Below are 262,561 nucleotides of genomic sequence, written 5' to 3'. Positions count from 1 at the left end.
GCAAAATGGGTCGGGGTTTAAATGGAATAAGGGAGATGTCTTCACCACACCGCTTTGCTGTGGGAATTACAATGGTCACCTAAAGATATCACTCACAGCTGTTGGCTTCTCACTAATTGTACAATCTTTCTATGAGTCAATAGCAAGAGTTCACTCCTGATGTTGCGGTCACTGAAATGAATTATTGACATAGAATGTCAGCATTCTGATGTGCTGTTAGTTACCCTCATCTGGGCTAGCAAAAGATGCACGGCCACAAACAGATCCCCTCATTTACTGTTTTTACTACACAATATTCTTGATGAGACTGTCTTCGAGGTGCTCTTCTCTGCATGGAGAGATTGGAGGCCAGTTCTATCCAATATATATCCAACCGATACATTTGTAAGTGATAAGTTACCGGAAAAAGTAGAAAAAGGAACCAACTTTATTTATTTCTGTAGTTGAAATAACTACTTAAGTTAGAAGCCATGTAACCTATAACAGAGTGGGTAAAAAATACATATTCTCCAGCAGTCATACACTACCGGGGCCATTCCTCTTGGCTTAATTGCTTTGTTGTTTTCCCCCATAGCCCAAACCAACAAAAATAGTCCTCAGAGTGAATAGCTTGAACTTGTTATCTAAGAAATTAGCGAACCAAGCAGCGGCCTGCTTTAATTTCCCTTAATCAAAGGGTATTCTGTGATAAATCATCTGGCCGGGCCTCTCTGTGCTCAGCTCTACGCCACCCGCCTGCCGTCTGCATGCAGCAGCCAAGCACCAGCAAGAACTCAGAGAGAGACAAAGGAGAAATCTGCATATGTCTTCTTGATGCTTCAAAGCAAACTTAGACACACACGTGAACACGTATGCATGTGCAAACACACAAGCGTGCCTGTGCACACACACTTGTACGCACACCCTTTCATCCTCTATAGGCCCATACCTACAGCTTGCACAGTAATTCATTTTCAGCATAATAAATGTTGATCCACTGCACCCCAAGAAGAAGCACTTAAGCCAACAAGGCTCTCACTGAGATACAAAGCTCCTCTCCTACCCTCCCATCCTCCCGTCTATAGATGACACAACAGATTTTCTGTTTTCTAGCCTCCTCCATATATCTGCATAGCTCCGCTACAGCACCCCACGATATGGCCAGGGCTATAACTTAGCTTGAGTTAATGCATTGCTTTTCCTATAGATTCCTTCCTATAGGTTTCAGGGTCACACACTCCAACCAACCAACCCCTTCCTTTTCTTTTTGAGATGATAAATATTAGTCATTAATTCAAAGGCAAATTTCTCTCTAAGCCCATGCAATTCATCACTGATACTTTAGTTTTGTGTGTTTCAGTGAGAATCCTTTCCCGTTCACCTTTTAGAAGCTATTCCTTCTGTGTGATAGATTAACTACTTAATAACAGCTTCCAGCTTCTGGTAATTAGATGGAAATGAACCCAGGAGTGAGACCCCTGACTAAAGAGGTGGAAGAATAGAATATGACATAGTCTGTGTCCCAAATGGCACCCTATTCCTTATGTAGTGAGTGCACTACATTTGACCAGGGCCCATAGGGCTCTGGTCAAAAGTAGTACACTATATAGGGAGCAGGGTCCCATTTGGGACACAACCAAAATATGCATTACCTAATAAACCTCTCCTCCCAAACCCATCTATGTCTGTCTGCAGCCACTGTCCTGTAGACTACCTCATTCTGTTCTACTCAGCTGCCTGTAGTTTTATCATTATTGTATGATGGGGAATTCAGAAGATGAACAAATGAGGGAAGGGGACTTCAAGCCTGGGTGCATCATCAAAGTTGCTCAGGTCATTTTTATCATGACCTTGTCTCGTGATGAATAAGTCATTCGTAATGAGAATAAATGCAATTTGTCAAGCCAGAATGCCTACACGTACAGTACCTAGAGAAGAGAGTAGAGTGTTACTTTATTAATCCCAACTTGGGAAGTTGTTTTATCACAGCATGCATCATCAATAACTCACAAGGACAGGACACGTAACGATGACAGACATATAATACAAAAACGACACCTGCACCTTAGTATACACATCACTCTACAGGTCCATACATTGTATGAGACTCCATGACACCTTTATCACTCATCTCTTTTAATTAGGTCGATCATAGTCCTGATATCTGGGATTTTCTCTTTAGTGTGTTATAGATTTTTATGACTGGATATACATTATCCCTTGCTGGCATGGTGTGCTGAATAACCATGGAAAGAATTGAGAGAGAGACAGAAAGAGAGGTGGAGAGACAGAGGAGATACACAGAGAGAGAGAGAGAGAGAGAGAGAGAGAGAGAGAGTTCCAGATGAACAGCTCAGAAGCATGTCATATTGTAGTTGCTCTGGATAAAACCCGTACAGGAACCGTCCAAGGCCTACAGTTGCAAACCAACCAGCTGAGACCTCCTATGTATATCCATTATCTGCCTCTCTTCCGTATAACATTTTCATCATAGGTACACGTCAACTATGACAGACAAATTGAGAAAATAAAATCCAGTAAATCACATTGAAGGATTTTTTATGAATTTATGGTGGAAAATAAGTATTTGGTCACCTACAAACAAGCAAGATTTCTGGCTCTCACAGACCGGTAACTTCTTCTTTAAGAGGCTCCTCTGTCCTCCACTCGTTACCTGTATTAATGGCACCTGTTTGAACTTGTTATCAGTATAAAAGACACCTGTCCACAACATCAAACAGTCACACTCCAAACTCCACTATGGCCAAGACCAAAGAGCTGTCAAAGGACACCAGAAACAAAATTGTAGACCTTCACCAGGCTGGGAAGACTGAATCTGCAATAGGTAAGCAGCTTGGTTTGAAGAAATCAACTGTGGGAGCAATTATTAGGAAATGGAAGACATACAAGACCACTGATAATCTCCCTCGATCTGGGGCTCCACGCAAGATCTCACCCCGTGGGGTCAAAAAGATCACAAGTGAGCGGTGAGCAAAAGTGAGCAAAAATCCCAGAACCACACGGGGGGACCTAGTGAATGACCTGCAGAGAGCTGGGACCAAAGTAACAAAGCCTACCATCAGTAACACACTACGCCGCCAGGGACTCAAATCCTGCAGTGCCAGATGTGTCCCCCTGCTTAAACCAGTACATGTCCAGGCCCGTCTGAAGTTTGCTAGAGTGCATTTGGATGATCCAGAAGAGGATTGGGAGAATGTCATATGGTCAGATGAAACCAAAATAGAACTTTTTGGTAAAAACTCAACTCGGCGTGTTTGGAGGACAAAGAATGCTGAGTTGCAACCAAAGAACGCCATACCTACTGTGAAGCATGGGGGTGGAAACATCATGCTTTGGGGCTGTTTTTCTGCAAAGGGACCAGGACGACTGATCCGTGTAAAGGAAAGAATGAATGGGGCCATGTATCGTGAGATTTTGAGTGAAAACCTCCTTCCATCAGCAAGGGCATTGAAGATTAAACGTGGCTGGGTCTTTCAGCATGACAATGATCCCAAACACACCGCCCGGGCAACGAAGGAGTGGCTTTGTAAGAAGCATTTCAAGGTCCTGGAGTGGCCTAGCCAGTCTCCAGATCTCAACCCCATAGAAAATCTATGGAGGGAGTTGAAAGTCCGTGTTGCCCAGCGACAGCCCCAAAACATCACTGCTCTAGAGGAGATCTGCATGGAGGAATGGGTCAAAATATCAGCAACAGTGTGTGAAAACCTTGTGAAGACTTACAGAAAACGTATGACCTGTGTCATTGCCAACAAAAGGTATATAACAAAGTATTGAGAAACTTTTGTTATTGACCAAATACTTATTTTCCACCATAATTTGCAAATAAATTCATTAAAAATCCTACAATGTGATTTTCTGGATTTTTTCCCCCTCATTTTGTCTGTCATGGTTGACATGTACCTATGATGAAAATTACAGGCCTCTCTCATCTTTTTAAGTGGGAGAACTTGCACAATTGGTGGCTGACTAAATACTTTTTTTCCCCCACTGTATAATGTATAACAATGCATATACAGTATATAGCTCTGGGGATAGGGAAGGGGTCCTCCAGGGATTGTGTGGGTAGCAGTACAGCTGAACCTGCTCTGGATATGTGGTCAATCCCTCCCTCAGGAATCGCTAACTTCCTGCAGTTCTACACATTTTGTCATGGGGCAGAGGAAAATGTGCAGTTAAAGCTAACCTTTTCTACACATTTTGCCATGAGGCTGAGATAAAATGTTGCTGTTTTAAAGCTAATTAAAGCTCAAATATAGGTGTGCTGACTGTGATAAAGGAACTGGATTATGAGCTGTCTTGCTTGTTGAATCAACAAATGAAGTAGGCAGTGGCATGGTGCATATAGCCATAGAAGCACAGTGACATATCCATCAATGCAGTCATATTCGTGGCTTAATTGGGATGTGGCTTTCAGTTAGTTATTTTTGGCCACCCATCCCATGAAAGTGAATGTCATTCCAGTTAATCTGAATGTCATTCCAGTGCACTGCTTGCTATGAATTATATCTGGTTTAGGTAAAAAGACAAAGTCGCGTTTAGAACATGGCAGTAGAGGCATAATCCTGATTTTACTTATGCAGGACAATAAAAGTAAGGCATGTGATATAGCAGAAATTGTGTAATAGAATTATTTTAAACCTAAAATATTGTCATATAATTTTAAACAGGTTTTATACCAATTTTCTGTAAAAAGAAAAAAAAACTCTACAATACAGTGGGGAGAACAAGTATTTGATACACTGCTGATTTTGCAGGTTTTCCTACTTACAAAGCATGTAGAGGTCTGTAATTTTATCATAGGTACACTTCAACTGTGAGAGACGGAATCTAAAACAAAAATCCAGAAAATCACATTGTATGATTTTTAAGTAATTAATTTGCATTTTATTTAATGACATACAGTGGGGAAAAAAAGTATTTAGTCAGCCACCAATTGTGCAAGTTCTCCCACTTAAAAAGATGAGAGAGGCCTGTCATTTTCATCATAGGTACACGTCAACTATGACAGACAAAATGAGGGAAAAAAAAACAGCCACTCCAGGCCCGTCTGAAGTTTGCTAATGACCATCTGGATGATCCAGAGGAGGAATGGAAGAAGGTCATGTGGTCTGATGAGACAAAAATAGAGCTTTTTGGTCTAAACTCCACTCGCCGTGTTTGGAGGAAGAAGAAGGATGAGTACAACCCCAAGAACACCATCCCAACCGTGAAGCATGGAGGTTGAAACATCATTCTTTGGGGATGCTTTTCTGCAAAGGGGACAGGATGACTGCACCGTATTGAGGGGAGGATGGATTGGGCCATGTATCGTGAGATCTTGGCCAACAACCTCCTTCCCTCAGTAAGAGCATTGAAGATGGGTCGTGGCTGGGTCTTCCAGCATGACAACGACCCGAAACACACAGCCAGGGCAACTAAGGAGTGGCTCCGTAAGAAGCATCTCAAGGTCCTGGAGTGGCCTAGCCAGTCTCCAGACCTGAACCCAATAGAAAATCTTTGGAGGGAGCTGAAAGTCGGTATTGCCCAGCAACAGCCCCGAAACCTGAAGGATCTGGAGAAGGTCTGTATGGAGGAGTGGGCCAAAATCCCTGCTGCAGTGTGTGCAAACCTGGTCAAGACCTACAGGAAATGTATGATCTCTGTAATTGCAAACAAAGGTTTCTGTACCAAATATTAAGTTCTGCATTTCTGATGTATCAAATACTTATGTCATGCAGTAAAATGCAAATTAATTACTTAAAAATCATACAATGTGATTTTCTGGATTTCCATCTCTCACAGTTGAAGTGTACCTATGATAAAAATTACAGACCTCTACATGCTTTGTAAGTAGGAAAACCTGCAAAATCGGCAGTGTATCAAATACTTGTTCTCCCCACTGTATATGCACAGACCATAAATGTGAACATTTTTGTTTCTTGGAAAGCTGTGAGTGCTATTATATGAGACAATATCAGTACTTGTTGCGTTTACAACTTGTGTAAGTCCTATCATCAACTGATTTCAGCCAGTGTATGGCTGTGGATTGAGTGCATTGTTTGAATGGAATGTTGGCATATTGGCAAGAGAATTCATTCCTCTAAAACTGGCTGGATAGCTAGCTAACAAACATACAGTGCAGATCAATTCTTCAAATTCATTATTTTACACAATATCTTATCACAGCACTGGCAAACAATGGTTGACCAACTCCCTGACCAAAATGGCTGACCTTTATCCCATAATAAGAAGGTTAATGTCCATTCTAGTATTCTAATTCCTATTTCTATGTAGAGAACATAACAATTTTGCTCAATCTGATTGGGTGTGCCTGGCTCCCCCTGGCTGCCCTCCGGTCTTTGATAATATTGAAATAACCCCTCTCCCATTAGTATTGCTAACCCCTTTCTCTTTATTGACAATCACATTCCCTGTTTGTTTCATGAACAGTTGTACAATGAAAGGACGGAAGGTCTTATTTGAATAATACAGAGGGAAATAATTCAAGGACAAAGGTTAAAAAGGCAGTCATAAATGTTTTCACCACCAGCTACCACCTAGCATCCTGAACATGGGTTACTGCAGGGAGCTTTCAATGTACTCTAAAACTGTTCAGTAAACTTGCAGTAGATTTTGAATCCAACCCGGAGACCCCAGACGCAGTGAAGAATTATTGACTGAGTAATAGAGTTTCAAAATGTATCAAAAGATAGTCTGAGGGAGCAGTCTGAGGGAGCAGTCAATATCCCTGATAATTTTCTGCTCATGAAATAGTCTGGTCTTTTGCGTGTCTGGCCCTGAAATTCTAGCCTACTACTCACAAAGCACTCTCCAACCCATTCAACTTAACACTGCTTTGCCGTCCGTCTCCATGCTGTAAATGTGTACCATTTCTATTTTCACCGACTTACTGTAGCTGGAAGCTATAAAAGATTGTTCTATTGCTTTTTTTAAAAACAAAAACTGCCTGAAAAAACAACAGAGTACTATCTAATATGGAGAGAAAAACATTTATTAAACAATCAAATTGTATTATTATACAGGCACTGGGGGTTACTCCTAAAGATTATATTAATATTAACTCCTACTGTTATCATTTCATGTTATATCGAATTAGAGCCAGAAATGTTTATAATAAAACAAAGAGATGGTTTGGTTGGAAGTACCAAGACACACTAACCTCTAGACCATAGCGTATAAGACATAGTGGGTACATACGTACAGTGGGGGAAAAAAGTATTTAGTCAGCCACCAATTGTGCAAGTTCTCCCACTTAAAAAGATGAGAGAGGCCTGTAATTTTCATCATAGGTACACATCAACTATGACAGACAAAATGAGAATTTTTTTTCTCCAGAAAATCACATTGTAGGATTTGTAATGAATTTATTTGCAAATTATGGTGGAAAATAAGTATTTGATCAATAACAAAAGTTTCTCAATACTTTGTTATATACCCTTTGTTGGCAATGACACAGGTCAAACGTTTTCTGTAAGTCTTCACAAGATTTTCACACACAGTTGCTGGTATTTTGGCCCATTCCTCCATGCAGATCTCCTCTAGAGCAGTGATGTTTTGGGGCTGTCGCTGGGCAACACGGACTTTCAACTCCATCCAAAGATTTTCTATGGGGTTGAGATCTGGAGACTGGCTAGGCCACTCCAGGACCTTGAAATGCTTCTTACGAAGCCACTCCTTCGTTGCCCGGGCGGTGTGTTTGGGATCATTGTCATGCTGAAAGACCCAGCCACGTTTCATCTTCAATGCCCTTGCTGATTGAAGGAGGTTGTCACTCAAAATCTCACGATACATGGCCCCATTCATTCTTTCCTTTACACGGATCAGTCGTCCTGGTCCCTTTGCAGAAAAACAGCCCCAAAGCATGATGTTTCCACCCCCATGCTTCACAGTAGGTATGGTGTTCTTTGGATGCAACTCAGCATTCTTTGTCCTCCAAACACGACGAGTTGAGTTTTTACCAAAAAGTTATATTTTGGTTTCATCGGATCATATGAAATTCTCCCAATCCTCTTCTGGATCATCCAAATGCACTCTAGCAAACTTCAGACGGGCCTGGACATGTACTGGCTTAAGCAGGGGGACACGTCTGGCACTGGCGGCGTAGTTTGTTACTGATGGTAGGCTTTGTTACTTTGGTCCCAGCTCTCTGCAGGTCATTCACTAGGTCCCCCCGTGTGGTTCTGGGATTTTTTGCTCACCGTTCTTGTGATCATTTTGCCCCCACGGGGTGAGATCTTGCGTGGAGCCCCAGATCGAGGGAGATTATCAGTGGTCTTGTATGTCTTCCATGTCCTAATAATTGCTCCCACAGTTGATTTCTTCAAACCAAGCTGCTTACCTATTGCAGATTCAGTCTTCCCAGCCTGGTGCAGGTCTACAATTTTGTTTCTGGTGTCATTTGACAGCTCTTTGGTCTTGGCCATAGTGGAGTTTGGAGTGTGACTGTTTGAGGTTGTGGACAGGTGTCTTTTATACTGATAACAAGTTCAAGCAGGTGCCATTAATACAGGTAACGAGTGGAGGACAGAGGAGCCTCTTAAAGAATAAGTTACAGGTCTGTGAGAGCCAGAAATCTTGCTTGTTTGTAGGTGACCAAATACTTATTTTCCACCATTATTTGCTAATAAATTCATTAAAAATCCTACAATGTGATTTTCTGGATAGTAATTTGTCTGTCATAGTTGACGTGTACCTATGATGAAAATTACAGGCCTCTCTCATCTTTTTAAGTGGGAGAACTTGCACAATTGGTGGCTGACTAAATACTTTTTTCCCCCCACTGTACATCTAACCAAACACTCCAGATTTGTATTCCATTTGAAATATAACAACCTTTGGTGCCAATTATGGTGTATATTAACTTGTAAATACCTTCTAAACATATGTGTATTCTGAAAATCGGAGGTGGAGAAGAAAAAATGTGTATTATTTATGGAGACAAAAACTATTTTGTTAAATAGACTGAAAAATAAGTGTTATTATACAGCAAGGGTGTGTGTGTCAATTTATTTATTTCATTTCCACTTCTATTGTCCAGACAGAAACACAATCCTACACAGGTTTAGGGTGAGAGTGCGCACAGATTGCAGATACTGAATGCGTGCAATTCTACACCACTTTATTGAAGGAAAGGTAACTCATTCACAATATGACCTCTGCATGAAACTTAGGGGCTGTAATTCCCTGTACCACAAATGAGAGAAACATGGTGGTGTGTTAACATTTTACTTCCAATTCTTTGACATCGACAGTATTTCATATTTACATTTACATTTTAGTCATTTAGCAGACACTCTTATCCAGAGCGACTTACAGTTAGTGAATACATCTTTTTTTTATTTTATACTGGCCCCCCGTGGGAATCGAACCCACAACCCTGGTGTTGCAAACGCCATGCTCTATCAACTGAGCTACATCCCTGCCGGCCATTCCCTCCCCTACCCTGGACGACGCTGGGCCAATTGTGCGCCGCCCATGAGTCTCCCGGTCGCGGCCGGCTGCGACAGAGCCTGGATTCGAACCAGGATCTCTAGTGGCACAGTTAGCACTGCGATGCAGTGCCTTAGACCACTGCGCCACTCAGGAGTCGTATGACTTACACCTGAAGCATCATGCTCCTTCCCATCCCAGTGTAGCTGGGAGAGAGAACACCAGTCAAACAAACCATGCAGAGATCAGAAAATAACTCTTTGGGGGGATAGTGCCTGGGTCATAGCCTACCACTATAGAAAACCAGGAAAAGGAGGATATTGGTTTCGGGGTTAGGTCAACTTCAATGATGTACAGATAGAGGATATCATGTCAGAGAAGCGGGAATTCCTGATGAATCAGGAAAAATCACATCCCTGAGGTCTACTACAGGAAGTAACCCAGGGCTTTCCTCTGTCTTTATCACAAATGCCATTTGGGATACACGTTATCTGCTTAAACACATTCCTATTCATTACGAGGCTGAGGTTCTGTCTGTCCGCACCACTAATCCCCCCCCCCCCCCACCCCACCCCACCCACCCCACACACCTCCCGCATGGACAGAAAGGGGCAATTTAATGTGGCACGCTGCAATCAATAGCAATTAGGCCTATCCCTGATTAATACTATTGAGAAGGAGAGGGCCATCCTGGGAGATGGGGAAGAGAGGATGGCTGTGTCCTACTTCAAAGGCCGGCAGATTGCGATATTGAGTCATTTCATCTTACTGTCCAATGGCATTTTATGCAGCCGGCTATACACTTGTATCCCCTGTGGACTGGTTAATACAACAACAACAAAAATCTCCATTCAGGCTGCAAAGGCGTTGATTTCCTCCTTTTAACTCATTTTAATTGCGAGAAGGTGGAAAAAAAGTGTACTTTATTTTTTAAACATAATTTTCCACCACTATGGCTAATGCTACTTTCTGATGTTGCGCACTGCGTTCAGCCAGGGGTAAACAGACTGCTGCAACCTGATTGGCTGAACGCGATACCTAACATCTGGGAATAGCATTCCTAGGTATTAGCCACTATTACCACCTTCTCGCCATAAAATTCATAATATTGAGTTGCACCCCCTTTTGCCATCAGAACAGCCTCAATTCGTCGGGGCATGGACCACAAGGGGTCGAAAGCGTTCCACAGGGATGCTGTCCCATGTTGACTCCAATGCATCCCACACTCGGCTGGATGTCCTTTGGGTGGTGGACCATTCTTGATACACACGGGAAACTGTTGAATGTGAAAAACCCAGCAGCGTTGCAGTTCTTGACGCACTCAAAACGCACCGGTTTGAGTGTGTCAAGAACTGCAACACTACTGGGTTTCACGTTTAACAGTTTCCTGTGTGTATCAAGAAAGGCACCTACTACCATACCCCGTTCAAATATTTTGTCTTGCCCATTCATCCTCAATCGTCTCAAGGCATAAAAATCCTTCTTTAGCCTGTCTCCTCCCCTTCATCTACACTGATTGAAGTGGATTTAACAAGTGACATAAATAAGGGATCATAGCTTTCACCTGGATTCACCTGGTCAGTCTATGTCATGGAAAGAGCAGATGTTCTTAATGTTTTGTCCACTCAGTGTATATAATTAAGATAAATTAGAGTTAGTAATTGTTTTGCTGCAACAATGGTGTTTATTTCATAGAATACCATTCATTCTCAAAAGCCCAAACAGAAAACTGTGTGCAGCAGCGGGAGGAGGTGACGTTAGTATTAATAAAAGGCAGTGTTTCATCATTTTTCTTTTTTTAAGAAAATTGCAGAACAACTCATAGAAAATTGAGAATAGAGGCGGTCACAATTCAGTTTGAAAGACATTCAAAGAAAAGGGTATCCTCAAAAGCACAGACATTATAAAGAGTCTCAGTAGGAGAAAGAAGTTGATTTTCCACTCCTTCATTCAAAACACTGAAAAGTGCTGAAATGTTTATAATCTTCTATCGTCATTGAGCAGGGATAAAAATATCAACATAAAGAAACACTTCATTAGCTTATCTTTGAACTACAGGTACAAAACTTTAAGAACAACAAGTCATGGCTTGTGGTAGGTGGGTATATAAGGCCAAATCCACATAGGCATCAGAGGCTGTACGGCCACAGTCAGTCCCCAATCTCTATTACGTCAAGGTTATAGTTCTACAACCACAGCTGTCTGTGTGTTCTGATTAGACCTTGATATTCAGGTGGGAGACAGACAGTCCAGGGTGCAATGTTACAGAACGTTTAAATAGAAACGTATTGTGTAGAACAGATATGATTGTCTGTCATGTAGAATAGGCAATCATGATTACACTATTTATTACATTTCTATCGGAATTGTTGCGAACGTTTCACCTCACTGAATACACACCAGATGTGTCTATGATTCAAGCTCAGGCACTGGCAGTAGCTGGAAGGCCGATATACAGTTTACAACCCATGTAGATGGAGCTGACCACACCTTTCCTAACCTCACCCTAGGGGGCCTGTAAGAGCCCTGGGGATCATAGATGATGTACTGGGTACACAGGGCCTGGTCTGAGCCCGGAGAGGCGTGGTAGGCTGCAGCAGACAGGGTCTGGGTCACATCACTGTCTGGTTTGGGCTGTCGGGTCAGGACCTGGCCCCCTGCCTCTCTCACCAGCTGGAGGAGCTCGTCCCTGGGGGGCTTCCTGAAGGAGCCCATGAGGTAGAAGAAACAACCGTCCAACAGTGGGGGCAGCTGGGGTAGAGATGAGGAGTATTGTAGAGTAGAGTAAAATAAAGTCAAAGAGTAGAGTTAAATACAGTAGAATAAAATAGGAAGAGAAGGCTTTAAAGTCAAATAAACTTTTCACTGACTTACTGTAGCTGGTTATTAAGACAAAAACACATGTGGACTGCAAGGAAAACTAAACAAAGTATTTGTCGTCCTCTAACAAGGAAAAGTGAGGCCGTTTCATTTGTTTCATGAATTTTGTAAATTATGGTAGACAAGCCCTTACAAATTCATCAAAGCCCTGTGCATCCAGAGGGAGGAGAAAGAGAATGTATCTTCTTCCTTGATCCTAAAAAATGGAAACCATTCTAGTGCCTCGGGATAGAATCAAGTCCCACTAAGAATAGCCTAGTGTCTGAACAAAGTGTCCAGACAACAGAGAGAGAGAGAGAGAGAGAATTTCTCCTTGTTCTGTAATGAGTTGAAATGCAGCTGAATCACTGCTACATCACAGCCACAACCTTTCAGTTCTTCCTCTACTCCACCACTGGGTAATATGGCCTAAAACTCTAATCAATTATTTCAAACTTATGGGCGATTCACGATATACATCTCGATTTATTTTGTTCTCTCTAAATAAGCTTTGTTGTACAATTAAAAGGTAAAATACACTGCATTAAAAAAAAGTCTTGTGAAATTATACCTAGGCTGAATACATGCCTTCCACAACAATAAGACCCACTAATAATTTAAATCAAAATAGTTGTACCTGCTTTTTTTTGCAATAATCACCCGATCTGGATTTCAGGACTGTCTATAAAAATCCCCTTTTAGTTACACATTTAACCAGAACCATGCATAATGCACATTCACTAATAATGTAGCAGGCATTATAGAAAATTAACACTGGTCTCATAAACAATTTCTCAAGCACAAGCCCACGTGCTAGTGAGTAGCCAGCAAATATTTATATTTCAAGTTTAGCCAACTTGGATCTAGATATCATTTCACAAGCTCTGAATTCAGCTAACAAGGCAAAACAGTTGAATCATTATGAACACAACCTTCTGTCCGTCTACAACTGTTTGAACAGCATGTTAGCCTGTCCACTTTGTTCAGATGTTGAAATCAAGTGGCCTACCTTATTTCTCAGAATGAGAACGAGTTGCCAATTCCTTATATACTTGTTTTACGCTTATTTCACATTTATAAATCACAGACTAAACAGCTAGTATAACAATCTTTATTTGACTAAAATGCTGCTAGCGATACGTGGCACCGCAATGCGCGCACAACAAACAGAGCATTCATTTTCCAAAATGAATGTTCATTGGTACATCCATTTTAGTAGTGTCTGCTGTGCTCGAAATTTTTTAACATAAACAGGGTTCGAAAGGTTAACTTCACCTATGTTCCAGTAAAATAATGTCTCCATGTGTTTCGGTGTCCATATGACCAATTCTGTTGGACCAAACCTCAAAATGCAAATAGCCGTTTGTCAGAGAGGATGAAGTGATCTCTCATCTTTGTTGTTGTGAGTGTTAGGGGGAGGGGCTTGGGAGAAAGAGGCAAAGCGAGAGGTTTCACACTTGCCAAAATCTGTCCAAAATAAGCCCAATGTGTTTCTATGCACTTATTTTGAACCTAAGCTTGTCGCCTGCCTTCCCGCCTTTGGGACAAAGACTCACATTGTCAGGGTGGAGACATGAGCATCTCGTCATTATATACAGATTTCTGGTGTAAATGGGAAGGTGCACAGCACAGAAGGAGCGAACGAGACAAGACCAAAAAGACATGAGAACAAGCAGACAAACGAAAAATACAAAAAACCTTCAATCTGTGATACAGGCATTTGGAATATCACTCAAAAACATAAATTCTAATTAATTCGATATATCGTCCAGCCCTACTCCAATCTACTCTATTGCATTCTATTCTATTCCATTCTATTGGGGTTGCATTGTAATGGCATTGCTTTCCAACCCAAGAGCCATACTCCATCATTGTAGCTTTTTTTTCTTCTCCAAAACTCTTATCAGTTTAGTGGCTGTGTAGTCAGGTGCCAGAAGGCCCCTCTACTGAGTGCATCAATGCACTCAATTGTTTCCTGCTGTAAACTGGTACTCTCCAGAGTTTGAGTTTGCCGGTTCATTGCCTCCATTTTGTTTTGTTTTCTATGTGTGTTACCTACCAGGCTGTGTCTGTTAATGCGGCTGCGTTGTGGTCCTTCTCCTGCTTCATGGTCACTCTCGGCAATCCAGCTATCTGCCTGCAGGCACGCCTCTACCCCTGTGTGAGGAAAGAAAGAGGGAGGGAGGGAGATAGAGAAAGAGAGAGAGGGACAGAGACAACAGTAGCTTAGATGAGTGGAGAGAACTTGAAAACCTATTTAATAGCTAGATGAGATCCCTGCGGTCAAATGAACCCATGGCCGTGGCTATGTTAGTACCACACACTAGGTTGTGAATGTTTAAATGTTAAAACAAAATGGGGCTCCTTAAAAGTTAAGAAAAATCCCTTACCGAGAATGTTTTAATCACAGTGCAGTTATTACATTTACATTTTAGTCATTTAGCAGACGCTCTTATCCAGAGCGACTTACAGGAGCAATTAGGGTTAAGTGCCTTGCTCAAGGGCACAGACAGATTTTTCACCTAGTCGGCTCGGGGATTAGAACCAGCGACCTTTCGGTTACTGGCACTACGCTCTTAACCACTAAGCTACCTGCCGCCCAGGTTATCACAAAACATTATTTTCTGTGTTATAGCCTAATTAGACAATAGGCTATAAAGGCTTGGGGAAAGTTGAATGTGTAATTTGAATGTAGACTTGGTGATATGAAGTAGATGAACAAAAAGTAAAACAGCAGTGGGTCAATATACGCAAAAAAACTAAAAGAGCATTGAAGCGTGAGACTCTGGTGCCCTGGCTACCATGCTGTGAACTGCGTGAAGCGAACCTGTGCACGTGCCAATACTGTGTGTGACTTTGAGAGCGAAGTGCTGTATCTCACTCATCTCAATAATCTAGCCTATTCATTGATGATAGCCCCTGCTTTACTGAAGTTTAGACATTGCAAACCAATGATTGCCGACAGATAGGCCTAGTGCACCGTTCTGACTGTCTGCCTGGTGGCCGACCTGCTTATACTGTGCCCCTCCCCTCTCGCTCTGTCCCTTGCTAGCTCGCTATGAAAGATGTGAGTTTGTGTTCTCGGAAATACGGCAACTAATCAGTCTCCTCCGGTCCAAAAACACTGACTCTTAGGAGTCGTTTCCTAGCGGAATCTTGACACTCAGAAATGGGAGTCGACTTGCAAGGAGTCGAGGAATCAATTATTTTGGAGTAGAGACTCTCCACCACTATGTCATCGTCGTTAACAGTTGGAAAAATGGCAGAGAAAGGCAAGCAAAAGCAGCAAAGTCCTGTATGGCAATACTTTGAGAAGGAAATGCAAACTTTGCGAGGTGGAATTGAGGTAAAGTAATGGTGGTACAGGTGCAATGCTGAATCATCTGAAAGGGAAGCACTGTGAGACCCAAACTGTTGCTAGCAGCAGCATTGGGAATTCATATGTGAATTTCTTATCGTTTTAACAAAACTCATTTTTGTTTTTAATGGCTGTTTAAAAAGTTAGGAATTTTTTTTCTCCATTTGTCACATCCCTACCACACACTCTTACAGATCATCGCTACAGTATGTAACCATGGACAAGTCCTACGTATGTGAAGAAACCATTTGAGAAATTAAAGAACAGTGTGATAAAGAGTTGAATGCCCTCAACACACTTGCCCTATAGGACGAATGATGCAACACAGATTGAAATACGGCGCGCTTTGGCGTAGTATCTCCTTCTCGCCACGTGTAAGAAATGAACCGTGTACCAAAGCAGTGAATTTCCCACATAGCGCTTGAAAACAAATTGAGTACCAGGATCTGGTCTAGTAGTAGCGCTTCCAACCACTGACTACATATGGCCCCCAGTAGCAGGAGTTCAATACACACATCCACCTTATTCCACTCTTCACTTCTCTCTAATCTATCGCCCCCTTTCATTTCTTACTATAATGTCACACATGTTTTCCCCCTCCCTGTGGTGCCACAGACAAGAGGAAGGTTTTCTCCAACGGTACCAGACAACAGAACTTGAATAGTACTGTCTGAGACTAGGTAAATGCTCCATTATTACATTATCGATTGTAAAAACAATATTTGGGTTGTTGTGTTGCACAGCACTGAGAGACCTCTTTGTGCCAAGAGAGGTTTGGATGACAGATGCACAGCACAGTCAGGGCTAAAATGTGAGGGTTGCTTTAAACTCTTTCATTGGTTGGGGTAATTTATGGACATTGGCTGCATCCAAAATGGCACTATCCCCTATATAAATGTGCTATATAGGAAATAAAATACAATTTCAGACAACCCTTACTCTAGTAAAATAAGCATTTCAAGGGGAGTGAGGGTTACATTAAACTTTTCCGTTGGTTGGGGTAATTTATGGACATTAGTTACTCCATGCAAATAACATACGCTAAAGCTTAATGACAATCTGCAAGGTAACCAAGTGTTTCCATTTTAATGTCTCATGATGCCATTGTGCCTGGCATGATATGTGCTATCAATACAACAGTGCCATCTTGATCACTGCTTAACTGTAGCGGCTACAATGTCTTTTCTCATGAGGACAGTTCCCATGTGACCACATGCACACTCACACTACACAGTCGCACAACACTGTCTGACACACAGTGTCCATAGCAGTCATCAGGCATAATTACATTTAGTCATCCCCCTTAATTGCTGCTTTCATTTGGAGAGACCCTGCGAGGCCTCGGCAGGGGGAAAGAGATACCGGGGTTAATCCCGGCTCCCACTCCGCTCTGCTCCGGACGATAGGGCCAGCTAGTTAGCCCTGCCGCCACCACCACCGTTAGCAGAGGAGACATTAGGATATCAGCTAATTCGATTCTTGGAGATGTAGGAGGAGAGAAGAAGGAAAGAGGGACAGAGAGGGAGAGGGATGGAGAGTGGGGTGACTGGGGTACATGGAAAGAGGGACAGACAGAGAGGGAAGGAGTGTGGCACACTTGTTGTTGAGGGTAGACAGGCTGTGTCAAGTGTTCATCCTCCATGGAGGAGAGTGAGGTGTTGGGAATAATAAAATGTGCTCAATCCTAAAAAGACACACACACACACAGTACACTAGCACACACACACCAGACACCTTGATGACAGTCAGTCACTTTTTTCCCTTTTGAGGTAGACTGCCTGTGAATATCTAGTGTATTTTACTGTTGCCACTAGGAATAGACTGCAAAAAAAAAAAAAAAAAAAATTCACCTCTGTAGGAATCAAACACAAGAGAAGAGTGTTTCCTTCTTTGATTTCTACCCATTTTGACGTCTAGGTCCGCTGACAATTCACAAACCCCCCAATTTCCTGTATTTGCCTGTATGCCCAACATGTACATTTAATATCTACAATTTCATGTTGCACAAACCCTTCATGCCTCTCAGGACACTGCATAGCATAGAATAAAGAAGATAAAAGACAAAGTACAAAAGCAAACACATTTCTTCCAAAACCAAGGAAACACATGAGAGATAATGCAAGGGAAGATGAATAAAGGTAGGCATATTTCTCCATCTAGATAGTTATGGAGTACGAATCCATACTCCTTTAAAGCAAACTTGAGGGTAGAGTATAACTCTGAATGCCTGATCTCGTCGATCATGTAAAAATGTAAGGGTTTGAAATGATATACTATGCATGCTCAATGTATCCATGTACATTTTGTAACACAGTATATGGACAGTTTTACAGTATAATCATATTTCTCATTAGAATACATTAACCATACATAGACACACATTTGAAAGAAGCAGTGCAGAACCAAGGTCAAAGGCCACAGTTAATGTAAGGGGGAAAAGGGTGCCATTTGGGATGCAGCCTGTATAAGAATAATAAGATACTTAAGATAATTAGACTTAAGTTCATATAGGCCGAAGGTATGGTAAGAGGCAGAGTTGTAGACCAGGCTACTGTAGGCCTAGGAGGTAGAGGTGAAAGTTACTTACAGCTAAAGTTGAGGACCCAGCAGCCGTTCAGGAGACCCAGGAGAGTGGACAGAGTGGCGGGCATCGGCCCGTCTGACACCACCACATGGGTGACTAGAGGAATGGGAGAAGAAGAACTGGATGTCATCCAAAGAGCTACCATTCACAATGTGTATTAGTGCATGGGTAGTGATGGATACAGCACACATCAACTAATGTCTGCCATTGCATGGATTAGGTTAGTACACATCAAGTACATGCCAGTGCATTCAATTGGTTTCGTATCTGTTTATAACAGTTACATTCTGATAATAAAATGTAATATAAATGTTGGCCTACTGAATAGAAATAGACAGTTGAATACAATTTTTCATAGAACAGCCTTCTCCAAAACATTTTAATAAAAAGCTTGGCAATGTCCTTGTTGTGAGTGATTGCAACACAGGCGTGGGTAGAATCAGCCTCATTCACACCAGGCTTAGACAATGAGACATTCTTATAATAAAAAATGCAGTCTCTTCAGTCAACAAGACTCTGTGGCTGACAGTCTGCAAAATGACCTTAATTGTTTCTCGGGGCTAAACTCTGTGATTTACATGCTGTGGAGCTTTGCTCTGCCTTCACTTTAAATAATAGGAGACACTCAGACACTGAAGTCTTTACTACCCAAAGCCCTGAAAACAGAATGAGACAGAGAGAGAGAAACTAAAGTTCATCACAACATAAGTCACAAACAGCTTATGAGAAATTACTTCACTTACTTTACAGGCATTCAGCCCTGTCCTCTGTTCCAACTGCCTTCCCTGTTACTCTGTACCACTAAGACTTGCAAAGCTCCAAAAAGGTAGCTACCTGTATGTAATAAGTGATGTTGCACCCCTTTCATACTACTACAAATGTGAGTCTTCTGTGTCTTAATCAAGACTAGAGTGGTTGGGAGTAACCCAGAAGAAAGTCCAAAAATGTGCCTGGACCCAGATCTTTTTGTGTTGAATTGCCAACTCCTATTTGGTCGTTGACATGCCAAACAAATGTTTGCCATAGGATTTGGCATGACAGAACTAAAATATCTGGGACCAGGCTAGTATCAAATGTGTTGTGGCAGTGGATGGGTAGATAGGTACAGGTATAGTGGAAAGGTAAGTTACCTGAGCAGGAGAAGGCGTCTGCCCTCTTTCCTCCCAGTAGTTGTCCCAGTTTGGCCAGCCGGGTCTGTTGGGACTGGGACAGTTTACTGCCCAGTACAACTACCTGTTCCTCCCGTCTCACACCTTCACTGGCCTGTAACACAACACAGACACACACCATGGGTTTTAAACAACGGATTTTAGATTGTTGCACTCTTGCAACTTATAGTATATAATAAATAGATAAATAAAAAAGGTATAAAATAAAACCACAACTTCCTGCTCTTTCCATAGTTTGGGAAAAGTGCATGCAGTGCTAGAAGGTAATGGTTGATGTAACATTGATTGTGTGTGAGAACAGTGATGGGCTGATGGCCATACCTTATTGAGGCTGGGTGGAAGACTGAGAGGTGAGTTGACTGGGTGGGGTCCTTCAGAGGCCGCCCGAAGGATTGCCTGCATCTCTGGGCTCACGGCGTAGTCCACAGGGCGAAGGCCAAACATATTCCTGTTAGACAGAGATACAGACCGTCTCCGTCACAAACCTGAACCATGTCAACACTGTCTGGGTATCCTGCTACACTTGTCTCTTGTGACAGACTAGTACCATCTAGTAGCTGGAGAGTAATGCATCGTTCTGGGTGCCAAGATTAGGGTTATACCGACATGGATGGTAACAAACTCACTCGGTGACAATATGATACAAGACATTAGTGCATGGATTTACATAGGGCTATGAGGATCCAGTGAACAGCAATGCAGCGCCGAGACACAGACACAGAAGACAAAGTGAAACAGCACTTTCCTGAATGAGGAGGGGAAGAAGGGATGAGAAAAAGGAGGAGAAGAAGAACAGGTTGGTGCATAAAGATTAGGCGTCAGCAAAGATAACACCTGGGGGACAATTAATAGGTCCAATGGTCCATAAAATATTTCAATTGGATTCCTAACCCTCCCCCGCCCACCTACACAGAGATAAACACACAAATGTGCATGCATGCACGCACATGCACAGACACATACTGTAGACGCGCATACGTACACATGCACAAAAACACGCACAGATAGACACACACACATTCCCACTGAAAGGAAGTGCATCGTTTTGGTTTATGGAACAGCACACCAACAGAACAGCTAAATAAAAGTGAAATGCATGGAAAATTGCTTTGGGTAGGTGGTGTAGTGTGTGTATCTAAGGGGTGTGGGTAACCACTGAAACCAAGCCTTTCATACTGATAAGTGAAAATTCATTAAATTTATAAATTCAGATCTGAATGCAGATCACAGTAGTTGCATAGTGTTTTGTCCCCCCCAAAATAAAAAACTGCTCAAATTTCCTCCATCTACATTTGACAAACCTTGCTAGAAATGAATAGGCCAGATGTTTTGTTAGTTATATCTGTAAGTAAATACCCCATTGAGATCATCTTTTATTGATCCTGATACATGTGAGGATCCAAGCCAAGACAACGACAGACAGACGAGGTACCAGAAACCCGATGCATGGCTTTGTGCAGCTCTCAGTGCAGCTGGGGAAGCAAGGCAATCAGCTGTGAATGCCCCCAGAACACCTTGTGTCTGGGAGTGCTGGGAGAGAGGCATGTCATCTGCATTAACAGACAATACGTGCCTCCATCCCTGGCAAACACGCACATTCTTTTGGCATTTATCTTACATTTTTTGAACAAAATATATCCATCTCTCGTGTTCTTTTGTTTAACGTTATACACCTTTTCATATTGAATACTGCCCTGTTGGATAGGGCTTGCAAGTTAAAAGCAGAGTGCAATCAAAAACAAAAAGCATTGTATTTGGGACCAATCATTCACTAAACCCTAAACCTCAACTAAATCTTGTAATGAATAATGCGGAAATTGAGCAAGTTGAGTAAAAATACACCTAATGGAACAGCGGGGACTGTGAAGAGACTTACACAAAGGGTACAGACACACGCATACAAGCGCTAGCACACACACGTACATTGTAATATTGTTGTATGGTGGTGTTATACATTTTGTATTGTAGATATGTAGTGGTGTAATAATGTTATATGATGTACTAGGGTTAGGTTTTGGGGTTAGGGAAAATAGGATTTTGAATGGGACTGAATTGTGTGTCACCACAAGATTAGTTATACAAGACTGTGTGTGCGAGGCAGCGTGTGTTCATCCCTGTGTGTGTTTGTGTGTGGAGACAATTGATAGTATGTGACGGGGAAGGGTTGCATTTTTCTTGTGGCATCATGACAGATTGTCTCTTTTGCCTTGCAGACGACTAGCAGGAAGGCAGGGTAAACCTGCTGTCGCTAACCTCCGTCGCCAAGGACCCGGGGGCCAACCACTACAGCACATCAACATGATGAGAAGTGGGGAAAAGAGGAGGGACGGAGAGAGAAAAAAGATAGAGGGGAAAAAGATAAATGAAAGGATAGCGAGAGAGAAGATAGAGAAAAATAGATAATCGTTCCTTCAGCTCTCCGTTAACGATCGTCCGTCGATCAGCATCAAATAATATGCGAGCGTCCTCACACACACCAGCCCCTTCCCACCCCACTGATGTATTCTGCCCCTACCCGCCCCATGAGGTCACATGACTTGACCATCAAACAACTAATCAGTGTCCGGCTGTCCAACTACACTGCTCAAAAAAATTAATGGAACACTTAAACAACACAATGTAACTCCAAGTCAAACACACTTCTGTGAAATCAAACTGTCCACTTAGGAAGCAACACTGATTGACAATACATTTCACATGCTGTTGTGCAAATGGAATAGACAACAGGTGGAAATTATAGGCAATTAGCAAGACACCCCCAATAAAGAAGTGGTTCTGCAGGTGGTGACCACAGACCACTTCTCAGTTCCTATGCTTCCTGGCTGATGTTTTGGTCACTTTTGAATGCTGGCGGTGCTTTCACTCTAGTGGTAGCATGAGACGGAGTCTACAACCCACACAAGTGGCTCAGGTAGTGCAGCTCATCCAGGATGGCACATCAATGCGAGCTGTGGCAAGAAGGTTTGCTGTGTCTGTCAGCGTAGTGTCCAGAGCATGGAGGCGCTACCAGGAGACAGGCCAGTACATCCGGAGACATGGAGGAGGCCGTAGGAGGGCAACAACCCAGCAGCAGGACTGCTACCTCCACCTTTGTGCAAGGAGGAGCAGGAGGAGCACTGCCAGAGCCCTGCAAAATGACCTCCAGCAGGCCACAAATGTGCATGTGTCTACTCAAACGGTCAGAAACAGACTCCATGAGGGTGGTATGAGGGCCCGACATCCACAGGTGGGGGTTGTGCTTACAGCCCAACACCGTGCAGGACGTTTGGCATTTGCCAGAGAACACCAAGATTGGCAAATTCGCCACTGGCGCCCTGTGGTCCTCACAGATGAAAGCAGGTTCACACTGAGCACATGTGACAGAGTCTGGAGACGCCGTGGAGAACGTTCTGCTGCCTGCAACATCCTCCAGCATGACCGGTTTGGCGGTGGGTCAGTCATGGTGTGGGGTGGCATTTCTTTGGGGGGCCGCACAGCCCTCCATGTGCTCGCCAGAGGTAGCCTGACTGCCATTAGGTACAGAGATGAGATCCTCAGACCCCTTGTGAGACCATATGCTGGTGCGATTGGCCCTGGGTTCCTCCTAATGCAAGACAATGCTAGACCTCATGTGGCTGGAGTGTGTCAGCAGTTCCTGCAAGAGGAAGGCATTGATGCTATGGACTGGCCCGCCCGTTCCCCATCCCCATTGCTTTAGTCCAGGTCTGGGAGGAGATCCCTCAGGAGACCATCCGCCACCTCATCAGGAGCATGCCCAGGCGTTGTAGGGAGGTCATACAGGGACGTGGAGGCCACACACACACTACTGAGCCTCATTTTGACTTGTTTTAAGGACATTACATCAAAGTTGGATCAGCCTGTAGTGTGGTTTTCCACTTTAATTTTGAGGGTGACTCCAAATCCAGACCTCCATGGATTGATAAATTTGATTTCCATTGATAATTTGTGTGTGATTTTGTTGTCAGCACATTCAACTATGTAAAGTTAAAAGTATTTAATAAGATTATTTCATTCATTCAGATCTAGGATGTGTTATTTTAGTGTTCCCTTAATTTTTTTGAGCAGTGTATAATTGTGACTCCGGCTGTCCGCTACTGCACGTCATGCAAAATGAACTCACGGTATTTGTGACTGGTGAGGTAGGCCAACAGTCTGGTGCTGTCACGTTGAATACGTTGATCTTATATCTGTGGTTTCCTACAGAATGGGCCACTTCTACTATACACAGGATTAGGTGTAATTTTTGCCAAGCAGAGTGTGCAGAGTATGGTGAAAAGGTATACTTTTATTTACAAAGCCATTTTGGGTTTACTACCATTTTATTTGGGCATTTTTACTCTTCAGAAATGTGGTGGGTGCTCCCTTCGTTCACAGGACTTTATCCTGCTAACTGTTCCAAATGTCCGAACTGAATTTGGTAAAAGGGCTTTTATGTACTCTGCGCCATCGGCTTGGAACGCCTTTCAAAATAGTTTGAAACTGGAAGAACTTGTCCCGATTGGTGTTTTTAAATAATTGATGAAGGATTGTTGCTGATTCCTTGACGTATCAATGTTTTTAATTTGCTGTTTTATGATTTCGTTATACTCCTGTGATTTCTATTTTTTTACTAGATTACTTGTAGTTTTTCATGTTGTCTGTCTGTAATTGTGTAATGACTTGGTGCTGCCTATCTTGGCCAGGACGCTCTTGAAAAAGAGATTTCAAATCTCAAAATGAGCCCTTCCTGGTTAAATAGAGAAATAAAATAAAAGTAAAGACTCAGTGCTTCAAAATGTTCTCGTACACCGTAGTTGGAGGAAACATGGGAAAGTTATGCTGCTTTAAAAGTTGATTCACTTGTTATCCCACTTAAAAAGACAAGTAGGAGAAAATGCCCTTTGAAAGAGTTATGATAGAGAACTCTTCGTTTACACACCCCACCCACACATGTAAACGCATGTGAGTCAGCATGGAATTGTCCTCCAGAAAGTAGTCTCTCTAATTAAAACCAGCAAAATTCAGGGCAGCAATGTTTTTGAGAGCTGTAGCAACACTTTTGCAGTTGTCCATAGCTATATCATTCCATACATCTGTGGTATCAAAGATGATCTATATACTGACCAGGGAAGAGCCAATTCTGTTATAGACAGAAGTCTGTGACATGCAGACCAATCAGGACTAATCTCTTGGCATGTCCAACCACTCCATTATCTCAACCAATCATGACTAGCGAGGATCCGGTCTTTCTCCCTAGGCTGATTTACGGATCCCATACAAGTTAGTAATTAAGGAACATAAAAGATCCCATGTTCAAGAAGGCATTTCTGCAAAAACGAATCATCATCATCGTTGATTTATTCAGGGAAAAAACCCATTGAGACCAGGGTCTCATTCCCAAGGGTGCTCTGATCTCAGCAATACAACCACCAACAGAATATAAAACAAAACAGCAACCAAAACATCAAATTTAAGAAAAACAGTTACATTCCTTAGCTACTAGGTCCTCAATCAACACCCTAAACTCCCCTAGCAGCACCAGAACATCCAATTGTAATGAGTTCTGCAAATTGTTCCAGCAGTGAGGTGCATTAAAACTAAAAGCGGATTTACCTAATTCGGTGGAGACATGAGGAACATCAAGAGTTAACCCTGTGAAAGGTTTGGTATCTCATGTTTTTATACTTCAACAACGAAGTTCGGTAAGTTGGAAGCTTGTGTAGTAGAGCTTTGTAAACAAAAAGAGAATAGTGAAGTGATCTACGGGACTTTAATGAGGACCAGCCAACCTTTTGATGCAGGATGCAGTGATGAGTATTACAACTGTCACCTGTGATAAAGCGAAGGGCGCTATGGTAGACGGCATCCAAAGGTTTAAGAGTAGTGGCTGCTGCATTCTGGTAAATGGTGTCATCATAGTCAAGAACTAGCAGGAAAGTTGACTGTACAATCTGCTTCCTGCTGTTTAGAGGGAGGCAAGATCTATTTCTAAAAAAGAAGCCCACTTTAAATCTTTGCCGTTTAACTACTGTACTACATACTGTAGCTCACCAGTATGTTTAAAAAAAATATATATCCTTGTCAATCCAAAAGCCCAGATATTTATAGGCGGGAACCTGATCTTTGGGAGAATCAATCAATTAATAAATATGTAGTCCATCTGAATATTTTTTGCAAGAATTAGAGAACGTATATTTAGTCTTGCCGACATTAAGTACAAGTTTGAAACTAACCAGGGATTTTTGTAAGGCAACAATGACAACTTGCAGCTCTAAAAACGCCTGGTCTACAGTTGGGGCAATGGCAAACGCCTCAGATCCTGTAACCGGTCACATATGTGACTAAGGGTTTCACTGTGGATAACTGCGTGCAGTCTGCCATACTCACAATACACTCTACCATATTAATGTGCATAATGCCATGTGGGACGGGCCACAAGAGTCCCGTGACCGGGAGACCCATGGGGCGGCGCACAATTGGCCCAGCGTCGTCCAGGGTAGGGGAGGGAATGGCCGGCAGGGATGTAGCTCAGTTGGTAGAGCATGGCGTTTGCAACGCCAGGGTTGTGGGTTCGATTCCCACGGGGGGCCAGTATGAAAAATAAAAAAAGAATGTATGGACTAACTGTAAGTCGCTCTGGATAAGAGCGTCTGCTAAATGACTAAAATGTAAAAAAAGAATACATAAATTCATTCATACTCACAAGACGCTCTGTGAAGCCCCGTGCTGCAGCAGAAGCATGGCGATGCCAGTATGTCCGTTCCTGACAGCGTCGTGTAGAGGAGAATCGTTCTCATAGCCTGGTGTGTTCAACAGCACCCCTCCCCTCTCCACCAAGACCTCCACTACACCCTGGTGGCCCAGGTTACATGCCTCATGCTGCAACACAGGACCAGCGTTATTACATACATTATACAGTAACTGCAAACTTCCTCTTACATACTGTCTCCTATTACTATGTAATACATATATTACTAGCACTGATGACATTATAAAAAGGTGCATTTCACTTGAATATTTAGCGCAATAAGACAAAGTCTATGGGTAACACTAGTTAGCATTGGCTCATGAAACTACCTCTAACTTCCTTCATACTGGACACAGAAACATAAAAATGGTATCCACAAGTTCATCGGACTCTGGGGAAGTAGAATTTGCCAAAATGCCAAAAGTCATAGATTAGTAATACTGTATGCTTATGTATAACAGCTCTTCTATCCGGCAGGGCAAAGTTAAAGACTGGCATGCTATACCAACATGTAGAACAGGGGTGCCAAAGGGGGTCAGGGGTGCCAAAGGGGGTCCAATCCGGCCATGGGTGGTTTGAGCAATCTTTTTTTACAAAAAATGTTGGGGAGGAACGAACTCAATATACTTTAAATTGACTAAAGCCAAATTGAAACTGTGTCCAGCCCGCTAATAATCACTGAAATGAAAGATAGTCAGGGAGCATCAGAAATTTCAAAAACAAATTTGGACGGCGAGGAAATATAACCAATTTTCAATGAGGCCTTGCGGACCTCGCTAAAGACCGAATGCAGCCCCCAGGGCAAAATGAGTTTGATACCCCTGCCCTGCATTCCTATCTGTCCCCTGATGTAGATGGTTGGTTGTATCTGCTGTCTAGACAGGGAGAGACTGAGGAGACAAGGCTTCACTCACCAGCGGTGTCCATCCAGCATTGTCTTTCAGGTTGGGGTCAGCCCCCTGGTCTAGGAGCTCCTTCACTGTCTTCACATCACCCTGCGAGAGTGAGAGAGACAGGCCACAGGTTTAATGTAAGTTGTTAAAGGTATGAACATGCCATCCAAACACAGTGGCTGATCCAAACTCATCTTAGACCAGCTGCTATTATCAATCAATTACTCTGTGAGGTTGAAAAAAGATGCATCAGACCACATGTCTACGGTCAGGTGTTAGAGATATGTCAACATGCTCTCCAAACACAGCAGCTGATCCTACACAGGCATCATGGGGCCTGCAGCTATCATCAATCAGGTTCACAGGTACAGAGTCAGTTACTAGAGACATGAGAACATGCCATTCACACAACCAGTGTGGGTCCCAAATGGCAACCTAAGCACTATAAAGTGCAGTACTTTTACATAAGTATAGGGTGCCATTTGGGATGCAGACAGTAACACCATCAGAGAGATAGTCCCCAGGTTTTATGTTACTCTTGTATTTTATTGTAGTCCAAGGTTTTCTTCTGGGTGCCTTGTTGTGAATCTACCTTAAATCAGACTTTCTAAATCTACCTGGTTGTGCGGTGTGGTTCTCTAACGCCCCATAGTACTACTCTTTGCTGATCAGACAAGCATTCCATTCCCAGCCCTGAGAGCTTAACATAGGCCCTGTAAACACAGCTGTAATCCCTACCTGGATCCTCCCGAGGTAATCAAAGTCCCAACGCTGTGAATGATTGATAATAGCAGCAGGTCTGGGATCAGCTGCTACATGTTGACATGTCTCTAACAACTGACCCTGAGCCTGTGACCCATGTCATGTTAATCTCACCTTTATTGCTGCCAGGTGTAGGGGTGTCTCTCCCTTGTGGTTTCTCTTCACCACCGCTGGGCTGTTCTGTGACAGTCTGCCTGGGGACCTCTTCCCCAGGGGGGCTGGGGAACATGGGCTGCAGCCCCGCTGCTGCTCTCCTCCTCTGGATCTCCTGGTGCTGGTGGGGGTGCAACCATGTCTGGGGCTGGCAGCAAGGGAGGGCGAGGGAGGGGTATGCAGGGCTGGGAGTGCAACCCTGTCCACTGCCGGGCGTCTATACTGGCCGGGAGATGCCTTGGGTTTCTTTGGGGTACTCTGTGAGACGTTTTTCTCTTCCACACAGGATCTTTTGGGAGTGCGCTTAGGAGGGGAGGGCAGGTCAGGCTTTGTAGTCGTTTCTTCATTTGGTTTGGAGTGCTGCTTGGCAGATAGCTTATCCAGCTGAGAAGGGGTGGTGTGTGGGCTTGGACCGTCCTGGTCCTCAGAGAGTGGGACGTTCTCTCCTGGCTGAACCACCTTCAGGATGCTTCTGCTGGGGCTGAGGATGATGGTGTCCCCCTGATGGAGATCCTCCTTCTGGGGCTCCACAGTGGCAGGCAGGGTGGCTGGGCTTTGGAAGGAAACTCTTTTACTAGACCTGCGCTCTCCTTCCTCTGTAATGACCTGCTCTTCTTCCTCTCTGACATCTCCCCTCTCTCCAGCAAAGCCCCACTGCTGGTTGATCGCCTCCAGCCTCTGTGTCTTGATATTCTGCTTGGTTTCTTTATGCGTGGTTGGTTTCTGCCAACCCCCGGCTGCAGGCTTCCTGACACCACCACCACCACAATTTCTCGTCTTCTTAGTCGCTTTCTTCTTCTTTTCATTGTTAGTCACCCTTTGAGGAGAGGAGGAACCAGAGTCTTGGGAGGAGGAGTTGAAGTTGAAGACAGACAGGTCTTTGCCTTTAGACTCAGGTAGTGTCGCAGGAGGTCTTGGAGCAGCTTTCACAGTCCCACTCCCAACCTCTGGTAGAGGCACTACCGCAGGCTTCTCTACTCGGCAGCGCACCTTACGGCTGCGGGGACTAAACCAGATCTTGAAGTTCTTCTTGTGCTTTAAGACAGATTTATCTGACTGCGCTGGTGGTGAAATGGGAAGGGCATCTGAAATGAGAACAGGAAAGAGAAAAATACTGTTAGGACACACAAACTGAAACCACACATCAAATCGACTCACCAAGGACAAAGACTATAATGGCATATGTGAAAGCAAGCGGTAAGGTAGCACTATAATTTTGTCTTTCCTTGTCACGGCACAATTTGTATTCCACTAGTATCACCTTTGGTTGCGACCTTGCTTGTCACATACCCAGCCTGTTCTGCCTATCAAGCTAGCTAGTATCTAATTTGGTGACCCAGAGGGGCATGTAGCTGCCAGTCAGTGTGTTCCTCTACCACTGCGACAACGTGACCATCACCCCTGTATGTCAGAGCTCAGGTCTACAAGCTAAACACCACCATAGATAATGACATTGCATTATTACTGTCATTAACAGGTAAGCTGATGGGAGGGGGGGGATCACAGAGGGAATACATGGTAATACTGCCATTCGTGCTTAATGCTAAGGGATATAGGCCTACCTATGTAACTATACATCAGGACGCACAAGTCGTTGCAGTTCTGCATCCTGACGTACTATGCTGAATGCTCCCATATGTATTATTTTGTAAATATATTCTGTTAATAGTTCACTAAAGTTTATTGCACCGTACTGGCCGCCTACTCGTCTTCTTTCAATGAATACTTTCATTCATATCCTACAAGTTGTACCTACCTACAGGGGAAACAAAGTGAAAGCATAGTCATAATTATCATGTTGAGTGACACAGTCAGATGTTGCCTGTCCTCAGAGGAATAAACAGTCTAGGTTGTGGAAGAGCTCAGTGCTGTCTGTAAATCCTTTATCTTAAGGCTCGCGCACATCGCACTGAATATGGATCTAGCATTTGTCTGCCAATCGTTCAGCACGCTGTGTTTTATGTCTGACTGCCGACATTTTCACCCGATTCTACATGTAAAAAAACAAACAATCGGTAAGTACTCGGTTCACAAATTACAGCTGGTACTCTGTTCAGAGGTTCTAAGTACTCTCGGCCAGCAAACTCTATTGGTGTGTCTGAGACCTAATGATCATGTTCAGTGAAAGTCACGGTCATTATAATATTATAATCTGGGGGTGTTGTGAAAGGCAGCAGACACATTTCCATTCTAACCAATGGACAATAAAGTATTTATTATATTCTAATAATAACGTACCTGAGTAATCGGAGTCAGTGGGATTGAGCAGTGAGTCTAGGTTGCCAAAGAGTTCTGTGATATTGCTGAGCTGTCTGTTGATCTGGATGTCTTTCACCCAGGCAGGACTGTGACACACCACACACCCCACTCCAGCTTGAGGACCAGCACACGACCTAGTAGTTAGTACAAAGAATCACAAGCCATTGATAACCTCAAGATAGTAAAAGAACAAGCCAAGTAAAGTGCAACGATCTGCTTCTACCAAGTGAGCCACTCCAAAAGGGACTGCATCGGCGCATGCGCGGCTATCCACTCACCCACTTACCTGCAAAGCATATGTTCACAAACTCCGAGGCACACGGGTTCGTTCATCAGTTTTGAACTGTAATGACAGTGTATCAAAGACATGAAAATAATAATGTAAATTAGATCTAACTACTATTATAAATGACATCAACAAGCTAACTAGTTAGCTAACAAGCAGCCGAACATGCTCATAAGTCAAGCTAACTGTAGGGTGTTTACCATTTTGAGCACAGCAGAAGTTTTCGAAAATGCGCGACAGCCTCCTTCGTTTTTGTCCAGCCTTCGTCGGTGCAAATATCAGGATCCATTTCCCACTATTTTCAAGTTAAATTTGTACACGTTTGATATATTTGAATGACGCTACAGCTGAGTTTTGCTGCTGTAGTTTCACTTCCTACTTTTTTGCTTCTCCCGCCAAAGCGTCAGGGACAAGGGCCTGTCCGTGATGTAACTAACTGCGTAACCCCTCCACTCCTCCCTTTTCAGCGCCATCGAAAGCAGCCTCCTTCTTCTTCTTTTTATTTTTCTTCTTCTTCTGTGGATTTATTTGGCGGTTGGCAACGAACTTTAAGGTGCATTACCGCCACCAACTGGACTGGAGAGTGGACCAGAGACGGTGAAGGTCTAAATCCTACCCAATAATCTCGTCTCCCTAAGGAAACGAAATACATAATTAAATACTACATCCCCTGAAGATTTCCCCAGCAGTGCACTTAATCCTGGCTCTTCAACCCCATTACTCCTCAAATCTAATAACAATCGCTCCCTTTCTCTCACATATTTCTGGCACTGAAATAGTACATGTTCCACTGTCTCTATCTCCTCCTGACAATGATCACACCTCCCAGTCGGATGTTTCCCCACCACTTTCAATGTACTATTTAGCCTTGTGTGTCCCAGTCTCAGCCTTGTGACTACACTTTCCTTCCTTCTCTCTCGGCCCGAGGACATTCAACTTCTGATAGCCAGTGGGACAACCACTTTTCTTCCTTTTTTTTTATGGGGGGGTGGGGGAGGTGGGGGGTAGAAGGATTACTTTTATACTATTCCAGGTATTCCTTAAAGTGGTAGGGTTTCAAGTGTCTCCGGAAGGTGGTCAGTGACTCCACTGTCCTGGCGTCGTGAGGGAGCTTGTTCCACCATTGGGATGCCAGAGCAGCAAATAGTTTTGACTGGGCTGAGCGGGAACTGTGCTTCCGTAGCGGTAGGGGGGCTAGCAGGCCAGAGGTGGATGAACATAGTGCCCTCGTTTGGGTGTAGGGTCTGATCAGAGCCTGAAGGTAAGGAGGTGCCGTTCCCCTCACAGCTCCGTAGGCAAGCACCATGGTTTTGTAGCAGATGCAAGCTTCAACTGGAAGCCAGTATAGTGTGAGGAGGAGCGGGGTGACATGAGAGAACTTGGGAAGGTTGAACACCAGACGGGCTGCAGCGTTCTGGATAAGTTGTAGGGGTTTAATGGCACAGGCAGGGAGCCCAGCCAACAACGAGTTACAGTAATCCAGACGGGAGATGACAAGTGCCTGGATTAGGACCTGTGCCGCTTTCTGTGTAAGGTAGGGTCGTACTCTGCGAATGTTGTAGAGCATGAACCTGCAGGATCGGGTCACCACTTTGATGTTAGCGTAGAACGACAGGGTGTTGTCCAGGGTCACGCCAAGGTTCTTTGCACTCTGGGAGGAGTACACAATGGAGTCGTCAACCGTGATGGCGAGATCATGGGGCGAGCAGTCCTTCCCCGGGAGGAAGAGCAGCTCCGTCTTGCCGAGGTTCAGCTTGAGGTGGTGAACCGACATCCACACTGATATGTCTGCCAGACATGCAGAGATGCAATTCGCCACCTGGTTATCAGAAGGGGGAAAGGAGAAAATGAATTGTGTGTCGTCTGCGTAGCAATGATAGGAGAGACCATGTGAGGATATGACCTAGCCAAGTGACTTGGTGTATAGAGAGAATAGGAGATGGCCTAGAACTGAGCCCTGAGGGACACCAGTGGTGAGAGCACGTGGTGTGGAGACAGATTCTTACCACGCCACCTGGTAGGAGCGACCTGTCAGGTAGGACGCAATCCAAGAGTGAGCAGCGCCGGAGATGCCCAACTCGGAGAGGGTGGAGAGGAGGATCTGATGGTTCACAGTATCAAAGGCAGCAGATAGGTCTAGAAGGATAAGAGCAGAGGAGAGAGAGTTAGCTTTAGCAGTGCGGAGAGCCTCCGTGACACAGAGAAGAGCAGTCTCAGTTGAATGACCAGTCTTGAAACCTGACTGGTTTGGATCAAGAAGGTCATTCTGAGAGAGATAGCAGGAGAGTTTGCTAGAGACGGCACGCTCAAGAGTTTTGGAGAGAAAATAAATAAGGGATACTGGTCTGTAGTTGTTGACATCGGAGGGATCGAGTGTAGGTTTTTTGAGGAGGGGTGCAACTCTCGCTCTCTTGAAGATGGAAGGGACATAGCCAGCGGTCAAGGATGAGTTGATGAGCAAGGTGAGGTAAGGGAGAAGGTCTCCGGAAATGGTCTGGAGAAGAGAGGAGGGGATAGGGTCAAGCGGGCAGGTTGTTGGGCGGCCGGCCGTCACAAGTCGCAAGATTTCATCTGGAGAGAGAGGGGAGAAAGAAGTCCTTCTCCTCAAATGAGGAGATAGACAGATGAATCAGGAAGAAAAGAGAGAATGTCCACTTGGGAGAGATGAGGATTCCTGTGCCACCGCCGCGCTGACCAGATGCTCTTGGAGTATGCGAGAACACATGATCAGACGAGGAAAGAGCAGTAGGAGTAGCAGTGTTTTCTGTGGTAATCCATGTTTCCGTCAGCGCCAAGAAGTCGAGGGACTGGAGGGTAGCATAGGCTGCACTGGAGTCAGAGCAGATGACTACCCTGTATGGCCTCACCTCCTCCACCCACTCTGCAGCCAATAGTATGGCCAACAACTCCATTGTGTAAACAGATAAATGATCTGTTGCTCTTTTCTCGAAAGCAGCCATCTTCTTCTTCTTCTTCTTCTTCTTCTTCTTCTTCTTCGGTGGGTTTATCGGTGGTTGGCATCCAACGTTATGGTGCATTACCGCCACCTACTGTACTGAAGTGTGGACCAGAGACAGGGAGAAACTAAATCCTACCTGTCAGCCCCATTGCTCTTAAAAAAGATAACAAAATATTTGAGACTATATCTCATGACTTTCTACTCAATATACTCTTTAAACTAATTTCCTGTACCCCCTTCTCCCTCATACTCTCAGCCTCTGTCTTTCTCTCATACTGCCCACACTGTATCAATACACGCTCCACGGTCTCTGTTTCCTGGCAATAATCACACTTTCCTGTTGGATGCTTTCCTATCACATTTAAAGTCTTATTCAACCGGCTGTGTCCCACCCTTAATCTTGTGAAAATAGCCTCCTCTCTTCTGTCCCTTCATGCCGTCCTCCCATCCCCGACTTTCCTCTGTACTTGAAATAAATGCCTGCCCTTAGTATGTCTATTACACTGCTCCTGCCATCTCTGCACCATCACAGGCTTTTCGCCTCTGCCTTGATCATTGAAACTACAACATCAACATCCCCACTACTAAGTGCTTGTTAAGCCATTACATCAACTGCCTTGTTCCCCTCCACCCCCACATGGGCTGGGACCCAAGTAAATCTTATCTGTATATCTATCTGTCTAATCCTGCCATGGGTTTGTAGTACGTCAAAAAAATAAAGCAGGTCTTGTCTGCTAAAGGACTGCAGACTCATCAACACTGCACATGAAGAAGAGCAAATAACTACTCTGTCTGGCTTGACTTCCTCCACCCATTGCAAGGCCAACAGTATGGCCATCAGCCCTGCTGTATGTACAGCCAGATTATCTGTAATACATTTCCTGACTGCCACCCCACATTCCTGCACTACAAATGCTGACCCAGTACGTCCTGTCCTTGGATCTTTTGAACCATCTTTGTAAATGGCTACAAAATCCTGATACACAATATCCAGACGTCTATTAAACAAATCAGATGGATCAACACCCTTCCTATCTTTCTGTAGTCTCTCCAACACTTCTAGATCAACTACTGGAGGCAGGAGTAGCCATGATGGATTTACAGGAATAGCTACCGTTGGACTAAACTCTCTTCCATACAGTCCCATCTCCTTCGCCTGGGTATTACCCACCCACCCACCCAAAGCTTGTGTTCTGTCCTCGCTCATGTTCCCAGTATGCCTTTAAAATCCCTTTCACAGGATGAGACACCCCATGTCCCTGTAGGTTGACCCAATAATTCATTGCCAGCTGCCGTCTCCTAATCTGCAGTGGTGTATCCCCCATCTCCACCTGTAATGCAGCCACTGGGGAGGTCCGAAATACCCCACTACATATTCTGAGTCCTTGCCCCTGTATGACATCTAGCCTTTCCAATGAGGTTCGGGCTGCATACACTATACTGCCATAGTCTTTTACAGATCGGATCAATGCAACATACATGGTCCTCAATGAGGAACGCCCAGCCCCCCACTCCTTCCCCGTCAGACAGTGCATCACATTTAGCACCTTCTTACACTTTCCCACCACTCTCTCAATGTGTTCTGCCCAGGTCAGTCTATTGTCAAAATATACCATAAGGAACCTGAAGGCCCCCACCCTCTCCAAGTTTCTCCCATATAACCTCAAGCGTACCTCATCTCCCACGTTTCTGGTAAAGAACACTATTTAGCTTTTCTCTACAGAGAACCTGAATCCCCACATTAATGCCCACTGCTCTACCTCATCAATTGCTTCCTGTACCTTCCTGACTATGCATGGCACATTTCTTCCCCTCTTCCATAAACGAAAGCAGCCTTATCATGTAGATACTGTATCTACCATCTCAACGTTATACTCATTCATTATGCATTGAATATGCTTTGAATTGTGAATTGTGATGAAAATGAGGGTAGCTAGCAACAATCTTTAATCATACTGGAATGGAGGAGGGTAATTTGCATGCACATGGTGAAATGCAATAGATAGGCCTAATGGACAAAGTAATGTTTTATGACACATTGTTGTAATAAGCAAGCAACACTTTGCTATCATATAATGAGCACACCCCAAGCAACAAATGCATTGAAAAATAGCTTTATTAAATAAGTTCAGTGCATTCATGTTTATGTGGGGCAATCTACAGTAGCTACATCCATTTTTGAACTTATAAATTAATGATATATACCCATTGATTCTTGAAGAATATAACTTATAAACTCCTTATGAGTTTAGTTCAACTGTCATACCACATCAGAACCCAAAATATAAGCTTGTTTTACTCCAATGTCTGTAAACAAAAAATTTAATCAAACACTGTATATGATTAAAACTATAATTTTGATATCATGGATGGTCAGCCCTTGCACCCATAGCTATGTCTATGAATTTGAGAGTGGTTACATTTCTCCAGCCCCATCTCTCAGCTTTTTAGAGAAACAGTGGCGGAGAGTACACTTTGTGAACTGCTGATTGCCGCTTTAAAGCATTTGGAGGTGCTAATAAAATATTTTGATATGCCCTTAGAGGAAGTGTTAAGGAGAAAATAGGAGATATTGAGAGAATTTATATCTCTGGGTGGCAAAGAAAATGTTTTATTGACTTACATCTATCTCAGAAGCTGTGATGATATTATTGTCACCATAAGTATGACAACCTCTGCACATATACTAAGTAGTACATTTTCAAGTATTTTTTCAAATCTTTTTTTGCTAACCAATGGGCCAAATAAATATATATGAATCAACAAAATATAAGAGTTTCACCAATGGAATGCAGAGAATGGGAAACATGGAGAATGCTCATTTCTCTAAGGTTACAACTGTTGCTGAAGACCAGTGCCTCCACCACAGTACTTAGATTTGGAATGATAACATGACAATACCATTTATTTGCTCTTAGATGATTTCCATAAATATATATATTTTGTTTATGATAAGTACATATGTAATTGCACTTTGGTTAATTGGTTATAGCCTACAGGTGAGGAAGGATGGCCATTACATGTTTAGGACTTCAGCCCATATTAGTAAAGAAACATGATAGAAGCATGTTAACATCTCTATGATTCTCATTACCTGATGAAACATCAATAGACAAACCCTGTTCAATTTAACAGTCCAAGTGGCCACAAAGTGACTTCATAAGTTATCCTTCATAAGCAATAAAAGTGATTTGATAAACTGAGAACAGTACCAAAGCAAAATGATACAATTCAAATAAAGTAAAGTAATTACAGGTTGAATTAATTCAATGTTTACATTATTATTAAAACGTACATGTACATCAGTTTATTCATTTCCAGCCCAGCTTGAATGTTGCTCTTCTTCCTTCAAAGTGGGTGTCTTCAGACAGACAGACATGTAGACAGACAGTGCATTGTGAACAACATAGCCGCCAAAGCGATGTATCTGAAGCCACAATGGATTCGAGGCTTATGCTGTCTTGTTCGGAATCTTCTTCGCTGTGGATTGGGATGTCTCCATGCCAACCTTGCCCATGGCAAAGTTTGTGAAGACCTGGAAGGGAATGAATGATTCAACAGGATCAGTGACTGGGTTTGTTTATCAGACTGCTTTACATTAGGCCTGTGCCCCAAATGGCACCCTATTCTCAAGTGCATTACTTTTGACCATAGGGCTCTGGTCAAAAGTAGGGCACTATGAAGGGAATAGGGTGCCATTTTGGGATGCAGGATAGGTAGTAGGTTCATACCCTCTGTCAGTCACTGAATAAGATTCAAAACATATTTTTGCACCTTAATTCAATGGCGCTGGAGGGGAATGCTGCCGTTTTATGTAATCTTAACCAACCGTGCTATTTTGTGTGTTTTTTTCGCATTGTTTGTAACTTATTTTGTACATAATGTTGCTGCTACCGTCTCTTTTGACCGAAAAGAGCTTCTGGACATCAGAACAGCGATTACTGACCTTGAACTGGACAAATAATTTTTCTTTAATGAGTCGGATGAGAGGGATTTGCTCCAGACACCCGACAAGGCCCTCATCCCAGTCATTCGCAATAGAAAGAAAAGGAGATATTGCGGAAGGAAATCAGTGTGCCTGGTAAGAAGCCGGCCAAGAGTGGCTAATCTGCCTTTGCCATCGATACTATTGGCCAATTTACAATCACTTGATAATAAAGTGGACGAACTACAAGCACGTATATCCTACCAACAGGACATTAAAAACTGTAATATCTTATGTTTCACCGAGTCGTAGCTGAACGAAGACATGAATAACATACAGCTGAAACAGGATACAAGTGGAAAATATCCATAATAATAAGATCCAGTCCATTAAAAAAATTGGCGGCCCCTTACACTTCAGTGTTGTGATGCAAAAATTCTAGCAAAATGTATAGCGCATAGAATTAAAAAGGTATTGTTGGACATTATTCATTCTAATCAGACAGGTTTTTTACATGGGCGATACATTGGAGATAATATAAGGCAAGTACTGGAAACAATAGAACACTATGAAAAATCTGGGAAGCCAGGCCTACTATTCATAGCAGACTTCAAAAAGGCATTTGATAAAGTATGACTGGGGTTTATATATAAATGCCTGGAGCATTTCAATTTTGGACAATCTCTTATAAATTGGGTTAAAATCATGTATAGTAACCCTAGGTGTAAAATAGTTGTCACGCCCTGACTCAGGGGACGTTGATTTGTTGAGTCAGGGTGTGTATATTCCGTGTTATGTTGTGTTTTTCTATGTTTAGTTCTAGATCGTTTAGATCTATGTTGGCCAGGGTGGTTCCTAATCAGAGGCAGCTGTAGCTCGTTGTCTCTGATTGGGGACCATACTTAGGCAGCCTGTTGGCACCAGTTAGTTTGTGGGATCTTGTTCTGTATAGGTTTGTTTGGTGTAACCTTAAGACTTCACGTTTTGTTTGTTTGTTGTTTTGTCGTGTGTTCAGTACTTTAATAAAATGTACGCTTATCACGCTGCGCCTTGGTTCAACCAATCCTTAAACGATCGTGACAATAGTAAATAATGGCTATTTCTCCTAAAGTTTTAAACTGTCAAGAGGAGTGAAACAAGGTTGTCCACTATCGGCATATCTATTTATTATTGCCATCGAGATGTTAGCTATTAAAATCAGATCCAACAACAATATCAAGGGATTAGAAATCCAGGGCTTAAAAACAAAGGTGTCATTGTACGCTGATGATTCATGTTTTCTTTTAAATCCACAACTTGAATCCCTCCACAGCCTCATAGAGGATCTAGATACATGTTCTAACCTCTCTGGATTACAACCAAATTATGATACATGTACTATATTATGTATTGGATCACTAAAAAATAAAAATTGTACATTACCATGTAGATTACCAATAAAATGGTCTGATGGTGATGTGGATATACTCGGAATACATATCCCAAATGAAATAAATGATCTCACTCCAAAACAAATTAATAGAAAGTTAGCAAAAATAGATAAGATCTTGCTACCATGGAAAGGTAAATACCTGTCAATTTGTGGAAAAATCACACTGATTAACTCTTTAGTATTATCCCAGTTTACCTATTTGCTTATGGTCTTGTCTACGCCTAGCAAACAGTTTTTTAAATTATATGAGAAAAAAATATTCCATTTTATTTGGAACGGCAAGCCAGACAAAATAAAACAGGCCTATTTATATAATGTATATGAATTAGGAGGACAGAAATTATTAAATATTAAAGCATTAGACCTATCACTAAAAGCTTCAGTCATACAAACATTATACTTAAATCCGAACTGGTTCTCTAGCAAACTAGAAAGATTGTCTCACCCAATGTTCAAGAAGGGACTTTTTCCCTTTATTCAGATTACAACCCCTCACTTTCAGGTATTTGAAAAGGAAATAATCTCCTAAATATCCCTATTTCTAAAACAAGCCATAGAAAGTTGGTTGCAATTTCAATTTAATCCTCCAGAAATGACAGAACAAATATTGCAAAAAATATTGTGGTTAAACTCAAATATACTAATTGATAAAAAATAACATAATTTTTTGAGAAAATGTTTAAAAAAGGTATAATCTTCGTAAATGATATTATCGGTAGGAATGGTGGAGTTATGTCGCACATGCAGCTAACAAAAACATATGGAAATGTCTGCTCTACCCAAAATTACAAACAAATAATTGCAGCATTACCGCAAAAATGGAAGAGGAAAGTGGAAGGAGGAAAAAGTAAGGAACTTGTCTGTCGGCCTTGCATTAAATAACATAATTGGTTAAAGAAAATTGTGATAAATAAAAAAGTTTACCAGTTTCATTTAAGGACCAAAAGATTGACAGCCGTCCCATATAGATTGCAAAATAGTTGGGAAGAGATCTTTGATGTACCGATTCCATGGCATAGTGTTTATGAACTGATACGCAAAACGACGACGGATTCAAAACTTAGATTTTTCAATTAAAATTATTACATAAAATTCTTGCTACCAAGAGAATGTTATTTGTATGGGGGATACAATCTTCCCAGCTCTGCAGATTTGGCTGTGAAGAGACAGAATCATTAGATCATTTGTTTTGGTACTGTCCATTTGTAGCTTGTTTCTGGACACAGGTCCAGGAATGGCTGAAGGATTGTAATAATTGCATGGAGCTGACCCTGCAGATAGCACTACTGGGTGATCTGAAAAGTCATAGTCAATCGATCAATAATATAACAATACTTTTAGCAAAGATGTTTATTTTCAATTCACAAACTGTAGAAACAATGAGAAGAGAAAGGTTCAGAACTTTTGTAAAACATCACAGTACAGTTGAAAATATTTGGCAAATAGAAATCCAATATGGATGGTGTTAAGAGATAGATGGGAGGTGTTGAATGGAGCTGAAGGATGGGACTAATAACAACAACAAATAACAACAAGATAACTAGTGTAAGACATGCTGTGTCTATAATAAGTATATAGGTTATATATTGTGAGCGTTGGTGAAAGAGCACAGTTAGAAAGATATGGCATATAGAAGCATACCAGAATGACATCATGAAAATGATCGGAGGAAGTTCAGGAGTAAAAACAAACAAAATATAATTAGAGACTGTGTCCATAAAATATATATAGTATGTATAAGCATGAAGTAGAGGCCTAAGCATTGTTGTTCACTAGTTTACTCCAATTAGGGAGGGGATGGTAGGGTTGGAAAGTAATAAAGGGAAATATATACATATTTTTAAAGGATATGTATGTATATATGTATGTGTGTATGTGTATATATATACAGTGGGGAGAACAAGTATTTGATACACTGCCGATTTTGCAGGTTTTCCTACTTACAAAGCATGTAGAGGTCTGTAATTTTTATCATAGGTACACTTCAACTGTGAGAGACGGAATCTAAAACAAAAATCCAGAAAATTACATTGTATGATTTTTAAGTAATTGATTTGCATTTTATTGCATGACATAAGTATTTGATACATCAGAAAAGCAGAGCTTAATATTTGGTACAGAAACCTTTGTTTGCAATTACAGAGATCATACGTCTTGACCAGGTTTGCACACATTGCAGCAGGGATTTTGGCCCACTCCTCCATACAGACCTTCTCCAGATCCTTCAGGTTTTGTGGCTGTCGCTGGGCAATACGGACTTTCAGCTCCCTCCAAAGATTTTCTATTGGGTTCAGGTCTGGAGACTGGCTAGGCCACTCCAGGACCTTGAGATGCTTCTTACGGAGCCACTCCTTAGTTGCCCTGGCTGTTTCGGGTCGTTGTCATGCTGGAAGACCCAGCCACGACCCATCTTCAATGCTCTTTCTGAGGAAAGGAGGTTGTTGGCCAAGATCTCGCGATACATGGCCCCATCCATCCTCCCCTCAATACGGTGCAGTCGTCCTGTCCCCTTTGCAGAAAAGCATCCCCAAAGAATGATGTTTCCACCTCCATGCTTCACGGTTGGGATGGTGTTCTTGGGGTTGTACTCATCATTCTTCTTCCTCCAAACACGGCGAGTGGAGTTTAGACCAAAAAGCTCTATTTTTTGTCTCATCAGACCACATGACCTTCTCCCATTCCTCCTCTGGATCATCCAGATGGTCATTGGCAAACTTCAGATGGGCCTGGACATGCGCTGGCTTGAGCAGGGGGACTTGCGTGCGCTGCAGGATTTTAATCCATGATGGCGTAGTGTGTTGCTAATGGTTTTCTTTGAGACTGTGGTACCAGCTCTCTTCAGGTCATTGACCAGGTAGTTCTGGGCTGATCCCTCACCTTCCTCATGATCATTGATGCCCCACGAAGTGAGATCTTGCATGGAGCCCCAGACCGAGGGTGATTGACCGTCATCTTGAACTTCTTCCATTTTCTAATAATTGCGTCAACAGTTGTTGCCTTCTCACCAAGCTGCTTGCCTATTGTCCTGTAGCCCATCCCAACCTTGGGTAGGTCTACAATTTTATCCCTGATGTCCTTACACAGCTCTCTGGTCTTGGCCATTGTGGAGAGGTTGGAGTCTGTTTGATTGAGTGTGTGGACAGGTGTCTTTTATACAGGTAACGAGTTCAAACAGGTCCAGTTAATACAGATAATGAGTAGAGAACAGGAGGGCTTCTTAAAGAAAAACTAACAGGTCTGTGAGTCCCGGAATTCTTACTGGTTGGTAGGTGATCAAATACTTATGTCATTCAATAAAATTCAAATGTATTACTTAAAAATCATACAATGTGATTTTCTGGATTTTTGTTATAGATTCCGTCTCTCACAGTTGAAGTGTACCTATGATAAAAATGACAGACCTCTACATGCTTTGTAAGTAGGAAAATCTGCAAAATCGGCAGTGTATCAAATACTTGTTCTCCCCAATGTATATATATATATGCAAGAAAAAACATATGGGGGATTAGAAGTGATGCAGACAATTACATTGATGGAAGTTACAATCTATATGCAATATTAAAGCTGATCTACCCCCTAAAAAAATTAATAACAATAAATAAATAAATTAAAATATAAAAAATATAAACATACAGCTGCCGGGTTATACACTGTATCGACAGGATAGAACAGCAGCCTCTGGTAAGACAAGGGGTGGCGGTCTATGTATATTTGTAAACAACAGCTGGTGCACAATATCTAAGGAATATCTAAGGTTTTGCTCGCCTGAGGTAGAGTGTCTCATGATAAGCTGTAGACCACACTAACTACCAAGATCTATATTCTTCGTAGCTGTCTATTTACCACCTCAAACCGATGTTGGCACTAAGACCGTGTGGTGGCCGAACAACGATGCTGATATGCTGTGTTGATAAGAAATCCGCTGACACTGTACTTTGATTATAAAGGTTTATTATATCAAAAGATTTCAGCGTCAATTTACAGACTTTTGCAGAGTCTGGAGAACAACTAACCCAATCTCAAATATTATTATTCTCCCCGTCCTTTGTTGAAAACCTGGTATATATCCTATGTAACATAAGATGGGTGTTTTGAATAGACCAATCCCTGGCTTCCACATATCCAAGTCTCCTCTGTTTCAGTGTGCCCCTATAGTGATGCTTTCCAGATGTTTCAGCAAGGCAGAGTAAAGTTAATCTAACACACCATTTGCAAACGTCAGCCAAAATTATAAACTGTTCAGATATTTCCCCCCTTCGAGACTAATTAAGTATCGAAAACAAAAAGAATAGGATTATGACAAATAACAATTTTTATTACATCAGGCTTCTTGAGTAACTTTAGCAATAAAACAAAATTTATGGAGAATAAACACATTTTTATGTAGACAAATTTTCATGGAGTGTAAACACATTTGTATGGAGTGTGAACACATTTTTATAGATTGTAAACACATTTTTATGGAGTGTGAGAGCGAAAAACCTGTCTGGCAGCTTTCATTCCAAATATCCATCAATCAATCAAGACAGGAATGTTCTCTCACGGCCCCTCTGCCCCAGGCGACCACCTAAGTACTCCAGATCAATTTATAAATCTTTATCAATGCATTTTAAGCTATGATGCAATTGAATACACATGAAAACCTCAGAAAACAAAATACAATCAAAAATGTCCACATTCAGGCTGGTCGTCCCTGCCTAGACCCAATATCCCTAAGCGTCAAAGAAAAACAAAAACATCTGAGGTCCCCACATGTACCCAACAACAAAAAACATAATTCATCAAAAAATGTATACAGAAAGAATATGACACAAATGATGTATTACACATGCAAATATGTATATAAATCATTGCAGACACTGAAATGTAGTCCACTACACTGCATCTCCTCAGCAGTGTCGACTTTCAATGCAACGTTGATGATGGAATCTGAACATTTCCACACCGTCCTTGTTCAACTTCCTCCAGTCCATTCATATTGTCCATGTTTGAGTATTTGAATCCCACTCTACATATTCCCCCATATGCTTCTGGAAGAAAATAAAACACCAACCAGTATATTTTGCAAAGCAACACATGCAAATTAAAACATCAATATCAACAATAATATAAAAATTATATATATAAATGAATCACATTCAATTTCCCCCCTTTGATTCATAAGAAAATACTAAATATCACAACAAAGGAATGTGAAAATTATCACACAATCAGATATTCAAACTTTCCTAGAGTTACTTCAACCCTAGTTTTCGTAACGTTTTGATCTGACTTTCTTCCCAATTTTCGAAAAATCAATTTCACTGATTTATCCGCAAAACTCTTTCCCATTATCTGAGGATATTTCGATCGGGAAGTCCCCACCTGCTTATGACTTCTTTACACAAGAACTTGGCAACCGACTAAGCATCTTTTCGCTTGGTTGGACAGGCCTCCGGCCATCGTGAAAATCTATCCACAACCACCAGCATATATCTTTTCCCTTCAACTAGTTTTATCATATCAACAAAGTCGATAACCAACTCACGCATAGGACCTCTTGGTTTAGGAATGTGACCAGGAAGAACAGTCACACCCCTGCAAACATTATTTTTCAGACAGATTGTGCACCTGCCTATGACATAGTCAACCTGTTCAAGCAAATATGGTGCCCAAAAACCATACTCCTTTGTGATCTTTCTCCTAACCTCCCCCCTTGCAACATGAGCTAACCCATGTGCTTCCTGAATCATCAGGCCTAATAGGTCTAGAGGCGCTACTATCAACCCCTCATGGTTTCTCCAAAGACCAGTAGCATCTTTGACGGCACCTCGGTCTAGCCATAACTGTTTGTCAATCGTAGAAACAGCTTTCTGCATCAAAATCACATCCTTAAGCATAATTTTGTCTTCCAAGTCCACTCCATGAGTGACCAGAAAAACCTTGCCCAATTTGTCCGCTCCTGTGACGGCTTTTGCAGCTTCATCAGCAGCTTTGTTCCCTTGTGTGACTTTTGACACATCTGTTTAATGGGCTGCACACTTAGCTATCGCTATCTCTTTAGGCTTCATCATAGCATGCAACAGTTTCATTATTTGCGCATGATGTTGTATCGGAGAACCATCCGTTTTCTTAAACCCTCGACCTTTCCACACTGCTCCAAACAAATGACATACACTATGTGCATATGCAGAATCAGTATATATTGTCACTCGCTTTCCTTCTGCTAACAAACACGCTTCTGTTAGCCCCACAAGTTCAGCAAGTTGTGCGGACGCAGGCTGTGGTATTACTTCAACCTTTTCAACAACAAATCCAGTTCCTTGGGCTTTAACTACTGCATAGCCAGCACACAATTTATCTCCCACACAATAACAAGACCCATCAGTCCAATACTCCAGGTCTGCCTCACGTAATGGAAAGGCTTGCAAATCTGATCTAAGCCTCGAGTATTTCTCTGCTTCTTGAACACAATCATGTGGCTCACCATCCTCTGAAGTTGGCAAATTCTCGGCTGGATTCACCGTATCACACCTCACTAGGGTGACATCTTCCTGCTCTAAGAGCCTATGATAGTCTCTGAGCCTAGGCATAGTCAATGTATATTTTCTATAGTTCAGAAGATTTCTGAGACTATGATGGGTAAGAATTGTTACTGGGTAACCCATCGTAACAGATGATGCTTTGTCATACATTGAATATACTCCCACCATTGCTCTGTAGCACAGTGGTAGCCCTAGTTCTACTTCTGAATAGGCAGTAGAGTAGTAGGAAATAGGTTTAGGATTCGTCCCTGTACCTGTCGGCTGACAAAGAACTGCACATGCATATTTACCTCCAGTAGAAGTAGACACATATAGCAAGAAATTCTTAGAGTAGTCTGGTAGTGTGAGTGCAGGTGCCTCCTGTAACCTCTGTTTGATCGTTTCAAATGCTACAAAGCCTTCCTGTGTCCAGGAAAGATTGCTATGTAGTTGACCACTCCCAGTATCTTTAACCATAGCTCTCAAAGGTCCCTACTTCATTCACTGCTCTCAAATCATGAACCATACGATAAGTCTCATCGGGTTTCTTCAAAGGCAACAAACGCGTGTTACTCTGAGGATTTTTTATTGTCTTCAAAACACCTGCTTTCGAAAGTCCTTCAATTTGTGGTTCAATCCCTTGGATTGCTTCGTCTTTCAATGGATACTGATTCTTCCAAGGAGGTCTGGCTCCTGGTCGAAGTTCAACTTTCACCGGTTGGGCTGATTTCACAAGTCCAATATCGGTACTGTGTTGAGACCACAAACCTTCTGGAACTTGTTGCAACATCTCCTCTTTCATAGAGTCTGAATCCATCTTCACACTGCAAATAGATTCATGTGTCATCTGTACAGCTTGTGGCTGTCCTTGTCCTTGAGCCGAAATCAGGATTTTGAGAAATCGCTGATCTTCACTCCTCCAAATCGCCAAATTCTCTTTCATCGGTAGGAAAACAGCTTTCTCTGCTTCTGTCATCATTTCTCCTATATGCTTCTGCTCATAGTCTTCAGAAACCAACAAGGTCACATGTGGCACACTCTTCTCAATCTCAAATTCTTTATCCAGATAATCGTCTGTGTTTATCTTCATAGCTGCTCCTTGTGGTCCTAAAATTATGCAACATGAGCTGAGTTGAACTTTCTTTGGTTGATGACTCAACCATTCCTCTGAGTTCGATTGGGCAGCATTCTTGAAATACTTGAGGGTACAATGAAATGGATATTCCAGAAGCCTCGCATCTGGCATGTTTGCCACAATGAATTTCTCCCATATCTTAGCCTGCTTCAAAAAATCTGCACTGAGATTTCCAATCCAAAATACTGAAGAAGAATCCATCTCTGTCGTCATCAGCAATTGGTAAACCTTTTCTTTTGGCACTTCTACCAGACAGCCGTATGGCGTACATTTTATTGTACAATTCAATCTACACAATGCATCTCTTCCCAACAATGCAATAGGTGTATGTTCCTATACCAGTATGGGTATTGTAATTTTCTGATTTTTATAGCAGAGCTCAATTGGTTCCGTAAGAGGAATCAGCTGTTTCACTCCCTCAAATCCAATTGTCCAAATCAGTTGATTGGACATAGTGTGATGTGTAGCATCTTCAAGCCGAACACAGGTAAAAGCAGCTCCGCTATCCGCCATCACTTCAATTGGTCGATTGTTTACTTTCACCTCAATTGTTGGATCTTTTTCCGGTCCTGATGCTACCAGCTGACACCCCCCTTTCGGATCTTCTGGGCACCTCTAGAATCCTTGCTCCGGGCCCCTATAAGGGTTCACCGGTCCTCCAAATGATCTTGACTGGCCCCTGTATCTTCCTCTGAAATTTCCTCAGGTATTTCCTCCTGGCCCATTACACTCCTGGCCCATTACGGGCAAAGTGACCAACCTGTCCACAATTATAACACACTTCTGAAGATTGCTGGAAGTATGGATTAAATCTTCCTCCTCTTCCTCTTCCTAAACCTTCTCGTCCTCTTCCTCTCCAATTCTGTGTCTGTCCGGAAACTGGCTGTGGATATGAAACAACTGGTCCCACTAGTGGTGGCTGGGACAATTGCGGTTGGACCTGGTTCGGTTGAAGCTGTGGCAGTGATTGTTGATTTGATGAACACCGATTCTGCATAACCAAAGCCTGTTTCTTCTCCTTCTTCTTATTCTCCACCAGTTGTATTTGATTGAGTTTTCTGAGAGTTTCTTGGTCCTGTTCTTTCTGGTTGTGTTCCTTTTTCCTGTATAGATCCACTTAATGGGCTATATGAGTTGAGGTGTCATTTAGCAGACGCTCTTATCCAGAGCGACTTACATGAGCAATTAGGGTTAAGTGCCTTGCTTAAGGGCACATCGACAGATTATTCACCTAGTCGGCTCGGGGATTAGAACCAGCGACCTTTCGGTTACTGGCACAACGCTCTTACCCACTAAGCTACCTGCCGCCCCAAGAATATGATCTGTATAGACACCTTTTGTCATGCTTCCAAGTCCAACCACCTCTGCCAGTTTGCTCCTTACTGGTGAGGGCAGCCCCATCTGCAGTTTAGCTCTCAAAATTGACTGCTCTATTTGACTCACATCTGGATCATTTCCGGTAATATTTCTCCACACTTGATGAGCTCTTGACACATAGGCTCTCGGATTTTCTTGTTGTCCTAGTGGGTCAATCAGAATATTGTCAGGATGCACATTTGTTGGAAACGTATCTTTCAGTGCTCTCCACAGCCAATTTCTACTTGCAGCTAACAACTCAGGATCATTCACTGCAGTCCCCATATATCATTAAGTCCAGCTCTCTGAAAAATTTGTTCCATCCCTGGAATCCCAAGGAGATTAGCCAAAAGCATCTTAATGTCTCCTATGGCAGACTGTGTTCCCACCGTAATTTCTTCCAACTTAGAAATCCAAGGATATGCTCCATCTTAAAGAGTAGGCAGCTTCTCAAGTATATCTGACATATCGGTATTCTGCAAAGGCTTATACTCCAGGTTCTGTCCTCGAATTATCACTGGCATCATCTTCTTACTTGTGTTCCCTTTTCTTGTCCGCAATGTCCTCTCCAATTTTTTTAGATTCTTTTTTCAGCAGTTTTTCCTTCTGTATCTTCAACTTCTTGAGTTGTTCTTCCAATTCTCTTGCTTCTTCTAAATTATTCGCCTTATCCAAGCATGATATGCATCGATCCATATCTCTTTCTATTTCTTCTGTGCTAGTCATTGTAGGATAAAATCCTCTTGAACATGAAGCACCTTTAATCTCCAAATTTTCATCGCTGTCTCCATCTTCACTTTCATCAGAGATCGAATCTCTTGTATCCTTCTTCTTCCAACTTCCATCACCCCTTCTTTCCGCTCTGGCCAACCTCCGTCTGATCACAGGGTCATATCCACCCATGATCTCTTCTGAATCACTCTGATCATCATCATCATCTTCCAATTCCATCCTCCTGAACCTCACTCTACCCTTAGTTTTCTTCTTACTTTTGGAGTTTGGATTCATCTTTATGGTCGTTTTTGCTTGTCCTCTCTCTATTATTCGTTCATCTTCATCTCTGATGCAATAATCACCCTCCTGAATGATCACTGGAAGTTGAGGATAGACATCCTTAAACTCTATTTCTTCCTCGTAAGGTGGGGGTCTTTTTGCTGAATCCATATGTGAGAAAGGTGTATTGACTTCTGCCATTAGTTTTTCTGTTATCTTCGCCTCTTTTGCCATTTTCTCTATACCTCTGTTTCTTTTAACTTTTGTATCTTTTATCAGTTTTTGTCAATGTCAGGCCAACATTTATTCCATTTTCCAGATAACCTTGCAATACCATTAACTAATGGATTACTATTTTGTACTACATCAACAGGAGTAATTACTTTCATCGTTTTGATGTCCTTTTTCCCCATTGTAACAACTCTTTTATATTCCTTTATTGTGAATTATTATATTATTATTATTATTATTATTATTATTATTATTTTAAACTAATTAATTTGTAAACCAAAAAATACTTTAAGCTATGTAGCTTATCATTCCCTCCTTTTTTTTTTTCTTCTACCAAATTATTGATTAGTGGCAATCTAACCACATCCGATAAAGAAAAGTAAAGGAAACTAGTCAACTTCAGAGCAATCAAAAAAGAAAGACCTGCAATCCAGCAACACTACAGCACCCACAAACCAATTGCTTAATAAGCACCCAATTACCTTAATTTTACAGAATAATCTCAGTGCTGGATTTCCAACACAACTCTAATCAAAGCAACCCATTCACAAAAAACTTCAATGTGCAATTCTCAATTACATCAATTGATCAGTCTGTTGCCAAGTCCCTGCTAAATGGTCACAACATGAAATATTTTAGGCATACACAAACAGATAAATGCCCTTCATCTATAATATCCTGTAAGGGGAAGTAAGTTTGTAGATAGAACAATACTGGCCTTAATTGGACTGGATCCGGGACAGCCCACGCTGTTGTGTGACGCACTGGTCAGCACCTCCTCTCTCTCTGTCTCCTCCCTCTCATCTCTCACATCACAGGAGAACAAAAGAAACAGACAAGAATTTAGTATTTTATGCACTCACTGGGTTATTTCAACCATACAATACCCTTTTAGACATACCTATGTTCACATTCGCGCTAAATAAGCAAACAGCTTAACTCAGGAATATTATAAATAGTGCAATAATAATAATTATTTTTATTTTATTTTATTTTTTATCCGTCAACATAGCTCTCATTAATAAATGCAATGGATCTCAATCAAATGGTTTCATAGTTAAGCAACAGCCACTTAACAAACAGAATACTTTATTGTGTGTACTCAAAGTCTTCCCCTGTCACGATCGTTTACGGATGAGAAGGACCAAGGCGCAGCGTGATATGTATTCATATTTATTTCCGTACTGAACACACGACAAAACAACAAACGAAACGTGAAGTCCGAGGTAGACAAAATAACATACCTCACACGGAACAAGATCCCACCAATCCTGGATCAAGCAGCGTGATGAGGAGAGAGGATGGACTTGGGAGGAGATGAGCGAGAGTCTGGCAAGAGGGATGGAGGCCATGATCACGGGGGAGAGACAAGCCCAAACATTTTTTAGGGGGGGGCTCACGCCGTGGACGACGAGGCAGCAGGAGGCCACGATAGAGCGGTTCAGCCGTTTAGCAGAGGAGGCCGCCAGATTAAGGGGGTCATTGGTGCAGAGGGAGCAGAAGGAAAGTGTAGAGGCACGGCGAGAGGAGCTGGTTAGGCAGCAGAAGGAGCGGGGGTTAATGAGGGAACCCAGTCCCGCTCCTCGCACTAATCAAGTGGTGCGTGTCGTCAGCCCAGTCCGGCCCATTCCTGCTCCCCGCACCAAGCCAGTGGTGCGTGTCGTCAGCCCAGTCCGTTCCTGCTCCTCGCACCAAGCCAGTGGTGCGCGTCGTCAGCCCAGTCCGGCCCGTTCCTGCTCCCCGCACCAAGCCTGGGGTGCGCGTCGTCAGCCCAGTCCGGCCCGTTCCTGCTCCCCGCACCAGGCCAGTGGTGCGCGTCGTCAGCCCAGTCCGGCCCGTTCCTGCTCCCCGCACCAAGCCAGGGGTGCGCGTCATCAGCCAGGTCCGGTCCGTTCCTGCTCCCCGCACCAAGCCAGTGGTGCGTTTGTCCAGTCCGGCACGGCCCGTGCATGTTCCACTGGTGCCTGGTCCGGCACCAGTCAGCTGCTCCACTCCGGAGCCAGAGCAATCCGCTCCACTGGGGTCCAGTCCAGCCCCGGTCAGCGGCTCCACTCCGGAGACAGAGCAGTCCGCTCCACCGGTGCCTGATCCAGCTCCAGTCAGCGGTTCCAGACCAGACCAGGGGCGCAACGGGGAGGTGGAGAGTAAGTGGTGGTTACACCCGGAGCCGGATCCGCCGGGGGGGGGGGGGGGGGTACTGTCACGCCCTGACTTAGGGGACGGTTATTTGTTGAGTCAGGGTGTGTATATTTCGTGTTGTGTTTCTTTCTATGTTTAGTTTCTAGATCGTTTAGATCTATGTTGGCCAGGGTGGTTCCCAATCAGAGGCAGCTGTAGCTCGTTGTCTTTTGGCACCAGTCTGTGTGGGATCTTGTTCCGTGTGAGGTATGTTATTTTGTCTACCTCGGACTTCACGTTTCGTTTGTTGTTTTGTCATGTGTTCAGTACGGAAATAAATATGAATACATATCACGCTGCGCCTTGGTCCTTCTCGTCCGTAAACGATCGTGACACCCCCTTTCTTGTTCAGCTCTAAGTCTGTGTCTCCCAGCAGCTCAGTGCAGGCAGGGGAGTGGCATATTTGCTCTGTGTAACTCTAAACTCATAAAATCCCACACATGCGCAGCTCATTTACTAGTGCGATTTCAAGGTAAGAGGAGCTCTCCTGCAAGTGACTTTTCTCTAAGTCAGACAGCAGACAGACCAGCTGTCCTTCCGTTCTTTCCAACACAGACAAACAGTAACATTGAACCAAACGCACAAACGAACACAAAACATAGAACACAAATCCTACTTCGAAGTTTTTTAACGTAACTATAGTCTATTTTCTCTCTCCGCTTTCTTCACCCATTCTACTCCAATCCGCAGATTTTATACTCATTTTCGTATCCATTACAAATCCTCTCTAAACAATCATAACGTCCTCCCGGGGGCTCATAGTTTTTTAACACATTTTTGAAAACATTCTCTCAAATGGAGACTCATAAGGTTTTAACCGTAATTAACACACACTCTCTTTCTCTCACACACACATAATCAACAAGAATGCATCCATTCATACCGCATACTTCCGTCGCTCCTATTTCCTTTATAGTCCTTCCTAAATTTGTGCTACCTTGAGTTGCAGATATTCAATGAGAGGCTACTTCGGACATATATCTCGTCAACTATATACCGAGAGGTAACATACAATTGAATGTATATTCTACAATCTCACAGTTCCTTGAACTGACCTGAAAATTAACCTAGTGACTCTCCAGGATTTATGGCCCATCTAATGATCGCCTAATTTGAGGGCTTCCGTAGATCAGCGACGTCCTAACAGTATACTTTTTTCCTTAGTTCCTTGTTCCTTATTTCTTCATTCTATTCCTTTTTCCCTTTAATTCTATTCAAGCCAAATTTCCCTGGGCCCAGTGTTATCAATTCCTATAGACACTTTTATCCTGTATTATATTCTCACTCCCCCCTGTTTGCGTTGTTTTCAACGCAAACAACTTTAGAAATTTAGAACGGATTCTCATCACACAGCAAACAACAGCAAGGCGCACACACAAGTTCATAACGGTGCATCCCCCAACGCACACACAGGCACACGAACTGACCAGCGCCCAAAGTTGTGAGAAAGCTCACCTTATCTGCAGGCCTCTTGAGCGGGAGTCAGTTCGCAGTCCATGATGGAACGTTGAAACAGACACAACACGTCCCAAAATCCTCGTCGCCAATTTTCTGTGGTGGCCGAACAACGATGCTGATATGCTGTGTTGATAAGAAATCCGCTGACACTGTACTTTGATTATAAAGGTTTATTATATCAAAAGATTTCAGCGTCAATTTACAGACTTTTGCAGAGTCTGGAGAACAACTAACCCAATCTCAAATATTATTATTCTCCCCGTCCTTTGTTGAAAACCTGGTATATCTCCTATGTAACATAAGATGGGTGTTTTGAATAGACCAATCCCTGGCTTCCACATATCCAAGTCTCCTCTGTTTCAGGGGGCCCCTATAGTGATGCTTTCCAGATGTTTCAGCAAGGCAGAGTAAAGTTCATCTAACACACCATTTGCAAATGTCAGCCAAAATTATAAACTGTTCAGATACTACAACCGCACTCAAGGAACTGTATACGGCCATAAACAAACAGGAAATCGCACATCCAGAGGCTGCCCTCCTAGTGGCCGGGGACTTTAATGCAGGCAAACTTAAATCCGTTTTACCTCATTTCTACCAGCATGTTAAATGTGCAACCTGAGGAGAAAAAAACTATAGACAACCTTTACTCCACAAACAGAGACGCATACAAAGCTCTCCCTCGCCCTCCATTTGGCAAATCTGACCATAATACTATCCTCCTGATTCCTGCTTACAAGCAAAAACTAAAGCAGGAAGCACCAGTGACTCGGTCAATAAAAAAGTGGTCAGATGAAGCAGATGCTAAGCTACAGGACTGTTTTGCTAGCACAGACTGGAATATGTTCCAGGATTCTTCCGATGGCATTGAGGAGTACACCACATCAGTCACTGGCTTCATTAATAAGTGCATCGATGACGTCGTCCCCAAAGTGACTGTACGTAGATACCCCAACCAGAAGCCATGGATTACAGGCAACATCCGCACTGAGCTAAAGGGTAGAGCTGCCGCTTTCAAGGAGCGGGACTCTAACCCGGAAGCTGATAAGAAATTCCACTATGCCCGCCGACGAACCATCAAACAGGCAAAGCGTCAATACAGGACTAAGATCGAATCGTACTACACCGGCTCCGACGCTCGTCGGATGTGGCAGGGCTTGAAAACTATTTCAGACTACATTTACATTTACATTTACGTCATTTAGCAGACGCTCTTATCCAGAGCGACTTACAAATAGGTGCATTCACCTTATAGCCAGTGGGATAACCACTTTACAATTTTTATTTTATTTATTTTTATTTTCTTTTTTTGGGGGGGGGGGGGGGGGGAAGCACAGCCGCGAGCTGCCCAGTGACACTAGCCTACCAGATGAGCTAAATTACTTCTATGCTCGCTTCGAGGCAAGTAACACTGAAACATGCATGAGAGCATCAGCTGTTTCGGACGACTGTGTGATCACGCTCTCCATAGCCGATGTGACTAAGACCTTTAAACAGGTCAACATTCACAAGGCCACAGGGCCAGACGGATTACCAGGATGTGCAATCAAATCAAATCAAATTGTGTTTGCCACATGTGCCGAATACAACAGGTGAAATGCTTCCTTACAGTGAAATGCTTACTTACAAGCCCTTAACCAACAATGCAGTTTTTAAGAAAATAAAAAAAGTGTTAAGTAAAAAACAGATAAGCAAAAAATTAAAATAGCAAATAATTAAAGAGCAGCAGTAAAATAAAATAACAGTAGGGAGGCTGTTACAGGAGGGGGTTGCAGTTCCAGAACAACCCACTAGGTGTCATCCTCTGACAACCTCAGGCACCTCCTCACTCACAGTCGGGACTAATCATGATCCTATTGCTGTCACCTGTTCTACCTGTTCACCTATGCCCTCACTTCCCTGTGTTCCCTTGCTCAGTTTTCTCTGCTAGTTTTTCTATGCTCAATCAATTCTATGTTTAAATCAATTAAAATTGTTAAAAATGGTTCGTAACTAATATAGAGAAGAGTCGGAGCAGTGGTGCGGGCGCTATTGTCCTCGCGGAGATGGCAAAACATTTGAATTTTAGGGCGATTCCCAGGATTGGGATCACGAACGCAGTTAGGTTTGCGTGGAAGGAGAAGGACATGGAGCCTTTTGGAAGGGAAACCTTTGGGAGGACTTTGTTGATGGGAGTGTTAAAGCTGGCGGTAAAGGACGTGATGTGCCTCCAGGCGAACCCCTTGGAAGGGGCTTATGATGTGGTTTTTCACACGGAGGGGAAGCATGACGAGGTCATGAAAAAGGCGAGGGAGGTGGAGAAGGACAGGCCGATGTGCCACTACGATGTGACAAAGTTGGCCAAGAACAACTTCAGGGTAATAACAGTAAACATGTATAACCCGCATGTTAAGGATGAGGAGGTGAGGGCTTTTATGGGGAGGTATATGGACAATGTCTCCTCGGCAAGGCTCCTCAAAGACTCGCTAGGGTTCTGGAACAGGAGGAGAAGCTTCCAGGCTCTGTTGAGGGAAGACCCAAAGGGCCTGGGAGGTTACCTTCATCCTCCAGCTCTGTTCTCCCTGGGGGCTGACAGGGGTCATTGTTTTATGCCCGTCAGCCCCCTTTCTTAAGACGATGCATGGCCTATGGCCATAATTTTGCCTCATGTGGGGCGAAGAAACGCAGGGTGTGTGGGTCTGAGGCACACGAGGCGAGGGACTGTGACGAGTCAAAGAAGTGCCACCAGTGTGGATCGTCTGCAGCTGGTGGGGGAGCAGGGGCAGGAGCGGGGGATGGAGGAGGCGGCGTCTCCAAAGAACAGAGGGAAGAGGAGGGGGAGATCCTTGGACAGGAAGAGGGAAATGGGTGGTGGGGGAGAGGGGGGGGGGGCAAGCGTGTCATGGGGGAGAAGGGCGCTGTGGGGGAAGAATCTCCTGTGTCCTTGCTGGCCCCCCTGACGCACGGGGGCGGGGGGAGGGCTCAGAATCCACTGCACTGTTCCCAACCTGTTTTGAGATTTGGGTTTTGGAGGTGGATGGTGGTGAGCCCAGGTTGCAGGGAACCCAGGAGCCAAACACCATTCCTGCATCTTGGGTTGGAGAGATGGAGGGGAGTGGGGGGGCATCTGGGGTGGAGTCGGAGTCCCTACAGGAGGAGATGGAGCAGGGGAGCATCAGGTGAGCCTCCTGTTTTGTTTTGTTTTGTTTTTTGGGGTTTAGTAGGTTGTAATTTGTGAAATGTATTATGGCAGGGATTATTTGTGTTACTTTAAATGTGAGGGGAATAAGGGAGGATGTTAAAAGAAGGGTGGTTTTGGGGTATTTAGAGGGGGTGGGTTTTGATGTTTGTTTTATACAGGAGGTTCACCTAAGGGATAGTGGGGATGTAATAAGGTTTAAGAGGGAGTTGGACAAGGGAGAGTTGGTTTGGGGTATAGGGGGGGTGCACTCATCGGGGGTAAGGATTTTGTTTGGGAATAGGGAGGTGAAGGTGGAGGGCACTTTGGTAGGTATGCAGGGGAGGGTTTTGGGGGGTGGATGTCACAGTAAGGGATGATAGATATAGGGTAATTGGGGTGTATGGGCCACAGTTGGCGGCAGGCAGGAGGGAGATGGTGGACTGCCTGGCGCCGCTGTGTGCCACGAATAGACACTTGGTGATAGGGGGGATTTTAATATAGATATAGGGAGGGGGAGGGACAGTAGTGCAGGTGCCATCGCCGGGCTAATGGCGTGCCATGGTCTGGTAGATGGGGGCCTGCACACTGCTCCGACAATGGCAGGTCCAACATGGCGCAACTCCAGAGGGGTCGAGCGGAGGCTCGACTATATTTTTCCATCCAGGTCACTGGGTCAGTTGTCTGGGCGTTTGTTGCCTGGGTTTTTTTTGTATCACGACGGGGTGCTGCTGCAGGTGGGGGCACCAGTCTGCCTCTTTGGTAGGGGGTACTGTAAGTTAGAACGGGAGGTACTGGATGAGCAGGCTTTCATTAACGGTTTTGTTGATTTCTTTAGGGGGCTTGAGGGCCTCCGGTCCATGTGTGAGGGGGTGTTAGATTGGTGGGAAATAGCAAAGGTGAGGATTAGGGTTTTTATAATAGGATATTGTAAGAGGAAAAAGAGGGAGGAAAGGAGGGAGGTGAATCATATCCAAAGGCTGCTCGAACTCGAGGCAGGCAACCTCGGCGGGTCGGTAGACTGGGAGAGATCCTCTGCCCTAAAGGCGCAACTTAGGGAGGTGCATGAGCGGAAGGCTCGCGCTTTCCTGGAGCGTGCGCATAGTGGGTTTTTATAACACGACGAGACTTGTTCCGCCATGTTCTTTAAATCAGTTAGGGGAAGACAGAGTAGGAAGGTAATGTACGGGGTTAGGGAAGAAAACGGTAGAGTAGTGAGAGAAACTGAGGAAATAGTCAAGGTGACCACGGAACATTTCCAAGGTTTTTTTCAAGAAAGGGCAGTAGATGTAGAGCAGGGAAACGTGTTTTTAGAACACCTGTCCCGGCGAGTGCCAGAGGACATTAGACAAGCGATGGAGGCTCAGATCTCCCTCGAAGAGGTTGAGAGCGCCCTCAGGAGGATGGGAAAAGGGAAGGTGCCCGGGATGGATGGGCTGCCGGCAGAGTTTTACCTGAAGTATTGGGGGAAACTTGGTCCGGTAGTCCTTGAAGTCTTGAAGGCCATCCTCGAGACGGTGGTCCCGGGGGGATCAATGGCCGTAGGTGTGCTGTCACTTCTTTACAAGAAGAGGGACGCAACAGACCTTGGCAACTGGTGGCCGTTGACCATGCTGTGTGTAGATTATAAACTGCTTGCGAAGGTTCTAGCGGACCGGTTGCGCACAGCCCTTCCCTACGTCGTCCATGAGGTTCAGACGTGTGGGATAGAGGGCCGCTCTATTAGGTGGAACCTGAGTTTGATTAGGGACTCCATCGCTTGGGTAGAGGATAGAGGGCTGCCATTAATGGTAGCAGCACTTGATCAGGCTAAAGCCTTTGATCGAGTTAATAGATATTTTCTTTTCAGGGTGTTAGGTAGGTTAGGTTTTGGGAAGAAGTATATAGGGTGGATCCGTGCTTTATATGTCAGAGCAGAGTGCCGGGTTAATGTAAACGGTCACATGGGTGACGTTTTTGACCTCGCGTCGGGGGTCAGGCACGGGTGCCCGCTCTCAGCATTCCTCTTCGTTCTGTACATGGAGCCTCTGGGGGCTGCCATTAGGGCAGACACAGGGGTGGAGGGCTTGCTTATCCCTGGGAGCGGTGGGCTGCACGTTAAGATGACGCAGTACGCCGACGACACACTTCCTTGTTACTATGCAAGGACTCGTGCCTGACTAGGTCCCTTGCCATCATTGGGAAATTCACCCGCACGTCGGGAGCGGTTCTCAATCACGCTAAGTCTTCCGTTAAGTTTTTCGGAAGATGGCGTGGGAGGACGGATTGAGCCTCCATAAGGGCTTGCCCGTACCTTCCATCTTGTACGGGCATGGCATGACCACCTGCCCAAGGCCAACTTGTGGCGGGGAGGAGACATTGCGCCATGTTTTTTGGGGCTGTGCTTTCGCCGGGGTGGTATGGGCTAGGGCACAGGTGTTGATAGGCAGGGTGAGGGGGGATTTTGTTGTGACTTGGGCTAGGGTAGAGAGAGGTGTAGGGAAAGCAAGGGGGATGGTTAGGGACAGGTTTATGCTCTGGCTTCTCATAACCCTCTTTAAATGGGGGTTGTGGGAAGCTAGGCAGAAAATGGAAAGGACAGGGAGAGAAGGGGGTGTGGAGGGGATAGTGAGGAGAGGGTGGAGCAGAATTTGAGGGGGAGAATGAAGAGAGAGGAGAGGAAGTGGGGGCAGCATGCTGCTCGGGAGAGGTGGAAGGGGGGTTTAGGGTTAGGGTTAGTGTAGAGGGGTAGGGATTTAGGATTTGTGTGTGTTTTTTAGCTGTGTATAAATGGGGAGGGAAGGTGCTCCCCTGGGGTGTAATTTCTGTTATTGTTCGGTTTTGTGGGTGTTTGATATATATTGTGGTGGGTAGTTTTTTATTGTTATTTTTAGTGATGTTGGGGTTGGGAATTAATGGTGTGTGTAATGTGTACGATTATGTATGGTGTGGATTTTTGAATAAAAACTTTTAATCACTAATCAGTGTCTGATCAGTGTCTGATCACAGGTACATGAGAAGTGTTCTCCCTGTTTAGTTATTATTTCAGTCACAGTTATTATTTCGTATTTTGGCTGGCAGCCTGCTTTTTGGAGTCTTATTTACTCTGCCTTTCTTTTTTGTGTAAAGTCCGTTATTTTGTATCCTGGCTTCGGGATCATCAGTAAAGATCAGTAAAGATCCTTGTTTCGCCATCTCTACCTACTGCCTACTGTCTATCCTGCACCGCACCTGGGTCACACCTCACACCAACCCTTACAGAAAACTGAGCCAATATGGACCCAGCGGAGGCAGCACAGTATCAACACAGGGAGCCGTGCTGATCCAGCATGACCAGTGCCTGAAGCAGATCACAGAGAATCTCCGCCAGCTGACAATCGGCGTGCAGAGCCGGGTGGACACCCGACCAGCCCCAGCAGCCGGCGGAGCGGAAGCTGCGGCAGCTGCGTTTCCTGTCTCGCCTGCGACATCGCGGGAACCCCGCCTACCACCTCCGGAGAGGTACGACGGACGTCCAGAGGGCTACAGGGAATTTCACACTCAGTGTTCCCTGATATTCAGCCTACAACCCTCCTCCTTCCCGATGGAGCAGGGCCGGGTGGCCTACATTATCACTCTGTTGATGGGTCGGGCTCTTTCCTGGGCTACCGCGAGGGCCAAACTCCGGCGTGCTCCGATTCCTACCTATTCAACCAGGAGCTACGCAAGGTGTTTGACACCTCTCGGGTGGTGTCGGGGCACGAGGCCGGGAGGCGGCTCACGGCCTGACGGCAGGGTGACCGTTCGGTGGCGGAATACCCCATGGAGTTCCGGACCCAGGCTCGAGAGGAAGGATGGGAGGAGGCCACACTGGTCGTCCTTTATGCTCAGGGGCTATCGGAGGGGATGAAGGACAAACTCTCCTTCAGGGAGCAGCCTGAGCGACTGGACGGCCTCGTCGACCTCTCGGTGTGGGTAGACAAACGGCGTTGTGAGAGGGCGCACGAGAGAGGCATGACGCAAGGCGTGCATCCGCGTCCCCCTATCGGCCTGGAGAAGCCGGGTAAACGGGAGGGCTCGCTAGTATCGGGAGGGGTGCTAGCGAGCCGGAACCGAAACCCCAACTCCAGAGACTCCCGGACTTTTCTCCCCGTCAGGGTTCAGTGGGCCCGCGCTGCGCGTTGGGCGCATGCATTGGTGGAATCTGGGGCCGCGGGAAACCGGATGGACGCGGCGCTGGCCCAAGGGTGGAGCGTTCCGTTACTCTCTCTCTCCGAGCCGGTTCCGGTCATGGGCCTGGACGGTCGGCTGTTTGGGTCGGGCTTCATCACCCGACGCCAGGTCCCCGTGTGTGTCCGGGTGGCGGGGGGGCACTGGGAGGGTATCCAGTTTTTCATTGTGGACTCTCCGGAGTGTCCCGTCATCCTCGGGCACCCCTGGCTGGTCGCCCACAAACCCCGGATAGACTGGTCCACAGGGCGGCTCATCCTGGAGGGAGGCTCCGCTCCCGTTCCGGTCTCCACCAACCACTCACCAGCCCAGACCACCTACCAGTCCTCACCTCTTCCCAAGGTCCCGCACTCCGAACCACCTACCGCCCTAGCAGCGGTTGCCACCCGGAGGACTGCGGCTACAGACTCCGTCACCGGCCCATACCTTGCAGGTGTTCCCCGGGAGTATTGGGATCTGGGGGAGGTGTTTAGTAAGAGGCGTGCCAAGGGCCTTCCTCCTCACAGGCCATATGACTGCGCGATCGATCTCCTGCCGGGCGCCATGTCCACATTAGGGCTATTGTTTTCCTTGTCCCAGCCGGAGACGCTGGCCATGAGGGAGTATATCGACGAGGCACTCATTGAGGGTCACATCCATCCCTCTACCTCACCTGCGGGAGCAGGCTTCTTCTTCGTGGGGAAAAAGGACGGTGGGCAGTGGCCGTGCATTGATAACCGGGCGCTCAATGACATCACGGTTAAGAACCAGCATTCGAGTCATTGCAGGGAGCCCAGGTCTTTAGCAAGCTGGACTTACATAATGAGTACAACCTGGTGAGGATTCGTGAGGGGGACAAGTGGAAGACTGCGTTTAACACATTACGAGTACCAAGTCATGCCGTTTGGTCTAGCCAACACGCCTGCGGTGTTCCAGGCATTGGTCAATGACGTGATCCGTGTCCTCCTCGACTACAGCGTCTTCATGTATTTGGATGACATCCTCATATTTTTGAAGGACATGAGTGAACACCAGCAGCAGTAGGTCAGCGCGGTACTGGATTGGCCCCAGCCCTCATCCCTCAAGCAACTACAACATTTTTAGGGTTTGCAAATTTTTATAGCCGATTTATTCGCAATTTTTGCTCCCTAGCAGCTCCCCTGACAGCCCTCACCCAGACGAGCATATGCTCCTTCGCCTGGACCCCGGAAGCGGGGAACGCATTTGATGCGCTGAAGCGGCGCTTTACATTGCCCCGGTCCTCGGGCATCCTGATCCGTCCTTGCCGTTCATTGTGGAGGTGGATGCTTCAGACGTTGCAGTGGGAGCAATCCTGTCCCAGCGGTTCCTCACGGATGGTAAGACTCACCCCTGCGTGTTTTTCTCCCGTCGGCTGTCCCCGGCGGAGCGGAATTACGACGTGGGGAACCGTGAGCTGCTAGCAATCAATCTCGCCCTGGGGGAGTGGAGACATTGGCTAGAGGGGGCTGCCCATCCATTCATCGTATGGACTGACCACAAGAACAGCCTACATTCAGGGGGCCAAGAGGCTCAACTCGCGCCAGGCCAGGTGGGAGTTGTTCTTTACCAGGTTCCGGTTCACCATCTCATACTGTCCGGGATCAAAGAACACCAAGCCTGACGCGCTCTCCCGGCAGTTCGACCCTGTGGACCTGGTGGGTAGGGACGACCCCATTGTCCCCAATGCCCTTATTACTGCCCCAGTTTCGTGGGGAATTGATAGGCTTGGTCAGAGCAGCGCTACGGCGGGAGCCCGATCCAGGCGGAGGTCCATCGGGGAGGATGTACGTACCCAAGGCGGCGCACTTGCGACTGCTTTAGTGGGCTCACGCGTCCTCACCAGCCATCCGGGGGTCGCCAGGACGTTGGAGTTCCAGCATAGGAGGTTCTGGTGGCCGTCTGCTGATGTGGATACATGCGCCTTCGTGGCTGCTTGCCTGGTGTGCGCGCGCATGAAGAGCTCCCGTCAGCCCGCAGCAGGGCTTCTCCGACCCCTGCCTATCTCCAAGGCTGCCCACTTCATTCCCCTTCCCAAACTCCCGTCGAGCCCGGGAGACGGCTAAGTTGGTGGTGACTAGGTGAAAAATCTGTCGATGTGCCCTTGAGCAAGGCACTTAACCCTAATTGCTCCTGTAAGTCGCTCTGGATAAGAGCGTCTGCTAAATGACTAAAATGTAAATGTAAAAATGTGGTGCAGCACGTTTTCTGGGTCCATGTCCTTCCCCAAGATGTGGTGTCTGATTGGGGCCCTCAGTTCTCCTCCAGATTCTGGGATGCGTTCGCCACCTGCCTCGGCGCCTCCGTCAGCTTGTCTTCCGGTTCCATGCTTTCATTTTTGCTTATAATCAGGAATCAGGATGATTGAGTTATGGTCAGATTTGCCAAATGGAGGGCGAGGGAGAGCTTTGTACACGTCTCTGTGTGTGGAGTAAAGGTGGTCTAGAGTTGTTTTCCTTCTGGTTGCACATTTAACATGCTGGTAGAAGTTAGGTAGAACAGATTTAAGTTTGCCTGCATTAAAGTCCCCGGCCACTAGGAGCGCTGCCTCTGGATGAGCGTTTTCCTGTTTACTTATGGCCTTATACAGCTCATTGAGTGCAATCTTAGTGCCAGCATCGGTTTGTGGTGGTAAATAGACAGCTACTAAAAATATAGATGAAAACTCTCTTGGTAAATAGTGTGGTCTACAGCTTATCATGAGATACTCTACCTCAGGCGAGCAAAACCTCGAGACTTCCTTAGTTTTAGATTTTATGCACCAGCTGTTGTTTACAAATACACAGACCGCCACCCCTTGTCTTAGCGGAGTCAGCCGTTATATCCTGCCGATGTAGCGTATATCCCACCAGCTGTATGTTTTCCATGTCGTCGTTCAGCCACGACTCGGTGAAACATAAGATATTACCGTTTTTAATGTCCCGTTGGTAGGATAACCTTGATCTTAGGTCATCCAATTTATTTTTAAATGATTGAACATTGGCTAATAGGATTGATGGAAGAGGCAGTTTACTCGCTCGCCGTCGGATCCTTACAAGGCACCCCGACCTACGTCCACGATATCTCTGTCTCTTTCTCATGCGAATGACAGGGATTTGGGCCTTGTCGGGTGTCTGTAGAATATCCTTCGCGTCCGACTCGTTGAAGAAAAGATCTTTGTCCAATACGAGGTGAGTAATCGCTGTCCTGATATCCAGAAGCTCTTATTGGCCATAAGAGACGGTGGCAAAAACATTATGTACAGAATAAATTACAAATAACACGAAAAAATACACATAATAGTACAATTGGTTAGAGGGCTGTAAAACGGCAGCCATCTTCTCCGGAGCAATACTTAAAACTCAGAGCATGCGCTGACCAACTGGCAAGTGTCTTCACTGACATTTTCAACCTCTCCCTGTCGGAGTCTGTAATACCAACATGTTTCCAGCAGACCACCATAGTCCCTGTGCCCAAGAACACAAAGGTAACCTGCCTAAATGACTACCGACCCGTAGCACTCACGTCTGTAGCCATGAAGTGCTTTGAAAGGCTGGTCATGGCTCACATCAACACCATTATCCCAGAAACCCTAGACCCACTCCAATTTGCATACCACCCCAACAGATCCACAGATGATGCAATCTCTATTGCGCTCCACACTACCCTTTCACACCTGGACAAAAGGAACACCTATGTGAGAATGCTATTCATTGACTACAGCTCAGCGTTCAACACCATAGTGCCCTCAAAGCTCATCACTAAGCTAAGGACCCTGGGACTAAACACCTCCCTCTGCAACTGGATCCTGGACTTCCTGACAGGCCACCCCCAGGTGGTAAGGGTAGGTAACAACACATCCGCCACGCTGATCCTCAACATGGGGGCCCCTCAGGGGTGCGTGCTCTGTCCCCTCCTGTACTCCCTGTTCACTCATGACTGCATAGCCAGGCATGACTCCAACACCATCATTAAGTTTGCAGATGCCACAACAGTTGTCGGCCTGATCACCGACAACGACGAGACAGCCTATAGGGAGGAGGTCAGAGACCTGGCCATGTGGTGCCAGGACAACAACCTCTCCCTCAACGTGATCAAGACAAAGGACATGATTGTGGACTACAGGAAAAAGAAGAGGACCGAGCACGCTCCCATTCTCATCGACGGGGCTGTCGTGGAGCAGGTTGAGAGCTTCAAGTTCCTTGGTGTCCACATCACCAACAAACGAACATGGTCCAAGCACACCAAGACAGTCGTGAAGAGGGCACGACAAAACCTATTCCCCCTAAGGAGACTGAAAAGATTTTGCATGGGTCCTCAGATCCTCAAAAGTTTCTACAGCTGCACCATCGAGAGCATCCTGACTGGTTACATCACTGCCTGGTATGGCAACTGCTCGGCCATCCAGGACCTTTATACCAGGCGGTGTCAGAGGAAGGCCCTAAAAATTGTCAAAGACTCCAGCCACCCTAGTCATAGACTGTTCTCTCTGCTACCGCACGGCAAGCGGTACCGGAGCGCCAAGTATAGGTCCAAGAGGCTTCTAAACAGCTTCTACCCCCAAGCCATAAGACTCCTGAACATCTAATCATATGGCGACCCAGACAATTACCATTGCCCCCCCCCCCCCCCCCCCCCTTTCACGCTGCTGCTACTCTCTGTTTATTATCTATGCATAGTCACTTTATTAACTCTACCTACATGTACATATTACCTCAATTACCTCAACTAACTGGTGCCCCCGCACATTGACTCAGTACCGGTACCCCCTGTATATATTCTCCGCTATTGTTATTTTTACTGCTGCTCTTTAATTATTTGTTACTTTTATTTCCTATTATATTGTATTGTATTTTTTTGTGTGATTTTTTTTGGTATTCTTTCTTAAAACTGCATTGTTCGTTAAGGGCTTGTAAGTAAGCATTTCACTGTATGGTCTACACTTGTTGTATTCGGCGCATGTCACAAATACAATTTGATTTGATTTCTGAAGTATGAAAACATAATGGCCTTTTAAGTCTCCGCCAGACTCCCCCCACCCTCTCTGTCTCACTTTTCTGACACCCCATATCTCACTTTCTCCCTGTCTCTCTCTTTCCCTCCACCTCGCTCCTTCCCATCCTCCCTCGCTCTCTCTCTCTCTCGCTATCTCTCCTCGTCTAGGGTAGTCTGTCTGACAGAGAAGTGCTTGATCTGCAAAGTGTCCTTGTTGGACTCCAGCTGGTCAAAGATGTCTGCCACAGGCACATTACTTTCCACCATGGAAGAGTTCTGGTCCTGGGAGGAGACAGGAGGGCACATGTCAATCAATCAATCATCAATCAGGTGCCATACGTAAAAAGCTGTGTGATTGTGCTTTTGGAACGTGCTGGGGGAAGTGGTGGTGAAGTGGTGCTGCATGAAGTTGGTAATAACTTCCACCTTACAGGAAGACACTGCCAGGTACATCTTCAGTGTGAAGCCGCTGCCAAACCTGAGAGACACATCAGCACAAAGGAATGTATATATTTTATCACCAATCAGAGTCAATGTTATTATCTGTCGGAAGGGGGAATATTAGGTTACAGCCATAACATACAGTTAGCCTGATACCATATCTGTTTGTGTTGGTGTAGTAGTTGGCTATACAACACAAATAGATCTGGGAATAAGCTAGCCTAGGTTACAGGAAACAAACACCAGATCAGTCAGAGAACAATAGGAATAGCCTGGTCCTATATCGGTTTGTGCGTTCTTGCCAACTCCTATGGCCGTTGTCATGCCAAACAATGACCATATGAGTTGGCAAGGCAGCACATACAGATCTGGGACAATGCTACACAAATTCTCCAGTGTAAAAAAACCCACATTAAATTAACACTGAGAGTGTTAATTCTACACGTAAAGTGTTGAGTCTGTGGACCCATATAGACACTGGAATAGTGTTAAACTAACACACTGCTTGGTGTAAAGCCTTATTATTCAAGTGCCTTGCCTTTCTAGTAAATTGAAGTTACCATCCATGACTGTATTTGTTAGTGAAAGAGACATGGTTGTTGCATTCATCCATTTTCGGTCCAATGAATATATTTTATTATTAAAAATATAAATTCTTTAACACAATACCATATGTATTTCACAAAGCCTTATTTTGAGGGCCTAGTTTTACCCTAATACAATGGCCAGAAACGCATACATCACTTTGAACCAAAACCATGCCCATCATTATCATATTTCCCAGCATGCTGTATTGCAGGTTGTTTCAATATCTATTTTTGTGCATGTACATTGATTGACTGATTAATCTTATGCTACTAAAATATAAATTACAAAGAAAATTGAAACTAATCCATTATGTTACTTCGACTTATTGCAGCCATTAATGAAATGGTTGTTCCGATTTAGATTTTTTAGGTAGTCTCATAGCTTAGTCTTCCAAACCCTGGCAGTCATTCTGAATACAGGTTGTGAGTGACAAGAAAAATTCCTGAAGTTGGCTATCCCCACACTGGCTGGATTCCAATAGGAATTACACATCACCTTGCAAGCCAGCATACTGTGACTTGCAGGCCTGATGTTGCCTGTAAATCCCACGGGTGGTATAAAAAATTATGTATGCACTAACTGTAAGTCGCTCTGGATAAGAGCGTCTGCTAAATGACTAAAATGTAAATGTAAAGTAAATTGTGATTTTCAGGCCATTGTATTATGCTTTCTGAAAAAAAGGTTTAGATTTGTTCCTAAAGTGGTACAAACTCTTGACACTGTAGTGGTACCTAGTGATGTTACGTTTGATACCGGAGCTCCGAGGCATGCGTCGAAATCACTAAGCAGTTTATTTCTAAGCAGTGTGCCGATGCTTGTATCAATTTCCTGCTTCTGTTTCCAGGAAACTTCCAACCAGGCTTTCTGCAAACAAGCATCAGTAATTTTACAACTCTACCTGCAAGTCACATTAAGCTAGCTTCCAAAGTGATGTTAATTCCTTTTGGAATCCAGCCAGAGTTAGGATACCCAACAGTTAGAATTTTTTATCATCTGCAACCTGCATTCAGAATATAATATCACGTTACCATTAGTGTAATAAAATGAGCATTAAGGTGATATCACCTTGAGGCCTTAATAATGAATCAAAGTGTTTGAAGAAGCAACAGTCATTTGTCATACTTTCGTCATTGTACCTTGATCTGGTTTCCTTCAGATATCATCCAGTTTCATGAAAAACATGATTTTGACTGTTCATGACCTTTAAATATATACACTTTTTTTTACAATGACATATTCGCTTAGGATCTCACTTACTGAAATGTATATGACTGAAAATGGATGAACGCAAAAAGCATGTCTCTTTCACTAACAAATTCAGTCATGGGTGGTAACTCTACAATTTACTCGAAAGGCAAGGCACTCTGGGAAATTGACCAAAGTAGATATTTTCAAATACATGCAACTTAACAGTTTTATACCACGGAATTCCGTTTTGAAATCTTTTGGACATCAGAGCAACCTTGAGGGAATCCTATTTTAGTCAGAAAATGATATTTACAGTGGGGGAAAAAAGTATTTAGTCAGCCACCAATTGTGCAAGTTCTCCCACTTAAAAAGATGAGAGAGGCCTGTAATTTTCATCATAGGTACATGTCAACTATGACAGACAAAATGAGATTTTTTTTCTCCAGAAAATCACATTGTAGGATTTTTAATGAATTTATTTGCAAATTATGGTGGAAAATAAGTATTTGGTCAATAACAAAAGTTTCTCAATACTTTGTTATATACCCTTTGTTGGCAATGACACAGGTCAAACATTTTCTGTAACTCTTCATAAGGTTTTCACACACTGTTGCTGGTATTTTGGCCCATTCCTCCATGCAGATCTCCTCTAGAGCAGTGATGTTTTGGGGCTGTCGCTGTGCAACACCGACTTTCAACTCCCTCCAAAGATTTTCTATGGGGTTGAGATCTGGAGACTGGCTAGGCCACTCCAGGACCTTGAAATGCTTCTTACGAAGCCACTCCTTCGTTGCCCGGGCGGTGTGTTTGGTATCATTGTCATGCTGAAAGACCCAGCCACGTTTCATCTTCAATGCCCTTGCTGATGGAAGGAGGTTTTCACTCAAAATCTCACGATACATGGCCCCATTCATTCTTTCCTTTACACGGATCAGTCGTCCTGGTCCCTTTGCAGAAAAACAGCCCCAAAGCATGATGTTTCCACCCCAATGCTTCACAGTAGGTATGGTGTTCTTTGGATGCAACTCAGCATTCTTTGTCCTCCAAACACGACGAGTTGAGTTTTTACCAAAAAGTTATATTTTGGTTTCATCTGACCATATGACATTCTCCCAATCCTCTTCTGGATCATCCAAATGCACTATAGCAAACTTCAGACGGGCCTGGACATGTACTGGCTTAAGCAGGGGGATACGTCTGGCACTGCAGGATTTGAGTCCCTGGCGGCGTAGTGTGTTACTGATGGTAGGCTTTGGTACTTTGGTCCCAGCTCTCTGCAGGTCATTCACTAGATCCCCCCGTGTGGTTCTGGGATTTTTGCTCACCGTTCTTGTGATCATTTTGACCCCACGGGGTGAGATCTTGCGTGGAGCCCCAGATCAAGGGAGATTATCAGTGGTCTTGTATGTCTTCCATTTCCTAATAATTGCTCCCACAGTTGATTTCTTCAAACCAAGCTACTTACCTATTGCAGATTCAGTCTTCCCAGCCTGGTGCAGGTCTACAATTTTGTTTCTGGTGTCCTTTGACAGCTCTTTGGTCTTGGCCATAGTGGAGTTTGGAGTGTGACTGTTTGAGGTTGTGGACAGGTGTCTTTTATACTGATAAGAAGTTCAAAAAGGTGCCATTAATACAGGTAACGAGTGGAGGACAGAGGAACCTCTTAAAGAAGAAGTTACCGGTCTGTGAGAGCCAGAAATCATGCTTGTTTGTAGGTGACCAAATACTTATTTTCCACCATAATTTGCAAATAAATTCATTAAAAATCCTACAATGTGATTTTCTGGGAAAAAAAATCTCAATTTGTCTGTCATAGTTGACGTGTCCCTATGATGAAAATTACAGGCCTCTCTCATCTTTTTAAGTGGGAGAACTTGCACAATTGGTGGCTGACTAAATACTTTTTTTCCCCCACTGTATATGATAGGTAAGCTATACAAAACCTTGCAGAGAGCCTATCCAACTGACAATCTCTTAGAAAGAAAATAAAAAATATTAGAACCAGACCTAAAAATAACTGATATTGGCACAAGATGGAGGGAATGTTGGAACAAAAGCAACGAAATTACAGTTAACGAAAATGTACACTTAATCCAGTATAAACTAAGGTATAAAATATATTATACAAGAGACAAAATTCACAAATTCTACAGCACAACGGCAGAGTCATGTCTTAAGTGTAAAACTAACAATGACTCAATAATGCATGCCTTCTGAGAATGTTGTGAAATCCGAAAGTTATGGGCGGAGTTAGAAAGTTACAAGTCAGAAGTATTACAATGTACATTTATTTTTCACCCGTCTGTCTGCATATTTCAAGACATGGCAAATGAGGGTACAGTGAGATACCCAATGGGTTGGACGATACTTTTCTCGTCAGGTAAAATGTAAAATGCTTTATTATCTAAATGTTCAAAGTGCATGGGCGACAGAGAGAAACAAAATGGTCCAGTTTGAGGCCATGTGGTGGAGCGTGATGCGGGCGCTGGAGATGAGGGTGTAAGCACGTGGGTCTGGGCAGTGATGTACTTGATGTTTGTGTGATGTGGTCGTTTGTATGTGTATGTTTTGTATTGCAAAAAAATACATAAATGGATGAACGCAACAACCATGTCTCTATCACTAACAAATTCAGTCATGGGTGGTAACTCTTCAATTTGCACTGAACAAAAATATAAACGCAACATTGAAAGTGTTGGTCCCATGTTTCATGAGCTGAAATAAAAGATCCCAGAAATGTTCCATACGCACAAAAAGCTTATTTCTCTTACATTGTGGCCACAAATTTGTTTACATCCCTGTTAGTGAGCATTTCTCCTTTGCCAAGATAATCCATCCACCTGACAGGTGTGGCATATCAAGAAGCTGATTAAACAGCATGATCATTACACAGGTGCACCTTGTGCTGGGGACAATAAAAGGCCACTCTAAAATGTGCAGTTTTGTCACACAACACAATGCCACAGATGTCTCAAGCTTTGAGGGAGCGTGCAATTGGCATGCTGACTGCAGGAATGTCCACCAGAGCTGTTGCCAGAGAATTGAATGTTAATTTCTCTACCATAAACTGCCTCCAACGTCGTTTTAGAGAATTTGGCAGTACGTCCAACCAACCTTTTGAATGCACAGAGATACTGAGATGAGATGCTGAGGCCCATTGTCGTGCCATTCATCCGCCGCAATCACCTCATGTTTTAGCATGATAATGCACGGCCCCATGTCACAAGGGTCTGTACACAATTCCTGGAAGCTGAAAATGTCACAGTTCTTCGATTGCCTGCATACTCACCAGACGTCACCCAATGAGCATGTTTGGAATGCTCTGGATCGACGTGTACGACAGCGTGTTACAGTTCCCGCCAATATCCAGCAACTTTGCACAGCCATTGAAGAGGAGTGGGACAACATTCCACAGGCCACAATCAACAGCCTGATCAACTCTATGCGAAGGAAATGTGTTGCGCTGCATGAGGCAAATGGTGGTCACACCAGATACTGACTGGTTTTCTGATCCAAGCCCCTACCTTTTTTAAAGGTATCTGTGACCAACAGATGCATATCTGTATTCTCAGTCATGTGAAATCCATAGATTAAGGCCCTAATGAATTTATTTCAATTGACTGATTTCCTTATATGAACTGTAACTCATTAAAATCTTTTAAATTGCTGCATGTTGCATTTATATTTGTGTTCAGTATACTTGAAAGGCAAGGCACTCTGAGAAATATGTGAAAAAACGCTTTACACTAAGCAGTGTGTTAATTTAACACTGTTCCGGTGTCTATATGTCTATACGATTTAACACTGTCAGTGTTATTTGAAAAAAAAAATACCACTGGAGAATTTGCTGTGTAGGCATAGGGTACATGGAACAAAAGGTGAGTCCGAGAACAATAGGAATAGTCTGGTTCCAGATCTCCTTTGACCGTTGTCATGCCAAACAATGACCATCATAGGAGTTGGCAAGGCAGCACAAACAAATCTGCAACCAGCCCAGCATTGGTTCTGATATAGGGAACAACAGATCAGTGAGAGGACAATAGGAGGAGAGCAGCAGAGGACCAGAGGTGACTAATGACTAGCTGAAAGAGGATGAGAGTGGAAGGAGAAGGAGATGGAGAGGGGGATGAGAGAGAGAGGGGGAGGGGGGAGAAGCCACTGACCGGTTCTTGATGTGCTGCAGGGAGCCCAGACACCTGAACTGACCCTTCACCGTGATGGTCAGACAGATACACAGAGCCTCACACTCCTCCATACTGCAACACACACAGTACAGGTTATAGAGGGAAAATAGATCATTATCTATCATAATATACAGCATATACCGCAGCACACACACACACTATATACAAAGGTATGTGGACACCCCTTCAAATTAGTTGATTCGGCTATTTCAAACACACACATTGCTGACAGGTGTATAAAATCAAGCACACAGCCATGCAATCGCCATAGACAAACATTGCTGTATATTATGATAGATAATGATGAATTTGTTTTTTTGTCTTTTATTCATATATATTTCTCTCTCACTTTCCATCCTCTAACTAAATATACTTTCCTGCAACCCGCCTCACCCAATGTGGAACGGATTCTATTATTTCTTTATTTTTATCAAGAACCTACGGCTGAAACTAGCCAGATAGTCAGCTAACTAGCTACTTGCTATTAGCCACCGTTAGTGGTCTTCACTACTGTCCGTGGCCTGCACTACCTACCAGCCAGCTCTAGCCTGGACAATTATCGGCCAGTCTGCACAGCGTGCTATCGACCCAGAGCATATCGGATTTTCTGCCGGAATCACTGGACCTTAACACCGGACCATCGCAACTAGCTAGCTGCAACCGAATGGCTGTTGTTGGCTAAAATCCACTTCCCGACGTACCGGTTAGCCTTGAGCTAGCCTCGAGCCAGGCCCATCTCCCGGCTATCTACCTCTCTGTCAACCGGACTGGATCTCCTGGTGTCGACACGGCGCCCCGCCGATCCATCACGTCTGGTCTGCCGACGTAATCGTCTGATGTGGTTTCAACAGGCTTCCCGTTGCGACGACCACGAAGATCCATCTGCTAGCCCCGGCCCGCTAGCACGCGCAATCAACAGCCGTGCCTCCTGCTCGCCTGTGCTTTAGCAGCCTACGACTGTTCCTTTACACGGTACCCCATCCTGTTAATCTGTTTAGCCTCAGCCCAAACTTTCGTCGCCATTAACAGTTTTGTCTTAGCCCTCTCGAATTACACCTGTGATTGCGTTATGCCTCTCTCCCATGTCAATATGCCTAGCCTATTGCTGTTTGGGTTAGTTCTTATTATATAATTTCACTGTAGAGCCCCAAGTTCAGCTCAACCAGCCTCAGAGAGCTCCTTTGTCCCACCCCCCATACATGCGGAGACCGGCTCAATCGGTACCAGTGATGCTCTCTCTTTCATAGTTACCCAATGCTTAGGTGTACCTCCACTGTACTCATATCCTTATCTGTACATAATGCCCTGAATCTATTCTACAATGCCCGGAAATCTGCCCCCTTTCTCTGTACCCAACGCACTAGAAGACCAGTTCTTAAAGCCTTTAGCCATATCCTTATTCTATTCCTCCTCTGTTCCTCTGGTGATGTAGAGGTTAACCGAGGCCCTGTAGCCCCCAGTATCACTCATTTGTTGACTTCTGTAACTGTAAAAGCCTTGGTTTCTTGCATATTAACATCAGAAGTCTCCTCCCCAAGTTTGAGTTATTCACTGCGTTAGCACACTCTGCCAACCCTGATGTTCTAGCAGTGTCTGCATTTTGGCTTAGGAAGGCCACCAAAAATTCAGAAATGTCCATTCCGAACAACAACATTTTCCGTCTAGATAGAACTGCCAAAGGGGGCGGAGTTGCAATCTACTGTAGAGATAGCATGCAGAGCTCTATCATACTATCCAGGAGCTTCTACTTCTAAAAATCCACCTTTCCAGAAATAAGTCTCTCATTGTTGCAGCTTGCTACAGACCCCCCTCAGCCCCCAGTTGTGCCCTGGACACCATATGTGAATTGCTTGCCCCCCCCCCCCCATCTATCCTCAGAGTTCGTACTGCTTGGTGACCTAAACTGGGATATGCTTAACACCCCGGCCGTCCTACAATCTAAACTAGATGCCCTCAATCTCACACAAATTATCAAGGAACCTATCAGGTACAACCCTAAATACGTAAACATGGGCACCCTCATAGATATCATCCTGACTAATTTACCCTCTAAATACACCTCCGCTTTCTTCAACCAGGATCTTAGCGATCACTGCCTCATTGCCTGCGTCCGTAATGGGTCCACGGTCAAACGTCCACCCCTCATCACTGTCAAACGCTCCCTAAAACACTTCAGCGAGCAGGCCTTTCGAATTGACCTGGCCGGGTATCCTGGATGGATATTGACCTCATTCCGTCAGTAGAGGATGCCTGGATGTTCTTCAAAAGTGCTTTCCTCTCCATCTTAAATAAGCATGCCCCATTCAAAAAATGCAGAACTAAGAACAGATAGAGCCCCTGGTTCACCCCAGACTTGACTGCCCTTGACCAGCACAAAAACATCCTGTGGCATACTGCATTAGCATCGAACAGCCCCCGCAATAAGCAACTTTTCAGGGAAGTCAGGAACCAATATACACAATCAGTTAGGAAAGCAAAGGCTAGCTTTTTCAAACAGAAATTTGCATCCTGTAGCACTAACTCCAAAAGGTTTTGGGACACTGTAAAGTCCATGGAGAATAAGAGCACCTCCTCCCAGCTACCTACTGCACTGAGGCTAGGAAACACTGTCACCACCGATAAATCTACGATAATCGAGAATTTCAATAAGCATTTTGCTATGGCTGGCTATGCTTTCCACCTGGCTACCCCTACCCCGGCCACCAGCTCTGCACCCTCCGCTCCAACCTGCCCATGCCCCCCCCCCCCGCTTCTCCTTCACCCAGATTCAGATAGCAGATGCCCTTAAAGAGCTGCTGAATCTGGACCCCTACAAATCAGCTGGGCTAGACAATCTGGACCCTTTCTTTCTAAAATTAGCCGCCGAAATTGTCACAACCCCTAATACTAGCCTGTTCAACCTCTCTTTTGTATCATCTGAGATCCCCAGAGATTAGAAAGCTGCCACGGTCATCCCCCTCTTCAAAGACATCAAGGCAAAGGGTGGCTATTTGAAGAATCTCAAATATATTCTGATCTGTTTAACACTTTTTTGGTTACTACATGATTCTATATGTGTTGTTTCATAGTTTTGATGTCTTTACTATTATTCTACAATGTAAAACAATAGTAGAAATAAAGAAATATCATTGAAAATCCTTGAATGAGTAGGTGTGTCTAAACTTTTGAATGGTAGTGTATATTTTTTGAGAGAGCGAGAGAGATGTTAGCTCTTCATTCAGGACCTTACATATCTACAGTCGTGGTCAAAAGTTTTGAGAATGACACAAATACTAATTTTCACAAAGTCTGCTGCCTCAGATTTGATGATGGCAATTTGCATATACTCCAGAATGTCATGAAGAGTGATCAGATGAATTGCAAGTAATTGCAAAGTCCCTCTTTGCCATGAAAGTGAACTTAATCCCACTGCATTTCAGCCCTGCCACAAAAGGACCAGCTGCCATCATGTCAGTGATTCTCTCTTTAACACAGGTGAGAGTGTTGACGAGGACAAGGCTGGAGATCACTCTGTCATGCTGATTGAGTTAGAATAACAGACTGGAAGCTTTAAAAGGAGGGTAGTGCTTGAAATCATTGTTCTTCCTCTGTTAACCATGGTTACCTGCAACACGTGCCGTCATCATTGCTTTCCACAAAAAGGGCTTCACAGGCAAGGATATTGCTGCTAGTAAGATTGCACCTAAATCAACCATTTATCGGATCATCAAGAACTTCAAGGAGAGAGGTTCAATTGTTGTGAAGGCGTCAGGGCGCCCAGAAAGTCCAGCAAGCGCCAGGACTTCTCCTAAAGTTGATTCAGCTGCGGGATCGGGGCACCACCAGTGCAGAGCTTGCTCAGGAATGGCAGCAGGCAGGTGTGAGTGCATCTGCACACACAGTGAGGCGAAGACTTTTGGAGGATGGCCTGGTGTCAAGAAGGGCAGCAAAGAAGCCACTTCTCTCCGGAAAAACATCAGGGACAGACTGATATTCTGCAAAAGGTACAGGGATTGGACTGCTGAGGACTGGGGTAAAGTCATTTTCTCTGATGAACCCCCTTTCCGATTGTTTGGGGCATCCGGAAAACACCTTGTCCAGAGAAGACAAGGTGAGCGCTACCTTCAGTCCTGTGTCATGCCAAAAGTAAAGCATCCTGAGACCATTCAGGTGTGGGGTTGTTTCTCAGCCAGGGGAGTGGGCTCACTCACAATTTTGCCTAAGAACACAGCCATGAATAAAGAATGGTACCAACACATCCTCTGAGAGCAACTTCTCCCAACCATCCAAGAACAGTTTGGTGACGACCAATGCCTTTTCCAGCATGATGAAGCACCTTGCCATAAGGCAAAAGTGTTAACTAAGTGGCTTGGGGAACAAAACATCGACATTTTGGGTCCATGGCCAGGAAACTCCCCAGACCTTAATCCCATTGAGAACTTGTGGTCGATCCTCAAGAGGCGGGTGGACAAACAAAACCCCACAAATTCTGACAAACTCCAAGCATTGATTATGCAAGAATGGGCTGCCATCCGTCAGGATGTGGCCCAGAAGTTAATTGACAGCATGCCAGGGTGGATTGCAGAGGTCTTGAGAAAGAAGGCTCAACACTGCAAATACTGACTCTTTGCATAATGTAATGTAATTGTCAATAAAAGTCATTGACACTTATGGAATGCTTGTAATTATACTTCAGTATACCATAGTAACATCTGACAGAAATATCTCATAACACTGAAGCAGCGAACTTTGTGAAGACCAATACTTGTGTCATTGTCAAAACTTTTGACCACAACTGTATGTCTCAATCCATGGAATGTCAACTAGGTAAACAAAGAAAGAGTTTAATTATTGAGCAGAATTGAAAGGAAGTTGCCATTCAAAACCCTTCTTTGTTTACCTAAGAAGTACACTGATTTATCAAGCCTAAAGAGTAATGGAATCAGAAACCTCTTTAATATAAAAAGGCAATCAGAACAACAGTCTGAACTACATATCTTTCAGGGGAAAGATCTTTTGAACATAGCTTCAGTCAACATTTACATTTTAGTGATTTAACAGACACTCTTACGCAGAGCGACTTACAGGAGCCATTAGGGTTACGTGCCTTGCTCAAGGGCACATCGACATATTTTTCACCTAGTCGGCTCAGGGATTCAAACCAGCTACCTTTTGGTTACTGGGCCAATGCTCTTATTAACTGCTAGGCTACCTGCTGCCCTAGAGAGAACATGGCTCCTTCAGCCATCTCTACATTGTGCTGCTCACCTCATCGTTCTCATTGAGTTGTCCCAGGAAGTCGACGATGACAATGGAGATGATGGTGTTGGTGCTGACGAAGAGGTTAATGCACACGTAGTTGTTGAAGGCCATTTTGGCATCCTTAAAAACCCCTGACAGCAGGTACATCCACGAGAACATGGAGAACCTGAAAACCAGATGACAACATGACACTTGTCAGTCTTAACATTGTAACAGTTGTTCAATGTTTATTACATAGGACGATTAGTCTCTTTAATGACAAACTGTTAACATAGCTAACTAGTGCTCATGATATTTGGTTCTGGGTTCTGATACTATGAGACCAGTACTCATCACACCCTTCAGCCTTTAACTTGCAACTAATCTCTTGTGACAGACTTCGTGGAGGTGGTGCTTGATGTGCAGTCGATTAATTTTACCAGAACATGTGGGTGGTTCTGTAGTGGGGAGCAGCTGAATCTGATGTTTCCACTAGTTCAGATTTAGACACTTTCATAATATTACATTTTCTTTGTTCCAAGATTAAAATTTTTTGAATGCATGAGATGTTTAATCTCTTTATAATTGACTTGGTGGAATGACTCGAGAGACCAAGCTAGAGAACTTTGAAAAAGAATAATACTTTCACTCCATTTTAAAGGAGGGCAAACACTCAAACCTTAAAAGCTAAAACAGAAGAAAATAAATTACTTATTCTATTCCCCCATGGTGAGGCCCCTTTCCTCTCTCCTCTTACTCAAAATGATCTGCCCTTTTCTTTTGATTGGGGTGCCTGGGTCAAGGGAGAGGTTGTGCTGAAAGAAGAGAGGGGGAGAGTGGAGAGAGGGAGAGAGGGGAGAGAAGAGTGAGAGAGAGAGGAGGGAGGGGGAAGAGAGCGAGAGGAGAGGGGGAGAGTGGAGAGAGGGAGAGAAGAGAGAGGGGGGGAAGAGAGAGGGGGGGAGAGAGAGAGGGGGGGAGAGAGAGAAGGGAGAGAAGCAAGTGAGAGAGGGGGAGAGAGGAGAGGGTGGTGGGGCTGTCAGACTGTCTATATAGGAGAGAGAGACTATCTGCTCCAAGCCATGATGCCATACAGAAGCATAGAAACCAGTCCATCATATGTACAGACAGGCAGGCAGGCTGACAGACAGGCAGGCAGGCAGGCAGGCAGGCTGACTGACAGACAGACATACAAGCCGCTGTGAAAGGGGAATCCCACTGAAGTAGGCTCTGCCTTAATGGGGAACTCTGCTTCACATCCTGCCTTGCGGAAAATAGACTGGGGTCTTAAGAAAACATGTAGCAAGCAGCCACCCATCACTTAGTGACAAGAATGAGTGCTGAAGCGCGAAGTGCGTAAAAATCGTCTGTCCTCGGTTGCAACACTCAATACCAAGTTCCAAACTGCCTCTGGAAGCAACGTCAGCACAAGAACTGTTCGTCGGGAGCTTCATGAAATGGGTTTCCATGGCCGAGCAGCCGCACACAAGCCTAAAATCACCATGCGCAATGCCAAGCGTTGGCTAGAGTGGTGTAAAGCTCGCTGCCATTGGACTCTGGAGCAGTGAAAACGCGTTCTCTGGAGTGATGAATCACGCTTCACCATCTGGCAGTCTGACGGACTAACCTGGGTTTGGTGTATACCAGGAGAACGCTACTTGCCCCAATGCATAGTACCAACTGTAAAGTTTGGTGGAGAAGGAATAATTGTCTGGGGTTGTTTTTCATGGTTCGGGCTAGGCCCCTTAGTTCCAGTGAAGGGAAATCTTAACGCTACACCATACAATGACATTCTAGACGATTCTGTGCTTCCAAATTTGTGGCAACCGTTTGGGGAAAGCCCTTTCCTATTTCAGCATGACAATGCCCCCATGCACAAAGTGAGGTCCATACAGAAATGGTTTGTCGAGATCGGTGTGGAAAAAATTGACTGGCCTGCACAGAGCCCTGACCTCAACCCCATCGAACACCTTTGGGATGAATTGGAAAGACGACTGCGAGCCAGGCCTAATCGCCCAACATCAGTGCCCGACCTCACTAATGCTCATGGCTGAACGGAAGCAAGTCCCTGTAGCAATGCTCCAACATCTAGTGGAAAGCCTTCCCAGAAGAGTGGAGGCTGTTATAGCAGCGAAGGGGGGACCAACTCCATATTAATGCCCATGATTTTGGAATGAGATGTTCGATAACCAGGTGTCCATATACTTTTGGTTTTGTAGTGTACATTACATATGTCAAACTGTAGAATCACTGCAACTGCCCTTTTCAATGGTGGAAATCAATCAAATGCATACCAGTCCTATTCATTTAACAGCTAAACATCATATTATTGTCTCCACAATCCCAAAGCAAACATGGAAAAGGTGTGGGCCATAGTACTGTCATTGACTGTATGAAGGAAGTGCAGGATGAGCAACGTTAAAAACCTCCTGTCTAGCATTTTTTGGGACAATGTAGCAATGCTAGTGGAAATGTATTGTATCAGTTAGCTGTGCATGATGTGTTGGTGTAGTCCTACCATGTCGTAGAGGAAGTTGATAGCCCAGTAGAAGGGTTCTCCTATTCCAGAGATGTGCTGTAGTCTCTTGAAGCCGCTGTGGTGCTCCTGGATCTTGTAGATCACGAAGCTAGCCGTCATAATTGAGTGGCTACTCAGGACACACAGAGCCACCAGGATATGGACCATACCTCGCACCCTGGAGAGTATTTTAATATTAAGTATTTATTAGGATCCCCAATTAGCTGCTGCCGAAGCAGTGGCTACTCTTTCTGGGGTCCAAACAGTAAACAACAAAACAAATAAAATATATAATATACATACATAGCATTACATTTACATTACAATTTAGCCATTCAACAGATGCTCCCATCCAGAGCGACCCACAGCTAGTGCATTCATCTTAAGATAGTCAGGCGAGACAACCACATAGCACAGTCATATCCCCACCATGTATCACACACAAAGTACAATACATAATACAATACAAAATGCGGAAAAATGTCTGTGTCTCTTCACAGTCCCCGTCGTGCAGTAAAGTATTATTTTATATTTTTCTTTATGGTTTTATTGCTAGCTTGAGTTACCTGGGGTGGCAGAGAGTTCCATTTAGTCATGGATCTATGAAATACTCCTTACAATTTATGAATTGGGAAGGAGGGAGGGAGGGAGGAAGGTGACTTAGCTGGGGGAATCACACAGCTAAGTGTCCTGTTACAGACAGAAGTGGATGGACCTCCCCCTGTTCTGCTTGCTCGTTGGGGTCTAGACCTGGTTACTATAAAGTACTTTGTGACAACTGGTGGTGTAAAAAGGGCTTAATAAATACATTTGATTGATTAATCGATCACAAAGGCAAATGTCCCATGTTTATTAATCCTGCTACAAACTGTCCTGATTTGACAGGCCTGGAGACATTGTTAGTAGTTTTCCATGCCAGCGGAGCCAGTAATTTATCTGAATGGTTCAGTGGAGAAACCCACAACAAACAGCATTTAATTCATAATAAATGATCTCTCGCTAACAGAGATGTTCCAACTCCAGATGTTCCAACTTCCAGCGCCACGAAGAAGGAATTACTGTTTTGCCAACACCACCTGCCAGAGCTCTCCTTATAATTTATGAATCCAACCAGCTGCTTCCTGAAATTGAAATGTCTCAGTGAAAAATATCATACGAGGGATTGTTGAGAAACAGTGGCCTGCTCCCTCAGAACAAAATAACAGGCTTTGGTCCAAAACTAGACCAGTGTGTGTGTGTGTGTGTGCGTGCGGTCGGTGGGACTGCCACACTGCATAGCTTACTCAATTAAGGCAAATCAACTAGTGATTCAGATTTCTCATCTGAAGGAAGAGCAAGTTAAGAGTTCATAAAAACTCAAGAGATCTTTCAAAATGATGATGAAAGAACTGGGGAACATCTTACTCAAAGCAGGGTTCTCCTCTCTGCTCTGTCAGTCCCTCTCAGTTCAAAATAACCAAAGCTAGCTCAGGTTGTGGGAATACTGCTATACTTCATATGCAGCAAATTAGAGATCCCCAACAGTGATTCTATTTCCAATGTAAAATAGCCTTTTGTGTGACTAAAATATCACCATCATATTTTGGGGGGATAGAAATGCTTTTTGTTGTTTAAAAAGTACCTTTTCTCTCATGGCTAATTACCAGAAAGTTTGAAAAGACAGGCTAAGTGGGCGGGGAGCTTAGATTCATGAACTTGCCTTGACTGAGAGCTCTTTGAAACGCCTATGTCAAGAAATGTGGATGCAGTGAGCAGTGTTGCCGTAAAATAATCTCAAGCAAATGTGGTGACACACAAAGCAACTCAAACATTGAAATTGCATCACTAGCTAGGTTTCTATCCAATTGGCGACAGATTTTGTGAATATTCTAAAATCCGTATTTTCTCACCAGAGATTGACTTGTTGCCGATAAAAGCTGTGTGTGATAACATAGTGCACATACAATTATATTTTGCGGTTAAATTCCCATGTACCGGAAAAAAATAAGTTAAATGGGTTTCCATCGCATTTTCAACTATACTGATTATTTTCTCACAAAAATGTTTGCATTATATAGCGAGTGTGCCCACTCTGGTATTGGCACGTGTGCTCCAGCCAACGGCACACAGGGTTGAGCGCACTTACAGCCTACATGATGAGATTTTATGGACAAAATAATTAATTATTTTTATATGTCAAACGGCAGCCGAGCATCAATGATCATGTCACCAGAATAAGATGCTCGATATTTATAGGAAAGGAGCATCAAGCTCATCACCTTGCACTTTCACCATACTGTGTAGTTCATCATTATTTATTTCATCTGTAGCCTAATAAACTGCATGGTTTCCTGAGTCGTAGTGGGAGGACCATACAAGATGTCATCGTGTGACTCCAAGTTTACTTCGATATGATGGTTATTATGTCAATATTTGCGCATAAAAGAGTTTCCACTGACATTTCTCACATAATTAATTTTACCAACACAAAAAGATCCCACCATGTCAAAAAAACAAATGGTCTGTCGCCATTTATACAATTTTACTACAACTTCCTGTTTCCATCACAGCTTTCGTGATTTTTTTATTTTTATACAGTATGACTTCACACATTGAAACTGTGGATGAAAATGTGGTTACAGCTCCAGTTTGGCACGTCTCTTGCGATGCAATTCGCAGCAGCACTGATGGATGTGTTGACATGACAACTGCGTCAGAGTTTTGAACAACCCTTCACCCACTTTTTCCCATACTGGCTGAAGACCTAGCTAGCCAGTAACTAGCTAACACCAGACACATATGAAAGTGGAGACATGCAGTGCATTCGGAAAGTATTCAGACCACTTGACTTTTTCCAAATGTTGTTACGTTACAGCCTTATTCTAAAGTGGATAAAATCGTTTTTCCCCTCAATCTACCCACAATACCCCATAATGACAAAGCAAAAACAGGTTTTTAGAATTTTTGGCAAAATTAAAATGGGTAAAAATTGATTCTTGGGATGTAACCCAAAACAAAGAGCGAGGTGTAACCTCTACACAATACACGGGACGAGACCCGTAAACAACAAGCGCACTATACAAGGTACTCACGAGACCAACAGACATGGGACAATAATTGACAAGACAATGGGGAACAGAGGGCACATATATACATACTAATCAGGGGGAATGGGAACCAGGTGTGCGTAATGAGACAAGACAGTACAGGGTTGGTGGTAATGATCCATGTCAGTGACGCCTAGAAAGCCGGTGACGTAGACCTCCGGAACTGGTGAACGGAATGATCAGCAGTACCAGGGGGATCCGTGACAATTATGGGGTATTTTGTGTAGACTAATGAGGAAAATGTTTGTAACGTAACAAAATGGGGAAAAAGTAAACGGCTCTGAATTTTTTCCGAATGCACTATATGCACAACAGCTAGCAATATCTATACCACCATGCAGTTGTGAGCATACTAGGCATTCTATATTATAGTACAACATCAGTCTAACTGAATATGGATGTTGTGTTGGTTGAACGTTCCAGGCAGGTTCCAGAATGTTCTTCAGCTGGTGAACCTCTTCTTGTGTTGGCAATGGCAGCTGGTTTAGCAGGCTTTGGCGCTGTGGCGATGTTCTTCACCACCCACTGCTTCGACCTCTTGCAGAAGATTTGTATGTACTGCAAGTCTCCTGGAAAGACATGAACACTGATCATGAGGATGTGTAACCATACAATAAACCATGTTAATCTGTAAACGAAAAAGGATAAAGTAGACTGGTATGTGTTTTGTTACACTCAGAGTCAATAATGGGGCATTGAGATGGGCTGTTAGCAAAGATGTGAAAAGTTTGAGGGGGGTTTAACTTGTAGACAGTCTAGTCGTGTATTGTTGTGCATGAGCACCTACAGCCCTCTAACCAATTGTACTAATATGTGTGTTTTATCGCGTTATTTGTAATTTATTCTGTACATAATGTTTCTGCCATCGTCTCTTATAACCAAAAAGAGCTTCTGGATATCAGGACAGCGATTACTCACCTCGTATTGGACAAATATTTTTTCTTCAACGAGTCGGACGCGAAGGATATCCTACAGACACCCGACAAGGCCCAAATCCCCGTCATTCGCATGAGAAAGAGACGGAGATATCGTGGGCGCCTTGTAAGGATCTGACGGCGAGCGAGTAAACTGCCTCTACCATCAATCCTATTAGCCAATGTTCAATCATTTGAAAATAAATTCAATTACCTAAGATTACGGTTATCCTACCAACGGGACATAAAAAACTGTAATATCTTATGTTTCACCGAGTCGTGGCTGAACGACGACATGGACAACATACAGCTGACGGGATATACCCTACCTCGGCAGGATAGAACGGCTGACTCCGGTAAGACAAGGGGTGGCGGTCTGTGTATATTTGTAAACAACAGCTGCTGCACAAAATGAAATACAAAGGAAGTCTCTAGGTTTTGCTCGCCTGAGGTAGAGTATCTTATGATAAGCTGTAGAACCACACTATTTACCAAGAGAGTTTTCATCTATATTTTTCATAGCTGTCTATTTACCACCACAAACCGATGCTGGCATTAAGATTGCACTCAATGAGCTGTATAAGGCCATAAGTAAACAGGAAAACGCTCATCCAGAGGCAGCGCTCCTAGTGGCCAGGGACTTTAATGCAGGGAAACTTAAATCCGTTCTACCTAATTTCTACCAGCATTTCTACCTAATTTCTACCAGCATGTGAAATGTGCATCCAGATGAGAAGAAAACTCTAGACCACCTTTACTCCACACACAGAGACGCATACAAAGCTCTCCCTCGCCCTCCATTTGGCAAATCTTACCATAACTCTATCCTCCTGATTCCTGCTTATAAGCAAAAACTAAAGCAGGAAGCACCACTGACTCGGTTCATAAAAAAGTGGTCAGATGACGCAGATGCTAAGCTACAGGACTGTTTTGCTAGCACAGACTGGAACATGTTCCGGGATTCTTCAGATAGCATTGAGGAGTACACCACATCAGTCACTGGCTTCATCAATAAGTGCATCGATGATGTCGTCCACACAGTGACTGTACGTACCCCAACCAGAAGCCATGGATTACAGGCAACATCCGCACTGAGCTAAAGGGTAGAGCTGCCACTTTCAAGGAGCGGGACTCTAACCCGCACACTTATAAGAAATCTCGCTATGCCCTCCGACGAACCATCAAACAGGCAAAGAGTCAATACAGGACTAAGATTGAATCGTACTACACCGGCTCTGACGCTCGTCGGATGTTGCAGGGCTTGAAAACTATTACAGACTACAAAGGGAAGCACAGCCGCGAGCTGCCCAGTGACACAAGCCTACCAGATGAGCTAAACCACTTCTATGCTTGCTTCGAGGCAAGCAACACTGAAGCATGCATGAGAGCACCAGCTGTTCCGGATAACTATGTGATCACGCTCTCCGTAGCCTAGTGAGCAAGACTTTTAAGCAGGTCAACATTCACAAGGCCGCAGGGCCAGACGGATTACCAGGACGTGTACTCCGAGCATGTGCTGACCAACTGGCAAGTGTCTTCACTGACATTTTCAACATATCCCTGACTGAGTCTGTAATACCAACATGTTTCAAGCATAGTCCCTGTGCCCAAGGACACTAAGATAACCTGCCTAAATGACTACCGACCCGTAGCACTGGCGTCTGTAGCCATGAAGTGCTTTGAAAGGCTGGTCATGGCTCACATCAACACCATTATCCCAGAAACCCTAGACCCATTCAAATTTGCATACCGCCCCAACAGATCCACAGATGATGCAATCTCTATTGCACTCCACACTGCCCTTTCCCACCTGGACAAGAGGAACACCTACGTGAGAATGCTATTCATTGACTACAGCTGAGCATTCAACACCATAGTGCCCTCAAAGCTCATCACTAAGCTAAGGATCCTGGGACTATATACCTCCCTTTGCGTCCTGGACTTCCTGACGGGCCGCCCCCAGGTGGTAAGGGTAGGTAACAACACATCTGCCACGCTGATCCTCAACACGGGGGCCCCTCAGGGGTGTGTGCTCAGTCCCCTCCTGTACTCCCTGTTCACCCATGACTGCATGGCCAGGCACGACTCCAACACCATCATTAAGTTTTCCGACGACACAACAGTCGTAGGCCAGATCACAGACAATGATGAGACAGCCTATAGGGAGGAGGTCAGAGACCTGGCCGTGTGGTGCCAGGATAACAACCTCTCCCTCAACGTGACCAAGACAAAGGAGATGAATGTGGACTACAGGAAAAAAAATAGAGGACTGAGCACGCCCCCATTCTCATCGATAGGGCTGTAGTGGAACAGGTTGAGAGCTTCAAGTTCCTTGGTGTCCACATCAAAATTGTCAAAGACTCCAGCCACCCTAGTCATAGACTGTTCTCTCTGCTACCACACGGCAAGCAGTACCAGAGCGCCAAGTCTAGGTCCAAAAGGCTTCTCAACAGCTTCTACCCCCAAGCCATAAGACTCCTGAACAGCAAATCATGGCTACCCGGACTATTTGCACTGCCCCCCCACCCCATCTTTTTACGCTGCTGCTACTCTGTTTATTATTTATGCATAGTCACTTCAACTCTACCCACATCTACATATTACCTCAACCAGCCGGTGCCCCCGCACATTGACTCTGCACCAGTACCCCTGTGTATATAGCCTCCCTACTGTTATTTTATTTTACTTCTGCTCTTTTTTTCTCAACACTTTTTTGTTGTTGTTTTATTTTACTTTTTATTAAAAATAAATGCATTGTCGGTTAAGGGCTTTAAGTAAGCATTTCACGGTAATGTCTATACCTGTTGTATTCGGCGCATGTAACAAATAAAATTTGATTTTGATTTGATTTGTGCTGTTCAGTAGACAAGCACTGCCAACAATAGAGAGAATAGGCTAGAAGAGTATACTAACAGCCCCTCTCCCGCATGCCAAAGAACTGACTGCAAGGATGTGAAAAGTTTGAGGAGCACTTGTTTTGTAGACAGTTTAGTGTATTGGTGATTTTGTTTTCTCAAGAGGGTATTGTGCTTTTATAAATACCTTTGGCTGTCCTGGATTGTTTCAAAGTCAGTGATTAGCCAACATTGTACTACTTTGTCCCCATCAATACACACTCAAACAAGGTGCTATATCTACCCAACCCCATCATGTCAATAGATCATGCATACTAACCTTAACACACACAATACCTACCCCCAACAGACACCAGTCAGTCACCCACACTATCCCCTCCTTACTAATAATTATTTTTCTCAAATTTAGACTTCAAGCCTTGTATGAACAATCAACTAAGCCTCCATAATAAGGAGAAAACTACAGTAGAAGTTGTAGCCTACTTGTAAACACACCAACTATGATAACAAGACAAGGACCATGTTTATGCCTAGCTCCAGTATATTTATTTGCTCATCATGGAGTCATGGAAATATCGCTATGAATTCTGGATATTGTTGTTTGCTTACAACCAGGAAATGTAGCTGGCCCGTTTCTACCGGTTAGATGCAGAAACGCTCCTATTTGCATGTAGTGAGGAAATTCAATTTTTTTATGACACACATGATATGTTAATAACATATTAATGGACATATATAGTGAAATAGAGCAGCAATGAAATATCCCTTTAACGAAATTAACTCAACACAGTCTATTAACAACAACACCCCCTGGTGAACGCTTATAATTTATTCACAGCAGGTGGCATCAATTTCAATCCCACTGATTTTAACCCCACTAGAATCAACACTCAGATATAATACTCACAACACTTTTTACTAGGGATGTGCATCTTTCCCTTTCAAGATGATTCGATACATATCTAGATACATGGGCTCCGATACGATACAGGAACGATATGTTTTAGTTTGAAATGATTCATTGCGATTCGGTTTGATTAGAGGAGCGAACCGATGCAATTTGGTTTGATGCGATACGATACAATTTGCTACACTAACATTTGTTGCATAAACACATAAATGTTCCATTCTAAATAAAAATCTGCTGCTTTGGAGATCATGAGCTGGGCCTCTCTGAGCAGGATTTGTCTGAGCTGACTGTGTGTATGTACAGTCGTGGTCAAAAGTTTTGAGAATGACACAAGTATTGGTGTTCACAAAGTTCGCTGCTTCAGTGTTATGAGATATTTTTGTCAGATGTTACTATGGTATACTGAAGGATAATTACAAGCATTCCATAAGTGTCAAAGGCTTGTATTGACAATTACATTAAGTTTATGCAAAGAGTCAATATTTGCAGTGTTGACCCTTATTTTTCAAGACCTCTGCAATCCGCACTGGCATGCTGTCAATTAACTTCTGGGCCACATCCTGACTGATGGCAGCCCATTCTTGCATAATCAATGCTTGGAGTTTGTCAGAATTTGTGGGTTTTGTTTGTCCACCCGCCTCTTGAGGATCGACCACAAGTTCTCAATGGGATTAAGGTCTGGGGAGTTTTCTGGCCATGGACACAAAATGTCAATGTTTTGTTCCCCGAGCCACTTAGTTATCACTTTTGCCTAATGTCAAGGTGCTCCATCATGCTGGAAAAGGCATTGGTCGTCACCAAACTGTTCTTGGATGGTTGGGAGAAGTTGCTGTCAGAGGATGTGTTGGTACCATTCTTTATTCATGGCTGTGTTCTTAGGCAAAAATGTGAGTGAGCCCACTCCCTTGGCTGAGAAGCAACCGCACACATGAATGGTCTCAGGATGCTTTACTGTTGGCATGACACAGGACTGATGGTAGCGCTCACCTTGTCTTCTCTGGACAATGTGTTTTCCGGATGCCCCAAACAATCGAAAATGACTTTACCCCAGTCCTCAGCAGTCCAATCCCTGTGCCTTTTGCATAATATCAGTCTGTCCCTGATGTTTTTTCCTGGAGAGAAGTGGCTTCTTTGCTGCCCTTCTTGACACCAGGCCATCCTCCAAAAGTCTTCGCCTCACTGTGCGTGCAGCTGCACTCACACCTGCCTGCTGCCATTCCTGAGCAAGCTCTGCACTGGTGGTGCCCCAATCCCGCAGCTGAATCAACTTTAGGAGACGGTCCTGGCGCTTGCTGTACTTTCTTGGGCGCCCTGACGCCTTCTTCACTACAATTGAACCTCTCTCCTTGAAGTTCTTGATGATCCGCTAAATGGTTGATTTAGGTGCAATCTTACTAGCAGCAATATCCTTGCCTGTGAAGCCCTTTTTGTGCAAAGCAATGATGACGGCACATGTTTCCTTGCAGGTAACCATGGTTAACAGAGGAAGAACAGTGATTTCAAGCACCACCCTCCATTTAAAGCTTCCAGTCTGTTATTTTAACTCAGTCAGCATGACATAGTGATCTCCAGCCTTGTCCTCATCAACACTCTCACCTGTGTTAACGAGAGAATCACTGACATGATGGCAGCTGGTCCTTTTGTGGCAGGGCTGAAATGTAGTGGAAATGTTTTTTAGGGATGAAGTTCATTTTCATGGCAAAGAGGGACTTTGCAATTAATTGCAATTCAGCTGATCACTCTTTATGACATTCTGGAGTATATGCAAATTGCCATCATCAAAACTGAGGCAGCAGACTTTGTGAAAATTAGTGTTTGTGTCATTCTCAAAACTTTTGACCACGACTGTATGTGTGTGTGTGTAAATTATGTATATGGTGTATGTAGGCACCTGAGCTGAGCCATAAGGGAAACTGGGCATTTACTACCCCACTATCAGTTAGGGGGGGGGGGGGCAATGTTTGCTTTTTGTCCCATACCCCACTTTTGACCTGAAATCACCATCACGCACTAATTAATTTGTAATTTTTGCAGATTACAAGTGTTAGAGCTAGTAATGTATCAATATTTATCTTGAAAAATGTGCTATGACATAGCCAATGAATATATAGCACAACTTTGGATTTCACTCCCCTCTCATAATCGAATGGTTTAGACCTTTTGGAAGTGAGTGAGCTTCTCTTCTTCTCCCGCTTTGACCATGCAGTGAGGGCAGGTTGAGGTTTATTATCATGAGTCTTGTCCTTGTCCTAGCAAAAGTGATTCCTGTCCTCGTTATGAAATTATCAACTTTACCATGTATATCTAAAAATGACCATTTGTATACTTGATTGTTTCTAGCAAAACTAGCAAAACTATTGCTGATTGTGAACCTGAACAATCAAACTAAAATCTAATGTATGCCCCAATCAGCATGTATAGACCGATTTACCTCAATACTGAGATTTTAACACCCGAGATTTTAACACATAGTATGGAATAGCATGCCATTTGAGACACATCCACATTATATTGGGCCTGCTGTCTGTCCCTGCTCAATAATGCCAGCTTAGGAAAATCCATTTATCAAATTAAAAATGGGTAAATACAGAAAGTCAGTCTCCACATAATCCTTGTTATCTCAGGCTAGAGCTAGACCGGTTTCCTTTTGGAGATATCAACTCAGGTTAATGAAAGTAATAAACATTGAGATATCTTTAAGTATGCCAGGCAGACACAGGAACATCAGGCATTGGCTTTGACGCCCAACCAAGATAGAAGCAATCTTACGAATACCAATGAAAGTTAGAATTCTCTCCTTTTTTAAATAATAATATGCCATTTAGCAGACGCTTTTATCCAAAGCGACTTACAGTCATGCGTGCATACATTTTTGTGTATGGGTGGTCCCGGGGATCGAACCCACTACCTTGGCGTTACAAGCGCCGTGGTCTACCAGTTGAGCTACAGAGGACCACAAGGCATGGTAACTCCTTTTAGCAACAAGATATATGATTTTTAGAGTGAACCAAGAGAGAGAGAAACTATATTTCATCTCCAATGTTTATTGAAAATATAAATACATTTGCACAATGAGCACTTGTTGTCGCTCAAATACATTGTTACAATTGTTGGTTAGTTAGCTAGCACATCAGTCAAAACACCTCAAAACAAGAAATAGTATCAAGAACAACATAAAACTAGCTCCGTAAAACATAAAATGAGCCACCTACGATTCCCCACATGGCAGGTTCTTGTCATTGTGGCTAGCTATCTGGCCATCCAGAATCACAACAACACACGGACTTCTGACCCATTGAAGCTTGGACATCTATTTCGTGAGGTTGTCAGCTAACTCATCTACAGAGACAAAAACAGACAGAATCACTTTAGCCACATTCAAAAGATGAAACCATGACACTGCACAGACTGAGCCAACGATAAAACAACAGTCAGCCAGGGTAGCAGGGTAGCATCAGGTCAAGTGCTAAAAACAATCCCCTAGCTTTCTCATCCCCCTTCTCTCTCTCCCCTCCCTCCCTCTCCTTCCTCCCCCTCAACCTGTGTCTACAGGTTACATTTGAATGATTGCATTCCTTCCTTCCCTCCCCTCAGTCTCCTTATTGACTGGGCTGGGGGTTTTGTATTAATGTTGCCCAGAGGCAGACGGTGAATCTCACATTGTGTCTCAAATGGCACCCTATTCCCTGTATCAGGGTTTCCCTAACTCGGTTCTGAGGCCCCCCCTGGGTGCACGTTTTAGTTTTTGCCCTAGTACTACACAGGTAATTCAAATAACCAACTCATCATCAAGCTATGATGATTTGAATCAGCTGTGTAGTGCTAGGGCAAAAACCAACACGTGCACCAAGGGGGGGCCCCAGGACCGAGTTTGGGAAACCCTGCCCTATATAGTGCACTACTTTTGACCAGAGCCCTATAAAAGTAGTGTACTATAAAGGGAATAGGGTGCCATTTGGGTCACATCCACAGGCTGCACTGTGGTGGTGCTGAAATAGGGATGAAACATCAGTCTGCCTGCCCCAATCCCTGAGTACACCTCTCAACACTCCCTGATTGGTATTCAGCCTGCATAGTGATAGGAGACTGAGGAGTCGTCACTACTGCCCCCTGGCTTTAAACAATAGAACTGACCTAACCATGACCTAACCCTGCACACTTTCCAGCATGGATTTAACAATGGTGGAAACTCCATCCAACCCGATGCTTGCTTACACCATTCCAATGCCTGGGAGTGTGGAAGTGCACACTTCTGGAAAAGGGTGGCGAATCGGGATGCGGCCCATACCTTTCTGACTATAGGATCCAAATGGGTGCCCCGCGAGAACCTACACAAAAAAATGCTGGGTTAAAAACAACCCAGTGCTGGTAGGTGGTGGGCCGAAGCCGAAAAACGTGAAGTTGATCGATCCCCATCGAGGGAGGAGCTGCTTTTTTGTATATGACAGTAAAACATTCTTATGATGAATATAACATTTGTTGGCATCTTCAATTCTTGCACATTTTCTCATAAAAAGTATATTTCAACACAGGCAGGCAGACAGACATGCAAGGATTCACGCACGCACACACACACACACACACACACACACACACACACACACACACACACACACACACACACACACACACACACACACAGAACATCTGCTAATTTGCAACTGTTATGTCCTTTAATTAACTCTAACCTACCTGTTCATGTTGGGCGCATTTGCAAGACTCAAACGGTACTGAACTGTCTCCTTTGGTTTCCCAGCTGTCAGACTTGTGAAACAAAAAGACATGCACAAGGTAAACCACAGGCTTGTTCATATAAACATAGTAACAAGTAATTGCCCAAAGGAGATTTTGGGTCAGTTTCCCTGACCCAGATTAAGTATTGGACTAAAAAGTAGTGTTTCTTGTGAAGACCCTTCAAAAAACAAAAGACATTCACAAGGTGAACCACGGGCCCATTTAAAATGGTAAGATGACTGCATTGTGCATACGTGTACTGATTTGCAACGAAACTAGCCAAACCACTCCAATAACACTTGTACATACACTCACACAAACACATAACTCGGGGCGGCAGGTAGCTTAGTGGTTAAGAGCGTTGTGCCAGTAACCGAAAGGTCACTGGTTCTAATCCAGGCACTTAACCCTAATTGCTCCTGTAAGTCGCTCTAGATAAGAGCGTCTGCTAAATGACCGGAAAAAAAAAACTTTTGCGGGCACATCGTACAGGCAAATCTTAACAGACGATTCTCTCCATCAGGAAATAAATACAAATGTAAATCCACACAGCAAATTTAAGATCAGAATTTTATCACCCACAGTGTTAAATTTAACACATTCTTAGATATTATGTGACGCACCGAAATAGTGCTAAACACTGTGAGAAATACCCACCCATGACTGTGTTTGTTAGTCACAGAGACATGGCTGTTGCATTCAATACCTTCTAGTCTTGAGACCGTCACCAAGTGACACTGCCTAAGTGAATGTGTTTGAAATAATATATATATAATATATGATGAATTGTAACACTGTAGTGGCTAATATAGCCAAGTCTTGGGTATGATTATAGCCTACTGTTGTGGCTATAGTAGTCAACTTTCATATTGTACTTATAAACTCAACTGTTTTGATCAACTGATAAGATACATTCTGAGGTTTTGCCTCTTCAAATGAACCAATACATGTCCTGATCCACCTCGTCATTGAACATATTTGCTTTGTGACAAGTCACAATTATGCCACAGTTATTCAACGTTGATTGTTTTGTTAGGTTTTAAATGCTATGCAATGTTTCCATTAACCTATTCTTGATATATATATATATATACACTACCAGTCAAAAGTTTGGACACACCTACTCATTGAAAGGTTTTTCTTTATTTTGAAAAAAAAGTTTACATTGTAGAATAATAGTGAAGACGTCAAAACTATTAAATAACACATATGGAATCATGTAGTAACCAAAACAGTGTTAAACAAATCAAAATATATTTTATATTTGAGATTCTTCAAATATCCACCTTTTGCCTTGATGACAGCTTTGCACACTCTTGGCATTCTCTCAACCAGCTTCATGAGGTAGTCACCTGAAATGCATTTCAATTAACAGGTGTGCCTTGTTAAAAGTTCATTTGTGGAATCTCTTTCCTTCTTAATGCATTTGAGCCAATCATTTGTGTTGTGACAAGGTAGGGGGGTATACAGAAGATAGCCCTATTTGGTAAAAGACCAAGTCCATATTATGGCAAGAACAGCTCAAATAAGCAAAGAGAAACGACTGTCCATCATTACTTTAAGACATGAAGGTCAGTCAACACGGAAAATTTCAATAACTTTGAAAGTTTCTTCAAGTGCAGTCGCAAAAACCATCAAGCTCTATGATGAAACTGGCTCTCATGAGGACCGCCACAGGAATGGAAGACCCAGAGTTACCTCTGCTGCAGAGGATAAGTTCATTTGAGTTACCAGCCTCAGAAATTGCAGCCCAAATAAATGCTTCACAGAGTTGAAGTAACAGACACATCTCAACATCAACTGTTCAGAGGGGACTGTGTGAATGAGGCCTTCATGGTCGAATTGTTGCAAAGAAACAACTACTAAAGGACACCAATAAGAAGAAGAGACTTGCTTGGGCCAAGAAACATGAGCAATGGACATTAGACCGGTGGAAATTTGTCCTTTGATCTGGAGTCCAAATTTGAGATATTTGGTTCAAACCGCTTAGCCTTAGTGAGACGCAGTGTGGGTGAAAGGATGATCTCCGCATGTGTAGTTCTCACCATAAAGCATGGAGGAGGAGGTGTTATGGTGTGGGGGTTGCTGGTGACACTGTCTGTGATTTATTTAGATTTCAAGACACACTTAACCCGCATGGCTACCACAGCATTCTGCAGCGATATGCCATCCCATCTGGTTTGGTCTTAGTGGGACTATCATTTGTTTTTCAACAGGACAATAACCCAACACACCTCTAGGCTGTGTAAGGACTATTTTACCAAGAAGGAGAGTGATGGAGTGCTGCATCAGATGACCTGGCCTCCACAATCCCCCGACCTCAACCCAATTGAGATGGCTTGGGATGAGTCGGACGGCAGAGTGAAGGAAAAGCAGCCAACAAGTTCTCAGCATATGTGGGAACTCCTTCAAGATTGTTGGAAAAGCATTCCAGGTGAAGCTGGTTGAGAGAATGCCAAGAGTGTGCAGAGCTGTCATCAAGGCAAAGGGTGGCTATTTTAATATAAAATATACACTGCTCAAAAAAATAAAGGGAACACTTAAACAACACATCCTAGATCTGAATGAATGAAATAATCTTATTAAATACTTTTTTCTTTACATAGTTGAATGTGCTGACAACAAAATCACACAAAAATGATCAATGGAAATCAAATTTATCAACCCATGGAGGTCTGGATTTGGAGTCACCCTCGAAATTAAAGTGGAAAACCACACTACAGGCTGATCCAACTTTGATGTGATGTCCTTAAAACAAGTCAAAATGAGGCTCAGTAGTGTGTGTGGCCTCCACGTGCCTGTATGACCTCCCTACAACGCCTGGGCATGCTCCTGATGAGGTGGCGGATGGTCTCCTGAGGGATCTCCACCCAGACCTGTACTAAAGCATCCGCCAACTCCTGGACAGTCTGTGGTGCAACGTGGCGTTGGTGGATGGAGCGAGACATGATGTCCCAGATGTGCTCAATTGGATTCAGGTCTGGGGAACGGGCGGGCCAGTCCATAGCATCAATGCCTTCCTCTTGCAGGAACTGCTGACACACTCCAGCCACATGAGGTCTAGCATTGTCTTGCATTAGGAGGAACCCAGGGCCAACCGCACCAGCATATGGTCTCACAAGGGGTCTGAGGATCTCATCTCGGTACCTAATGGCAGTCAGGCTACCTCTGGCGAGCACATGGAGGGCTGTGCGGCCCCCCAAAGAAATGCCACCCCACACCATGACTGACCCACCGCCAAACCGGTCATGCTGGAGGATGTTGCAGGCAGCAGAACGTTCTCCACGGCGTCTCCAGACTCTGTCACGTCTGTCACATGTGCTCAGTGTGAACCTGCTTTCATCTGTGAAGAGCACAGGGCGCCAGTGGCGAATTTGCCAATCTTGGTGTTCTCTGGCAAATGCCAAACGTCCTGCACGGTGTTGGGCTGTAAGCACAACCCCCACCTGTGGACGTCGGGCCCTCATACCACCCTCATGGAGTCTGTTTCTGACCGTTTGAGCAGATACATGCACATTTGTGGCCTGCTGGAGGTCATTTTGCAGGGCTCTGGCAGTGCTCCTCCTGCTCCTCCTTGCACAAAGGCGGAGGTAGCGGTCCTGCTGCTGGGTTGTTGCCCTCCTACGGCCTCCTCCACGTCGGCATGTATCCTGATAGCGCCTCCATGCTCTGGACACTACGCTGACAGACACAGCAAACCTTCTTGCCACAGCTCGCATTGATGTGCCATCCTGGATGAGCTGCACTACCTGAGCCACTTGTGTGGGTTGTAGACTCCGTCTCATGCTACCACTAGAGTGAAAGCACCGCCAGCATTCAAAAGTGACCAAAACATCAGCCAGGAAGCATAGGAACTGAGAAGTAGTCTGTGGTCACCACCTGCAGAACCACTTCTTTATTGGGGGTGTCTTGCTAATTGCCTATAATTTCCACCTGTTGTCTAAACCATTTGCACAACAGCATGTGACATTTATTGTCAATCAGTGTTGCTTCCTAAGTGGACAGTTTGATTTCACAGAAGTGTGATTGACTTGGAGTTACATTGAGTTGTTTAAGTGTTCCCTTTATTTTTTTGAGCAGTGTATTTTGATTTGTTTAACACTTTGCTATCATGCACATGAAAGGACATACATCATGACAGTCAACTTGACGTGGTTGACCTGAGATAAATGAATGTACTGTGTAAGTGAAGCATTGCCAGTACTTCTCTAGGCAGAGTTGCAAATAAAAAGCCATATCTCAGACTGCCCATCTTAACCTTTGATTTTTATTGGCCAGTCTGAGATATGGCTTTTTCTTTGCAACTTTGCCTAGAAGGTCAGCATCCCGGAGTCGCCTCTTCACTGTTGACGTTGAGACTGGTGTTTTGCGGGTACTTTTTAATGAAGCTGCCAGTTGAGGACCTGTGATGCGTCTGTTTCTCAAACTAGACACTCTAATGTATTTGTCCTCTTGCTCAGTTGTCCACCAGGGCCTCCCATTCCTCTTTCTATTCTGGTTAGAGCCAGTTTGCGCTGTTCTGTGAAGGGAGTAGTACACAGCGTTGTACGAGATCTTCAGTTTCTTGGCAATTTCTCGCATGGAATAGCCTTCATTTCTCAGAATAAGAATAGACTGACGAGTTTCAGAAGAAATTTATTTGTTTCTGGCCATTTTGAGCCTGTAATCGAACCCACAATTGCTGATGCTCCAGATACTCAACTAGTCTCAAGAAGGACAGTTTTATTGCTTCTTTAATCAGCACAACAGTTTTCAGCTGCGCTAACATAATTACAAAGGGTTTTCTAATGATCAATTAGCCTTTTAAAATGATAAACTTGGATTAACAAACACAACGTGCCATTGGAACACAGGACTGATGGTTGCTGATAATGGGTCTCTGTACACCTATGTAGATATTCCATAAAAAATCTGCCGTTTCCAGCTACAATAGCCATTTACAACATTAACAATGTCTACACTGTATTTCTGGTCAATTTGATGTTATTTTAATGGACAAAAAAATTGCTTTTCTTTCAAAAACAAGGACATTTCTAAGTGACCCTAAGTGACAATTATTAGGCAAGTCTGTATTTTGACCATATCATCATTATTATGCATATTTTCCAACTCCAAGCTGTATAAACTGGAATGCTTATTGGATTTAAGCATATCAGGTGATGAGTATTTGTGTAATAAGGGAGGGTGTGGCCTAAGGAGATCAACACCCTATATCAAGGTGTGTATAATTATTAGGCAGCTTCTTTTCCTCAGGCAAAATGGGCCAAAAAAGAGATTTAACTGACTCTGAAAAGTCATAAATTATAAAAAGTATTTCAGAGGGATGCAGCACTCTTGAAATTGCTAAGATATTGGGGCATGATCACAGAACCATCAAACGTTTTGTTGCAAATAATCAACAGGGTCGCAAGAACCATGTTGAGAAAAAAAGACGCAAATTAACTGCCAAAGATTTGAGAAGAATCCAACGTGAAGCTACCAGGAACCCATTACCCCCAGTGCTGTCATATTCCAGAACTTCAACCTACCTGGAGTGCCCAGAAGTACAAGGTGTTCAGTGCTCAGAGACATGGCCAAGGTAAGGAAGGCTGAAACCCGACCACCACTGAACAAGACACATACAGTGGGGAGAACAAGTATTTGATACACTGCAGATTTTGCAGGTTTTCCTACTTACAAAGCATGTAGAGGTCTGTAATTTTTATCATAGGTACACTTCAACTGTGAGAGACGGAATCTAAAACAAAAATCCAGAAAATCACATTGAATGATTTTAAAGTAATTAATTTGCATTTTATTGCATGACATAAGTATTTGATCACCTACCAACCAGTAAGAATTCCGGCTCTCACAGACCTGTTAGTTTTTCTTTAAGAAGTCCTCCTGTTCTCCACTCATTACCTGTATTAACTGCACCTGTTTGAACTCGTTACCTGTATAAAAGACACCTGTCCACACACTCAATCAAACAGACTCCAACCTCTCCACATTGGCCAAGACCAGAGAGCTGTGTAAGAACATCAGGGATAAAATTGTAGACCTGCACAATGCTGAGATGGGCTACAGGACAATAGGCAAGCAGCTTGGTGAGAAGGCAACATGCAAGATCTCACCTCGTGGGGCATCAATGATCACAAGGAAGGTGAGGGATCAGCCCAGAACTACACGGCAGGACCTGGTCAATGACCTGAAGAGAGCTGGGACCACAGTCTCAAAGAAAACCATTAGTAACACACTACGCCGTCATGGATTAAAATCCTGCAGTGCACGCAAGGTCCCCCTGCTCAAGCCAGCGCATGTCCAGGCCTGTTTGAAGTTTGCCAATGACCATCTGGATGATCCAGAGGAGGAATGGGAGAAGGTCATGTGGTCTGATGAGACAAAAATAGAGCTGTTTGGTCTAAACTCCACTCGGCGTGTTTGGAGGAAGAAGAAGGATGAGTACAACCCCAAGAACACCATCCCAACCGTGAAGCATGGAGGTGGAAACATAATTCTTTGGGGAAGCTTTTCTGCAAAGGGGACAGGACGACTGCACCGTATTGAGGGGAGGATGGATGGGGCCATGTATCGCGAGATCTTGGCCAACAACCTCCTTCCCTCAGTAAGAGCATTGAAGATGGGTCGTGGCCGGGTCTTCCAGCATGACAACGACCCTAAACACACAGCCAGGGCAACTAAGGAGTGGCTCCGTAAGAAGCATCTCAAGGTCCTGGAGTGGCCTAGCCAGTCTCCATACCTGAACCCAATAGAAAATCTTTGGAGGGAGCTGAAAGTCCGTATTGCCCAGCGACAGCCCCGAAACCTGAAGGATCTGGAGAAGGTCTGTATGGAGGAGTGGGCCAAAATCCCTGCTGCAGCGTGTGCAAACCTGGTCAAGACCTACAGGAAACGTATGATCTCTGTAATTGCAAACAAAGGTTTCTGTACCAAATATTAAGTTCTGCTTTTCTGATGTATCAAATACTTATGTCATGCAATAAAATGCAAATTAATTACTTTAAAATCATACAATGTGATTTTCTGGATTTTTGTTTTAGATTCCGTCTCTCACAGTTGAAGTGTACCTATGATAAAAATGACAGACCTCTACATGCTTTATAAGTAGGAAAACCTGCAAAATCGGCAGTGTATCAAATACTTGTTCTCCCCACTGTAAGTTGAAACGTCAAGACTGGGACAATAAATATCTGAAGAAAGATTTTTCAAAGGTTTTATGGACTGATGAGATGAGAGTGACTCTTGACGGACCAGAGGGATGGGCCCGTGGCTGGATCAATAACGGGCACGGAGCTCCTCTTCGACTCAGACGCCAGCAAGGTGGAGGTGGGGTACTGGTATGGGCTGGTATTATTAAAGATGAGCTAGTTGGACCTTTTCAGGTTGAAGATGGACTCAAACTCAACTCCCAAACCTACTGCCAGTTTTTAGAAGACACTTTCTTCAAGTAGTGGTACAGGAAAAAGTCTGCATCTTTCAAGAATACCATGATTTTTATGCAGGACAATGCTCCATCGCATGCATCGAAGTACTCCACTGCGTGGCTAGCCAGTAAAGGCCTTAAAGATGAAAGAATAATGACATGGCCCCCTTCACCTGACCTAAACCCTATTGCGAACTTGTGGTCCCTTATTAAACGGTCGATTTACGGTGAAGGAAAACAGTACACCTCTCTGACCAGTGTCTGGGAGACTGTGGTTGCTGCTGCACAAAAAGTTGATTGTCAACAGATCAAGAAACTGACAGACTCCATGGATGGAAGGCTTATGACTGTTATTGAAAAGAAGGGTGGCTATATTGGTCACTGATTCTTTTTTTTCTTTTTTTTGTCAGAAATGTTTATTTGTGAATTTTGAGTGGTTTGTTTATTATTCTCACTTTAACAGATGAAAATAAACAAGTGAGATGGGGAACTTTTCGTTTTTCATTTAGTTGCATAATAATTCTACACACTAATAGCTGCCCAATAATTGTGCACACATAGATTTTCTCCAAAGAAAGCCAAAACCTCACATTTACTTTCTTAAATATTCAGGTTTGAGGTTTATTAACATTTTGGATTGACCGAGAGCACTGTAGTTGTTAAATAATAAAATGAATCCTCAAACATACAACTTGCCTAATAATTGTGCACACAGTATATATATAAATATACAGTGGGGAAAAAAAGTATTTAGTTAGCCACCAATTGTGCAAGTTCTCCCACTTAAAAAGATGAGAGAGGCCTGTAATTTTCATCATAGGTACACGTCAACTATGACAGACAAAATGAGAAAAAAAAAAATCCAGAAAATCACATTGTAGGATTTTTAAGGAATTTATTTGCAAATTATGGTGGAAAATAAGTATTTGGTCAATAACAAAAGTTTCTCAATACTTTGTTATATACCCTTTGTTGGCAATGACACAGGTCAAACGTTTTCTGTAAGTCTTCACAAGGTTTTCACACACTGTTGCTGGTATTTTGGCCCATTCCTCCATGCAGATCTCCTCTAGAGCAGTGATGTTTTGGGGCTGTCGCTGTGCAACACGGACTTTCAACTCCCTACAAAGATTTTCTATGGGGTTGAGATCTGGAGACTGGCTAGGCCACTCCAGGACCTTGAAATGCTTCTTACGAAACCACTCCTTCGTTGCCCGGGCGGTGTGTTGAGTTTTTACCAAAAAGTTATATTTTGGTTTCATCTGACCATATGACATTCTCCCAATCCTCTTCTGGATCATCCAAATGCACTCTAGCAAAGTTCAGACGGGCCTGGACATGTACTGGCTTAAGCAGGGGGACACGTCTGGCACTGCAGGATTTGAGTCCCTGGCGGCGTAGTGTGTTACTGATGGTAGGCTTTGTTACTTAGGTCCCAGCTCTCTGCAGGTCATTCACTAGGTCCCCCCGTGTGGTTCTGGGATTTTTGCTCACCGTTCTTGTGATCATTTTGACCCCACGGGGTGAGATCTTGCGTGGAGCCCCAGATCGAGGGAGATTATCAGTGGTCTTGTATGTCTTCCATTTCCTAATAATTGCTCCCACAGTTGATTTCTTCAAACCAAGCTGCTTACCTATTGCAGATTCAGTCTTCCCAGCCTGGTGCAGGTCTACAATTTTGTTTCTGGTGTCCTTTGACAGCTCTTTGGTCTTGGCCATAGTGGAGTTTGGAGTGTGACTGTTTGAGGTTGTGGACAGGTGTCTTTTATACTGATAACAAGTTCAATCAGGTGTCATTAATACAGGTAACGAGTGGAGGACAGAGGAGCCTCTTAAAGAAGAAGTTACAGGTCTGTGAGAGCCAGAAATCTTGCTTGTTTGTAGGTGACCAAATACTTATTTTCCACCATAATTGGCAAATAAATTCAAAAAAATCCTACAATGTGATTTTCTGGATTTTCTTTTCTCAATTTGTCTGTCATAGTTGACGTGTATCTATGATGATAATTACAGGCCTCTCTCATCTTTATAAGTGGGAGAACTTGCACAATTGGTGGCTGACTAAATAATCCCCCCCCCCCCACTGTATATACATACACAGTACCAGTCAAAAGTTTGGACACCTACTCATTCAAGGGTTTTTCTTTATTTTTACTATTTTCTACATTGTAGAATAATAGTGAAGATATAAAAACTATGAAATAACACATATGGAATCATGTAGAAAACAAAAAAGTGTTAAACAAATCATAATATATTTTATATTTGAGTTTCTTCAAAGTAGCTACCTTTGCCTTGATGACAGCTTTGCACACGCTCGGCATTCTCTCAACCAGCTTCATGAGGTAGTCACCTGGAATGCATTTCAATTAACAGGTGTGCCTTCTTAAAAGTTAATTTGTGGAATTTATTTCCTTCTCAATGCATTTGAGCCAATCAGTTGTGTTGTGACAAGGTGGGGGGGGGGGGGGGGGGGTATTCACAAGATAGCCCTATTTGGTAAAAGACCAAGTCCATATTATGGCAAGAACAGCTCATTACTTGAAGACATGAAGGTCAGTCAATACAGAAAATGTCAAGAACTTTGAAAGTTTCTTCAAGTGCAGTTGCAAAAACCATCAAGCGCTATGATGAAACTGGCACTCATGAGGACCGCCACAGGAAAGGAAGACCCAGAGTTACCTCTGCTGCAGAGGATAAGTTCAATAGAGTTACCAGCCTCAGAAATTGCAGCCCTATTAAATGCTTCACAGAGTTGAAGTAACAGACACATCTCAACATCAACTGTTCAGAGGAGACTGTGTGAATCAGGCCTTCATGGTCGAATTGCTGCAAAGAAACAACTACTAAAGGACACCAATAATAAGAAGAGACTTGCTTGGGTCAAGAAACACGAACTATGGACATTAGACCGGTGGAAATATGTCCTTTGGTCTGGAGTCCAAATTGGAGATATTTGGTACCAGCCGCCGTGTCTTTGTGAGACGCGGTGTGGGTGAACGGATGATCTCTGCATGTGTAGTTCCCACCGTGAAGCATGGAGGAGGAGGTGTTATGGTGTGGGGGTGCTTTGCTGGTGACACTGTCTGTGATTTATTTAGAATTCAAGGCACACTTAACCAGCATGGCTACCACAGCATTCTGCAGCGATACGCCATCCCATCTGGTTTGGGCTTAGTGGGACTATAATTTGTTTTTCAACAGGACAATGACCCAACACACCTCCAAGCTGTGTAAAGGCTATTTGACCAAGATGGAGAGTGATGGAGTGCTGCATCAGATGACCTGGCCTCCACAATCACCCGACCTCAACCCAATTGAGATGGTTTGGGATGAGTTGGACCTTAGAGTGAAGCAAAAGCAGCCAACAAGTGCTCAGCATATGTGGGAACTCCTTCAAGACTGTTGGAAAAGCATTCCAGGTGAAGCTGGTTGAGAGAATGACAAGTGTGCAAAGCTGTCATCAGGGCAAAGGGTGGCTATTTTGAAGAATCTCAAATATAAAATATATTTTTGGTTACTACATGATTCCATATGTGTTATTTCATAGTTTTGATGTCTTTACTATTATTCTACAATGTAGAAAATAGTATAAATAAAGAAAAACCTTTGAATGAGTAGGTGTGTCCAAACTTTTGACTGGTACTGTATATAGAAAAAAGATCCACTTTAACACTGCTTTTGACATGTTTTTAGAGAGGTGTTGAATCGTTGAGTCAGTAGACTATTTTCCAGTGTGTGGGCTGTTCACACACGTTCTCACTGTCCCCACAGAAGCGGTTGTAGGTGGTTTTCGGGTCGAATCCCAATATCTCTCTTTCCTCGTGGATACGGAAGGAAAAGGTTGACACGGAGGTTCCGATAAAATACCTGGGAAATGGAAGGGAGATAGAGGGAATTCAATTTAGTACAACTTTATTCATCCCTCCAAGGGCAACTAAGAAAGAAAGACAAGTCACTTTTACAAGTATCAAACCAACATGAAATACAGTATAACAACAGACTTCACCTTCCCAAATACAATACATCGTTCATTTACATTTTAGTCATTTAGCAGATGCTCTTATCCAGAGCGACTTACAGTTAGTGAGTGCATAAATTTTTTTTCATACTGGCCCCCCGTGGGAAACGAACCCACAACCCTGCCGTTGCAAGCGCCATGCTCTACCAACTGAGCTACAGGGGACTTTCCATACAATACTTGTTAAAAGGCCAGCTCTTATTTAGTGTTTACTTTTCCCCTATTCTAGTATTTGTTTTATTTGCCCAACACCCCTTATTTTCTCATTAGTGGTACCTACAAGTCACCCCACTTCTATCAGCCAATCACAGTCCACCATTCCCAGTGCACCTCAACTGATTGCCGTTACATGCACACAATTATTGTGGATAGTGAGATTAATATAATAGTTTGATTAAACCGTTTACATGCTTTGCAAGAAGAACGATTTCCCTAATTATCCTGTTTACATGGACACATCTGAAATCAGACTACCTGATGGCACTCTGATAACTGCAGAAAATCGCCAATCAAAATAAACGTTCTACCACAACGAACATGTTATTTTTGGGAAGCATATTTTATTCTGAGTTCCGACATATAAAGTTTGTATGTGAAAACTATTTCTAAGACGCATACATTCAGGTGTTCTGAACACACTTCACCCGCGCTAAAGAGGGAGGCTCGCTCGGCTGGTGTAAGCACATGCACAGATCAAATGCATCGCTGGAACGCTGATTAAGGTGTTTACATGTCCTAATAATCCTAAAGATTTCTCAGAAAACCAGGTGTTTTTATCGGCGTATGCCTACTTCGATTTTGACCTTCCGCCGATTAAGATAAGAAGAGTAACGTGTTTACATGACTATTGACATAATCAGTTTAATATCAAATTATTAGTGTGCATGTGTTACAGGGTCTGGTTTTTCCATTTATGTTTTGAGGTTGGACTTTAGCACGTATAGCACGTTAGCATATAGGGCGCACCGATTGGTGTCACCTTGTTAGTCAGTATGTGTTAAACCTGTGCTGGTTGCCATCTCATTAGTGGGAAGGTGTGTCACCTGTGCTGGTCCAGTTGCTATTTAAGAGTGGCTGGTCCAGTGCTCCAGCTGTCTTGAGAGACAGAGGATTAACACTTTTAGTTGGCACTCCCTATTCGTTTCTAGACAAACAAGCCTTTATTTGATCTTCCCTGTTTTCAATTTGTTCCACTTTTTGGTTTGCTTCCTGTCTTTAAGTTTGGTGTGGGTTTTTCTTTTGTTTGCCTCTTCTTGGGCAAATTTAGTGGGCACTCATGGTGGGTGTCTTTTAGGTTCCAGTTTTTGTTGCTAGTCAACTTTCAGTGGACACCCCCAAGAGTATCTTTCAGAACCCCTCCTAAAACTCCACCTGTTTTGGTTGTTGTTCAGCGACTTTGTTAAATCCTGCTTCTGTTTGAGCGACATATTTGGGTTTTCTAGCTGGGGAACGTAACAACATGTAAACGTACTCACTGAACCCCGCTCCTGTCTTCAGCGTGAGATCGTGGTCAGAACAGACTGGACTAGTTGGACTGGTCCTCACCAATCTGTATTTGACCTGTGTTTTAGTGCGTGCATCTAATTGTAAGTACTGTCTGACATGTCATTACTTTAGTTGAGTGTTGCTAAGGCGATCAAGTTCATATTTGAGGTATTTTTCTTTCATGTGTCATGCTACTGCTAGCCAGCTAAGCCAAGATGTTAGCTAGTAATGGTAGCACGTTAGGCCTGGTGTAGCTCACGTATCATTTCAGGGGTAATATTTTCAAGTTCATATTGACTGTTTATGCATAGCCTTGTTTATGGACATTTAGAACCTTTATGTAGCCTCATGCTACTGTGCACTGTTTTTAGCCTTATGTATGCATGTAGCCTAATTTAGCCTGTGCCTTCCTTGTGGCACAGTTACTATTCCACAGTGGTCTTGTGCACAGACCCTAGTTTCATTATGGTCACGTTTCTGTTGGGTTTACCAGTAATTGGGCCTTTGTCCTGTAAGTGTATTTCTCTATTATAGCCTCTGTATTTGGTTTAGCCCCTTATGTTATATCATGCTGTAGCAGTATACTCTTATGGACTAACTTCAGTATTTACATGTGCACATCAACAAAAGAAAAACACAAGAATGTCTGCATCATGTGTACTCATCACAGCTCCCTACCTACAGTCTGCACACGTTGTGTAACACTTTCATCTGAATGGTGGAATATATTCTAAGCACAGTGTGAGCTGTACCTGGCATGTGCGCAGATCCATTGGTCAATGATAGCCACGCCCCCGTCTTTGAGTAGTTCCAGGTCCTCCCAGGTGGGCTCGAAGCGTGTCATCTCTGGTAACATCCTCTTCAGCTCCGCCAGCTCTGCACAGGACAGACATATGCCTCATTAGGAACACACCGGTCATATTGTCTAGGACAGACTCTGTGGAGTAGGGTACGGACAGAATAAACCTGCCAAGCCTTGATGTAGTTATTCTCTCTACTGGGTAATCGGGTTGGGGTCAATTTCATTTAACCCTTAAGAGACTAAGCCGGGGGAGGGGGGGTACTACTAAGCTATATGGAATTGTTTGAAGGTCATACCAAGGATCATTTTGCCAGTTGATTTTGAATATTAAGAACCTTTTGAAGTATAAAAAAATCTAACAATTATGATACAATTATTTTTGGCCTTACTGCTATTAGCCCATACAAACGCATTGAATAACAGATTCACTACATGGAGCAACAGTCCCAAAAAAAGTTTGTTCTGAAGTGTCTGTCCTATATCTGAGAAAAATCAGGAAACATTTGTTATGCATTCAACCCCTTATTGTATTTAACCCCTTATTTTTAGCACTAAACAGTCTCCATATATACTTCCATTAATTTTTTCAACTGGTACCGGGGGACCTTCAGACGAGTCTTGTGAGGCCTGTGGGCATCCTAGAGCAAAACATGTTCACGAGAGTCTCATCATTCTATAGAGGGGTCATAATAGTTTGAAGGCTAAACTGTTCGGACGCTACAGACGATTTTGTGAGAAGACAGATTTTCGGGCATGTCTTATGGTCTGACAAACACCGCTCTAGCCCTTTCACTGCAGATGCGGAAGTGCGACATAGGCAGATTTCTATGGGGATTTATTTATTATGCTAATTAGATTTCCGCAGGGGCGCGGACATCGACCGTGGACATTCCAATTCTTAACAAAATTATTGTTATGTTCTTAAGGCTGCAAATATGAATCGCTTTATTGTCAACAACTTCTTTCATCTAAATTCAACATCAATCTATCTCAATGGCACCAAAGTACAACAGTACCTTCATCATCTGCATCTGTGGCCACAAAGACTCTGTCTAGGTTGTTTTTCTTCATGAGGCTCCTGATCTTCTTGACAGCTCCTTTGAGGCTGGGCACATCCTCTCTGTGACCCCAGATAAAGTCCTTCCTTCTCAGGTGGACACCCAGGTATGGCCCCCCTCTCGCAGAACTCAGCTTATTCTAAGTTTACACACAGAAATGAATAACACATCAAACCACTGATGCCCAATCCAAATCAACCACCAACAGCAAACCATAACTATCCATACCTTAACATGTCCCCCCATTAATTGTATAGGTTAAGTAGATACAGTAGACCTACATGTTGCTAGTGCAGGAAGTAATGTAATGTGGATAAATAAATATAATCTAAATGTGCAAGAAATGTATGTGAAGAAGTCTAAAAACCTTAATGAGAGTCCAGTCCTCATTGTATACGGTCTGGTCCTGCTCGTCTGTGGAGTTCAGGTACATTGCTCGGAACTCGTCCCCTAGGAGACGCAGGTGTTTGGCGAAGACCATGCTGCGGCGAGTCTAGAGAGAAGGCACAAAAATACTTAATGGGCAAAATTGGGAGTGTTAAACCAAACAGGTAAGGACTATCCATTAAATTAGTGGTAATAAGGTACAATTGTCATGACTGAACAATTCATTAGCAAAAGGTTGAGGCATTAAAATGCACAATTTAGTTAATCATCTTGTTACTACAGTGAACAAAAATATAAACGCAACATGTAAAGTGTTGGTCCCACGTTTGAGCTGAAATAAAAGATCCCAGAAATGTTCCATATGCACAAAAAGCTTACTTCCCTCAAATGTTGTGCACAAATTTGTTTACATCCCTGTTAGTGAGCGTTTCTCCTTTGCCAAAATAATCCATCCACCTGACAGGTGTGGCATATCAAGAAGTTGATTAAACATCATGATCATTACACAGGTGCAAGTTCTGCAGCATGATAATGCACAGCCCCATGTCGCAAGGATCTGTACACAATTCCTGGAAGCTGAAAATGTTCCAGTTCTTCCATGGCCTGCATACTCACCAGACATGTCACCCATTGAGCATGTTTGGTTTGCTCTGGATCGACGTATACGACAGCGTGTTGCAGTTCCCGCTAATATCCAGCAACTTCGCACAGCCATTGAAGAGGAGTGGGACAACATTCCACAGGCCACAATCAACAGCCTGATCAACTCTATGTGAAGGAGATGTGTCGCACTGCATGAGGCAAATGGTGGTCACACCAGATACTGACTGGTTTTATGATCCACGCCCTACCTTTTTTTAAAAAGGTATCTGTGACCAACAGATGCATATCTGTATTCCCAGTCATGTGAAATCCATAGATTAGGGCCTAATGAATTTATTTCAATTGACTGATTTCCTTATGAACTGTAACTCATTAAAATCATTGAAATTGTTGCATGTTGCATTTATATTTTTGTTCAGTGTATGATTGTAGGGTATCAAACATTACCAAACTTAGCTACATTCTTTACAACTTATCAGACTAACATTCCAGTAGTCCTTTCCAGCGTAGAGATCATGGAGGACAGTCTCTGCTCTATCCAACATCACTGACCTGCAGGGATATGAAAGGAAAGAGCTCCATCAGTGGACACAGGTGCACATCTCATACAGTACATTCAGCAAATCCAATAAAGACTATACATCTAAAATTGGAATTCCATGGCACATGTCAGTGTTATGTCATTAGTATTTGATTTGCCTAAGACAAGAATATTTGGCCTAAATCAAGCATTCATTAGGGCTGGTTCCATATGAAATTATTTTTCTACCATGGCCAAACACAGACTTCTATTGACTCACGTTGATGTGATGTTGTTCTGCAGGAGTGGTGCCAGGATGGAGGCGTGGCCCTGAGCTGACAGACAGGTGACGTTCACACACCTGGTTTCCTCATAGCCCCAGAACCAACCTCTATAGAGAGGGAGAGCGAAAGAGAGAGGAAATGTGCTTCTACATCTGCATTGCTTGCTGTTTGGGGTTTTAGGCTGGGTTTCTTTATAGCACTTTGTGACATCTGCGGATGTAAAAAGGGCTTTATAAATACATTTGATTGATTGATTAAACACAGGGATATTTCTATGACTGCAACTACCCAATACTCACTACCCCACTATACTACTATTACTACTACTAACACATTTGCTTCCACTCCCATAACAAAACCTTCAGTAGCTGAAGCAAGTATTTACCTTTTCTAGTTCAACTTTGCGAGACATAGAGATAGGTAAGCACAGATGACAGACTGTTAGTTTCCTCATGCCGTAGTCCTTAGTGTCTTTGGAATGCATTGTGTTGAATATATTGTGTTGCTATCCATCTCTGAACCTGGTCACTGTACCTGTAATAACCCTGTTTGTCTTTGGAGTACATTAACCGCTCAACGCAGGGTCTCTCATCCACTTTCTCCTCCCATTTTCCGTCCGTCCACCCTTCAGCGTAGTTCTGTAGCACCAGGACCTGCTCAATAAACGGACCTCCAGACTCTAGAGGCAAAAATATGGGAATATAAAATGTTACTTTAAGCCTGCAGGTACAATGTTATGTTTGTATGAGCCTTTATGACCAGGCATCATAATGCATTATTATACCCATGGAACAATCATTAACAGAGGAAAATGGAAAGGAGCCAGGAGCCAGGAGTCAGGGGAAGTTAACCAACCACAGCAACATGTAAATGTACTCAAATGTCTGAGGGGTGGTTCACACTATAGTGTTGACCAGAATCTTACTGTGCTGGCTCTGATATTTTCCTTCCACAATATCCTTTCCAGCATGATCCCAGTAACTATGGTGGATACATAACCAGGCCAGCACAGTACAGATCACTTCAGCTCAGCTGCACTCACCGGCTATAAACTCCTCGTATTCTATGACTGGCACGTTGCCCTGGAGACTGGTGAGGCTGAAGAACTCTCCCCAGGGGATCCTTGTCTGGTGGATGTCTGGGCTCTGCCAGTGGTAGAGACGCCCCCAAGGGGGCAGCACCAGCACCCAGTCACCGTGTCTCCTCAGGGTCTTCACCAGGGACGCCATGCGGATGTACACGTCCCGACGCAGGTTGAAGCCCTCTGGTGGGTTGACGTCGTAGAGAAGATATCTGGCAGCATAAAGTTATAGAGATACAATATAATAGTATAATACTGTTGTTCTATTGATGTGCCCGGCAGCCTGATAAACATGAGTTCTGTCAGACCGAGAGCTATAGCTCCCAGGTACCCAGGGAGGCGGTTCACTCAGAGGCAGACAACTGTAGCCTGCTTTTTGTGCGTTTTAATTAAATGTTTTCTGGTTACAGAATATAGAAAGTCTTGGGCGATTTTTTTTTTTTTTTTACTGCACCACTGTAGAAAACTAAACGAAACTAGTCAAATGTTACCTAATTGAATAGATTGAAGCTAAACGCCTCCCTAATGCAATAGGCTCTATGCACGCATCAGTTCCGCATTGGCGTAAGGATGCTTGGGCATTTCCGGTTACCGGAAAAAAACATTAAGACAGTGACAGTAGACTCTGTGAGAGCCCACTGCTACCGCTCAATGAAGAAACTAAAGACACCACACCAGCTGAGAGTAAGACTAGATTAAGTGACACGTTCAAAGTTCTGTTGAACTTGTTCAAGGTTCCGTTCAACACATTTTACTCGTTTAATGTTACCACAGCTTTGATTGCCATTGCTAAGAGAACACTTTAGAACTTTAGTGGTTTTCACGATAGCTGAACAGTGGTAGCCTAATACAAACCAGGGTAGCTGAGTGGGAATTGCCATGCTTTGTTGTTGGGTCTGTTGTAAACAAATTGGAGTTTGGTTTGAAATGTAAACAATAATGAGATTACTACTTTTTCCTGACTTGATGACTGCAATGACAGTAACATATTCCACTCAGCTATTCTTCAAACTGCTGATGTTCTACTCAAAACTGTACGGTCATCTTTACTTCTTTCTTTATAAACATATGGCCCAACTTCCTTGCTTTTGTACTTGATGTTTCTACTTTTCAAGAGGAATTAGGAGCAAAACCTTCACTCTACTGTTGTTATTGGTACTAGGCTACAATGTTGCGCCACTCACCTACTGCTCTGCCAATACTGTTTGAAGGTAGGTAAATGGCACAAGACAATAGGTAAGTGGTGGGAGACAGTATAGCCAAGTGGTGCAAGACAGTAGGAAAGTGATGCAGAAAGCACAAAAGTGACACTAGACCGTAGATAAGTTGCTTACACCAGTAAAAAGTAGAAAGAACAAGTTTTGCTCTTACTCCTGCTGCTGTAGACCCTCGTCTTTCAAAACCCATTTAAATTATGCTTCTGTGTATTTCAGATGACATTGCATGATTCACAGCCAGTTGTGCTTTTTAAAAGCTACGGTTCCTGTGTGGCTGGGTGTGGGATATGCAATCATTTGGTTGTATTACTATTACTCTGAATGTGGCATGTCTGTCGTCCCTCCTGTACTTTCGTGCACTGAAACAGAGCAGAAGTGGCGAACAATACCAGACAGTTGTGTCACATGCATACTAGCATCTCTCCTAATAACATCTCATAAATAAATAGGGAGTGAAGCCAGGACCTGTGGATGCCATGGTCTCCTAATAACATCTCATAAATAAATAGGGAGTGAAGCCAGGACCTGTGGATGCCATGGTTGTAGTGAAGCCCAAACCAGATGCTACTCCGGCAAGCGGAATTAGGTATGCAGAATCCAATTAAATAGGCAGACTACAATGTGTTGCGAAATAAATGTTATTAATCTCTGTTAGATTCTGGTGTATTTCCTAGTGAACCCTTTACTTTTCCTGATATTGTTATTCCAGATCTACACTTTACAAGGGCTACAGCGGTGAGCTACCAGACCCATCAACCCTCAACCCACTACCATCCCGTTTTTTAAAGGACACTTTCGTACGTTTACACGTCATCGTGTTATAAGTCAAGACGAAGTATTACAAGTAAAAACATTAACATAAACATTAAGATAAACAACAACAACGACGAAAATTAACCGTTTCGGATGTTTTTGACGACAAGCATTCAACGCTAGCATACGGTAGCACAGCATTCTACGATAACCGGAAGTTTCCATCCATCTTGAGATTTAACCGGAAATACGTCATGCTCGCCTGTGCATATCGCCTATACAGGCTACAGAACAGAGCAGCCGAAATCGGTGTTTACTATTGCTAATGAGTACGCTGTCGACGCTCCCTACCGTAGGTCCCGTGCTGCTGCAGCGGTCGGTGAAAATACTTTATTTCCTGCACGGAATGCATCTTCAATTTGAACCTCAGCGTCTACAGGTCTCAACGCGAGAACCAACAAACACATTTTGATTAGAGATTTCGCAGAAAAAATCCACAACACTGGCGAATTAAATCCACCACAGCTGTGGTCCGCCATTTTTTATTTAAGTCACGCACTTCCGGGAGGGTGAAGCGTCTGTAGTTGCACAGCAACTGCATTGATTTTTGTAACAATTTGATACAGTATCATTATAGTTTCACCTGCTGGAGGAGCGGCATGTGTCAAGGGGGTAGATTTTTAGCAACGCCTTTACAGTTTATTGTTTTTAGGCTGCTCAGTTATTCTTCCTCGTTCTCTTTCAGTAAGTTTACATTAGTGCACATACAGTCCGATTGGAATACAATTTAGTTAGAACGGCCCATTCCAGAACACAGACTAATCCATATCACTATATTGACATTTTGGTAGAATATGGCATATATCGAATATAATAGGATAGAAAATAATAGAATAGAAAATATCCTATACATTTAACTTTTAGCTAGAGTAGCCTATTTCCTGTGTCACATATTTTGAAGCATATAAAATAATAGAATAGAAGAGGTGTGTCATACCATCGTTTGAGTTTGCTTATTGCAATTCCACCACCTGACACTAGAGGACTCAATACCAATAATGTGCATCTGCAGGCCGCAATTCGGGGTGTTCCTGCAGGTATGAAGAAAAAAAAAATGTATGCCCTCACTAACTGTAAGTCGCTCTGGATAAGAGCGTCTGCTAAATGACTAAAATGTAAATGTAAAATGTAATGTACATTCATTCCTGCGTCCTCAAACAATAATGGACCAATATAAGTATAAAGAGGGGTTCCTGCAGATGCAGGAATGCCCACATGCAGGAACACCCTGAATTGCGGACTGCAGTTGCACCCTTCTCAAATATATTGGTAGGCTAACTACAGGTAACTACCAAAATAAAGGTAACACCAAAATAAAGTTCTTAACAGGTCGTTGGGTTCAGCTTCAATGCACCTTGGCATAGATTCTACAAGTTTCTGAAACGCTATTGGAGGGATGTGACACAATTATTCCACAATCAATTCCATCATTTGGTGTTGTGTTGATGGAAAACACTGTCCCAGGCGCCGCTCCAGAATTTCCCATAAGTGTTCAATTGGATTGAGATCTGGTCACACACCTGTACAGTAGGTGGCGGAATGCACATTTGATTGTTGCGAATGACGTTATACCAAAGAAAGATCTGGGGACGGATGGACGGACGGACAGACAGACGCACGCACACACACTCCTTTGAGACCCCTCTTTCAAAGTCACAAATACAGTATCTTCTACCCATGGTAGCCAAAATAATGGGCAACTGGCCATTTCTATGCATGACCCTAAGCATGATGGGATGTTAATTGCTTAATTAACCAAGGAACCACACCTGTGTGGAAGCACCTGCTTTCAATATACTTTGTTGTTTATCCCTCATTTACTCAAGTGTTTCCTTTATTTAGGCAATTAGCCTCCCTGTAGCTCCTCTCTATGGCAATGATGTACATGATGATTTGAAATTGTCACAAGATGGCGGTATTGCACTGATAGATGTGTTTACTGGCAATGAGTTATGATGATAAGCTAAAACTGCTGCGCATCTGAGAACTTTGGACGTTTTCCCTCTCACTGATGGTGATTAACGAAGGACGCCTAGCAGCACTTTGTGCAGCCAGCCACTCCCTATGCCCGTGGACCAGTAGTCCCTATCCACCTCAGTGCTCCAGTAGAAGTCCTCCGAGCCGGATGAGAGACGCGTCCAGGCACATTCACAACTCCGATAACTAAAAAAGACAACGGGGATAGCTTTTCAACTGAAGGGATATCCCCGGGATTCTTCACTGTCCTCCAGAGTGGATTAAGGGGACAACATTTCCAATTCAGAGGCAAGTAGAATATTCTCATTTCACATGTGCCACACTGTGTAGGCTAACACATTAAGTGCTAGCCTTAAGCCTATTGTTTGCAATACCGTTGCAACTTTTTGTATCACTTGAATGTTACTTTGTAGCCTAATTGACAATTCAGCGTTGGTTGTAAAATCATAGAGAATCGGACTAAACCCAAATAATATTACGTGTCTATGCAGTAGCCTATTGCCCATTCTTTACACTGCAGTCACTAGTCCCTCGGCGTTTATGTTAAAAATCTTAAAATAGTATATTCTGTTTTTCCTTAGTTGATTTGTCCTACTTGTGCAACTAATGCCACGTAACATTTTTCGTTAGTCTACCCCCTAAATGTTTGACGCATCCTTACTTTTTTTTTTGTCTTTGAATACATGTAGTTTGTTTGGTTGGCGTAATGGTTTTGCACAACTTTTTCACTGATAATCGTTTCTGACCATTCATTCCCTGAGCCCTTGTTAAATTTCGAGTGGGGGGGCGGGGTGTTATATTTTTTTCTTTGCGGAGAGAGAGATTGGTAGACTACAATCGGGAGGGGTGGGTTTACTTTTGTTACTAGTTTCCCCTCGTCCAAATCTAGGGCGATGTTGTATTGTTAATCAAGAATGCGAACATCTGCGGTCATTGCGCTCGAGCAGAACACAACGCTGAGATAACGGTGCTTTTATTGAGGGTTGTAGGACAAGGGTGAAAAAAGCAGTGCAACTTTTCTAAGACAAAGTAGATGACTTCTCGCAGATTTCATGCACTCACGTGGCTGTTAGTGTCCTTACTGTGGTCCACACTTCACTCCACTAGCCTACAAGAATGTGATTTCACACAAATAATTTACTTATATTGCAGACACTTTGAAATAGCCTACCCTTCCAAAGAATTAGACACATAGTCATTGCGTTACTTTTTGAATGTCTTACTAGCCTACCACACCATCTACGTTTTAAAGCATAAAAAGCCATTGTTGTTCTCTGAGAAACATCCCAGAGGTTCTCCTGTCAAGGTTTTCTACTTTTCCTCCTCCTGTGATTCCCATCTTACAGTGCATTCAGAAAGTATTCAGACACCTTGACTCAACATTTTGGTATGTTAGCCTTTTTCTAAAATTGATTAAATTAATGTTTTTCCTCATCAATCTACACACAACACCCCATAATGACAAAGAAAGAACAGGTTTTTATAAGTTTTTGCTTTGTCATTATGGGGTATTGAGTGTAGATTGAGGGGGGGAACAATTTAATCAATTTTAGAATAAGGCTGTAACCTAACAAAATGTGGAAAAGGTCAAGGGGTCTGAATACTTAACGAAAGCACTGTAGCTGTGGCCCAAAAACATAAACCAAAATTGGGTTAGGTCTGCATTTTCTAATGAAGCTTGGTAGTTAAGATGCAACCAGGGTCTGGGTCTCATATGATTAAATTTTTTTAAATACTGGAACCTCACAGTGATTCGAACCCAACATCTCTTGTCACTGCTTCATACAAAGGAGAATTGCCTCCTGTTTTGTTTTCTGGACTCAACTTTGTCTGTTTATGGCATAGGTTCTTCTGTCACAGCATGCCTAACGGTAAGGGAAAGCCTACAACATGTTTTACTTTCTACTACCCTTGAAGATCAGTAGCTATGTTTGAAATGCCACTACAGAGTGCCACTATCAAAAACACTGGTTCAGATAAACTAGTTGATTCCAGGCTGACTGCTCATAAAGGTCCTGTATAGGCTATTATAGATAGGATAACGGATCTTTGCTATGGACCCCTCAGCTGTTCCCTGCCAAAATACCAAATGTATTGGTCAAAAAAATACAAAATGGACACTGTCATAACTACAATGTGTGCTCTTACTACAGCACATTACTGTTAGATTTATGAACCTCTCCAATTTGATCATATTACCCTGGACGCCATTACAGTAAGTTAGTCCACATTTTTTTGTGTGTGGCAAAGAGGTGAATGGCCCACTCAGCTCATGGGCCCCATAAGTCCATCCATCCAGAGAACAGTTCTCCTTTTCTCTATTACTGTGGCTTCTGTGATTTCATCAGATATGACACTGCCTTCATGAGCCAAGTCCCCTTTTATTAGTAGGACTGATCAAACAAATAAACAGACATATGCTGATAGTAGATGGTGCGGCGCTGCCTCGAACTTTGGGCAGTTTGTCTAAATGGCTGTTTATTGACCCATCTGGGGACAAAGAATTGAATCGGAAGCACAGCTAGGTGAAATGCTTCTGAGAAGGAAGTGAGTTGTCTCAAGTGTATCCTGCTATTTGTCTAGTATTTGCATAGTTTATGCCGTTGTTTTCAGCCCTTATGTGTGTTCGGAACCATGTGTTTGCCCTCTAGGCTGGCCTAGTTTCCAGGGGCAAAGTCCCTCAGCCATGGTGATGAATGATGTTTGCTCGGATCTGCCTGTGGTGATCTGCTGTTGTGAGTACTGAGGTGCGTGTCCTGTGTGTTATGCTGCGTTCACGTGCTAGTCGGAACTACGAAACTCTGAACATTTCTGACTTGCTAACTGGTTGAACACGGCATGTGTGTAACTACAACCAGTTAGCAAGTCGGAAATGTCCTAGTTCCGACTAGCACGTGAACGCAGCATTAGCTCTGCCTCGAGGTGGTTGTGAGGGTGATTTTAGAGGCTCAGCTCTACTGGCTGAATAGACGAATGCAGTGCTTGCCATTTGAGTTGTAGCTCTGACAGCAGCCAGGCAATCACTGACAGTTACTTATTTTTTACATACACCTTCAAATGACAACATCACCTAAACTACATCACACCTGCCCAGACCCACATGCTCACATCTCCAGCGCCCGCATCACTCTCCGCCATATGGCCTCAAACAGCACAATTTTGTTTCTCTGTCGCATTTTCAACATTTGGATAATAAAGCTTTTGACCTTTCCATTGTGTTAACGATGGAAGATTGGTTGATTTCCAAATTTAAGTATACGTTTTTTTCAAGATTGTTGAGGAAAAGTATCGTCCAACCTATCGGGAATCTCACTGCACCCTCCTATCACTGAAAGTTGCATTAAGTTTTGTATGATTGTCCACTTCAACTGTGATATATTAAAGCCCATTTCCTGTTCCTTGAGCATTCCCTGTTTCATCATAGAATGCTCATGTTCATGTTGGAATTCTATCTGGGAATGCTCATATTCCATTTCCCTTGGTGCCAGCTGTTCCTGGTTGGCATCTCCAGTGTGTGGAATGTGGGGTAGGCTGTTGGTAAATATGCTTTTGAAGGATGGGACCATCACAGGAGGAGGCTATAGATGTGGGGATATCCTCTCTACTGCTAGAAGTGGTATAGGCTGACAGACTAGTGTGTTTCCTATGTTTATCTGACTCAAACAATTCATTTAAAAATACTTACTTTCTCAGGTAATGATACACAACAAGGGAACAGCAAGATGATTTGTTGAAGGGACTGTCAGTCACCAGATTTTGATTGCACAAATTGAAACCCTTGAACCCTACAGGACATATTACTGTTCAACTTGATTCAATGCTACTAAAATCCAGGGCAGCTGCTTTTCCCATTCAGTCACTGAAACTAAGCCACAGCAGAGCTACATACTGTACTCTAGCCCACAGACAAGACTTCACTGCACAAAACCTGGAAATGTAAGGTACATTCATTCATTGAGGTAGTGGAATATTTGAGTGTGCTATCTCTGCTTGTGTGTGGCTGGCTTACCTAGAACATGTTGCCTCACAGAAGTATTTTCTATCCATTGAATCAAGGAATGGGGGGCACTACGGAGTTGATGGCAATAGCCTGGCCTCCCACAGGGCAGCATATGATGTTGTGGCTGGTTGTGTTTACCCTATTATGGCAATACTTTTGAGAGGGAGGGGCACATATGCAGGGGGTGCGAGAGCACAGGGGGAGATGTGGAGGGAGGCAGGGACCAGGGGTATTAACCCAGTGGGGTGGTTAGTTGGTAGTTAAAAACCATCAGGTCTGGTGCAGCACATGGATTGAACAGGACAGCCACCATATAAACATGGGAAGGCAGGGCCACAGCATAAGGGGGTGGAGGAAGGGGTGGGGTAGATTAAATTAGAGAGGAACCCTTCCTTCCACTCTAGCACAGGGTTTCCCAAACTCGGTCCTGCCCCCCTGGGTGCACGTTTTTTTTTTTTTCCCAAGCACTACACAGCTGATTTTCAAATAACCAACTCCTCAAGCTTTGATTATTTTAATCTGCTAGGGCAACAACCAAAACGTGCACCCAAGCGGGGCCCCAGGAACAAGTGTGGGAAACCCTGCTCTAGCAGACCAGCAGCACACCCGGAAATGATTTGCAGCGGTAGTGATTATCACTGGAGGCTAACAGGGCTGATTGGATGGACTGGTGGTAGTTGTGAGGAGGGTGGTAGGGACCACTACCCAGCTGTCTCGCACTGTCAACAAGGCAAAGAAATTTGCTGTGTGGTGTTGGTGCTCTCTTTAGTTGGGACACTTTTGTTTGTTGGGGACAGGCATGGTTGGTTGCTTTGCTGAAGGAAAACAACCTACCCTCTCTAAAACACCTCCAGGAAAAATGACAACCATTTATTTAATTAATATTAACTTTCAAACTAATGTCAAGTCCTCATAAAGTCCCTGTTGCCCCAGGCAGGACTTTGGCTCTGACAGGGAATGTTAAAGCTGTTGCTTATAAGTTGTTGGTCATGAAGATGTGTTGCTGTGCCAAGTCAATGACCCTTTTGAGCACTTTACACTCACTTTCAACTCATTATTATTTATGAGTTGTGTCTTTTGACCAGACTTGTTGCTTAACCTTTGAGTTTCTAAGGAGGATCTATGTTCTTTCTATAAATGTTATTTATAAGTATCTCTGTCAGCTCTAGGCAATTCCACTGTAACAGAATGATGCTGAAACTCAGATGTTTCACTTTAAAATGTATGTCACACAAAAACCAATGACTACGAAGTTAAACCATGCAACTCTATGCACAAGGACGACTTTTAACAATTTCCACTGACAATTTTAAACGCATTTACTTGAACAGTGCAGATGTAACTTTGGTAACAGAATGACGGCACAAACGGCACGAGTTGTCATTCTGTTACCAAACTTTGCATCTGCACTGTTCTTCAAGGAAATGTGTTTTTGTAAACTTTTCAGTGGAAATTGTTTAAAGTAGTCCTTATGCATGAAGTTGTAGGGTTTGTTTAACTTTGCAGTTATCAATTTTGGAAAAATCTGAGTCTGCAGCATTCTGTTACGTGGACTATTAAATAAAATAAAGAATTCCAGTTCTAATAGGCTAGTTGTAATTGAACTAGACATTACAGTTATGATTATTCTCTTATTTTCTGAATGAGGATATTGTATTCATTTGCATGACTCACCAGGGTGAGTTTACCACACAAAGTAAGGTCATTTAGGAGAAAGATGGGCCTGTATTGTGTTCTCTCTCGCTCTCTGATAGACCGGTTACTGGTGTCAACCGCACTAATGTTGTGCAAACACAAGTATGATGCACGGATCTGGAATCATGGCCAAATGCCACTATTCCCTATATAGTGCACTACTTTTGACCAGAGCCCTATGGGTTGTGTACTACAGTATGCAAGGAATAGGGTGCCATTTGGGATGCAGCCGTGACCAAGTGCCAAGATGCTTCATCATTCCTTCCTGATAACGATCACAACATGCATCATTTCAAGTCAAATGGCCAGCTGAGCACACTAAGTATTCCCAGGATGAATCCAGATCCATTCCTAGAGAAATCCTCTCACCATCACTAAGTTGGTTGTCAGTTAATTCAGTGGTGTTAAGCAGTTTATAAATGCAGGGAAGGACTAGGACGAATTATATATACACACACACGAAAATCCACACTCTAGTATTGCAGGTCACTGTCCCAGCCTTCCATTGCTCTTGTCCTCATCCACCAACCCCCCATGATGCATCTCTCGCTCTGCTTTACTAAAGCTCCTCAGCCTGTCTGATCGACTGCGTCGTCTCTGTTTTTAATCGCTGTGATTGCCAACAAGCTGTGATGTTCTCACAACCCACACAACCTCTCTGTCCCTACCACAGGGGATTTACAGTCAATTAAATGCCATAATGGACTTTAATATAATTTGTTTGCTCAAGCTGCACCATCATGTGTCATGCAAGGTAGACTGGCGCTTAGGTTTGCATGTCTGGCTCATAGTGGATCATACTACTATTTACCAACGTTTTTGACTTTTTTAATTAGTTTTTAATTTAGATTAAATTTCTCATGGTGAAATTGCAGTATGGTTGAAAATGTACATCGGGCATCCTTTCAATTCAATTCAAGTCAGTATCCAGCAGCTAGACATGTTTTATTTGGCATGCTCTGCATATCTTTTAAATGTAGCCTAGTCAATGAGGCCTGTGTGTGTGTCGACGTGTTTAAATATACTTGTGGGGACCAGAAGTCCCCACAAGAATAATAAACCAAGAAAAATTGGACCAACTGGGGACATTTTGTTGGTCCCCACAAGGTAAAATGCTATTTCTAAGGGGTTTAGGGTTAACGTTAGAATTAGGTTAAGGTTTTTGGGTTAAGGTGAGGGTTAGGTTAGGGGTAATATAATTTAGAATGGGACTGAATTGTATGTCGCCACAAGGTTAGCTGCGTAAGACTGTGTGTGCGTGCTCTGCCCGATGGTGAGATGGACAGAATTTTTTTCACACTTCTCACCACGGTATGTGAGTGGAAAATCACTCATGGCCCCAGTCCAGGAACCTTCAATTATACATTATTTTCGTTGCTCTCATCTGGAAATATGGGGCAATGTCAAACGCTGGAGGTGAGCCAGCACCAATATTATGTAGGTGACTTGCTTTGTAATCCCAGGACCAAAACCTCCATGTAACAGTCATTGAAGTAGACTTTTCATGTGGCAAAAGTTTTTTTAGGCCATGTAATCGAGTTTCTCTTTAATATTACGGATTATGAATGAGTAAATGGCTTAATATTTTGTCATACTATGAAATCTATTTGTTGTGGGAACGGGACTGATTTGCTAATGCACTGTAAACTCATCCAATTATGTATATACCCAAATCCTAAGTACATTTGACCTACAGTGTATGACAACACAGCATTGTTTTACTGATTCTCTTGATCTGGCAACAATGCCCCCCCCCCCCCCTCAATAGGATTTGATATGGCAGGGAGGGAGGCTGCTCAGTGCTCAGGCACTCTCTTTAATGTGTATCCCAGGAAGAATAGCTGCTGCCTCTGCAAAAACAACCAATAAATCAATAAAATAGGGTAGTGTTGTGTCACTGGCTGCTGATGGTGCTGCCTTGTAGTGCTGTTTGAATCTGGGGTACCAGGCTACTAGGCAGGCAGCAGCTCATCCAGATTTTTGTCCCTCTCCTGATCCTTGTTGAAATCATGAAAAATATTAGCGGAGCAATCGACTCTCAGCTGAAGCTAAAGCCGACGCTGACATCATGCTTTGTATTATTCACAGTGCTCATTCAGAGATCTTTTTTTTTTTTTTACATATTTCCTGTGACGTTGAAATGTTTGACATTTGAATGCAAGTGGTGGGTGATGACCGTCTGCTATTCTAATTAGTGCCAAAGGTATGGCCCATAAATGAGCAGCAGTATAGTATACACCAGATGAGGCTGGTGGGAGGAGCTATAGGAGGACAGGCTCATTGTAATGGTTAGAATGGAATAAATGAAACTGAGTCAAACATATGGTTTGAAATGGTTCCATTTATACTATTCCAGACATTACAATGAGCCCATCGTCCTATAGCTCCTCCCACCAGCCTCCAATGGTATACGCCTAGACTAGGCAGTCCCATCCACAGCAGCTGTGGGCTGTTATACGCTACAGCAAGCCAGGGTCTTATTCATTAGGACACGCAGTAGCAAAATGTGTTTGCATGAAAAATGAATGTTTGTTATTGGACTAGTCCAGGAAGTCCTTTCTCGTTTCAGTCTGTGTTGCCTAATGAACACGGCCCAGAGCAGCTGTGGCCTGTTTCTCAGCTACAACCAGAGACTGGTGTTCTCTGGCTACAGCCAGCTACTGCCAGGTGCAGTGGGGTTCTTCCTGTTGTTATTGTATATTATCTTCCTGCTCTAAATGTATTTGTTGATTGTTATTATTTCCTCAATTAGTCTGAGAGGGTCCACATGGTTTAAACTGAGGCACACCACTCTGCTGTTGTCCCGTATCTTCCCACCCAACCCACTGTGAACAGGTAGGCTAATGATGACTGACAGAAGACTGCCACAAGGCTTACATTTTCAATATTACAGTTATGCAAACTGGGTCAATAGAATGGGTTTAGCAGTTAAACTTGTTTATCACTAAACAGTCTAATATTTGCAAAGATTAATATGGAGCCAACATGTATAAGATGAATAAATGAAGTTCTAAGAGATTTTCTCAGCAAAAATGGGACAGAATGTTACCAGTTTTACCTGTGAATCCTTGATCTTTTTCACATGATTATTTTGTTTTCTTGAATTTCCTGATGTATAAGCAATTCAGCTTTTAGCTGCCATCTATACTGGAATAAAGACATGTATTATTATTTTCCGTACCCTGTGTGGGTTTGGATCGTGGAAGCTTGTGTCCTACTAAGAACAGTTTTATAGCCTCATACGTGTGCCCTCTAGCAGAACAGAAGCCAGAGAAACTCTGAGAGGGGGTACACAGTCAGTGAGTCCAGTTTTCAACGGAACTCTCCACGTTGCTATGCAATAAAGAAAATAAACCTTGGAATTGTATTTCCCAACAGAGCAGTTAGATATTGGAGTGAATTGGGTTTTCCCCCAGATATTGGAATATGTAGTTTTTGCAGAAATCTTAGCAGGGTACTATAACAATGAATTAAGCCTCATTTATTTGCATTACAAGCACCTGGAGAAGGCGACCATACAGACGCTGCTCACTTAGTTCTGGGCCTGTATTCTTAATAGCATCTCAACGTCAGCGTGCTGATCTAGGATCAGTTTTGCCTTCAAAGTCCTAATGAATGAATTAGAGGGGGAACCTGAATCTAGATCGGCACTCCTACTCTGAGATGGTTTATGATACAGGCCCTGGACAGGAAAGGCAGCCAAAACTAAAACTGCTGTCTCTGTGGGACCTGAAGTCCATTAATCCTGAAGGCCTGAGGTCTCCAGAGGACCACTTCATCAGCCAGTAACAAGGTCGGCGGACTCGGCACAGTGGACTTGAGAGATTCCTCTGTGAATTATGTAAGGGAAGAACGGCCCTCTCACTTGACCTGTGGGTGAGCCATGGACGTCTGCTTGGCTTGAGAGAGGCAGGGTTGGGTTTAATCCTCAAACTGATGTGCGTTCCAAATGGCACCCTATCCTCTACAGTGGGGAAAAAAAGTATTTAGTCAGCCACCAATTGTGCAAGTTCTCCCACTTAAAAAGATGAGAGGCCTGTAATTTTCATCATAGGTACACGTCAACTATGACAGACAAATTGAGGAAAAAAAATCCAGAAAATCACATTGTAGGATTTTTAATGAATTTATTTGCAAATTATGGTGGAAAATAAGTATTTGGTCACCTACAAACAAGCAAGATTTCTGGCTCTCACAGACCTGTAACTTCTTCTTTAAGAGGCTCCTCTGTCCTCCACTCGTTACCTGTATTAATGGCACCTGTTTGAACTTGTTATCAGTATAAAAGACACCTGTCCACAACCTCAAACAGTCACACTCCAAACTCCACTATGGCCAAGACCAAAGAGCTGTCAAAGGACACCAGAAATAAAATTGTAGACCTGCACCAGGCTGGGAAGACTGAATCTGCAATAGGTAAGCAGCTTGGTTTGAAGAAATCAACTGTGGGAGCAATTATTAGGAAATGGAAGACATACAAGACCACTGATAATCTCCCTCGATCTGGGGCTCCACGCAAGATCTCACCCCGTAGGGTCAAAATGATCACAAGAACGGTGAGCAAAAATCCCAGAACCACACGGGGGGACCTAGTGAATGACCTGCAGAGAGCTGGGACCAAAGTAACAAAGCCTACCATCAGTAACACACTACGCCGCCAGGGACTCAAATCCTGCAGTGCCAGACGTGTCCCCCTGCTTAAGCCAGTACATGTCCAGGCCCGTCTGAAGATTGCTAGAGTGCATTTGGATGATCCAGAAGAGGATTGGGAGAATGTCATATGGTCAGATGAAACCAAAATATAACTTTTTGGTAAAAACTCAACTCGTTGTGTTTGGAGGACAAAGAATGCTGAGTTGCATCCAAAGAACACCATACCTACTGTGAAGCATGGGGGTGGAAACATCATGCTTTGGGGCTGTTTTTCTGCAAAGGGACCAGGACGACTGATCCGTGTAAAGGAAAGAATGAATGGGGCCATGTATCGTGAGATTTTGAGTGAAAACCTCCTTCCATCAGCAAGGGCATTGAAGATGAAACGTGGCTGATCTGCATGGAGGAATGGGCCAAAATACCAGCAACAGTGTGTGAACCTTGTGAAGACTTACAGAAAACGTTTGACCTGTGTCATTGCCAACAAAGGGTATATAACAAAGTATTGAGAAACTTTTGTTATTGACCAAGTACTTATTTTCCACCATAATTTGCAAATAAATTCATTAAAAATCCTACAATGTGATTTTCTGGAAAAAAAAATCTCATTTTGTTTGTCATAGTTGACGTGTACCTATGATGAAAATTACAGGCCTCTCTCATCTTTTTAAGTGGGAGAACTTGCACAATTGGTGGCTGACTAAATACTTTTTTTCCCCACTATATAGCGCACTACTTTTGACCGGAGGGCCCTGGTCAAAAGTAGTGCACTATAGGGAATAGGGTGCCTTTTGGGGACACACAGACAAAATCTGAACGTAAAGACCTGACTCAGATTAAAACAGTTGAACTGACCTCCGCGCCGTGAAGCCTGGGGAGCACTGGGCAACTACCTTTCTTTTACACACACAAAAGTATGTGGACACCCCTTCAAATTAGTGGATTCGGCTATTTCAGCAACATGTTGCTGACAGGTGTATAAAATCGAGCACACAGCCATGCAATCTCCATAGACAAACAGTGGCAGTAGAATGACCCATACTGAAGAGCTCAGTTACTTTCAACGTGGCACCTTTCCAAGAGTGGCACAGTGGTCTAAGGCACTGCATTGCAGTGCTAGCTGTGCCACTAGAGATCCTGGTTCGAATCCAGGCTCTGTCGTAGCCGGCCGTGACCGGGAGACCCATGGGGTGACGCACAATTGGCCCAGCGTCGTCCAGGGTATGGGGAGGGAATGGCCGGCAGGGATGTAGCTCAGTTGGTAGAGCATGGCGTTTGCAACGCCAGGGTTGTGGGTTCGTTTTCCACGGGGGGGTATGAAAAAAATAAATAATGTATGCACTCACTAACTGTAAGTCGCTCTGTTTGTCAAATTTATGCCCTGCTAGAGCTGCCCCGGTCAACTGTAAGTGCTGTTATTGTGAAGTGAAAACGTCTAGGAGCAACAATGGCTCAGCCGCGATGGGGTAGCTCACAACAGGACCGCCGAGTGCTGTAGCGCGTAAAAAAATTCTGTCCTACAACACTCACTCCCGAGATCCAAACTGCCTCTGGCAGCAACGTCGGCACAATAACTATTAGTTGGGAGCTTCTTGAAATGGGTTTCCATGGCCGAGCAGCCGCACACAAGCCTAAGATCACCATGCGCAATGCCAAGCGTCGGCTGGAGTGGTGTATAGCTCGCCACCATTGGACTCTGGAGCAGTGGCAACACGTTCTTTTGGAGTGATGAATCACGCTTCCCCATCTGGCAGTTCGACCGACGAATCTGGGCTTGGAAGATGCCAGGAGAACGCTACCTAAACCAATGCATAGTGTCAACTGTAAAGTTTGGTGGAGGAGGAATAATGGTGTGGGACAGTTTTTTCATGGTTCGGGCTAGGCCCCTTAGTTCCAGTGAAGGAAAATGTTAACGCTACCGCATACAATGACATTCTAGATCAATCTGTGCTGGCAACAGTTTGGGGAAGAACCTTTCCTGTTTCAGCATAACAATGCCCCCGTGCACAAAGTGAAGTCCATACAGAAATTGTTCGTTGAGATCAGTGTGGAAGAACTTGACTGGCCTGCACAGAGCCCTGACCTCAACCCCATCGAACACCTTTGGGATTAATTGGAACTCAGACTTTTAGCCAGGCCTAATCGCCCAACATCAGTTGCCGACATTACTAATGCTTGTGGCTGAAATGGAAGCAAGTCCCGGCAGCAATGTTCCAACATTTAGTGGAAAGCCTTCCCAGAAGAGTGGAGGTTGTTATTTTATTTTTATTTTTTTCACCTTTTATTTAACCAGGTAAGTCAGTTGAGAACAAGTTCTCATTTACAACTGCGACCTGGCCAAGATAAAGCAAAGCAGTGCGATTTAAAAACAACACAGTTACATATGGGGTAAAACAAAGTCAAAAATACCACAGAAAATATATATACAGTGTGTGCAAATGTAGCAAATTATGGAGTTAAGGCAATAAATAGGCCATAGTGCAAAATAGTTACAATTTCGTATATTAACACTGGAATGATAGATGTGCAAAAGATGATGTGTAATAGAGATACTGGGGTGCAAATTAGCAAAATAAATAACAATATGGGGATGAGGTAGTTGGATGGCTAATTACAGATGGGCTGTGTACAGGTGCAGTGATCGGTAAGCTGCTCTGACAACTGACGCCTAAAGTTAGTGAGGGAGATAAGAGTCTCCAGCTTCAGAGATTTTTGCAGTTCGTTCCAGTCATTGGCAGCAGAGAACTGGAAGGAATGGCGGCCAAAGGAGGTGTTGGCTTTGGGGATGACCAGTGAGATATACCTGCTGGAGTGCATACTACGGGTGGGTGTTGCAATGGTGACCAATGAGCTAAGATAAGGCGGAGATTTGCCTAGCAGTGATTTATAGATGACCTGGAGCCAATGGGTTTGGCGACGAATATGTAGTGAGGACCAGCTAACAAGCGCGTACAGGTCAGTGGTGGGTAGTATATGGGGCTTTGGTGACAAAACGGATGGCACTGTGATAGACTACATCCAATTTGCTGAGTAGAGTTATAGCAGCAAAGGGGGGACCAACTCCATATTAATGCCCATGATTTTGGATTGAGATGTTTGAGAAGCAGGTGTCCACATACTTTTGTGTGTATGTGTTTTGTTATGTTTGGTTAGTTTTTCCATCTCCCCCCGCCCCCCAAACACAAAGTGTAAACTTAAACGACTAAAACCAGATATAGAGTATGTAGAAAACAACATAATGGACCTAATATATGTATTCATAATATAATCTTTGAGAACTATCACCAAAAGAAATGCTAGACAGTCGGGTAGAATTTAATTAAAAAAAACAAGGAATTTAAGTTTTCTGTTATTATGGACAGCATTATCCATGGGGAAATGCATAGAATTGCCGGAAACTAGCTTTAAAACTGCAACATTCTCTCGATTGCATGGTAAAATGTGTATAATCTCATCTCCATGGAGAAATTTGTAGAATTTCAGGAAATTGGCTTAAAAATAATACAATTTCTCTACAGGGCCAAGATGGGGGGGTCTCAAATTCTCTAAAATGTAGCCGTGCCGACGGCCAACCTCGCGCATTGCCATGCCACGCCCACCACCTAAGCCCCTTTTTGATCCAGAAAAACCCCTGGGTAATATTTAGAAAGCAGGGGAAAGATCCGAACCAGAGAGCAGGACACAAAGACATTGCTGGGGGTGGCAGTTTTTCACCCACTTTCCCTGTCCCCTGTGGACACTAATCCTAGCGCTATAGTGCCGAGGATAAAGAGGCCTAGGGCCACATTCAAGGCCTTGATACCGGGGCTTTGCTGTACCCCAAACTCTGTGCGCTGTTGTAACAGAGGGTCTGGGGTGAAGCGACATGCTCATCGTCCTTTAGATCAGTAGTAACAACCTACCACCATGCACTAACATGGGCTTCTAGGTTGGTTGGGGTTGTGTTTTTCAAAGGTGACACTTGTAATATTGGCTTAGTGTGATTAATAACTAACTGTAAACCAGCTGTGACTGTCAATTTTTTTTAACATGCATCATTCTGGGAAAACCAGCACTGTGGTCAGTAGGCATGCATTTTACACTGTAGCGCAGTCTAAGACGGCCATTTGTAGAAGTCAAATACTATGATGGTCCTGGATGAGGCAAGTTAATGTGAGGGGATTGCAGCAATTGGATCAGCAGGTAGCATGCTATCTGTTCTGGTGAGGGGTTTGGACCTGGCTAGGGTCGGAAAAGGGGCACTGACTGACTGTCCTTGACACTATTGCTCCAGACAGACCACAGCTGGACTACTAGAAGTGGACTATGGACATGGGAGGCTATAGACTTCTATAAGGTGGTGGACTGCCAATCAAGCCCTCCTGTATATCACTATTCCACGTTAGATTGTCACTGCACGAGGATGAGTGCCTAATCTTAATCTGTCTAAAGAGGAATAGGAGTTCACCTAAACCATAATGACTGAAGTTCTAGAGTTGATGCATTGACTGACAGCTGATAATGTCATTTGTAGCAACTACATACTTTTGCTACCAATATAGTAGCCACATCCATGTGCACACATTTTTATCTTGTTTCAAATCACACTGTCTGTGTCTAATGTATTCAATTTGTTACTTTTCTCTACAGGGGGGATTGCTGATTCCAAAATGGAGGTGAAGACATCACTTCTAGACAACATGATAGGGGTGGGGGACATGGTCCTGCTAGAACCCCTCAACGAAGACTCCTTCATCGAGAACCTGAGGAAACGCTTCGACCACAATGAGATCTACGTAAGTTCTCCCTCATCAAGTTAGAACCATGTTATAACATAAAATTGATTGTTGTTCAACTTGTTTTAGTTATAATTTGGTTACATGCATACATACAGTACCAGCCAAAAGTTTGGACAGACCTACTCATTGAAGGGTTTTTCTTTATTTTTACTATTTTCTACATTGTAGAATAATAGTGAAGACATCAAAACTATTAAATAACACATATGGAATCATGTAGTAACCAAAAAAGTGTTAAACAAATCAAAATATATTTGAGATTCTTCAAATAGCCACCCTTTGCCTTGATGAAAGCTTTGCACACTCTTGGTATTCTCTCAACCAGCTTCACCTGGAATGCTTTTCCAACAGTCTTGAAGTTCCCACATATGCTTAGCGCTTGTTGGCTGCTTTTCCTTCACTCTGCCGTCCGACTCATCCCAAACCAGCTCAATTGGGTTGAGGTCGGGGGATTGTGGAGGCCAGGTCATCTGATGCAGCACTCCATCACTCTCCTTCTTGGTAAAATAGCCCTTACACAGCTTGGAGGTGTGTTGGGTCATTGTCCTGTTGAAAAACAAATTATAGTCCCACTAAGCCCAAACCAGATGGGATGGCGTATTGCTGCAGAATGCTGTGGTAGTCATGCTGGTTAAGTGTGCCTTGAATTCTAAATAAATCAGACAGTGTCACCAGCAAAGCACCCCCACATCATAACACCACCTCCGCCATGCTTTACGGTGGGAACTACACATGTGGAGATAATCCGTTCACCCATACCGCGTCTCAAAGACACGGTGGTTGGAACCAAAAATCTCCAATTTGGACTCCAAACCAAAGGACACATTTTCACCGGTCTAATGTCCATTGCTCGTGTTTCTTGGCCCAAGCAGGTCTCTTCTTATTGGTATCCTTTAGTAGTGGTTTCTTTGCAGCAATTCGACCATGAAGGCCTGATTCACACAGTCCCCTCTGAACAGTTGATGTTGAGATGTGAATGTTAATTGAACTCTGTGAAGCATTTATTTGGGCTGCAATTTCTGAGGCTGGTAACTACATTATTCTTTTTTTATTTTCATACTGGCCCCCCGTGGGAATCGAACCCACTACCCTGGCGTTGCAAACTCCATGCTCTACCAACTGAGCTACCTCCCTGCCGGCCATTCCCTCCCCTACCCTGGACAACGCTGGGCCAATTGTGCGCCGCCCCATTGGTCTCCCGGTTGCGGCCAGCTTCGAACCAGGATCTCTAGTGGCACAGCTAGCACTGCGATGCAGTGCCTTAGACCACTGTGCCACTTGGGAGACACTTATTCTACAATGTAGAAAATATTTAAAATAAAGAAAAACCCTGGAATGAGTAGGTGTGTCCAAACTTTTGACTTGTAGTGTGTTTATGTATTTCAGAATACAACAGGTGCAGACATTACAGTGAAATGCTTACTTACAACCCTTAACCAACAGTGCATTTAAAAAAAAAAAAAAAAAGTAAAAATAAAACAACAACAAAAAAAGTGTTGAGAAAAAAAGAGCAGAAGTAAAATAAAATAACAGTAGGGAGGCTATATATACAGGGGGGTACCGGTGCAAAGTCAATGTGCGGGGGCACCGGCTAGTTGAGGTAGTTGAAGTAATATGTACATGTGGGCAGAGTTAAAGTGACTATGCATAAATAATTAACAGAGTAGCAGCAGTGTAAAAGGATGGGGTGGGGGGGCAGTGCAAATAGTCCGGGTAGCCATGATTAGCTGTTCAGGAGTCTTATGGCTTGGGGGTAGAAGCTGTTGAGAAGTCTTTTGGACCTAGACTTGGCACTCCGGTACCGCTTGCCGTGCGGTAGCAGAGAGAACAGTCTATGACTAGGGTGGCTGGAGTCTTTGACAATTTTGAGGGCTTTCCTCTGACACCGCCTGGTATAGAGGTCCTGGATGGCAGGAAGCTTGGCCCCAGTGATGTACTGGGCCGTACGCACTACCCTCTGTAGTGCCTTGCGGTCGGAGGCCAAGCAGTTGCCATACCAGGCGGCGATGCAACCAGTCAGGATGCTCTCGATGGTGCAGCTGTAGAATTTTTTGAGGATCTGAGGACCCATGCCAAATCTTTTCAGTCTCCTGAGGGGGAATAGGCTTTGTCGTGCCCTCTTCACGACTGTCTTGGTGTGTTTTAGACCATGATAGTTCGTTGGTGATGTGGACACCAAGGAACTTGAAGCTCTCAACCTGTTCCACTACAGCCCCGTCGATGAGAATGGGGACGTGCTCAGTCCTCTTTTTTTTTTTTCCTGTAGTCCACAATCATCTCCTTTGTCTTGGTCACGTTGAGGGAGAGGTAGTTGTCCTGGCACCACACGGCCAGGTCTCTGACCTCCTCCCTATAGGCTGTCTCATCGTTGTCGGTGATCAGGCCTACCACTGTTGTGTCGTCAGCAAACTTAATGATGGTGTTGGAGTCGTGCCTGGCCATGCAGTCATGGGTGAACAGGGAGTACAGGAGGGGACTGAGCACGCACCCCTGAGGGGCCCCCGTGTTGAGGATCAGTGTGGCAGATGTGTTGTTACCTACCCTTACCACTTGGGGGCGGCCCGTCAGGAAGTCCAGGATCCAGTTGCAGAGGGAGGTGTTTAGTCCCAGGATCCTTAGCTTAGTGATGAGCTTTGAGGGCACTATGGTGTTGAATGCTGAGCTGTAGTCAATGAATAGCATTCTCACGTAGGTGTTCCTCTTGTCCAGGTGGGAAAGGGCAGTGTGGAGTGCAATAGAGATTGCATCATCTGTTGGGGCGGTATGCAAATTGGAGTGGGTCTAGGGTTTCTGGGATAATGCTGTTGATGTGATTCATGACCAGCCTTTCAAAGCACTTCATGGCTACAGACGTCAGTGCTACGGGTCGGTAGTCATTTAGGCAGGTTATCTTAGAGTCCTTGGGCACGGGGACTATGGTGGTCTGCTTGAAACATGTTGGTATTATAGACTCAGTCAGGGACATGTTGAAAATGTCAGTGAAGACACTTGCCAGTTGGTCAGCACATGCTCGGAGTACACGTCCTGGTAATCCGTCTGGCCCTGCGGCCTTGTGAATGTTGACCTGCTTAAAAGTCTTACTCACATCGGCTACGGAGAGCGTGATCACATAGTCATCCGGAACAGCTGGTGCTCTCATGCATGCTTCAGTGTTGCTTGCCTCGAAGCGAGCATAGAAGTGGTTTAGCTCGTCTGGTAGGCTTGTGTCACTGGGCAGCTCGCGGCTGTGCTTCCCTTTGTAGTCTGTAATAGTTTTCAAGCCCTGCCACATCCGAAGAGCGTCAGAGCCAGTGTAGTACGATTCAATCTTAGTCCTGTATTGACTCTTTGCCTGTTTGATGGTTCGTCGGAGGGCATAGCGGGATTTCTTATAAGCATCCGGGTTAGAGTCCCGCTCCTTGAAAGCGGCAGCTCTACCCTTTAGCTCAGTGCGGATGTTTCCTGTAATCCATGGCTTCTGGTTGGGGTATGTACGTACAGTCACTGTGGGGACGACATCATCGATGCACTTATTGATGAAGCCAGTGACTGATGTGGTGTACTCCTCAATGCTATCTGAAGAATCCCGGAACATGTTCCAGTCTGTGCTAGCAGACTGGCGGCAGGTAGCTTAGTGGGTAAGAGCGTTGTGCCAGTAACCGAAAGGTCGCTGGTTCTAATCCCCGAGCCGACTAGGTGAAAAATCTGTCGATGTGCCCTTAAGCAAGGCACTTAACCCTAATTGCTCCTGTAAGTCGCTCTGGATAAGAGCGTCTGCTAAATGACTAAAAATGTAAAAAAATGTAAAAATGTAGCAAAACAGTCCTGTAGCTTAGCATCTGTGTCATCTGACCACTTTTTTATTAACCGAGTCACTGGTGCTTCCTGCTTTAGTTTTTGCTTATAAGCAGGAATCAGGAGGATAGAGTTGTGGTCAGATTTGCCAAATGGAGGGCGAGGGAGAGCTTTGTATGCGTCTCTGTGACTGTAACTGGGTTTTGTCCCAGCTGCTTTAGTCTCAATGCTGTGGTTCAGCTTTATCTTTGTTCCTTCAGCTTCCTTCAGCATGTTTACATTTAGCTTAGACAAAAACAAACTGTGCACTTAAGAAATCTGCAGATACATCATTAATTGTTTCTAAACTCACTGCTAGCCATGTGCTTAAACCTATTAATCTTAGTCCTGGCCTCAAACAGTGGCACAGATACAGCAACCTCACCACAGAGCCCTGAGTCGAGCAATCAATAAATCACATCACTGAAGAATGTAGATGTCTCAAATGAGGCAGAACATCCAGAGCTCCAGGGATGAGGAGACTCTGGAGAACTGGCTCTGCGGCTGCTTCACTGGAGGGGGAGTGAATGAATGGAGCAGACCTGGGTTCAAATACTATTTGAAATGTTTAAAATACTTTCAGCTTTTGCTCAGCCTGCCTGGAGTGCCAGATGGTCAGGGTTTGCAATTTTGAGACTATTCTATTGGTCCAGTAAGCTCAATCAAGCATAGACATGATGATGATTTCAAATAGTATATTTGAAACCGTGTCTGGAATAGAGGCTGGATGAGGGCTCTGGCTCAGAGCTCTGCTCCCTGGCTGCTGCCAGGAAACACTGCCCCTCTGTGGGTCATCATCTCCAGATGTCAGCCTCTATGATTATTGCTCTGGTTCTCTCTTCATTATTGACTAGGACAGAGCCAAGCCAGAGCCCAGAGAATGATGTCACCATACTGAGCTGTGATTGGCTGGCTCCCTCGGCTTCATGATATTCTAGTTGAGTTCATACAGCTTCCTGTGGGGATATGAGAGTTGTTTGTGACATCTTAGCTGGACTCAAATTTCTCTGTCACAAACTGTAAACTCAGAACTTACTGTGCTCAGTGTGGTGACCATTGTAGAAAGTAGGTCCAAGATATAGGCTTACTACTAAAGGATGCATTTTAACAAATAGTTTCATGGAAAATGTATTGTAGCTACTCATTTGGATTAGTGTGACGAGATGCAGACTAGTTCTGCCACAATTTGATATATTGACTCTCAACAAATGAGATGTCAAACTACGCTGAACAAAAATCTAAACGCAACATGGAAAGATTTGACTGAGTTACAGTTCATACACTGAACAAAAATATAAACGCAACATGCAAGACGGAGCTGCTCTTCCTCCCGGGGAAGGACTGCCTGTTCCATGATCTCGCCATCACGGTTGACAACTCCGCTGTGTCCTCCTCCCAGAGTGCGAAGAGCCTTGGCGTGACCCTGGACAACACCCTGTCGTTCTCCGCTAACATCAAGGCGGTGACCCGATCCTGTAGGTTCATGCTCTACAACATTCGGAGAGTACGACCCTGCCTTACACAGGAAGCGGCACAGGTCCTAATCCAGGCACTTGTCATCTCCCGGCTGGATTACTGCAACTCGCTGTTGGCTGGGCTCCCTGCCTGTGCCATTAAACCCCTACAACTCATCCAGAATGCCGCAGCCCGTCTGGTGTTCAACCTTCCCAAGTTCTCTCACGTCACCCCGCTCCTCCGCACACTCCACTGGCTTCCAGTTGAAGCTCGCATCTGCTACAAGACCATGGTGCTTGCCTACGGAGCTGTGAGGGGAACGGCACCTCCGTACCTTCAGGCTCTGATCAGTCCCTACACCCAAACGAGGGCATTGCGTTCATCCACCTCTGGCCTGCTGGCTCCCCTACCTCTGCGGAAGCATAGTTCCCGCTCAGCCCAGTCAAAACTGTTCGCTGCTCTGGCACCCCAATGGTGGAACATGCTCCCTCACGACGCCAGGACAGCGGAGTCACTCACCACCTTCCGGAGACATTTGAAACCCCATCTCTTTAAGGAATACCTGTGATAGGATAAAGTAATCCTTCTACCCCCCCCTTACCCCAACCCCCCCCCCCCAAAAAAAAGAAAAGAAAAGAAAAAAAAAAAACATTAAAGTGGTTATCCCACTGGCTATAAGGTGAATGCACCAATTTGTAAGTCGCTAAATGACGTAAATGTAATGTAAAGTGTTGGTCCCATGTTTCATGAGCTGAAATAAAAGATCCCAGAAATGTTCCATATGCACAAAAAGCTTAATTCTCTTAAGTTATTTTCAGCAATGCAACAGCTGAGTACGGAGTGGAAACCTACAGAGTGGTTAGTCAGTAACATAGAGGTGGGCCTAAAGCATATGGTTGGTCTTAGTCTATAATAATAACATTTTGGTGGGGCCTTTCACCTCCACTGGTGGCCTGGCCAGGAGTGGTTTAACCTGCCTGACTGGCTGGCCGGCTGCAGCCTACACTTAGCTTCTAATCCCTAGCAGGCCCGTCAGGTCAGTGTCCCTACTTGTTATTATGCTGTCAATTTTCGTTCTTGCTTGGTCTTTTCATCCCTTACCAGTTGTCATGCCAACCCCAAGTGTCACATGACACCCTGCCCACAACAACCCCTCCATGGTTTTGTGTTCCTGGGATTTAGAAGGAAGTATCCCATTACTGCAGGAAATATCAAATTTCTAAGAATTCCAACCCTTTTTCTGCCCCTGACCCCTCCCAAGCCAAACAGACACATTTAAATGTACATTTAGGCATGACATTTTCTCTGTGTTGGCTATACACATCCCCTTGAAAAGGTCTTGCCATTTTAGCTTAGATCTAATGGGACTGTTAGACTGTGATGTCTGGATTATGATGCTTAGCTTGGAACAAGGAAGTATTTTCTTGTAATTACCAAGTTCTGCAAGGATTTTTTTAATTAATTCATCACTGCCTAACTTTCATCCTCAACTTTAAAGAGCTAGCTTTGAAATTGCCCTTTTTATATATATATATATATATATATATATATATATACACACACACACACACACACACACACACACACACACACACACACACAGTGGGGAGAACAAGTATTTGATACACTGCCGATTTTGCAGGTTTTCCTACTTACAAAGCATGTAGAGGTCTGTAATTTTTATCATAGCTACACTTCAACTGTGAGAGACGGAATCCAAAAATTCAGAAAATCACATTGTATGATTTTTAAGTAATTAATTTGCATTTTATTGCATGACATAAGTATTTGATACATCAGAAAAGCAGAACTTAATATTTGGTACAGAAACCTTTGTTTGCAATTACAGAGATCATACGTTTCCTGTAGGTCTTGATTAGGTTTGCAGCAGGGATTTTGGCCCACTCCTCCATACAAACCTTCTCCAGATCCTTCAGGTTTCGGGGCTGTCGCTGGGCAATACGGACTTTCAGCTCCCTCCAAAGATGTTCTATTGGGTTCAGGTCTGGAGACTGGCTAGGCCACTCCAGGACCTTGAGATGCCTCTTACGGAGCCACTCCTTAGTTTCCCTGGCTGTGTGTTTCGGGTCGTTGTCATGCTGGAAGACCCAGCCACGACCCATCTTCAATGCTCTTACTGAGGGAAAGAGGTTGTTGGCCAAGATCTTGCGATACATGGCCCCATCCATCCTCCCCTCAATACGGTGCAGTCGTCCTGTCCCCTTTGCAGAAAAGCATCCCCAAAGAATGATGTTTCCACATCCATGCTTCACGGTTGGGATGGTGTTCTTGGGGTTGTACTCATCCTTCTTCCTCCAAACAAGGCGAGTGGAGTTTAAACCAAAAAGCTATATTTTTGTCTCATCAGACCACATGACCTTCTCCCATTCCTCCTCTGGTTCATCCAGATGGTCATTGGCAAACTTCAGACGGGCCTGGACATGCGCTGGCTTGAGCAGGGGGACCTTGCGTGCGCTGCAGGATTTTAATCCATGACGGCGTAGTGTGTTACTAATGGTTTTCTTTGAGACTGTGGTCCCAGCTCTCTTCAGGTCATTGACCAGGTCCTCCTGTGTAGTTCTGGGCTGATCCCTCACCTTCCTCATGATCATTGATGCCCCACAAGGTGAGATTTTGCATGGAGACGCAGACCGAGGGTGATTGACCGTCATCTTGAACTTCTTCCATTTTCTAATAATTGTGCCAACAGTTGTTGCCTTCTCACCAAGCTGCTTGCCTATTGTCCTGTAGCCCATCCCAGCCTTGTGCAGGTCTACAATTTTATCCCTGATGTCCTTACACAGCTCTCTGGTGTTGGCCATTGTGGAGAGGTTGGAGTCTGTTTGTGGACAGGTGTCTTTTATACAGGTAACGAGTGGAGAACAGGAGGGCTTCTTCAAGAAAAACTAACAGGTCTGTGAGAGCCGGAATTCTTACTGGTTGGTAGGTGATCAAATACTTATGTCATGCAATAAAATACAAATTAATTACTTAAAAATCATACTATGTGTTTTTCTGGATTTTTGTTTTAGATTCCGTCTCTCACAGTTGAAGTCTACCTATGATAAAAATTACAGACCTCTACATGCTTTAAGTAGGAAAACCTGCAAAATCGGCAGTGTATCAAATACTTGTTCTCCCCACTGTATGTATGTGTATGTATGTGTGTATATTATATATATATATAGCTCAAAAAAATAAAGGGAACACTTAAACAACACATCCTAGATCTGAATGAATGAAATAATCTTATTAAATACATTTTTCTTTACACAGTTGAATGTGCTGACAACAAAATCACACAATTATCAATGGAAATCAAATTTATCAACCCATGGAGGTCTGGATTTGGAGTCACCCTCAAAATTACAGTGGAAAACCACACTACAGGCTGATCCAACTTTGATGTAATGTCCTTAAAACAAGTCAAAATGAGGCTCAGTAGTGTGTGTGGCCTCCACGTGCCTGTATGACCTCCCTACAACGCCTGGGCATGCTCCTGATGAGGTGGCAGATGGTCTCCTGAGGGATCTCCTCCCAGACCTGGACTAAAGCATCCGCCAACTCCTGGACAGTCTGTGGTGCAACCTGGCGTTGGTGGATGGAGCGAGACATGATGTCCCAGATGTGCTCAATTGGATTCGGGTCTGGGGAATGGGCAGGCCAGTCCATAGCATCAATGCCTTCCTCTTGCAGGAACTGCTGACACACTCCAGCCACATGAGGTCTTGCATTAGGAGGAACCCAGGGCCAACCGCACCAGCATATGGTCTCACAAGGGGTCTGAGGATCTCATCTCGGTACCTAATGGCAGTCAGGCTACCTCTGGCGAGCACATGGAGGGCTGTGCGGCCCCCCAAAGAAATGCCACCCCACACTATGACTGACCCACCGCCAAACCGGTCATGCTGGAGGATGTTGCAGGCAGCAGAACGTTCTCCACGGCGTCTCCAGACTCTGTCACGTCTGTCACATGTGCTCAGTGTGAACCTGCTTTCATCTGTGAAGAGCACAGGGCGCCAGTGGCGAATTTGCCAATCTTGGTGTTCTCTGGCAAATGCCAAACGTCCTGCACGGTGTTGGGCTGTAAGCACAACCTCCACCTGTGTACGTCGGGCCCTCATACCACCCTCATGGAGTCTGTTTCTGACCGTTTGAGCAGACACATGCACATTTGTGGCCTGCTGGAGGTCATTTTGCAGGGCTCTGGCAGTGCTCCTCTTGCTCCTCCTTGCACAAAGGCGGAGGTAGTGGTCCTGCTGCTGGGTTGTTGCCCTCCTACGGCCTCCTCCACGTCTCCTGATGTACTGGCCTGTCTCCTGGTAGCGCCTCCATGCTCTGGACACTACGCTGACAGACACAGCAAACCTTCTTGCCACAGCTCGCATTGACGTGCCATCCTGGATGAGCTGCACTACCTGAGCCACTTGTGTGGGTTGTAGACTCCGTCTCATGCTACCACTAGAGTGAAGGCACCGCCAGCATTCAAAAGTGACCAAAACATCAGCCAGGAAGCATAGGAACTGAGAAGTGGTCTGTGGTCACCACCTGCAGAACCACTTCTTTATTGGGGGTGTCTTGCTAATTGCCTATAATTTCCACCTGTTGTCTATTCCATTTGCACAACAACATGTGAAATTTATTGTCAATCAGTGTTGCTTCCTAAGTGGACAGTTTGATTTCACAGAAGTGTGATTGACTTGGAGTTACATTGTGTTGTTTAAGTGTTCCCTTTTATTTTTTTGAGCAGTGTGTGTGTGTGTGTGTGTGTGTGTGTGTGTGTATATATATATATATATATATATATATATATATATATATATATATGAGTCAGGAGATCACCACTACACACTCTTGTATGGGACTAACAGTCATATTCATTATCATCTGATTACTAGTATTGTTGGTCATACTTTGACTCTGGCTTTCAGTTCAAATCAATGGCCAGAGATCTAACTGTTGAGACAACAAATGCCTTCGACAGCCTCCTTAACATTGCCTTAATTGCTCTGTACACATATCTGATGACCATCTAGCAGCGACCCTACAGTTTTTATTCTGCACACTCCATTTGTCTTTGTCCATCCTCGGCTCTGCTTCTCCAGAGTTGATTATGCCTCCCATGTACTTTTTGACAATAGGCAGTGGGATGTGGTCTTGCCATGGAAAAGGTCTGGCTCTCCTGTGCTGAGTGGGTTATGTAACTTCCATTATAACAGAGAGGAGAAAGTGAAGAGGATCAGGAGTTGTTTAGAGCCGACTGAAATTGCAGTGGGGTCAATGTAATGTTTTCAGTTTTACTGATTTTTACGTGGTGCTCTTTCAGAAAGTACTAGCTGTCGTTACCCACACACTGCAGTAAGAAACGGAGCTCGGGAAAGCTGTCAAATGTGAAGTAGTTATGCATCATTTTCTTAACATTCTCTGAGCAATAATTGCAAAGTGCACAAATTCATGTTTTTCAGATTTTTTTTAATTTTTTTTATTTTTTTTTACTGTACATAGAGAATGCAATAATGCTGCATTTAGACAAGGGAAGCAAAAACGGTCATACCAGTCGACATAGAGGGACAACAAAACAAACTAACGACAAAGGCAAACCAGCACGACGGCATGTGTTGCTATGGTGATTTCACTAAACAAACTGTGAAAATCAACATCCCGTAGAAAACGACTAAGGCAAAAGTTGAAATATTTTTACTCTGGCGGCAAGTCCCGTCTACCGTGGCGACTGACCGCATTCACCGCCAGCCTCGATGGCATTTACCGTCGTACTCTTATTGAAAACGTTGACATCCGGTTTGTCATTTGCCGTCTACATCGTACCATGTAAACTCAGCATAAGAGATTGCACCGGCTGTGCTAATGTTGCCAAGCTAACCCATTTTCCCTCGGACTAAATCACAGTTCTCAGCCATCACTATTGGTGAAGAAGTCTCAGAACGACTGCCCCCTCTCCTTGAAGCCACGGAAGTTCAAGGCCGACGCGGTACTGCAGGCCAATTGCCAAGCTCAATTGGTAGAGCATGGCACTTGTAACGCAAGGGTAGTGGGTTCGATCCCCGGGACCACCCATACATAAGAATGTATGCACACATGACTAAGTCGCTTTGGATAAAAGCGTCTGCTAAATGGCATATTATATTATTGTTTGCAGAAAACAGGATCCCCATTTTATAGTGAATGGAAAAATTGCTGTCTTAGATTGTTATTTTCACAAAGATAATCACGGTACCAATAATTGCTTCCCTCTAGCCTCGTTATTGTTACTTTTTTCCCCTCACTGTAAATAAATATTTGATCCCCTGCTGATTTTGTACGTTTGCTCACTGACAAAGACACATGATCAGTCTATAATTTCAATGGTAGGTTTATTTGAACAGTGAGACAGAATAACAACAAAAAACGCATGTCAAAAACGTTATAAATTGATTTGCATTTTAATGAGCGAAATAAGTATTTGACCCCTCTGCAAAACATGACTTAGTACTTGGTGGCAAAACCCTTGTTGGCAATCACAGAGGTCAGACGTTTCTTGTAGTTGGCTACCAGGTTTGCACACATCTCAGGAGGGATTTTGTTCCACTCTTCTTTGCAGATCTTCTCCAAGTCATTAAGGTTTCGAGCCTGACGTTTGGCAACTCAAACCTTCAGCTCCCTCCACATATTTTCTATGGGATAAAGGTCTGGAGACTGGCTAGGCCACTCCAGGACCTTAATGTCCTTCTTCTTGAGCCACTCCTTTGTTGCCTTGGCCATGTGTTTTGGGTCATTGTCATGCTGGAATACCCATCCACGACCCATTTTCAATGCCCTGGCTGAGGGAAGGAGGTTCTCACCCAAGATTTGACGGTACATGGCCCCGTCCATCTTCCCTTTGATGCGGTGAAGTTGTGCTGTCCCCTTAGCAGAAAAACACCCCCAAAGCATAATGTTTCCACCTCCATGTTTGACGGTGGGGATGGTGTTCTTGGTCATAGGCAGCATTCCTCCTCCTCCAAACACAGCGAGTTGAGTTGATGCCAAAGAGCTCGATTTTGGTCTCATCTGACCACCACTTTCACCCAGTTCTCCTCTGAATCATTCAGATGTTCATTGGCAAACTTCAGACGGGCCTGTATATGTGCTTTCTTGAGCAGGGGGACCTTGCGGGCGCTGCAGGATTTCAGTCCTTCACAGCATAGTGTGTTACCAATTATTTTCTTGGTGATTATGGTCCCAGCTGCCTTGAGATCATTGACAAGATCCTCCCGTGTAGTTCTGGGCTGATTCCTCACCATTCTCATGTTCATTGCAACTCCACGAGGTGAGATCTTGCATGGAGCCCCAGGCCGAGGGAGATTGACAGTTCTTTCGTGTTTCTTCCATTTGCGAATAATCGCACCAACTGTTGTCACCTTCTCACCAAGCTGCTTGGCGATGGTCTTGTAGCCCATTCCAGCCTTGTGTAGGTCTACAATCTTGTCCCTGACATCCTTGGAGAGCTCTCTGGTCTTGGCCATGGTGGAGAGATTGGAATCTGATTGATTGATTGCTTCTGTGGACAGGTGTCTTTTTATACAGGTAACAAACTGAGATTAGGAGCACTCCCTTTAAGAGTGTGCTCCTAATCTCAGCTCGTTACCTGTATAAAAGACACCTGGGAGCCAGAAATCTTTCTGATTGAGAGGGGTTCAAATACTTATTTCCCTCATTTAAAATGCAAATCAATTTATAACATTTTTGACATGCGTTTTTCTGGATTTTTTTGTTGTTATTCTGTCTCTCACTGTTCAAATAATCCTACCATTAAAATTATAGACTGATCATGTCTTTGTCAGTGGGCAAACGTACAAAATCAGCAGGGGATCAAATACTTTTTTCCCTCACTGTATATATATTTTTCCTAAATTAAAAAATATCTTCCTTTTAACTCAGCATTGTTGAGAATGGGCTCGTAAGTAAGCATTTCCCGGTAAAGTCTACACCTGTTGTATTCTGCACATGTGACCAAGAAAATGTGATTTGATGTATGTTATTGAAGCTATTTTATTTCTTATTATTTATATATAAATTTTAAAATCACAAAGTTATTAAGTTGCTTATGGCAGCCTGCAGTACCCCGGTCGGCCTTCAACTTGAGTTACTCAATGAGAGGGGGCAGCACTGACCTAGCCTGCAACGTCACTTCCTGGAGTAGCTCAAACTGCACATGTTATGTCTCCATGAGATGCCATCTTAACAGACGCTAACAATGCGCTGTTGAGTCTTCACATAGGAATGAATAGTGTCATGTGAGCGATTGCTTTGTCCATTCATATATATATATACAGTAATTGCCCCTACATTCCTCTATCTACCAGACACCCCTGTGGCAACTTGACCTCCGTTGCCCATCCACTGTTCAAAGCGTTGTTCTCCTACCACCACGTCCCGGCATTCCACACATTTATCCTTAGCTTTTACCTCTCCTGTCTCTGTGCGTTCTCTACTCCGGTTTCAGCATGCCTAATTAAATGCAGCAGGATGGAATTCCCAGCTGGGAAGAGCTGAGGGAGGCAGAAATTAAACTCCTCTCACCTCAGTGCTGCCCTGAGAGCAGATCTGAGCATGTTCTCACTTTCAGACACCACAGCAGTTTGCCTACCTGAGATTCAAACTCTCTGAACATTACTCAATCTCCTACACCACTTGAAGCATCTAGCTAAACACCCTGATGGCAATCAACTCTTATTCTTTCTCTTACATTGGTAGTGTGGTGATCTCTATGGTCACTACTGCTTCCAATGTCCCTCTCGTCTTTCCCTCTCTCTCTCTACAGACATAAATCGGCAGTGTGGTGATCTCTGTCACTAATGTCTTATAGCACTACTACTTACTGCATATCATACCCTGATTTCTTGTCTCTCTCTGCAGACATACATCGGCAGTGTGGTGATCTCCATGAACCCCTACAGGTCTCTGCCGATCTTCACACCAGAGAAGGTGGAGGAGTATCGCAACAGGAACTTCTACGAGCTCAGCCCACACATGTGAGTCCCTGGCCTAGGTCCTTCCTCCACCCGGTCTTTGTTAAGAGCAGTCTACCTCCACCCCACTGCTGGCATGTTGTTGTGTAGGTTGTATCTTTTTGTCAAAGTTGGCCACAAGCAACAAAGGCCCCCTGTTTTATGAAGACTTGATGTTTCAGGCAAAATGTCAAACGCACAAGTGAACAGCATTGTTTGGCGCACACCATCAGAAATATTTGAGAGCCCAACAGAAACAATCCACAGTAGGTTGGTGGAGAGGTTTTGGTTTTGCCTCTTGAGTTCAGTTTACTGTTCCCTTTGATTTCCAAGGACCAGTATGGTTGAACAACTACAGTTCAACCAAATGAACCAGTAATGAGATGGAGGACGTGCTGTGCTGCTGACCCACACACTAGACCTTGTTTTGGCATACAGACGGTTGGGTAGTGGGGGGCCTCTCCTCTCAGACCCCGTGTTGTGCCACACTCCAGCGGGTGGCCATCTGTCTGTTTCTCCACAGCGGTGCCAGAGCCAGCCCAGAGGCCCTGCTGCTCAGCTCTGCCACAGTAAAACAAAGCAGTGGCCCTGCTGCTCTGACACAGCAAAACAAAGGACAGCATTCGTCAATTGGCTTGCCTGCCTGCCGTCTCCCTGGGCTGCAGCAGACACTTTACGGCTCTCTAAGGGAGAGGGGGGAGGTGTGTGTGGGGGGGAGAGAAAGAGGCCCCTTAACTGTCCCAGCATTGACGGGCTCCTCACAGACAGACAAAATAAAGGGTATTTTATTTACACTAGAACTTACACTCCAAAGGGTCTGCTCCTCTTCCAGAACCCCCTCTTTCTCTTCTTTCTCTCCACAAGCGGTGACTCAGCAGACAGCAGGACTGTCACAGGGCAGATGTGTCCAGCTGTTTGCTTTTGGCAAGCTCCTTCCTTTAAAGGATGTTTTCCACTCTTTCTCCAGACCCTACAGCTGCTCTGTTCAGTCTTTCTCTCGCCTGCAGTTTCTCTTGCACCAGCGTCATCAGTCTTGTTTAAAATAAGTGCTCCAGTGAACAAATACTGTGCATTCTGTAATTATTCAGACCCCTTGACTTTTTCCACATTTTGTTACGTTAGTCTTATTCTAAAATTGATTAAATCAATCTACACACAATACCCGATAATGACAAAGCAAAAACTGGTTTTTAGAAATTTGTGCAAATGTATTAATAATAAAAAACTGAAATTACATTTACTTAAGTATTCAGACCCTTTACTCAGTACTTTGTTGAAGCACCTTTGGCAGCGATTACAGCCTTGAGTCTTCTTGGGTATGATGCTACAAACTTGGCACACCTGTATTTGGGGAGTTTCTCCCATTCTTCTCTGCAGATCCTCTCAAGCTCTGTCAGGTTGGATGGGGAGCATCGCTGCACAGCTATTTTCAGGTCTCTCCAGAGATGTTTGATCTGGTTCAAGTCTGGGCTCTGGCTTGGCCACGCAAGGACATTCAGAGACTTGTCCCGAAGCCACTCCTGCGTTGTTTTGGCTGTGTGCTAGGGTCGTTGTTCTGTTGGAAGGTGAACCTTTGCCCCAGTCTGAGGTCCTGAGTGCTCTAGAGCAGGTTTTCATCAAGGATCTCTCTGTACTTTGCTCCGTTCAGCTTTCCCTCGATCCTGACTAGTCTCCCTGCCACTGAAAAACATCCCCACAGCATGCTGCCACCACGCTTCACCGTAGGGATGCTGCCAGGTTTCCTCCACATGTGACGCTTAGCATTCAGGCCAAAGACTTCAATCTTGGTTTCAACAGACCAGAGAATCTTGTTTCTCGTGGTCTGAGAGTCCTTTAGGTGCCTTTTGGCAAACTCCAAGCGGGCTGTCATGTACCTTTTTTACTGCTTCCGTCAGGCCACTCTACCATAAAGGCCTGATTGGTTGAGTGCTGCAGAGATGGTTGTCCTTCTGGAAGGTTCTCCGATCTCTACAGTGGAACTATCGAGCTCTGTCAGAGTGACCGTCAGGTTTTTGGTCACCTCCCTGACCAAGGCCCTTCTCCCCCGATTGCTCATTTTGGCCGGGCGGCCAGCTCTAGGAAGAGTCTTGGTGGTTCCAAACTTCTTCCATTTAAGAATGGAGGCCACTGTTCTTGGACCTTCAATGCTACAAAACATTTTTGGTACCCTTCCCCAGATCTGTGCCTCGACACGATCCTGTCTGAGCTCTACTGACAATTCCTTCGACCGCATGGCTTGGTTTTTGCTCTGACATGCACTGTCAACTATGGGACCTTATACAGACAGGTGTGTGCCTTCCCAAATCATGTCCAATCAATTGAATTCACCACAGATGTACTCCAATCAAGTTATAGAAACATCTCAAGCTCAATTTCAAGTCTCATAGCAAAGGGTCTGAATACTTATGTAAATAAGGTATTTTTAAAATGTGTAATACATTTGCAAACATTTCTAAACCTGTTTTCGCTTTCTCATTATGGGGTATTGTGTGTAAAATGATGAGGACTTTTATTTTATCACATTTTAGAATAAGGCTGTAACGTAACAAAATGTGGAAAATCTTTGGGTCTAAATACTTTCCGAATGCACTGTATATCCATCTCCTCTTGAATGCTGATATCAGCCTTCAGAGCCTATACCAGGGCCCTTATTTCTCTTGGATCTGGAGCCATGCAGTGGCTTGGGCCTGGGCATCTGTTTTGCCCATCATGGCGCAGAAACCAAGCTTTCAGATGGGGAGAGTGATAAGTCTCAATTTAAGAGCCCCATGGTGGGAGAGATACATTCCAGCAGGTTGAGACAATGCACGATTACATGCCATTTCAGGGCTCATTGAACAGTGAAGAGGAGTTGGACAGTCAACACTTCATTCCTCTCAGTAAACACTACAGCTTAAGTAGCAGTTGCCAGATGAGGCGCACACACACACTAGAGCTGGGACGATAAACCAAAAATGACCGACATTGCCTTCCTCTTACTGAAGCATTTTGCTTACGTCTGTGATTTTGCTATCCAATGTTCCTGGCTGTAGATTGTTCTAAAACCATTATTTGGTCAAAAGTAATATCCTATGCATTATGTTGATTCCTGCTATGAAAGTATCTGCCTGTCCCTGTTTGGCTGTAAGCTTCTCACTCCCCTCCCTCTCCCCACTGTGCACACATAGTCACAGCTTTCTGTAAGTATATCATGTATTTCTGACCTCTTAATATTGAGTTCATGGCACCACTTTACAACCAGAGTAGGCTGTAGTGTATTATAGTTTTTGATTTGCCGAGCGGAGAGCGCCATTTAGAGTAAATGCGTCTACATCAAGCAGCCTAGACCTAGCACTGGAAAGGTATTTTTTAAATTAATTTTTTTGTAGGACATTAGCCTACAGTTACTGATAGCCATGTAGGCTAATTGTTTAATCAATCTAACAACAATATCATATTTAGAGTTAGCCTTCTAGCTAAGTGTTTTGAGTTCCTACTTCCTCAGGTGGTGAATAATATAGCCAGCCAATATGCACAAAGATGTCTGCAAAATTCTCTAAAGATCCAAAAGAAAATCTGATCATTCTGGATCCTATTTTGACAGGTTGCACATCAAAATATCAATCGAGTATTTTCTGGATATGTTAGATTAAATGTATTTCTTTTTGATTGGCTACCATATCAGCTGTTTTACTTGGTACTGAAGGGGGAAAAAAATTATAGCGCCCTGCTGCTAATGTAAAGTAGCTGTCCATTTAACAACCATAAACGGCAGCATATTTTCATAAGCAAAATAGTTACATTTATTGCGATAACCTTTTGTCCATATTGCCCAACTGTAACACACACAACCTGTTGCAGCATACATTGATCTTCAGATTAAATGTTTTTCTGCCATTATACTGTACGTACACGATGTCCCCCTTACTCAATATCTGCCAATGCCATGTCTGATCATTTCCTACAGTACATTGCAGTCTGCATTCAAGGTTGTAGTACTCAGCATGTTTTCAGCTCTCTTCAATCTTCTCAGGAAAAGTCAGTGGATGTAGACACATCTAACCTGATGCAAAACGATTTAGATAAGAGGAATAGATGGGGTACAGCTGAACAGAGAAACAGACCACTGTTCTCCTAGTATGTGTCCCAAATGGCACCCTATTCCCTACATATAGTGCACTACTTTTGACCAGAGGCTCTGATCAAAAGTAGTGCACTATGTAGGGAATAGGGTGTCATTTAGGCTGAAACCGAACTAGCGGTTGTGTCCTAATGGATTAGTCCCTCTATTTGGGGGGCTTCTCTGAATGGTCCAGAAGTGGCTGTCTGTCATAGGCCAAACCAAACGCATCATACATTAATCTTAATCCTCCTGTCCCTGTCAGACCATCTGTACCGGTCATTCCGTCTTTGTTTTGTTGACTAACCACCTGCTCTGTGTAACATGAGACCACCGAGTCCAGACCACTGCTACACGTCAAACCTGTCTGTCACTCCGTTTCACCACGGCTGAAAACTGAGGAAATGTCAGTCACTACTACAGCTCAGTGTTTGAGATTCTGTATGACACTTGACACCCACCCTGAATGTTTTTTTTAAGATATTGATAATACACAAGTTGGCTTCACCATTTATTATCAATGACTTACAGTATGAACAGCTGTAACAACAAATTGTCCAGTGTAGGAAATCCTCACTGGTAACCTAGTTCATAGAAAGACCCTAATGCAGTCAAAGAAAGATGTAAATGATCAACAGGCTTGTATTTATGAAGTGAACATCAATTCCCTTCCCCTAAGGTAGATGTTAATGTTTCGTGGGGAAACACATTTTGAATAGAACATTAACATTAGCCTTATCCTAGCTGGTATTTGAAACAGAGCATACATATGTATCACTGCAGGCCATGAACTTTCATGGAGTGTGCAGGCAAGGAGGTTTGAGCTTGAGGTAATTATCTTTAACTTTGAGCTACAGTGGCTTAAACGTATTCATACCCCTTGAATTATTTCACATTGTTACAGCATGAATTCTATTTTTTATCTCACCCATATACACAATACCCCATAATGACAAAGTGAAAACATGTTTTTAAAGAAATGTTTGCAAATGTATTAAGTGAAATACACATCATTTACATAAGTATTCACACCCCTGAATCAATACTTTGTAGAAGCACCTTTTGCGGCAATTACAGCTTTGAGTCATCTTGGGTATGTCAGTATTAGTTTTGCACATCTGGATTTGGGAATATTCCCAAGCTCTTAAGTTAGATGGGGAGTGGTGGTGAACAGCAATCTTCAAGTCTTTCCACAGATGTTCAATGTGATTCAAATCTGGGCTTTGGCTGTGGCACTCAAGGACTTTCACATTCTTGTTCTGAAGCTATTCTAGCACTGCTTTTGCTGTATGCTTGGGTCATTGTCCAGTCTAAGGTCGTTTGCACTCTGAAGCAGGTTCTTATCAAGGATTTGCCTGTATTTTTGCTCAGGAGTGGCGTCTGTCTGGCCACTGTCCGATAATGGTGAAGTGCTGTAGAGACTGTTGTCCTTCTGGCAGGTTCTCCCATCTCTGCCAAGGAACTCTATAGTTCTGTCAGATTGGTCATTGGGTTCTTGGTCACCTCCTTGAACAAGGTCCTTCTTGCCTGGTTGCTCAGTTTGGTCGGACGGCCAGCTCTAGAACACTCTAGAAATTGTTTTATACCCTTCCCCAGATATATGCCTCATCACAATTCTATCTCGGAGATCTACGGACAATTCCTTGGACTTCATGGTATAGTTTCTGCTCTGACATGCACTGTCAACTGTGGGGACTTATGTAGACAAGTGTTTCTTTCTAAATCATGTCCAAACAATTTAATTGGCCAAAGGTGGACTCAATCAAGTTGTAGGGACGTCTCAAGGATGATCAAAGGAAATTGGATGCACCTGCGCTCAATTTGTGGTGTCATAGCAAAGGGGTGTGACTACTTATGTAAATTAGATTTCTTTATTTCATTTTCAATACATTTGCAAAAATATCTAAACATGTTTACAGTTTGTCATTATGGGGTATTGCGTGTAGATGGGTGAGGGGGGAAAAAATCTCATTTTGAATTCAGACTATCACAGGGTTTCCCAAACTCGGCCCTCGACCCCAAGGGGGTGCGTGTTTTGGATTTTGCCCTAGCATTACACAGCGGATTCAAATTATCAACTAATCATCATGCATTGATCATTTGAATCAGCTGTGTAGTGTTGGGGCCAAAATCTAAACGTGCGTCCCGAGGACAGAATTTGGGCAACGCTGCTGTAACACAACAAAATGTGGACCAAGTCAAGGGGTATGAATACTTTCTGAAGGCACTGTATGTAATAGAAACGTACTCTAGACCAGGGGTATTCAACTCTACCCTACGAGGTCTGGAGCCTGCTGGTTTTCTGTTCTGCCTGATCATTAATTGCACCCACCTGGTGTCCCAGGTCTAAATCAGTCCCTGATTTTAAAGGGGAACAGTGAAATGCAGTGGCGCTGGCTTCGAGGTCCAGAGTTGAGTTTGAGGGCTCTAAATGGACTATTGCTGTTGATACTGTATGAAGAATGGCACATAATATTTAATGCTGGACTGGGCCTGTATTTAGTAGGAATGCTGATCTAGGATCAGTGTTGCCTTTGGATCACAATTAATAAGATTATATGAACAGGGGGAACCTGATCCTAGATCAGCACTCCTACTCTGAGATGCCTTTATGAATACGGGCTCAGGAGTACCTAGGTCAGGATTTGGGATGGTGTTGATTTTTATTCTTCAGCCATTTCCCTCGATTGTCATTATCAGATCTACAAGTCACAAAAGACAACAGTGTGCTATGACTAAATGGGGAGTTGGATCAGCTCAACAGGACAGGAAAGGCAGTATGTTTTTTTTAATACAGTTTGTGGACAACGTGGTAGAGTTATTGGCTGGTTAGATTCAAGGGGAATTAGCCGCTCCTCCAGAAAATACTTTATTTTACCACACCAACCTGTTCTTTCAAAGGTTGACCGTGCAGTAAAACAACAAGATTAAATTAAAGATTAAACATTTATTTGGCTTAGCAAGATCTCCACACATGCAGCTCTGCTCAGCCAAGTGGTCCTTTTACGCCCATGACCCAAAAGGCCAAGGGTATTTACATTGAAATAAAATAACACATGCACACACACACAATGATTTCATGCAAATCTGAAAGGATCAAGAGTGAAACAAAAAAGAGTATCTGTCTAACAGTGTTCTAATGGTGTTCACTAGGCACATAATCCTGATGTAGGCCTATAGTTGTGATTTATATGAATCATAAGAAGCTGTTAGTTAATTAATCCATGCATGGTTTGATCCTACTGTCTAAATGATTACAATGACTCTGATTTAGGTCTGGGTGACATGGCCATAATATCATATCAAGGTATTTTTCTAATCTATGACGGTATTTGAAAGTATTTTAAGTTCTAAATTTGCTTTGAGTAGGTCGTGACCCTAGGGTGGCACCACATACATTTGAAGTGATTTCAATGAGTCTCTCTCCATTCTGATTGTTTTATACTGTTCAATTAAACTTCAACCCAAAATAATTTTGCACTCATTTGAGAACTTCCACGCTGCCACATGGGCTGCACGATGTGGGCAAAAATATCTAGGCTTTATTTTTAACCAAATGTTGCGATTTGACTTGCGAAACACCTGGGGGAATGGTTAGAATCATGGAAAAATAATGATATTCTGATTCTATAGTAGTGGTTAATAGTGGGCACTTTGAATACAGTGTTTGACATGACAATGAATGAAAATACCAGGGAGGATGTATTGTGACAGGGTAGGAACCAAAGTGTTGTTCAGTGTTTCCTCGCCTCCTTACCCCAGCTGCTCCTCGCCTCCTTACCCCAGCCGCTCCTCGCCTCCTTACCCCAGCCGCTCCTCGCCTCCTTACCCCAGCCGCTCCTCGCCTCCTTACCCCAGCCGCTCCTCGCCTCCTTACCCCAGCCGCTCCTCGCCTCCTTACCCCAGCCGCTCCTCGCCTCCTTACCCCAGCCGCTCCTCGCCTCCTTACCCCAGCCGCTCCTCGCCTCCTTGAGTCCATCTGCTGCTCCCATCCTCCTAACCCCTCTCCCTCATTTCCTCTAGTTGATCCTCATTAGACTTAAACACCCTAAAACCATCAGCAGGAACTAGACCACAGCTTAGACATGCAGGGTCTAGTGTCCTGCTCATTAGGGCACAGGGAAACGAAAACAAGGGTGGCCTTAATATTACACAAACTTAGGCAAGAAGGCTTGACTGTTTAACTTCATGGCGTTCCATAATGACTGATATACTGAGGCTTCTGTCGATTATTAAAGCCTGGCTCGCTGCATGTTTGCTGCTGTGGTTTATAGAGAAGAACCAAGCCCATCAGTGTCATTTTATTATGGCCGGGCTAGCTATCTGCTCTGCTTTGAGGAAAAACTCTGTATGCATATCAGTCAGAAGTTGGTTGGAAGAATTTAGCACTGCTTCACGTATTAAATTAGATACAGAATGCTAAGCATTGTCATGTGGTGTAACAGTCCCTATGAGGGAGTGTACTCTCTCCAGATTTTCTGTTCATTGGAAACTACCTGGATCCAGAGGAGTTTCAATCAAAGCATGATTATCAAACTCATTTCATGTAGTGTTTTATGAATAGGCCTACTAACATAACTAGCATCAGATTGACAAATGTACAAAACTATGAATTCAAACACTATTCTACTTGTGAGTTTGTGCGATGAAAGATAGATATCCAGTGTGTTCTCAGAGGAATGCGTTAGGCTGGGCCCAGAGTATGGATATACAGTGTATTCGGGAAGTATTCAGACCTTGGCTTTTTCCACATATTGTTACGTTACAGCCTTATTCTAAAATTGATTAAACACAATACCCCATAATGACAAAGCAAAAGATTATTTTTTTTTTTTTTTTTTTTTTTTTTTTTAAATACATTTGCAAAATATCACATTTACTTAAGTATTCAGACCCTTTACTCAGTATTTTGTTGAAGGACCTTTTGCAGTGATTACAGCCTCAAGTCTTCTTGGGTATGAGGCTACCAGCTTGGCACACCTGTATTTGGGGAGTTTCTCCCATTCTTCTCTGCAGATCCTCAAGCTCTGTCAGGTTGAATGGGGAGCGTCGCTGCACAGCTATTTTCAGGTCTCTCCAGAGATGTTCGAACGTGTTCAAGTCCAGGCTCTGGCTGGGCCACTCAAGGATATTCAGAGACTTGTCCCGAAGCCACTCCTGCGTTGTTTTGGCTGTGTGCTTAGGGTCGTTGTCCTGTTGGAAGGTAAACCTTTGCCCCTGTCTGAGGTCCTGAGTGCTCTGGAGCCGGTTTTCATCAAAGATCTCTCTGTACTTTGCGCCGTTCATCTGTCCCTCAATCCTGACTAGTCTCCCAGTCCCTGCCGCTGAAAAACATCCCCACTGCATGATGCTGCCACCATTATGCTTCACTGTAGGGATGGTACCAGGTTTCCTCCAGACGTGACGCTTGGCATTCCGGCCAGAGCGTTCAATCTTGGTTTCATCAAACCAGAGAATCTTGTTTCTCATGGTCAGAGTCCTTTAGGTGCCTTTTGGCAAACTCCATGCGGGCTGTCGTGGAGGAGTGGCTTGCGTCTGGCCACTCTACCATAAAGGCCTGATTGGTGGAGTACTGCAGAGATGGTTATCCTTCTGGAAGGTTCTCCCATCTCCACAGAGGAACTCTGGAGCTCTGTCAGTGTGAACATTGGGTTCTTGGTCACCTCCCAGACCAAGGCCCTTCTCCCCCGTATGCTCAGTTTGGCCAGGAGGCCAGCTCTAGAAAGAGTCTTGGAGGTTCCAAACTTCTTCCATTTTAAGAATGATGGATGCCACTGTGTTCTTGGAAACCTTCAATGCTGCAGAATCTCGTAGAAAATGGTCTGAATACTTATGTAAAATGAATGTGTGTATATATAGGTGTGTGTGTGTGTGCATGCATGCATGCATGCATGCATGCATGCATACAGTGGGGAGAACAAGTATTTGATACACTGCCGATTTTGCAGGTTTTCCTACTTACAAAGCATGTAGAGGTCTGTAATTTTTATCATAGGTACACTTCAACTGTGAGAGACGGAATCTAAAACAAAAATCCAGAAAATCACATTGTATGATTTTAAGTAATTAATTTGCATTTTATTGCATGACAAGTATTTGATCACCTACCAACCAGTAAGAATTCCGGCTCTCACGGACCAGTTAGTTTTTCCTTAAGAAGCCCTCCTGTTCTCCACTCATTACCTGTATTAACTGCACCTGTTTGAACTCGTTACCTGTATAAAAGACACCTGTCCACACACTCAATCAAACAGACTCCAACCTCTCCACAATGGCCAAGACCAGAGAGCTGTGTAAGGACATGAGGGATAAAATTGTAGACCTGCACAAGGCTGGGATGGGCTATAGGCAAGCAGCTTGGTGAGAAGGCAACAACTGTTGGCGCAATTATTAGAAAATGGAAGAAGTTCAAGATGACGGTCAATCACCCTCGGTCCTGGGCTCCATGCAAGATCTCACCTCGTGGGGCATCAATGATCATGAGGAAGGTGAGGGATCAGCCCAGAACTACATGGCAGGACCTGGTCAATGACCTGAAGAGAGCTGGGACCACAGTCTCAAAGAAAACCATTAGTAACACACTACGCCGTCATGGATTAAAATCCTGCAGCGCACGCAAGGTTCCCCTGCTCAAGCCAGCGCATGTCCAGGCCCGTCTGAAATTTGCCAATGACCATCTGGATGATCCAGAGGAGGAATGGGAGAAGGTCATGTGGTCTGATGAGACAAAAATAGAGCTTGTTGGTCTAAACTCCACTCACCGTGTTTGGAGGAAGAAGGATGAGTACAACCCCAAGAACACCATCCCAACCGTGAAGCATGGAGGTGGAAACATCATTCTTTGGGGATGCTTTTCTGCAAAGGGGACAGGATGACTGCACCGTATTGAGGGGAGGATGGATGGGGCCATGTATCGCGAGATCTTCGCCAACAACCTCCTTCCCTTAGTAAGAGCATTGAAGATGGGTCGTGGCTGGGTCTTCCAGCATGACAACGACCCGAAACACACAGCCAGGGCAACTAAGGAGTGGCTCCGTAAGAAGCATCTCAAGGTGCTTGAGTGGCCTAGCCAGTCTCCAGACCTGAACCCAATAGAAAATCTTTGGAGGGAGCTGAAAGTCCGTATTGCCCAGCGACAGCCCCGAAACCTGAAGGATCTGGAGAAGGTCTGTATTTTAATTATTAATAATATTAAATTAATTTTTTTTTATGAATATGCCATTTAGCAGACGCTTTTATCCAAAGCGACTTAGTCATGCGTGCATACATTTTTTTTTTTGTGTATGGGTGGTCCCGGGGATCGAACCCACTACCTTAGCGTTACAAGCGCCGTGCTCTACCAGCTGAGCTACAGAGGACCACATGGAGGAGTATGGAGGAGTGGGCCAAAATCCCTGCTGCAGTGTGTGCAAACCTGGTCAAGACCCACAGGAAACGTATGATCTCTGTAATTGCAAACAAAGGTTTCTGTACCAAATATTAAGTTCTGCTTTTCTGATGTATCAAATACTTATGTCATGCAATAAAATGCAAATTAATTACTTAAATCATACAATGTGATTTTCTGGATTTTTGTTTTAGATTCCGTCTCTCACAGTTGAAGTGTACCTATGATAAAAATTACAGACCTCTACATGCTTTGTAAGCAGGAAAACCTGCAAAATCGGCAGTGTATCAAATACTTGTTCCCCCACTGTGTGTGTATGTATATATATATATATATTATTTTTTGCTAAAATGTCAACCTGTTCGCTTTGTCATTATTGGTATTGTGTGTCGATTGATGGGAGAAAATTGATTTAATCAATTTTAGAATAAGGCTGTAACGGAACAATGTATAAAAATGTCAAGGGGTCTGAATACTATCCGACTGCATTATGTATGCTACAACGGTCTATTGCATATTCCATATTAAATCCCATTGGATTGAGTAATCGAGGCGTAGATGTATGTCACAATGGAGCACAAACTCACAATTCAGTGGCTATGATCTCTGCAGCAGGCTTTAGGCTGTGCCCAGTGTGACCAGGGAGGTGCTACAGTATGCTGATATCTGCAGGCCTTGGCCCCAGACCCAGAACTGCAGACAGGCGTGATCCGGTGAGCTCTCGCTCGCGCAGTCGGTGTGAATGAGTTGGCTCACTTTATTGTCATTGCTGAGCTGCTCCAGAGGAACAATAGCAGCCCACTGATGTGGTTCTCACCCCCACCACCTAAGTAAATCGCGTAAAAGAATTGCCAAAATACAATCTGGAAAACTATTTTAAATGCTATATTGATTATAAATGTAGCAATTATATGACAAGGGAACAAAATTCCCACCTCTTTCATTGTCAATAATTACATTTTGCCCACAAAATCAACCAAAATATTGCTGCTAATAGCTCCTATATTAGAAATACTGTGATTTGAAGAAACATTTATCAGAGATTAAATTATTTAAAGTAAGTTCATGATCATTTCTACACACTTTCTACCTAGTTTAAGTTCAGATTGGAGTATTTCTTTCATGGAATAAAAACATTTTGTTCCTCCGACACCCACAACTCACTCAACCTTCCGGGTAGCGACCCACCAGTTTGGATTATCTGGTCTAAAAGATGCATGGAGAAACCTGCGAGATATATATATATATATATTATCCATGTCCTTGTTCAGCCAAGACTCCGAGATGCATAGAATATTACCGTTCTACAGGTCTCGTGGATACGATAGTCTCGAACGGCGTTCATCCAGTTTGTTCTCCAGTGACTGCACATTCGTCAACAGAACAGAGGGCAATAGCGGTCTATTTGTTCGCCGTTAGGAGGCTGCCTGCCTACTTTTTTTGCTGCCGCTTCCTCTTTCGATTCCCGGGGATTAGGGAGTAAGCAGAATGTCCAGAGCTGCTGACTCATGGAAGTAGAAATCTTCATCCAAATCAAGGTTGGTGATCGCTGTTTTGATGTCCAGAAGCAGTTTTTGGTAATAGGGTGGAGACATGGGAAAAAAAAAACACACAAAATAGCAGAATTTGTCAGGAGCTCGTAAAACAGCCGCTATCCACTGCAGCGCCATCTTCATGCATGCACAATATGGTGTTATGGGAAGCTGTTAGCCTGCCCTTTCTGCGTATTTATCTGCCAAATATAAAAGGACGTTTAGGTGACTTATTGACCGAAAGGTTGAAACCGTCAGAGAGCTGTTCAAATATGGAACTTACTAACGCTAACTCTACAGTACTATTATAATTATAGGCTCAACCCTTCCCCCCCCTAACCCTACACTTCCCATTGTGTTCACCTGGCAGGGAAGGGGCCGTAGGAGAGTGCTATGATGGTCTACAGCTGGGGCTCCCTGCCTGGTCGTACTCTGATGGGTTCATTGTCTCTTATTGGGTTCCACTGTCATCAGACTCCATTACAGGGTAGAGCAGTGATCTCGCTCTGGATGGCCTTGACCAGACCAGAAGGTATCTCTCTACTAGTGTTGCAAGGTATCCCGAAACGTTGGTACTTTTTTGGTACTACAACCTGAAACTGTTTGGAACTAGAATTTGTTACTTTCGGTACTTCTGTCATGTGTCTCATGGATCAAGTCTATCAGCGCACCCGTGTCCCCCTTATAGCGTGAGCGCACCGTGCCTGGGACACTCAGCCAGCACTGGGAGTCTGGGGCTGGGCTGCATCATGTTAGCTCCCCATTCGTGCTGCACTGAAGTTAACACACTTGAATAATGCCACACGGTATGTAGAAATGTTGAAACTGTTCATTACTGTTTGCAAAACAATGTCCATACAGGCTAGAACACTTTACAATGCAAAAAGATAGCGGTATCTTCTGGCTTTGTATGCTAACTTTCCTTGCTAGCTTACAGCTGAAGCTCGCATCAATTCACTATCCTAGTACTTCATTTATGATAATATGCAATCCATAACGCAAAATATGCTGATTTCAAAGCTGATTGCTACCAAAACTTTTCATTCTCTTAATCGGTCTCACGCTCACGTCTCTCCTAAAGAGTATCTATTGCCTCAGCGAACTTGCCTCATGAATTACATCATTACTGGTTAGAGACAGCGCTCACTTTCACAAAATAAACTGCTTCTATGCAAATGTTGATCAGTACAATTAAAATAAGTCCCACATGGAAGGGAAACAGATTGTTTCTCATCTGTAGCCCCATGAAATCTGCAAAAACAAGCTCAATAACTCAATGCATGCACACACTCCGATTTGAATATGCATTCACCTGTATCGTGAATAGCCTACATTTTGATTTACCCAGTTTATCAATAGAGATTTACCATTCAAATAAATGATTACCATTATGTTATGTAGTTGAATTTAATGCATACGTGGTTGTGTCGGAAAAGTTGATGTAATTCATTTTAAATGCATTGGTAATGAACTCAAAATATGCCCAATGATTTAAACAGCGCAGTAACTGAGTTTCTGTCTAGATCAACTGCCATTCTGTGACTTTCGCTAATATGCCTTTTTTTTTTTACTGTGGTTTCGTTTTGGTGTTAAGTATCGTGATGGTATCGAGTATCATGATACTAAACCTGGTATCTGTATCGAAGTCAACATTCTGGTATCGTGACCACACTACTATCTACCTATCCTTCCTCCACCCTAAGCTACCCAAAGACAAATGTTGTGTGTATTTTAATGAGCCCTGCTCGTATATATTAAAAGACAGGTGTTGCCCCTTCAACTCCCATCATGGTCTTGTAGAATAACCGGCAGTGGCCTTGCAGATGGTGTGTCCTGTCTAATGTATTTCCTCAGTGGTGTCCAGCCAGTTAGGCACGGATTGCGCTGGGCTTGTACAGTTGGGACTGGGGAGTGTGGGGAGGTTGTACAGCAGGCAGGGAAGCTTAGTCTCCTGAGGGGATCATGTTATGGCTGTGGGTAATGAGGTGATGAGACCCTGGTGCCCCAACATGCCCACATGGCCCACACAACCCCACTCTCCACTCATGCCCCTCATGGCCCACTCAACCCCACTCTTCCCTATTGCGCGCACACACACAGCTCCTATCTGTCATTCAGCTGAGGCCCCAGATTCACCAGGGTATTAATTGGTCCACAGGGGGCATCACAGCTGACTGATGGGCCAGAGGTGTCCCTCTGAATGATATTGTGGAACAGCATGTATTTTTTTTTTTCTGGGATAGTAGTCTAGTTGTAGTCTGCTGCCTGGACTGCAGGGAATACATGCTTTTATCAGTATACAGAGTTTCTGACACAAGGGATATTACATTGGCATTATTCATGTTGGAAATCTGATCAGGAAGTGGGATGGGAAAGATGACAATCCGAGAGCACAATGCATTAGCTTGCCCATTCTTCAGTGTTTGTCAAGAAGCAATATGTATACTCATATATTTCTACCCTTTTATGGATGATACCATATTGTTGTGGCCTGAGCCTGTCATTCATTCTCAACAAGGAAAGACAAAGACCAATGTCAAACCTGTGTTTAGTAATGGGGGGAAAAATCGATAGTTACATATCGGGATATTATTTTGAACGATACATCACAATGTTATTTTTGACAATCAAATATATTATTTCTGCGCTAGTCAGCTGTACTTGCACCAAACCTAGAGTATTTTTCCTTCACAGCTTTTCTCCATCTTTTTAAATAGTGAGCCAATTTTGTTTTTAGTACTTTTATTTTCATGACTGATCAACTCGTTTTCTCATGGCTTTCTCTTGTCCCTCTGCAGCAGACATATGGTGAGCAATATGTTTGGAACATCGAATCACCCCAAAATAATGCAGTATTGATTCGCAATACATATAGAATCGTGAGAATCGCAATACATATCGTATCGGCACCTAAGTATCGTGATAATATAAAAAATATATATATCATATTGTGAGGTCCCTGGCAATTCCCAGCCCTACCTGTGTTGTAATGATGTTACATTCAATATGCCATACTATACTTCCAGTGGCAAGGATTTGTTGGAGATCACGCTGCAGATAATGTCTCTACTCTCTGGGTTTAGTCTGCAGACATCCTGGAACAGATAGTGTGTCCTGACATTGCCATGTTCTGGGAACACAACACAACGGGTCATGTTCAGTAGGCACAAAAAAGAAGAATCTGAAAAGGAGTGAAACTAGGATGTTCTAGCTGAACTCGTCCAATAAGAAACTCTAATTTTAAATGTTCTGGTTTAAAATGTTTTGCTACGGTGTGACTTAATGAACCCTACCAGAGTCATGTCCCACTTCATTTCACCTCAGACCAGGTCCAGCCTCCAGCCAGGAGCCACAACCCAAGGCTGAGAGGGTTAGCATTTATCCCTGGATTTAAACTGGGATTCATGTTTTGATCTGAAAATGACATGGTCACTGCATGCTGCTTCAGCTCATAATATGATTGCAGCCCGCTGTGCCAGTATGACTAAATACAGATATGGTGGAATGACATTAAACTAGCTGAGCCTTGCATGTTTCAAGAGGGAAAAAGTGTCTTATTGCAACTCTCTAACACTTGCCTATCCCTAGAGGTGGACTTGCATACAGACTGGCTTCAACCACATCAAATAGCAAACATGGCTAGTGACTGTAGCTATTGAAAGGAAGCTTGTGAAATGCTTACTTACGGGCCCTTAACAACAATGCAGAGAAAACAAATAGAAAAATATTAACACAAGGAATAAATACACCGAGTATTGATAACTTGGCTAAATACACGTGGTATGAGTCAATGTGCAGGGATATGAGGTAATTGAGGTAAAAAAGGCACACACCTGTCTATATAAGATCCCACAGTTGACCGTGCATGTCAGAGCAAAATCCAAGCCATGAGGTCGAAGGAATTGTCTATAGAGCTCCGAGACAGGATTGTGTTGAGGCACAGATCTGGGGAAGGGTACCAAAAAATGTCTGCAGCATTGAAGGTCCCCAAGAACACAGTGGCCTCCATCATTCTTAAATGGAAGAAGTTTGGAACCACCAAGACTCTTCCTAGAGCTGGCCGCCCGGCCAAACTGAGCAATCGGAGGAGAAGGGCCTTGGTCAGGGAGGTGACCAAGAACCCGATGGTCACTCTGACAGAGTTTCAGAGTTCCTATGTGGAGATGGGAGAACCTTCCAGAAGGACAACCATCTCTGCAGCACTCAACCAATCAGGCCTTTATGGTAGAGTGGCCAGATGGAAGCCACTCCTCAGTAAAAGGCACGCTTGGAGTTTGCCAGAAGGACTCTAGAGCTCTTTCAGAGTAACCATCAGGTTCTTGGTCACCTCCCTGACAAAGGCCCTTCTCCCCCGATTGTCAGCTGGGCCACTCAAGGATATTCAGAGACGTGTCCCGAAGCCACTCCTGCGTTGTCTTGGCTGTGTGCTTAGGGTCGTTGTTCTGTTGGAAGGTGAACATTCGCCCCAGTCTGAGGTCCTGAGCACTCTGGAGCAGGTTTTCATCAAGGATCTCTGTACTTTGCTCCGTTCATCTTTCCCTCGATCCTGACTAGTAAAAATAAGGAAAAACCCTGGAATGAGTAGGTGTCCAGAATTTTGACTGGTACTGTGACTGACTCCCGAGTGGCGCAGTGGTCTAAGGCACTGCATCGCAGTGCTAGCTGTGCCACTAGAGATCCTGGTTAGAGTCCAGGCTCTGTCGCAACCGGCCACACCCGGGAGACCCATGGGCGGCACACAATTGGTCCAGCGTCGTCCAAGGTAGGGGTGGGTTTGGCCGGCAGGGATGTGGGTTCGTTTCCCATGGGGGGCCAGTATGGGGGGAAAAAAAATAATGTATGCATTCACTAACTGTAATTCGCTCTGGATAAGAGCATCTGCTAAATGACTAAAATGTCAATGTAAAATGTACTGTACATTTAGAACATGGTGGCCTGTACACACACCCCACAAATGGTAAATGAACCTATAGCCATAGTATTTCTATTTAATTTTTGACCAAGTCATCCCTCATTTTAAACGGTAAGTGACTGTGTGTGTGTGTGTACACTACCAGTCAAAGTTTTGGGGACACCTACTCATTCAAGGGTTTTTCTTTATTTTTACTATTTTCTATGTTGTAGAAAAATTGTGAAGACATCAAAAATATGTCATAACACACATGGAATCATGTAGTAACCAAAAAAGTGTTAAACAAATCAAAATGTATTTTATATTTGAGATTCTTCAAAGTAGCCACACTTTGCCTTGATGACAGCTTTGCACACTCAGGTTATTTTGGCGTTCTTGGGCACAGGGACTATGGTGGTGTGCTTGAAACATGTAGCCATTACAGACTGGGTCAGGGAGAGGTTGTAAATGTCAGGGAAGACGCTTGCCAGCTGGTCAGTGCGTGCTCTGAGTACGCGTCCTGGTAATCAGTCTGTCCCTGCAGCCTTGTGAATGTTAACCTGTTTAAATATCTTACATCAGCAATGGAGAGCGTGATCACACAGTCGTCCGGAACAGCTGGTGCCTTCATGCATGGTTCAGTGTTGCTAGCCTCGAAGCGAGAAGGTATTAAGCTTGTCTGGTAGGCTCGTTGCTGTTTCCCCCTTTGTAATCCGTGATAGTTTGCAAGCCCTGCCACATCCGACGAGCGTCAGAGCCAGTGAAGTAGGATTAAATCGTAGTCCCATATTGACGCTTTGCCTGTTTTTCATGGTTCGTCGCAGGGCGTAGCGGGATTTCGCCTAAGTGTTTTTATTATCATGAGAGTATTTTTCCTCTATTTGCACGTGACATGATGGTAGTAATTGGGTCTTAGTGTCAGCATCGGTTTGTGGTGGTAAATGGACAGCTATGAAAAATATAGATAAACTCTTGGAAGATGGTGTGGTCTACAGCTTATCATGAGGTATTCTAACTCCAGCGAACAGAACCTTGACACTTCGTTAATGTTAGAGATCGCGCACCAGTTGTTGTTAACAAAGAGACACACACCCCCACTCTTCTGAGCTTCCCGGACGCAGATGTTCTGTCCTGCCATGTATAGAAAAAACAGCTAGATTTATTTTTACCATGTCCTTGTTCAGCCACGACTCGTAGAAACATAGGATATTACAGTTCTTCAGATCACGTTGATAGGATAGTCTCGAACGGAGCACATCCAGTTTACTCTCCAGTGATTGCATGTTCGCCAATAGAATAGAGGGTAGAGGTGATTTAACCACTCTTCGACGTAGTCTCATCAGGTAACCCACACGCCAGCGTCTCCTCCTTCTAGTGTTGGGGATTTGGTCCTGGTTTGTGATAATCAATTAGGTCTTTGGCTTCCGACTCCTTGAAGTAGAAGTCCTCATCCAAATGGAGGTTAGTGATAGCTGTTATGCTGTCCAGAAGCTATTTTCGGTCATGGGAAACAATATGTACAAAAAGTTTAGATTGGCGCAAAGAAATACACAAAATAGCACAATTGGTCAGGAGCCTGTAAAACGTCTGCTATTCCCTCCAGCGCCATTCTCCTTAAAATGCACCTCCATCAGAAACGGTGACTATGATCCTGAAAGCCCGCTCAGGGAGACCCAGAACAACATGCGCTCCAGAGTAGAGGTTGGCAAAGCTGCAGTGTCTGGAGGCTGGAGGCAGGGTAGAAGGTAGGAAGCAGAGGGCGTGTTGGCTAACCAGCATTACACAGAGTAGCGCACTGTTCCTCTCAGCTCCCTCCTACACACAGTGAGAAACACAAGGCAACAGGGAGTGGGATGTTATATCAGTAAGTTCATTAAACTGGGATGTCACCTAGATGAAAATCCTCCATATCAGAGAAGCGCTCTTATGAGAATCACTAGCCCTGTGTTATCATGTTGGTGTCTGTCCTGTTCTGAATAAGGCATGGAGAGGAGATGAAAGTTTGAACTGAGGCCAGGGGTTCAGGGCTGTATGTTTCTAACATGATGGCTGTACTGAACTGAGGCCAGGGATTTACAGTAGTGATGACGGAGAGATCTAGACATCTGGCCCACACCCTGGATAATAAGACCATCTACAGTATAGCTGCCTCGTCTCCTCGCATGGCTGTGAGATCTGGCACTGAGAGACCAAGTCCAACACACAGACCCTAGCAGAGACGCACACTACTGGCCATGATTGATCTAACCTCGGCTCTAAAAATTCCCCAGCGAATGTTGAAATTATCCACCCATATCCAGTGCATCATTTCACTAGAAAGTTTCGGAGTGATGGTGTTCTGCCATGGGCAACCATTGTTCTTTAGACCCTTAGCTTTGTTTGCTTTATCACTGTTTCAGGTAAGAGTGCAGTGTTCAAAGCCAATGAGGGAAAAGGACATTGATCATTTTCACTATAGGTACACAGCCATTATAGTGAAAGCACTCAAAAAGGTAATGGTGACATCATGGTTTCATCTTGTTCAATCAATAATAAGAACTGTCAAATGACAGATCCATAGGGTGAAGCGTTTTCATGTGCAAGTCTGCTATGGAGAGATCACCAGTGTGACCATAAAGATACAGCCCTCTTGACACTTTCATCTTAGTTTACGGTACAGCCTACAGTACATCATTTGTTGACTTTTCCAGACCCTATCCATGTGGTGTGTGTGTGTCAGGTTTCTCTTGGAATGTAGCTTACATATGTTTAAGTACATGTCTACTAAAGACATGAGGTGTTTATGGTTGTGTTATGATGTTAACATGGCATGTTATGGTGAATTTGCAGTCTTCCAGTCATACTATCATCACACCTGGTTGTAGGCCTTTTTACACACTTCATGAACTTTTCTTTGTTTTAGATTTTACAAACCTCAACAAACGGCTTTGAATCCAAGATATTTTTACAGAACACCTGACCAGAAAGTCCACGTGCAACATGTACGTAGGGAGTTGTTAGAGGGCAATTGAAAATGGCATGTTGGAAAGAAAGTCCACATGCAGCATGTATGTAATTGCTAGTGGGCACTTGAAATACACCCTGTTGACTCAGGTGGGTAGAGTGCTCCACTCTGTAGCGCGTGATGTGTTGACGTAATGTTGACTAGGTGACTGTAGCAGCATTTATTGGCGTAATGTTGTAAGGTGAAGGTAGAGAGGGATGAGGGGGCAGCAGTGCTCTCGTTGAGTGTGCCTGCCTCCAGCCTCCGATCTCGTCCCACACTCGCACCATACCGTGCCCAGCCCAGACAATAAAATGCAAGTGTGATACCTCTGTAACTATGGTAACCGCTTTACAATCAACAGCTGTATTTGTGGATGCCGACAAGGCCTAGGCCACAGACACTGAAAGGAACAGCCTTAGTCTCTCCTCTCTAGCTTATGGTTCCCGGGAGAAAGACGAGGATAGGAAAGAAACTCACATCCTCACTGGACAATTATTTCAGGCAAAACTATTACATGGTTTATTGTACTCTTGCCACACAGTACGTAAGAAGGGGTTGATTCTGATGGTTTGCATTGGCATGGTGTGCATCGCAAATCTTATGACGAAGCTGAAGCAATGTGCTCGACGTCCTTCTCAAAGTGTTTATGAATATTGTGGTTTAGAAGCAGAAATATTATCATGGTGAAAATTGAAAAGACCCTATGCCAGTGAGAGTACCCCATTGTGGCCCCAAAAACATCTCTGTGGCCGTCCCATGATTTTGGCTTTGAGTAGGAGTAGGTACTCATTTGCAGTTTTATATACTGAACAAAAATATAAATGCAACATGTAAAGTGTTGGTCCCATGTTTCATGAGCTGAAATAAAAGATCCCAGATGTCACGGATTCTGCCGAGGCTGCTCCTCCTCCTAGTTCGGGCAGGCTTCGGCGTTCGTCGTCCCCGGAGTACTAGCTGCCACCGTTGAATGTTTCTATGTTTGATTGCTTTTGTCTGTCTGTTACACCTGTGTCCGTTTGTGTCTGATTACGTGTTCTATAAGTTGCCTGAGTTGTACTGGTTAGGTTGTGTGTTGTTTTTCTCCTGTCCGTAGTGCTGCGTGTTTTTTCTCAGTTTTATTGTTTTACGCATAGTTTGCGTAATGGCTCGCCTCTGTGTTGTTTGAGGCCGATCGTTGTATCTTTGCCTTGTGGTTCACAAGTAAACTTTGTTGGACTAAGCTTCGGTGTCCTGCGCCTGACTCCCACACCACATACACCTCAGCCTTGACACCAGAAATGTTTCATATGCACAAAAAGCTTATTTCTCTCATTGTTATTTCTTCTTTGCCAAGATAATCCATCCACCTGACAGGTGTGGCATATCAAGAAGCTGATTAAACAGTATGATCATTACACAGGTGCACCTTGTGCTGGGGTAAATAAAAGGCCACTCTAAAATGTGCAGTTTTGTCACACAACACAATGCCACAGATGTCTCACGTTTTGAGGGAGTGTGCAATTGGCATGCTGACTGCAGGAATGGCCACCAGAGCTGTTGCCAGATAATTGAATGTTAATTTCTCTACCATAAGCCACCTCCAACGTCGTTTTAGAATTTGGCAGTACATCCAACCGCAGACCACGTGTAACCATGTCAGCCCAGGACCTCCACATCCGGCTTCTTCACCTGCGGAATTGTCTGAGACCAGCCACCTGGAAAGCTGATTTAAACTGTGGGTTTGCACAACTGAAGAATATCTGTGCAAACTGTCAGAAACCGTCTCAGGGAAACTCATCTGCGTGCTCGTCGTCCTCACCAGGGTCTTGACGTCCTCACCAGGGTCTTGACCTGACTGCAGTTCGGCGTTATACCTAACTTCAGTTGGCAAATGCTCACCTATGATGGCCACTAGCATGCTGGAGAAGTGTTCTATTCACGGATGAATCCCAGTTTCAACTGTATCGGGCAGATGGCGTTGTGTGGGCGAGCGGTTTGCCACCATCACCTCATGTTTCAGCATGATGATGCACGGCCCCATGTCAGATCTGTACACAATTTCTGGAAGCTGAAAATGTCCCAGTTCTTCCATGGCCTGCATACTCACCAGACATGTCACCATTTAGCATGTTTTGGAATGCTCTGGGTCGACGTGTACGACAGCGTGTTCCAGTTCCCGCCAATATCTAGCAACTTTACACAGTAATTGAAGAGGAGTGGGACAACATTCCACAGGCCACAATCAACAGCCTGATCAACTCTATGCGAAGGATATGTGTCGCGCTGCATGAGGCAAATGGTGGTCACACCAGATAATGACTGATTCAAGCCCCTACCTCTTTTATTAAGGTGTCTGTGACCAATGGATGCATAGCTGTATTCCCAGTCATTGTGAAATCCACAGATTAGGGCCAAATGTATTTATTTCTTATTTTAATTGACTGATTTCCTTATGAACTGTAACTCAGTAAAATCTTTGAAATTGTTGCATTTATATTTTTGTTCAGTGTAGCTTTCTGTTTGATTGAACCAGTGTCTTTGTGAAACCTCCCTATTCATTACTGCTTGTGCATACAGCTTACATAACCACCAAAACCAAGCACAACGGAATAGAGAGAAATGGACAAGATTTATTTCAATTTTGCCAAGCTTGTTCCTTCCCTGTCACCTTTGACCTTTGACAAACCATGAAGACTATGCTTCATTATACTCTTGGGTAAAGTATTTTCGGGCAATATCGGTAGAAATGTTACAAATGGGGAGGTTCAGGACCATCGGAAGACATAGTAAAATGGAGGGATGTATTGCAAAAGGAAATAGCAAAATGGCATTATACTGGGAAAGATGGGTTCATCTGTGGACATCGGAGGGTTGGTCTTAAAATCAGAATGAATGGTGATTGGCCGCTGTGGGTGAAAATCCAGCACTTGAAGAAAGAGGAAATTAGGAATACATGTATAATTATTTTACTACAGTTACTGTAGATGTGAGCGAAATGGCTTGAAGTAGCATTAGAAGTAATGTCTGTTTTTAGTTTACTCCAATTAGGGTAAAGAAAAATAAAATAATACTGCTTCAATTGCAGTACCGTATCAACATCCATGTTGACGTTAATGAGCATGTCATTCCTTTTCAAGGAGCTACTCCATTTACTTTTAACTCTGACCTGTGTTACTGTGTGGAGGCTATGTAATGTTTGGGTTTCTCATTTGCTTACATTCCAAAGAATTGACATGATTAACTTAGAATGTTTGAGAAACATGTGGGCTTGGAATTGATATGGCTCAAGCGATGTACATTTTTTGATAAGGCCTGTTTAAACCAACAAACTTTGTTTTTGCTTGTGGCTGGTACATTTGCAAATGCTACTCCTATTCATTCATCGACGTGCATCTTACACACGCATGTTAACGACAAATCCACAGCTCGCAAGTTCATCGTAGTCTTTTCCAAGCACCAGTCCTGTTTTTCACCAGCAGCCTTACTTCACATTTCAGCTTTAATATTTTACTGTGCAGTCATGTTTGTTTTGGCACATGATATTTAGAAAAAGTCCCCAATCCCTCTACTTCCCAATGATGTTCTTCTCAAGCCACCATACCCCTCCTTGTTTCCTGGCTTGGGGATAAGTAAACAGTTATTCCCTCCTCAGTGTGGTGTAGTGATGAGGAAGGGGTTCCATTAGACTTTTAGTCAGTTAGAGCCACAATGGCAGTGTCTGTAGTGTGATTTGAGCCCTGATGAAGCCCAGTGGCTGGCCCTCAGTAGGTATCCAGGCTCATGCCCAGGCCACTGCTTCCTCTGAGACATGTAAATTGATAGTTGTGCGATTTTCTACAGAGCATTATGCTGTACTATGCCCTCTTTGTCCTCTAAAGAGTGACTGGTTATGTATGTGTGTAGATCGAGGGCAGTGGATGGTGTCTTGGACTATGCCCTTATCGTTTACTAGCCTAATGTTTAGCGCGTATTTGAGCAGATGCCAGATTAACCCAGTACAGTGTATTATCAAACATAATTGGATTTTAAAGAGCATAACCGTTGTTTATTCAGGAGGAATGATTGAATGACAGAGGCTTTTAATGGGGTTGGCTCTTGACTTTTGCCTAATGCCCACCTAGTCTCTTCTGCTCTCCCTGCGTCCTTGAAAGTTGTCTTTATGGAAGCGGGATAGGTCCAGATTGTCTGATGTTCATCTCATTGAACCGGCCTCAATGTTGCTTTGCTTAATTGCAAGTTGTCACTTGCAAATGTTATATTGAGGACTGACCCTCTAATAATAAACTTTTATAATCATCGAGTATCTCAATAGCGGTGGCAGCCATTGACTGATGTAGGATGGACAGGACAGAAGATGTAAAGCTGAGTCATGCAGGGCCAGGAGAGACATGAAAAAGCTTTAAAGCTACTGTAGCACCCAGAGATAAAATAGTCTTGACTTCTCCCTCTGTTTCCAACATCCTGTCGAGGAGAGTGTGTGTTTCTGGCCAAAGGAGATGATTGGGGGGGTTCCCCTCAGAACACAAGCCAGTCACGCACACATGATACCCCAGAGGCTACTGTAATACACACACCCAATTGTCTGTAGGTTAAGGCTGTTAACCAATACCCCAGTGGATCGACCGTCAACTCTTTCGCCACTTAGAAAGCTCTCAATCGTCTACTAAGGAAAGATCTTCTATCCCATTGGGGGTCTGATTTGGTTTGAATAATCTGGTTTGTTCTATGACCAAATGTAACTAACTCGTCAATGTAAATGCTAGCTCTCACAAGTAGATCTCAAGGTTGCGCAAATAGCCTAGTGCTTTGATTCCTCTTGTTTTGATCTAGTATGGGGGAAAACACTTTCAGAAGTTGCTTCACTGCCCTTAGTCAGCATGGTAATTAGATTATTCTGTACTTTCTCAAGGATCAAACCAACAGCTTTATATGCGGAATGTTCTCACTAAATTGCAGTGCAGTTGATAAAATCAAAGCCAGGATCCCCTGAAAGTGAGGAGAAAAACACATTGATATAAGTAGACAGTCTCCTTTGAGGATACTCCAAAATACAATCAGTGCTTGCATTTATTTTAACTCTGTTGCATGCTTTCCATTGTGTTACTTTCGACTATTCAAGTTTGATACTACAGCTAAGTTACCCTCATGTCTTATGTGAATTAGGGCTGTCCCCGACAAAAAGACATCTTAGTTGACCGAAAGTCGTCTGTTCCTTCGACCAATCGATTGTTTTACATTTTTAAAACGTGTATTTTTCCATATAGACACACCCTGTGTTTTAATAAAATGAACTATATGCTTGTCTGATGCGGTTTGATGAAATAAGACTCAAATGACTTGAGGGAGCCAGAGATCAAGATAACCACGAGAAAAACCTTAACCTGACCCAACTATCCTCCTCCAACTATATAAAAATAGCCTAAATAAAGCCAACAAATAAAACTATTGCAGGCTGCATGTAGAAATTATCCTGATAAAAATAAATATCCTATAACTCACATTGGCTATGCTTGGCCTCTGCAACAAACTTGAAACATTGTATTAACTGTGTCCGGCCCGAAGCTCGCGCTAGCAAACTTGGAACATTGTATAAAATATTCTGGACCCTCAGTTTCCTGCGCCAGTGAGCTTGGGACAGACACAGCTGTAGGCTATTTTGCCCAAGGGATAAGAGCTCATCAGGTAGACCTATTTAATGACGTATCCACAGGATCAGGGCATGACATTTTTCCCTTTCACGCTGAGTGGTTATCGAAAGAGAGCTGGAAAGATTTTTTCCATTCAATCATTCTCAATGGCTGTAAAAACAGACTTTGTTTGCTTGCTGTTTGAGGTGAAGACATTACTTTGAGAAGCTCCACAGCTCATTAGTTGTGTTGTTAAGCCAGTCAGAAATACTATCAAATCCCCAAATGGGCACATTTTATATGCCTACATTTGCGCGCAAGCCAGGTAGCCTATAGGCCTACTTCGATGCGTTATCAGGTGCACGTCCTTACTCAACATTGACAGTAGCGCTCCAAACAAAAGACAATGACTAAATTTACAAAACTCGTAAATGGAATGAAATAAACCAAAAAGTGTTTCTCACAAGTGTAGCATAGGTTGTGCGGTCTGCAAACAATGTGTCCACTCTGACAATGAGAATGGTAAAAGACTGTAATAATAATATACTGAACAAAAATATAAACGCAACAATTCTCAAATCAGTCAATTGAAATAAATTCATTAGGCCCTAATCTATGGATTTCACATGACTGGGCAGGGGCGCAGCCATAGGTGGGCCTGGGATGGCACAGGCCACCACTGGGGAGCAAGGCCCAGCCAATCAGAATGAGTTGTTCCCCGCAAAAGCGCTTAATTATAGACACATACTCCTCAGTTTCATCAGACGATCCCGCAGGTGAAGAAGTCGGATGTGGTCTGCGGTTGTGAGGCCAGTTGGACGTACTGCCAAATTCTCTAAAACAACGTTGGATGCGGCTTATGGCAGAGAAATTAACATTAAATTATCTGGCAACAGCTCTGGTGGACATTCCTGCAGTCAGCATGCCAATTGCAAATCAAAACTTGAAACATCTGTGGTGACAAAACTGCACATTTTAGAGTGGCCTTTTGTCCCCAGCACAAGGTGCACCTGTAATGATCATGCTGTTTTAATCAGCTTCTTGATATGCCACATCTGTCAGGTGGATGGATTATCTTGGCAAAGGAGAAATGCTCATTAGCAGGGATGTAAACACATTTGTGCACAACATTTGAGAGAAGTAAGCTTATTGTGCGTATGGACAATTTATGGGGTCTTTTATTTCAGCTCATGAAACATGGAACCAACACTTTACATGTTGTGTTTTATATTTTAGCTCAGTATATATTGAATGCATTAACAGACATAACCAAACAAAATTATAGGAATTAAAGGTAAATGTAGCTCACTACTGGTGGTATATGTAATGGGGAATTGATACACTAACAATCAAGGCAAACAATTCCCACAATTAATTTATGAAACAATGAATGTGCACAAATTGGCAGGAGAGAGCACATTCTGGAGTGAGATGTGCATTTTAGCCACACTGGATGGGCGCAAATTAGACAGGTGTCTCGTGTGCCATTTAAAAAATATATATATTTGCTACTGCTCGACTAAAAAAAAAAGTATTGGTCGACCAAGAGCATATCGACCAAACAATCGACCAGTCGACTAATTGGGGTCAGCCCTAATGTGAATACAGGCCTTCTATCCTGGCTGTAGATAGATGATGGGTTACAGTAGTCCCAAACAGCACTTGGTGAAAAAAAAAAAAATACACAATTATTAATTATTGATCCACTATTTATAGACGTCCTGTGACGACATCCCCCTGCTGCAAAAGTAAAATTATTCTGCTGCTGCTCTGGATAAATGACTAATGTCAAATGTATGTAGCAGCCACAGTGTCAGTCACATGGCCCACGTGTCTGAACTGAACAAAGACCCTGGCCCTGGCTGGCTCACACCTCTTCTTGGTAGTAGCTGACAGCACCTGCATTTTGTTTTAGGTAAGCTATTCTGAACTTCAGTCGCCGGTCGTGACTCTGGCCCCATTGTGTTTGTTTCATGGCTGAGGCTGACAGTGGTCACATTAATGCCACCTGGACCCAGGGCTGCAGCTGGAAATGGTAGCTTCCTCTGTGGCTCAGTCAGTGCAAGATACGGATATCCTGGAACCAGCAACCTGCCATGCGCTGGGCTGGATGAGAGGCTACTGAATGACAGATCTTCCTTACAACCTTGGCTAGCTGTCATAAAGGAGCCATGGAAGTGTAGTTATTTTAATAACATCAAGCTGCTGGAAAACTTTACTGTAAGTACATGAAATACTATGTAATTACTCAGATATGAGAAACGTTAAACAGTGGAACAGTAAACACAATGCAAACAGCTGTGTAGATATACTGTAGTCCTAAACAGTTTAGCGTCACGATATCAAAATGAAAATCTGCAGTTGGTTGAGGGAGGATCTGTCATTCCCTATTAGCTAGGTGGGCCATGGTTTCAGCACTGACTTCATGCCAACCAGGAATCATGTCTGCTGAAGAATTTTATGAATGACATTCTTTTCGGATGCAGCAGGTTGCAGATCCCTCCATCCTTCCCTCCCTCCCTCGTTCGTTCTCAGGGTTTGGAGAAGAAAGACTGAGTGGCTATTTTCTGCAGCTTGCCTCATGCCAGTGTGGCTTTGCATCCCACTGCTGCCACGAGGATGCACAAATTCCAGCCGTTGTCTCCTGCTGTGGATGTGTGTGAGGCATCGCTCCACCCTATTGCTCCACCCCTCTCTCCCTATCCCTCTCTCTGAGACCCCAACCAGACCAGGGTGCCTTAGGGCCATTGGCTTGCTGGCTTTTGGTTCGCTGCTACCCTTTAATGTGCCTGGTGCATTGGGTGCCTTCTCATAATTTCCACACTGATATAAGAAGCCCTGGTCTGTAGCCTATAAATGGCAACTTCTATTTGGTGAATGGTGGATCAATTTGGCATTCTCTCTCTTTCATGGTCTTTGTGATTACACAATGCTGTGGCCAAGCAGATTTAATTCAGTTTTCTTCTTTTCTTTCTCCCTTTGTCTCATGGTGTGGCCTGGACACAGTGCTGGGTGAGGACAGCCAGGACATATTGGGTTTCCCTCTCTTGTCCCTTAAACCTTGAGTGTTGAGATGCTTTGACTTTAGGGAGAGCTACAGTAACAAACAAGTTGCTACCATGTGTTTGTGTTGCCCCATTCCTTACCTTGCCCTACAGACAGTTTTTTTTTACAGACTTTATTTTGTTGCCCCCCCGGCTTTACTTTCTCTCTTTTGGGACCCTCCTAGTTCCCAATGCACCATCTTGCAGTTCTATTCATATTGTGATTGGCCCATTCATATGACCTGTTCAACTTCATAATGGGTGAATGCTCCCGGCCACGTTGTGTTTGTGTGTGACTGCTAATCATTTGGCACATTTCCTAGCAGGGGACCTCCCTCCCACCACCCCTGCTTCTCCCTAGCCCCTCCCTATTAGCCCTCCTCTACTAACCCCCAGCCCCACTAACACCCCCCTCTCAGGCCAGGTTAGCCCCCCACCCCTAGCCAACCCCCCTCTCAGGCCAGGGTAATTGTGTGATGCTTGTCTTTTGTCTGGCCCACTTTGAGCGGCCAGGCTGTTTTCACAAAGCGCAGACATCTGCTGTGATCGTGGTGCGCTGCACATTTCAACAATGACATAATGTCCCATGTCCTAACTTCCCTCCCCTGATTCCCATTGGCTATGTTAGTGCTTGGGCAGGGCTGGGGCTAGCTGGGTTAGTGCTTGGACTGGGGCTAGCTGGGTCAGTGCTTGGGCAGGGCTGGGCTTGGACTGGGGCTAGCTGGGTTAGTGCTTGGGCTGGCTGGGTTAGGGATGGGTTGCGGCTGGGCTGGGTTGCAGCTAGGTCTTGGCCCAGAACACTGTGATGGTGTGGAACCCAGATCTCTATTAGCTAGCCAGGCAGGATGCAGTGTCAACTTTTTACTGTGGCCTGGCGTGCATTCATCTGGCTCTCTCCTTCTCACGGCTGTCTGCTAGGCTAGCAGTCAATAATAATAATAATAATAATAATAATAATAATAATAATATGCCATTTAGCAGACGGGTCCCGGGGATCGAACCCACTACCTTGGCGTTACAAGCGCCGTGCTCTACCAGCTGAGCTACAGAGGACCATCAATGCACATAGTACATCAGCAGTGGTTCAGCTTTTTGTGATTATGAACGTTATGTTGCTCTCCATTTAGTATCCCTGTTACATAGGGTATGTTATAAATATGATCGTAAAAACTATTTCATAGATTCAAGTTTTTCATAGATGAGTTGATCTCCATAATCATTGTAAACCAACATAATGTAAAGTAACGAGATTATCTACGTAATGTAAACCTACATTATTGTCTGAATGTAAAGTATGTAGCGCTGCTGTGCGTCTAGGGCTCTGATTGTGGCGTGTGAAAGATCTTGCGTGCCACTGATGCTTAGACAGTCTATGGTCTTAATGGTCATGTAATTAGTTAATAACATTTCTCACATCGTTGAGACTAGTGAAAACCCACAATCCCCCTTGGGGGGGGGAGGAATGAGGTCAGGACGTGCCACTAAAATTAGACACTTGGGAGAATGGCCATTTTGACTACATTCCTGCAAAATTACCTCTAGCACTAGGCTATATGTTTGGGTTCATATGGCTGTCAATGTAACCATTAGTGACATTTCAAGGATATTGTAGACCATAGAATTATAATATTTCTATTCCTATGTCGTAGACAGCCTGTGTTTTTGTTAAGGTCAACTATTGGGACCAGGGATGGATGCGGAGTATAACACATTTGGCATTAACCAAATTAATTTGGAGTTTGGACCTTGAGTCTCCTCAGGTTCAGTCAATTGCCATAGTGGAGAGGAGACTTACTTAGGGGGCATCTGTAAAGGCATGTCAGAGCTACCTTGCCTTTTAACAAGAAACCATTGCCATATTTTCTTAGTATATCATTTACATTTTAGTCATTTAGCAGAAGCTCTTATCCAGAGCGACTTAGTTTAGTGAATGCATACATTTTTCATACTTCATATGAAGGTGATGTGGGGGGCAGGCAAAAGGGAAACTACATGCAACAGTTCCTCCACAATCAGAGCTATTATTAGTGGTGGCTCTGGAAAATTCCTGAGTAATGAATGTAGAAAAGTACAGACTGAGAGGAAAATGGGAGCTGGGAGACCTTGCAGGCTTGCAGGGCTAATTTGGAGTCTGGTGGGCTGGTTAGGGAGAGTTTGGAACACTGGTACTATAACAGAACTGTAGAATAGATAACTGTTTAGGTGCCAAGTGTGATCCATAGGGTAGCTCCTACCTTGGTCTCACCCAATAGGGTGGCAACAAACATGGTCTCACCCAATTTCAAAGTACAGACCACCGTAACACCCAGTCAGCCATCATCAAATCTGTACGGTATTGCTTCCTTGCCAGACTGCCAACCCTAAACACACGCACCACACACTCTTGATATTTTAGCATCAGAGCAGGACAATGGCAATCCCAACATTGTTAAGGGTGATCCAATGAGTATGCTATACTGTCCCACTTTCCCATTGTGTCACCGTCCTGGTATGTACAGTGGGGAGAACAAGTATTTGATACACTGCCGATTTTGCAGGTTTTCCTACTTACAAAGCATGTAGAGGTCTGTAATTTTTATCATAGGTACACTTCAACTGTGAGACGGAATCTAAAAAAAAAAATCCAGAAAATCACATTGTATGATTTTTAAGTAATTAATTTGCATTTTATTGCATGACATAAGTATTTGATCACCTACCAACCAGTAAGAATTCCGGCTCTCACAGACCTATTAGTTTTTCTTTAAGAAGCCCTCCTGTTCTCCACTCATTACCTGTATTAACTGCACCTGTTTGAACTCGTTACCTGTATAAAATACACCTGTCCACACACTCAATCAAACAGACTCCAACCTCTCCACAATGGCCAAGACCAGAGAGCTGTGTAAGGACATCAGGGATACAATTGTAGACATGCACAAGGATTGAATGGGCTACAGGACAATAGGCAAGCAGCTTGGTGAGAAGGCAACAACTGTTGGCGCAATTATTAGAAAATGGAAGAAGTTCAAGATGACGGTCAATCACCCTCGAACTGGGGCTTCATGCAAGATCTCACCTCGTGGGGCATCAATGATCATGAGTAAGGATCAGCCCAGAACTACACGGCAGGACCTAGTCAATGACCTGAAGAGAGCTGGGACCACAGTCTCAAAGAAAACCATTAGTAACACACTACGCCGTCATGGATTAAAATCCTGCAGCGCACGCAAGGTCCACCTGCTCAAGCCAGCGCATGTCCAGGCCCGTATGAAGTTTGCCAGTGACCATCTGGATGATCCAGAGGAGGAATGGGAGAAGATCATGTGGTCTGATGAGACAAAAATATAGCTTTTTGGTCTAAACTCCACTCGCCGTGTTTGGAGGAAGAAGGATGAGTACAACCCCAAGAACACCATCCCAACCGTGAAGCATGGAGGTGGAAACATCATTCTTTGGGGATGCTTTTCTGCAAAGGGGACAGGACGACTGCACCGTATTGAGGGGAGGATGGATGGGGCCATGTATCGCGAGATCTTGGCCAACAACCTCCTTCCCTCAGTAAGAGCATTGAAGATGGGTCGTGGCTGGGTCTTCCAGCATGACAACGACCCGAAACACACAGCCAGGACAACTAAGGAGTGGCTCCGTAAGAAGCATCTCAAGGTCCTGGAGTGGCCTAGCCAGTCTCCAGACCTGAACCCAATAGAAAATATTTGGAGGGAGCTGAAAGTCCGTATTGCCCAGTGACAGCCCCGAAACCTGAAGGATCTGGAGAAGGTCTGTATGGAGGAGTGGGCCAAAATCCCTGCTGCAGTGTGTGCAAACCTGGTCAAGACCTACAGGAAACGTATGATCTCTGTAATTGCAAACAAAGGTTTCTGTACCAAATATTAAGTTCTGCTTTTCTGATGTATCAAATACTTATGTCATGCAATAAAATGCAAATTAATTACTTAAAAATCATACAATGTGATTTTCTGGATTTTTGTTTTAGATTCCGTCTCTCACAGTTGAAGTGTACCTATGATAAAAATTACAGACCTCTACATGCTTTGTAAGTAGGAAAACCTGCAAAATTGGCAGTGTATCAAATACTTGTTCTCCCCACTGTATGTACAATGTCTGGGGTTCATTTTACCCCATTCATTTAGACCAGCGTCCCCTTGTTTATGATAGAGGCTTATCATTTAGGCTTATGCAAAATGGATCATTCAAGTTTAATTGCCTCTCAATGGAAGCTTTGCTTGTGACTGATTTCCACTAAACTATGTCCACTTAATAGGATTGCTCTCATTAAACAAATATAATCAAAATGTCTTGCTTCCACACATACCACTGGCTTTGGAACAAAGTATCCAGCATTTCACTCACAGAAGATCTTTGTTTTTCAATCAGAGTTTAGTTTGGTAGATCCTGCTGGAAATACTTTAATCAATAGGACACTGCTAACTAAGCAGAGCAAAGTAACTAAATTCAACCTGGTCAATACGACAGTGCCAATACCATACATGTAGCAAAGTGAGCAAATGCATCCACATGATGATGCTCCAAGTCATCCAAACAAATCTGATTTCTCCACAGATGCGATGCGACCTAGATTCAGACCTAGATCTGGGATGCAACGTGTTATTGATTAGTAAGCATGTGGCCGGGCCCAACAGTTTGTCAGTCATCTAAATATTCACTGTATATACACTACATGACCAAAAGTATGTGGACACCAGCTCGGCCAGGGAAACCCATTTCATGAAGCTCCCGACTAACAGTTATTGTGCTGACGTTGCTTCCAGTGGCAGTTTGGGAATCGGTAGTGAGTGTTGCAACCGAGGACAGATGATTTTTACGCTCTTCAGCACTCTGCGGTCCCGTTCTCTGAGCTTGTGTGGCCTACCACTTTGCGGCTGAGCTGTTGTTGCGCCTAGATGTTTCCACTTCACATGAACAGCACTTACAGTTGACCGGGGAAGCTTTAGCAGGGCAGACAGTGAATATATATATATTTTTTTTTATTATTAACCTGTCTGCCTTGTTATCCCTCTATAGCAACAATATCTCTATTGTCTGGGGACCAAAAGGGTGCATGGTTTTTAGTTTTTGCCCTAGCATTAATGCATTTGATTCAACTAATAAACGTATCATCAAGCCTGTAATTAGTGGAATTGGTGTGTTGGTGCATATGATAGAACAGCTTGGATGATAGAGAATATGGGAATGGACGTGTTGTTCTATAAGGTACCTGGAAATGATGGACCGACATCTGTGACGCAATTGAATATCCAATGTGTTTGTGGGACTATGAATGAATGTTAATGAGTATATCCTTGTGTTCCAGCTATGCCCTGGCAGACGAGGCCTACCGTTCTCTGAGGGACCAGGACAAAGACCAGTGTATCCTCATCACAGGAGAGAGTGGAGCTGGAAAGACAGGTGAGTCCTGCATCAAACACAGTTTTATGGGCTCATTTTGAGAGGAATCAACTGTATTAGTTAAAGTTTGTGGGCGGAGTCACAGAACCACAAAGCATGGTCAAACTTTAGTTTTCTTCCACTGTTAATTGCAGTACATGAATGTATCAGTTGTTGTATTGTAACACTTTTACAAAACATAATATCAATACATCAACATTTTGACTTTTTCCCACATTTTTCTTGTATTACAGCCTGAATTTAAAAGGGATTAAATTGAGGTTTTTTGTCACTGGCCTACACACTACCCCATAATGTCAAAGTGGAATTATGTTTTTCAATGTGTTTACAAATTAATTAGAAATTAAAAGCTGAAATGTCTTGAGTCAATAAGTATTCAACCCCTTTGTTATGGCAAGCATAAATAAGTTCAGGAGTAAAGATTGACATTGACTATCCCTTCAAGCATGGTGAAGTTACTAATTACACTTTGGATGGTGTTTCAATACACCCAGTCACTACAAAGATGCAGGCGTCCTTCCTAACTCAGTTGCCAGAGAGGAACCACTCAGGAATTTCACCATGAGGCCAATGGCTGTGATAGGAAAAACAACTGAGGATTGATCAACAACATTGTAGTTACTCCACATTACTAACCTAAATGACAGAGAAAAAAGGAAGCTTGTGCAGAATATAAATATTCCAAAACATGCTTCCTGTTTGCAACAAGGTACCAAAGTAATACTGCAAAAAAAAATTGTCCTGAATACAAAGTGTTATGTTTGTGGCAAATCCTGTAAAACACATTACTGTGTACAACTCTCCATATTTTCAAGCATAGTGTTGGCTGCATCATGTCATGGGTATGCTTGTAATCGTTGAGGACTGGGGAGTTTCAGGCTAATAAATGGGCAATGATTGTACTACAATCAAGGTGTGTAAAGCTCTTAGACTTAACCAGAAAGACTCACAGCTGTAATCACTGCTAAAGTTGATTCTAAAATGTATTGACTCAGTGGTGTGAATACTTATGTAAAATATTTCCCGTATTTCATTTTCAATACAATTGCACAATTGTTTACAAATATGTTATCACTTTGTCATTATGGGATATTATTTAATCCATTTTGAATTCAGGCTGTGACACAACAAAATGTGTAATAATTCAAGGGGTATGAATACTTTCTGAAGGCACTGTACAACACTATTGTGGATTATTTTAAATGTACCACACAAGGGTTTACTGATCTTGAGACTGCTAGCTAAATCAAATCAAATCAAATTTTATTTGCCACATGCGCCAAATACAACAGGTGGAGACATTACAGTGAAATGCTTACTTACACCTCATAGGCCTGTGTTCTGTTTGCATTGTTCTAGTACATTCTGTTCTGTCTGTAGAACAAACAGACTTGTAGCTGAGGGCAAATGGATAATAAGGGCAGGCAGCAGTAACCACAACATGTAGGATTTAGATCAGAGTTAGATAAACCTACCTTCTACCAGACCAGGGCTGGGACTAGGATTTGTTATGGGAACGCCAAAGTCATGTTTGTACCTGAAACAGTAGATGCGAATTAAATGTACATGCAGGCATGGCAAAACAATTGAGTGTGAAGACTAAAGGGGCTGACTAATGAAGCAAACGTGGACGGTCAAATGAAAGAGACAAAACGCTAGCAACAAACTATGACTGCTCTTGAAATAGACCTCAATTATTTTCATTTTGTCATGGTGTGCTGTCAGTGTTTTAAAACCTGTTCTAATCTTGGAAAGTGTTATGTAGGTAGAGATTAGCTGTAAGAAATGGTATTTGCTGGCTAGTTACAGTGAGGGGAAAAAAGTATTTGATCCGCTGCTGATTTTGTACGTTTGCCCACTGACAAAGACATGATCAGTCTATAATTTTAATGGTAGGTTTATTTGAACAGTGAGAGACAGAATAACAAACAAAAAAATCCAGAAAACACATGTCAAAAATGTTATAAATTGATTTGCATTTTAATGAGGGAAATAAGTATTTGACCCCTCTGCAAAACATGACTTAGTACTTGGTGGCAAAACCCTTGTTGGCAATCACAGAGGTCAGACGTTTCTTGTAGTTGGCCACCAGGTTTGCACACATCTCAGGAGGGATTCTGTTCCACTCCTCTTTGCAGATCTTCTCCAAGTCATTAAGGTTTCGAGGCTGATGTTTGGCAACTCGAACCTTCAGCTCCCTCCACAAATGTTCTATGGGAATAAGGTCTGGAGACTGGCTAGGCCACTCCAGGACCTTAATGTGCTTCTTCTTAAGCCACTCCTTTGTTGCCTTGGCCGTGTGTTTTGGGTCATTGTCATGCTGGAATACCCATCCACGACCCATTTTCAATGCCCTGGATGAGGGAAGGAGGTTCTCACCCAAGATTTGACGGTACATGGCCCCGTCCATCGTCCCTTTGATGCGGTGAAGTTGTCCTGTCCCTTTAGCAGAAAAACACCCCTAAAGCATAATGTTTCCACCTCCATGTTTGACGGTGGGGATTGTGTTCTAGGCAGCATTCCTCCTCCTCCAAACACGGCGAGTTGAGTTGATGCCAAAGAGCTCGATTTTGGTCTCATCTGACCACAACACTGTCACCCAGTTCTCCTCTGACTCATTCAGATTTTCATTGGCAAACTTCAGACGGTCTGTATATGTACTTTCTTGAGCAGGAGGACCTTGCGGGCGCTGCAGGATTTCAGTCCTTCACGACGTAGTGTTACCAATTGTTTTCTTGGTGACTATGGTCCCAGCTGCCTTGAGATCATTGACAAGATCCTCCCCTGTAGTTCTGGTCTGATTCCTCACCGTTCTCATGATCATTGCAACTCCACGAGGTGAGATCTTGCATGGAGCCCCAGGCTGAGGGAGATTGAAAGTTATTTAGTGTTTCTTCCATTTGCGAATAATTGCACCAACTGTTGTCACCTTCTCACCAAGCTGCTTGGCGATGGTCTTGTAGCCCATTCCAGCCTTGTGAAGGTCTACAATCTTGTCCCTGACATCCTTGGAGAGCTCTTTGGTCTTGGCCATGGTGGAGAGTTTGGAATCTGATTGATTGCTTCTGTGGACAGGTGTCTTTTTATACAGGTAACAAACTGAGATTAGGAGCACTCCCTTTAAGAGTGTGCTCCTAATCTCAGCTCGTTACCTGTATAAAAGAGACCTGGGAGCCAGAAATCTTTCTGATTGAGAGGAGGTCAAATACTTATTTCCCTCATTAAAATGCAAATCAATTTCTAAAAATTTTTACATGCGTTTTTCTGGATTTTTTGTTGTTGTTATTCTGTCTCTCACTGTTCAAATAAACCTACCATTAAAATTATAGACTGATCATGTCTTTGTCAGTGGGTAAACGTACAAAATAGCAGGGGATCAAATACTTTTTTCCCTCTCTGTATATACTGTACTTTGGCAGAGCGATTTGATTCCCAGGTGATGGCCATATTGAATTGACAGGGAAGTGTCTCCCTGCTCCCTATATAGGATGATATCACTATCACACCCTGTCCTTATCCTGACATCAGTTAAAATGACATATTTTCTTTTGTTGTTGGTGGTGGTTTTATGTTACTCTTCTACCAAAACTATCAGAAGCCAACTTACATTTACATTTTAGTCATTTAACAGGCACACTTTTCCAGAGCGACTTACAGTAGTGAGTGCATACGTTTTCATACGTTTGTTCCATACCCGTCCCCTGTGTGAATTGAACCAACAACACTGGCATTGCAAGCGCAATGCTCTACCAACTGAGCCACATGGGATCACTTCACATCACATTCACATAACATACTGTAACTTCACATAACATTGTGGCCTACTGTTACTCTTTTCTGTTTCCTTCTTCTCTGCCTCTAACCAAACTGTTTCTCATTTCCACTATAATAACGCAAGACTGTTGGAGGGACTTTCATTCAAAAGTACACTGGGTGGTGGCTTTAAGAATCTGCCGAAATTCTATTTTTGCTGTTAGAAGCCCCTTTGTGGTATCGGTTTGTGGTGGGAATAATAGAATTCTCAGAGGTTTTAACCGTTCTATTATAATTCTGGCTTTCCTTTTGCTGGTGTGGCACCACTCATCTGGAGTCCTGGAGGCTGGAGTCAATCTACAGTATGCTTGCCTGCCAGGTGACATGCGCTACTGGGTGATTTACAAAGGGGGTGTCAATCCAGTTTACTCTCCACTTGGATCAGATTAAACTCTCTACACGTGGCCTTCATCTCACTACATAAATACATTTATGTTTACGCCAGCAGATATCCCACAGCCCTGAAACCATTATGTGGTTAACTGGTGCTTTGATTACAAGGCTTTGGGCTATCTGTCACTGCAATGTTAACATCCTAATTTATTTTATACAGAACATTAATGTTAGTCAAGTGGTGTTACATTGTTCAACATCATTCATTGGTCACCTTAGCATTGACAGTGCTGACAGGTCAGAGTTCACAATTTTTATATAACTCCTTTTCTCCCTCAAACTCAGAACAACAAACCTTTTGTCTAAGTCGTGTGGCGACACAACTTTCTACAATCTGCTGACATTAGTGTACAGTACATTACAACCACTCACTGTTTGTTTTCAGGGATATTTTCTGCCTTTTTATCAAGTTGGGCAAGGACAGATCGAGACACTCATGGCTTTAAAGTCCCAATGCATGAAGTGAATCAGCCAAGCCAGGGCAATGAGATGTTCGGATTTTGGGTAATCTCTTCATAATTTTTGTAGGTTTAAAGGCAGGACAGGAGGGGGTAGATGAGGCTGATGAAAATGGGTCTGGGTTTTCGGTCCAATTCATTACGGAGTCATCTCATGAAGAAATTAAATGATAGTATTTTACTTGTTATGGCATTTCTACACGACAGGATTTATAGTACACTACATTACCAAAAGTCTGTGGACACCTGCTCGTCAAACATCTCCTTCCAAAATCATGGGCATTGATTATGGGGTTAGTACCCACTTTGCTGCTATAACAGCCTCCACTCTTCTGGGAAGGCTTTCCACTAGATGTGTGAACATTGCTGCGGGGACTTGCTTCCATTAAGCCACAAGCATTAGTGAGGTCGGGCACTGATGTTGGGCGATTAGGCCTGGCTCGTAGTCTGTGTTCCAATTCATGGGGTTGAGGTCCGGGCTTTGTGCAGGCCAGTCCAGTTCTTCCACACCGATCTCGACAAACCATTTCTGTATGGACCTCGCTTTGTGCACGGGGGCATTGTCATGCTGAAACAGGAAAGGTACTTCCCCAAACTGTTGTCACAAAGTTGGAAGCACAGAATCATCTAGAATGTAATTGTATGCTGTAGCATTTAATATTTCCCTTCAATTGAACTAAGGGGCTTAACCTGAACCATGAAAAACAGCCCCAGAACATTATTCCTCCTCCACCAAACTTTACAGTTTACACTATGCATTGGGGCAGGTAGCGTTCTCCTGGCTTCCGCCAAACCCAGATTCATCCATTGGACTGCCAGATGGTGAAGTGTGATTCATTACTACAGAGAACACGTTTCCACTGCGCCGGAGTCCAATGGCGGGAAGCTTTACACCACTCCAGCCGACACTTGGCATTGCGCATGGTGATCTTAGGCTTGTGCGGCTGCTCGGTCATGAAAACTAATTTCATGAAGCTCCCGACGAACAGTTCTTGTGCTGACGTTGCTTCCAGAGGCAGTTTGGAACTCGATAGTGAGTGTTGCAACCGAAGACAGATGATTTTTACACGCTTCAGCACTCGGCGGTCTAGTTCTGTGAGCTTGTGTGGCCTACCACTTTGCAGCTGAGCCGATGTTGCTCCTAGATGTTTCCACTTCACAATAACAGCACTTACAGTTGACCGGGGCAGCTCTAGCAGGGCAGAAATTTGACGAACTGACTTGTTGGAATGGTGGCATCCTATGACGGTGCCACTTTGAAAGTCACTGAGCTCTTCAGTAAGGCCATTCTACTGCCAATGTTTGTCTATAAAGATTACATGGCTGCGTGCTCAATTTTATACACCTGTCAGCAACAGGTGTGGCTGAAATAGCCGAATCCAGGGGAGTCCACATACTTTTGTGTGTATATATAGTGTATGTTTATCACGTACTGCCTTGTAGGACTGCACCACCAGTGCATTCATTTCTGACCATACAGAGTCTGCAATGTAATACTTTCGCAAATCTAAACTCCCTTACCTCAAACCAAAATCTCTGCCAATTTGAATGTTTCAATACACCAAATAACAAGTAGCCTAATTCGCTTTCAAGCCACCTGAATCTTTCATCACGTTTGGAGAACATGTAACCATTGTCTTTGTATGAAATATCTGATAGGGGTGAGATGGTAATTAAGTGGATGAATGAATCACAATTGGTCACTGTCTATGTATCAGAGGATACCTTCATGACATTTACATTTTAGTCATTTAGCAGACGCTGTTATCCAGAGCGACCTACAGTTAGTGAATGCATACATTATTTATTATTATAAAAATAAAAAAATCATACTGGCCCCCCATGGGAATCTAACCCACAACCCTGGCGTTGCAAACGTCATGCTCTGCCAACTGAGCTACATCCCTGCCGGCCATTCCCTCCCCTACCCTGGACGACGCTGGGCCAATTGTGCGCCGCCCCATGGGTCTCCCGGTCGCGGACGGCTACGACAGAGCCTGGATACGAACCAGGATCTCTAGTGGCACAGCTAGCACTGCGATGCAGTGCCTTAGACCACTGCGCCACTCGGGAGACGTGTCCATGACCTAGGGAGTGTCTCAACATGTTTAGTTATACTAGGTCTAGTCTTTGAAGTAGCATTGAATGGAGAGCTGTGTCAAAAGCTGTTATTGGACACCGTACAGGTGACGACGCATGCTTGTGATTCCTGAGATATGGCTGAACAATAACGTTTTTATTTTGGCGTTGAGTCTTCAAAGGTCATGATTGTTATAAATACCGCTGTTACAGATCAGAAACCTTTGAGATTACCGAACATGATATAGGGGATTTTTTGCCTTAGTCACTATAAGGTTTCTTACTGATATGATCTTCTAGATTTGCTTTATGTTCTATGATCCTTTAATTCAACTCTTGTTCCGGATTCCCTGCTCCTCTCTCTACCCACTCTCTCTTAATAGTATATGGGTTGTCATGTAGGCCCTCTTAAGATTTTCCTCTCTGCTTTTTGTCTCTTCTCTCCTTTCAATACTTACGTCCTTCATCAGATCTATACTCTTAGTGTCCGTGATCCACTAGCGCCACTAGCCAGGTTCATTTGTGGGTCCACCACATCCCCTTCCTCTATCTGATTGACAGGTCTCAAACTGTTTATGGGTCACAGCTACACACAGTCATCTTATCAACTAGGGCTGTTCTGGAGTCTGGACAGAACTTTACACTAATACTACAAACCATGACTGGACTTCATAACACTAATACTACAAACCATGTAACTTCATCATGATGATTTCTGTGAAGACCAGACAGAGGATGATTCAGGAACATTTCATATCAATGCACATAAATGTCTAAATCCCATGAATTCGAATCCCAAGCTGGCCTAGGCTAAAGGCTAAATCTTGACATGGGAATTGATTCTGGGAAAAACCAAGGATAATCCAAACCGATTATTCATACATACAGGCTGTTTAAAGAGCTGGGTCTGGGTACCAACAAGTTTTCAACAAGTTCTCATATATAATGTGGCCCTAGGTGCCCAGTGTCTAGTGAGGTCAGGACTATTAATGGTGATTATCGCTGTAATATTCAATGTTATAATGAATACAATCTAAGTAAACAAGGTTGGTGGGTGGTGGTAGTTCTGTACCGTGTGAATCATGTTCTCTTCTCCAGAGAGGGGCCCAGACTGAGGGTACACACCCCGTCCCTGTAGGGCCTCTGGAGGATGATGTAAGGGAGATTTTGGGGTGTGGCGGGAGGGACTGATTAGGGCTGGTTGTAAGGGGGATTTCAGGGTGTGCCTCAGTTCAGCCATGTCTAGATCTAGAATGACTTTTGATAAAATAACCCTGTCTATCTCTCTGTCTGAACATCCAGAGGCCAGTAAGCTAGTGATGTCATATGTGGCTGCGGTGTGTGGGAAGGGCCAGGAGGTGAACAAGGTGAAGGAGCAGCTGCTGCAGTCAAATCCCGTGCTGGAGGGTGAGTGTTCTAACCATACCCATTTTATCAACCCCACCCCTTTTCTCTTTCCCATACTTCAGGTTCAGAGCCAGCAAGGCCAAGGCATCAGGGACACACCCACTTTAATACTTTTTCTTTCTTTCTCTCTCTCCCCTGTACGTCTCTTTCTCACACGTCTGTCAACCCATAGAGCTTGAGGGCTTTTGCCAACAATTACAATGTTCAGTTTACTGTAAGTTTCTAACAGGACCCTCTACACCATTTTTGAATATCTGTGATCCAAATTTTACAATATGTAGATGTTTATTACACTTTACCTAACATTGATCATCAGTCCACACTTCGTCCCTGCCCTTCACTGCAACACACTATGATACACTTTCTAAAATCTCCCTACCCTATTTCAAATATTCACCAATCCCCAGTCCAATACATTAGGAAATAAAAAACCCTCTCCATACTTGGGTGCTGGCACAAAGACTGCAGTGTTTTAATTGGTAGTCTGTAGACAGGAAATGCCCGTGAAGGATGAAGCCAGCCTACTGATGCCCACTACTGAGCTGCTACACTATAGAGCCAGGCCCAGAACACATCTGTGAGAGTTTAACTGCTACAGGCTGTAATGACCTGTGAGGGGGGAGGGAGAGCGAGAGGGGGGGGGGGAGGGAGAGCGAGAGGGTTAGGGAGGGAGAGAGGGAGGCAAAGCAGATAGCCTGCGTCACAAGGCTCTAGTCTATCCCTCAGGCTTCCAAGGTACCCTGATTTTTACACGGTGTGTTGAATGACAAATGTAATGCTATTTAGTGTGAAATGCGGTTAGACTGGTTTTGGAGAGAGGAAGAGAACACTAATAATGCAGTTTTACTCTAGTTGGTGCTCCCACCAATATATAAATAAGGACTAGGATAGGATTGGCTTTTGCTAGTTTGACACTTTTTAGAAACAGGTTTAATAAACTGAATATCAATCCATCAGTATGCAAAGTGTTAGTGCTTATGATTTAGCAGAGAAAGTGGTGAGGTTGCTTTATTACTTTCCCTGATTTTGAAGTTATACAATATAAATATTTTTTTATATACTGATTTGGGATGCCATCTACAGTGGGGGAAAAAAAGTATTTAGTCAGCCACCAATTGTGCAAGTTCTCCCACTTAAAAAGATGAGAGAGGCCTGTAATTTTCATCATAGGTACACGTCAACTATGACAGACAAATTGAGAAAAAAAAATGCAGAAAATCACATTATGATTTTTAATGAATTTATTTGCAAATTATGGTGGAAAATAAGTATTTGGTCACCTACAAACAAGCAAGATTTCTGGCTCTCACAGACCTGTAACTTCTTCTTTAAGAGGGTCCTCTGTCCTCCACTCGTTACCTGTATTAATGCACTTGTTTGAACTTGTTATCAGTATAAAAGACACCTGTCCACAACCTCAAGCAGTCACACTCCAAACTCCACTATGGCCAAGACCAAAGAGCTGTCAAAGGACACCAGAAACAAAATTGTAGACCTGCACCAGGCTGGGAAGACTGAATCTGCAATAGGTAAGCAGCTTGGTTTGAAGAAATCAACTGTGGGAGCAATTATTAGGAAATGGAAGACATACAAGACCACTGATAATCTCCCTCGATCTGGGGCTCCACGCAAGATCTCACCCCGTGGGGTCAAAATGATCACAAGAACGGTGAGCAAAAATCCCAGAACCACACGGGGGGACCTAGTGAATGACCTGCAGAGAGCTGGGACCAAAGTAACAAAGCCTACCATCAGTAACACACTACGCCGCCAGGGACTCAAATCCTGCAGTGCCAGACGTGTCCCCCTGCTTAAGCCAGTACATGTCCAGGCCCGTCTGAAGTTTGCAAGAGTGCATTTGGATGATCCAGAAGAGGATTGGGAGAATGTCATATGGTCAGATGAAAACAAAATATAACTTTTTGGTAAAAACTCAACTCGTTGTGTTTGGAGGACAAAGAATGCTGAGTTGCATCCAAAGAACACCATACCTACTGTGAAGCATGGGGGTGGAAACATCATGCTTTGGGGCTGTTTTTCTGCAAAGGGACCAGGATGACTGATCCGTGTAAAGGAAAGAATGAATGGGGCCATGTATCGTGAGATTTTGAGTGAAAATCTCCTTCCATCAGCAAGGGCATTGAATATGAAACGTGGCTGGGTCTTTCAGCATGACAATGATCCCAAACACACCGCCCGGGCAACGAAGGAGTGGCTTCGTAAGAAGCATTTCAAGGTCCTGGAGTGGCCTAGCCAGTCTCCAGATCTCAACCACATAGAAAATCTTTGGAGGGAGTTGAAAGTCTGTGTTGCCCAGCGACAGCCCCAAAACATCACTGCTCTAGAGGAGATCTGCATGGAGGAATGGGCCAAAATACCAGCAACAGTGTGTGAAAACATTTGCCTGTGTCATTGCCAACAAAGGGTATATAACAAAGTATTGAGAAACTTTTGTTATTGACCAAATACTTATTTTCCACCATAATTTGCAAATAAATTCATTAAAAATCCTACAATGTGATTTCTGGATTTTTTTTTCCCTCATTTTGTCTGTCATAGTTGACGTGTACCTATGATGAAAATTACAGGCCTCTCATCTTTTTAAGTGGGAGAACTTGCACAATTGGTGGCTGACTAAATACTTTTTTTCCCCACTGTATCTAACTGAGACTCGTATACTGATGTGTGTTCTTCTTTTCAGCTTTCGGGAATGCTAAAACCGTGAGAAATGACAACTCATCCCGATTTGTAAGTATTATGTTTTTCTTTGTCCTGACACAAACAGTGAAGTATGGCGTTGCTTTGACGGTCTCCGCCAATAAGAATCAGTGTCTGATGGTCTCCTCCAATGAGGATCGGTGTCTGGCGGTCTCCTCAAATCAGATTTTATTCGTCACATGCTTCGTGAACAACAGGTGTAGACTAACAGTGAAATGCTTACTTACGGGCCCTTCCCAACAATGCAGAGATGAGATAGTCGAAAAAATACAATCATAAAAATAACACAAGGAACAAATACAGAGTAACAATAACTTGGCTATATACGGTCGTGGTCAAAGGTTTTGAGAATGACACAAATACTAATTTTCACAGTCTGCTGCCTCAGTTTTGATGATGGCAATTAGCATATACTCCAGAATGTCATGAAGAGTGAGCAGATGAATTGCAATTAATTGCAAAGTCCCTCTTTGCCATGAAAATGAACTTAATCCCCCAAAAACATTTCCACTGCATTTCAGCCCTGCCACAAAAGGACCAACTGCCATCATGTCAGTGATTCTCTCTTTAACACAGGTGAGAGTGTTGACGAGGACAAGGCTGGAGATCACTCTGTCATGCTGATTGAGTTAGAATAACAGACTGTAAGCTTTAAAAGGAGGGTGGTGCTTGAAATCATTGTTCTTCCTCTGTTAACCATGTTTACCTGCAAAGAAACACGTGCCGTCATAATTTCTTTGCACAAAAAGGGCTAGTAAGATTGCACCTAAATCATCCATTTATCGGATCATCAAGAACTTCAAGGAGAGAGGTTCAATTGTTGTGAAGAAGGCGTCAGGGCGCCCAAGAAAGTCCAGCAAGCGCCAGGACCATCTCCTAAAGTTGATTCCGCTGCGGGATCGGGGCACCACCAGTGCAGAGCTTGCTCAGGAATGGCAGCAGGCAGGTGTGAGTGCAGGTATTCTAACTCCAGCGAACAGAACCTTGACACTTCGTTAATATTAGAGATCGCGCACCAGTTGTTGTTAACAAAGAGACACACACCCCCACTCTTCTGAGCTTCCCGGACGCAGACGTTCTGTCCTGCCATGTATAGAAAAAACAGCTAGATTTATTTTTACCATGTCCTTGTTCAGCCACGACTCGTAGAAACATAGGATATTACAGTTCTTCAGATCACGTTGATAGGATAGTCTCGAACGGAGCACATCCAGTTTACTCTCCAGTGATTGCATGTTCGCCAACAGAACAGAGGGTAGAGGCGATTTATCCACTCTTCGACGTAGTCTTGTCAGGTAACCCACACGCCAGCGTCTCCTCCTTCTAGTGTTGGGGATTTGGTCCTGGTCTGCGATAATCAATTAGGTCTTTGGCTTCCGACTCATTGAAGTAGAAGTCGTCGTCCAAATGGAGGTTAGTGATAGCTCTGATGTCCAGAAACATGTACAAAAAAAGTTAAGGTCAGCGCTACAAAAAAACCCCTGAAATTAGTACAATTGGTCATGATCCTTTAAAACTGCTGCTATTCCCTCTGGCGCTATCCTCTGAGACTCCGTATCTGATGGTCTTGTCCAATGAAGTTCATTGTTTACTCTATGTTAAGACAAACAAACCCTCACCCTTTCTCTCTTTTATCTCCCTCTTTTTCTCCTCCATGTCTCTCATATCACTCTTTCTCCCCTTGTCCCTCTCTTTTTCTCCTCCATGTCTCTCATATCACTCTTTCTCCCCTTGTCCCTCTCTTTTTCTCTCTCAGTATAACCTGCATTTGTCTCGCTCTTTTTCTCTCTCAGTATAACCTGCATTTGTCCCTCTCTGCACAACCTGACATAACACCAAGCCATTACATTTACAGTTACGGCATAGCAGCAGCACAGGATAGAGGTGAAACCCACGTCGGCGTAAATTTTTTTGGCAACTATATCCAGATGTCTGCCGATGGCCCCTGCCAAGTTGCCTTTAGTGTTTGGAAACTTCTATTTTCTCCAGAAGCGCAGCTCCTCTGTCGTGTCATGTCATGTTTTCCTACAGGGAGATGGCTCTTAAAGCACTAAAGATATCCACTCTCACCTGGCCCAGGCGCCAGTACGGTGCTGATGGTACAGTTAAAGATTACAGCACATCATGCAAAACAGCCTCGGCTGGTCTCAGGCCTCGGCTGGTGTGGAGACTGTATCAACGATACGATATCGTCAGCCAATGGGAGGGTTAGGTTTACAATAACTGTGTTACTGTGACCGCTGACCTTTGACCTATCAAGCTGCTCCTCAGCTGCCATTGGCCAACTGCCCCTGTGGAACTAACATACTTGGAGGCCTACTACACTACCTCACTTTCCCTAAAATGACTAATGATCTGGTGCAAACATGGCTCCTGCAGCACTGGAGCTTTAGGAAACTGTGACTGACGCTTTTACTGATGGAGATAACATCAGCAGGTTGATGCAACCACTATCTTGCTATTGCAAGGTTTTTGTCTGGTAGACTAATCTAGGAAAACATTTAATTTCTAGACGCTGAAGATATAAAATGAGATGTCCCGTTTTGAACCGCAGCAGGTTTTTGCACGGTATTTCTTTCTCACGCTTCCTGGCTGGCTGGCTGGCTGTGTGTGTTCCAGAGGGGCCCATTGGTAGCCAGCTGCGGCCTGTTCCAGATTCCGCTGTTTCTGATGTCATCACATTACTGCAGGCTTCCCCAATCAGACTGGAATTGCATTGACTGACTGAACCATACCCCACACTGCCTCAGGGGCTAACCAGTCCTCACCTAATGCCTGTTTATCTATTCTTTACTTAACCAGGCAGGTCCGTTAAGAACACATTCTTATTCATAATGATGGCCTAATGTCTAGGGCTGTGGTTAGGGATCTGGTCGTCAGTACAAAATTCACAGCCCTTTCATGTACCATTTTGTTATCGTAACTAAATGTCCCATGACTCAGTTTAGTCAAGTGCGCCATGTACCAAACTATTCGACCTCTGGCATTCACAAGGTTGTGCCACTCACTCACCAACCCCATGGTGTACCTACCTACCTGTCCCTAGACTATGCTCAGGTTTAGGATATCATAGCAGGGGAATCATTTGGGATTATGCCTGATCTGTTTATATTTAGGTAACCTTGGTATAAACCACTGGATGAGCACCTCCTGCGTGTTCCACTGAATGCCATTTTGTCCAAACTCCAAACTCTCCTCAGGACGAAGACAATGTTTGTTCTGTTTCTTCCCCCTGCGGAGAGACTGGTGATGTTGTTGAATCTGGCAGCGTCCATCGGCAGTTTAAGCTACAGCTTTTTGAAGAACTCTCAGCTATAAATAAAAGGAAGAAAAATCAAACGGCCACGAAGACACTGGGCCCACTGTTGTAACTTCTATTCCAAACCTTAAACAGAGGGAGAAAGTGAAGCAAGGTGGTTTGTTTTACTCCCCTTTCAAATGGGAGAAGAAAAAAAGGCATTTCCTCCACTCACAGTCCATTACTTCACAGCAAACCTATGTGTGATTGGCAGCTGACTTAATGAACACGTCTAGTGCCTGGAGACAAAACGACTTCTTCAAAATGAATTTAAAGAGAAACTCCTTTCTCCTTTCTATTCCCTCTCGTAACATAAAGCTCATTTCAGTGAGGTTTGCAGTGATCCCTGCCTGTGCCTATGAGAGCTTCCTCTTACCTACTGCCTGGGATCTGGGAATCTGTTCAATGGCCATTTCAGTTATTAATATTTACCCATTGATTCCTGAAGAATATCACTTAAAGGAAAACTCCACTCAAAAACAGTCTTGGTATTTGTTTCATTAGTCCATTGTTGACATAGTCCCAAAATGTGTTGCTTGTTAGCAATCAAGTTGTCAATATATGTAACTTTCTAAGTACAGAAATCATCCCTGTATGATGCATTTTGCAGGGATGATTTCTGTATTTTGAAAGTTACATACAGTATCTTGACAACTTGATTGCTGACAAGCAAAACATTTTGGGACTATGTCAACAATGGACTATTGAAACAAATACCAAAATATTGTTTTTGGGTGGATTGTCCTTTAAATGCATAGTGAGAATAACTTTAAAGCCACACCAGGGCACTGTGGTACTGTCACTGCTCCAAAGCAACGTTGCCACGGTATTAAAGACCTTGATGCTCTGTCATCATCAAGGGGTGGGCCCCGTGCCTGACTCATCCTATTAGTCCTTTTTTATCTTGTTTTGGCTGCCTGGAAAACCGCTTCATTGCTAAAAGAAAAAAGGACATTGATTTCCCTCTGAGACAAGGGTGTGTCGCACCTATTCCCTATATAGTGGTTGTCAGGCAGTTCTAACCACTGTGTTCTCTCTTCTTCTCTGCAGGGCAAATACATGGACATTGAGTTTGACTTCAAAGGAGACCCTCTGGGCGGAGTTATTAGCAACTGTGAGTATTATAAAGTACACACACACGTTATGCCGCAATAGAATGGCCACATGCTAAGCTCTCCTCCATCCCGCTAGCCCTCTCATGTCATGTCACTGCTGTGAGTGTGGTAGTGATAGCATAGCCCTCCCACTGTTATATCCCGCTGACACAGTTGGCTCAATTAAACCCCCCAGTAAGTCAGTCAGTCATCCCACCCTGGTAATGGTTTGTCTCGCACCACAGGGCCAGATCCAGGGAGAGCTAGAGAGTGAGTCATAGAGAGGGACCGGGAGATAAAGAGAGAGAGGGGAGACCCAGAGAGAGGGGAAGAGAGAACGGGTAGAGGGGGTCGATCATAGCGTGTCACATTCCACATGCTGTCCCTACACGCCAGGGTTGGTCGGCTCACCAAAGAGATGGCGATCAAAGATATTACACTGTTTCCAGTCAATGGAGGGTCATTGACACACAGGAACTAGAGGGGGAGGAAGCAAACTAAAACAACCTAAACAGTTCCCAAACAGACAGACTAGTTTCTGGAAGACTAGTTTCTGACTGCAGTGCCTCATCTTGTCTCGCTATCTTGCCCCTCAACCTCTTTGTTATTATTTCATCCTGTCTCATGTTCATGTTGTTTTGTCTGGCGTGAAGAGATTCAGCCATGAGGTCACAGGAAACAGAGTGGTTGATCGCTCAGTCACACACACTCCACTGTCCTCTCTGTCTTATGGAGTAGCTAATGAAGAGGGTCCAGTACAAGGAGATGTTTTTTATTATTATTAGGATGGAGTGGCGAGAGGGACAGACTGGGATGGATGGAAGGAATGGTAAAGCCCTCTACTGCCTGAGGGCTTCCCTCAGAAGTCACAAGCTATAACTTCCTCTGGTTCTTTATGTTGCTGCTGCAGCACAGTCAGCTGACACCTCGTTATGGCCCTCACACCATCTCCAGCTTGCTCCATGCCCTGAAGGTCTTCTTTAACTGCGGATATAGAGCAGGAACACCTCTAGGGCAGTTGTTCTCAAACCTCTCCTTACATTTCACAATTTTGTTGTAGCCCTGAACTAACTCACATGATTCACTTAGTCAAGGGCCTGATAATTAGTTGACAATTTTAATCAGATGTTAGCTGTGGAATAGATCAAGTACATGGAACGGTTGTGGGTCCCCAGGAGAGGTTTGAGAACCACTGCTCTAGGGCATGGTTACAGTACAGCAGAGCAGCAAGGGTTAGGCCACAGTGGAGAAGGGTTTAGGACACTACATCCATGCGCGCTAGTTTTGTATGGGATAATGTGTTGAACTTTGTCTGGACTGAGAATCTTGTTTTATGTTTTTAACGTTGTATGTCATTGGGGAATTTGTTTGGTACCCTAACATTTACACTCTTGATAACAAAGTAGACTTGAATAATGGTAACGTGCTAGGAAGAGGGTTTCCAATCCCCAAACGGCCAATCATTTGGTGTTTTGTTATACCCCAGTCAAAACAGCAAGACAGGCCTTCCATTCTTACTTTGCAGTATATAGCATGTCTGACATTTCTCCTTAAATGTATGTTTGTTCACTTAGGAACCATAATACCATTCTAAATTTGACAAATGCTTTACAGCAGGCATGGAAAACATAGTGAAAGCGGCCTTAGTAGTAAAAAGCAATAACAGGGCTGAACTCTTCCAGTGTACAAAAGGTGAAAGGTCACGACAGAGAGAAGAGCCCCCTGTGGGGGAGACCCTGAATGTTCAGAACATTTTTGAGCCACATTTCCTGTTCTTGCGTCTTATTTTCTGTTGTTGGAACTCACTGTTGTGAGTTTGGTCTGGGCAAGAGGATGCTTGCATGCAGTTACATGTGCATCTCAGAGTAGGGTACAAGCCAAGGGGGGAGCCACAAAGTGAGACTGTGACATTTTTTATGACAGAGGGAGGGAGTAGAGAATAGTCTCATTGCAAGACTTTGTGGTCTTGTATGTACTCAGTATTAGAAAATAGATATCAAGGTTTGGCAGAGAGGGAGAGAGGATCCATGTTTTCTGTCCCCTTTTTGATTACAGTTCAGAGGCAACGCATTGCTCACCTCTGCTCATCTGTCGCTCTGTAAGAGATGCTACATTATTGATGAGCTGACGGACAACCCAGAGAGAACCACTTAGGGATGAACACACACACACACATTTAGTGACTACCACTACCATGTGGTGTTGAAGCGAGGCTGGCATTAGTTGGAACAGATTCGTGACTGCTACACACATGTTCTATTGACCTCCTGTGTCTCTGCAGTGGGCCAGTGGCATTGAGTGCTGTGCCAGGGAGGGTGTAAATGCATTATGAAGTGATCCCTGACTCTCTTCAAGCAGTTAATGCCCCCGCTGAGAGGATGAGTCAGGACTTAGGGCTCGTAGCTGAATGCCAACAGGCATCCCACTCAGGTCCCAGGGCTGAATATAGCCCTATCTTCATCATAACTTTGCTTGTCAAGCAAACAGTGCTTCTCTATGCCTGTCAATTACCAAACGCAAAACCAAATTATCGTGGTTTTCTGATCAGCTTGAAAGACCTAGAGCTGTAACTCTGACCACAACATTAACAGATTAAATACAAAAGTGTGCGTCAAATTTGTTAATGTGTAATTAATCGAGGATGACATTCCTTAGTTGAACTCCTTAGTATCACAAGTATACATCCCATATATCCTTTCAATCAAGGTGTTGTTGTAGTTGGTCAGGAGCCATGGAGGAGCAGCTGACTTGATCTCTTCATATGGTTTCCTCCTGAGTTTTCCTGTGCCGGCCGGCTAGGAGGCTCCACTTCTACACAATGAACAATGAGACGCCAATATAACCGTGGCTCGGTCACCTTGGAAACACTAATATTTGGCTGTAACAGGGAGATGCATCCATCAGAGCGCTACAGATGTGGTCTGGACACTGAACATGTGTAGACGTAAAATATCAGTTGTGTTCTTAGCTCATTGAATGGAATCTTTTATGTCCTGCCTTACCTCTACCATGTGTAGAAAACTCATAAAATAAGTTGTGTTATTGCTGTTTTTAACAGTTGTCTTTTTAATCCCCTGTATTTTTGTTGTCCCGTAGATTTGCTGGAGAAGTCCAGGGTTTGCAAGCAGCCGAGAGGAGAGAGAAACTTCCACATCTTCTACCAGCTTCTTTCTGGAGCTTCAGATGACACCCTGAGTAAGTTATACACACATTTATCGGTAACACTTTATTTGACACCAGTGCTTATAACACCTTAATGACAATGTCATTAACATGTTATGAAGCTTCATTACATGTGTCATAACATCTCAAACGGTCATAAATGTTTAAGATATATATAATGACAGTGTTATTAGACATGGCGTCAAATAAAATATCACGAGTTATCAAACAGAAGCATGTCTTGGTTACGTGACCAATACTTAAACATGAGCCTGTGTTTAACTACAGAGAACAACGACTGAAACCAGTATGGCTTATTTGTTCTCAGCTGGAGCTCAGCCACTGTTTGGCAGTATTGTTGAAGGAGAACAATATAATGGTGGACAAATATCAAAGACTTGATTTAGCAGCAGTTAATGTAACCTGTAATCTAATACACAATGCGGTGGAATGGCTTTCGTAGATACCTGATACAGGCGTTTAAAGGAGCCCATTGAAACTGCTACTCTGAAATGTTATGTGCGTGTATAGCACCTGCACACCAGCATTGACTGTGTGTGTGTGTTTTTCTGGCCCACAGCAAAGCTAAAGTTGGACAGAGACTTCAGTAAGTACAACTACCTGAGTCTGGATTCAGCCACCGTCAACGGACTAGACGACGCAGCAAGCTTTCGGACCGTTAGGGTGGGTCACTCACTCTCTCTCACACTCTCTCTCTCTCTCTCTCACTCACACACACACACACTAATTTCTGTCACTCATTTTTGGTTTAGCTGAGGCGTGTGGTAAAGGGTAAGGGCTGGTCTGAGCTCTTTATCTCCAGAGCAGGTTGATTGGATTAAGGTAACTTGTCCATGCTAACCTGCTCCTTACCAGCCAAGGGTTGATTATGGACTAGCCTCCTCTACAGCCTCTCCCCCTGTTATGTAACTTCTATCTATATCCACAGTGGGTGACTGAGAAATAAGGATGAGTTTTTTTGTACACAAAGGGAAATTTCACCTGCAGTGCAGGCCTTCCCAACAGTAAACAATAGCAAAATGCTTAAGAATACACAGTGGCAGTCTGGCTGCTGTTTCTGTGCTGCTGTGGGAAACCTGAGGGAGAAACAGCAGCTGCATCCTCACACACTGACGTGGGGCTGTCGCTACAGAGCAGAGCTTGGTCAACATGTGCAGTCTCTCAGCCCCTCTTCCTCCTGACTCACTTACTGTTGATGACACACACAGAGGATGTTATGAGGTGCCTGCCTGCCCTTTATCCCAAACCACTGTCTCGCTGCCTTTGGACTCTCAGTGGCAGTGGTTGCATCTCAAATGCCACCCTATTCCTTGTACAGTGCACCCTATGGGCCCTGGACAAAAGTATTGCATTTTATAGGGAATAGAGTGCCATTTGGGATGCAGACTCCGTGTATCCTGTCTTAGTACTTTTCTCAGTGAGGGAGCTAGTAGGCCACATCTCCGCTGCAGTCCAACTCAACACAATAGAGTTCAGTGCTATACAATAGTAGGTCTCTCCACTGGATGTGATGCTGCGGTAGGAGCCAAAGGCAGCCTGCTACACCCTCGTTCACAATGGTGTCAAATCACAGCAACAAACATTTTAATATTTCCCCAACCACAGTCCACATCACTGTGCCCTCTGTCACTAGTTGTCTCACTCTTCCCTCTCCAGTCCAGAAACTCACTCCCCTTCCTGTTGTTATCATTGTGTGTTTGAAGTTGACTACATGTACATTGAAGTCAGACGGCGTAGAATCACTGATCTTCAAATCACCTTGCATTCCAAATAACTACTCATTAACTGATCAAGATGAGTTATTCTGCACCTCGCCTTGGCCAAACTAATCCCCTCAAACACGCTTAATGTCTGATATGCTGTTTCTCTCTTTTCTCTCCCAGAATGCTATGCAGATTGTGGGCTTCATGGAGGATGAGGTGCAGTCGGTCCTGGAGCTGGTAGCAGCCGTCCTCAAACTGGGGAACATTGAGTTCAAACCAGAGTCCAGGGTCAACGGCTTCGACGAAAGCAGGGTCAAGGACAAGAATGGTGAGACCATAGTGTACCTGGATAACCAGCAGCTTTACTGTGGGACACAATGTGCTGTTACACTACACATGCATACACATCTCACTTTTTAAATAACTTTGGCGCACACTTGTGGATTTCCCTTGCATCTTGAAAATGTAAATATAATGTACTGTGGTGGTAGAAAATATTGTTTTAGTTATGCATTGTCTGGTCAATTTAAGGACGTATAGAACATAAGCTATAAGATAAGCATTCTGGAATCAATTAGATTATAACCACTGACCAATGGTAAGTCCCTCCACAAGCCATACCAGTAAGTTCCATCAGCAGTAGCCTATGTGTTTGTTGTTGCACTGCCCCCTACTGGTTAATGTTTAATTTCATGGTTTACTAAAGCCGGGTGTACAGTCATGGTCAAAAGTTTTGAGAATGACAAGTATTGGTCTTCACAAAGTTCGCTGCTTCAGTGTTATGAGATTTTTGTCAGATGTTACTATGGTATACTGAAGTATAATTACAAGCATTCCATAAGTGTCAACGACTTTTATTGACAATTACATTAAGTTTATGCAAATATTGACTCTTTGCAGTGTTGACCCTTCTTTTTCAAGACCTCTGCAATCCGCCCTGGCATGCTGTCAATTAACTTCTGGGCCACATCCTGACTGATGGCAGCCCATTCTTGCATAATCAATGCTTGGAATTTGTCAGAATTTGTGGGTTTTTGTTTGTCCACCCGCCTCTTGAGGATCGGCCACAAGTTCTCAATGGGATTAAGGTCTGGGGAGTTTCTTGGCCATGGACCCACATTTTCTATGTTTTGTTCCCCGAGCCACTTAGTTATCACTTTTGCCTTATGGCAAGGTGCTCCATCATGCTTGAAAAGGCATTGGTCGTCACCAAACTGTTCTTGGATGGTTGGGAGAAGTTGCTCTCAGAGGATGTGTTGGTACCATTCTTTATTCATGGCTGTGTTCTTAGGCAAAATTGTGAGTGAGCCCACCCTTGGCTGAGAAGCAATTCCACACATGAATGGTCTCAGGATGCTTTACTGTTGGCATGACACAGGACTGATGGTAGCGCACACCTTGTCTTCTCCGGACAAGGTGTTTTCCGGATGCCCCAAACAATCGGAAAGGGGATTCATCAGAGAAAATGACTTTACCCCAGTCCTCAGCTGTCCAATCCCTGTACCTTTTGCAGAATATGTCTGTCCCTGATGTTTTTCCTGGAGAGAAGTAGCTTCTATGCTGTCCTTCTTGACACCAGGCCATCCTCCAAAAGTATTTGCCTCACTGTGCGTGCAGATGCACTCACACCTGCCTGCTGCCATTCCTGAGCAAGCTCTGCACTGGTGGTGCCCCGATCTCGCAGCTGAATCAACTTTAGGAGACGGACCTGCCACTTGCTGGACTTTCTTGAGTGCCCCGATGCCTTCTTCACAACAATTGAACCCCTCTCCTTGAAGTTCTTGATGATCCAATAAATGGTTGATTTAGGTACAAGCTTACTAGCAGCAATATCCTTGCCTGTGAAGCCCTTTTTGTGCAAAGCAATGATGACGGCACGTGTTGGTTAACAGAGGAAGAACAATGATTTCAAGCACTACCCTCCTTTTAAAGCTTCCAGTCTGTTATTCTAACTCAATCAGCATGACAGAGTGATCTCCAGCCTTGTCCTCATCAACACTCTCACCTGTGTTAAAGAGAGAATCACTGACATGATGGCAGCTGGTCCTTTTGTGGCAGGGCTGAAATGCAGTGGAAAAGTTTTTTTGGGATTAAGTTCATTTTCATGGCAAAGAGGGACTTTGCAATTCATCTGCTCACTCTTCATGACATTCTGGAGTATATGCAAATTGCCATCATCAAAACTGAGGCAGCAGACTTTGTGAAAATTAGTATTTGTGTCATTCTCAACTTTTGACCACGACTGTACACTACATGATTTTGGCTTTTTCAATTTCAGTCAAGGGGAGGGTTTAGTATTTTTTTTTAAATCTAGTTCAGGGGAGGGTAATGTAATTTGTTATTGTCATTTCAATATTTCTCAGTGTTTTAGAATTACCGTATTTTCCCACTATAAGGCGCACCGGAGTATAAGCCGCAGCAGCTAAATTGAATGATATTGAATGACGTGTACATATAAGCCGCACTGGACTATAAGCCGCAGGTGTTTTAATGTGTAATTACCATATGTAAGGGTTCGTGCACAGAGTGGATTGTCGGGAAAGAGACAAACTGTCTCGCTCTCGTAATGTCTTTCTGTCTTGCTCTCGTTCTGTCTCTCGTACCACTCTCGGTTCCACTTTTACTTTTGCGCGCTACCTGTCTCACTCTTTTCCGGCCTCCAGCTTTTCCTGCTGGAGCCCGCCGCTTAAAGGTGGGGGGCGCAGACCGGTCATAGAGCCCATAGAGTTAAAGTTGGTGGACTGTAACCTGTAAAATCCATAGATTTAGGAGGTCTTCTAGTGGCCGTTAGCTGTAAAAATCCATAGATTAGCCGCACCGTTATATAAGCCGCAGGGTCGAAAAATGGGGAAAAAAGGCACGGCTTTTAGTCAGAAAATTACGGTAGTTGCTTATTAAGCAATATATCAATGTGTGCCTGATGCCACCCCTCATCTCTGATTCTCCGCTGGGGGTGCAATAAGTGTGCCTATAGGCTATTTAGTGTGGTCTCAATCAAATGATCCATAAACTATAGGTTATGAAGTGCATGCTCGGAGAAGCAACAGAGCAAAGTAATATTTCTGCTGTAAATACAACTAGGCTGCATTACACACTGCAATGGATATTCAAACCCTGATCCCAGGCCTGCTCTGTTCTTGCTGATCAAAAACGTTATTGTGTGCTGCCTAACCAATGGCTGTGCTGTGTAGGCCTACAGTGGCAGTTCAGGAGGAAAGTCAAAGGCTATGTCCAAATGTTCTTATTTTTGCAGACTGGCCAATAACCTATGTTCTGTTCAGTTTGAGAAGGAGAGCGCCAAGATGAGAAGGAGGACCTGGGGTCAACTTTGATAATTGATTTGATTTAAAAACAATATGTTTCTTGCCGATTTATGTATTTATCAGAGTTATTGACCTCACAATAAGCCAGATTCGATTAACTTAAATTGTGGTGCTGAAACTTGAAGCATTAGCCACGACACAATCAATAGAAAGGGTCAGCTCATGGTGCTGAAAGTAGAAACATTTGAGTAGGCATAATTCATTTAAACAGTCTTCATTTTAATTAGACTTTACTATCAACAAGAGGGCTAAGGGAGGGAGTTTATTTATTCCTAAGTAAGAGGTAGGCCTACCTGTTTGACAGACGAGATTAGGCTATAGGCTGCTATATCCATAGATTTGTCGGTCAATTCCTCCACCCACCATGCACTCTTTAAATAGCCTACTTCCGTGTCAGTGAAGGGCTGTTAAGTTAAAACCAAGACTCGAATTGAGGGGATATGAGGGTATTCCATAGGCCTACCTTTTTATTAAAGAAAATGGGGGAAAAAGCTTAGGCCTACCCCTTGTTAGCTTTATATTTAGAAAATAAAACGGGGATCCGATTTATATAGAGTGATATATATATATCTCAAACAGTGCTTTGTTCCGCGACGCTTCATGCTAGAAACAAGCTGTAAAATACCCGGGAAAGACTTGACTCTGATACATATGGGGATATCATTGATTTGTTTCGTTGACATTCAGAGGCTGCGTTACAACCTTCTATAGCCGAGGAGACAAAAAATTGACTTTGCTTGGGAAGTCATCTAATTCTGTCACTATCAATTGATTAACCTTTTCACTTTATGTACAATAGAAGATGTTTAAATCCAGACAGCTTTTAGGGAAACACTTGTGACCTTCTGTCATTGGGTTAAGCCATGGAAGAAGAGTAGCCAGCAGTTAAAGCGTACATTTGTCTGTGTTGGTAGGCCTACTCTGTTTGGGGTGGACAGGTAGGCATAACTTTTGAAAGTACCATGCTCAGATTCTTAATGATACCTCAAATTTAATTATTTGCACACAGGGACAGTTTCGTTGCAAACAAGACACACTGATTTGGCATTGGATAAGATGAAAACACAGGCCTCTCGCTCTGTCCGTTCTTAGCCTGTCATTTCGGTAATTTGTGTGGTATTACAAAATATTATAATAATATTTAAAATGACGTAGAATTGCATTAAATGTTTATAAAAGGTTATTTTTTCTCGGAACTGCAAATACGATGATGGATTCATGCAATACTTTTACCATAAAGGATATCTTTCCACCCGTAGTCTTGTCTACAGTGTTCTGCGAACCCACAACCTTCTGGCCCGCAGCCCTGTGCGCTATCAAAATTCCTGTGTTACTATGTAATACTTACAGGATGAAAAACTGTTTCTAAAACTGCATATCTAGGGCTCTGGTCTGTTCAAGAAGTCAGGGTAAACGGTAGACATGTTCTCTGCGAGCCACTTTGTTTTAATTATTATGTTGGATATAGGGGAGGGTCACTTGTTTTTTTTGATTCAAGCGTTCATGGAGGGTTTAGGTAAAATAGGGAGGGCCATCCATTTTCAATTGAGAGGGGTCCAATTTTCTCCATGTAACCCTTTTTTATGATTAACATTCACTGCTTAACTACAGTTTGCAATAGTATGCAATGTTTTCTGATGGTATGTACAGTAGGCCTACTGATAGAACTGCTCACAGCTCTCCCCTATTAAGCAAATGTAATATTTTGCATGTCTGAATAACCCAGCCATGGCACAACTTTGCATTCTTTCTTTGCAAACAAAATGCCTTTCTAATCTACATGATACACTGAATTGGAAGAACTCCACATGACCTGTGGTGTGAATCATAAAATCTACACTTCTACTTTCTACATTTAGACCAGGTTATTAATGGGATTTCCCCTTGTGACGAATTGACAGCTTTCACTATACACATGTGTCACATTTGTATGTCTCCCGAGTGGCGCAGTGGTCTAAGGCACTGCATCGCAGTGCTAGCTGTGCCACTAGAGATCCTGGTTCGAATCCAGGCTCTGTCGTAGCCGGCCGCGACCGGGAGACCCATGGGGCGGCGCGCACAATTGGCCCAGCGTCGTCCAGGGTAGGGGAGGGATTTGGCCGGCAAGGGATGTAGCTCAGTTGGTAGAGCATGGCGTTTGCAACGCCAGGGTTGTGGGTTCGATAAAATAATGTATGCACTAACTGTAAGTCGCTCTGGATAAGAGCGTCTGCTAAATGACTAAAATGTAATGTAAATATTTGTCAACAACACTACTCTTACATAAGACAATTGAGTGAGACGATTGACCTGTAAATACCTAAATACATTAAGGCTAATGCACCAACTCCTCTTAAACACTACTCTGTCCGGCTGCTTTGGGGTATCCTGGCCAGGAGACACAACACTGATCCTAAAGAAGACTGTCTGAGAACACAGAGAGTAGATCATCTTATCTCTCTAAGGAAAGGGTTTAGCTAATGCCCTTATGGTTACCCACTGGAACCCTGATACTGGCATCAAGTGGCATTGTTGGTAAAGCTAAATATTGATATGGATTCCTTATTCACAGGGGATAGATTTCCTTTATTGATGCGTGTCATCTAGTCATTACCTATTTGTTTCCTTGCCTTCGGCCTGTATACAAAGCTCTATGATTTGAGTGTCTGTTGTTCTGTTAGTGAGTGTGTGTTTCCTCTGCTCTATCTTCCAGATCTGAAGGAGATGTGTGAGCTGTTGGGGATTGAGCAGTCTGTGCTGGAGAGGGCTTTCAGCTACCGCACTGTGGAAGCCAAGATGGAGAAGGTGTCTACCACACTCAATGTGGCCCAGGTGAGAAGATCAGCACTGTATAGCATCACACTTATTTAGTTCTATCTATTTAAACATGAGTGTGTGTATATAATGTAATAGTGTATGCCACTTTTATCAACATACAGTGAGTTGGAGTGCATTGATTTTATGTATTTATTTTAGTAATACCTTTTTTCTTTTTTTTTTGACAACAAACAAAAAAACATACATAGACAAAATCAATAAACAACTTAATGTTTACATTAATACATTTCCAGAAACATTCATGACATCACACTTGCTCAATCCCACATGTTCCTATTGTATCCGCACCAATGTTGTTTCTAATACTAGACTACCCCGTATGACAGTGCATTGATTTTAGTATGTATATGTGATCCCTGTGGGACTTGAACCCACAACCTTGACTTTGCTAGCGCCATACCCTCACCAACTGAGCCACATACGACCACCACCTGTCATCAGTGTATAGCAACATACTTCCTTTCATAATAGCACTGACAGACGAAGTCCCAAGGGATGTTTCACACTCCAGTTGTTTTGTGGGTGGATGAGAGGATTATTTCCCTTTGACTTAGTTCTCTGGCTAGCTTACTTCCCATCTACTGTACATGGAAACATATCCATTATGGATTAGGATTTGGTGAATTCTCCCTTGGAAAATGCAGAAGTGGGCCAGGTTTTGGAGGTTAGTGAGGTCAGGCACATTCAGGTTTTAGATAAGAGGAATAGAAGCTAGTCTCCTCTCCCTATGCTGGATGTTTGAGTTCAGGCAACATTCAGTTGGTGATGAGAAGAAGAATGTCAGAGGCTAGTCCTCTCCCTTGTCCTCTCCCTAGTCCTCTCCATGTTCTCCACAAAAGCAGCTTATGAAGAAGGGTAGTATGAAGGGATGAGCTTCACTCCTCCTGAAGTGTGATTTAAACATCCTTGGCAGTTTTCTGGTAGCCTGGTCCCAGTGCTATTTGTGCTGTGTTGCCAACTCTTAAACTCAATACCATAAAAATGACCATAGGAGTTGACAAGACAGCACAAACAGATCTGGGACCAGGCTACAGATCTGGTTCTTTGAGACTGGGACACCCTCCCCTGTTGCTACTGTGTGCTGTCTCTTATCTTCACAAACATCCGGCCAGATGGCGTAAACAGAAGGGTATAAAAAGGCCAGGCTGAGACAATAAATCGGAGCACATTGGTTAGAGCCCTTGGAGGAAATATCAAACTAAAGGAGCACCAGCTCATCCATAGCACATCATCACCAGTCAAAAATCACCTCCTAGAAGTGTTTGTTTGTCAGGGAGGTTATGCCTGGTCCTGTCCATGCCACAGCGCTCTGTCACTCCAAGTTAATCTCTTCCGGTGTGTGTGTGTTGTTTACATGAGGAAAGACAGCCTCTCTACTCCAGTGTGGCTGTATGCCAGAGGATGAGCCTCCCTAACTATAGGGATGTTTTTCGGCCCACGCTAGGACACGCCTCCTCAGACAGCTCAATGTATAATTTCACTGTTGTTTCCTTGTGGATGGTTGGAATGAGAAACATTCTACAGCTGGAATCACAGCTTGACTGATGTCACTTCACATCCATAGAGACTGATCTATCGCTGTCCCAGTTGAATGCTACGCTACTACAAGCATTTACCAGAGATATTTACTACAGCTTTATTTCTCTGTATGAGAGCACTGAAATCTACACTGAACAAAAATATAAAACGCAACATGTAAAGTGTTGGTCCAATGTTTCATGAGCTGAAATAAAAGATCCCAGAAATGTTAGTGAGCATTTCTCCTTTGCCAAGATAGTCCATCCACCTGACAGGTGTGGCATATCAAAAAGCTGATTAAACAGCATGATCATTACACAGGTGCATCTTGTGCTGGGGACAATAAAAGGCCATTTTAAAATGTGTAGTTTTGTCACACAACACAATGCCACAAAGTTTTGAGGGAGCGCGCAATTGGCAGTCTAACTGCAGGAATGTCCACCAGAACTGTTTGCAGAGAATTTAATGTTAATTCACCATAAGCCACCTTCAACATCGTTTTAGAGAATCTGGCAGTATGTCCAACCGGCCTCATAACCACAGACCACGTGTATGGCGTTGTGTGCATGAGCGCTTTGCTGATGTCAACATTACGAACACAGTACCCTATGGTGACGGTGGGGTTATGGTATGGGCAGGCATAAGCTACGGACAATGAACATGATTGCATTTTATCGATGGCAATTTGAATGCACAGAGATACCGTAACATGATCATGAGGCCCATTGTCGTGCCAATCATCTGCCGCCATCACCTCATGTTTCAGCATGATAATGCATGGCCCCATGTCGCAAGAATCTGTACACAATTCCTGGAAGCTGAATATGTCCCAGTTCTTCCATGGCCTGCATACTCACCAGACATGTTACCCATTGAGCATGTTTGGGATGCTCTGGATCGACGTGTACGACAGTGTGTTCCAGTTCCCGCCAATATCCAGCAACTTCGCACAGCCAATGAAAAGGAGTGGTAAAACATTCCACTGGCCGCAATTAACAGCCTGATCAACTCTATGCGAAGGAGATGTGTCGCGCTGCATGAGGCAAAAGGTGGTCACACCAGATACTGACTGGTTTTCTGATCCACACCCCTACTTTTTTTTAAAGGTATTAGAGCCTAATTTATGTATTTAAATTGACAGATTTCCTTATATGAACTGAAACTAAAATCTTTGTATATACTAAGCCCTTATTGTGTGATTTGCAAGGCCTACTATGCCCGTGATGCCCTGGCCAAAAACCTCTACAGCCGTCTGTTCAGCTGGCTGGTCACAAGGATCAATGAAAGCATCAAGGTAGGTCTGGTCTCATTAAGCCATTGACTGTAAAGATATAAGCCCTACCAAAGTAGATTAAAAGGACTATGATTTTATATATACACTACCGGTCAAAAGTTTTAGAACACCTACTCATTCAAGGGTTTTTCTTTATTTTTACTATTTTCTACATTGTAGAATAATAGTGAAGACATCAAAACTATGAAATAACACATGGAATCATGTAGGAATCAATAGTGTTAAACAAAATATATTTTATATCTGAGATTCTTCAAATAGCCACCCTTTGCCTTGATGACAGCCTTGCACACTCTTGGCATTCTCTCAACCAGCTTCACCTGGAATGCTTTTCCAACAGTCTTGAAGGAGTTCCCACATATGCTGAGCACTTGTTAGCTGCTTTTCCTTCACTATGCGGTCTGACTCATCCCAAACCATCTCAATTTGGTTGAGGTCGGGGGATTGTGGAGGTCAGGTCATCTGATGCAGCACTCCATCACTCTCAGTCTTGGTCAAATAGCCTTTACACAGCCTGGAGGTGTGTTGGGTCATTGTCCTGTTGAAAAACAAATGATAGTCCCACTAAGCCCAAACCAGATGGGATGGCGTATCGCTGCAGAATGCTGTGGTAGCCATGCTGGTTAAGTGTGCCTTGAATTCTAAATAAATTACATACAGTGTCACCAGCAAAGCACCCCCACACCATAACACCACCTCCATGCTTTACGGTGGGAAATACACATGCGTAGATCATCCGTTCACCCACGCCGCGTCTCACAAAGACACGGCGATTGGAACCAGAAATCTCAAATTTGGACTCCAGACCAAAGGACACATTTCCACCGGTCTAATGTCCATTGCTCATATGTCTTGGCCCAAGCAGGTCTCTTCTTCTTATTGGTGTCCTTTAGTAGTGGTTTCTTTGCAGCACTTAGTGAATCAGGCCTTCATGGTCCAAGTCACCTCTGACCAGTTGATGTTGAGATGTGTCTGTTACTTGAACTCTGAAGAATTTATTTGGGCTGCAATTTCTGAGGCTGGTAACTCTAATGAACTTATCCTCTGCAGCAGAGGTAACTCTGGGTCTTCCATTCCTGTGGCAGTCCTCATGAGAGCCAGTTTCATCATAGCGCTTGATGGTTTTTGTGACTGCACTTGAAGAAACGTTCAAAGTTCTTGAAATGTTCTGTACTGACTGACCTTCATGTCCTAAGGTAATGATGGACTGTTGTTTCTCTTTGCTTATTTGAGCTGTTCTTGCCATAATATGGACTTGGTATTTTACCAAATATGGCTATCTTCTGTATACCACCCCTACCTTGTCACAACACAACTGATTGGCTCAAACACATTAAGAAGGAAAGAAATTCCACAAATTAACTTTTAAGAAGGCACACCTGTTAATTGAAATGAATTCCAGGTGACTACCTCATGAGACTGGTTGAGAGAATGCCAAGCGTGTCCAAAGCTGTCATCAAGGCAAAGGGCTCCTACTTTGAAGAATCTCAAATATACAGTTGAAGTTGGACGTTTACATACACTTAGGTTGGAGTCATTAAAACTTGTTTTTCAACCAATCCACACATTTCTTGTTAACAAACTATAGTTTTGGCAAGTCGGTTAGGACATCTACTTTGTGCATGACACAATACATTTTTCCAACAATTGTTTACAGACAGATTATTTCACTTATAATTTACTGTATCACAATTCCAGTGGGTCAGAAGTTTACATACACTAAGTTGACGGTGCCTTTAAACAGCTTGGAAAATTCCAGAAAGTGATGTCATGGTTTTAGAAGCTTCTGATCATTTGAGTCAATTGGAGGTGTGGATGTATTTCAAGGCCTACCTTCAAACTCAGTGCCTCTTTGCTTAACATCACGGGAAAATCAAAACAAATCAGCCAAGACCTCAGAAAAACAATTGTAGACCTCCACAAGTCTGGTTCAACCTTGGGAGCAATTTCCAAACGCCTGAAGGTACCACGTTCATCTGTACAAACAATAGTACGCAAGTATAAACACCATGGGACCACGCAGCCGTCATACCGCTCAGGAAGGAGACTGGTTCTGTCTCCTAGAGATGAACGTACTTTGGTGCGAAAAGTGCAAATCAATCCCAGAACAACAGCAAAGGACCTTGTGAAGATGCTGGAGGAAACGGGTACAAAAGTATCTATATCCACAGTAAAACGAGTCCTATATCGACATAACCTGAAAGGCCGCTCAGCAAGGAAGAAGCCACTGCTCCAAAACCGCCATAAAAAAGCCAGACTACGGTTTGTAACTGCACATGGGGACAAAGATCGTACTTTTTGGAGAAATGTCCTCTGGTCTGATGAAACAAATATAGAACTGTTTGGCCATAATGACCATCGTTATGTTTGGAGGAAAAAGGGGGTAGCTTGCAAGCTGAAGAACACCATCCCAACCGTGAAGCACGGGGGTGGCAGCATCATGCTGTGGGGGTGCTTTGCTGCAGGAGGGACTGGTGCACTTCACAAAATGGATGGCATCATGAGGAAGGAAAATTATGAAGATATATTGAAGCAACATCTCAAGACATCAGTCAGGAAGTTAAAGCTTGGTCGCAAATGGGTCTTCCAAATGGACAATGACCCCAAGCATACTTCCAAAGTTGTGGCAAAATGGCTTAAGGACAACAAAGTCAAGGTATTGAGTGGCCATCACAAAGCCCTGACCTCAATCCTATAGACAATTTGTGGCAGAACTGAAAAAGCGTGTGCGAGCAAGGAGGCCTACAAACCTGACTCAGTTACACCAGCTCTGTCAGGAGGAATGGGCCAAAATTCACCCAACTTATTGTGGGAAGCTTGTGGAAGGCTACCTGAAATGTTTGACCTAAGTTAAACAATTTAAAGGCAATGCTACCAAAATACTAATTGAGTATGTAAACTTCTGACCCACTATTATTATTCTGACATTTCACATTCTTAAAATGAAGTGGTGATCCTAACTGACCTAGGAGAGGGATTTTTTACTAGGATTAAATGTCAGGAATTGTGAAAAACTGAGTTTAAATGTATTTGGCTAAGGTGTATGTAAACTTCCGACTTTAACTGTATTTTGATTTGTAAAAAAATGTTTTGGTTACTACATGATTCCATGTGTGTTATTTCATAGTTTTGATGTCTTCACTATTATTCTACAATGTAGAAAATAGTCAAAATAAAGAAAAAATGTTCAATGAGTAGGTGTTGTAAAACTTTTGACCGGTAGTGTATATCTATTTTATACTTCCTCTTTCTCGCTTTTCTCAGGCTCAGGCCAAAACACGGCACAAGGTGATGGGAGTCCTGGACATCTATGGTTTTGAAATATTTGAGGTAAGTGTAATGGCTCACAGTTTGAAAGGGACCTAAATGGACAGAAGCTACCTCACACATCCCCTCACCCATGAGCAAAAGCATATTGTTTGCCTAAAACAAAGAATTTGTGTGGTTTCATGAGATAATACATTTGACATAAACAACTAGCAACTAAACTTACACAGTCCAGTGTGTCTTTTTAAGTTGATCTCGAAATAGCATGTTCCTAATGCGCCTGACTGTTCCCCACTCATTGTGAAGTCGTTCCATTCCTCTCTCCTGAATGTTGTTGTCTGGGCCGACAGGATGGAGTAAGTACACCTGCCGAGGGCGTGCTGGTTGCAGTGTGCATGCTACTATCTATCTTCTAGTCCTAATTCAGATCCTCATCTAGAACAGGACTTCCATTGTGTTTTTTGTGGTGCGATATGAAGGAGTACTGGTGCCTCTTAAGTGAAGGAGAGGACATACAATAGCAGAGCTTTTCTGAAGAGTGTATGAAGTAGCCTGGTCCCAGATCTGTTTGTGCGGTCTTGTCAACTCCTATGGTCCTCCAAATGTTTGGCAAGGCTGCACAAACAGATCTGAGACCAGGTTATGTATGAACACACTCCTGTTGCCATGTGTGTCCTGCTCCTCCTGACCAGCAGTGTCCAGTACGCCCTTCGCCCCCAATAGTTATGCTGTTCTAACCCACTGTAACCTAAGCAAATGAGTGATATAATGTTACCTAACCCAACCAACGCTGATGCTGTTTGCCAAGTAGGGTTGATTGCAATGAAAAAATGAACTGGTGTTCTTAATTGATATGAAAAGGGGGTACTTTTTTATAATTTAGGCTTTGAAATGGTTAACAAAAAAACAATCTTTCGTGCTCACTGTTCAACACCTTTTGAAACGGGTTTCTGATAAACACTGAAGCTTTACCGAGGTTAGTTTACATGTATCCATGATAAGAAACACAGGTAGGATTTTACGATCAGGAAGCTATTTGTCTTGTCCAAAGACACTGTCCTTTGTTTGTTCAAGAGTGGTTGTAAAGCAATAAGGAGGAATGTCAACAAGGAATAGAAAGTTCTAGACCCTTTCTGGTTGCTTGGTTGCCTAGATTGGTAGCTAGCATTGCCACAGTTTTAAAGTAGATCAGTTCCCACAGTACTTCAGAGAGAAAATAGATTATCTCGGTTTGTTTGGAAAGAGACATTTCCTTTGTTAGCGTGACATTACAGTGAAGGAATGGAGCTTGAGCAATTTTGGAGCCAGCCTGGGTCTGTTTTGGCATGCATGCGAGAGAGGACAGCAGTCCAGTGTATTAGTGAGTTTTACCCCCAATATGTGGTACCCTGCTGTTTGCATCTGGACAGGCTAAAATGCTCAAATGTGGCCTAATGACCGAACATGAGTCTAAATGGTATCTATGGGTGTTCTCCTCTACAGGACAACAGCTTTGAACAGTTTATCATCAACTACTGCAACGAGAAGCTTCAGCAGATCTTCATCGAACTGACGCTACGTGAAGAGCAGGAGGAGTACGTCAGAGAGGTAAGGAATGGTTCCCTGTTTCCCTTACTGGGGACAACCGGGCTTTAGAGCACACCGTATCAAAACGTTTTAAAACCGTCAATGAAAATGAGTGTTTCTTATAGCATTGCCTCATTGTTCTAGTAGATCAGTCCCCACAGTAGTTCAGAGAGAAAAGAGATTCCCTTGGTTTGTTTGGAAATAAAAAAATTATTTGTTAGCGTGACATTACAGCTAAAACCATAGCATCCTCTCTGCCCCCCTGACACCTCTACATTCCACACACTGACGGGTCAATTTGTAGTGTGAGCCATGCCTGTCATCCAGTGTTTTAGTATGTCTGGGCTGTGACGTTGACCATGCCTATATCACTCATCTCTTTCACCTCTGTTTTGTCTAGACGCTCCCCTGTTCGCTCCGTGTACTTCTTGCTCTTTCACTCGTTTCTTTCCCATCCATTTAATCTTTCACTTTTCTCTCTGCCTCTGTTTCCCATTTCTCTTCCTCCATGTTCTATTGTCCACCTCCCTTATCTTTCTAGTCCTCTCTCTCTCTCCCTCCTTCCCTGCCCTCACCCTTCTCTCCTGCTCTCTTCACCACTATTTCCATATCTCTCATTCTCCTCCCTCTCCTCCTCTGTGGGTTTGGGGACTGAAGTGATCCTTCACTCCAGCAGGGGAAAACAGACTTCTCCCCCTGGGGCTCGGGCCTCTGTTTGCTTTCAGAGCTCTAAGTATGTGAGTGCTACTCCCTTGACCTCCCCTCCATGATATTCCACTGCCTGGCCTCGCTCCAGATCAGTGCATGGGAAAATACCACACTGTGGGAGACAGGAGGGGGCAGGAGAGTGGGGACAAACCACCAATCAGGATGCAGAGTCTGCATCCCCACATGGCTAACCCAGCCCCGCCCCCAAACCTGGTCTCCCTGTCTGTCTGTCACACAGGCCAAGTCAGCCAGAACCTAGCGGTTCCAATTGTTTTTCCACCATTCATTTTTCCCATAGGGGATTTTAGAAACACTTAAAATAAGGGCTGTGTTTCGTTTAGGCTTACCCTGGCGTGAAGTTTTGATAAGCATGTAAATCTCACTCAGACAAGGTGATTTTTATAAATATATTCTGCTCTATTTATACTGAAATTGAAAATGCTAATTAGCATCAAAGAAGACATCGTGCAAGACTACACATCCCTGCAAGCTCCTGCATGTCATCTCTAGCTGATACCTTTGCAAACAGAAATTGTCAGTTTAAAACTTGCTCAAGACGGTTCACAGAATTGTCAATTTTAAGGAAATGTAGCTAATTAATTCATTACTACGTTTAGCTAACGTTAGATAGTTAATCCAGAGATTCTTACCTTTGCTTTAATTCGGCAGTCTCATCTAGATCATCATGGCATTTGTAGTTCTTTATGATTGCCTCATTAGCAGCTAATTAGCATTTCATTTTTTTTTGGGGGGGGGGGGTAAATACAGGCAAATATGTTGATAAGTCACCTTGTCCTAGAGATATTTACACGGTTATCAAAACGTCACGCCAGGGTAAACCTACATGGGACACAGCCCTTATTTTAAGTGTTTCTAAAATCCCCTGTGGGAAAAATGAATGGTGGAAAAAACGATTGGAACCATTTCCCTGTTTGACCGCTAGGTTTTATGGGTATGATGACTCCTACTGTGGTACTCTATGGCCCATTGGTTAGCTGCCTGTCTGAGAGTATAGAAAGTCAGGGCGTTTATCTCTTAAGCCACTCAGGTCTGTATAAGTAAGTCTAGGTGAGGTCAGGATTACGCTACAGGACAATGCTTTGTTGGAACGCCCAAGACCTAAGTGAAAGTTAATAGGGAAAAAGAGAAAATAGTAACCCGTTTGTAACCTCTTGTCCTCTGTTGTTTGACAGGGCATCGAATGGACCAACATTGAGTATTTCAACAACGCCGTTATCTGTGACCTCATCGAGAATGTAAGTCGGTCTCCCTCAATGCCATCTGATTCTTGGAAAGCAAAACAAAGCAATTTCACAATAAACCATGAATAATAACTTGAAACAATTTTCCATGATATACACATCATGGTTTATCGCTAGTGACAAGACATGATTACATCAAATATGAGAGAACTTTGGGCTGTAATCACAGTTGACTCGGTTTAGAACAATTATAATACTGTATCGTACATTTAGAATTTATTTTGAAGAATGTCCTAAGAATGTATTCTAAGAATAATATGTTAAGAGGCATGCGTTATAATAATCCCACTCTCTCCTCTTTATCTCTGTTGTAGAACCAGAATGGTATCTTGGCCATGTTGGATGAGGAGTGTCTCAGGCCAGGCACAGTGACTGATGACACCTTCCTAGACAAGCTCAACACCATCTGTGCTGAGCACCAGCACTTTGAGAGTCGCCTCAGCAAGAACTCCAAGTTCCTGACAGACCACAGCCTGCCTCACAGCTGCTTCCGCATCCAACACTACGCCGGGAAAGTAGGGAGGAGAAACACACCTTACATATACTGGGAGACCATGTGGGACCCAGGGTTGGGGTCAATTCCATTTCAATTCAGGAAGTAAACTGAAATTCCAAGTCCAATTTTAGTTTTTTTTCCTGACTTGACTGAATTTAAATGGATAAATTAACCCCAATCCTGGTGGGACCTGAATTAAACTGAACATAGACATGTATTACCTAGATCTGGCACTGGTAATCACTGGCGAGGAGAAAAGATGGGATCAATACTGATTATAGTCACATGAGCGGAGAGGAGAGGAGCATGCAGATTTGGGTTAAGAGCATTACCTGGAGTGCATCACATGCAGTGATTGTAAAAAATATCAATAATGCAGAGGTTTTCCTTGACACATGATGGACCAGAATAGCCCAGAATATATCCTGCTTTAAAGACACTCCGGGTAAATGGATCTATAATCCCCATTTGGTCAAAATGCCCTACAGTGTTGCATTTTCATTAATCGGATTCAATCCATGGCAAGTATTTCCTCAGGATGAGTTTAGGATTGACAGTGAAGTGCTACTACTCCTCCTCCCTCTGACTGGGTTGTCTGTCTTTTTACAGGGCAATAACAGATATTTTCTGTGCTTCGTGTCTGAGTATTTACATCACTGTCTTGGTGTTTTCATCATTGTCTTGTGGTCTAGGTGCTGTACCGCGTGGAGGGCTTTGTAGACAAGAACAATGACCTGCTGTACAGAGACCTGTCCCAGGCCATGTACAAGGCCACCCACAGCCTGATGAGACAGCTGTTTCCTGAAGGAAACCCTGCTAAGGTCAACCTGAAGAGACCCCCCACTGCAGGCTTCCAGTTCAAGGCCTCCGTAGGGGGACTCATGAGGAACCTGCAGACCAAGAACCCTAACTACATCAGGTACAGTAAACCTAAAACCCCACCTACACTACCTTTTGAAAGTTTGGGGTCACTTAGAAATGTCCTTGTTTTTGAAAGAAAATCAAATTTCTTGTCCATTTTAAAATAGCATCAAATTGAACAGAAATACAGTGTATACATTGTTAATGTTGTAAATGGCTATTGTAGCTGGAAACAGCTGATTTTTAATGGAATATCTACATAGGCGTACAGAGGCCCATTATCAGCAACCATCAGTCCAATGGCACGTTGTGTTTGCTAATCTAAGTTTATCATTTTAAAAGGCTAATTGATCATCAGAAAAACCTTTTGCAATTATGTTAGCGTAGCTGAAAACTGTTGTGGTGATTACAGAAGAAATTAAACGTTCCTTCTTGAGACTAGTTGAGTATCTGGAGCATCAGCAATTGTGGGTTCGATTACAGGCTCAAAATGGCCAGAAACAAATAACTTTCTAATGAAACTCGTCAGTCTATTCTTGTTCTGAGAAATGAAGGCTATTCCATGTGAGAAATGTAACTGAAGGTCTCGTACAACGCGGTGTACTACTCCCTTCACAGAACAGTGCAAACTGGCTCTAACCAGAATAGAAAGAGGAGTGGGAGGCCCCGGTGCACAACCGAGCAAGAGGAGAAATACATTAGTGTCTAGTTTGAGAAACAGACGCCTCACAGGTCCTCAACTGGCAGCTTCATTAAATAGTACCCGCAAAACACCAGTCTCAACGTCAACAGTGAAGAGGCGACTCCGGGATGCTCAACTTCTAGGCAGATATCTCAGAACAACAATAGACTGATGAGTTTCAGAAGAAAGTTCTTTGTTTCTGGCCATTTTGAGCCTGTAATCGAACCCACAATTGCTAATGCTCCAGATACTCAACTAGTCTCAAGAAGGCCAGTTTTATTGCTTCTTTAATAAGCACAACAGTTTTTCAGCTGTGCTAACATAATTGCAAAAGGGTTTTCTAATGATCAATTAGCCTTTTAAAATGATAAACTTGGATTAGCAAACACAACGTGCCATTGGAATACAAGACTGATGGTTGCTGATAATGGGCCTCTGTACGCCTATGTAGATATTCCATTTTAAAAAAAGCCATTTCCAGCTACAATAGCCATTTACAACATTAACAATGTCTACAGTGTATTTCTGATCAATTTGATGCTATTTTAATGGACAAAAAAATTGCTTTTCTTTCTAAAACAAGGACATTTCTAAGTGACCCCAAACTTTTGAACGGTAGTGTATATCATGTACAGTAAACCTAGAACCCCACTTACATCATGTAAATTACCATTCACTCCGAGGATAATGTATTCAAAAGGAACAGTATTGTGATCAGAAAAAAATCAACAAACTCTAAACTCCTTGGGGCAGTATTCTGAGATCTGTTAGCTCTGATCGGGTCCACTGTCTACCATTGTGACCATTGCATGTCCGACTCTGTCTGTCTGTTCTCCTCAGGTGCATCAAGCCCAACGATAAGAAGGCAGCCCACATCTTCACTGACTCACTGGTGTGTCACCAGGTGCGTTACCTGGGACTGATGGAGAATGTGCGTGTGAGGAGGGCAGGCTACGCATTCCGCCAGCCCTATGAGCCTTGTCTGGAGCGATACAAGATGCTCTGCAAGCAGACCTGGCCTCACTGGAGAGGACCCGCCAGGTAGGACCTCAGCTCTGCCTTTACAGAAATACTGTAGTTATTAACTGCCTGTTAGTAATATGTTATTTACCATGTGATGATCATAGAGTAAAAAGATCTACCTCAATCAAATCAATCTAATGTATTTATAAAGCCTTTTTTACATCAGCAGTTTCCACAAAGGGCTTTTACAGTTTCCCTTCCCATGTTCAGCAGTGTTCTAATTGTATAACAATGTAGCAACAGCACTGTAGTCATCATGGAGGATTTTCCCATGCATATCCCACCATGATACAACTGTCAACAAGCCGTGTTGGGTTGGCTTGATCTGGTTGTGCTGGGTGACTATCAGATCATCTAACAGCTCAATCAATTCCTTTACTTTGTCCAGGGCATGTTGAGGCAGTTGCCCCATATCTCTGCAATATGCCCATATCACTCTGAGTCATGTTACATTCACTGTAAAGGTATTAGGGATGGGCACGGTTAATCGAACAGACTTTAGTATTCGCTTATTGAGAATACGTTTTGGGAGAAAAATTGTAGGCCTATTTTAACAATGAAAAAGCTTTGTCTAAATTAAATTAATCTTGTGACATTTTTACCTACAAGGATATACCGTGACAATTTAAATTATTAATTTAATTAAACGACAAACTTTTGAATGTACTTTCTCTAATGGTGCGTTGAGCTACTGCTGCGCATTTCGCCCTCCAGGCTGCCCTGAAATCGGTATTTACTTCAAATAGCATTTACAGGCACTCACCTGAGTTTCCACAATACCTGACACAGATCAATGCAAAACACTCACCAGAAACCCTTTTTGTAACAGAATCAGTTGTATCATGGCGAATATCAGCCTTTTCTTTCGCTGTTGCTGTTAACCAAACTACTGGAGAAAGTAGCACGTCCGCCCCTGCCATGTGATTTGGTCATTCGGATTGGTCAAGAGTCTGGATATCGTACATTTTTTATATTATTCGAATAGGAAAATAATTTCAAATGCCCATCCCTAAAAGGTATTACATCGATTCCTATCTGATGTGGATTATACACAACAGCATATTTGGTGTCTAGTGTGTGTGCCTACTATCCTCCTTATATGGTGTGAATAAGTGGTTCATGAGGTTACAACATGTTTTCATCATGTTATCGTCTTAGAATGGCATCTTTCCCCCTGTACTCCCTGCCTTATCTGATCCATCTACCCCCTCTCCCTCTGTCTCTCTCCCTCTGTCTCTCTCTCTCTCACTCCCCTATCTTTTGTCCTTTCCGCTTCATCTGAACTATCCCGATCTTGTACCTTTAATCATGTACATGTGACAGTCCCATGTCCAACTAGTTAAGAGAATGGTCGTAACAGAATAGTTAAGAGTTGTTCATCTCTGTCTCCCTGTAGGGACGGAGTGGAGGTGCTGCTGACCGACTGTTCTGTTTCAGCTGAGGAGTTTGCCTACGGACGCTCCAAGATCTTCATCAGGAACCCCAGAACGGTAGCATGACATGAGATGACATAACATAACATTGTAGAAGCACACCCAGTTGATCTGGACCATGTTACTGAGTCTGATGGTATTAATGGTACTACTTGATGTTTTGTTTTTATTGTATTTTGTACGTAAGGTTTAGAAAGGGTTACCGCCAAGGATGTGACACAACTTTGAAGAGAGCAGCATGCTCTGTAACTGGCATTTGTCCAGTTTTATTAGTACGGAAGATTTAGCCATAGATCATAAATGTGAGGAGACATGGATGTATTCATATACAGTTTGACTAAAGCCAGAATCCAGTGGGCTCATGCTCTCATGTTTGACCTGCATTAAAAAGCTTCTAGAAGCAGGAAGTCGTGCTCTGCTGAGCCCCTCTCTACTAATTACAACACTTAACCTACATTATGGAACATTCTAAGAACACATGGTTTCACTTATCCATTCTACAGCTGCTCACATAGGTGTGTGGGGGGGGGGGACATTTAGGCCTACTCTCCATAGCAGCATGGGCTTTTAGAAACTGCAGTGATGGGTGGAACAACGTACTCTTTAGTCAGTCCAGGAGCCAGCCTAAACAAAGCCTGATCTCATAGGGGTTTGTCCTTATCCTTGATCTACGTTACCTTCTTACCAGATTAGCTAGGTATCTCCATCTCTCAGCTGTACAGTGAAGGTACAGTTCAGTCAGGCTGGTGGTAGGGTGGGGTCTAGTCACTGAACTCCCATCCCCTAGATCTGTCTGGAACTGTCTTTTGAGGTGGAAGATGTGTTTGGGCAGATATAGAAGCCTCTTATCAATCTCAAGATCTTGTGCCAAAATGGTATCCTGTCTAATTGAAAATGTCCTCTCATTCCTAAATTGTACAGACTATGCTGGCGTCCATAGTATCATAGTACATGTTTGATGTTCCGATCATCCTCTTCCTGTTCCTGTGTCCCCAGCTGTTCACCCTTGAGGAGAGGAGGAGGGCGTGTCTGGAGGACCTGGCCACCCTGATCCAGAAGATCTACCGGGGCTGGAAGTGTCGTACTCACTTCCTCCTGCTGAAGAAAAGCCAGGTGGTGGTAGCAGCCTGGTACCGCAGATATGCAGTGAGTTAGCTTGTCTCTCTAACTATGCACATGTAGGCACACACACACAACTTCATACCAGCCTTTATTCAGTCTCAAGTGTAGGGGGTTGCAAAATTCTGGAAACTTTCCCGAAGTCCTCAGGTTTTCCAGAAATTCTAGTTTGGATGATTCTCAGAATCAGGAGGGGAAAGGCGGGGAGAGAATCGTGATTCCTCTCCTGTTCATTTCTGGAGCTCTTGTACAGGTGCAGGATCTTAATTTAATCAGTTTCTCACAGCAGGAAAATAATCCTGCAGTAACAGGAAATGTGGATTATAATTAATGGACATTTTTGTGGGGGTTGATACATTTTTACTTAGGGCAAATCAGGTCTGACATTTTAAAGTGGGAATTACTAACTTTAGAAGCCTTTTTAAACCTTGAATACACTACAAGTTTGCATTTCCTGCTGTTCAGGAAATGTCCTGTAACAACAGGGTGATCAAATTAAGTTCCCACATCTATATATGCTAGCTCTAGAGCTTAGATATCTGTAGTTCGAATTTACTTGTCTGTTGAGCTCAGTGTTTTTTGCCTTGTCCTGTTGCAGCAACAAAAGAAATATGAGAAAATCAAGAGCGCTACACTAGTGATGCAGTCCTTCACCAGAGGGTGGAAGGTATGTCTATGTCCACATGCCAGTCAAACACTATAAGAATGCATATTTTTCTGTGATAATGCTGCAGTAAAGGCATGTTTTTAAAACAATTGTTTTTCTCCAGGCCCGCAAGATATTGCGACAGCTGAAATACGAGAAGAGATGCAAGGAGGCAGTGACTACAATTGCAGCGTACTGGCACGGGACTCAGGTACTGGCTAAAAAACACTACCTAATGGCTATATAATGATTAGACAATGTAAATATATATAATGAAGATATTGGGAGGAAAATTAATGGACTACTGATTACGGGCATCCACTGACTTGCTTTTACAAGGTTTGTCTGTGATAAAGCCAGGTAGGGAAATACTGTATTTTAAGACATGGCTCTGCTCAGGTCTCTCAGCTATACTAAAAGCTAAACTAGAGCAATTCCACAGCTTTTCTCCTCTAGTCTTCTTCTGCTGTGGCTGATCTTACCACTGCTGCTTTTTCTCACTCTTTTTCACTCTTTCCACCCTCTCTAATTCTTCCCACCTCACTCTCTTCCCTCCCTGCTCCCTCCATCCTTCCACCCTCCTGGCCACCCCCAGGCTCGGATGGAGCTGCGGCGCCTAAAGACGGAGGCGCGGAATAAGCGCGCTGTGTCTGTGATATGGGCATACTGGCAGGGGACCAAGGTATTTAAGCCTGCTGCCATCGTGTTTTGCCATCTCAGCTGTCCGTCATCCCCCATGTCCCGCCCCTCCCCTTGAAACTTACCAATTAAATGGCTCCTCCTTATCCCTCTGTTGTCCGGTGGTCCACTAATGTCGCCCCTCGCCTACCACTCTTTGACTCATCTGTTTTATTGTCCCTTTTCATAGGTGTCATTTTGGGGCTTGTTGAAAGGGTTACCCACTAACATATTTTTACCCCTTTAACCTAGAAACGTCTGTGTGCTAGCAGCCTCGGTTTTTACTGCTATAGAGCCTTCCTTACTTACTTCCCTTAGGAACAACAGCAAGTCCCACAACACAACACGCCATTGTCTTGGTCTGTTGTTTTCTTGTTGACGTTTGTCATTTCATTCCGCTGTAATCTGTTACTATATGAGACTTGATGTACAGTAGGCTACAATAGATCATCAAAATGGTATATCATGTGTTCACTTTGATGCTGCATTAGTTCTGAGAATAGACCATGCTGAGAATAGACTGTATTCTATGTGCTATATAACACACTAGAGCCACCGATCATGTAGCCTAGGCCCTAATGGTCATAGCACATATGCTACCATTAGCAGTTTATGTACTTAGCGTGCCATTCTTTGCATTAGAGGCCCTTTAAATCCTTTAAAACAGTCCATGTACTACATGTCATATTTGATGGGCCTTTAATCTGACACTATTTTGTAACTCAGCAACATCTTATCTAAAGGCTTTACGGGCACACTGACCAAATAATCATCAAATACCTTTTATTGACACATTTATCAAGCCTACTGTAGTCAGTTACATGACTGAAGCAGTCGCGACTAATCGGCCCATCTGATTGGTGGATCTAGTCTCTTAGCCTGGGGAAAGCCCACGGTACTGCCACTGAATCAGAGTGGGGTCAGTGAGTTATGTGAGCTGTTGTACTAAAACAGACCATGCCGAGTTCTAACGTGGTATCAAATAGCCATACACAGTAGTCACAAAGTTTAATGAATATAATTGATGTCAGATACTATATCGGATACAATTAACTTCTGTCTACATCATGAAAACCTGGGCTTTTGTACTAATGGTGCTAATTCATATCACTCAGTCATAAGCGTCAAAGAGTCGTTCATGTTATCCTCCATTGTCTTAATCTTTTTGCTACTTCATTGCGGGGTAGGCTACACATTTCTGTCTGTCTGCTTCTTATTCCTACCAACACCCATCCCAACGGGTATATTCTTTCCAAAACACAATAAACAATAAACCCCACCACTTCCCCAGGCTCGGCAAGAACTGTGGCGTCTAAAGAAGGAGGCGCGAGAAAAGCTCGCTGTGTCTGTCATTTGGGCTGGCTGGCAGGGGACCAAGGTATTTGGGAAGCAGCCTGTCGTCGACAATATCCATCCGCCCACCTGCCATTTCTCCATCAAATCAACCCAGGCCGATGCCAGAGCCCTGCATTAGCTAAACATTGGTCTGAACAGACCCCAACATGTCTCTCTAGCTATCCTCCCCATTACCACCACCCATCTCATCTATATTGCATGAAAAGGTGCCATACGAACCCCTCATCCAATGTCCCGTCGCATGCCAAAACATAATTGAAGGGGGGGAAAGTCACCTAACCTACTGGAATGGAGCAAGACCCCTAAGCCCCCATGCTGGCTCTCTCAGCCCAGCTAGCTGCTGTTAGCTAGCCTTTAATGGTTTAATGGAAGAGATCTAGAGATAGATGGCTGGAGTTCTGGTGACCCTTGGCTCTGGTAGATAATAGACAGGCCTGTGCACTAGGGGGGAGGGATGGGGGTGGGGTAAGGGTAAAGATACAGTCACTTAAGCCTCTTTGCTATGCAGCCTGATGGATTATAGCTGATCCAGACTGAAATCGGGAGGGGGGTGAGGAAGACGGGGGTGCGGCAGGGGGAATTTTGCCACGCGCTAGACTGGCATCACACACACACACACACTCGCACAGTGTCTGGAACCTTGGATAGACCCTGTGCCTGCCCTACCCCAAACCACCAACACACTCTGTCAGGATGTTTGGGTGTGTTGTGTTTCTATTCCTCCCTGAGGCCCAAGCCTCACCTTTTGCATGCTGTTCTCTTTAGAAGTTGCATGCTGCTACTCTTTGCTTGCTGATTCCTTGAGGCTTGCAGTGATTGTTTTTTTTGTGTGCAATGCAGTGTATGGAACCTTGGAGAAACCTTTGAACTTTGTACTTTGCTCCTGCTCAACAGAGCCACCTGTTTAAATAAAAAGGTTCTAGCCAATATAGATGTACAGTACATACACATTTAATAATACTGTAGTCTATTTCATGATAGTTGCATTCTTCCCATAGTGGGTTCAATTGTCTTCAGGATCTTGCTAACTAGACAGGCTCTTGTGTGATGTGTCCTCACACAGGGCAGTGTCTCTTCCTCCATATCAGTCGTTTATTATTTCCTCCTTTCACTCTTTCCTTCCCTCTTTTTCCTCCCTTCTTCCCGACAGGCACGCAGGGAGCTAAGGCGCCTGAAGGAGGAGGCCAGGCGTAAGCACGCCGTCGCTGTCATTTGGGCCTACTGGCGGGGACTCCAGGTATACCTGCCCACTCCCTCTTACCCTCAGCCACTCCCTACTATCCTGCCCAGCCACTCCCTACTACCCTCCAGCCACCCTTCTACCCTGCCCTTACACCCTGCCACCCCCTACCTCCCAGACATCACCCCTGCCTTTGGTGTTGGAGGGGTAGGCACACTTCACAAAACCAGCATGTAGCCAGCCTCAGCCTGTCAAAACTCGGGAGCCCCCTGGACCAACCACACAGTGATGTCCCAGTTAATGCATGCAAGCTCCAGAGTGACTGATTTGAGATCTGGGCAGTCCAGTACCAAAGTATATGCCCCTCCTACCTTCCCTCCTCTCCTCTATCCCTGCAGTGACACACATTACATTATTACGTTCCACGTCCAGTGTTTAGAGGATTCAGATGTGTGCCATGAGGTTAAATCTGCCCTATATAACCCAGGGCTTTAGATAAGCTGGCTATGGCTGGTTATAATTGAGTGACAGCTGCTTTTCTTTACCCCTGCTTGTTCCTGAAGACTGCAGCCCCTTAACAGAGAGGTCAAAGGCTACTACTTGCCCTGACTGACATGGCAGAGGCTGCCTGGATGTCTGTCTGACTGTCTCTCTAGCCATGTTTGTCTGTCCTGTCTGCACGCTAAGCTATCTAACCCTCTACATGTACTCAGTCCCAATGTAGCATATCATCTTTCGCTCTGTTTTCGTCCAGGTGTCCTGGTTGTGTCCCATTTCTCTACTGTTTTGACCTGTTGTTTTGTCTAGCTTCCGCTTTGTCTGATGCTATATCTACTCCATTCTCTTGTCCTTTTCACCAGTATTATTGTAGTCTGAGTGGCCCCAATCCTCTCACTAATTGACTGCACAATGTGCACGTCACCTTTGCACATCACAGAGAAGCTCTCAGCACCTGTTAACGATTAACTGACTCCAATCAGTGTGATTTAAATTGACCTCATCAATTTATGTAACATCTCATTTTCAGCAAAACCATTTAGGAGAAAAGTCAAATTCTGATCAAAGTTTTGTTGAATGCTCAGCAATTTACCTACAGTATAATATTTTCTCTCCCTTTGTACGTTGGGTTCATTGTTTAACTAACCACGTCTGCCTGTTGTTCTAGTGAAGGGTTCTCCAACCCTGTTCCTGGAGAGTTTCTGTCCTGTAGATTTTTGCTCCAACCCTTAATCTAGTGCACCTGATTCTAATAATTAGCTGGTTGATGAGAGGAATCGGTTTAGATAAAACTGGGGTTGGAGTGAACCTACAAGAGCTCCCCAGGAACAGGGTTGGAGGGTCCTGTTCTAGAGTCATGTCAATCAGTGTTGTTGTGATATCATTCCTCAAATCAGATCACTATGGTGATGATCAGTTGTCTCCTTGGTTACAGGTGCGCCAGGAGTACAGGAAATTCTTTAGGGCCAACGCTGGCAAGAAGATCTACAACTTTATCATCCAGAGAATTGTAAGTGGGAGCAAGATGGCAAGACAACACAATCAGATCGGGGACCAGCCTAGCAGGAATGAGCCGTCCGTCCCTTTTAAGCACTGTTCTTCTGAATCACTAGGGTCCGGTTTCCCGGACACAGATTAAGCCTAGTCCTGTATTAAAAAGCACATTAAATGGAGAATCTCAGTTGAACATGCTTCTCGGACAAGGCTTAATCTTTGTCCGGGAAACCGGTTCTATATGTTCCTGAATGTCAACAGTAATCCAAGTCTGAATGGGAGGTATAGAATATATGCCCGTCTCCCTCCCTCCAGATGCAGAAGTACTTCCTGGGTCTGAAGACTACCATGCCCTCCATGTCCCCCATAGACAACACCTGGCTGGCCCAGCCTTACAGTTTCCTGGAGGGAGCTCACACTGAGCTCAGGAGGATCTTCCACCTCTGGAGGGTCAGTTAGTTATTATCTTTGGCAGTTCTTTCAAGTGGTCATCACTGATCCTACAAATTATTATAAGCGTCAAGTAGTATATGCCACTACCCAGCGGGCAAATCTGATTGATATGTCATTATAACCAGATTACAACCTGGTTGTAAACTGGTTGTACGGATGTACAACCAGCGTTGCGCGCTGGCTTTATAACTTACAGTACGGGGGACATCAATATAACACATTTCCTAGGGATTGATTATGTATTTTTTGAATGATTAGTGCAAGAAGTACAGGGGCCAGTTCACAAAGGAGAAGAAGGCTGTGTATGAGGAGAAACTGGAGGCCAGTGAGATCTTCAAGGACAAAAAGGCTCTGTACCCCAGCAGGTATATCATATTGTCCTTTTTGATTTAATACATTACATAATGTTTGACGTAAAGCTAATGTTCCAAGCAGTGAATCTGGCACATTTTTCCTCTGAGTATAATCTATGAATTGCTGCAGGTTCCTCTCTGTTGCTTTCTTAGGTCCATGAAAAGCGCTATATAAAATACATGCATTATTATTATTTCAGTGTGAGCCAGCCTTTCAAAGGAGATTATCTGGAGATCCAGAAGAACCCCAAGTACCAGAAGCTGAACAGTGCTGTGGAGGAGAAGGTGCTACTGGCTGACGTGGTGAACAAGATCAACAGGGCCAACGGCAAGGCAAGTACCTTTCTCAAAGTACCTTACCTCAGCAAAATCAGATCAACAAGTACCTTACCTCCGCAAAATCAGATCATCAAGTACCTTACCTCAGCAAAATCAGATCGACAAGTACCTTACCTCAGCAAAATCAGATCAACAAATACCTTACCTCGGCAAAATCAGATCAACAAGTACCTTACCTCAGCAAAATCAGATGAAGTACCTTACCTTAGCAAAATCAGATCGACAAGTTCAAGACTGCTGCCCTATGTACATAGTCATTTAAAGCTGGTCACTTTAATAATGTTTACATACTGTTTTACCCACTTTATACAGTGCCTTCAGAAAGTATTCACACTACTTGACTGTTTCCACATTTTGTTGTGTTAGTCTGAATTTAAAATAGATTAAATGTAGATTTATTTTTGTCATTGGCCTACACACAATACCCCAAAATGTCAAATTAGAAATGAAAAGCTGAAATGTCTTGAGTCAAGTATTCAACCCCTTTTGTTATGGCAAGCCTAAATAAGTTCAGCTGAAAAAATGTGCTTAACAGGTCACATAAATTGCATGATTTTTGAGTGACTAGCTCATTTATGGACCCCACACATAAAATGATCTGTAAGGTCCCTCAGTCAAGCAGTACATTTCAACCACAAAGACCAGGGAGGTTTTCCAATGCCTCACAAAGAAGGGCACCCATTGGTAGATGGGTAAAACATTTAAAAAGCAGACATTGAATATCTCTTTGAACATGGTGAAGTTACGGCCCAGTACATCACTGGGGCAAAGCTCCCTGCCATCCAGGACCTCTATACCAGGCGGTGTCAGAGGAAGGCCCTCAAAATTGTCAAAGACTCCAGCCACCCTAGTCATAGACTGTTCTCTCTGCTACCGCACGGCAAGCGGTACCGGAGTGCCAAGTCTAGGTCCAAAAGACTTCTCAACAGCTTCTACCCCCAAGCCATAAGACTCCTGAACAGCTAATAATGGCTACCCGGACTATTTGCACTGCCCCCCCACCCCATCCTTTTTACGCTGCTGCCACTCTGTTAAGTATTTATGCATAGTCACTTTAACTCTACCCACATGTACATATTACCTCAACTACCTCAACTAGCCGGTGCCCCCGCACATTGACTCTGCAACGGTACCCCCCTGTATATATAGCCTCCCTACTGTCACTTTATTTTACTGTATATATAGCCTCCCTACTGTCACTTTATTTTACTTCTGCTCTTTTTTTCTCAACACTTTTTTGTTGTTGTTGTTTTATTCTTACTTTTTTTGTTTAAAATAAATGCACTGTTGGTTAAGGGCTGTAAGTAAGCATTTCACTGCAATGTCTGCACCTGTTGTATTCGGCGCATGTGACCAATAAAATTTGATTTGATTTGATTAATAATTACACTTTGGATGGTGTATCAATACTCAGTTGCCGGAGAGGAAGGAAACCGCTCAGGGATTTCACCATGAGGCCAATGGTGATTTTAAAACAGTTTAATGGCTGTGATGGGAGAACTGAGGATGGATCAACAACATTGTAGTTACTCCTCAATTCTAAAAAAAATATTCCAAAACATCCTGTTTGCAACAAGGCACTAAAGTAATACTGCAAAAAATGTGGCTATACAAAGTGGTATGTTTGGGGCAAATCCAAAACAACCCATTACTGAGTACCACTCTCTATATTTTCAAGCATAGTGGCTGTATCATGTTATGGATATGCTTGTAATCGTTAAGGACTGGGGAGTTTTTCAGGATAAATAAACATAATGGAGCTAAGCACAGTCAAAATCCCAGAGTAAAACCTGGTTGTCTGCTTTCCACCAGCCACTGGGAGATGAATTCCCCTTTCAGCAGGACAATAACCTAAAACACAAGGCCAAACCTACACTGGAGTTGCTTACCAAGAAGACAGTGAATGTTCCTGAGTGGCTGAGTTAGTTTTGACTGAAATCTACTTGAAAATCTATGGCAAGACCTGAAAATGGTTGTCTAGCAATGACCAACAACCAATTTGACAGAGCTTGAGGACTTTTGAAAAGTATAATGGGCAAATGTTGCACAGCGCAGGTGTGGAAAGCTCTTAGAGGCTTACCCAGAAAGACTCACAGCTGTAATCGCTGCCAAAGGTGCTTCTACAAAGTATTGACTCGGGTGTGAAAGCGTATGTAAATTATATATTTAATTTTCAATACATTTGCTAACATTTCTAAAAACAAGTTTTCACTTTGTCATCAATGAGGTATTGTGTGTAGATGGGTGAGATCTATTTAGTCCATTTTGAATTCAGGCTGTAACACAACAATGTAGAATAAGTCAAGGGGTATGAATACTTTCTGAGGGCACTGTATGTATATACTTTATTCTAGCCATGGCTCATCCTATATAACTACTGCTGTACACACCTTTTCTATGCAAATACTGTCCATACTGTCTATACACTCAGTGGACAGTTTATTAGGTATACCACCCCGTTCACGTAAATGGTTTGCTCCTACAGAAAGTGAGTCGTGAGGCCGTGGCTTGTTATATAAGCAGGCAGACGGGCATCGAGGTATTCAGTTACTGTTCGATTGAACATGGGCAAAATGACTGACCTAAGCGACCTGGGTTGTCCTGAACAGAATGATGTATTGTGAAGACAATTTGCCGTGGCCACACATTTGAATGCACTCATGACTCATTCTATGCACACCAAAATGTGTCTGCTTCTCTGAATTGCCTAGTGAAAGCCTAACACTGTAAGATTGTATTTTATGATTTAGCTAGTCATGTTTGCAATAGAACAAGCTTTCAAATGATGCCCACCTGACCCAGATTGTGATTTGTAATGGAATGTTTTTGAATTGCGTAAACAGCAACAGTAATTGTTTAAAGGCAGGGATGCAGGGCTGTGTTCCAAACAAAACAACTACCAGTGTGCTGCTCTAGTTCCTCAACGGCACAGCTAGGAGAGCTCAAAAAAGCACCTTATAGTTGAAAACTTCTTTGAGTCATAAAAGTGCATTGATATGACTTAGGAACTGTGCTCACTTTGGAGAGGTGTGTGGCCATTTGGAGAGACCAGTTAGTCCTCTCACTCAAACCCTTTCATTTTTTTTTGTCTTGAGTTTGAGTTTGAGTTTATTTTTACAGGGACAGTGCACATTAATCAACGTTTCAGTAAAAGTGCCGGTTTTAGCCAGCCGGCTAATTTTCAACCGCAGTCCCTGGGCAGGTTATTAAAAACAATTACAATATAGACAATAACAACATAGAACAAGCAAGACGTAGCATACAGACCGAGCAACATAGAACAAAAAGCAGCAAGACAAAATTCATAAAAGCAACAAAATGTTTCCACACCTCACAAGTTACAGACAACAGACATGGAGAGCGGCAACACACAGCTAGGGACCATGTTCACAAATCTGATTGACCTTTAGCCATGTCTTCAAGCATTTTGTGAAAGTGATATGTGGTGCAGTTGTGTGTGTCTGATGGCAGTGTATTCCAGACATGGGAAGCTCTCACAGAAAAAGCGGATTTACTAAAGGTGCTTTTCCTTAGGGGAACTACACAGTCACCTCTCATGGCAGACCTTGTGGATCTGCTGCCATATGTTTGGGTTTTCTGTTTAACAAAAATACTGAGTGGAGGGGGAGCCAAGCCATTTAGGATCTTGAATACAAGACATGCATCGGTGTATTGCACAAGATTTTCCCAACTCAGGAGCTCATGCTTTCTAAGGATGTGACAGTGATGATGGCTATTGGGCTTCCTATCAAGCACTTTGAGAGCCTGTTTGTAGACAGACTGAATAGGTCTTACTGTTGTACAGCAAGCTTGGGCCCAACTAGTCAAGCAGTATGTTAAGTGGGGGAGTATCATAGATTTGAAGTACAGTTTTGCTACCTCTGTAGTCAAACAATTTCGTATAAATCGGAAATTAGCTAGGTTGAATTTGGTTATTTGAATTACCTTTTTCACATGCTTTTTAAAAGAGAGGTTGGAATCAAGTATGATGCCAAGGTACTTAAAATCAGATACCCCCTGGAGCTTCTCCCCTGACACATAGACTTCTGGCTCAGTAGCATCTGTTGCCCTCTTTGTGAAGAACATGCAAACAGTTTTTTTCACATTGAGATGCAAACACGAGTCACTGAGCCACTTTGTAACCTGAACCATTACAGTAGTGAGTTCTTGTGCAGCTTGTTGTTTGCTCTTTGCATGCACATATATCACTGTATCATCTGCATACATTTGAACTTCAGACCCAGTACAGACAGAAGGCAGATCATTAATGTACAGGCTGAACAGGAGGGGCCCCAGTATTGACCCTTGGGGCACACCCACATCATAGCTAAGAGTGGGCGATAGCTCATTGCTCACTCTGACACACTGAGTTCTGCCTTCAAGGTATGATTTCATCCATCTCAAGGCATCGGGGGAAAAGTTGAACTTGGACAATTTTGTGATGAGAATCTCATGGTTAACAGTATCAAAAGCCTTCCTTAGGTCCAGAAACACAGCCCCAACAACGCCCCCTTTGTCCATCTTGGACTTCACATTTTCCAGAAAAAAGCAGTTGGCCATTTCTGTGGAGTGTTTCGCTCTGAAGCCAAACTGCATGGAATGGAATGTGAAGGGGCTGTTGTTGAGGTGGGCAATCAGTTGTTCTGCTACACACTTTTCAACAACCTTTGACACCACAGGTAGTATACTAATGGGCCTGTAGTTACTCACGTCAGCAGGGTCGCCTGATTTAAAGATGGCCGTTATTATGGCCGACTTCCATACCCTTGGAAACACCCCGAGACCAATAGATGTGTTGGTGACCTTAGTAATGGGGCCAATGAGTGACTCTTTGTAGTTTTTAAGAAAGGTAGAGTCCATCCCAAACACATCTTTGGCTTTAGAGTTCTTTAGTGAGCTAATCACCTTGTCTACCTTTGACTCAGAAACCTCCCTTATGATGAAGACAGGTTGAGCATCATTTACTAGCACTGAGCCCAAAAAACCAGTGGAGGGGTTCTGTGTCAGTACCCTGACAGAGTCAATAAAGTAGGAATTGAAGGCTATTGCTATTTCGACTGCATCCTGTGTTAGATTGTTATTCACCATGATTTCTAGTCTTTTTGCAGTGTTACTATGGTATTTCCCTGTTAACTTTTTTAGATTCTCCCAGATCAGTTTAGAATTTCCCTTTGCTTCACCAATTATGTTAATAAAAAAGTTTGCCTTGGCCTGTCTGATTTCTTTCATCACCTTATTTCTCAACATGGTAAACCTACGTCTGTCATGCTCTAATTTGGATCTTAGGGCTATTTTTAGATAATAATCTCGTTCTTTCATCAATTTTTTTCTTATGGTGCACCAACCCCAGGTTTTCCAAGAATATTCTTATCATGATACTGAATGTATCCAGAGTATTTTCAGATTTCGTTATCAACAAATGTGGTGAAAAGTACAGTAAATGGAAAATTAACACAAAATCAACAGTGTAATGTTTGGATTCTGTCTTGTCAGGTGAACTGTTGTGTTTTCGCATAATCTCTAAACTGTTCCCTTTTAATTACTACCATGGTTATGCATATACTTTCCATATTTCGTCTGTAAGAAACATTTCAATTTAGCCCTATCCATATAGGCCAATTCCTAGGAGTGTAAGGGGTTATTTTATTGTTTTAGTTTTTTTACTTTTGGATTATGTGTGTATTATTGCTAGATATTGTTTTTGGAGCTAGAAACATAAGCATTTCGCTGCAGCTGCAATTACATCTGCAAAACTGTGTACGTGACCAATAATCTTTGATTTGACCTTACCTCAGTAAAATCTCTGTCACGTTTATGACTGTTCATATAATTGTACTAAAGCCTGAGGGGGTCTGTCTAACTGACAGGCTTTTCAGAGTCATTGCTATATTATAAGTATTATATCTGTAACTATGCTGTACACTAGGAAAATGTATGTTTTACAGATACAGCCTACCTGTGCTTTTATACCACTATAGCCAAGAATAAATGCTGTTTTTGCAATAAATGTGTTTATATTTCTATAGGTTATTACTTTGTTATTATGATTTTACCATGTACTTTCTAGGTAAATAACTAATTTCTGTACCGTAAAATAAAATGTTACCAAATTCTTAGGGTATTAAACCTAGCCTTCTTCTTGTTACAGGGGTCACCAAGGCTCTTCTTGCTGACCAAAAGCAACTTTGTACTGGCTGACCAGAAGACAGGCCAGGTGAAGGCCAGCGTGCCGCTGCCAGACCTCACCAGTGTTTCGGTCAGCACTCAGAGTGACGGCTTCTTCGCCCTCAAGCTCAAAGAGGTGATGGAGGCAGGGAGTGTTACTCCAGCTGCACTGTGATGCACTTACACATGGACATCATCCATCTAGCTAACTACCCAGCTGGCAAAGCTGGTTGAAATTAACCTGCTTTGCTTGCTGCATAACCACTGGTTGCAAACTGATTCTAATGATGTCATTTCAAACAGTTTCTAGTTGTAATAATAAAGTTCTGCTTCATAACTTTTAATTCAACATTAAGGTGCTAATCATGGAAAGACTGGGTAGGCATATTGACTTTGAAATTACTAACACTCCTCTCTGTGTTTTTACCCATAGGGCTCTGCTTCAGCTGCCAAAGGTGACTTCTTGCTAAGCAGTGAGCATCTTATAGAGATCATCACCAAACTCCACCGCACAGGGACCACCGCTGCAGACGGGGACCAAATCAACATCAACATCTCAGACGAGTAAGAACCGGAGACACGTCGCCATGTTGACTTTACATTGCAATGCTGTTGTTTCCCTTTGTCAAATCTTCGTCCCAGATGTGTTTGTGACGTCTTGCCAACTGCTACGGTCAATATCACATTTGCACAAACAGATCTAGGATCAGGCTAGTTAAATCCCAGGATGTGATGTCAGATGTTTCTAATCATACTTCCTCTTTATCTCCATGGCAGGTTCCTGGTGCAGTTCAAGCAGGACAAGGTGTGTGTCAAGTTCATCCAGGGGGGGCCTAAGAATGGCACCAGTGCTGCCTGCAAACGCAAGAACAACCGCCTACTGGAGGTGTCTGTGCCATCATCGCCATAGAGACGACACAGCCTCCCTAAATGGGTTGTCATGACAGTTGACCATCAACACCTAAACGCCAGCCCCGCCCCCGATGACTGTGCAATTACGCTACTTTTTGTTGTTGTTATTTGTTCTCTTATTTCCTCTATTCTGAGTCATTACATCACTGTAATATTTAAAAGCGCTGCCACTTTTGGTAGAGAGTGAAAGACCCACAGGATTGCATGACGATAGGGTTATGAGAGAGAGAAAGATGTTACTTTGTTTTACTTGTATTGTTTTTAAAGAAGGGTGGTGGGTGATGGAGTTGTCAATGGAGCATAAGATATCTACAGTCAGATAATGATGATGACAATGATGATGATTGTTGAGCTTGGTGAAGCTAATATGCAGGCTGTGTGGTATGGTATCAAAGACAGCCATGCCAAGCCATACCCATATTCAGAGATCTCTATAAAGGTCAAAGAAAGAAGGTATTGACAAGTCACACCCCTGAACTAGCTTCAGGTCATCGGCTTATTTCTTCTGTTTGAACTCTGAAATGGCAACTCTAAAGACCAACGATGACCAGAGAGCTTTCAGGGTTGCTTAAAATTTTTATCTGAAAATTTAAAAAAATTATACAATATGACTGCACTTGTTATGTTCACTCAGGTGAGTTAAAATGAGAAAAATAATGATGAATAGTCAGAATATTGGCTGGGTTGTTTCTGTTTATTGTTGTGCTTTGCTGACACCTACACAGCTGACAGTGGGTGGTCAAGTAGAAGAATCAACACTTGTCAAATGTGATTTTGCCAAGTGCTCTATCGTTAACCACTTAGTATCCATAACAATTCCCATCTGCCATTGTCGGCCCCTTCGCTGTGTGGTGCAATGACGTGTTACATGTATCAGTGTTGTCATCTAGTCAGGTCTTGGCCGAAGTGAAAACCGAAAAGGTGAATGGTCCCTACACTCAGTTTATCATTATAAGGAAATGCCCCAAAACATTTTGAAGGGGGACTTAATCAACCAGGACCAATATTTTATTTGATAACACACTGCACATGTGATCAATATTCATTTCCTCACTTTCCAGTTGTCCTCAAAGTACATCTCTTTTACTTTACATCTCCAAGCTTTACTCAATATACATGTATAAATCATTATTCTTAACTGTTATCTTTTGCTATGTGTAACTGAGCAGTGCAGATCCATATCCTTATAAATGTCATTACTCAGACAATAATTCAGTGGTTTGGTACACAGGGACCGCCCCTTATGAAGGCTTGTGATCGGTCGGATGGACAGGAAGTTCCCAACCACCACAGGAAATTAGATGGACCCCAGGGTTCCCAAGCCTACCCTGCGCCCAGTTTTCAGCTATGGGATAGGATTAAATGCATAGAAATCGAATATAACGGCAGTCCCCATTCAAGTCAATCATTCATCCGTTCTATTCATTCTATTTCTTTGCATTTAATCTTAGCCGATAAGCGAAATCCCAATAGTTAACTTTTGAAAAATTGGGCCCAGATGACTATCGCAGATTCAAGGCTGGTCAGTCTTTTTAGAGCCACAAGGCTGCTTGTTTTCAATGGCCCTCTTGTGTGAAATTTAAGGGAAATTAGCTATTTGCCTGGAATGCTGCCTAGGCTAGGCTACACAAGCTCAAGCATTCCTCCTCCCTTTGGCCTGAGTAAATTAGTAAAAGGACGCAGCATGTCGACAGACAGGACACAAGATTAAGTCCTACACTCTGACAGACGTTTCTCAGGCACATGCTGTTGAGAGAAACACTCACTCACTGTCATACACATCAGCTGTACATAGGCGAAGACGTAGACCCAGCATAGATAGAGTATGTAGGGGTAAATTATAGTATCCTTATGCTAGTTCTCTTATTGCTGTGTTGCAGAAATATCTATTGTTTTTGCCATTGCAATGTGGGTGGTTACATTTTTTGTAGCCCCACTCTGGCTAATAATAAATGCAGTGTTTTTCTTGGGACTGACCCAAACAGTTTTCTGAGTGCATATGGCCATATAGTACATTCTTGGGAATTTTTTTCAGAAATCTAACAATCACAGCTTTACTGTCTACCTGTGTACAAACTTGATATACTTTATACACACAAGCCAATGTCCCTGATCTTTGAAATTTGAGCCCTATATTTGGAAGTATATTTAATATGATATTCTTTATCAGGAGGTTTCGTAGGGGCTTTGTACTGTTGACTTCAATGTGAAACCATTGGGTTCTCTGGTGGTGGAGGTTGTAGCTCAGCCAAACTGCTCTAGATCACATTCCTATAGATTCTGCTGGGGTATTTTCATTTTAAGTTTTTGTAATTTCACAGAAAAACCACAGGTGGACTTTGAGGAATTATTGTTTTTTCCTTGCACGGGGAGGATGTTGAGCTGAATAGAAGTATATTTGTTGCTTCTCAGTTCAGTTCTGTACAGTTTGAGATTTCAATGCAGTTTGCTACAAGGTTAACCCTCTCGCTCTTCAGTGATTATTTGAAGTAAAAGATGAAAATAGAAACGCAACATGTTGTATGCATTCTTGTGTGCCTAATGTAAGACCGAGAACATGGAATTATTTCAATAGTACTCAATGTAACACACTTACAAGTAATTTTTTGTAATTAAAAAAGCAATAAATAAATACTTTGACTTTGTGATTGTGTTGGTTTTGAAAGAGTGGAAGCATATGGGCAATTCCACATCACTCTGAAACTGGAATTGGCCATATGTACTGTACATGTTCATCAGTTTAGTTTATGATCGCTCAAGACAATGTTTTCCAGTCATCAGCATTACCAGTCATTGACCGCTAACCATTGATGCGTACACACAAACAAACAAATAACATATTAGCAGTACATTACAGTATATCCATCACACAACACAAATAATAGTCTTTCTGAACTCTCTAGAGCTCCTGTTATTGTCTTTTCACATCTGGCCAGCCACCATAGACCTACTATACAGTACTTAAAGTGGACAGACAGGGCACTGTGAACTCCACTACCACTTCATCCATTAGATCAAATGACTGAGTCTGAGATGATATTTATTAGTAGTGTATCAGGTGAGCTGGGGGAGAGGCCCTCTCTCTTTCAGCTCTCCTGGTACATTGATAGTAAGGGGTGGACTGGAAGGGCCTGTATGTAGGAAGACCCGACCAGGCAGCTACCCAGATGTTTTCCATCACATCTGGAGAGTTGTCCTGGGTTAAATTCCGTGGCTTGGGGAGACTGCCGGCAGCAGGCCCCTGAGGAGCAGCCTTGACAGATATAAATAGCCCACAATTATGGGCTGTTCCGGACCAAGTTCCCACCGTCCTATAGTCCTCTGCAGGCTGGGAAAGGAAGGTGTGGCTTAGTCTCCTGCTGAGAAGAGAACCAGCTCTCTGTGGGAGGGGCTAACAAGGAACAGAACAGACAAAGCATCGCCACGTGTAGCTATATGTGATTGACAGTGGATAATAAATCAGAGCTCACAACATACAAATATAATCAATGAACACAATTGCAATAATTTGTTTGATTCATCACAGTTTTGCTTATAACACCAGTGCCTGCTTGTGTATAAAGTTGAGTGTGGTGGTCTGCACAGAGTTCCAATACGTTTAGACCTAAACATCTGCATAATATAATCACTTCAGGGATGTTAATAAACGTACTTATGTGACCCTCGGGTATTTCGAGATGTCAGTTGCAGAATCCTCTGGCGCCACCCAGTGGAAGTCAGCGAATGTACCATCTTAGATCTGCTTCTGGTATTCTGTCTCCCCCTACTGGTGGGAAAGATTGGCTTATCAAAAAGGTATGCAGTAGTAAATCATCCCTCTTATATCTATCTACCTTATATCTCTCTGTCTCCAAGACGATCTGTGCTCATTTATTCCCTGCGTCTGTAGAGGTGGCCAGGGTGAGGTGGGAGAGGTCCAGATGGTTAGGGCTGACCTGGAAGCCCTGCTCACACACATTCCTCACCTAGCCCAGAGAGAGGTGGAGGGGCACTACTGGACCTGGGAATCTACTGCCTGCAGTTTTTCTTCATGGTGTTCAATTGGGAGAGGCCTGAGTCCATCCAAGCCACAGGACACTGAATCGACACAGGTAATTGGTGTTATTCTGACTCACATATCAGTCTCCCTTTTTAAGTCTCCCACAAAAATAAATGAATGCTTTCTGTGTTGTGCATGCTTATATCAACTCTGAGTTGGACACAATATGAAGGTCTCAGAAACAGTGTAGTGCAATATTCCCATTTGGTTAAGTTTGAAGCTTTTGCTGTATCTAATGCTTTGTATTTGCACCCTCAGAAGTGGATGGAACAGTAGTATTGATCTTAAGGGAACAAAATGGCTGTGTGCACGTGCTCCATCACTATGATGCTGACAAATGATGCTGTTATCACTGGAACCAAAGGGACCATCAAGGTAGGAATTAGCAGACACACACACACAGGAAATACAGTACATTGTTCAAACAAGTCACATAGCCAGTGGAGGGTAAGGGAAGAAGTGCACACTGTAGTTATTGATCTGTTGATAAGGTGCTGAATTAAACAAGTTTATGATTAATTTAAGAGCTGACTTTAATGGACAATTCCATAGCCTCCTGAACAACTTCAATAACCTACGTAGTTCATTCGATAAGTTTGAGTTTATTATTCAGAGTACCATTGAATTTATTTTGTATTATCTAACAATCTGTTGAAGCCTCTCTTCAATTCCCTATTGAGAACAACGAAGTGTGACATTGATAGCATATCAATAGCATAAAATAGCAAATATACTAGTATGTGTTGTTTCTATGTGAGGTCCCCAACCACATGTGGTGTCCAACGAGCCTGGAGGTGAATGGAGAGATGAAACAGGGGGGGCATTCCTGTAACATTTACAGTAACTTACTGACAGAAATTGGCCAGTAGTTTACTGTAATTTATTTTTACAGTAAAGTTACTGTAATCCATTTTACGGTAATCCATTTTACGGGACCAAAGATGCTACTGTAATCTAATGTACAGTATATTACTGGAATTACCCATGCAGCAACATATTACCCAGTGTTCTTTGCAAGTTTTCAATTTTACATTTACATGTTGGTCATTTAGCGGGCGCTCTTGTCATTAGCAACTTACAGTCAGTGCATTCAACCAAGGTTGATCAAAACATTTTTTTTTAACATATCACAGTCATAGCAAGTAAAACGTTTCTGTAACCGTTACTGAAAATACTGCTGTAGTTAAGGATACATTGGTCTTAAATTTTTTTGTAATTACAGCAATATATGTCCCGTGTAGCTCAGTTGGTAGAGCATGGTGCTTGCAACGGCAGGGTTGTGGGTTCGATTCCCACGGGGGGCCAGTATGAAGAAAATAATATTATGCACTCACTAACTGTAAGTCGCTCTGGAAAAGAGCGTCTGCTAAATGACTAAAATGTCAAATGTAAATATATCTTATGACATATCTCTGACTATCTCTAGATAGTGCCAATACAATACTACTGAGATATTCATGGTAACTTGATGCCAGAGCAATGAAACACAGTACAGTACAGTAAAAGTGACTATTAAACTGTAAGAACATTATTTCTATAGTATTTCACTGTAATTAAAAGGGATTTGAGCTAGCAGGTTGACTGTATGCATTTACAGTATATTAATGAATACTAGGTGTTTTATATCAGTTGCTCTTCTAGTGGCCTAAACAAAGGCTTCCAAACTGGCCGTGATTACGGGGGAAAACAGATCAAATGGACAAGAGTAAAAATTCAACCATTAAAAGGTTTCAGACCCGTTTCCCTCTGATCTGTTTCCTATATGGGTAGTTGCCATATGGCCAAAACAAAAGTGAAACAATTATTTCCTCTAAAATGTAAGTAAAAAAACAGAGTTACAATATACTGTCTAAACAACTCAACATTTTATATGGACAGCTTCAATTTTGAATTCATACCAAATTGAATTAACCATTTAATGCATTAGTGCCTTGAATTTGTCCTCTGGTGTGACATCCCAATTAATGGTAATGTAAAGGTTTTAATGATTCCCAAATAGACAAGACAAATATTTGTTTCCATTATTCAGTTACTTCTGTCTTTTAAATCAGTAATCATATTCTTGCATTTAAAATGAAAAACACATTATTTCCTTGTATAATGACGATAACCAAGTGTCTCGCAATTACATTTTGGGTAAGATTCACAGTTATTTCAATAAACCTAGATAAAAAGCAGTTAACTTACTTGTGTATTATTATAATGTTACCTGCCTCATGCTTAACAATTAATTTGACATTTTATCCAAGATAACACCTTTTTTTCGTTTCATTTATTGACGTCACCCCATAGGACATTATGTCACACCGATGGACAATACACAATAGGCAGTCAAATTTGATTGTTAACACATAATTAATGACACTTTCAGAAGTTTCTGACCACTGTAAAAATGCTTCTAAAAATCAGTTCTAAACATCAGTAATGGATCCTCATTAAAGCATTTGAAGTGTACTCATTCCAATTACAGGGACTCGAAAGAGTCCTGTATTGTTATTTTTCATCACTACCGCCCCAAATCGTAAGTGGATAATTTGCGTGCCTGCTGCCTTCCTTGAATGTTGTAGCCGTTTCTCAGGCTCCCTCTCCGGAATCGAACCCTGATTCCCCGTTACCCGTGGTCACCATGGTAGGCACAGAAACTACCATCAAAAGTTGATAGGACAGACATTCGATTGAGAGGCCAGTGTCACGAAGGGTCACCCCATACGGGTTTTGGGTCTGATAAATGCATATGTCCTCGAAGGTCAGCAATTGTTGGCATAGCTTAGCCCTAGAATTGCCACAGTTATCCAAGTAACATTGGAGCGATAAATTGAACCATAATTGATTTAATGAGCCATTCACATTTTCACTGTACCGGCCGTGTGTACTAAGACTTGCATGGCTTAATCTTTGGGAGAAGAATATGGCAGGATCAACCAGTTAGAGCAGGGGGGAACAGTCTCCAAAAGAGGCCCGGCTGATTTGGCCCTCTCAGGGTGGATCACGTATACCAATTGGAGGAGTGAAACTGGTAGGACAGACAGAGAGGGACCAAGGGGAGGGATGGTCTAATGCAGGGAGTGAGAACCAGGAATGGGTGCACCACAGCCCCGAATATGTGCCTGCACCATCACTAGGGCCACGTAAAATAACTAGACCTTCCCCAGAGGGCAGAGACAGACCCAGAGGTCACCAGAGCAATGTTCACATGCCAAGAGTGAGAAACCAGGCCTGGGAGAATGAATACATAAATATTGCACTCAGAATCACTTAAAGTGATCGAAATTGCAACAGGATACAAATAGGTCTAATGCAAATAAGTGTTATTTGATGAAAAAAAAGTCTACAAAGGTCATTATAGAAATGTATTAATAGGTTATGTTCCCTGGAGTGACAGCTATTTCCTCTGGTGTGACACAACAAGGGAAAAAAGCTGTCACACCATTGGAAATCTCAGGCTGTATGGTCCATTTTGGGGCTTATTGTTAACAGTAAGCTTTCCATATGATTTCACCACAACATGTTTTCATTGCTTTTTATACTTCAATTGTCAAAAAAGTATTATTATTTTTAATATATACACATTCAAACTGCGTCACACCAAAGGACTAAGAAACTGACCCCTTTATGGCAATGGCAGAAAAGTGCAATATTTTGATAAATATTTATCATAAAGCTTTACCATCTGTTCAGGCCATGTGCTCCAGCCATGTCTTCAGTACTTACTCATTGCAAGAGAACTGTCCCTACCACAATGGTGCCCAAATGCTGGCTCATTATTTAATCACAGAATTGTGTCACACCAAGTGGACATTGCTTTTAGGGCCAAAATGTAATCAATCAAAACTATTTGGAAATATCATGAATAGACTTGAGGACTATTGTTTCTTGAAATAAACTTCTGTGTTATAACTAAAAGATTAGGTGAAGGGAATTGTATTCATAAAAATAAAATAAAAAATAAAAAATAAATGCTTAAATGCAAAGCTCCACAACCTTACCTGGGACAATTGTCACGTTTGGTTCAAAATTGTAAGAAAACTAATAATACAAGGTATGAATATACTTATAATCCAAGGTTTTAAAAAACAAAGCTTTTAGTATTATATCACAATTTTAGACAATTTAGGTTAAGTTAAATTTGTGTTTGCCATCATGGACAAAAAAAAGGGGTGTCACGTCAACTACCCATATACATTTAATTATTAGGGGACTACTATCATATATCACTTTACATGCTGTAAATTATGTGCGTGATTGAATAACATTTGATTTGATTTTGCCGCCATGCTTGCTGTGTTCTTTGTTGAGAGAGATGAAAGTGTGACAGAGAGAGAGAGAGAGAGAGCTCAAATACATTGCTCCTGCATTTTCAGCATGTTTTTACAAAAAAATATAGATTTAGAGTTAGATAAACTTGGATTTTTTGGCAGGGACATATACAGAATGCTACCCTCCACAACATAACCTTCATTCCAAACCAAAACTCCAAACCTACAACCTGATTTTGGATGGAATTACCTGGAAGGCTTTCTACTACCAAGGATTACTATTCCCAAGCTATACAGCAAATACTCTGGCAAACAAACAGAAACCTGAAAACACCATCCAACCTGGAACTGAGTGAGTAATGTTTAGTCTGAAGCTATTTTTTACTTTCAAAAACCAAGAAGAAAAATACATTACAATGATATATTTTACTTTATAAGGACTGAATGCTAAGGCTACCAAGCTTGCTAGTACAAAGAGATACAACTTCAATTAGCACTGACGTGTGAAGTGAGAGGTGTCAAAGCCCTTGAGCCCAACAATGGCAGGAGAGACGCACAGTCTACCCCAACCAAATGGAGAGGCCTTAGAAGCACCTTCCCGTTGTTCAGAGGTCATTCAAATACAGTACCCTCTGAATGTAAAGAATGATAAGACACGAAAAGAGTACAAAATGAAGCTCCTTATGGGAAATCAGCAGACACTTTTTGCTGACTTTTATAAAATAGGGAAAATAAGCAACCTTATCTTCCACACCATCCCCTGGCATGGCACAGTGCTATACTAGCACACTACCCCTCTGTTAAGAGGGGGGGTGTTAGCGATGGGTGGAAACTCAGGATACTAGACAACGAGGACTCTGAGTCATCTAATCTAATATAAATCTCTATAAATCTGGAACAGTATTGGTACAGGGCAACACCAAACAGTTCCAACTGGACTTTCACCTAATCAAAGGAATAGCTCAGCAGGAGAAGCTCTCCCTTGAGAAAGATATCCCCACCCCGAGTGGGTCAGACAAGACCTCTTCATTAAATAACCCCACAGAGCAACCCTAAGCGGAAAGTCAACTTCCCAGCACAGAGTACTACTCCCTCATTGAAATGAAGGATAAATTCACCCAGCTGGAGGTAAGGCAGGTGGGGCTGGAACAGCAGGTGAACACACTCCAGTCAGCACAGACCCAGACAACAGTCCAGCACAACAACACCCCCTTAACTAGACCTGGAGAGCTGGAGGTAGAGAGAGACATGTCTGCACTCTGGACTGTGGTGAGACAACATCAACAGGAGAAAGAGCAGGAGCAGGAGAAGAACAGAGCACTAGAGGAGAGGATCAGAGTGCTGGAGGAGAAGGTGAGAATGATGACGGGTGACAGAGAACAACCCATTAGAGAGCTGGCCACCCCCGCAGAGAAGCCAGCAGAACAGCCCACCTCAGATCCTGGCCAAAGTCTCGACACGGCAGCAGAACAGGACACCCTAGACCCTGACCATAGCCTTGACATCACAGCCAGACAAACAAATGAAGAACCCCAAGCCCAGGGGATCCCAACCCCTCTGAGCACCCCCCCTGTCAGCCACCCAGATAGCCCTCATGACGACCCCCCCCCCCCCATACCCACTGAGGACATACACAAGCCACAGATTGTACTCCTTATGGACTCAAACGGGAGCAACAGATCAAAAGACACCCCGCGCAGACCTGCGAGACACTGTCCCAGACCTGCGGGACCCCCCCCCCCCCCCCATTTAGGGCCCCTCGGATCAGACCTATGCCCCTCCTACCCACCCCATGCCCCCCACTCCCGCAAAGAGGGCCTCAACATGAAAGTCACACATACGCCCAGGCCGTGAGCACGCAAACAGGCCCAACCCCCACTCTTACACTAGCCCAAGCCAATGGCATGTACCAGATGCTCAGTAGGCTCTGCTCACAATTACTGGCCTGAGGCCAAACCTCACGACCAACAACATTAGACACTTTATGGAACACAAAGCCTTCACTATTTCATCCTGGAATATCCAAGGCCTGAGGTCATCTGCCTTTGGCCTAAAGAGAAGGAACCTGGATTTCACCAAAGAAATCGGAAATACAGACATTGTCATCCTACAAGAAACATGGTGTAGAGGAGACAGGACACCCTAGACCCTGACCATAGCCTTGACATCACAGCCAGACAAACAAATGAAGAACCCCAAGCCCAGGGGATCCCAACCCCTCTGAGCACCCCCCCTGTCAGACACCCAGATAGCCCTCATGACGACCCCCCCCCCCCCCCCCCCCCATACCCACTGAGGACATACACAAGCCTGTGGTTGCCCTCTAGGTTACAGAGAGCTGGTAGTCCCATCCACCAAACTACCAGGTGTGAAACAGGGAAGGGACTCAGGGGGTATGCTAATTTGGTATAGAGCAGACCTAACTCACTCTATTAAATGAATCAAAACAGGAACATTTTACATTTGGCTAGAAATTCAAAAGGAAATTATCTCAACAGAGAAAAATGTCCTCCTGTGTGCTACCTATATCCCCCCACTAGAATCCCCATACTTTAATGAAGACATCTTCTCCATCCTGGAGGGCGAAATCAATCATTTCCAGACCCAGGGACATGTACTAGTCTGTGGCGACCTAAATACCAGAACTGGACAAGAACCTGACACCCTCAGCACACAGGGGGACAAACACCTACCTGGAGGTGACAGTATTCCCTCCCCCATATGCCCTCCTAGGCACAACTGCGACAACATCACCAACAAAAATGGGTCACAACTCCTGCAGCTCTGTCGCACACTGGGTATGTACATAGTCAATGGTAGGCTTCGAGGGGACTCCTATGGTAGGTACACCTATAGCTCATCTCTTGGCAGTAGTACTGTAGACTACTTTATCACTGACCTCAACCCAGTCTCTCAGAGTGTTCACAGTCAGCCCACTGACACCCCTATCAGACCACAGCAAAATCACAGTCTACTTGAACAGAGCAATAGTCAATCATGAGGCATCAAAGCCAAAGGAACTGAATAATATGAAGAAACACTATAGATGGAAGGAAAGTAGTGTCGAAACCTACCAAAAAACAATTAGGCAACAACAAATTCAATCCATTCTAGACAACTTCCTGGACAAAACGTTCCACTGTAATAGTGAAGGTGTAAACTTGGCAGTAGAAAACCTAAACAGTATATTTGACCTCTCAGCTTCGCTATCAAATCTAAAAATCTCTAACAGAAAACCGAAGAAAAGTAACAACAGTGACAAATGGTTTGATGAAGAATGCAAAAACCTAAGAAAGAAATTGAGAAACCTATCCAACCAAAAACACAGAGACCCAGAAAACCTGAGCCTACGCCTTCATTATGGTGAATCACTAAAACAATACAGAAATACACTAAGGAAAAAGAAGGAACAGCATGTCAGAAATCAGCTCAATGTAATTGAAGAATCCATAGACTCTAACCACTTTTGGGAAAATTGGAAAACACTAAACAAACAACAACACGAAGAGCTACAGTGGGGGAAAAAAGTATTTAGTCAGCCACCAATTGTGCAAGTTTTCCCACTTAAAAAGATGAGAGAGGCCTGTAATTTTCATCATAGGTACACGTCAACTATGACAGACAAAATGAGGAAAAAAAATCCAGAAAATCACATTGTAGGATTTGTAATTTATTTCTTTGCAAATGATGGTGGAAAATAAGTATTTGGTCAATAACAAAAGTTTCTCAATACTTTGTTATATACACTTTGTTGGCAATGACACAGGTCAAACGTTTTCTGTAAGTCTTCACAAGGTTTTCACACACTGTTGCTGGTATTTTGGCCCATTCCTCCATGCAGATCTCCTCTAGAGCAGTGATGTTTTGGGGCTGTCGCTGGGCAACACAGACTTTCAACTCCCTCCAATGATTTTCTATGGGGTTGAGATCTGGAGACTGGCTAGGCCACTCCAGGACCTTGAAATGCTTCTTACGAAGCCACTCCTTCGTTGCCCGGGCGGTGTGTTTGGGATCATTGTCATGCTGAAAGACCCAGCCACATTTCATATTCAATGCCCTTGCTGATGGAAGGAGGTTTTCACTCAAAATCTCACGATACATGGCCCCATTCATTCTTTCCTTTACACGGATCAGTCGTCCTGGTCCCTTTGCAGAAAAACAGCCCCAAAGCATGATGTTTCCACCCCCATGCTTCACAGTAGGTATGGTGTTCTTTGGATGCAACTCAGCATTCTTTGTCCTCCAAACACGACGAGTTGAGTTTTTACCAAAAAGTTCTATTTTGGTTTCATCTGACTTTGGTCCCAGCTCTCTGCGGGTCATTCACTAGGTCCCCCTGTGTGGTTCTGGGATTTTTGCTCACCATTCTTGTGATCATTTTGACCCCATGGGGTGAGATCTTGCGTGGAGCCCCAGATTGAGGGAGATTATCAGTGGTCTTGTATGTCTTCCATTTCCTAATAATTGCTCCCACTGTTGATTTCTTCAAACCAAGCTGCTTACCTATTGCAGATTCAGTCTTCCCAGCCTGGTGCAGGTTTACAATTTTGTTTCTGGTGTCCTTTGACAGCTCTTTGGTCTTGGCCATAGTGGAGTTTGAAGTGTGACTGTTTGAGGTTGTGGACAGGTGTCTTTTATACTGATAACAAGTTCAAACAGGTGCCATTAATACAGGTAACGAGTGGAGGACAGAGGAGCCTCTTAAAGAAGAAGCTACAGGTCTGTGAGAGCCAGAAATCTTGCTTGTTTGTAGGTGACCAAATACTTATTTTCCACCATAATTTGCAAATAAATTCATTAAAAATCCTACAATGTGATTTTTTTCTCAATTTGTCTGTCATAGTTGACGTGTACCTATGATGAAAATTACAGGCCTCTCTCATCTTTTTAAGTGGGAGAACTTGCACAATTGGTGGCTGACTAAATACTTTCCCCCCCCACTGTATCTATCCAAAACAGAGATGTATGGGTAAACCACTTCTCCAATCTTTTTGGCCCTATAACAAAGAACAAACAGCTAAACATATACATTATCAAATGCAAATCTTAGAATCAACTACCAGAACCCACTGGATTCTCCAATTACATTGAATGAACTACAGGACAAAACACAAGCCCTCCAACCCAAAAAGGCCTGTGGTGTTGATGGTATCCTCAATGAAATGATAAAATATACAGACCACAAATTCCAATTGGCTATACTTAAACTCTTTAACATCATCCTTAGCTCTGGCATCTTCCCCAATATTTGGAACCAAGGACTGATCACCCCAATAACTACCGTGGGATATGCCTCAACAGCAACCTTGGGAAAATCCTCTGCATTATCATTAACAACAGACTAGTTCATTTCCTCAGTGAAAACAATGTACTGAGCAAATGTCAAATTGGCTTTTTACCAAATTACCGTACGACAGACCACGTATTCACCCTGTACACCCTAATTGACAAACAAACAAACCAAAACAAAGGCAAAGTCTTCTCATGCTTTGTTGATTTCAAAAAAACTTTTGACTTAATTTGGCATCAGGGTCTGCTATACAAATTGATGGAAAGTGGGGTTGGGGGAAAAACATACGACATTATAAAATCCATGTACACAAACAACAAGTGTGCAGTTAAAATTGGCAAAAAACACACACATTTCTTTCCACAGGGCCGTGGGGTGAGACAAGGATGAAGTTTAAGCCCTACCCTCTTCAACATATATCTCAACGAATTGGCGAGGGCACTAGAACAGTCTGCAGCACCCGGCCTCACCCTACTAGAATCTGAAGTCAAATGTCTACTGTTTGCTGATGATCTGGTGCTTCTGTCACCAACCAAGGAGGGCCTACAGCAGCACCTAGATCTTCTGCACAGATTATGTCAGACCTGGGCCCTGACAGTAAATCTCAGTACGACAAAAATAATGGTGTTCCAAAAAATGTCCAGTTGCCAGGACCACAAACACAAATTCCATCTAGACACCATTGCCCTAGAGCACACAAAAAACTATACATACCCTCTAGGTTACATACCCTGTAGCCTAAACATCAGCGCCACAGGTAACTTCCACAAAGCTGTGAACGATCTGAGAGACAAGGCAAGATGGGCCTTCTATGCCATCAAAAGGAACATCAAATTTGACATACTAATTAGGATCTGGCTAAAAATACTTGAATCAGTTATAGAACCCATTGCCCTTTATGGTTGTGAGGTCTGGGGTCCGCTCACCAACCAAGAATTCACAAAATGGGACAAACACCAAATTGAGATTCTGCATGCAGAATTCTGCAAAAATATCCTCTGTGTACAACGAAAAACACCAAATAATGCATGCAGAGCAGAATTAGGCCGATACCCGCTAATTATCAAAATCCAGAAAAGAGCCGTTAAACTCTATAAGCACTGAAAACGAACGGATTCCCAAACCTTCCATAACAAAGCCACCATCTACAGAGAGATGAACTTGGAGAAGAGTCCCCTAAGTAAGCTGGTCCTGGGGCTCTGTTCACAAACACAAACAGACCACACAGAGCCCCAGAACAACAACAACACAATTAGACCCAACCAAATCATTTTCCGTCTAGATAGAACTGCCAAAGGGGGTGGAGTTGCAATCTACTGTAGAGATAGCCTGCAGAGCGCTATCATACTATCCAGGTCTGTGCCCAAACAGTTTGAGCTCCTACTTCTAAAAATCCACCTTTCCAGAAATAAGTATCTCACTGTTGCCGCTTGCTACAGCCCCCCCTCAGCCCCCAGCTGTGCCCTGGACACCATATGTGAATTGATTGCCCCCCATCTATCCTCAGAGTTTGTACTGCTTGGTGACCTAAACTGGGATATGCTTAACACCCCGGCCATCCTACAATCCAAACTAGATGCCCTCAATCTCACACAAATTATCAAGGAACCTACCAGGTACAACCCTAAATCCGTAAACATGGGCACCCTCATAGATATCATCCTGACTAACTTACCCTCTAAATACACCTCCGCTGTCTTGAACCAGGATCTCAGCGATCACTGCCTTATTGCCTGTGTCCGTAATGGGTCCGCGGTCAAACGACCACCCCTCATCACTGTCAAATGCTCCCTAAAACACTTTAGCGAGCAGGCATCCTAATTGACCTGGCCCAGGTATCCTGTATGGATATTGATCTCATTCTGTCAGTAGAGGATGCCTGGTTGTTCTTTAAAAGTGCTTTCCTCTCAATCTTAAATAAGCATGCCCCATTCAAAAAATTCAGAACTAAGAACAGATATAGCCCCTGGTTCTCCTCAGACTTGACTGCCCTTGACCAGCACAAAAACATCCTGTGGCGTACTGCATTAGCATCGAACTGCCCCCGCGATATGCAACTTTTCAGGGAAGTCAGGAACCAATATACACAATCAGTTAGGAAAGCAAAGGCTTGCTTTTTCAAACAGAAATTTGCATCCTGTAGCACTAACTCCAAAAAGTTTTGGGACACTGTAAAGTCCATGGAGAATAAGAGCACCTCCTCCCAGCTGCCCACTGCACTGAGGCTAGGAAACACTATCACCACCGATAAATCTACAATAATCGAGAATTTCAACAAGCATTTTGCTACAGCTGGCCATGCTTTCCACCTGGCTACCACTACCCCGGCCACCAGCTCTGCACCCTCCACTGCAACTTGCCCATGCCCCCCCCGCTTCTCCTTCACACAAATTCAGACAGCTGATGTTCTGAAAGAGCTGCAAAATCTGGACCCCTACAAATCATCTGGGCTAGACAATCTGGACCCTTTCTTTCTAAAATTAGCCGCCGAAATTGTCGCAACCCCTATTTACTAGCCTGTTCAACCTCTCTTTCGTAACGTCTGAGATCGCCAGAGATTGGAAAGCTGCCACGGTCATCCCCCTCTTCAAATGGGTGACACTCTAGATCCAAACTGTTACAGACCTATATCCATCCTGACCTGCCTTTCTAAAGTTTTTGAAAGCCAAGTTAACAAACAGATCACCGACCATTTCGAATCCCACCGTACCTTCTCCGCTATGCAATCCGGTTTCCGAGCTGGTCATGGGTGCACCTCAGCCACGCTTGAGGTCCTAAACGATATTATAACCGTGATCGATAATAGACAGCACTGTGCAGCCGTCTTCATCGACCTGGCCAAGGCTTTCGACTCTGTCAACCACCGCATTCTTATTGGCAGACTAAATAGCCTTGGTTTCTCAAATGACTGCCTCGCCTGGTTCACCAACTACTCATCAGATAGAGTTCAATGTGTCAAATCGGAGGGCCTGTTGTCTGGACCTATGGCAGTCTCTATGGGGGTGCCACAGTGTTCAAATCTTGGGCCGACTCTTTTCTCTGTGTATATCAATGATGTCGCTCTTGCTGCTGGTGACTCTCAGATCCACCTCTACGCAGACGACACCATTTTGTATACATCTGGCCCTTCATTGGACACTGTGTTAACAAACCTCCAAACGAGCTTCAATGCCATACAACACTCCTTCCTGTAGCCTCCAACTGCTCTTAAACACTAGTAAAACTAAATGCATGCTCTTCAATCGAACGCTGCTGGCACCCGCCCACCCGACTAGAATCACTACTCACGACGGGTCTGACCTAGAGTATGTGGACAACTACAAATACCTAGGTGTCTGGTTAGACTGTAAACTCTCCTTCCAGACTCACATTAAGCATCTCCAATCCAAAGTAAAATCTAGAATCGGCTTCCTATTTCGCAACAAAGCCTCCTTCACTCATGCTGCCAAACATGCCCTCGTAAAACTGACTATCCTACCGATCCTTGACTTTGGCGATGTCATTTACAAAATAGCCTCCAACACTCTACTCAGCAAATTGGATGTAGTCTATCACAGTGCCATCCGTTTTGTCACCAAAGCCCCATATACTACCCACCACTGTGACCTGTACGCTCTTGTTGGCTGGTCCTCACTACATATTCGTCGCCAAACCCACTGGCTCTAGGCCATCTATAAATCACTGCTAGGCAAATCTCCGCCTTATCTTAGCTCATTGGTCACCATTGCAACACCCACCCGTAGTATGCGCTCCAGCAGGTATATCTCACTGGTCATCCCCAAAGCCAACACCTCCTTTGGCCGCCATTCCTTCCAGTTCTCTGCTGCCAATGACTAGAACGAATTGCAAAGATCTCTGAAGCTGGAGACTCTTATCTCCCTCACTAACTTTAAGCATCAGTTGTCAGAGCACCTTACCGATCACTGCACCCGTACACAGCCCTTCTGAAATTAGCCCACTCAACTACCTCATCCCCATATTGTTATTTATTTTGCTCATTTGCACCCCAGTATCTCTATTTGCACATCATCTCTTGCACATCTATCATTCCAGTGTTAATACTAATTGTAATTATTTTGCACTATGGCCTATTTATTGCCTTACCTCCATAACTTGCTACATTTGCACACACTGTATATATATTTTCTGTGGTATTTTTGACTTTATGTTTTGTTTTACCCCATATGTAACTCTGTGTTGTTGTTTTCATCGCACTGCTTTGCTTTATCTTGGCCAGGTCGCAGTTGTAAATGAGAACTTGTTCTCAATTGGCTTACCTGGTTAAATAAAGGTTAAATAAAAATAAAAATAAATGAGAATTACTTGACACATTGGAAAGAATTAACAAAAAAACTGAGCAAACTAGAATGCTATTTGGATCTAAACAGAGAGTACACAGTGGCAGAATACCTGACCACTGTGACTGACCCAAACTTAAGGAAAGCTCTATTGAGACCTGGCTCTCATTTACATTTACATTTACGTCATTTAGCAGACACTCTTATCCAGAGCGACTTCAAATAGGTGCATTCACCTTATAGCCAGTGGGATAACCACTTTGTTTTTATTTATTTATTTTTGGGGTTAGGAAGTGCAACTCAGTTTACACCTCATGTTGTGGGCAGTGTGCACAACACCCCCCCCCCCCTTACCACAATGTTTTTATTTATTTATTTATTTGGGGGGGGGGGGGGGGGGGGGGGGTAGAAGGATTACTTTATCCTATCCCAGGTATTCCTTCTCAATAGAAGACAGGCTATGTGCACACTGCCCACAACGTGAGGTGTAAACTGAGCTGCACTTCCTAACCTCCTGCCAAATGTATGACCATATTAGAGACACATACAGTGGGGAAAAAAAGTATTTAGTCAGCCACCAATTGTGCAAGTTCTCCCACTTAAAAAGATGAGAGAGGCCTGTAATTTTCATCATAGGTACACGACAACTATGACAGACAAAATGAGAAAAAAAATCCAGAAAATCAAATTGTAGGATTTTTAATGAATTTATTTGCAAATTATGGTGGAAAATAACTATTTGGTCACCTACAAACAAGCAAGATTTCTGGCTCTCACAGACCTGTAACTTCTTCTTTAAGAGGTTCCTCTGTCCTCCACTCATTACCTGTATTAATGGCACCTGTTTGAACTTGTTATCAGTATAAAAGACACCTGTCCACAACCTCAAACAGTCACACTCCAAACTCCACTATGGCCAAGACCAAAGAGCTGTCAAAGGACACCAGAAACAAAATTGTAGACCTGCACCAGGCTGGGAAGACCGAATCTGCAATAGGTAAGCATCTTGGTTTGAAGAAATCAACTGTGGGAGCAATTAATAGGAAATGGAAGACATACAAGACCACTGATAATCTCCCTCGATCTGGGGCTCCACGCAAGATCTCACCCCGTGGGGTCAAAATGATCACAAGAACGGTGAGCAAAAATCCCAGAACTACACGGGGGAACCTAGTGAATGACCTGCAGAGAGCTGGGACCAAAGTAACAAAGCCTACCATCAGTAACACACTACGCCGCCAGGGACTCAAATCCTGCAGTGCCAGACGTGTCCCCCTGCTTAAGCCAGTACATGTCCAGGCCCGTCTGAAGTTTGCTAGAGTGCATTTGGATGATCCAGAAGAGGATTGGGAGAATGTCATATGGTCAGATGAAACCAAAATATAACTTTTTGGTAAAAACTCAACTCGTCGTGTTTGGAGGACAAAGAATGCTGAGTTGCATCCAAAGAACACCATACCTACTGTGAAGCATGGGGGTGGAAACATCATGCTTTGGGGCTGTTTTTCTGCAAAGGGACCAGGACGACTGATCCGTGTAAAGGAAAGAATGAATGGGGCCATGTATCGTGAGATTTTGAGTGAAAACCTCCTTCCATCAGCAAGGGCATTGAAGATGAAACGTGGCTGGGTCTTTCAGCATGACAATGATCCCAAACACACCGCCCGGGCAACGAAGGAGTGGCTTCGTAAGAAGCATTTCAAGGTCCTGGAGTGGCCTAGCCAGTCTCCAGATCTCAACCCCATAGAAAATCTTTGGAGGGAGTTGAAAGTCTGTGTTGCCCAGCGACAGCCCCAAAACATCACTGCTCTAGAGGAGATCTGAATGGAGGAATGGGCCAAAATACCAGCAACAGTGTGTGAAAACCTTGTGAAGACTTACAGAAAACATTTGACCTGTGTCATTGCCAACAAAGGGTATATAACAAAGTATTGAGAAACTTTTGTTATTGACCAAATACTTATTTTCCACCATAATTTGCAAATAAATTCATTAAAAATCCTACAATGTGACTTTCTGGATTTTTTTTTCATAATTTTGTCTGTCATAGTTGACGTGTACCTATGATGAAAATTACAGGCCTCACTCATCTTTTTAAGTGGGAGAACTTGCACAATTGGTGGCTGACTAAATACTTTTTTTCCCCACTGTATTTCCCTCAGATTACAGAAATCCACAAAGAATTAGAAAACAAACCCAATTTTGATAAACTTCTTTATCTACTGGGTGAAAAACCACAGTGTGCCATCACAGCAGCAAGATTTGTGACCTGTTGCCACAAGAAAAGGGCAACCAGTGAAGAACAAACACCAATGTAAATACAACCCATATTTATGTTTATTTATTTTCCCATTTGTACTTTAACTATTTGCACATTGTTACAACACTGTATATAGACATAATAAGACATTTGAAATGTATTTATTCTTTTGGAACTTCAAATCCAGGCTCTGTCGTGGCCGGCCGTGACCGGGAGACCCATGGGGCGGCGCACAATTGGCCCAGCGTCGTCCAGGGTAGGGGAGGGAATGGCAGGCAGGGATGTTGGTAGAGCATGGCGTTTGCAACGCCAGGGTTGTGGGTTCGATTCCCGCGGGGGGCCAGTATGAAACAAAAAATATATATGTATGCACTCACTAACTGTAAGTCGCTCTGGATAAGAGTGTCTGCTAAATGACGTGAATGTTAATGTAAATGTTTATTTCACTTTTGTTTACTATCTACTTCCCTTGCTTTGGCAATGTTAACATACGTTTCCCATGCCAATAAAGCCCTTAAATTGAAATTGAATTGAAAGTGGGGAAACTCGGAGTTCGCGATGAAATACGAGTTTCCCACAATTAGCAGTTGGAGGGGCGTTCATGTGGGTTTTCCCAGTCATATGCGGGTACTTACGAAATTTAGAGATGTTATGAACGCGGCATAATGAATCACGTCATATCAGCCTTGCGCAGCCGTAGTACACACTTCACTTTTCACTGTTTTTTGATCGAGCCAGTTTAGTTGTGTCGCAGTACTTCGTGTTTCTTCGACTGTTTTTGAGAATAACTTTGATTTCGGTAAGTAGTGTAATTGAACTTGTATGTCTGGTATGCTGACGACAGTTGTAGATAGCTAAATCAATCAAGTTTATTACGCCTGCGTAAGTTTGCTAACGTTAGCAATCATGCTAGCTAACGTTAGCTTACTCTAGATAGCTAGTTAACTCTGTCAATCATGCATGCGTTGTAGCTAGCTATGTCTTCACAGCAGTAGTTTGCTAGTTCGTCTTGCAAGATTTTACAGATGGTCAGTATTTGTTGATTTGCAGTTAAATTCGTCAGTAACTTACTAACTAGCTAGCTAACTTGGCCATGCATGGATTGCATCTCCGAGGCCGATGTAGTTAGCCAGCCGGCGGGCCTTTAAGCTTGCTAACTAGCTAGCTAAGTAACGCATAGCCAGCAGATCCGACCCCATTATTTACAGCTACGCTAGGGTCGGACAGCATTACTGAGTGTATAAAGACACCGCAGGGGTGATATGGCTCGGAAAACGTACCTCAATCCAGGGATGAGAAATGGATGTACACCGAATGCAGGGGTGAAAGTAGATGTAATTGTTTACCGGTATGGGACACCCTAGTGCATTTTTTTTAATACTAAAAAAATTACAGGGTAGCCTACTCTGCTGACACTGACAAACATATCAATAACAATTATTTTCTCTGATCCATGTAATTGGCCTACGAAAAGTGGAGACACAAATTCAATATGAAATCCATATATCCTGGAGGAGGAAATTATTGTCTAAAATCAAACAAAAGTGTCACAGACCCAATGACAAAGACAGTGAATATGCATCTGCACACTCATCAGGGATATGGCTGATGTCCACTGGTGCCAATATGAGGCTACTGTTCGCTCAATTAAATTAAGAATTTTGATAACTAAAAGACAGATTGGAGTCTTCATTGTAATCTCTTTACAGCAATAGCTATTTGCTTTCCAAACAGTTTTTCAGTGATTGTATTTTTAAATATTGCGATATGCCTGACTGGGTCTCTGCTTTTCACTGACAGTTGCACTTCAACAATCATCTGTTTGGTATTTGCAGCTCGCGCTGCCCAAATTGCAGGCCCTTCCGACTGTAGGCAATGTGATCTAAAACAATCCACAGGTTTTTTTTTTAACAAGCTAATGATCTTCTGTGGAAAAATCATGCTTTCGGGTGTATCCTATTTTGAATTATTGTATTTATTTCTGTATAGACAGGAGTAAGCTAATTAGGCTATATAATTTTGCCAATTTAATTAAATATACTTTAGGGAAAGCTTCCCCTAGCCTTAGGACACGCCGCCTATGCCTTTATAATGTGGCATAAACACAACCAGTCATTATGTTTTCATCAGATTGTCAAACAAAGACGCTCCTGTAGGCTACCCGCACATATTCGTCCACTCACAAAGTAATTTCAGCATCCAAACACAAACAGTGCACTGTGGACCCGCAATTTGATGAATGGAAAGAGACATCTGTTACAAAACACCTACATGTATTGTAATGACATTCTGTGATTGTCATTAGGCCTACACTTGTAGCCTGAATTGATGTATCCACTGTTGTCCACGCGCGCCTCTGTCTAGGCCTTGTCCGCAAGCGTCTCAGCCACTAATCTCTGCCTTGACAAAATGTAAGTGTTCTCCTCAAACCACTGCGCAATTTGATACCACCCGGTTTCCAGTCAATTTGCTATTTTTTCATGCGTCTGACATGCAGTAATGTTAAATAATGGTGTAATATCCTGTAGTTTTTTGGGCATGTTGTATTATTTGTGATAGGCTCACGTTTTACCGGTACGGCGTACCCCCACTATTTATTATGCCTGGACGCTGTACTGACTTACTTTCACCCCTGGTCCCATTATCCCAACTGTTACACAGAGAAAATTGAATGACTTTGTTTATAAGTAAACTGACATTTTCGTCCTCATTAGCTAGCAGTAACAACAGCAGCCGTTATGTAATGGTACATCCCGTTGAACAACAAAGGAGCTGATTGGCTAACACTGCTATTTCAAAATGGCTGCTGTGGCTTCTGCTACCTAGCATGGGGACAAAAAGGACAGTTTTCTGGAAAAAACTAGCAGTCGTTCAATCTTCTTTGTGTAACAGTTGGGTTAATGGGACAATTGAGTACGCATTTCTCATCTCTGGATTGAGGTACGTTTTCCGAGCCATGTCTTGTGCCGGCTCCTCTGTGTCTTAATATATACAGGAATGCTGTCTGACCCTAGTACAGCTGTAAGCAAGCGGGTCGGATCTGCTGGGAAAGTAATGCAGTTAAAGCAACTAACGAGCTAATCTTTCAGCTATAATAATATAATCTTCTCTTTGTCTCATTCAGGGTGTCTTTTATGAGTAATCAAAAGATTCAGAAGCCAACGCTTACAGGCCAGCGTTTTAAAACTAGGAAGAGAGGTGGGTATAAACTGAATATTGATATCATGACTGGTCAAATGCTGTATGCACTCACGAACTGTAAGTCACTCTGGATAAGAGCGTCTGTTAAATGACTAAAATGTTAATTTGTGGCCCTAATGAATGCATTGATCTTTCAACAGATGAAAAGAAGGTGTTTGACCCTACTCAGTTTCAGGAAACCATTGTACAAGGTCTGAACCAAACTGGCAGTGATCTGGACGCTGTTGCGAAATTTCTTGATGCCTCTGGTGCCAAGCTTGACTACCGCCGCTATGCTGAGACACTCTTCGACATCCTGGTGGCTGGCGGAATGCTGGGTAAGGATATAATGGAATATAATAGAATGCTGGGTAAGGATAGAATGTTAGTGTAAGAATGGGAAAGAATAGAATACACTAGAATGCTGGGAAAATAATATAATTCTGGTGAAAGAATAGAATGAAAAATGTGTGCGAAAGTCTGTATAATAACTTCCCCTTTTTCTTCTTGTTCAGCCCCAGGGGGTACCTTGTCAGATGACTTGACCCGTACTGAGTTCTGTCTGTTTACAGCACAAGAAGACCTGGAGACCATGCAAGCGTATGCTCAGGTACGCTTGTGCAATGGTGTTTGTTATTGGTTTAGCAATAAAGAGCTGAATATGATGCTTCCTTGACTTACTAGCAATATTAGTAGTGGTGGTTCAAACCCCTTTTCCTTTTTACCAACAGAAAAGGTTGATTTTGTTAAGTGTGCTACAGTTTTTGTATTGACATTGGGCTGTTTTTTAGAGATCTGATTTTATTTTCCTTTTCGATACCTAGGTTTTCAACAAGCTTATCAGGCGTTACAAGTACCTGGAGAAAGGGTTCGAAGAGGAGATCAAGAAGGTGAATACATTGTTGATTGTCTTCTTGAGCAACATTGTTCAATATATGACTTGCTCTCTTATTTGTTGGATATTCCGGTTGTCACCGTAAATTAGTTATTCAACTCATTGCTGTTTCCCAAATTACATCCGTAGGGTTCTGGTAAAAATGAGTGCACTGTAAAGGGAATAGGGTGCCGTTTGGGATGCAGTCTTGATAGATGTCAGATGGATGACATTATTGAGCCTGACATGGTTATAGAATATGCAATTCTTTCAACTTATGTTCAATGTTATCCAGTCCAAAGTGCTGCATTCTATCCAAACAGTATACTCCTGTCTTTGGAGAATATGCCATTCAAGTTTGGTAAGGATAGAATTGCGTTCCATTCTGTTCTTATACCAGCATTCTATTGTATTCCATTCTAAGTTTCAGAGTGTTTGAGTTTCCCTCTTGTTCTTCTCTCCTGTGCAGTTGCTGCTCTTCCTAAAGGGATTCACTGAGTCTGAGCGCAACAAGCTGGCCATGTTGACTGGCATCCTGCTGGCCAATGGGAACATCTCAGCCTCTATCCTCAACAGCCTCTACAATGAGAACCTCGTCAAAGAAGGTGTGCAGCACTGCCAGTTCAATAGGGCATGCTTCTGCTACAAAAAATTAAAGGGATAGTATGAGATTTTATCTACTTACCCAGAGTCTGATGAACTCATGGATACCATTTTTATGTCTCTGATTGGCTCGTGAAACTACCTCTTAACTTCCTTAATACTGGACACAGAGTCCATGAGTTAATCTGATCTTGCATCATCCTTTTAATCCTGGTCCTGGACTAAAAATCACTTTTAGAGATTCTCCATTGAGTGTTATTTAAAAAAAAATCCAAGACTAGATTTAATCTGTGTCCTGGAAACCAGCCTGTATACTTACAAGCTCGTATCCAGTTACTTGCTTACTTAAATTGAAAGTTGCATACATTCACTGTAAAATGTGAATTTACTAAGGGCATATTTATGGTTTTGTCTCATACAACAGTCCTTATGTCTGAAGTTGCTTCATTTCTGTTTTTACGGGGCAGACTTGTAAAAGTTGTAGAATCGTGTCCCGTGGAATTTTTCTTTTCACCTGGTAGGCACTAGGCCTAAAATAAACGTTTTCCCCCTATTTTTTTTACCCAGGTGTCTCTGCAGCCTTTGCTGTGAAACTTTTCAAATCCTGGATCCATGAGAAGGATATCAACTCTGTGGCAGGAAGTCTCCGGAAGGTCGGCATGGATAACAGACTTCTGGTGAGTGAGACCACCAATCATGTAGGTGATGTCCAAACAGAAGCCATGCTAGTTTTCCTTGGGTCAGTGTAAAACAGTAATTGGGTAGCAGGGAAGTTAAGAATGGGCAGCTCTCCCGGGAATACAAAGGTTGTATCTCAATTTGTCTATTTGGCTGTATCTCCTCGCCGCCGCCTCAACTGTATTGGAGGAGAAGGTCCAAGGTCGATCCCCTTTGACCATCTTTCCAATGGGTTTTGAGAAGGAGGTGATGAGAAAGGAATCGAGGAAAGATGAATTGAGAAATTGCCAAGGAGAAGCGTTCTCTGTCGGACAGTGCTTAAGCATAAATATACAATGTAATAGTATTTGTTCTATTTAATTATGTGATGTAAAGCCTGTTGTTCCACCTTGTGTCTTGCAGGAGCTGTTCCCTGCCAACAAGCGGAGCTGTGAGCATTTCTCTAAGTACTTCACAGACGCTGGTCTCAAAGAGCTGTCAGACTTTGCCAGGAACCAGCAGGCCATAGGGTCCCGTAAGGAGCTTCAGAAGGATCTCCAGGAACAAATGGAACGCGGGGATGCTTTCAAAGACGTGAGTCCGAAGTCTGGGTCTATGCTGATTGCTGGAGAAGGACTCCACTGGTTGAGTTCCCTACCCTTAACCCTTGAAGGGTGCAATTGCTCTCATTCTCCCTTGTGGATTTAGAAGCATTGGGTTGGTGTTAGCATGTGGAGTGAGGAGGAGTGAATTTGAGCACACTTGGGGTAGAGAATCGGATCACAGCCTTGGTCTGTGTTGAAGGATATTGTTAGATTATGATTCCTAATTTTGTTAGCATGGGATGGAGATGACATGCCCAATAACCAGAAGCTATTGTTCCTTACTTACTGACCTACGTTCCTATCATCCTTTCCCTCCAGATCATTGCCTCAGCCAGGGAGGAGATGAAGAAGAACAACATCTCAGAGCAGACCATGATCGGCATCGTGTGGACCAGTGTTATGAGCTATGTGGAGTGGAACAAGAAAGAGGAGCTGGTCACAGAACAAGCCATCAAGCACTTGAAGGTGAGCTGGTTGGTTTGCACTGATTTCACCGAGCCATCACTTTCACTGCTTACAGGCTATGAGTTGTGCGGAGAGAGACTTGAGTTCACCATTTCCGTAGGATTCTCACAATCAGCCTTGGAATTGGAGGGCATAGATGGGCACATGGCGCTCCACAATGTGACGGGATTGAGTGTCATTTTTTTGTCGCTAGTTTTCATGACTCAACAAAACACCCCCGTTCTCTCCACCTCTCCGCAGCAATACAGCCCCCTTCTGAAGGCGTTTACATCCCAGGGAGCGTCTGAGATCCTGCTGCTCGTGAAGATGCAGGAGTACTGCTACGACAACATCCACTTCATGAACTCCTTCCAGAAGATCGTGGTGCTGCTCTACAAAGGTAAAAGCACGGGTAGAAGAAGGAGCCAATGAGATATCTTTGGTTAGTTAACAGAAGCGATGCCTCTCTGCTTGGCACTCAGCATTAAGGAGATGGATTGAGGGAAAGGCCCTGTGACAGACTAGCTTCCTGTCCAGGGAGTGTACTTGTACATCAATCTGCCTTACGCACAGAAACAGGAAAAGGGCTCCTGCCCTATGGGTTGTTCTAGCTTGGACAAGGCTTACTTATACAAAGGTAAAGGAGAACAGTGAATAGCGTTGTCTGCATCCTCAGTCCTTGTTTCCTCAATCCCTATCAAAGCTCATTGGAGGAGGATGTTCGAGGGAGGGACCTTGGATACTTGTATCCAATGTGTTTTGATCCTATCTTCTGATCCTTTCTGAATGACCCTGCATTGACAGTAGCAGCCAAAACCTTCCCGCCGAGCTTATCAAAGCGGGATCTGGATTAACTACCATTATAAGTGTGTTCCTATTCCGCCAACCCAAGCCCACCAGAAAATATTGGAGGGACAGTGGTCAGTTTAGATTGGTTTGTATTCTTCCAAATATACGAGGGGGAGAGGTGAGACATATGTACGCTTTCACTTGCTGAATAAGCATATTTTGCTGTTAGTGTGTGGAATGCAAGGTGAGTGACATGAGAAAATATGTTTCTGTTGCCTAACAGATTCACATCAACACTTTGTAGTTTGGCACAATTGTCTTTGTCAAGTAGCCATAACTGCATCTTCATGCAGTTGTAATTTTCATGTTTATGTATTTTTCCCAGCGGATGTTTTGAGTGAGGAGGCCATTCTGAAGTGGTACACAGAGGCCCACGTTGCCAAAGGAAGGAGTGTGTTCCTGGAACAGATGAAAAAATTTGTGGAGTGGCTCAAGAACGCAGAGGAAGGTGAGCATGGCTTACATTTTACATTAGTCAGGTAATTTATCAGAAATTCTTATCCAGAGCGACTGAAAATCAATTAATTCAACTAGCTAATGTAGGTACAAAAACCTTCAAAATATCTGCTAGTCCCATCGTCTGATGTCTGTAGTTTTGGCTGTATTCACTATTGCACCATAGTCTGTTTATTCAGTTGACTTAAATCTGATCTGTTTTTCCCAGAATCTGAGTCTGAGGAGGAAGAGGCTGACTAACGGACCTCAAGCCAAATCCAAGGCGTGTCATAATTGTGTTTTTTTCTAACATACAGTAGCACCAGGAGCAGTAGAATCTTCTGTTATAGAAGTGCTTCTCTCTTCACCCCCCCCCCTTTATTTTTTAAATTCTACCTCCTGTACTCCAACCATAATGTATGATGTGATGTAAGGGCTTTTTCATTCTGTTCCTTTTAAAACTAATAAAGTTTACACTTGTGGATAGCATGAATAATGAGTAGTCTCCCTTGAAATTCTTAATGATTCCTCATTTGAAGGAAAATACATGTTGCCACATTGAACCCCCTAAGGTCGATGTCCCGAAAATCGGTCTTCTCACAATAGCTTCTGAACTGTTTGGCGTATAAATGATGACCCCTCTATGGAAAGTTAAGACTCCCACGAACACAATGGTGTTCTCCGTTTTGCGCTGCGAAAATAGGGTTAAATGTTTAGATTTTTTTCCCTAATCTTTCTTAGATCTCTCAAATATAGGATAGACACTTCAGAACAAACTTCCTTTTGATTTTCTTTTGGGGGTGGGGGAATCTGTTATTCAATGAGTTTGTATGGGCTAATGGCAAAGGCCAAATAAAATGTTTCATACATTTTTCAATAGCCTATTTGTTTTTGATACTTCAAGTGGTCTTCAAAATCAAATGGCAAAATGATCCTTGTTATGACCTTAAAACAATTCCATATAGCTTAGTAGATTTAATATTGGTTGTTATTATAATTTCTTTACCCTGATATCAATTAGACTTAAAAAAATTTTTAGTTTAGTACTGGTATTCAGTGTTGGTGTAATTACTATCTGAGCTTGTGTCATTCTGAATAGTGTCATTTACTCATGAGGCTTCTGAAATGACCCTCAGCAGCAGTTATGGAAAGTTGGGGCATAGAGAGGTTGTTGATGTAACTGCAAAATATGAGTGATTTTAAAAGGATGGATTATGTTAGTGCCTTGTCTGTTAAAAAGATGGGAATCCTCTATGGGAGGCTTGTGTAAATTAAGTTATGGGCAATTCCATGGTAACACTGACAGACACATTTTAAAGTGAAAAACTATGTCAAACAAAAACCAATGACTGCAAAGTTCAACAAACCATACAACTGTATGCACAAGGACTACTTTTAACAATTTCCACTGAACATTTTACAAAAACACATTTACTTGGAACAGTGCAGATGCAGAGTTTGGTTGGTAATAGAATGATGGTTTGTACAGATCCCTTTCATATGATCCATGCTCATACTCATGCAATGTTAACCTAACCTACACGTAATCCAAAGTACCTGGCAAGACTAACAGTATGCGCTACACACCTTGAAGTGCACAAGGAGCAACATTATTCACATTGTGTAAATTACAAAACAACGATCCAACTCGGTCAATTTCTCTCCTCACTTTAAATGGCAATTATGGCTCAGTCAAGCATGAGGGAAACATGGGGATGAGACAGTAATTCAAAGCCCAATGTAAACACTTGAATTTCACCTAGGTTGAGGCAGTGAAAAACAGGTAATTTAGAACAAAATACATTTAATTTGTAAGTGCTTTTCTTGAGTTTTCTCAAAGCTCTACTGAGGAAAAATGTATTATATACAATAAAAACATTTGGAATTAAGGCAGGTACAGTGGGGGGAAAAAGTATTTAGTCAGCCACCAATTGTGCAAGTTCTCCCACTTAAAAAGATGAGAGGCCTGTAATTTTCATCATGGGTACACGTCAATTATGACAGACAAATTGAGATTTCTTTTCTCCAGAAAATCACATTGTAGGATTTTTTATGAATTTATTTGCAAATTATGGTGGAA

The 262,561-nt window shown here is 43.4% G+C and overlaps 4 protein-coding genes across 12 annotated transcripts; 2 read left to right on the top strand and 2 right to left on the bottom strand.

The window, feature by feature from the left end:
• Positions 1-11,097: 11,097 nt before the first annotated feature.
• Positions 11,098-30,975, bottom strand: LOC311128945 (BRCA1-associated RING domain protein 1-like). The gene is made up of 11 exons (XM_084161182.1): positions 30,680-30,975; positions 30,480-30,536; positions 30,173-30,327; positions 27,896-29,019; positions 27,041-27,121; positions 26,082-26,257; positions 19,721-19,847; positions 19,361-19,493; positions 18,234-18,326; positions 14,348-14,445; positions 11,098-12,180 (listed from the first exon to the last, which is right to left on the bottom strand). Exons 1-11 carry the CDS (start codon positions 30,766-30,768, stop codon positions 11,839-11,841), a joined length of 2,475 nt encoding a protein of 824 aa, XP_084017308.1. The 5' UTR covers positions 30,769-30,975; the 3' UTR covers positions 11,098-11,838.
• A 71,649-nt stretch (positions 30,976-102,624) lies between these two features.
• Positions 102,625-117,364, bottom strand: LOC311129828 (GDP-fucose protein O-fucosyltransferase 2-like). 3 transcript variants are annotated; one of them, XM_084162292.1, is made up of 9 exons: positions 117,278-117,364; positions 109,223-109,473; positions 108,715-108,859; positions 108,177-108,287; positions 107,862-107,928; positions 106,754-106,879; positions 106,345-106,525; positions 105,279-105,402; positions 102,625-102,890 (listed from the first exon to the last, which is right to left on the bottom strand). In XM_084162292.1, the coding sequence occupies exons 1-9, from the start codon at positions 117,313-117,315 to the stop codon at positions 102,737-102,739; spliced, it is 1,197 nt and encodes a 398-aa protein (XP_084018418.1). In that variant the 5' UTR covers positions 117,316-117,364; the 3' UTR covers positions 102,625-102,736. The 3 variants fall into 3 exon arrangements, with proteins under 3 accessions (XP_084018418.1, XP_084018419.1, XP_084018417.1); XM_084162293.1 differs by lacking the exon at positions 117,278-117,364 and adding an exon at positions 111,583-111,800; XM_084162291.1 differs by lacking the exon at positions 117,278-117,364 and adding an exon at positions 111,377-111,449.
• LOC311129826 (unconventional myosin-Ib-like) lies at positions 113,299-235,336 on the top strand. 7 transcript variants are annotated; one of them, XM_084162289.1, is made up of 33 exons: positions 115,711-115,815; positions 115,920-116,003; positions 128,246-128,391; positions 142,558-142,673; positions 177,509-177,603; positions 185,649-185,753; positions 188,455-188,501; positions 192,820-192,883; positions 195,960-196,058; positions 196,606-196,709; positions 197,930-198,077; positions 203,765-203,883; positions 206,615-206,701; positions 209,966-210,031; positions 211,451-211,555; positions 213,436-213,498; positions 213,819-214,019; positions 214,693-214,919; positions 216,384-216,584; positions 217,963-218,056; positions 218,996-219,145; positions 219,717-219,785; positions 219,889-219,975; positions 220,360-220,446; positions 221,734-221,820; positions 222,949-223,035; positions 224,411-224,485; positions 224,785-224,919; positions 225,181-225,287; positions 225,476-225,608; positions 231,763-231,915; positions 232,213-232,343; positions 232,557-235,336. In XM_084162289.1, exons 2-33 carry the CDS (start codon positions 115,955-115,957, stop codon positions 232,687-232,689), a joined length of 3,570 nt encoding a protein of 1,189 aa, XP_084018415.1. In that variant the 5' UTR covers positions 115,711-115,815; positions 115,920-115,954; the 3' UTR covers positions 232,690-235,336. The 7 variants fall into 7 exon arrangements, with proteins under 7 accessions (XP_084018410.1, XP_084018415.1, XP_084018409.1 ...); XM_084162283.1 differs by lacking the exon at positions 221,734-221,820 and having other exon boundaries at positions 115,712-115,815; XM_084162284.1 differs by lacking the exons at positions 115,711-115,815; positions 115,920-116,003; positions 221,734-221,820 and adding an exon at positions 113,299-113,556.
• Positions 235,337-253,511: 18,175 nt separating this feature from the next.
• On the top strand, positions 253,512-260,980 carry LOC311130078 (eIF5-mimic protein 2-A-like). Its single transcript, XM_084162732.1, has 12 exons — positions 253,512-253,633; positions 255,959-256,032; positions 256,176-256,352; positions 256,530-256,624; positions 256,839-256,904; positions 257,358-257,493; positions 258,059-258,168; positions 258,572-258,742; positions 259,072-259,218; positions 259,459-259,597; positions 260,372-260,494; positions 260,711-260,980. Exons 2-12 carry the CDS (start codon positions 255,969-255,971, stop codon positions 260,740-260,742), a joined length of 1,260 nt encoding a protein of 419 aa, XP_084018858.1. The 5' UTR covers positions 253,512-253,633; positions 255,959-255,968; the 3' UTR covers positions 260,743-260,980.
• Positions 260,981-262,561: the final 1,581 nt, after the last annotated feature.

The sequence above is a fragment of the Coregonus lavaretus genome (assembly GCF_964263955.1).
Source record: "Coregonus lavaretus genome assembly, chromosome: 5".
NCBI classification, from domain to species: domain Eukaryota; kingdom Metazoa; phylum Chordata; class Actinopteri; order Salmoniformes; family Salmonidae; genus Coregonus; species Coregonus lavaretus.
This window is presented reverse-complemented; position numbering and strand designations above follow the sequence as displayed.

Coding starts and splice junctions, on each gene's coding strand:
- LOC311128945 (XM_084161182.1), bottom strand. CDS start 30,768: ATGGATCCTGATATTTGCACCGACGAAGGCTGGACAAAAACGAAGGAG. Junction 26,258..27,040: donor ATGCTGGATGGACACCGCTG/GTGAGTGAAGCC, acceptor CCTGTGTTGCAG/CATGAGGCATGTAACCTGGG. Junction 19,848..26,081: donor GGGGCTTCACAGAGCGTCTT/GTGAGTATGAAT, acceptor TCTGTCTAACAG/GAATATGTTTGGCCTTCGCC.
- LOC311129828 (XM_084162293.1), bottom strand. CDS start 111,770: ATGGCGGACCACAGCTGTGGTGGATTTAATTCGCCAGTGTTGTGGATT. Junction 107,929..108,176: donor CAGAACAACATCACATCAAC/GTGAGTCAATAG, acceptor ATATCCCTGCAG/GTCAGTGATGTTGGATAGAG. Junction 106,526..106,753: donor AGGACTGGACTCTCATTAAG/GTTTTTAGACTT, acceptor GTGTAAACTTAG/AATAAGCTGAGTTCTGCGAG.
- LOC311129826 (XM_084162289.1), top strand. CDS start 115,955: ATGGTGATGAATGATGTTTGCTCGGATCTGCCTGTGGTGATCTGCTGT. Junction 185,754..188,454: donor GTCAAATCCCGTGCTGGAGG/GTGAGTGTTCTA, acceptor TCTTCTTTTCAG/CTTTCGGGAATGCTAAAACC. Junction 216,585..217,962: donor CACTGGAGAGGACCCGCCAG/GTAGGACCTCAG, acceptor GTCTCCCTGTAG/GGACGGAGTGGAGGTGCTGC.
- LOC311130078 (XM_084162732.1), top strand. CDS start 255,969: ATGAGTAATCAAAAGATTCAGAAGCCAACGCTTACAGGCCAGCGTTTT. Junction 258,169..258,571: donor GCATGGATAACAGACTTCTG/GTGAGTGAGACC, acceptor TGTGTCTTGCAG/GAGCTGTTCCCTGCCAACAA. Junction 259,219..259,458: donor AAGCCATCAAGCACTTGAAG/GTGAGCTGGTTG, acceptor ACCTCTCCGCAG/CAATACAGCCCCCTTCTGAA.